Source organism: Hoplias malabaricus, chromosome 1, assembly GCF_029633855.1.
Source record: "Hoplias malabaricus isolate fHopMal1 chromosome 1, fHopMal1.hap1, whole genome shotgun sequence".
NCBI classification, from domain to species: Eukaryota; Metazoa; Chordata; class Actinopteri; order Characiformes; family Erythrinidae; genus Hoplias; species Hoplias malabaricus.
This window is the reverse complement of record NC_089800.1, coordinates 13739989-13996930: the sequence shown is the minus strand read 5'-3', so window position 1 is coordinate 13996930 and position 256942 is coordinate 13739989. Positions and strand designations below refer to the sequence as shown.

Genomic DNA, 256942 nt, shown 5'->3' with positions numbered 1-256942 from the left:
TGAACTTTATCCACGTGGGTGTTAAAAGGGCAGTAAATGGTCCAATGGGCTGTGAAATCAGCTAGTGGTTGGTCATCAAGTATAAAGAAGTTGAGCAAGGTGTAGCCCTTTCAGTCCTTGGGTTGTCTGGCACCTGCTGGTGTTTCAAAACCTCTGTAGGTGCTTAATTAAAATAGTTGTATTTCCAACAGCCCGGCATTGCACATTTTACAAGAAGCTGTCTTGTATTTTCAGGTTAAATCACTTCCAAACAACTGACAAATGACCAACAGCTAATGTTAATTGCTCCGTCAGTTACAGTCTGAAGTTCCTGCAGGTTTAGTGTAAGATGTGGAATGGAGTCTGGGTTGTTACGTGTCCCTTATATTATGTCACGTTATGTTATGGCGAATTCATGGTTCAGCACAGGCCAGGGACTAGAATCTGCATCAGGATCTGACTGGACTCCTCTCTAGAATTATAACATGTTCCATGTAAATGATACGTGAAGGAGTCACTAGTAGACTGGGTTTGATTTCAGGCTCAGAAACTGATTCATCAACAGCACTCAAATCTCGAATAGTTTTATATGAATCAGACGATAAATCTGTGCTTGTCTTTTAAGGACTGATATGAATTTCAACCCCAAGATGCACTGCAGCTTTTGGAGGGAAGAACTATGATCCCTATCCTCAGCCTCAATCACTTCTTCTTTGGGTTTATTTGTAATCAGCTCCTCTGCATTAATCAAGACCCTGTAACATGTATCTCTTTCCCATTTGCTCAGACTATTTTATCTCCCTCAGCCGGAGGTCTCAAGATCCTGCCCAGTGTTCATCAGATATGGACCATAAATGTAAAGTAATTGTGAATATACAGTAGGAAAATGAATACCCTCATGGCCAAGAATGTTTCAGTTCAATCTGGCCCTTTCTCGGCTCTTCTACAATTTGAAAAGGCATTTGAAGATGCCATGCAGAGGAAGAAAATCAACATTGCTGATGACTAATTAGGCTTTTGTGTAACATCTCAAGGCATGAATTACAAGACTAAGAACTTTGTTAGCTCACGCAGACATGTCTCGCCATTTCCTGAGGCTTTACTAAGCTTTCTAGTAGCTGCCTTATTTTCGCCTCACAAAAGCAGACTGCGCTGTAGATTCCTCTGTACAGGCTCAATGCCAAGCGGCCACTTCAGTACATAAAGATTTGTCTGCAATACAAACCTGCTTTGGTGAAAAAAGCAGTGAAAGAATTCTCTGTGGAGGCAGAACAGACATCGAACAGACTGAACTCCACAGTGAAGGGAAAGTACATTGTATGAAGAAAAAGTCCTGTACACATTCTCATCCAAGGTTTCTGGAAATGCAGGGTGCTCACATGTTTGTTCCTCTTACTTCTGGGAAGGCTTAGCATTAGATGTTGGGACATACATTTGCTGTGAGGCTTTGGTGGCATCCAGCCTTAAGGACATTAGATAGTTCAGGTACAAGTGTTGGGTGATACCTTGGTGGTGGTCGGTATTGGCAGCTGTGGTGGATAGTTCAGACATTCATGTGGGTGGATGGTGAGACATGAACATGAGGAAAAGAGAAAAGCCCCAAGTAACAAAGAGGAAAGCATGACCAGAAAGGGAACAGGATGGATACACAGAAGAGGGACGATATTTGTAATCACAACAGTGTTACAAATATTTTGGATAGTGATGCACGATTATATCGCAATATTTTCAGTATCGGCAGATACTTGTTTTTTTGTTTTTTAAAGATTATCAGCATTTTGCCAAAATTCATTCATTGTCTGTAAACACTTATCCAGTTCAGTCCAGGTCCGGAGCCTACCCAGAATCACTGGGCATAATGCGGGATCATAACCTGGAGGGGGCTTCAGTCCTTCACAGGGAAACACAAACACTCACACCTATGGACAGTTTTGAGTCGCCAATCCACCTACCAATGTGTGTTTTTGGACTGTGGGAGGAAACCGGAGCACCCGGAGGAAACCCATGCAGACACAGGGAGAACACACCACACTCCTCACAGACAGTCACCCGGAGCGGGACTCGAACCCACAACCTCCAGGCCCCTGGAGCTGTGTGACTGCGACACTACCTGCTGCACCACTGTGTATTGTTGAATAGTTACATTGCTTAAGGTCTAATGGTATTTATGTGTTTAATCATTTGCTTTAAGTTAATTTTATTAATATACATCAGCATCAGTATCAACAGGCAGACACGTGTAATATCAGATACTTTGCCTGCATCAGGTTTTAAAAAATGTAACCACAGCTGAGAGTGATTTGACTGGCCATTGCCCTGAATACAGCAATGATTGATTTCACATGAATCAGTTCTCAGTAGAACAGACAGAATTAGGTCGGTACCATTAAAAGTACTGACTTCTGTGCGTAACCCAAGCATTCAGCATAGAGGGCGTAGGCTCATGTGCAGCTGCTCCAAAGTGTTCCATTAATCTCTGCAGGGTGTACAACTGTCTAGGTGATGTAGGTATAACTGAATGTCTGTGTTCAACCCTGTCTCTCTGCAGTTTACAGAAATCACACAGATAAAGTGGTGTCTTCAAAGTTGAGGAAAGAGCATCTTTACAGATAAACAACTTCTGAAGGACAGGGCTGTTCAGACACTAGAACGTGGACTGGAACATGACGACTGCACACCAAGCTGGCAGCTTTGGGGCCCGTTTTAGGTCCTTCGTTATTAAAAAATCAATAGCGGAGCGGCGTGGGTTTTATATCCTCCCCCATATCCATTTATACTCCAAGCACGAGTCCAGGGAAATTGCTGACCCATCACAAAGCAGGCCATAATTTCCAGAAATTACTTTCCTCTATTTTTTATATATATATAAAAAAGAGCACTTTAAAGATGAATCGTGTCCAAAAATACATAGCCCGGCGGAGGGCGTGTAATTACGTCTTTGATGCCCGTTTGATGAACAGGAAGTGGAACGGCAGGCTCTGCGAATCAGCGGATCATTGTAAATGTGCCTCGGCTTCCCTGCAGGCCTTATTAATAACGCCTTCCCAATCCTCCATCCCCACACAGGCGCCTGCTCACTTCTAATAACAACAGCTGCAGTGTTAGCAGCCCACCGTCAGCATGAGAAAACACAGGCCCAGTCTACTGCTCACACACTGATTTAGCACCAGCCGGAAGTGAAGAGACTGTGGAGACCCATAAGAAAGGTGTGGGAGAGAACAGAATTTCAATGTGTGTGTGTGTGTGTGTGTGTGGTTTGCATAACTAAGGTTCAACAGCACTAGGTTAGTGGAGCAGGCGAGGTGTTAAGCAAGGTGTGCGCCAGCTCACAGAATGGGCCAAGCCAGTTTTAATCATCCTGTGGTAGCTTCTGGAGTGGACAGTGAATTTAGATCACAGCTGGGTAGCTCAAACAGAGTGAAGTGGGCTGACCGATTTCAGTCTGTGGGGTACTTTTCAGTGTAAAAGTCATGCCAACCCCTCCACACCATCATGAGGGCCTCATTAACTGTGTACTGATGGTGTATTTTTAAAATAATTTAAAAGCATGTTACAGCAAATAATTGTAATTATATTAAATATTAAACATTTTAGACACCTAGGATTATTATGAATATTATTATTATTATTATTATTATCCTCAATAAGCATGGTTTTATATAAAATATTTATAAATTACAATTAATACAAAAATATATACAGTTATATATTTTTTTTCTAAAAATGAGTATGTGAACAAAGTTTGTTTCTAATATGCTATAATAATAATAATAATAATAATAATAATACCGCGACCCTGAAATGGAAAGCGGAAAATAAGATGAGATGAGATAATAATAATAATATTCTTGAGTTTTTATTCTAATGGTATCCCAAGGGTTTTGTCTGTTTGTTATTTTTTGGGGGGTGACTGGTTGAGCATCTTAACACTTAAGACTGAGAGAAATAACTTTTTCCAATTTCAGCTGACGGCAGTCTGGAAAAACTAGGCGTGTCTGGTCTTTTAAACATGTACAGTACCATGCAAATGTCAATCATAATTTATTACAGCATCCATTCAATTGATCTGTTTATTTTAAGTTGTTTTGAAGTGTACTTTGTTTTTCTGTTGATTTTGATTATTTGCCATGTCTTGCATTGTTGCAGGAGTCCTGCTTTCCTTTATCTCATACCGTGTTGAAATTATAGCATTGATTCTGAACTTTATGGGGATCTGGAACCTTTTTATAGATTTTGCAGTGAAAGTAGAATTCAATTCAACCTCCATTTGTGTCTCTGTAAAGAAGAGAGAGAGAGTGTGAGATATTGTGTGTGTGTGTGTGTGTATGTGTGTGTGTGTGTGTGTGTGTGTGTGTGTGTGTTTGCTAGAGGAGGAGAGAAATGAACGTGTTTATGAGTCAGGCATGCCGAAGCAGTTCCTCCAGTGTTATTGTCTCCCTGGGGACCACCTTCCCCGCCAAGATAAGAGACATCGAGCAACAACCAATTAAAAGCAGAGCCGCCAGTGTCAGCTGGAGCGCACGGAATATTTCCGTTTCTCAGACGCTGCTTGTGAACCCACCCACTCCAGCCCACCTTCATCAAACCCCCTGCTGTCATCATCAAACTTGGCCCCATCTCAGTTTGAGTGACAAGCCGCCACGGCAAACGCTTTGAGCCTGCTCATTAGTTACATTCTCATCCACGAGTCTGCAGTGGAACACAGTTCCAGAGCTGCAGCGAGGCCTCTGTGCCATGTTCGTACTCTATTATGTAAAAACAGGCCCCATTATCCTGCACCAGGACCCTGCTCAGAGGACAAATCGTATGCTTAAATGCAACTTAACAACAGAAGAAAAATGTTCCAAATGGCTCCGGTTCCACCACTGTACTGCTCCAGCCGATTCCCACAGGAACACCCCAACCATTTGGGCTCTTTAATGAAGGCTGACTTTTCTTGCTGGAGGAAAAGGAAACAGAACGGACGGAGGGTCAAAATGCGCCTCCTCAGGAGAGTTTCTTGGAATTCCCAGGGACTGAAGTCGTTAGATCAGTTTTGAAAGGGAAAAAAAAAGAGGAAATAAAAATACATCTCATCACAGCCTCATTTCCATTTACACCAACAGAGGAACGGGCACCCTGCCAGGAAGCAGGCACATAACTCTCACGCAAAACACATAACACAGGATTCTAATCTCCTAAAACACTGTTAGCACAGGAAATAACCGAATCGCGAGGCTTACTTTCTGATTACGTTCTCACTCATAGCTACATTAGCTCTAGCATGTCTTAAAGCCCTTCATCTTAAACATTAAATAATTAGTTCTCATTCATAGCTCTGTCAGCAGTGCAGCTTCTAAAGACCCCCTCCAGTGAGACTCAAATTGGTTAGCATGTGTAAGTGCTGCTGTTTATATGCTAGAAAAGTTCATGAGCAATGTAAGCACCTTATATGTAACACCATTGTAAGACATTGGAGTCCCAAAGACACAGACACCAATACATGTCTCTGTTTTTTGGATCAAATCTGAGTGAGTTATTTGTTAGTGTTTTGTTTCAGTCTGTAAGTGACAGACACAAGCCACATATTCGTTTGTCTCAGTCCTTTCCCCCTGTTTACAGGGTAAATAATCTGATCCTACTGTCCCTGCGCTCTGAGAGTGGAACAGATTCTTCGAGGATAATGTTATATTGTGACTGTCTGCCTAAATTACTACTCTGGTTTGGCTTAAAGTTTAATAAAGTAGTTCTCCTTGTCTGAAAGCGTGAGTGATCAGTGAGAGATGTTTCCATGTCACAGCAAAGCTAAGGTCAAATCCCAAATATCCCCCTACACCCTACGTAGGGCACAGTATAGGTCATAAAATTACCGTTCCTGCACTCACATACTGCGATGTATGTCGAGGATAATTTAGTGAGCAATACGGTTCAAATACAAAATTTGTATTTATTCGGGCTAGCGAATGTTAGAGTATCAATATCCAGCTAACAATATGTTTTACTGCTGCCTTGCATTTTACCATTATTGCTAAATGCTACCTTCTAAGGCTCACCAAGTCATTGACTCACTCTCTCGCTCACTTACTCAATCACTGTTAGAAAAATGCACCAGCTCCAGGAGATTGAGAATGAGCTGATAATCTGGATCAGATGTGTTGGGTCTGTGTCTCTGTAAAACAGGCCTGGACCACACCGGAATGATCTGTGGAATGGTGTAGCTTTGCTCTTGACTTGGTGGGGACCTGTGAATCTACCCCCACCCCGCCACCATTGCCAGTTTTTTTTTTCCCTCCTTTGCTTCTTGATAAAACGACAATATAAGAACTGACAGTTGGCAGTTTGTTTTGCAGTTAATTTCCAAACCATGTTATTCTTAGCTACAGACGATTTCATTTCATTAGCGAACTTGACTTTAAGTGACTTACACGTTTCTTTGAAAAATAGCTCCTTATGTCCACTTTCTTCTTTTTTTGCAGCCATCCTCACTCGCTTTGACACCCATGTGTCACCCACGATGCACCTGCACAGTCCTGCACAGAAATACTCGCTTATGACTGGAAAGTTTTCCTTCCAGTTTTTCGCGCTGCTAACATCCAAACTACAGAGACCCATGTAACAGCAGGGAAAGGCACAGCCAATCAAACTGGCCATGTGTTATATGGAGGTAGGACTCGAGTAGAGAATGTGATTTAACCCTTTCTGCACCTCTATGTTAATGAGATGTTGACAGATCGGGTTTTTTTGTTGTTGTTGTTTTTGGAGGGTATCAAATTATTAGTGGGGACAATTCAATAATCGCTGGATATTGGTGGGGATACGTCACCTCCGTCCATGCTAATACTAAGCCCTTGTATCTATGCTTCCTGAGAGCAGTGCCCTGCACCTTGTTTACATGTTAATTATTTACTTATTAGGGCGGCACGGTGGCGCAGCAGGTAGTGTCGCACAGCTCCAGGGACTTGGAGGTTGTGGGTTCGATTCCCGCTCCGGGTGACTGTCTGTGAGGAGTTGGTGTGTTCTCGTGTCCGCGTGGGTTTCCTCCGGGTACTCCGGTTTCCTCCCACAGTCCAAAAACACACGTTGGTAGGTGGATTGGCGATTCAAAAAAAGTGTCTGTAGGTGTGAGTGAATGTGTGAGTGTGTGTTGCCCTGTGAAGGACTGGCGCCCCCTCCAGGGTGTATTCCCGCCTTGCGCCCAATGATTCCAGGTAGGCTCTGGACCCACCGTGACCCTGAATTGGATAAGCGCTTACAGATAAGGAATGAATATTTACTTAGTAATTTATCTATTTATTCATCCATTCATTTTCCCAGTTGACAGACACATGCACCTGCAAACCAGGTCTCTTTCTTCTAGCCAATGCCAGTTGATTGGAAAAGTAAATATCTTAACTTTTTTAATGTTTGAGGCTGGATTGTGAGAAAATTGCATCTACCTTCATGAGATGTGGCACCTTTTGCCCCCACCCTCATAAATCTGTGTTCCCACCCACAAAGTTCTCATGTATTTACCACACTTTGAAACCTTTGCGATGACCAGGCCAGGGCTCAGGAAGAGCTGCATGACTCAGGAGATGTATTCAAGGATTTAAAGTCCTCATGTAAGTAATTATGTAAATAATTATGTAATTATGACATTACAGACATAAGTGTGGTAAAACTAAAATAAGGACAGTAGACTAAGAGTTGTGTGGAGGTGGGAATGTCTGGTTTACATCCTGTGTACTCAGCTACGACAGGGTTTATATAAAATAAATAAATAAATATGGCAGCAGTGCTTTGGTAGTAGATCTTTAAAACCCCTGGTGAACAGTATCTTACACACAGTCAGTTAGACCACCTGGAGTGCTACACTGTTTCTCTCTCTCTTACACACACACACACACACACACTCACTACAGACGCCAAATGAAATCTCTCTGATAATAGCACCGTCGTCAACAGCTGAGAGACTGCAAAACGTTGTGGTCTTGAATAAAGCAATCTGCTCCAAACACAGGCTGCAGCGCAGGCATTGGACTTGCAAAAATGTTCCCCTCCTACTTGAGGAAATCTGAACTGGGCTATCTGCATAAATTCACACACAGGACAGAAAATCTGCTACAGTGGAGGTGGCAAAAAAAAAATCTGTTGTTTACTGTCAGCGATAACCACTTGTGACTGCCATTGAAATAAATGGAGGCCATTTTCCATCTATTGCCAACAGCACTTTAAACCAGAGATATGAGCTGCATTTGGCATAACAGAGATAAATAGCTCCCTATTAAAGTAACAGTGCGTCCTAGTGTGGCAGCCATTTTGTAGCAGTGTTTGAATTCTCAGAGATCGATCATTCACTCATAACCTGATCAGTTTCCAAGCAGTTCCTCATATCAAACTCTCGTTAGTGAATGCTGAAAGCTTAGATGAGTGAGCTGTTTTCAAACCAGGAGGTAGAATTCAATTCCATTCAGGTTTATTTCATAGCCTTTCATTACGGACACTCTTCCAAAGCTCAACGGGACAGGATCATTTCAAAACCCGTGGGGTAACAAAAACTGGTAAAATATAATGTGGCAGGATTTGCACTATAGGGGCAGTGAGCAGACACACACCTGGAGCAGTGGGCAGCCAGTTGGGGGTTAGGTTCCTTTTTCCAAGAGTGCTTCAGCTGTTGACGGAATGATTCGTGTTAGTGCTGAGTGAAGGCTGCTTCACTTCCTCTCCCCCAATTTTCCTGCTGGTTGTGGGAATACTCCTAAGCACGCTTCCCTAAACATTAGGTCACAGCTGCCCCCAAAATGTCAAAACACTACCTTCTAAGGCACTTAATGGTGAGAGAGCATGGACAGCACGTTTCAGTAATGGTCCACCACCTGAGGAATGTTTGGTTTCTGTTCTAGCCTCTCCCTGGCTCCGCCCACTGGCATTGACTATCATTTAACCCGTGTTTGGGTTTGACTTTGCAAAACAATGCATTCAGCTACAGTTCAGGGTCTTATTCCTGTTCCTCATCTTAGACTGCTTTCTTGATTTTCTGATTTTAAACATGTCTACAATAACACTGTCTGACTGGGATTTGACCCCTGGCTCTTCTGACCATGAATATAAGGTTGCTGTAATTAAAACTACTCGACACAAGCATCCGACCCCTGTGTTCACATAGTGTGATCACAAGACAGAATAAATTATTCTAATGGTATGTGTCATCTATACTGGCCTCCTTAAGACATGGCAGTTCAGGAGTGGTCAATAGGATAATATGTTATCACTCATAGCACTCTGAGTCCCAGCCAGTGGTGGAATTGTCAATAATAGAATCAGGAAGAAAACTGGGTAAAATCCAGGAGAAACCATTTGATGCTTTCTGAAAACGGTCCCATTGTCCTAATAATCAGAGGGCAAATGCAAGCATTTAGATCTATTTTCTAGTGGAGTCTCATTCAAAACCACAGTTCTTACAAACATCCCCCAGAATCACACATTATACATGGGCTTTGTTGAATGAAAGTAATTTATTAGAACTCATTCTTTAACGCAATATGACCCAATTTCCTTTGTAAATACACACACAGACACATACACACACACACACAGAAGCATACACTGGGGAATGAGTCATTTTCATATAGTAATTCTGACGACGCCGGCCCACACAGCTGTGCAATTGGCCCGATATCACCACTCCACCCTTCAGGGGCTGAGCTGCTATTAACGAGATGGTGTAGAAACCGTCCCTGACAATTACGCCAAATCAATCAGGAAGCGAGATTGGAGCGATATTAGAGGGAAAAGTGGGAGAGGAAAAAGCCAGCTTGTCCTCACAAGAGCCCTTGTTCTGCTTGCTGTTATTGTAGGCAAACACAAAGAGCCCATCATCGCCACTATTGTCCCACGCTCATCACTGTAGTATTTGGCTCATTCACTATATCCACTAGCCACAGCACGTCTCTCACACCAGCAGCACTGATATAAACACACAGTGGCGGGGTTGTACCTTCACAGGAACGTAAATGTCCTTGTTATTAGAGCTGCACAATCATACTGTTATCACACCATGTCAATAGATATCTACTATAAAGAAAAATATGATTGCCACTGGACAGATTATTGTCCTGAAAATGTTTGTACTCATTAATGCAGACACTCCATTGTCTGCATTATGCTCGCTATAATACCACATTCATGACCCTTCTGATACTCATCTTTAATACTAACCCAAGGAAATGCACTACACGTCTGTAAAATCCAGAATATCCCCTTTAGAATGGAACACACAAGAACATTTCAAATTCACAGTGCCAAATGTGATCTAGATATGTATAAAGCCCTAGGATTGAGCCTTGGAGCACTCTCTGGACCTTCATCTAATATCTTTGTGAGTAGCTGGAGTGGTGTTTGCGACCCAAGACCTTGCATCCAACAAAAGACCCTGAACTAATATCCTCATCACTGAATTGCCATCAAATTGTTAAAGAAATGTTCCATCACCTATTGGAAAGCTTTGCTAGAAGACTAGAAGTGTCTCCTTCAGTAAAGAAGGACAATTTACCTATGAATATCCTTCATTTCCGAAATCAGAGTGAACTAGCAGGTGTCCAAATAGTGTCAGGTTGTGTAAAAATACACCAAGTCATATGCTTTTTACATTTCATATCAGGACAATTTCAAAGCATGCATGTGCGTAAGAGAGAGAAACAGGCTGTGGCTGACAGGGAGGGGGTTATTGTGTGTGTCCGTGGACAGGTGGTGGAGTTCTTTGAGGTACAAGAGAAAAACTACACCAAATGAAGCACAGAGCCAGTTTCAGAAGCTGGGAATGGTGTGTTGTGTCTGATATCTGGTTTGTTTTGTCTAATTCTTCTCAGGCCAGCACAGGCCCTTGCTTACTAAAACACACACACACACACACACACACACACACACACTATCTTGCTGGTTCAGTCTACACATAAAAAATAAACATTTTGCCTTATACCCAAATGTAGTCAAACTGTGCAAAAGTTATTGAAGCAATACGCCACGAGAGGCCGAGCGTTACAGCGATTTAATCACAGGGAAGTGTGTTTTTAGCCCAAAGCAAAGAGAAGACTCAAGTGGCTTGCTTTTATTTAACGGTGGTCAATATAAAATACTGTAAAATACATCGTTCAAATCAAAGATGTATTCATTCCCAAAGTAATATTCTTCCATTATGCAATGTATTCTATTAATGTATTCTGTTAGTCTCTGGCTATTTTTCAGAATTTCCATCTGAAATTACACGGCCAAATTTGAACGATTATTACTTCCTAAATACTCTGAATAAATCAAAATAACACTTTAACCCTTTCTGCACCTCTAGGTTTATGAGACGTTGACAGATTGGGTTTTTTTTTTTTTTTTGGAGGGGATCAAATTATGGGTGGAGACAATTCAATAATCCCTGGATATAGGTGGTGACAAGTCACCTCTGTCCATGCTAATTCTATGCCCTTGGCGTGATATTAGAACAGAAAAACAGTGCGATACATCACTCAGTTAAGCCATGTCCTGTAACTTCTTCTTTAGAGTTAGAGTCCCTTCAGAGAGACGACAAATAGCTCCTTCTCAACTTGAAAAATCTTGAATACACATTTTGTTTCATGGAGTGGCTATGCCATGTTATTCAAATTAAACCTTTGCCCTCATGTTGCCTAGCAGCAGTGCTCACTGTTAAATCACGTTCTCTACTCTAGCCCCCGAACATAGGTTTTTTCCTGTGTAACATTCTCAGAAAATGCCATACAACACTGTTTCTGTAATTTGTCCTCAGGTACATCACTGAGAGTTTGAGTGTATTTAGTGAAATGGCACCACCAGTGCACAGAAGCTTGCTTAGTGGCCATTAAAAAACTACAAATCATAACCATTCAAAACATAAAAGGGTAACAAATTCCTAGGGTCCTGCTTTTACTCTTAGGTGTATTCAAGTTTGGAGATGTTTTTATATTTGATTTTATACAGACCTTATTTAGGACGTAAATATAGTCATGCTCTATACAGTTTCATTTTTGACTACGGCCAAAACTGTAACATCGTCCCAACTGTGACACCTACAGAATTATGCAAAGCATCCATTAACCCTGTAGTTGCAGCTTATAAACTAAACATGTCATGGGTACTTGATAATATTTGACAAAAGAGGAAAACTGTAACTACGGTGGGAATCACTTCAAAGTTAACGCTCGCTCTCTCTCTCTCTCTCTCTCTCTCTCACACACACACACACACACACACACAAAGAACGAGTCTCTGGAGTGTGGTTGTGCCGGTATAGTGAGGGAAGATGGAGACGAATGGCTGCCATAATGGGTGCTGGCATGGTGGCTCTAGTGCCAGAGGGTCATGGGGAAAGGACTAGCAGCTCACATATACACACACACACACACACACACACACACACACATACATACAGCACAGCACAGCACAAAGCAATTACAGTCACTTCACACATTCTCAGAGCACCACCCTATGGGACAATATCTCTACATATCTACAAGTATGACGCCCTATTACTAACAGAAAGCCATTCACAGAAAAAAAGTTTCTTATTGGACACAATTGAATGGTGCAGGCTCAAGCAGGTAACAAATTGGTTTGTCTCTGAAACAACTGTATCCAGTGATGAAAGATTCCCCTGCGCCACTGAACCAGATCGATGTTTGCTCTCCTGGCTTTAAGGAACCAACAACGTTAGCCACAACAATCAGTAGTCAAGCTCACAGCTGGTTTTTATTTTATTTTTTTCTCCCTGAAGATTCTCAGCCTGAAGGGGGAAAAGAAACAGGCCCAACAGTGCCTCCTACAGGCTTCTTACTAATGTACACATGGATTTTCAAAACTAAGATATCATACCTTTCAGTCCAGTTTTATTCAATGGCTTTCATACAGCAGTTGTCACAAAAGCAGCCATTAATAATCTAGGTCCAAGCATTTCTTTAACATGCCAAAGATGGCAACAGTGACAACTGGAAAAACCAGGAGGAAAAAAAAGTGGAATTAATTCTCCTCTAGGCCACACCCAAGAATGGAGTTATGATCATTTATATTAATAAAATATTTATTAACAGAAGCCCTCTGAACATAATGATTAAAGATGACCAAGACAAGTTCATGTTTAATGCAATGTTTTCCAAACAACATTTTTAATAATTGCAAGCCTCAATGTGAATTCATACATATTTGAGTAAAAGACTTATGAGCAGGACTCATAAAATGTGGGTGAAATATAATCTGCCCTTTGTGAATGTGTACTTGACTTTCTGATACCTACCCAGCATGAAAAATGATCACGAACCCTGATACTAGTCTGATACTAAGCTCCAAAAGGCTTATAACATTCTCCTACTACAGTTTACAGCACAATTTCTGCCATTCTTCCTCTGCTGCATGAGAGCGTTTGTGTGGCTTTAGTGAAACAGCACCACAAGAGGATGGGAGCTTACTTAGTGATTCTAAAATAACCTCAAATCATAATGGGCGGCACGGTGGCTTAGTGGTTAGCACGTTCGCCTCTTGGGTTCAATTCCCATCTGGGTGGAGTTTCCATGTTCTCCCAGTGTTTGTGTGGGTTTCCTCCCACAGTCCAAAAACATGGAGGGTAGGTGAATTGGCTTCTCTAATAACTGTCCTGGTGTGTGAGTGAATGAGTGTGTATGTGAATGAATGTCTGTTTGTGTGAGTGAATGTGTGTGAGCCCAGATATGGATTGGCGTTCTGTTCTGGGTGAAACCCTAGTGCCTGATGCAGTCCTCCAGGTGGACGGTCGTTCTTGGTCAAGAGTACGCTGTGCGCGTTTGGCTGCCAGTTTTTGCCAGTGTGTGGATTGAATGTTCTGAGCAGTGTGGATTGTAAAGCGTCCTTGGGTATCTAGATGATGTGTAAAGAAAAAAAGATAGATAGATAGATAGATAGATAGATAGATAGATAGATAGACAGATAGACAGATAGACAGATAGATAGATAGACAGACAGATAGATAGATAGATAGATAGATAGATAGACAGATAGACAGATAGATAGATAGATAGATAATGAATCATCACATAGATACTTAATGAATGAGCAGAGACCTCACTAGAGATATATGAATACGGGGGCTGAGGGGGACTAGCTTGCAGTAATGCTGATGGTGTGTTGGGGGGCAGCGGGGGAGGGTGGACAAACTGATATTACACTTATCAAATTCAAAACTGTGATATTTTATTTCAACATACTTAAAGGCACATGAAACACATGAAGTGTTAAATCTACAATTAGAATATGGTACAATCATGTTTCCTAATTAAAAGTTACTGAATACATACCCTTGAGGATACCATCACAGAGGGAGCAAAAGGTATCACCCCGGAGACAGTTTTTCTGAGAGTTTACTTTGATGATCTCTCTCTTTCTCTCTCTCTCTCTCTCTCTCTCTTTCTCTCTCTCTCTCTCTCTCTCTCTCTCTCTCACGTCTGTAAGATTTGCAGGTTAGTCTGACAAGAGCGATCAGAGGAGTGGAGAAATGAATGAAAGCACCATGCAGATAAACAGAACTTATGAAAGACACAGTCTGGTATCATTTGTTTCTATAATAACAGACTTTATGAAAACTAGAAACCAAAATAACAGAAATTGAGGCTCTTGGAGGCACAGTAATACCCGCTTTCTGATGCCACTAGGTGGGCGAAAACAACACGTGCCAGTCGCTAAACAAGGAGCACTGTTTCTGTCTCAGACCAATCATCCATCGTAAGCTTTTTGTAAAAGCTCAAAAATTGCATCCTGTATCAGTTCATTATAGAACCTGTCTTTAGGTGTCCAAATACAGGACGATTCCATATTTCATGGGACAGCTGGTTTGGGCGTGGACGGAGGGGGCTAAAGCATTTTCAATAATCTCCCTAAAACAGGTCCAATAATGCCACTGTAAATGTAGGTTCTATCTCATGACATTCCCTAGGTTCGCAAGACCCTTTTAGAGTTTTTGAAGGTGTACAAAACTAGACGTAAAATTAAGCTTAAGTTGACAGCCCGTTAACCTTAAATCAACAGAAAAGAAGAAGAGTAGCATCATGTAAAAGTAACAGTCAAATACCATAGAACGTAGCACGATAATTCAAACAAGCAAACACATTTCTGAGAAAATAGCTTGGATGTTTAGCTCTGGGTCGCAGTTGTCCTTATGTCCACTGCCAAACCGAAAAACAAGCCCCATCCATCATACTAGACCCTCCATGAACCTTAGCTATGCGTTATTATCCTATATCTGTGACCCCTGGGACAGATTTGTTTGATCCATTGTTCTGATAGAACCCCCCTTTTTGGGGGATGTAGACGAGGCTATCTCCAGTCAATGCCAACAAAGCCAGAGAAATCTCTGATGATTCTCAGCCAACGATCCCAGTCCAATTCTCTGGGCTGGCTTTTTTTTTTTTGTTCATGTGAGAGGAATTCAGACAGGGCCAGAAGTGTAGCAGATAGCTTGGACATAGGGGAGCTTAGGCAAATAATACAGCACCGATTTGGACGGCACCACTGTTATGTTTTGCTGGTGATAACGCTAGTTTTTCACCAGAGAGATTAATATATCACAGAGCAATGTGAATCAGGCACCGGGGTTAAGAGTCCAGGCAGATTTAGCTGGCCGTGTTGTGTTTTTCTGATAATGTTCACCTCCTACTGCTTTAGTTCGGAAGAGATACATTCTGGCCAATAGAGCATCGGTACAGTGGTACAGAGATGAAACACGGTAGTCACACACACATACACACACACCCCAGAGCTCCAGAAGTAGGTCCAGGTCTACCTCATGAAGAGCAGGGCCGTCTTATGCTCAGAATTCAAAAAGGGACAGCAGTGCTGCAGTGGGCACCAAACCGAAAAATAGAGAGCGGCTTTGCGGAATATTGAACTCTGAAGAGATAGAAGCCAGAATTGAGTCCTCTTTTGTCTTGCATTGCTGTGAGGGCTGGTGATGGGAGGGATGATGAGAAACTACTGCCAAGACCGGGGACAAAAAGGCAGAAATGGCTGGGTAGGCAATGAAAAAGCAGTTCATTTCAGAAGAGCCTTTTATCATCCATTCATTCTCAGAGCTTCAGTCCAGCCCAGTGGAGCTGGTGCACTAGCCTCGAATTCCAGGCAATATTATATTATTATATTACCTGGATTCACACACTGCAGTGGTCTCAGCCATGCTTCTTGAGGGACGTCTGTCATTGTCCAGTCTTTTCTCAAAGTCACAGCAAATTACAGCCAAAGTAGCTAGAACCCAAATGCATGTCCCATTTATCAATAACCATAATACCATAATCAATTACTTTAAGCAAAGGAAAGACATCTCCTTCAGACAAATGAATGTGATATACACCTGAGAGGACACATTCTTACTAATATCAATCTAAAAGTATCCAATCTGAACTCAACTGGTCCAACAAACCAGCCTCAGCTCCCTCATCATCTCCTTGGTTACTGTTGCTATGTCTGACAAGCTACTGAGAACGACATGGCAACAACAACACTGAAAACCTCCAGAACCGACCACTTTACACTAAAAAATTTCTTGATGCTTTGGATACATATAGTCACGGTTCCAGAAAGAAGGCCATAAGATCACTGAAAAGCTACATACACCGCCAGGCCTCAGTGGGACTTTATACACGTTTGACTAAAAGACACAATTTCGTACAATGTACTAAATAAAATTAGCACTTATGAACTTATACATGGATTTTTTGGTGATTTCTGGCAACGCAGCATAAAAAAAAAGCTAAAAATGCCCTAAAACGTTCACTAACCCTAAGGTCAATAAAGTTAGTAACAACAGTGTTCTGATTTAATGCTATTGCTAACACTGAACCCTAAATGTATCCTTAAACCTGATCTAACCCCAAATATAACCCTACCCAACCCATCCATCCATCCATTATCTGTAACCGCTTATCCAATTTAGGGTCGGACCTACGGACACTTTCGAGTCGCCAATTCACCTACCAACGTGTGTTTTTGGACTGTGGGAGGAAACCGGAGCACCCGGAGGAAACCCACGCGGACACGGGGAGAACACACCAACTCCTCCCTACCCAACCCTAAATCTTCTAATCTATATCACCTTTAACCTTACTGAAAATCTAACTCTAAGATCCAAAAGGTTCAAAACGATTTAGTGTTTGTATAATGCTATCGCTAACAGATAACAGCGCTGTTTCTGTAGCTCTTCTCCAGGTCCATAAGAGACGATTTGAGTGGAGTTAGTAAAACAGCATCCCCAGTGGCCAACAGCTGATGTACAGCTCATAAATATCTACTCATGCAGTAATGTTGTAAATATTGCTGACATACAAAGCTGTGTAATATCAGCAGCAGAGGCCTACTGCTAAGGTAATAATCAAAAAAATAAAGCCTTACTGTATAAAAGTTACTCTAAAGGTTCAGAATAATAAAAAAATAATATCTCCAAATCTGCACAGGGATCCATTTTCTCTACACAATGTAGATTTGCTACAGGCCCAACAGCTCTCACGGCAGATTTAAAATGAGAATGAGTCTTTTTCTGCGAATTTATTTCTAACGGAGCATTTGGTAAAACTGAGTTAAGTGAAGAGAGAAAAGGGAGGGTGAGTCAGATAATTAATGTGTGTCTATGCGAGGTGTGAAAGTGCACAGGAATCCAGCTCCATTTTCTAAGTGTCACAATATCTACAGTTCCCTTATTTAGCCACCGCTGCCTGATATGTAATTGCGACGTTGAGAGAAAGAAAATGGATTTCAAATAAGCATATCACCTGTCACTGACACAATGGCTCACCTACCGTGCTCATTTTCACATGAAATATATTCAATATGGCATGCCACCCTTCACCTACATTCTCTCTCTCCCTCTCTTTTTTTTTAACTGGATCCTGCTTAATTTTCAGAAGTTTTTCATCTGATTAATATAGTGAAGGCTTAAGAAAACTTCTGAAGCCACAGTTTAGCCTGGTGTTGGCCCACGGAAGCACAGAGCAGGATTTGAGTTTCTGATTGTGGCTGTTACTTTTTATACACTCTACTAGTTACACTCTAGAGTTGTGCGGTTCATGTTTTTAAGATGTTTGGGTCAGGTGTGACGTTTGCTGTTTTTGTGATGTCAGGATGATGTTGAACTGAGATCCGATTGATGTTTGTGTGACGTTTGATGACATTTGGTTGAAGTTTGTGTGATGATTTCATGATGTTTGAGTGACCTTTGAAGACATTTGATTGATGCTTGTGTGATGTTTTAATGATGTTTGGGTGACATTTGAAGACATTTGACTGATGCTTGTGTGATGTTTTAATGATGTTTGATGACATTTGGTTGATGTGATGTATTGATGTCTTGGTGATGTTGGGCTGTTTGGGTGGTGTTTTGAAGAGTGGGTAATGTACCGATGATGACTGGGTTATTGATGTTTAGAAGTTTGGGTGATGTTATGATGGTGTTTCATTGAAGTTTATTGACATTTGATTGATGTTTGAATGATGTTTGTGTTTGGATGAAGCTGTGATTATGTCCTAAGTGGTGACTGGGTGATAATTTGGAGACTCTAGTGTGGAAAAAAAGGGATACAGTGAATTAAGTAAAAATATACTAGAAGAGACTCTAGAACATTGAATGAACATTCTAGATCAGTGTATATAAGAAGAACACTGTCAATGAATAAAGAACAGTCTAGACCTGTGTGAATAAGGAGAACATTCCGAATGAACTGAAAACATTCTAGAGCTGTGTGAATAATGAGAATACTGTGAGGTAAACGCATTCAAGGACAGTGTGTGAATAAAGGCAACAATAAGCAGAAAATTCTATAGAATACTGTGAATAATCTAAGAACATTCTAGAACATGTCAAAGAGAGTCGTACAGTTCCTAATGGGCTCTTTATGGATTCTTCAGCGGTCCACAATGTTTCTGTTTATAATAAAGTTAGTTTTCTCATTATCACTGTCTCAGCGGTGGTCACTTTAATAGCACAGGCCATTGCAGATTCCATTAGGGATCTTTAATGTACCATGTGTTTCCATCATGATATTACAGACGTATGCAGACTCTGATGTAGTTCATGTACACCCTTAATCAATTAAAGTGCTCCTTAAATGTTCATGGTTCTACACAGAACCATTTTCTTTACTATAGAACCTTAACGATCCATCATTTTTATGAATGTAAGATCAGCTGACTTTGATGAATTGCATTGAAAAATGTTCCTTATAAATAACAGTCCAAACAGACCCCAATTCCAACAAAGTAAGAACAGCTAGTAACAGAAGATGCAATGGTTTTACTTTACTAAATAAATAAATGAACCAGAAAGTCTCAAAGCAAACACTGAATTGCAGCGCGTTCAGCGCTACGCTGACTCCTCATGAATGAAGTGATGTTTGGCACATCCTGCTGTAGCCTCCTGCTGTTTCACACACCCACAGTCTCTCCCCTGTACTGCTGTTTCAGCTCAGTTTACCCCACGTCTCATTTGTTCCAGCAATGCGTATGATATAGTCTATGATAGTATCATCTGTACTTTGAGATGGGCCCTATATCTGTATCAGGTCCGATATATATGTCATTCACTTATTCACATCTTACCACGACACTGCAGCTACTTCAGCTTGTAACACAGGCTGTGACTGAAGAGTGAGGAACAGAAGAGAAGTTAAAACAGACAGAAAAGTAAAATAGAATTTAAAAAAAAAGAAAGCGTTGCGGTCTTTGAGGAGTTTGGTGTGTTCTCCCAGTGTCTGCGTGGGTTTCCTCCAGGTGCTCCGGTTTTCACCCCACAGTCCAAAAACATACATTGATAGGTGGATTGGTGAGTGTGTGAGTGAATGTGTGAGCGTGTGTCGCCCTGTGAAGGTTCTTGCCGAACCCAGTGCAACCCTGAATTGGATAAGCAGTTACAGACAATGGACGAATGAATGAATGCTGGTGTCATTTTGTGTACTTGTTGGTGTTAACAATTTTTTTTTTTTAATTGCAGAAAAAAAATGTTGCCTTAATGTTCATGATGTTAATGATGTTTTCAACACTATCCAGATGTGTGTGTACTTGGCCTGAGTGAGCACAGATCATTGGCTGTTGGCAAATGTGTGTATTACACCTCCTTTTGACACGTAATGCCAGGTCAAAGGAGATTTAATTTATGTTTGATTCTGTGTGATTTCTTTGGGATCATGTTAGAAGCTAGCACATTGTGTTTGGCCTGAAACATTAAAGCACAGCGATATTTTTACTCTTCTAAAATCTGTTTACATTGGTGTATGAAGAGGCATTAGCTTTGTGTAAAAGGATTCCATCATGGGCAATTAAACCAGGTGAAGTGGGTGTGAATGGCAGTGAGATCTGGGTCTAATTGGATGAATCCAATGAATTACAGTGAGAACGCGAAGAGGAAAAGCCCATAAACCGTGTGAATTGAACTTGAACCTGCAGATGGCTCCTGTTAACTCCACAGTGAATAGATTTCCATTTACAAGTGACTCATAAACAAAGGATGGCGCTGATTCAGGCATAAATTCATGACAGCAGTGGTTCTCTAGCGCAGTACTGGAGACTGCATTTCCCCCGCCCTGAAACACCAGAGCTAAATCATCGGGTTATTGTCAAGCCCTTCAGAAGGTGTTTGAAGGCAGAGGATACACAGGTGTGCAGTAGATCTAGGGGTTTCTAGTGTGAACCTAAAAGCTTCATCGGTGCGAAAAATTATTTGTAATGGTTTCTAACTTAGGTGACACAGCGTCACTGCTACCCAGCTCCAAGGTCCTTGGGTGGGTTGGAATCTTGATTTAGGACACTGGCTGTGTCTCAGTTGTGTATTACACACTAAAACAAACTATGTACTAACCTTAAAAGATCGACAGGCTAGTACACAAAATATTAAACATCCTACACCAATTCATACTAACAGAATGTGACAAACTGTTGCTATGGCAATGCATGCCTTATCAGGCTGCAGCTGAAACTGAAACTGAAATATCTCGCTCCACACTGTATAGTGCACAGTGTAGGTCGTATAATCACAGTTTCTGCACTAAAATATTGTCAGAAAATAAAAACACTTATATTTGATATAAGGGCGGCACGGTGGCGCAGCAGGTAGTGTTGCAGTCACACAGCTCCAGGGACTTGGAGGTTGTGGGTTCGATTCCCACTCCCGGTGACTGTCTGTGAGGAGTTGGTGTGTTCTCCCCGTGTCCGCATGGGTTTCCTCCGTGTGCTCCGGTTTCCTCCCACAGTCCAAATACACACGTTGGCAGGTTTGAATGGTGACTCAAAAGTGTCCGTAGGTGTGTCTGTGTTGCCCTGTGAAGGACTGGCGCCCCCTCCAGGGTGTATTCCCGCCTTGCGCCCAATGATTCTATGGAAGGATCCTGGACCCACCGCGACACTGAACTGGATAAGCGGTTACAGATAATGAATGAATGAATGAATATTTGATATAAGCTTCATGTCCCTCTTCCAGAATGGTGAAGCTCCTCCCTTTCCATTTCCGATTGGACTGTAGGACAATAGTTCCATCACTAACTTAACCAAAGGTTTGCACTGTGGATTTCTTAATATACTCAACTTTGACACTTGTAACTGTAACACACAGTGAAACATTAGATAGAATTAATATTAAGTGCACAACTGGGATGAAGCTACTGTCTGTGAGGAGTTTGCTATATTTTCCCCATGTCCAATGTTACTGCTTTACCCCAGTGATTCAGTGTAGACTCCAGACGCAACAAGTCCCTAATCAGGATGAAGTGGTTAAGACAAACGACTGAATGAATGTTTTCTAATTAAAGCTGCCAGAGCGTGTTCTTTGCTGTGCCATTTCATGGACCACTTTTGAAAATCCTTTCCATAAACAGTTCTTAGAAGAACATTTTTTTCCCCAAAGTTTTTCAGTTATCTTTCTTCAGTAAGAGCTATCAATAGATCTATGCCAATATCTCAGTGATGATAAATGAAATGCCAATACCAGTGAAACATTCGATTACTGTTCAGACGTCCTGTTGTGGTGCAGATTGGAAAGATGATCTGTAGAAATGACTTTGCCCACTGGCTTGAAGTATACGTGCATTACCATATTACATTTACTGTAAACAGAACAGAGGCTTCCGACCCTATTGATTAATCAATATGCCCACGGAACAAAGCAGACCAGTTCGACAGTGTTGTTTACACAGCCCGCTCAATGTGTTGCTAACAGCTGTTAGCCCACAGGCTGCAGTGCTGTCCTACAGATTCAGATTCATTCTACTATCCATTTATACTTATTATTATGAATAATGATGATAATAATAATATTAATAATAATAGTAGTAGTAGTAATAATAGCCCCCTGCAGGGTGTGTTCCTGCTTTGCACCCAGTGATTCTGGGTGGTTACAGACTATGAATGAATGACCTCAGTGGATCAGAATTTATAATATTCAAATTCTGTTGAGTCATGTACATGTAGGAAAATGCCAGCAATATGAAAAAACATGAAGCAATATGAATTAACATAAAGTAAATCCCGAAACCCAGTCTTAACCATTTACCCTAACACTAGGTCCTTATCCTAAGCTTGGTTCTAGTGCTGTGTAATACTACTATACATCAAATAAATGTAATAATGCATGTAAACTGATGGCATGCATTTATATGAGTTTATAAAAGCATCTGTAATAGTACATTTTTCCTCAGTAGTTACATACTAATAAATGCATTATTAATGTGAATCTATATTTTATTAAGGGACCACGGAATTTGTAGATACTTTACACAGGACAAAACTAATGAATAAATATGTAACTTAAGGGGGATGAGGGGGAGGGGGGGAGGGTGGTCATCTTGTATTAAGTTTATGCTGAGATCACTGTGAAGAATTATGTAGCATCCATTAATCAACTTCCATGGCTTTAGAATTGCAAACCTTCCCCCCCCTGTCTCTCTCGCTACTCTCCTTTGCTTTAAAAAATGCTAAAGGATTCCTAGACCTGAAGACTCCAGCAAGATCTAGACACAGCTGCAGCCAATCCAAAGCATGACGGAAAGGGCCTGGATACCAGAAAAGCCAGCAGCAATATGAACCATTACAGACTTATGGCAGCCATGTTATTGACCATCAGCGCCCGGCAACAGGCTGCCCACCATTGCCTTTCATCTCCTGTAGAGCTGTGTGTGAAATCACCCGTCATTTATTCAGCCTCCAGAACTCTCACGTAGGCTTCGAAAGATCCAAATTCAAACGCACCGGGTCTCACTGGATGACCCAAAGACATCCTGCTGTTTTCGTTTTAATAACAAGTATGTAATATCGTTTAGGTCTCATTCCTCTCTCATCTCCCACACACCTATAGCCTCTGCTTTACTTCCTGTGCTTCCTGGGATGGGTTTATCTTCCCCGCCTTTGTTGCTGCTATCTTTTAATGATATCGCCTCGTGATAATTAGAGGCACTCTCATAAAAAGACGCTGCGTTTTCCGTGCAGGATCAAAATAGAGGCTCTGGGATTCTCCTTTATTATCCGTGAGATCAATTGGGTTCGCTGCACCGAGGAGCTGAAGGAAGAAGAGGAGGAAGAACGAAGGGAAAAAAATGGAAATGAAGTCATACCGAGGGGTACTTGCACAGACAGCAGGTGTCTGGAGACTGCTAACATTCAACGGGGGAATAACCAGATAAACGTCTTATCGTTTTTCTCTAAACGCTTTCAGAAGTATCTCTCCTTCCTTCAGAAGTTATTCTCCACCCACTCTACCTCCCCACCCCCCACCACCACAACACCACAAATAAAAAAAAAATCCCTCAGCAATCAACGTCCCATTAATCTTCAAAGTCTTCCCCATGCATTTCTCGCACAGGTTTTGATGAAATGGCCGCCATTCACTTGCCTTCACAAAAGCAGCAATCAATGTGCAGCTATAAATTTAGTGCAACACATAATTTCTTTCAGGACCCTGAGGCCAAGTGCTTGAAAGGAGACAGAAAACACATTTCTAAAAGGCATGGTTGCTACCAGTACAAGATTAGTCCAATAACAACCCCCCAACACACACACACAAACCCACACCACCAACAACATGGTCAATATGGCTCCGCTTTAATTACTAAAACTACCCCAACTTGTGTAGACGGCCGTATCTCCATTCTAAAGCACTTTCTCTAAAGCCGCCCAATAAAAAAAAGCAAGTTATTTGTTTAATTATTAACGGCCTGGACTTTGCGGCCGGGTTTCTTCAACCGCCGACTCGCTCCGTAAGTCATGTTTAATGATGCACTCAGCTTTGTTACAGAAAAGCGTCCCATTTCTCGAAAAAATAAAGATCAATTCTGGAGTGTTTCGGAAATAAAGCACTAGACTTAGGGCCTATTAGTATGCAATCAGCGTGGCCACGTTCCCTTCTCTCGCAATTACGATTCTGCCATTGCGCTCACTTCCACTTTCTCATGTCGCCTCATGTTGCCCTGGTAACGACCAAGAAGAAAAAAGCCCAAAGAAATACCATTAAATCGGGTACAAATAACAAACAAAGATAAAACGTAAAAGCCTACGAAGAGGGAATGTGGAAGCGCGAGTGGTGCACAAAAGGAGGGGTCCAGGAGGAAGAGACAAAAGGTGGCCAGGTGAAGACAGCCTTCCAAAAGCTGCCTTTATTGACAGACCAGACATAACAAACACCTCAGGGTTTGTGGACATGAGGCATCCTCTGTTCTCCAGCCAAACGCCTGAGGAGGGCGGAACTCAACAGGACAAGTGCCCAAATATAGTTCCACCTTAACAGCAACCCCTCCAGCCCCCTGCAGCCCAGCTAAGGCCAATACAGTCAGCCAGCACCTACAGCGGTATTCAATCTGTTCACAACCGGACTAAACCCATGTGTTCAGAAGGCTTTTTGTCTTTAGCTGACTGTTTAATATTCTTCAATAGTCTTGAATACAGACAAACTCAGCTGAGGTGAACTGATTGTGGACACAGATGGTCACAGTTTCTATAATCTCCATTAAAAAATAAGCACACTGGAGGTCTCGGAGCAGCTGCACATGCATCTTCAATCACTATAACCATTGTCAAAAGCTACTCAGTGAGGGAGAGCTGGGAAGCATTGGAACTGCTCTTCCTACCCTCCTTCAAGAGTTCCAAAGTGCTGTTTCTGTAGTGCTGTGCCTGGAGTAGCAATGACAGAGGCTCTACTTTCCCTATCACACGTCAGTGAAGCATCACAATGATTTTGCAGCTGTAATGTTAATGTAAAACTAGTGCTGCTTTAAAGCTGATATTTATTATACTTTTCCACAGTTTAACACAGTTCTGATAATAAAACACCTGTGACATGCTTTGGTCCAAATAGCACAAGGATCAAACACCAGAAGAGCGTTCTCCCCCTGTCTAAAAAGCCCTGTTCAGAACGGTTTCAGCACTTGTTCCTTTAAATAAGAACGAGCCAGAGCTCCGTTCAGCGCAAGAGCCCAGGAGTGAGGGGCAAGGAGCAGAGTAATGTTTATTAGCCACATGTCTTTCTCCATGTTTAATCAGTAGTTTTATTTTCACTCTCCGTATGTTTGTTTTGCTTTCTCACATGAACCTGGGTGCAGCGCTGTGATTGGAGAGAATCAATGTTTACTGACCGGTGGTCCAGTTTCACAGTTTGTGGGTTTGTAGGCTCCAGATCTTCATACAAATGTGCACATGTACCTTCTCCACAGGGCATTCAAGGAAAAGAGGAAGATCTACTATGGATTCCATGGATTTATATAGGTTGTTTTCAGTCATGTGATTCAGACGACATGTTAAATCCAGATTGAGAGCAGGAGGTGAAAAACAAAGAGGAGGAGACTGGGGTGAGGAGCCTGTATTGTGTTTGTTTAGACAATATGACGAGAGACAAGGAACAAACTGAAAATCACAACATGTGTTGGAGGTGATGTTTGAGATTACTATTTCAGTAGAACAGTCTTCTTCTCCTGCCGGCCTTTAACTCAAGAACACTAATGAAAGCACAGAAAACTATTGAGACGTACAACTTGTTTGTTAGCATTAGGGTCAACCTTGGTAAGGTTCTCCATGATGATACATACTGGCCTCTGCTGCACCATTTAAGGTGGAACGGGACACTAATTGTACGATCTAAAAGCTGACTCATGTGATTGTGAAGCGCTTCATGTGAAGTTTATAGAGCTTCCTGTGTATTAAATCACTCCCTGCCTTCCATCTGCAGGGTCACGACCTGTCTTCATTTACACACAGTCTATTGGAAATGTTATTGTTATGTCTGTATAAAGATAAAGTGCTAAATTATAACCAGATTCAGTAGCAACGGCAACAAGGCCCTGGAGGAGGGAGAAAAACATAATTAAAAACTGTTGCCCCACCCCATGACATGACGTATACATAACAATCCACAACAAAATCCCTCATTCAGAAAGTGCACATACGAACAAGAGTGAAGACATTATACATTAATGTCCTCACTGAAAAGGGGTGGACAACTTTAACGGGCAGAAGAAGAAGAGTTGAATTATTCATGAAGCGTGTTGAAGATATGTTGCTGCACACTTGCAGGCTGCCACATGTAAAGCGAAACAATCCCTCACACACACACACACTCTCAGGATGCCTCGCTCATGCTGCAGAGTCATTACCTGAAGCTCTGTTTTGCTGGAATGCACCCAGGGGCTTGTGGGAAGTCTTGCCTCTGCTCTTACGGAGTCTCCGACCGTGTTGAGAGCCAGGCCTGCTCCCCGCACTCCCTCTTATCTCTTGTTCTTTCTCCTTTCCAAACACAAGGGCATCTCAGGGGTTCTTTATTCGTTCCCCATGCCTGCAGCACTTCGCTGGCCTCCCTCGTTTGTTTTCCACATCCGTGTCGAGAGTCTCCCGGGGTTCCTCGTCCGTTCTCCATGAACAGACCACGTCTCTGGAGATCGTCTTTCCTTTTCCGTGAGTGTTCTCCTAGAATGTTCCAGAACGTTCTTTTGGGTCCCACTTCTGGAGCATGTCTCTGGCATTCATATTCCAGATGTGAGTCCTCTGAAGTCTTTGCTTATTCTTCACATCTGGAGTGTTGAGTGGGGTCCTTTGTTTGCTCTCAATGACTTAAGTATTTTTGCGAGTATCTCTCTGGGGTCCCTGACACATTCTCCAAAGGGTTCTCTATTCATTCATTCATTCATTCATTCACTCACTAATAGAGGATATTGGCTGCAGGGTCTTTAATGCAGAGTACATTTCAGTGTTCTAAGCCCAGCTATGTGTGAAAACAGTGCTCCTAAAGGAAGGGTCCAAAATGGGGCTGAGCACAGACAACATGAAAGTGTCTCTGACAGTCCAACACTCACTCCGGGAGCGCCAGGCGGAGTTCTGGAGCTAAGAGACCTCGGCAAGACCTCAGGAAAAACATGGAAGGGGTGGGGAAGGGTGAGAAGGAGTGAAAAAAAAATCAAGCTTCTTTTGTATTCCTTTTCTGTCCATGGACCAGCCCTGGGGTGTGGTGGGGTGTGTGGAGGGGAGGGGAGGGGGGGGGGGGGGGGATTGGAGCTCTGCAATCCCGTTGTCTAATGTAGCACATCAAATTCAACCCGGGTAATGCAAGCTAAGCAGAAAGCACTGATCCCAGAAGTAATTTCTTTTCTCTTTCAATGTCAATGGAAGACAGATTTTTTTATATAAAGAAAAAAAAAAGAGAAATATCAATTTTCAGAAACAACTGTAATGCTTTGGGGCGCACGGAGCCATGGTGTTAACATGTCTATGTCAGCGTGTAGTGGAGCCAAGGAAAGAAGAAGGCATCCCTGTCCTATCACTCTAGCCTTCATCAGGACTCCAGACTGGAAAGGCATTTTATCTGGCAGTCAAGCATTGTGTACACTGACTGTTATCTGACACGCACTGTTGGGAAACGCGCCGCTTGTCAGATTAATGCTGGGATGTCAGGGAAACACATCAAAGGTGTTACACAGTCAAATCCGAGTTGCCGTATCCAGCGCTACTTTGATGGAACGGCCCAGACGAAAGATACAGCACCACTGCGTGAAAGACAATGACATACCCAGAAAACGGCATCACGAAGCACGAGAACAGAGGATGATATGTGCTTCCTTCATCATTCCCTATAAAGATAACCTTGAAAAGCATACTATTTACCTCTTGGTGTTTGCTCTGCTTGGTTTAACCTGATCTTTGCGCTCTCATGCAAGCACAGGTCCAGTGCTGTGATTGGAGAGACTGTTCTAAAGTCTCTGTACTTTACTTAAGGAGCACTACAAGGTCAGAAACCGCTGTTCTTGTCCATGTTTTTGGACATAGGCTGGGTTGTTTCATTCCACAGTCCCCAAGAGCCACTTCAGACCAATGCACAGAGATGGAGACAAGTTCTGGACTGAAACACCAGCCGCTTGAAGCTCTAAGCTCCAAAAGATTCGAAGTAGCAGTAGAAGTCTCCTGTGTAATATCCTCCCCCAACCGTTTACAGCACTGTTTCTGTAATTCCTCTACAGGTGCATAAGAGAGAGTTTGGATTTAGCGAAACAGTGCCACCAGTGGATAGGACTTCACTTAGTGATTGTACAATAACTACGAATTAGTTCTGTCAAAATGAACAAGGTAATGCAAGCTAATGCATGAAGGAATACATCTTTAACCATATTTGCTCTTATTATTCAGTCTTTTTACAGAGCCCAATGAGGTATTAACAGTTTTATTTGGAAATGTAAACACAGTGTCGCTAGAAGGTAGATTACATTGTATTTATGGTGAAATATATATTAACTAATAAATATCTATGTTACTCTCTCTCACACACTGACTGTGCTGTAGTGCAAATTTTCTCAGCAAATTATTCATTCATTCACACATTATCTGTAACCCTTATCCAATTCAGGGTCGCGGTGGGTCCAGAGCCTACCTGGAATCATTGGGCGCAAGGCAGGAATACACCCTGGAGACCACAGACACACACATTCACTCACACTCACACCTACGGACACTTTTGAGTCGCCAATCCACCTACCAACGTGTGTTTTTGGACTGTGGGAGGAAACCGGAGCACCCGGAGGAAACCCACGCAGACACAGGGAGAACACACCAACTCCTCACAGACAGTCACCCGGAGCGGGAATCGAACCCACAACCTCCAGGCCCCTGGAGCTGTGTGACTGTGTCACTACCTGCTGCGCCACCGTGCTGCCCCCTCAGCAAATTAAGAGCTTCAAATTCAAAAGATAGTACAATGAAGTTTGTCATCATTACTACAAAAAAATGCACAGAAGTACTAGCATTTTAACCTTTATTTTTTTATTTTTAAATCAGTAGACACTACATCAATAGCCCTTCTGAGGAATACACTGCACGCCAACAGACAGACTGCTATGAAATTAAGGATAACATCTGGTCACAGCTGAAGAGATTCCACCGTGGTCCACCATCAAAAGGATCTCTCTATCTTTTCTTCGGGGCAGATTTGGCTGTGAAAGCGGCCAACATTGTCTCCCAGCAGAGGGTGCTTTTCACAAGCCAGCGCCAGCAAAGCAGTGGGCTCCAAGTACTGGGGCGGGTTCAGGAGTGGCATTAGCTCATGAAGATTCTAATTCCTCTAATGTTCTGTAGAAGCCTCCGGAAAGAAAAAAAAATTGGAAAACTCAACTTCAGAGGCAAGAGTACCACTCCTGTCATCCATCCCCCACAGGGTGACATCCATCAAAAGCTTTTGTGTGACATTTATTACATTTACAACATTATCAAAAGGGCATCCGACAGAGGTCCCCCATGAAGACGGCTTTATAATCGTCTCTTATTTCCTGCTCTATTCCAGTGGGCCTAAGATTATTGCGCCGGCTAAAAATTGCCACAGCCTCATATTGCCTGACCCCAATAGAAAGGAGCGCCAGGCAGTGGCACAGGAACAGAGATGAGGAGAGAGAGAGCGAGAGAGAGAGAGAGAGAGTTATCAGGTGGGATAAAGGTTGGCCTATGTAGGGCGGCCCCAGAGGTCTTTTCTCACCAGCCACTTTGGGTTGCAGAGGCTAATGTTTCTGGAGCACAGATGCTAACACACAACAAACCTGAGCTGGTCAGAGATGCGCTGGACAGTGCAGAGCTTTGATTCTGAGCCATTTAGGACAATCGCCTCCCTTTTTTTTTTGGTTCAGCTAATCTCCAAACACAGCAGGGACTCCATTAGTGCATCACAGAGAGAGATGGAGCCCCTCAAGGCTCTCAACGGAACTTTAAAGGGCATTGCCAAAAATACAGGAGAGCTGTACGGATCTTAAAGGTCTGGTGATGGACTCCCAGATAAACCACAGTAAGCTTTAAAATGTCATCGATGACTGAAACGTTTTAACCGAAGCCTGGTGTGTCATGTGTCCAGTGGCTGGCGCAGACCCAGGCCACAAAATGTGTTCAAATTAGTGCTGTCTATCAATTAAAACAATGTATCAATTCATTGGCTGCAGTTTATTTTGATTAATCGCATTGTGCTTTCTGAAGACTGATGCTTTTAATACTGGGACTCCATTAAATATAAAATAAATGAAAATGTTAATATACGCTTGACAAACATGGCGAGAGGGAACAGTGTAGATTTGATGACTTTTGAATTTGAATCTCTTAATTTGCTGAGTAAAAGTGTCAGGGAGAGCTTTAGCATTGGACAAGGAAGCTTTAATAGAGAAAATTAACTCTACAGCCCAGTTTGAGACTCAGAAGTGGAAGCAATTAACTCTGTCTCTTCTCTCTCTCTTTTTCTCTTGTTTGTGTGAGAAAGAGAGGATTAGTTATGATATTTAATACATTTTCAGCATTAATAAAATGTAATCAATGGTCCGTAATCCACAGTGGTGATTTATAGTGCTAAGTAAAACTGCTAATAAAAAGAGTGTATTGTGGCCGAAGATTGTGACCAAATCTGGTAAATGATTAATTGGCTTTAAATTATTATTAATAATAATAACCTCAAGGGCGGACATTGTGGTGCAGCAGGTAGTGTCGCAGCCACACAACTCCAGGGGCCTGGAGGTTGTGGGTTCGATTCCCGCTCCGGGTGACTGTCTGTGAGGAGTTGGTGTGTTCTCCCTGTGTCCACGTGGGTTTCCTCCGGGTGACTGTCTGTGAGGAGTTGTGTGTTCTCCCTGTGTCTGCGTGGGTTTCCTCCGGTTGCTCTGGTTTCCTCCCACAGTCCAAAAACACACGTTGCAGGTGGATTGGTGACTCAAAAGTGTCCGTAGGTGTGTGTGTGTGTGTGTGTGTCTGTGTTGCCCTGTGAAGGACTGGCGCCCCCTGCAGGGTGTGTTCCAGGTAGGCTCTGAACCCACCGCGACCCTGAACTGGATCAGCGGTTACAGATAATGAATGAATGAATGAATGAATAATAACCTCACAGACAGTAACCCAGGACCCTGGAGCTGTGTGACAGCAACACTGCCTGTTGCGCCACTGTGCGTAATTAAATATATAAACCAATGCACCCATTTGACCAGAGGAAACGATAAAGGTTTAAAGGTGCACAGCAGTGTCTGTCTGTTATTGTTCACATACCTATCCATCCACCAGATTTCACACAAACAATGCATTAGTCAAGGTGACTTCCAGTGGCCAAACAGGAAAAACACAACCACAAACACAGCTGCTCCATCTTAGATCGTGGCTGGTCAAACAGGTTTTCTCCAGCACAGAGCACTTGTGCGCTAAAATAATTCTATTTAACCACGTTCTTCATGTTTTACCGTTGAATTATTACAGCAAGGCAATGAAATAAAATCATCTAGTGCACCTTTAAGAAAGTAGAAATATGTAAGTCTCTTCTACAGTCACTTTGTTAAAAGTTTGCAGTTTGCTCATCACCGGGCGAGCGATTACATCCATTATCTGCCACCAGAATATCAGTAAGTGTGTTTTCCAGAGCATAAATCATATCACTAATATCATCCCAGAAAGTAATAGAGTGCGTGACTGTGGCTTCACTCTTCTTTGACATTAAACAGATGGAAGCCGCCTCATAAAAAGCAAGCTGTGTGCGCTAAAGAAAGCTCTATAAAACAAATAATGAGCTCCTCAGTCTCTCTGATAGCTCCATTACCTCAACTTTCTATTAGCGCCAGAGACAGGGAGCATAGCCAAAGCTGGGATTGAGATGTACAGAGGGCACCTCAGTCATAAGCTACTTGTCTCTCCTTCAGCAATCACTTTTCTCCTTTGCTTTTTTTTTCCCTTCCCCGTCCCCTTCGAGCTCCAGCCCTCCTTTCGTTTTCTGTGATCCGTGAGGAACTCACAATTTGAGTCAATGTTAAACGTGAGGTTCACAAAGACACATGTTCGATTTGTTCAGCGAGAAATAACGGCAGTCTCCTATTACCACTGGCTTATTAGCATTCAGATAGAGTCCTGATATCGTATGTGACCCATAAACTGCTCAACCTTCAAGGCTCCATTTTTAAACAACCCTCCCCAGGGCGCGCTACACAGCCACAAGATTTCTGGACACCTGCTCATCAAACATGTCTTTTGACAGGGGCGTAGGAGGCTTGTTCCCCCAGGCTCACCTCATCTCAAATGCTCTTTTGCTGTGAGGATTTAATGGCATTCAGCCATGAGAATATTAGTGAGATATGGTGCTGAGGTTGGTTGATTACTTCTGGTTCACCTCCATCTCTCCAATTCATCTCATGCAATGGTGCTCCATCACCAACACATGGGACTGTTTTGTGCTAGACATTGTTTTCTGATCTTAACAACAGGTCTTAGGGCTGCACACTCCATCTACCTGGAGTCCCAGCATTAGGGGGCTCACTGTGTGAGTGTGTGATACCTTGTGTTGTACTGGGACCCTGTTGAGAGTGTGTTCCCTGCCCTATGTGGTCATCTTTCGGCCAAACAGCTGAAGTGTGAGTGTACAGGTACAGACTGGCTGCTACTGCATCGTCCAATTGGATGCTGCCCATTGGCACTTGTTGAGGTGACTGGGTAATGGTCTAAGAAATGTAAAAGCACTGAGTAAATACTAGAAATGGAATACTACACAGTCCCTGCACTTTAGCATCTGTGCATCTGACAGCATCTTCCACTCGTCTGGACTTTTCTTCATTTCCCACTTTTGCCCGTCCTCAGTTTCTTTCTTTTTTTTAATTTTTTTTAATTATTCAACAGACCTCAACCTCAGCAATCAGCTCTTAGAGCTCGGGGTCTGTGGACAGATTGGGCGGAATTAGCTCTTTTTATTAAAATTGCTGGGGTTGATTTGTTGTGCTGGCGGGCGCTGATGCTAAATGACATTGAACAGTTGGTCAAATTAATCAAATGAGCAAATGAGATATTGATTTCTCATTAAAAGAGAAAACTACATTATTTCACTCAGCCAGTGCGGATTTGATCTGGCGTGAAAAGACGGGGGCGGGGGGAGGGAAGGGGGTTGTTCTGCTTTCTCTTTCCCAAATGAAATCTGACAAAATCAACCACGTCGATTGCTTTCTTATTAAGACGTTGTAAACAATGGAAAACTCATTTGGACACCAGCCTTCCCTGCTGAAATCACTGCACAGGACCTGCTGGAACACTCTGGTTTACACTGGTCTTTTACCCAGCAGGTCATACCGGCCAACTATCAAAACACTTATAACACGGTTGCTCCAGCAGACGATCTATTCTAGACTTGGTGTCATTTGGGATTTCAGTTTTAGTTTCCAAATTTGGCAGGGGAAGGTTTTCAGAGCTGCTGAATAACCCCGTTAACACCTGCTCATTGGGTTTCAAAGTTGTCCACCAGCCCAATATCTACAGGACAAGGCATACCCTGCATTCTCAGGAAAAAAACAACAACTACGAGTACAAAAAGTGTAAATGTACCTTTAAAAGTAAAACAATGAGAGGAGAATATTTGCAACCTTTCATTAGAAAAAAGTCCTGGAGATAGAGGGGTGTATAAAATTTACAATTAATACAGAATGTGTTACAATAATGTTCTCTAACTAAAGGTACAGAAATGTACCCTTGAGGGTGCCTCCACACCGACAGACCAGATAAATCATTAAACTCGACCCTGTGCTGGTCAAACAGTTAAGCTAGGGTCCCCAGATGCTAGATTTCTAAATTAGCAGCTAATATGTGTCTTAGCTGCATAACCTTGGATTCAGTAACTCATAAGTGTGGGTAAATTTACCAAGAAGAATCGCTCTAGCAACTTATGCTTAAATGCTCCAAGATGATTTGGATCATAAACAGACCTTGAACCAGTTGAGGAGGTGCTTCTAGTTTATTGCACAAAGCCAGATTACACAACCCTAACATTAAGCCTTCATTAGAAGTAAAGCCACCACAACTGTCCACAGCTGCGAAATGCTCGGTGGAGTTTACCCAGAGGAGCTGTACATGTGAACCCAAATGTGATTCTGCAACATTTGTCCTGGACTTTATACAGATTTTATCCTGCTAGACTCTGGGTAAAATCTGAGTGAGTTCATGTGTGAACAGAGCCGCTAATATCCCAGAGTTTCTCCTACAAGCGCTGCACAGAAGCCACCCCTCACCTGAAGCATGAGGCACATTTCCTGCTGCTAGGATGCGTCTGACACAGAAATTCTCCTGCACTGTGCTGCAAGTATAGAGTACTTGACCACTCCAGTATAGAGTTCATATGCGAAATGGGCTTATGTGAATGACTGGGTGAAAGTGTGTGTGTGACTGGGTGGCCCTGTGATGGAGTAGTGCATTCTCCAGGATGTGTCCATGATTCCAGCAAAGCTTTTCAGTCACGCAGTTATATTCCCTCAAAAACGACTATACTTTGAAATCATAATCTGTTTATTTCATCATCTAAAGAACATTTGGACATTTGTGCGGAAAGTAATCTAGTTTTCACTCATTTACATTTTAATTCCTTTTTAATGACCAGTTTTATTCCGTTACCATGGGGACAGTATTTGGACCGCTTTATTATTGGTCACAATTCACACTTTTTCAGTTTTATCATTTGATTTGAGACCAAAGCACATCAAAATGAGAGCAGAACAAAACCAAACTGGTGTTCTTATAAACTATGAGCTTTTATGAGGAAGTTAGGACTTAATTGTGGTGATTTTAGCCACTAAAATTGTATTATACTTATTTAACTTTAAAAGTGGGGGCGGCACAGTGGCGCAGCAGGTAGTGTCGCAGTCACACAGCAGGTTGTGGGTTCGATTCCCGCTCCAGGTGACTGTGAGTACTTTGGTGTGTTCTCCCTGTGTCCGCGTGGGTTTCCTCCCACAGTCCAAAAACACACGTTGGTAGGTGGATTGGCGACTCAAAAGTGTGAGTGTGTGAGTGAATGTGTGTGTGTTGCCCTGTGAAGGACTGGCGCCCCCTCCAGGGTGTATTCCCGCCTTGCGCCCAATGATTCCAGGTAGGCTCTGGACCCACCGCGACCCTGAACTGGATAAGGGTTACAGATAATGAATGAATTAACTTTAAAAGTAAGAACATGTAAAGGATTGGTGTCACTGGGGTACCACTGGTCTCCTTAATGCTTTACCATACAATTATCACCCCAAGGTGAAACTCTGAATGTCCGAAAATGGGAACTACTGAAAAAACCTGGGAACTACTGAAAGCAAACACACAATCCTGAGTCCAGATGCAATATATGAGAGAACTGAGTTCCCAATGTTAGGGGCTGGGTCTGTGGTAGCACAAGCTCACCACTGGTTTGCAGAACATTAATTGAGTCTAGATTTGGACTAAACATCATTCGAAACAGATGTAAGATAAAGTACTGGATTAGGATCTACAGTCATTGTCAGCTCCACCGACCCTACAGGAGCACTCTGTTGTTCTACAATTACAGACTGTTGTCTACTTCTTTCTCTGCATACTTTCTTATCCCCATTTCACCCTGCTCTTCAATGGTCAGGACCCCCACACAACCACCACAGGGTAAGTATGATTTTGCGATCATTCTCAGCGCTGCAATCACTCTGGTGTGGTGGTGGTGTGTTAGCGTATGCTGCGTTGGTACAAGTGGATCAGACACAGCAGTGCTGCTGGAGTTTTTAAACATTGTGTTCACTCACTGTCCACTCTGTTAGACACACCTACCAGCAGTGAGAGTGAGGACTTTTTAAAAACTCGAGTAGCACTATTGTGTCTGATCCACTTGTACCAGCACAACACTACAGCACTGAGAATGATTCACCACCCACATCATACCTGCTCTGTGGTGGTCCTGACTACCGAGAAACAGGTCTACCACAGTCTGTATATGCAATGTTTGGGGGCACCCCCGCTGCTTAATTTGAAGTCGCTGTGATCCAGTACTAATCATCCAATCAAATGACTTGATTAATGGCAATGTTTTTTGTGGCTGTGTACTATCAAATCCTTGCTACAGTGTTCCAAGTATAGATGCCGCTCACCCAGCACTGAGAACAAATGTTGGATGTGCAGGTCTTTACACATGTTTGTCCATACAGTGTTTACAGTAAACTGAACCTACCTTACGACTCTTTTAAAGCAGATGTGATGCGGTCTCACGCACAAACCCGGCCAGAAAACACTCTCACAATCAACACGGTCTGTTGGAGCTAATGAATCACATGATGAGCTTAGACTACAGAGAAAAGACGCGACTATACTGCCCCCTATTGTAGAAACACTGGTATTACTGGTGTATGAAGGTAATCCATTCAAGCTTGTTCAGCAGAGAAGACATGCTGTGGAAACTGATAACTGGTAAAAAAAAAAAAAAAGCTGTTAGCATGTTGGCTTTACCTTCATTTCCAGAAATAATAACTGCACCTGTAAGCCATGCTGCCTTGAGTCACACACAAACTGTGTCCTTGACAGGGTCATGGCTGCCTCCCTCTACTATCTTCGTGTATAAAAGCTAAATATTCAGGTGAAGGACGTCACCTGAATCTCAATCAGTGCTGCAGGGTTAAGATTTCTCCAGCGTCCAAGGATTTTTGGAGCGTGGATGGAAGCAGCGGAGGAGTGTGATGGATGAAGGTGGGCCTAGGCCCTGTCACACAAGCCAGTGATGGGCCTAATAAATATGGACAAAGTCCTGATGACTTCTGTTTACAACAACAGTGAGCATCTCATTCTGCCACATAAATATTCAGCACAACATTGCATTCCTTGCTGAATCAATTATAGCTTGTGTTCTTGTTCTCTCACTCTCTCTCTCTCTCTCTCTCTCTCTCTATACATACATACATACATTCATAAAGCACACCTGCATTCCTCTAAGATCAGAAACACACCACAGGGCATTACATACTCACCCAGCACCTCACACCTGTGAACAATTATGTACAGACAGCCCACAAACCAATTTTAGAACTGTGGAAACCCAGTAAACAAGGAACGTTCCTGGACGTTCAAAATAGGTCTAAAAGTAGTCTGTCTGTCAAGGACATATTTTAAACGTCAATGGACGTCCAAAATCCATCTTAATAAGTTAGTTAAGTGGTGACCGATCGATAACGTCAGTGGACGTCCAAAATTCGTTTTATACAAGTAATTTATTTTGGGACCAGTTAATAACGTCTATGGACGTCCAAAATACGTCTAATAGTCGTCTTTTCAGTGTCTGTGTTTGGACGTCTTTTCAACTTTCATTTTCAACCTTAAGAGAACGTTGATTAGACGGCAGTCATTACGTTATTTCAACGTTGAATCAACGGCTAAATGTTTACTGGGAAGATACCGGAGCACCTGAAAGAGACCCAAGCGGACACAGGGAGAACACTTAAAACCCCTTTACAGACACTGACCCAAGGCAAATATTGAACCCATGACCCTGGAGCTGTGTGGTATCACCACTGTGCAGCCCTTTACTGGTCCATTGACCACAATACACCCTTTTGTTGAACAAAGAACTCATTTAATTTAATACATAAATATAAACATCCATTTAGAATTAGTAACATTGGGATTATCGACTAAACCATTCCAAATTTCCATAACAAAGCAACCGAGGTTGTGATAAAATAGTAAAAAATTGTAGTAAAATCTCGTAATGTCCACTAGAGGGCAGTCGCAGTACAGATAATAAACAGCACCCACCAAATAAATGCAGCGACCTTTGGAGCCCTGAAACCGTTGACCTTCGTCAGATTAAACGTCTGGACAAACGGCGGCTCAAACACAGACCACAACAACACACGGGTGTAGAGAATCATTAAAAACAGGATTATCACTTTTAACATTCCAGCAAGCACAAACCCGTCTCGGCTAAAGCAGTGTTAGCTTAGCCGTTACACTCTGCATTCGGTCTGTGGGGCTGTGGCCTCTGGAACGATTAAGAACCCAACCATATCTCTGAGATGAGTCTGAATGACATTTTCAAATGATAGGAGAGTTATGAGAGTTAAATAAGAGGTGGCAGATTGAGTTGAAACCTTTTAATCAATTTTTAAAAGCAGTTAAATGGTTCCCGCAGCAGAAATCGAGAATTTGCCCGTCATCTCCACACACAGAAGTGCTGTTAAGGAATTACACTTGAACAGGGACAGATACTTATACGCTAGAAGTGGCCGCAAGGGGGACCATCCAAGTGAAGGGTGTATATTAACATGAGAGGGATGATTCCTGGGCAACCAGTCACTCCCATACACACGTGGATATTCACACACACTCATACCTGTAAATAATTTCCCTGTGTTTTCAAGCCCTGGACTAGACCTCTCTTCATGCATTGAGCACTTGCTGACCCTTGGCACTGGGCATGGTGACCTCATTTGCAGCTGCTCTAGAGGGTGCCATTTTGCTTTGGCTATGTTTTCCATGGCGATATATGCACAAATGGATTCACTAATGATGTGTTCTAGGAACTGGTGGACAGAGAGTGTAGGATCCTAATCAAACCAGCAGAACATAGATTTGTAAAGACACCTAACTCACAGGATTCAGCTCATAAACAACACTCCTACAGCTGGATAAAAAGCCCTTTTGGGGAGCAGCTGAAGCTACTTATCCCTCAGACCTCTCCACTCCCCTCTGTCTCCTCTGTGCCCAGTACAGCCCCCACTGGCTCCTGGCTGAAATCCCTTGGAGATTACATCACCAGAAGTGCCAGACTCCTCTCACCAGCCGGCAGCAGACCAGCCTCCTAAGTCACTGTCAGCTGCCAGTTGGTGCGCTCTGTATGCAGCACTACCAAGAATTATCACACTCCAAACTGTTCAGAGAAACGTGCTCTTTCAGAGGAACACACTTCTTCAGAGGAACAGTTTCTTCGTACAGCTGCCTCTTTTCCAGAGCCTGCTTCCAAGTGGCTTCTACACAAGAGCTTAGACTTTACACAGTCGCCATAATCAACCTGCAAACTACAACCAAAGACATTAACATACTAACTGCTTTGGGTTCTGGACCGTTCTTAGTTGTTTATATATAAATTCATAAAAAAAAACAGACCAATCTTCTTCTATAGTCAGCACCACCACAGAGCAGGGGTGACTTGAGTGACTTGAGTGATCATTCCTCTCATTACTATGGTGACACTGACATTGTGCTGGTGTGAGTGGATCAGACACAGCAGTTGCTGCTGGAGCTTTGCAACCCTGTGTCCATTCACTGTCCACTCTGTTAGACACACCCACCTGGGTGGTCCACCTTGTAGACATAAAGTCAGAGACAGTAACACATCTGAGCTCTTTGTTTTACAATAAAACCCCCTAAATACCTTAAATAGACTGTTTTTATGCAGCATGGTAATAACTTTACCAAGTATGAAAGAAATAGACCTTTGTTATGACATCACATATTTTTAATCATGCCTTCCTTTTTAACCTTATCCACATGTTTAGAAGTTATTTCCAAGAGAAAAAGTCCCCCAACGCCTTCTCACCCTCACCTTTCTGCCAGCTGGAGCCTTAGGTTTATGATGTCAGAAACCCTGGCAGTCTGAATTCACCCACTTCAGATGGTCTTTTTTAAAACTGCAGCCAAAATGCTTAGCCATGGTGTTGACTGATTATTTCGCTCATGATACATCTGTTAGGGTCGGACATGTTACACACTCATTTCATGGGTCTTGAAGATCCAGCAAATATCCGTACAGGGGTTCCAACAGTTCTTTGAATTATTTCACATTTCATTGCACAGTAGATATTCTTATCCATCCCGAGAAACATGGTAAGAATTGACTTAGCAAACAAAAAAGGTCCATTCTTATTGTGTTGTCCTGTTTGAACACACAATGCCTTAAATAAAACGCCCTTTCTGTGAAAATACCACTTGTTTTGTGCATCACCTGAGCCAAAACCCCACAATCTGTGCGTTTATATAATAACAGCAAGCTGAGAGCTGCGACGACAAGGCAGTACACTGCAATTCTTATAATGAATATATCTAATCTTTGAAAACAAAAAATTATTTAAACCTTCTTTCTAAATCCTCATTTAATGACCTCAGTCTCCATTTCACATTGTCCACGTCCAGTCAAAAGACATGTTTGTCAGTTTTTGTCGATTTATAGTTTACTGCATTATTTGAATACAGCAGCTGTCCTTCACACTGTGTACAAATTTCATGAGAAATGGACCAATAGAAACGATCCAGAATCACGTGGATTAACACTTTTTTGCATCGGCTTCCAATTTAAGAAGGTTTTTTCCTTCTCTTGTAATGTTGCTGTTTTGGAGATACATGTTTTTGATTGGACAGTGACAATATCAAACTGTTCAGAACAGTCTCAGCTCTTTTGACCTGGAGCCCTGTGAAAAGAGACCATTCTGTTCTGAAGTGGTTGAAGTTAAATTTTTAAATGTCTTTGTATCTCGTGTGAAAGTGTTTCTTAATGAAATTCAGGGCAAAAATGTTTTGATGGCATTGTTAATATGCACATAGTGATGCACATAGAGTTAAACGTCCCAGTGCTGTTCTGCACTCAAGGAATGTCTCTTCTCTAATGAAATTACTTGATCAGAACTAACTCTAAAGTCTTATATCTCCAGATGTGAGTCAAGTGAAATGAAAGGGCTGACTGTACAGATTCATGAACTGTTAGGAGCATTAGTGTATGCTGTATTATTACGAAGATATTGATTAAAATTAAAAGATCAATAAACGTTTAATTTCACTCATTAGTGCATTCATAAACCCTAGAGCAAAGGTCTTCAAATACAGATGTTCAATCTAGGTCCCAGGCCAGGATTTTACCGTATAATCTACACCTGGCTGCTCAGCAATTGCAACCATAGTGTAATAACATTGGGCAACTTTAAAATCCCGGCTTGGAACCTGGATCCAAGGATTTGAAAACCTCTGCCCTAAAGGGATTAAAAAAAGTATACAATATCCATTCTGGTGCATTTTATCAAATATGAGTGAATAGAAAGTATGAGTTAGTGTGTAGCTTTACAAGACAGTTCCATGAGATGTGTGTAAACTAAAAGTATTCTGAGCAGGACTTGCAGTGTACACCAATCTTAAAGGAACACTAGGTAAGATTTTATATTTTTAAACCTGGGCTCCCATAAAGTGGCACAGTGTAAACCCTTTTTTCAGCACTGTCCTGAAATCTAGAGTGGGAGAGAGAGAGAGAGAGAGAGAGAGAGAGAGAGAGAGAGAGAGAGTGGGAGAGTGAGAGAGGGAGAGAGTGGGAGAGAGAGAGAGAGTGGGAGAGAGAGAGAGAGTGGGAGAGAGAGAGAGAGAGTGGGAGAGAGAGAGAGAGAGAGAGAGAGAGAGAGAGAGAGTGGGAGAGAGAGAGAGAGAGAGAGAGAGAGAGAGAGAGGGAGTGGGAGAGAGAGAGAGAGAGAGTGAGAGAGAGAGAGAGAGTGAGAGAGAGAGAGAGAGAGAGAGAAAGAGAGAGAGAGTGGGAGAGAGAGTGGGAGAGAGAGAGAGAGAGAGAGAGAGAGAGAGAGAGAGAGAGAGAGAGAGAGAGACTTGGTTCCCTTCCCTCCTCCAAAAGTTACATAGTGCAGTTTCTGCAGTGCTGAGCCCAGAGTACCAACACCAGAGGCTCTATTCTCTCTATCACAGGTCAGGGATGCATCAAGATTATTTGAAGCTGCAATATTAAGGTTAAAAAATACTACCTCCAGTTCCTTTAATGCTAACAAGGCCTACCTTTCGCAGAACTTCCACCATTTGGTGGCTCAGCGGCTGCTTAAGATTCTGCCACAAAATCCCCATGCTGTCCTCAGCTGTGGAAGGTGGTCCATGTCTGAGAGGACAGCAGCAGGTGGTTTACATATGCAACAAATCAATCAGTTAAGACAGTGAAGGGGAATGGCTCAGTGAGTAGAGGAAGAACACCTGTTTGGAAGCACCTGCCTGTGTTCCCTCAAATGGTCCCATTATTTTGGCAGTTGCCACCACTTCCTTTCTGTTTACTTCCCTTTCCTCTGCTTCTGACTAGCCATAGGTGTCTTTTTTGTCGTCAAAAGTGTGGCATGATATTGTTTTGTTGTATACATGTTATTCCCATTGTGCTTCTTCATTTGTCAGAGTCCTGCTTTGCATTCGTGTCTCGTTTGTTGTTTGTGTTGCAGTTCTGCCAAATCGATTTGCCTCACTGTCACTATCACCTACTGATAGCTTTGAATGGGTACAGTATCCCATAGACACACATAGAGCTGGTTCCGTGAATGCACACTGATCAGTCATGATCACTTCCTTGTTTCTATACTTACTGACCATTATATCAGCTCCACTGACCATACAGAGGCAGTTTGTAGTTGTGGTGGTGGCGTGTTGGTGAGAGTGGATCAGACACAGCAGTGATGCTCGAGTTTCTGTTAGGAGCCTGCCTCACAGTTGGTGTTGAGTGCACAGTTTGTGATGGTCGTCCTCTAGTCCTTCATAAATGAACACACAATGCTGCCTACTTCACCTTTTCACATCAATGAAGGTGAATTTGGAATACCATCCATTCAAGGCTTGTATTCGCAGCCGAAGCTGAATTTTGGAACGGGCCCCTTGTCCTCACACGTGGCCTCACAAAGTGGTCTTTTTTGCATATTTTGGTCTCATCATGAAACAATGAGAGGAGGACTCCTGGCAGAGCACAAATCAGACATAAAATGGTGTGTGTGTGTGTGTGTGTGTGTGTGTGGCATAGACACTCTCTGGCCCCTCTTCTTCTTCACAATGAGCCCTGGGCCAACGGCTGGCTGTTGGTTTTAATAGGTCACCAACAGACACATCTCTCCTTGAAGTGCCAAGGGTGCTCCGGGGAGGGCCCAGACAATGGCAGCGCTGTCAGCGCCCAGCGGCATGCTGGGAAGGAATGTGCTGAATGCGACGGGGAGGCAGAAAAGGACGTGGGGGTCTGCTGGGAGAAAACACATTCAAAAACACCCAGGGAAGAAAAAAAAAGAGAAAACCCAAACATGTTTACAAAGGCTTGCAGTGCAAAAAGCCAACCTGCTGCTGCTGCAGAAGCAGATACAGGCTCCCAGAGCAGGAGCTGCTGCTTTCCGATGCGTTTCCGTGCAGAAAATGAGGGAATTTCCATTGTAAATGCGCTCCCTCTGACGCATTGGTGGGTGTTGCTAATTGCAGTCACCTTGGGATGGGGAGCGTGGAAATGGATGGATGTCATGAGCCGCGAAGGGAGGAGTGTGTTGAGATTTTCCAGTTGCTGAGCAGCGGAATGTCACCTTGAGGCTCAGTTTCCGCTGACCCATGCTGATCCCAAAGTCCAGTTTGTGGAAAAGAACAAAGTGCAGTGGTCTTACTCTGGAGGTCCCTGCGGAGTGTGTAACGATGAGCATCAGAACAAGCTGGTTCAGATTCGGCCACTAATTTAGATTAATGTATTACCCAATTACCCACCAGAATAATTAGGACATTGTGTACAGCACCAGTCAAATGTTTGGACACACCCACTCACGGAGGGTTTCCTTTGTTTTGGACCGTTTTCCACATAATGTGAATGTATAGGACCAGTCAAAATTTTGGACACATCTCATTCAATGGTTCTTTGTTTTATTTTTTTTATTATTTTCTACATTATAAATGAATGGGAAGACATTAAAACTATGAAGGAACACATATGGAATTATGTAGTAAACAAACAAAAGTGTGAAACAAACCAGAATATGTTTTACACTTTAGTTTCTTCAAAGTAGCCCCCTTTTCTTTGATGACAGCTTTACACACTCTGCGTTCTCTCAGTCAGGTCATCACCTGGAATGGTTTTCAGTGAACAGCCGTGGCCTGGTCAAGAGTTCATTTGTAGAACTGCTCCCTTCTTAATGTGTCTGAGACCATCACTTGGGTTGTGCAGAGGTAGGAGCTCTATACACAGTTCTATACAGTGAATAGCCCTATTCCACCAATGACTAATGAGGTGTGTCCAAACTTTTGACTGGTCCTGTATGTCTAAGTGCATTACTAATACAATCTCAATTTGATTTCATCAGTTATCTGATTATTAAGGTTGTCATGTAAAAAAAGGACCCTATGGTTTCTGAGAACAGAGCAAGGTCTAGAAATCCAATGATTTACCCTGATTTCTTTCAGATTTCTCAGTCTGGGCGTCCACACACACTTCAGCAGACAGAGTGTAGACCCTTCTCTGATGCGTATTTTGAAGCTCTCCCGTCCTGTTTCAGAAAATTCATTGAACACACACCGCAAACTCACGTCTAGCCACTCCGGTCTCTGTCTGTAACAGAGGGGCATGCTGTGTCCAAGAAAATATGCTCGTTTAAAAAGCTCTTAACAATCTCAGCAGCAATGTAGAGAAAGCTGTCGGACGGACAGCATTGCATTATATTAGACATCATAAAAAAAAAAAAAGAAAAGAAGATCCATATTTTCAGATAACGTAGGTCCATGTTTACAAAAAAAAAAAAAAAACACAGCAGGAAGTTTATGTCATGTCTTACTGTGAGATTATTGGCTGTTGCAAAGCAGAAACCAGATTACTCCCAGACTCATGTAAACTTGGAGTTTTCTCATTACCTGATCTCCCAAGTGCATGTAAACATGTTGATCAGTTTACTTACAAAATCTGATATTGTGCAGTTGAAATAATCTGAATATTAATTCAAACACACGCGTTGTTTCTCTGGGTGAGAGGTGGATCTGTGTTGAGCTGCTAGTGAGCAATGAGTTATGAAAAAGGTGTGGTGCTGTGAAGACTTGTTAACATTAAACACAATTAACTACTTTAGCTTTTGCTTTGCTGCTACAAACCTCAACCTCACTGAAGATAAGAAAGGTATTATTCAATGGAGGGACCACTAAAACCGGTGGAAATCGAGTTCCATTGCTACTGTAAAATGTGTTTTGTGAAGGTTAGAAAGTAGGGAGTGTCACTGTTACACTGCTCCATTGTCCTGCAGCTGTGGGTTCAGACTGTGGGTCCACACCTGTCAGGAGTTTGATGTGTTCTCCCTGTGTCTGTGAGGGTTTCCTCACTGAGTTGTTTTCAGTGGTATATCATTTAAACTCCACATTAAATATCCACTCTAAACAGAGATGGCTACTGATTCTGATTGGGCTGAGTTAGATATGTGCGAGCCAGATGTAAATCCTGCCCATCGTGGCAACAATTACTATACAGAGTTGCACTGGTGGGCGGAGTTTGGAAAGTTTATTTACAATAAACACGGACTGTTCGATTCGATACTTAATCAACCTGCCATTACATGATGACCACCAGAGACGATTGCTCTAAGACTGCAAGGGGAGCTCAACTTCCCCTAAAATGTCAGAAAATAAGTGATCAAATATATACTGTTGTGTGTACATGTCATTGAATAAATATGCACTACAACGTGCCCAACTTTTGTTCAGAATCAGCTCCTTATCACTGGTAAAGACGTGGCTTTCCTCTCAATCATTCCCTTCACAGTGATTTAAACAGTGAGGATGCTGAGCTTCCACAGAGTTCAATAGCGAAGCAGCGAAACGAGACGAGTCATTGGATAAATGCTGGGCTTTGTCCCGCCCATCGGACGCTCAGCGTCTCTGGGGGTCTATGAGGCAGTGGGCCGGCCTCGGCTGGCCCGGACGCTCAGCTTCTGCCTGATGATTGGATGATCTGTCTGAGGCTGAATCCCTTTTTGATTGACAGCGAAATGAACGAATCAGCGACCCTTTGGTGTAAAGATCCGTGGGAGCATTACATTTTCATTCTGTTCTGCGTTGAACCAGACTTTCTTAATCCTCTTAGCGGCATTTTCTTTGTTAAAAACGACTAGCGACAAATCGAGCTTCTATTTCTGGTGGGTTTTTTGTAGCTGCTTGTGTTTGGAGACTGACTTCTATCACTCTTTCTGACTTCTTTCGCAGTTTCTGTCCAGCGGGTGCTGCTGAGCCCCTCCACCGTCACAAAGCACTCACAGGCGGACACACTTCACATGGGCCAAGGCCGTTTAAGCCTAGCTCTGCTGGTCATTGAGAGGACACTAGTCAAGTCCCTGGGAAAGACGCCTTGTTGGTACGACAGGGTCACAGGTCATTTTCTTGCAAAGGAACGGAGGGTAGAATTTACGTATAAATAAACCGACACATTTTATGATGTAGGCCGAAACTGAGATTCCCCTCTTGAAAAAGACCAGCATCCGCCACTGATGACCACCCACATGCTTCTGTACTCACTGTCCATTCTCTCAGCTCCACTGACTACACAGGAGCACTGTGTAGTTCTACACTTACTGACTGTATGGAATCAGTTCTAGGCAGACTTTAGTCTTAAAGGGAACTACAATTGTGGAAAAGCAGGGTTCTCTGGTTTGTTTATGTTCAGAAGCTCCAGTGGAGGAATGGTATGTTTGTGGGGGAAAAAATGACTGTTGTTTGTACGTAGTTTAAGTTTGAATTACCACAGGAGCTCATTCGTAACTCGAGATGTTTATAAACACTTTAGGTCTGTGAATACTTTCATGAAGTTAGTGCTTTCCAGAATTTAAGACAAATTCCAATTAGAGCAAAAACAAGTCAATGTTACCCCCATATGAAGCCGGAATAGAGCAATATCCTCCTCTCGGTTCATGACGATGGAATATTTCAGCCACAAGGATTATTGCTACAATATGGAAATATGGATTTAGATATTTTCTAAGAATACTGGTGGATAGACACTTTATCAAGAAGTAATTATTTTATTAAACCCTTTAATAGGCATTTGATCGAGTGAAACTGTTGGATAAGGGCCTCATTATAATGTTACTGTTACTGTAGTTGTTACTGATATTGTTGCTGAAGTTGCATTATATATTTTTTTGGTGATGAACCTCTGGTAAAGGCTTCTTTTCTTTCTTGTTGCCTCCTTTTTATGTCTCCTTCACATAGTCATTAATTCAGTTAAGATATGTTCTCTGTAATGGTGGAGACCAGGCATCATGCCAAGAAAAGACAAAGAAAAAACATGTAGCACGGCATCCATATATAATGTGTGTGTTTCTCAGAGAGGCAGAGAGAGAGAGAGAGAGAGAGAGAGAGAGAGAGAAAGAGAGAGAGAGAGAGGTAGACAGTTGAGTGCACCAGATTCAAACAGAAATTCTTTTTGTGGGAGCAGGCTTTCATGTCTGGAGCTTGGGCCTGTGCCCCACGCAGGCTGCTGAGACCCTGAGGAAGAGAGCGAGTGAACTGCATGTTAAGGGTCTGAAAGAAAGAGAGACAGTTGTTGCGCTGATGACCTCAGGCTACCATTTTCCTCTGAAAACCTGTTTACAATAGAAGCCAGTGGACGGACGCTGAAGCCACTGCCCTTTTGGGTCTTAAATGATGGAAAAAAGCAGCAGGATGAAAGGTGGAACAGCGGTCTGAAGTGGAACAGTGGTCTAACCATGGGCCTTTTATCTGGAGATGGCAACTGTTTTATCTGCAGATGTTAACTGCTGCCAATCTGATACAGAGAGGCATTGATAATGTCCACAACTCTTTGAAGAGGACGCTCACTGAGATGTAACTGGAGATGGCTCTGATTATGAAGAAGATTTAGAAGCAGATAATGAAGACTTAGGAGAATTATGTTTATTGATCCCTGAGAGAAACTGCTTCTCTGCATTTAACCCACGCCTGTGGCAGTGAACACACAAACACACACACGAGCCGTTCTTCACACACGGATCAGTGCTCATGCTTTTGCCGTGTTCACTTGTGTGAACGAAGTGACATACAGTATTCTCTCCTGCCTTTTTCAAGCTGCTTAATATTGAGGGTTTTTTCTTTAAAAAATAATATTTGCCTACAGTTGCCACAAAAGAGTGGAGAATGCGTGGATTTTGTGTTAGTGATGCACAATATATCGTCTGCACCACTATATTATTTTTATATATATTATTTTTAAAGTTATTGTTTCCGGTCCGATATTGGAATTTTAGCTGCTATTACAACAGACACTCTGGCTCCTGTTTTGTGCTTGCGCATGCGCACTGACGCCTGTAAATACACAGCTATGTGGATGTTTTTCAAATGTTCTATAGAAACGTTTCTTGAATTAAAATTCTCCGTGGAAAAACAAATGTAAAATAACAGCGACGCTCAGTACACACACACAGATAGCGTTATACACACACAGCTACTCTCCACCACCACCACAGTGCAGGACCTCTTATATAAAACACATAAAAATAGATATAGAGCCATTCATCCTCTAATAAAATATAAAAACTCTTAAGTAACTGTAAATAAACAGGCCTTTACTCACTCAAATTAAGGTTTTTCATGAGGCATTTGTGTCTAGATTAATGTCTAAGACATGTTTTTATATAAAGACCTTTCCGTTATGTAGCTGCAAATACTGCTAGGATTATTGGCCTCTAACGTCGGCCTCTTCACCTGATTGTGACAAACAAGACTGTTGCCAACACATTCGGTGGTTTTCCGTGGTTTACAGAGAGATTACGTCTGTTCCGTGTTGGCGTCTGTATTCTACGCGTAAGGATTGTTCCCCTCAGAGAGAAGGAAGCTAAAGGGTAAGCTAACTTTTACACAGAGAAATATCCATCGCAAAATGGGACTGTGGTGTGTTCTACATGTAGCTTTCCACACGCAGAATTACACTGTTAGATAATTAAATGTGATTTTTTATAAGACTGACATTTAAATACGCTACTAAAGTGGGAACTTGTGTTTTATCCACTGCAATTGGCAAAGAGAGAGAGAGAGTGGAAGTGCACCAAAAATTAGTTTTGTTTTAATGAAATGTGAATTTGTTTAAATTATACATTTATTAGTTATTAATATCGGTGTTGGCTACTCCAAAGTGATAATGTGTTATCATTGAGGCCCAGTAAATTCAGAATCAGTTCATCACTAATAATTACGCATTACAAAGATGCTTTAAAAAGTATTAATACACATATTTCTGTCACTGTCAACATGGCCTCCGTGAAGGGTCTTAAATTCAGTCATCGTCATCGTCATCATCATCAGCTTCCTCAGCCTCGATGTCAGAAACGTCTGAAAGCTGTCCTGAGTTGCCTGCATTTACCGAAGCCGTGCCTCAGCCAGACAGGCAAGACCTAAAACGCACATCATTTAAAATTCCCCTTCTTCCAAGCATCTCAAATATTTCATCTGCTGAGAGGGTCGTTTTTTTCCCCCTCACTCCTTCTTCCACCGAGAAACGCTCGGCTCGAGCTAATTTAACCCTGCCATTCCCCTGGGCCCAGCTCTCCCTGCTTGAGTTTTTTTTTTCATTCCCTTTTCTGTAAGAGGATGTTGGATGTTGAGAGTCTACGAGCTTGGTGCGGCAGCCACGAGGCTTTGAATGCTGGAGGAGGTTAATCTTGGTGTAATATCTGATGAGCACATGCTCCAGAGGGAGAGCTGCATGGAGTTTATGCCCCGCAGCTAAAGGCACGCCCCATCGGAGCACACCATGAATGTTTCAAGAGCATCACCTTCATCACGGTCATGGGCGCAGTCGTTCAGGTCGTTACGACCATCATCTCCAGTCCGAGTCCTCTGACCCCTTCGAGTCGAGGGACTCCTATAGCTTCACCAATTTGCAAACCTGCCTTTAACTGTGCGGCTCTTCCTTTCCACTCAGGTGCCTCGTGGCCCAGCGATGGGAAACCCCCGAGACTTACGCGGCTGCTTGCGAGAGTGTGTATTTGCAGATCCGTTCTCTGTAGGCTATTCCGCATACAGGTTGAAACACTCTAGGGCATTGTGCTCTTTCTAGTGTGTCGACTGAAGTGAGCAACTGACACGTTTCCTCATCCACACACTCAGTAGAAACCATCAGAGCCTTGCCAAGAACTCCCAAGTTCAACAGATAAGATTTCCCCGATAAGGTCTAGTGTTGACTGGTAAAATCCCGGCTCCCCAGAGGCTTCCTTCTCCATCCCGTCACTGGGAATTCTCTGGTACACAGCAGGCCTGTAAAAGCTCCCCTCCTTTGTTTTTTTACTGGATTGTGACAGACGACACAGCTTTGGGAACGCCACGAGAACAGGTTCATGATTCAGTGATGCAGACGCCACTGACGACTCACAGATGGTAAGGCAGATTTAACTTTAATTAGGACACGCCACTGATAGCTTATATGGATACAAAGAAAAAAATGGAATTGCTGTCTTAGAACACTTAAGTGCTACGAGGATAAATTAAACAAAAACACAACAAAAAGAAAATGATCAAAATAAACAAGTAAAAGGCATGGACATTGATTGTATGCAGGCTACATTTCGAATGCTGGACTATGACTGTGATCATGAGAATTTGAAAAATACAGTATAAACTAAGACTATGGCGAAAGGTGAAGTATTTTAATATTAAACCCATGGAAATTGTATCCAATTTTGGAAATGTTCAGTTTCTAATTTAGTGCTAAGGTGTTAAAAAAATAACAACAAACAAAACAACAAAAGCAACAAACAAAAACAACAACAAAAATAATAAACAAAACAAAACATTAGAATAAATCAATTCTCTTTGCCCTGGTTGATTGATTGTAGCATTCTTTTCAAAACTGTTTCCATGGTAGTAGCTGCCTAAACAGGAAAAAAGTGCAATAACCTTTTCACAATTAAAATAACTAAATAGCAATTCAGCTGGGCTTTTTCTTTTCTTTTTTCAGGAAAACTACACACTGCAGAAACTCATTTCAATTGCATACAATCTGAAAACACCTCTGAAACACAGAGGTGGAAAAAAAATATGTAGTATAGCTAGAGATGAAATATACACACTCATACATAATGTAAATATCATGGTTCCGACACCGACTGGTGCTGCCATGGAGACAGAAACTAGTCTCCCTTGTGGAGACCACACTAAAGCTATGATTCACAATGAGATGGGGGAAGCCCCGACTTTACTCCTCTACAGTCTTCCCTCTGTAACGATTCATTTGATGAGGGCCTCAGGAAAATGCTTTTCACGCTCTTTGAAAGCACACACAAAAATGAAATGCAAAATAAAATAAAAATGCATAGTGGCGGAGACATGTACACAGTATACATTTAGGGGTCAGTATCGAACTTCAGCCCTTCAAACTCTGTTGTGGATTATCCATCACAGCAGTTACAAGGGCATATCAGGGCGATGGAAAGGAGACTTTTATTTTGCCTGAAGAGATTCACAAATTTATATAAAAGAATACACATATTAAATAATGATTAAAAATAATAATAAAAAATAAAAAGCCCACTTTAACCCCCCTCCCCTCCCCTTTCCCCCTCTGCTAAACCCTAAAAATGTATAACGACTAATGATATCATAAGAAATCTCACCGACGTCCACACCGTATGCACTCGTTTTAGCTAAACACGCAGGTTTGACCGATCGCTGGACACCTGCTGGATTGCACAATGAACCTGTGCGGGTGGATCGCTCATTACTCTCCATTCTCTAGTGCCTTTTCTCTAGGACCACAAAGGCTTGGGTTGTGAAGACTTTCCTGACATCCGTCTCACGTCTTTATTAATGAGGCGTTTTATAATCGTCGCTGCAGACTTGAGGACGACAGGACGCTCGCTCCTGCCTCAAAGCCCAGGCAGCTGTCCAAGGTACCACCATCTGGACCCAGCCCCACAAAAACATCGTCTCGTCCTACGAGAGTCCATGCCAAGACGAAGGTCCTTTAAAAATCAAGGTTGGCTCTTGTGGGTCAGCTGTCGTACCCATGCCCCGCCCACAATTAGGATGTCTTTGTAGCTAGTGTTGTGATGGTTGGATAAGTTTAACAGAACACTGTCCGAAATCACTTTGTGAATTTTTAGCTCCTCTTTTATACCCCAGGAGGCGAATCACTGAGATTTACTACGACTGTTTTGCTCATTCAAAAGAATTAAGGCTGCTATGTTTTCCTCCAAGGAAAACCTCTTTTTCAACCTTGAGGTGTTGTAGCACACATTTTTGGGGGAGGAAGAAAAAAATAAATCAATATTAATCAATTATTCAAATAATAATAATAATAATAATAATAATAATATAGAGTTCCAAGTCAAAATGGTCTGCTACTGAGCTGAATGACTTGGCAAGCTGAAAACCACAGTAACAGAATTAGCCATTGTGCTAATGTTAGCAAGATAACAACTACAATCTATGAAAAGCAAACATTTAAAATAAAGCCAACACTCTATATTCAGTTTTCAAAACAATCATTTTGAAGAATATGATTTATTCAAACAATGTGTAAACTCCACAGAATGATTAGCAGGGTCTACTAAAGGAAGTTCTGGTGGGCGGAGCATATGTACGTCAGAAGACCTGCAGTCATCATCACCTTCATGCGCAGTAAGGAGCTCTGGGGCTAAGCAGAATTTTCTCTCTTTGGAGAATGAATGGCATTTTCAAGGACGTTCACCTTGTCCCAAACTGGGAATATGCTGCTACATGGTTTAATGTCTATGTTTTCCTAAATGCCACAGGGTTCTCTCAATTTGAAGGGAGTTAAGGAGCTGAAATATGAACACTGCTACATCCACTGCATACAAGCAACGTTCATATTCTGATTCTTTAAATGCCTAATCACAGCATGGATGCCGTGACATTCAGAGTGAAAGTATACATCGTTCTCCGTCGTGTTTGTTCTCCACAGGGCACAACAGTGCTGATTTAAATGCCAATAGTTTTTCTCCTAGAGAAAAAACAAAAACGCTTAGATACAGAGTTCCAGATATGTGCACTGTGCCTACCTCCTGCAGAATCATAACACAACTTCACAAGTCTATGTACAATATCTTCATGACAACGCCTTTGGAAGACTCAGGCCCTTATCAGTCTGAAGTAAACCTGTTTCTCTTAAATAAAGGACACTTGCTACACCATCATTCAGAGATGACATCTCAGTTTGGAGCACGTCTACAATCTCAGAGGCTGTTTAACAAACGTTAATTATTACGCACCTTCTGATCAGGGATAACATGACTCTTACAGAGGTGGGGTTTTTCAGTACTGTTGCCCACCAGTGGCAGTATTTGCTATCTTATAAGCAGCGTCGTAAGGTGACTCAAAGTCGAGGATGTTACATTGGTGAGAGCTACAAATCTCATTAGCAGCCATTGAATATGCGATGTTACAGTGCGAGTGTTCACAGCTCTCGTGGTAGATACTTCGCATGAATGAATCATACCTTTTACATCCCTGTGTGAGGATGCAGAATAACATTACTGTTGCACTGTGGCCATGCATAGCGTGCACTTTGTACCTGTAAAATGGTGAAAGGGTAGATTCAGTGACTTGCCAACCTGTTTTGGAGTGACAAATAACATCACCCAGACTTTATAAACAACTCGATCCAAAGAGAATGGTTACAAGAAGATGATGGAAGGAAAAAAGAAAGGGTACAACCTAAGCATTACGATAAAAAGTATTCCTCATCTAGGTCATGATTGTCAAGATTCCTGACTCCAGCTGCTCCCCTAGTGGACCTTCGCCCACACCAGGGGTAATTACAGGTCCTGCAGGAACAGGGCACTCGTCTGATTGATAGCACATCAGAACAGATGGATGCCTGAGAGTCTTCCTGCCAATCGGAAATGAGCCTCTCCCCACGGAGAGCTGTGGGAGCGGATATCGCAGAGCGGATCAATGAGACTGTTTTCAGGGCGGAGACAGCAGCAGCAGAGGCACACAGATTGGGTTCCCAATGTTGAGGTTCAGCCCTTCCTCTCCCACTGGGCTTACTCAAATGTCTTAACCCTACAAACTGCAGAGGGCATTTGTATTTGCTCTCAAAGACTTGTACGTTTTAACTGGGGTTCCTAAAACAATGATTCAGTCAAAAGCAGGGGGACGACTTACTCTACTGAAGCCTAAAATCCATTCATATATAACCCAGTGTGTTATGGGGCCAGAATCCACAATAGGAAATCATATTAAGACTAATTAGCTGGAGTTAAATGTGTCTTGACAACTACACCTGGGGTAAAGGTGCCCTGTTTGTTTGCCAGTGTGTTTTTTGACTGAACCATAGTTTTAAGATTAACAACTAAAGCACTATGTAAAAACAGAAGACCACCCTTTGTGTACGTTATTTCCAATCAAAATGATTTTAAAAATGTTCCTTTTCAGGAGATTCTTCATCTATTTGTATAAAGGAAAGAAAAAACAAAGTAAAACTATAATAATAGACAAATCTCACTATAATAAACAGTATACGTTGCTTTCCTCTGGGAGAAAAATCAAACTCCACGCTTGATTCAACAAGAAAAAAAATAATTGTGTTTCTTTCCATTGTGCGAAGACAACTGAATACGATGGGTCTCATGGTGAATGTCTATTTGCTACTTCACTTCAATGGAGAGATCTGCCGCATGCATTCAGTGAATAATAGGTTGTCATGTTCAGGTTAGGCGGCACGGTGGCGCAGCAGCTGGTGTCGCAGTTACACAGCTCCAGGGGCCTGGAGGTTGTGGGTTCGATTCCCGCTCCAGGTGACTGTCTGTGAGGAGTGTGGTGTGTTCTCTGTGTCTGAGTGGGTTTCCTCCGGGTGACTGTCTGTGAGGAGTGTGGTGTGTTCTCTCTGTTTCTGAGTGGGTTTCCTCCGGGTGACTGTCTGTGAGGAGTGTGGTGTGCTCTCCCCGTGTCAGCGTGGGTTTCCTCCGGGTGACTGTCTGTGAGGAGTGTGGTGTGTTCTCTCTGTGTCTGTGTGGGTTTCCTCCGGGTGACTGTCTGTGAGGAGTGTGGTGTGCTCTCCCCGTGTCAGCGTGGGTTTCCTCCGGGTGACTGTCTGTGAGGAGTGTGGTGTGTTCTCTCTGTGTCTGTGTGGGTTTCCTCCGGGTGACTGTCTGTGAGGAGTGTGGTGTGCTCTCCCCGTGTCAGGGTGGGTTTCCTCCGGGTGACTGTCTGTGAGGAGTGTGGTGTGCTCTCCCCGTGTCAGCGTGGGTTTCCTCCGGGTGACTGTCTGTGAGGAGTGTGGTGTGTTCTCTCTGTGTCTGTGTGGGTTTCCTCCGGGTGACTCTGTGTGAGGAGTGTGGTGTGTTCTCTCTGTGTCAGCGTGGGTTTCCTCCGGGTGACTGTCTGTGAGGAGTGTGGTGTGTTCTCTCTGTGTCAGCGTGGGTTTCCTCCGGGTGACTGTGAGGAGTGTGGTGTGTTCTCTCTGTGTCTGTATGGGTTTCCTCCGGATGACTGTCTGTGAGGAGTGTGGTGTGTTCTCTCTGTGTCAGCGTGGGTTTCCTCCGGGTGACTGTCTGTGAGGAGTGTGGTGTGTTCTCCATGTGTCCGTGTGGGTTTCCTCCGGGTGCTCCAGTTTCCTCCCACAGTCCAAAAACACACGTTGCAGGTGGATTGGTGACTCAAAAGTGTCTGTGTGTGTGAGTGAATGTGTGTGTGTGTGTCTCTGTTGCCCTGTGAAGGACTGGCGCCCCTTCCAGGGTGTATTCCCGCCTTGCACCCAATGACTCCAGGTTGGCTCTGGATCCACCAGGACCCTGAATTGGATAAGCGCTTACAGATAATGAATGAATGAATGAATGTTCAGGTTAAATTCATGTAAATAAGAGTGGCCGTCCAGATCAAGCAGTATTTAAAAACTAAACTGTGCCAAAAAAAAATAAATAAATAAATAAAATAAAAAAGAAAAGACGTCTTGCTTATTTCTGTTAAATGTGCGTTTGCCAAAAGTAAAACAACTGAAGGGTGCTCTGATTTTTGCATAGTACTGTATAATATACCTGCAGTTAAAGTCGGGAGAGAAACCCAAGCTTGAAATGCATCCCGCTCTGTGACTCTGTGGAGCTCCTACTGCACCTGGCTAAATGTACCTTTTTCCCTAGCACTGCACTGGCACTCTCCACCACCCTCCTCAGCCCCTCTCCTCCAGCTCAGGCGACACCTGGCCGACCACAGCTGCCCACTGGAATGCTTTATCTCCAGCCAGAAGAACTGGCCAAGAGATAACCAGCATGCAGCACATATGCTAGCTAGGCTCTGTCTCTCTCTCAACACGCTCTACTTACAGTGACAGACATGGACACACACACACACACACACAAAATTAAAAAGACGAAGAAGAAAAGAAAAAGAAAAATCACTCAGCTGTACACCTACATGACCAGGACCATGCGTTTCTCTTGCTACACTTTGAATAAACAGGTTAACACTTACAGTGCTCTTATTAAATTGTAAGTACAGAGTTACCCTTATGATTACACTGATATGCTACATATTAATAACAAGGTTTGCAATATGGGAATAATGCTTATTACACAAGGCTTAAAAAATCCTGAGTGTATATATATTTTTGTAATCAAATATTAGAAATCCACAAAAGAAATACGTGCGGAATTGTAATTAACCAAAGATAACTACATTCTGGAACTCACTGTAAGTGCAAAAAAGCATTATTCCCATCCTCAGTATTCTCATTTTTATACATAATACAGTTACAAATGTCACGGTACTTACATTAATAACAGCATAAAAGTGCTACCATTACCCTATTATATGAATATTGCCAATCAGTTATTTTTTTCACAAAAAGCAAAACAAAATTTACATAAAAAAGGTCAAAAACTAAAAGTGAGTGACATCTTTAAAGAACAATGAGATGAAAAGAGAAGCATCAATGCTCTGTGGAGTCCCACCTGGCCAACAGTTACAGACACAGTTTATACATTCAGGTGCAGTACCCCTCGGCTATCTTTCATACTCATGAAAGAGAAGGAGCGAAGAGGCGCTTCTTGACTGTCGTCCAGCAAGGACATGCTTGGTGCCTGACAAAACGCAGAAAGTCGTCAGCCAATCAAACAGACAAGCACATTTTAATGAGGAAAACACAGCATCTGCCGGGCTGACGGGAGATTTCCAGAGGTGCCCTGAGACACCAGCGAAGGGAAAGAATAAGAAACAAAGACTAAATAAAATAATAATAAACACACCAACAATGGCCTGCGCCGAAGGGGTCTTCCATGAGAAGGAAGCATGCTCAAAACGACAACATGCAAAAAGACAAAAAAAAAAGTAAAAAGAAATAAAAATGTCACTCGAGCTTTCACCACACATGCAGACCGTGGAAGCGCGACACATTCTTAGACGCTCCTTTCTCTTTTTTCTTTATGTTTTTTTTTTTCTTTTTGCTGTTTAATATGTTTATCTCTTGTCTCATGCTACAAACAAATGCACTGGAACAACAAGTAAAGTATTTTCAAAAATTGTCCATTACAGAAGTGTTCACTGTCTTTTGGGGCTCCGTATATTTGGAAGTATGTGCTTCTCTGAGTGTATTGACATCTGTACATGGCAGTGATGAAGTCAGTACACAAATGAAAAGCTTGTCCATGCGTCTATGACCTCTTTAACTTCATTTCTCCACTTGTAAGTGAATGGACGAAGGATAGCTACATAGACTGACTGGACAGGGTTTTCCTGGGCAGTGCTACGCTGTAAAAACAAGTGCTTTAATAAGTAAAATGTGAGCAAGGAGAGACAGAGAGAGAGAGGGAGGAATAGGTGGAGTTGATCCATTGATCCATAGCCAATGTCCAGAGTAAGGGTCATCACTTCTGGGTAAAGAGAGCTCCGATGGTTACCCCTGCCGCCCCCAGAGCTGCCAGACCAAACACTGTCTTCAGATAGGGCCAGGATTGGAATTCAGATCCCCTTCGTTGACTGTAGATCTCCACAAAGCTGTCCTGGAGGAGAGAAAGAGAAGAGAAAGCTTTTAGCATCATGTAGTTCGAGTCTATTAACCTTCTTACATCCCAGGTATATTACATCCTACAGCTTAATAACCAGTAACTACATTAAAGAAGCAATTAAAGACACTTTTACCACCAGATAATATTTGTGCAACTATAAATTGCATATTAATTTCCATTTACACGAAGAACCACCCTGATGTGTTGTACTAGTGTATGCTCCACAGAGTGGGTCCCAACTAACCCTTTCACAAAGGTTAATTACTACAGACAGAATCTCTAAATCACATGCAAGCCAGAAGGGCATCGACTAACAGCAGCAAATCTGTGAGAAGATGTATGTGCTGATATGGGGTTTACTTGGGTGTGTTTGTTATGATGATGTATGTGCTGATGTGGGTTTAGTTGAGTGTTTCATATGTCATTGAATTTGTTTTTTGGAAACTTGTGCTCAAGCATCTCTCCTTGGCACGTACTTATACGTAGAGATATTTTTCAGATGCTCTTATCCAGGCAAACTTAGTTCTAAACCTTGTACCCCGGTAGACAATTTGTCAGTAGCCTTTTCTATGGACTTTTATTGCTATTGTGAGGTGTGTTTACCCTGGTGCTGAACTGAACCCATATCTGCTGTGTGCCACTACATCTCACATCTCAACACAATACAGAAAACCATGTACAAAAGATGGAAAGCCACATATAAAAACCGAACACTGCAATGATGACTTCTACAGTTTCTTTCTGATTAACAAAATACTGCATTCTATTCTCCGTCTCACTGTATAGAGAAGATGAGTATTATGGCTAATGGCAGTGTGAGGCTTCTTTTCAGGGGTTTAGGAACCAAAGAGATCCCTTCTTGCCCCTCCCTTTTGTCACAGCTTCATAGAGCAGACACTCCACATCTGTGCATCCAAATCCCCACAGACCAAAGTCCAGCCCTCAGAGACGATAAGAAGAGAGACGGTCGGTAGGAGAAAACAGATTGTGTGTGTGTGTGAGAGAGAGAGAGAGAGAGAGAGAGACAGAGAAAGAGAGAGCAAGAAAAGACAGGTAAAAATCACTAACAACCTCAATACTAAATATTTGTTCTTTATTTGCTTTTAAATATTAATGGTAAAACAGCACAAAAAATACCCAAAAAAAACACAAAAGAGTGGGAGAATGATTAAAATTCAAACAGATAATTTCCCTGACTGAGGACCAGAAGATGGTTTACATTGTATAGACCTTTATATAAAAAGTGTTTATCTATTACTACGACCCTGAAGTGGATTAAGTGAAAATGATGATGATGTTTGTCTATTGTTAGAAGATCATTGTCAGTAGAGACTAAGAGAGTAGGTAGGAGGGATGGAGAGAATAAAAGAAAAAGAATAGAACAGGAGATAAGGTCCACAGACTTCCTCTGTTTAATCCCTCCTACCCTCACTGCGTCTGCTGCCTCCGTAACCCGCTGAGTCTCGGACGGTGGGCTTGAAAACCGCAAAGGCCAAACCCGGCACTGTGCAGCCAAAACCCACAGCATGTGTTTCCCTACGGCCTGCTGCCTCCCGGCACCCAAAAATATCACCACTTATCTGTGTGTTTGGCATAAGGAAGTGCACGAGCTCATCATCCAGGCTGCTCAGTGGACCGTTTATAAGGAAATAATGAGGTTCTTTCCCCAGAGAGGTGATGGGGAATTAATAGTGAATACATGAAGTGAGGGAGAGCCCCTATTAAACACTTCCAGGAAAAAAAATCATTATATATATATATATATATATATACACACTATGCCTGGCCCTAAACAAAAAACCACTGATGCAATGATGTGTTAGAGCTGATTTGCTGCTTTTACAAGAGCTATAAGCACACAGCTGGAAAACATGAGATACCGGGAACCCCATGTGTGGAGGTCTCTCTCTCTCTCTCTCTCTCTCTCTCTCATATATATATATATGTGTGTGTGTGTGTGGTCAGTGTCATTTTAAGTTCAGCCCATTGTAGCTTTTCTCTTTTGCAAATAAGCACTGAAGAAGTTGATGTAATGATGTCACTATGACAGTGACATGAAGGTCTGATGGTTTTCATTCATTCATTCATTCATTATCTGTAACCCTTATCCAAGTCAGGGTCTCGGTGGGTCCAGAGCCTACCTGGAATCATTGGGTGGAAGGGAATACACTCTGGAGGGGGCGCTAGTCCTTCACAGGGCAACACACACTCACACACTCACCCCTACGGACATTTTTGAGTCGCCAATCCACCTGCATCGTGTGTTTTTGGACTGTGGGAGGAAACCGGAGCACCCGGAGGAAACCCACACAGACACAGGGAGAACACACCAAGTTCTACAGAACTTGTATAGTACAGTACACTTGTATTGTACAGTATTACAGAACACACCAACTCCTCACAGACAGTCACCCGGAGCGAGAATCGAACCCACAACCTCCAGGTCCCTGGAGCTGTGTGACTGCGATATCACTGTATTTGACGTTTATTTTTTTTCCATGCATGACGCATTAATTGAGAGATTATTTTCTGCAGTAGAGTGGTTAAGAGGACCCTTCTCTATTGTTATGAGAACTGTACAATGTACAAAAAAAAAACATTAGTATTTGATGTGTTACAGGTTACAGGTGCATGGCCCCACAGTCATAATCAGTTTTCAGAGGGTGGCACTAAAGTAGTGAACGAATCATATGGCATGACAATTGCAGTGAAAATGTAGAAACTTTCATTTAGCACATTTTTCAGACAACTATAGGCTAATTTTCACAACGTATGTAAACCAGCTACACTCTGTTAATGTCAATTTCTCAGTTTCTTTTTTGTTTGTTTGTTTTAGAAAACTTTACCTTCATTAATAATAAATAATTAATAATAATTAATAAGTATTTAGATATAAAGTAGCCAATGTCAATGGTGATACTGCACTGAAGAAGTCCCAAATATCTTCATTAAATTACAATATTTAAACACATAAATAACAACAATGTGCAGCTACCAGAAATAATATCACATTAAGCCGTAAGTTAAGAGATATTATGTTAAACAATAGAAGCCTTTTCTCCCTTCTATTGTTTAACATAATATCTCTTAACTTACGGCTTAACGTGATACATTTAAATTATTTGTTTAATTACGGATGGCATATTCAACCATATGCTGCAATTAATTTTATAACTCTAACAATCACCATTTACCTGAACATGACCTGAAAAAAATAAAAGACCATATAAGTTTGAAACCTGCACTACATTTCTCAAAATGTAAAACTCTGGAATAATTACTTGAATCAGAATATAATTTTGATATATTTTTATCTTGGCACCAATTCCTGGATGGTTGGTTAATCCATTAACACGTGTGATATTATAAAATCCTTTTTACTCGATTACTCAATTCCCAGTGGTCAAATCAAGGTCTCAAAAGATTCATTTCTTGGATGTAGGACTCTAGGAAAAGCCTTGCTGTAATGTGTAAGGAAAAGGTTGTTTGTAGTGCTTCTTGGAAGAACACACATCTCAAAGGTTGTTCAAGTAATCCAGCATTTTCTGTGGTATGCGCAAAACAACTCTTTCTTGCACCTTTATTTTAAGAGTGTGTGTGTGTGAAGGAAAGAAGCAAGTGAGAGATGATGTATGTGTGTGTGTGTGTGTTCTGATCTCTAGAGCCCAGCGAGGAGTAGTGCAGGCTGCTTAATAAGTAAAGCAGTGGTTTTATGACAGCTGGCACCACGACAGGCCTCTGGCTTTCCCAACGAGGAGCCACCCTATGCTCCACTGTTTGGATTGGATTAATCCATGTCTCACAGGCAACCAAACTGCAAAGGAGGGAGAGTAAGAGAACACAGAGAAACAAGAAACAGACCAAAGAGCGAGGGAGGGTGAGGGGTATGAAGAGGGGCAGGGGGCGAGAGAGAGGAATAAGAAAAATCTGAAAGAGAAGTGGGAATGTGAGAGTTGGAGAGAGAGAAAGACAGAGAGGGGGGGTGGGGGGAAGAGAGAGAGAGAGAGAGAGAGAGAGAGAGAGAGATCAACCTGCCCATGAGTGGACGAGATGGGCGAATGGCAGTGAGCTAAATGTAGGTGTATGGAAGCATCTTTCTCTTTCTTGCACACAAGAATTTGATGTCTCTTCTTCAACAGTGTCTCCAAATGTGCTGATGCAATATTAAGCAGTTGGTGCCTGGTGAAAGACAGAGAGCTCAGCTTCTGTTCGTGTCTGGCACCCAGTGCGATATGTCAGTGTCTCCAATGTGTCCACACCTAAAAGAGCCATTTCAAAATGCTGGTCATAACATGGAAAAAAGGCACAGGGTGTAATTTGTTATCGAATATCAAAATCTGAATGTGCATAAATCAACGTCTTCTTTTCTTCTACGAGATTTCTCAGACGGCGCTAAAGCAACACTGTTTCACTCCTCATCTGTTGAATTTTTGATAAATTTCCTAAGTGACATGATCTCAGTGACCAATCACTGTCATTGCTGCCGTTGACATGGCAACCACCAATATGACTGATTCCAGTGTCCCAGCAACTATTTATTTGCGCAAAAAAAAAATTCAAAAGGCTCGATTTGCCTTCTGCTTAGTCTCGGATAAACTCAGGATCCAAAACCCACTGGATCTGGGCTCAAACTGGACATTCAGGCAATATGTTCAGAATTCATAAAGTTCTGGCTGTTTAATAAGGCACTAACTGGTCCAATGTCACCTCTTTCCCAATTTAAGAAGAGCTGAAAATATGAACTTGCAATTGAACAGATTATGGCCATAATTTATATCACAATATATATCACATCATCTCAGTCTAGCCCCCTCCAGGGTATGCCCCGGCCTTGCGCCCAGTGGTTCCGGGTAGGCTCCGGACCCAGCACGACCCTACACTGGATACATGGTTACAGACAATGGGTTAATTAATTATAGTCTATGTGATATAACTGTGATATCACCACAGAAAAACTGGCCAGAACGCCCATAACTGATGTGTGTACCTACACCTTTCTGGAAAAATTTACCACATAAAAAAACTTACATAGAGAACTATATATAAATTATTTTAGAAATACAGTTGTCACCCTCTTGTAAACAGAGAAATATAATGTTGAGGAATACAGGCTATTTAGCACATTTTTTTCACTCATTTATATGGTTAAATAATTGGTAAAAAATAAACATCCGTTCCCATTCCAATAAAACACCTTAAAGTTTACAAAAATCAAAGAGTGAGCCTCTGCTGCTGCTGAGAAAAAGTCTAGAGGAGACACTGAACTGATGTCAGAGTTCTATAATGAATGTCAGTCAGTGATAATCGTTGCAAACACGTATATTTAAATACCAGGAATATGTTTAAATATCATATCCATGTTACTGAAGCACTTTCTATTGTGATATATATATCTATTTAATTATAACCCTGCTCTAACAGCCATTTGTGTTTTTTGCATTCATGATGTGTTTGCTCTGACATTTCTGTGTAAAATGCAATGTGTCCTTCCTTCACATCCATAAGGAACATGTTATGTTATACCTGTTATGAAAAGCCATGGGAAAATGGACAGTACGGCATGTTTTGCCAAAAACACAACTAAAGCAACACCATCGCAGCTGACGGCACGGACTCGTCCTACGCATGTGTGCCGGCGCAACATCGGCTGCGTGAATCATCAACACTGCTGACGGTTATCATTGTCACACCCTAATCATCTAATGACTCTTAAATTTCAACCCAGATGGACTGAGATCGCAGTTTATTCCACAGAGCCAGCAGAGCATATTTAACGATGACACAGGAGCCAGGTTCACTGTCTGTTTACACCACTAACAATGGCCACCAGTCTTGTTACCCAGAGATAAAAAAAAAACAAAAACCTAGCAATCTCCCAAGACACTTCCGTTACCATTTCTATTTTTACCCTCTCTCTTATCTGCTGTGTCTATCTCTCTATGCTGGCCGTCTCTTTTACCTGCAGGTTATCAGTGCTCCATTTACTCCACACCTGGCTCCAAGCAACAAGGTAAGCGAGGGAGAGCGAAAGGAGGGGGCTGAGGGGGTTCAGCAGGACCAACTAGAAAGAGACTGAGAGCAGCGAGGAATGAGGACACTAACGAGAGTCATGGCAGACTGTGCCACTGGAGATGTCATCCACTGGCAGCCTGGAGGAGCCCTGTGCTGCTGGCTATGTGATGAGGGCCCTGACACCCAGTAAATGAGGGCCCGTGGCAGGCCCCACAGCAGGAGAGGTGACAGGACAGGGCTTGCAAGGTGTCCCTGTATGCTCCGTATCCTTATCCCTGTTTGCTCATGCCACCCCACCCCCCCCGCCCCTCTTTTCCCAGCTTGGTAAACATCCTCATTAGCGCTGTTACCGCCCCGTGTTTGAACAGACTGCCACTGTTTGCCCAAGGCCTTTGCTAATGACCTCCAAAACGCAGCTCATGCCCTGGCCCCTGCTCTCAACTGCAATGGAAGGTGGGGCAGGCAGAAGGGCAGAAGCAAGGTGCTCTTATCAGCCACGCTTTGAATGTGCACCCTTCATAATGCCAGGCTGACTGACCTTGTCCAAATATTATCAAATGAACTGTGTGAAAGCACGGCTGAAGGCATCGGCCATTGATGTAAATTGCCAAGAAAGGGCTACTGAACCTGAAGGATGTAGAAATGGGTAATTTAACAGAGTGCGCAAGCCTCACTGGGCAGAGTTTGAAAGCATATCTCGCAAGACTATGCTCAGACCCTGCCAAATACCACAAACGGTACTTATCACCTCAACTGAATTCTTAAAGTAGGAAACACAGAAATCCCCAAACATTTGAGTGACCAGTTATATAGGGGACTTTAACAGGTAAGTACCTGAGCTCTTCCTGTCTCTGCATCTCTATTTCTGTCCTTCCTGCACTTGTGGAGGTTGGGTCACTGTCTCAGCATTCACTACTGAAAGATGGTCTTATAAAGCCTCAACTCCACCAAGTTTGGAGTAGTCACTTTAATTGTGAGCCTCAGGTTTGAGTTTGGGCTCAGCTTAAGGAGACGTATGAATACCTATCTGAGAGGGAAGCTGAGCTAATTTTGTGAATGGCCTCTTGCTTGGAGGCGGTCAGGGCTACATCCTTATAAGGAAAGTGGCAGCTGTGCGACAGGCTTTAGTGTCAACGTAACTGTGTCATCACATCCTCGGATTTCCTGGGCGGCCTCTGCCAGGCACATGGCCAGGAGATGACCTCATGCGCCCTCACTTAGCCAACCAAATTCAGCATACCACTTCTTCAATCTCTCCTTTTCGAGACACAAGTGCGTGTACAAAAGATTTGAAGTGTGCCTAAGCATGATTCATTAAAGAACATCTGTGAGTTGACTGGTGAGATGGGAACGAGTGTCTCGTCTCATGAATTTTCTATGTATGCCCCTTCACTCACAAACTTCATGCCAGCTTCCTTCCTCCTTTGTTTACTCTGAGGAGCGTGTTTGTGTCATCTGCCCAGGCACTTCCATGACAGAAAAGGAAAAAAATCCTGCTTAATGACACACATGCTGGAGTATTTGTTATGAATGTATAAAATGTATACATATTAGTCACTAATACACAACTACGTTTGTTTCTGCATTTTCTACAATAATAAAACAAAAACGGAAGATCACATGGCATTATTCATTGTGATCATTCATTATTAACTTTGATATTGTGTTTGTTTTAGAGGATTCCACTTATCCCTGGCCTTTGTTCCCACAGACACACTCCCGGGGGGTGAATAGGGCTGGGAGGGGCGATGGTAAGAGGACAGCAGGACATGAAGGTAATTGTATTTCAGTGGCCTCCACACTACATGTAATTGGCTGCTAAGGATATCCTTTGCCAGAGTTCTGAATGAAACAGCATCCGTAAAGCCCACTGGTCAGGAGGGGTCCCACTTCCAGCTTTTTCTCATTTCAAATTTATGTACAAGGCATCCGCTGACCCCTTGGTGTATGAATTTGTTACTACTGAAAGACCTGAATACTGGAACCAATAACAAACACAAAAAGGAATAGTGAACACATCCTTCTTATGTTTCATATGTCTTGATATGGATTATCAAAGGTTAAACAAATTATAAAAAAAAATAAAAATACAATTTTAAGGGATCCAGATCTTAGGCAGTAAAATTCTGTGGACCACTGAATATTCTGATGTATATCTGAATCCCAACATTAAAAACTGAATACTCCCTCATACAACGAATGAATATCTGAATATTTGGGTCCTAACCTAATAATTCCTGCTTTGTACATTCATTCATCCAGGCGGTGGGTCCAGAGCCTACCTGGAATCATTGGGCACAAGGTGGGGATACACCCTGGAGGGGGCGCCAGTCCTTCACAGGGCAACACAGACACACACTCACTCACACCTACAGACACTTTTGAGTCGCCAATCCACCTACCAACGTGTGTTTTTGGACTGTGGGAGGAAACCGGAGCACCCGGAGGAAACCCACATGGACACGGGGAGAACACACCAACACTTCACAGACAGTCACCTGGAGCGGGAATCGAACCCACAACCTCCAGGCCCCTGGAGCTATGTGACTGCGACACTACCTGCTGCGCCACCATGCATTAACTTATAAATATCAGAAAGTTCAGAGACATAATAACATGGCTTTGTACACTGATATTAAAACAGATTAAATTTTCAATCAGATTGTGTGTTAAAACATGCCATGGATCTAAGTCATCAGTGTAGATCAAGCATGTTTTCTTTCAGATCTTCCCAGCATGGGAAACATGACCTTTCCTTCAACAAACCTCACAGAGTAGAAACACAAATCCTTGGTGGCCAGGCTCGCCGCAGGAATAGTCTCTCTGTCTGCGACAGATGGTGGGTACATCCACGCCTCCACATACTCATTACAAATGAGGCTATGGTTATGTATGATACCGTCACCATGGCCCTGCTCTTGGAACAGAATCTCATTTTCTCACCAGACTCTTAACGAAAACAACGGCTCGACCCTGTCTCGGAGCCAACAGCGTAACAGGATCAAGAAGATATGAGAGAGAAAAACTGACAGGCTTAGCTCGGAGACAAGCGACACCTAAACCCATTAAACCCAGAGGACAGGTAGAACAGAATCGCTTTGCATTCGCCGTGCAGTGGATCTACTGCGCATTTGACCTGGCTCTGCTCCCTGCCTGCTGCTGCCTTTTGCTGTGCTCTTTCAATCTTCTCATCTCTGTGGGTGGCTGCCCTCATGGGAATCCACAGGTCAGTGATATGAAAGAAATGCACAAGGAGGAAGGGGGCGTACTTTGACCCTTTAATCTAATGCATCCCAAAAAAAGGTAATTGCCCTGTGATCAAGTCCCAGCGCAGCACAATACAGTGCAGAATAAAGGCAGAGCCCTTAGCCGCTAGGCTTCCTTCATTTAACGGCATTATTCATGTACCTCTCACGCTTTCTGTTTCCTCACAGCCACTACTCACGCTCTTTCATGCTAAGAGCCTGAAGCACGTTATAGCATTCAATTACCAAATCATATCTATTTAAATCCACCGTGACCCGAAGAAGAGAACACTGTTGTTTAATTGTAGATCTGGAGGCGACATGAAAATTGGTAATAGGAACAACAATGAATGATGCTAATGGTGTTCCTATCTTACTTCTGCAGATGTGAACAGCCTTGCTTTCTTCCTTCATCTTTTTGTTCATAAATACTACAATTCCATTAGTAAGTCATGTACGGAACTGTTTTTAATAGCTACAGCTACTCAGTGAGTAATCCAGCACAATCTACTTACACTGCATGTACACAGACGTTATTTCTTCCAGAGCTATTCCTGGTCTAAACCATTTCATTACGTACTGTGTAAGTCAGGGTATATCAGGTGTAACATTACAACATAGTGTACAGTGCACTCCTGAGTATCAGAATAACTGTCACTGTGTGGGTCGCTTTTGCTCTCACTGTGGTAGTACCCTCTAGGAAACATTCAGTACTTTTAGTCAGGGATCATATTTGTATCATGTTCTATATTAATTATAGATTTTTAAGTTGCGCTGATTTCATCGACAGGACCTTTTATATATTTATAAATCTATCTGGAGAAGGGAATGACCAGGCTCTAAAAGCAATGTCGTACCTTTAAAAGGCACATTTACACTTTTTGTACTTTAAGTGAACAACGTATTCGTACAGAACCATTTTTTTACTGACAGTGTATGGTAATGTATTGTTTAAGCTTGTGGTTGGCCTGTAACCTCAGTGTTAACAGCTATCGTGTGAGATTGGGCAAGCGGTTACAGACAATGAATGAATTAATAAATGAATGGATCGTTACTGCTCTAAATAGTATTGCCTTAATGAAAGAACACAATCTTTTTATGGGGTAATAACAATTAGATCCCACTGCCCCAAAGTACCTTAAAACTGATTTTTCTCTTTCTCTTCCTTTTTCAGGAAATACAGTTTTTTTTTTATTCTAATTGCAAAAATGTTTCCACAAACTGTTATAAACTGCTTAACAAGGACAAAACACTTCCTGCTGAGGACCCAGTAGCACTTCAGCACTAGGAGGGCGTATTGGGTGTTTTGCTGCACAGCAGACATCTTGGCTTCCACATCAAAGTAGGGCCTATGGTCCGCAAAAACACATCCGAGAGAGGCGACATTGCTGCCGGTGCATTCTATATTTGCTGCACGACTGCATCCTTGTGATGAGGGCTCCTGAGGATAGCATCACCTACTGGGAACATTAAAGTGCCCCTGCAGTCACGACTGGGCCACCCCGAGTGATCCCCACCTCGTTTTCCCTTCTCTTAATGACTCCCTCTCAAATATTAAAACAGCCAGAATGAATATCATTAGCTAAGCAATTTTATTTTAGCTTTAAACATACACAGCACAAAGCAGAGCATGCTTAGTTCGCATCCTGCTTGATTGAATATCTTAATATTCAATCACGTTCAGATGTGGAAAGCCTCATTGAACCACCTTTTGTTTCACTCACTGACCACACTGCTCCACAAGGGGAGCTATTCAGCGCTCTGCATCAAAGACAAGTGTCGTTGTTTTAAACTAAAAGCTGTATGCCTTCTAGCCATACTCTAGGCATCAGCTCTGAAAATACTGATGTTTTTGGGATAATTGGCCTCAAACTTTCTTCATTCACACTTAAATAAAACTCACCATTTTAGACGTGTGGTGGAAAAAAAAAACTCGCTAGAAGACAATTTCTCAAAAACAATATGCATTCACATACTCTTATTCTGGTAATTATAATATCATGAAAAGCATTCTGGTTTTAACCTCTGACTGTGAACCAAGAGCTTGTTGCATTCCCATAGTGCGTTTATATCTGTGGCTCACTAATTCATCCCTTCTGATGCTTAAAAAAGATAAATAAATATTAGGAGAGGTCTGAGGCACATTCTTTAAATAGAGCTGCAGTGTGCTATGGTCCCACATGTTGTTTAGAGGCACTTGGCACTTGACCGGGGAAACACCATCATTATGAATTAGTGTAGGCCTTTGGGCCAGACAGGCATCATATTAGAGGACGTTCAAAGTCTCTGTCAGCTGAATCTTTTGGTTTCCTTGTGTTCATAGCTGGTGCAAAATAGCATATTCATCAGGGCCGAGAGGACACCGGACAGTTATGACCTGACCTACTAACTGTGATGGAATTAATAAGAGGTGTACTGTCTTTGGTCACAATCACATAAGTGTAAGTACCCACTCAAAATACTGGTTTTGTCGCTGATTTTACAATCCAGTCATTGTAAAGATGGTCGTAACTCCCAGTTTGGAGGCGTACTCTTTACATTGAGCTGTAAACCGTTAAAAACGCCTGTTTTTGACTCAGATATGCGTAAGCTCAACTGACATGCCACAGGGTGGGTGGCTCACTATAAGAGGCAGCTTGTTGATAAGCGTGGACTATTTTTTTTCCTCACTAGTCTTTCTGTTGCAACATGCTTCAAACACTCCAAAAACCGTTGAGCAGTCTCTGAACACTTGCCAAAAAAAAGGCAGTTGTGTTTGGGTGAAGTGAGGGGGGGGTGGGGGAGGTAGGAAGCTAACCTAAGCATTGCCAAAGAGTGACAGGTGCCCTCGAATAGGGTAACTGCCCTCCTACCCTCCCCAAAAACCTTTCAACCACTTCCTCTCTCTATTCTTTCTCAGGCTATGAGGACTATGGGAGATTTCCTTTTCTCATGAGCTCAAACTATTGTCTTTTAGCAAAGGAGCATGAGACAACATGTGTACCCGTGCCCTCTTCAGTACAACAAATTCAATGGATGCATGAATGTCAGTAATCCAGAAAGGTTGGGAGTACAGGCAATGACTTTGAGACGTTTGAGAAGTTGATTGTATAAACAAATCACATGGAAAATGCAACAGTAAAACTCATCAAGTAAACAATATTTAGCAGCGAAGAGGGAGCATGGCAAATATGAACCTTCAGGGTGATAAACAGAAAAAAAGAAAGAATCTAAAACACTTTTTATAAATTTCAGTGGATGGTTCCTCACCATTTGCTTGCTCTCTAGTCTGTTCATGTGCTGGAAAAAGCTCCAGTGTTTGTACACAGCCTTGGCTTGTTAAATAGGGAAAATATTAAGGCATCCTTTCTACTGCAGGGCCAAATAGTTCAGTACTGTTCGGCACAGTTACAGATCCGTTAGCCCGGTTACGGTTTCTTTTTCCATTGCTAAATGAGCAGGACGTGCATGGCGTCTCATTGATTATGCAACAGTTGCTATTGTCGGATGTGTCCAGTCTCACATTTCCATCCTGATTTCAGTCCTAGCATGCTAAATAAATACAGAACTTCAGAGTTTTTGTGATTATGTTTTAATGTGTACTTCTTTTATGTGTGTAAAGCAGAGCTCAGACTACACACAAAGAAGGGGCTTACCTACAGACGCTTGCAGGATTTGTGGCCAACAGGACAACTTGTGTGGTCAAAGTATGTTATAGCTACAAACATATCATACAATAATACAATTTTTTAAATATATAGGGAGAGACTGTAAAATAGTTGCTAAGTAAGTTATATAAAACTATAATTTACCACTGTTTAACATACCCATTCCAGGTTAAAATATGCGGAGATTCTTAACGAAAAGAAACACGAGGGGAAGTTTGTTTTGCTTTGAGAACAGTAGTTCTTCAGAACTGTCAATGTCGCCTTTAAGTAAATTGAGGTTCAAGCTGACCGAAGGCTGAACTGAAGAAATTCCCCAGATGAGTGTTTCCCCTCTCATAACCCCATACAGTAATCAGCATCTCATGCAAATTACCTTAATGCAGGCGGATTAACCAAATGGATGGGATTAGTGAGCTAATAAAGCCATTATTAGCTATTGTGGAAGGAATCTTAGCTCCTCACTGAAGGCTGACTAATGCATCCATGTTGTTTTATCATCACTACTCCAAAGACGAAGGCTTGAGATCAGTACAGGGCAGATGCTGCTGGAAGAATCCACTGAATTTGCAAAAAATTAAGTACTGTTCAGAGACAAACAGAAGGATGAAGCACTCATTTTCATGGCCATTACTGAGACATCAAAATCAAAGCCTGCACTGTGAGTATTTCTAATGGCTATGAATTAATAAGTGAGTCCTGCTAAAATGACCTGCTGATGACCCAAAGCCCTTGAACCTTCACAGAAATCTGAAAGATCAACTCAGGCTTGTCTTCAAAAAGCCACTTGAAGTACATCAGTGTGACAGAGTTGGAGCATGGCTGGGGACTCATACTCGCAAGCGTCAGCAAATGAGCATCTTGACTTGGATTCCAGCTAGTCAGTGTTTTTGCGACGCGCATGTGTAGGTATGCATGTTTTGGGGTGTGGGTGTTTGAGTGGAGACTCTGAGTCATGTCACAGATCAGCGGACCAGAGGTTCGTTTTGCATAAGGTGAAATCCCTGTGCAGACGGCCGAGTGTGCTTAGCGAGGCAAAAGCGGAGGACTCTAGCAGGCAGTTCCTTCAAGCAGCGTGCTGCACTCCTGCAGCAAACAGGCGCTCGTGCAGCTCATCTCGCTGCCAGCCGCGCTCATCTGGGCAAGGTGTTAAATGCAGACAGACGATTAGCCATTCTCCAGCGTCTGCTAGTGTCTTAATGACTCCATAACTCTGCCTATTCTGTTGGAGGCAAACGATGGAGCCCAAAAAAAATGTAAAATAAATAGGCAGATTCATAAATCTGCTAACCTGACATTCAAATTTCTCTCTTCAAATGAATCAGTGAAGAATCTCCCCTCTTTGCCATTCCTCTCACTGCTTTGCCTCCATTTGTGTGTCTCTGCCTCTCTTGGAAATTATTCTGTGCAGTGTCTTTCAGTCTCGCTCCATCTGGCTGCTTTTCGCACACTGCTCCACACGTCAGCCACACACACACACACACACCGAGCTTTGAGGACTCTTCTGTGTCACTTTTGTAGGAGACAGGGCTGCAGAGGGGAGGGCTGGGCACTGAAGAGGAGGTGGGGGGGCATGGGAGCAGGGCCTGACACAATGGCACAGCAGGTGATTGAAGTTTGAGCTGTAGATCCATGGGCCCTGCTTTACATCGCCACCGTTCCCATCGCCTCTCAGGTTCCCCCACCACCCGCCGTTCACGAAATCAGCAACCCAATCCCATCACCCCTCCCTCGGGCTTGCAGCACAGCCGAGAGGAGACCTAAACAAAACAGAAATATTTTCAGGACGCTCTCACAATGCTGTGGCACAATGGGTTTTTTTAAAATAACTGTGGCTCAATGTCACTGTCATGGCAGGAGGGGAATTCTGGAGCTCCAAGTGCACATGATGTGCTGGTTTTATTCCCAGAAGTGGCAAGGGCTTCACCGCATGACATGAAATGCTCCAAAAAAAAAAGAGTCAACATTCCAATTAAGGCAGTTTGAGCATATATTTTTTTAATTAAATTCCAAGTGTTAATCCCGGATCAGAAGACAAGACATGAGAGGAGTAGAGGAAACTGTCCACATAGAGCATAAGCAGTATTGGAAGACTACATGAACCTTCTTCTCGTTTTCTGGAGTTTACACTGTAAAGTTACAGTCAGAGATGCTGAGCATGGAATATGATTAAAATGGATTAAAACAATTTTTTTTGTTCTACATTCCATAACCTTTGGAGGACATCCTTCATTTCTTGTGTACACTATAATGGTTCAATTGACTCAGAGCCTATTTGTCACCCACATAGTCAAACATGGTACAACTAGCAGTGAAATGCTTTGATGATGAACCGAGATATTTTATAACATAACTGACTTTACGTATATCATGCCCTAAAATGGGGTTGGGCAAGGACTGACAAGCTCCCAACAACATTTGAAAAATCCCCAGTACAAGCTTTGTCAGTGAACTATGAGGCAAAAACCAACAAAATAATTGTTCATTAATCATAATCAAGGTCAAATTTTCATTTAATCGTGATACTGATTTGTGGTTATATCGCTCAACACTATTACAGTGTCTGATTTACGGAACCACTACAGCACCTTAGTTTCAACAACACATAATATTTAACCCATACCTGTAATGTCAAGTTACTGATAAAACCTAATAGGCAAATCATTTCACAAAATTACTAACATGAAGGCTTAAAGTAAAAAGAAGGTATTAAATGGAATAATAAATAAATTCTTTCAGTGCTTTATATTATCTGTGTTTTTAAAGTCTTTACCCACTCTAATGGCTAAGCATAGGGACCTGATTTCTGTGCAGTATGAGTTTTCTTACATGCAATATCTGTCTGGTCTGGCCAACTGAAAAGAATGAGCGTCCATTCATGAAACCCAAACTGATGCGTATCAGAACAGGTTATGCATAATTTAATAGCTCAATGGCTGCTGTAAATACATACTCTCTTATTACTACTACCAATGCATTAAATATTCATTCGGCAAGGGATTAAGATGGTGTTACATACAATATATCAAATACGTTGAAAGTAACCCCTGAAGGCCAGGCTTCCGGTAAACAGAACGCCCATTTCCTGAATTTCAGCTGCCACTGGACGTGACTAGGCACCTAAACGTCTGTCCAAGAAGAGGAGCAAAGCTCCTGTTTGACACGAACCGACAGGTGAGAGGCCGAAACATGAGACCAGCACTGGGGCCAGCAACTCGTTGCTGCTTAAAGTGCCAGGTCAGAGGCTACTTTATTTTCCATGACTACCTCCAAACAGGCAGTGCACTGGGAAGTGCTCTTCTATATAAATAGCCCTGCAGACAACGATAGCTAGAGCAGGTGGAGCTCACTAAGACTCTTTTATCTGTCCGGGAGGTGAAAAGTAGCCAGAGGGGCTTAAGAAGATGGAGCCTGTAGAAGGCAGCCTGGATCACTGACTCATTAGCTCGTCAGCTGCTACCCAATACAGGAAGTCTCCTTCATCTCCATCACCCCCCAGTGTCATTAACTAGCCAGCGCTAAAACCCATCACCCAACCCCCTCACCCTAGATTCGCCTGGCCAAAATCAGCCCTTGTTCAAGGTGGAGGCTCAATTACATTAGCCAGCCATTAGCAGACTTCCGCACTGCTGTGCACATATATTGGGATCAGGTGGCTGTTGGGGTCCCCCAGGGTGTGTTGAAGCAGAAAATCTACCATATCTTCATCACAGAGCAAACAGAAACAATACTCCATTTATAAGTGTAAACAAACCAGCAAGTCTAAAACCAAGGATGTAACCCCTGCTGAAATTAGGTTAGAAGTCATTATAAAGCACACACACACAAACACACACACACCCGGCCTGAATGCTCTAATAATGCTCAAAGATGTTTAATATGCTGCATTCCATTTGAAATCGGATTTTAAGTTCCAAGTAGGCGTTTTCAACTGGAACACCTCCACGAGTCAGATTTCCTGTTTGGAAAGTCAGGGGAGCCTCTCTAACTCACTTTCAGAATCCAGAATGGCTGCCCGCACATTAACATTGTGCCAAAGCTGTAGTATCATACAGTTTATACATATGTGTTTCTATGTATTTTTATCTCATTAAATCTGTCGAACACACAGTAATATCTAATCGCTATGTGTGGACATGTTTGGATGTATAACATATCACACAATGTGCTGTTAACTGAAACTGCTAACAATGGTAAACAAGAAACACGCTTGGGCGTGACGTCATTCCCAGCTCCGACATCTGACTTATGAGTAAATGACATTGTGTGCTTACTTAGCATTTCTTTGTCTAATCAACTGTCAAAGCATCCTTGGATGCTCTGATGACTAGAAAACATTTTCCTAATAGCAATATTTGAACCATTGTGTGTCAGGGAAGAGTTACATGGATAATCATTTATATACCTTATTGATAATCAATTCTTTGTTGATTTAAAAAGCTAAACATAATAATACCAATATTATAATACATTTTAACTGCCAAGTTTCATAACTCCTCTCTTCCAAGGACATGGATAAATTAAAATGATGCAAACAATCCAAATGAATGGCTTTGGCACTGTTTCCAAGAACTGATGATTCATTGATAATCATGACGTCCTTCTGTTAACCTTCCAGAAAACCAGAGCAAGGCCAGCGGATAGTTACTGGAACAGCAAGCCATCGGGAAGGAACACACACATAAACACGCATGTGTGTGACCACATATCACCACGCAAGTGACAGGTTCCAATGAAACTCACATATGCTCCCACACACAGACATACAAGTGTACCTACAAAGACAATCAGAACGGAGGCAGCATGCTCTGAAGAGGCAGGTGCACTTTCAAACAAATCAATATCACATTGACGAACATAGCAACAGCTGGCCACAGAAATGCAATCCATGTATAAAAGTCACTGTTGGTGCCGTTTATCAGGACAAAAGTTTATGAAGGCACTTATTTTTTATGTTGTTTTCTTACTCTGCTGTTGCCCAATTCTTTCCATTTGTTATCAACTGTTGGAAATTACAGAGTTTTGTTTAGTGGGGTGAATTAATCATGTCCTAACTGGTACAGAGTGGTCCTCTTGTGTTTGTCAATACTCAGCTGACGTTGGTAATTAAAGTCTGATTGACTGATGCATGTTGTTCTGGTGCTGTTTCCTTTGATGTTGCAATGGCGTCTCAGGTGAACACATATGTCTGCATAGCAACTAGATGTAACAAAGGCACACAATTCATGCGACCATAAAATATTATGAAAAACGGCACATGTGAACTTGTGAGCAAGTGCAGTGTATTAACTAGGAAACAGTCGATGTAGCTATGAGGCCGATGATCAGTTGATATTAACTGTTGCGATAGTGTTGAGAAATAATGTCTCAGATCATCTTTTAATCTTTCTATTCTTGAAAATCAACACAGAATTATGTTAAGTATAATTGTAAATAAGTATTAAATGATTTATGATGCATAAAAACTTTTAATTAAGGTGTGGAAAAATAGTGAAGGGGGGGGGGGGGGGGGTAAATTATAATTTATTATTATAAATTATTTTGTGTAGCTCTGGATTACAATGTAGCTGTTTTAAAGGCTGTTAAATTGAGATTAAGAAGTGTGATGACAGAAAACCTTAAACCAAATCATGTTTATTAAGCTCTTCTGAAGTGAACAATAAAAATAAAATCTAATTATATTGACTGAGATTATCAGTTATTGTAATCTTGAGACCCTTAAAATAAATTTTGTCCGAATGTTCATGTTGGTCAGGCACTAGTATTCAGTCCATAATCTGGAGTGCATTGCACTGTTGCACTCCTGGCCTCACGGAGAGACGAGGGATACCTCAGGAATGGCGTTAGCAGTGGTTGGAGCATTCTCTGCAGAAGAATATGCGACACGTAGGAATGTGCGGTGGTTGCTGTAGGAGGAGAGGCGGGGGCGAATTTGGCCGAGGTGGAGATGAGAACGGGATTGGCCCTGGGACAGATCTCAAACGCCGTGGGAACAGAGGAGAATACAGCCACAGCTCTATGACAAGCGTGATGCGCCCTGTCAAACACATTCCTCCCCCACTGCAAGATCACAGCACCCATGAGTTTACCACAGCAACCGTCATTTCAGGCTCATGGCATTAGTCCCATTCCTACACAGCCGCAAGAGCTAATGCAGTCTTGAAGATCTGTCTGCAAAACACCGCAATTAAAAAGCTCCACTGCTATGCAATAGACTAAACACCCTGCTACTTCAAGGGTAAAACATGCTGACATGTACAACTGCTCATCACCAACACATCAGTCCGAGGGTCAATGACTGATTTCTGACAAATTAATTGGTTATTTGATGACCAAATTCACTGAACGTACCAACATTTTCATTCAGGTCAGGGCTGCTGAACTCTCCCAACTCATCATCTAAATACGGCATCCGTGCTTAACGATTGCCAAATGAACTGCAGGCAAGAGGAAGGAGGCCAAAAAGCAGATATTTCTAAATGGAGTAAGCCATTGCACCATGGTTGCAAAGAGTTGCTGTGGGTTAGCAAACTGCCAAGCATCCTAGGCCCTAAGGTCATGCTGTAGATAGCGGTTGAGGGGGGCAAACTAAATGTTTAAAAAAAAAACGGTTGTTCCTTCAGCGCAGCTCTTGGTGAAAGTTCCTCAGGCTTTGCTGCCAGGTCTAAGATGGGATTCACTTTCAAAGTAAAGAGGGGATGTATGGTCTAGCTCCCTGATCAGGGCCCTTTCCGTAGAAAAGAAATTTCAACAGGCGAACCAAGCTCAGGATGTGGCCATGTTGGGATTGGGCGTGGATCTGCTCGCTGCACTGCTGGATTCTCAATCTGCTTTAAAGCTTCAAAGTCTGGAGTTTAAATTGGGGTTCCTTTCATTCGCCTTGAGGCTGCTACGAGCCTGGGACTGTTCCCATGTGCTCATATACCCATTCTTAGGAGGGGATTCACAACACACAAAAAAACTTCATGTGCAGTTTCTTAAAAGCTGACAGCGTGTTATTTGTCTCCCCGGTGGCTCTGGTGGCATGGGCTAGGAAAACACAATGATTAAAGCTGTGCTTAATTCAAACTGGACGCCCGCTTTCCCGATAATGACCAATGTTCCAACTCGTCTTCGATCAGCATCTTCCTCACATCAAGGCTTCCGCTGACAGAGTAAGGTATATGGAGCCACACAGATAAAGACAGATCAAAACAGGCTCTTCTGAGGCATGTGTTCAGCACACGAGCTCATTAGTGTCTAGCCACTCGCTGCGTGGGTCAAAAGAGGGACCGCACCATGTGCGTTTGTTACCGCCACTGCCTAGTTAGGAGGTTGCCACTGCGCTTTAGTGACAGACAGATATATATATATGCCAAAGTAGATTGGGATTTTGGTGTGCAATTCGTTATCCTTCTCAGAGCGTTTTCTTTAGAAAAAAGCATAAAGATCCTAAATGCCCGGGCTGAGCATCTAAGGCCTACTTTTTATCAGTGAGGAGAGAGGACCAGATAAAAAAGCTGAATGTGTAAATACAGACACACTGTTGCCTTCACACCTCTCACATGTTTCTTCTTCGTCTTCCTTTTTTTTTTTTTTTGATGCTGGTCTGCACTGCAGCACAACGGAGTGCACTTTAATCTCCATAAACGTTACAAATAAGCCATGTGAGTTCCATTGTTCCATTGACTGTGTGTGTGTGTGTGTTTTCTACTCTGATGAGCCCCCTGACTGAGATCTGCATTTATTTCTCATGCAGGTAACTGCAGAGCTCACATGAGGTTTCTAGGTGCTTCCCCGGGTTTTGAGTCAGTATTGACTGTAACTAACAAACACTGGGCAGATATCAAAGGAATACCCACATGGAAAAATAAATGAACATCATTATACAGGCCCAGATGATTACAAATGGCATTTTGGAAGTCATATACACTCACGAAAAGCATGGCTGGTAGCCGATGCTATTTTTGCACATTCCACTTGTTTTTTATATCAAAATGGCAATGTGTAATATTTAAAGTGCTGGAGCTACAATTTCTGTTATAGTCTACATCGCGAACAATGATGCTTTAACACATTTGAAAATTTAACACAATAAAACACAGCTCATGAACTACTTAGTTAGACCAATCAGACAGAATAAAACACCTATGTAATATGATATCACAACCATGACTCAAAAAATAAATACATTTTAAAAATAAAAAGGAATAAAGCTATTTCAACCACACTTGCAAATTGGTGCCCATCCTTATCATAATAATTCATTCAATGTCTAACAGCAAATAATAAGTGGTATCCATTTATATGTTGGTATAACTTTAAAATCTCATCAGGGACAGGTTGGGTCCTAAAACCCTACTGTTGTGACCCTACTGTTAGTTGAACTGTCATTAGAATCAGAGATAACCCTGAAATATCGCAACCCTGAACTGGATAAGTGGATACAGATAATGAATGAATGAATGAATGAATGAATGAATAACCCGGTAGTTTGTGAACTGACGCTGACTTTAGAGAATCATCACTCTCAATGGCTAAGCCAGTAAACAACCTTGAGAACCATGATGTAGAACCTAGTCCCCTGTATGTGATACTGAATGTCAAGAATCCAAAGAGGCAAAACAGACAAACAGGCTAGAGGCATCAATTTTAAAGTAGCATGTCCTACTGCGACTTGCTCTTGCAAAACCCTTATTGCAAAACACTGGCAGGAGCAATACAGCAGTCCCGAAAGAGGCTGGGTGACAGGGTCATATGGGCAGCATGCAAATACACTTAACACCCACTTTCTCGGAAGGGTGTCAATCAGTATGGTGACAGATCTCTTGCAATAGTACTCACCTGATCATTGACAATGAAAGTACTAGCCTTGGCTATTGCAATAGTTTTCATGAATGTAACTCAAGGTATAACACTACACACTTTCTTCCACAGTGCATGCGTATACTTGAACGAATCGGAAAAAAAGACTTTTGTCATTCATGCGATAATGAAAACAGTACAGGCACCGTATGTGTAGAGAGCATCTGTGCTTTGCTATTGCTCTGCCTTTTCTTGAGCACTGGCGTCACTAAGTGTATCGGAGTTTACTTTTGATTTCTCTTTAATCTTCTGAAATGTCATAGCCTTTATTCTTTGGAAACCTCAGCCTAGTTCTTAGAACGTGTCTTACCACAACCGGTATTCTTAGAGTTAGGGCATGAACATTCAACATGAAGTTATAACATTCATTCTAAACACAGACAAAACACGAGCACTCTCAATTTGAAAAACTTTTGTTCTTTCTTGCTCTTTGGTTTCATTCAGTGACTATAAAACGCTTCTTAATTTCACCACAGTTGTGTGCTGTTTGTTAAAAAATGAAACCGGACAATGGTCTACAACAAGAGGTTAATTTCATTTGTCAGGAAATTGTAAATGTTGTTTATATTATAGTCCAAACGCCTCACAGACTCATTCAGAAATATCTAATGCTGGTGTGATGCAGAAACCCTTCTATTAACAATATGCAACACAGGAAATCACATGAGTTGAGATATTAGCAGCAATGATTTTCGGCACATTCAGCAAAGTTGCGCCATTTGAAACTCATCGCTCAACTCTAGAACTGTTTTACCCTTCTCCGCACAGGTCAGAGCTGCCTGTGGATATGTGGAAAAAAAAAGACCAGAGGACTAGAGCAGGATGTGGATGACAGAGCTCAGATCAGATTACAGAGTCTCCCCTCATGACAACCGTGTGAGAACAATGACAGCGTGGCATAAACGCTCTTTGAGAACTGGTCCAATAAAACTGTTTAGTGTTTGGTTGTCAGCAGATCACTGGAAGGCTCTGCACATGTGCCTGCTTGCGGACACACACTTACTCACACACACACACACACACACTCGCACACAAACACACGTGCACAAGCATGAGTTCATATGTGGGTTTGAGCTTAGCTCATGCACTTCTCTGACCTATGTTATCTTTTTTTTTTTGTTTGTTTGCATGCAGTCTTGCTCTGTCCATTTCTGTCACATTTCTGATCAAAACTTCCCCTCTTTCACTGTCCAGTCTCATTTCCTCTTGTTGAGAAACACATGCCAAAGCTTTATGAATGGAAAGAGTCATTTCATTCAACAGACAACCAGCCCTACATGGGTCTACATAAACAAACGCTGGTGTGGTTTCTTAGCCAAGGCACAACACTGAGGTGCTGAATTTCTGCCTGGATTTCATAGCTCTGGTTGACCAGGCTGTTTAAAGAGACAAAAGCCTCAGATCAGCTGACTTCACTCTGCCGGAAGCCAGCATCAGCTATTACTTGGAAAGGCGTTTCTTCGTAATGCAATGAGCAATTCTAATTAAATGTGAGATAAAAGTGATGCTAAACCACCAAACCCCAAAAAAAGAATGAAAGCAAGTTTTTTTTCTGCTTGTCAACTCAACTCAAAATAGTCAGATGATGCCTGGATCCTTGGAGTACATTTAATTACCAATGTCGTATTTTAATAATATACTAGTGTGCACTGAACATGACCAATTTAAAAGAGGATACAGATATATGCTGATATGTATCAGAAGCAGATCACAGCAGGTGCATCCCCACATTCAGCAAGAGTCCCCAACAGTCAGACCAAGGGAATTTCTCTCTCTCTGAATATATTTCACTTTGACTAGCTTTTTCTTCCCTCTCCCTCTCGCTTTTTCTGACTCTCTGTCTTTATTTATGTCCTCTCTCTTTGAATATTTTGACAAGATTCATCACCCTTGCTGTAAATGGCATGCAAGCCTCTGAAAAGATGAGGGTTTCGTGTTGAGTGTGTAGGTGCCGTAATACTAGGGACGCAACCTCACGGCTTTCAAAAAAGCGCAGAAGGCAGCAACGCTTAGTAATATAGAAATATCAGAATGTGTTATGCTACCATGTGGAATTGAGCACAAAAACACAATTATAAGGCCGCACAGAATAAAACAATGCTCTTGTGGTTAACGCTAGAGCCAGGTTCCATGTTTTTTCTTCCTCTTCTTCATCAAAAAACAAATACCAAAGCTTTGCTAGTACAGATACGAAGCCCCCAGTGAGCTGTGCAAATTAGGGAAATGTCCCTTCAACCTGTTTTCACCAGGGAGACGTGCCTTTGAGTGGGGTGGTGATCATTTTGGTGCCACAAATGAATCACCAGTTGTTGTAACCAAGCATTTAAAGAATGTTAAACCTTTCCATACCAGTCTTCCTTCTTTTAGTCTCAGAATGGCAAACAAGCCTTGCTTTTGTTGATAAATAAAGCCATGTTTTGTGCACTTGCCGGAAATGACCTCAGATAGACATCCACATGCAGACTGAGAATGCCCTACATTACATAATGCAGGGTAACATCCATCCAGAGTCTTAGACAACTTAACATGGTTTTCCCACCACATTTATGCAAGTCCACTGGTTCCTTGCCTGCTGTCCCACAAACAAATCAGTCCCTTGTTGTTGGGGAAATATATGGGGATTACATAAAATAGTTTGAACTGATGTAAAGCCAATATGCTCCAATTCCTATGGCTAGAGACGGAGGAAATGTAGAAATATGTACCAAAATATGTCAAAAGATTAATTTCATTTTGCAACAACATCTAAATCTAATTAAACAGTAAATTTAATTTAAAAATTATTTACTTATTCTTTCTGATTTAAACATATCACTGTTAAAGGAATATTGTATCACGATAAATATTCATATTTAATTATTGTCCAGCTCTAACAGCACTGCGTGTGAAATGAAAAGAAATACAAATTGATTCATGTGTTTGCCTCATCTCCCACCCTACTTCTGTCACAGACAGTGAATGAGACTTGTAAGGGTTAATTTGCACATGATTTAAAATTCTATCAGCTGTAAGAGTTGAAATTGGTGTTTGTACGGAAACCAGCCGTCTGCGGCAAAGAAGTGGAGGGCAGAAGCAAAAGTGAGAGTGAAATGCCAAGCATGGCGAGCGGCATCGCTGAGCACTTCCATGCAGTTTAATTCAGTCTATAGAGCACACAATGCTATCGGGGGCAGGTGGGGGAGCGCTCACAAAACCCAGGAGAAGTTCACTGTATCGAACGAGTGAAATAAAGACAGCAGGCCATGGCTACAGTGACGGGGAAGGCACTTCCTGACAGCTCTCTCCTCTGCCATAAGCCATTCCAGCAGGCGGCCAGGGTTACATTCTTTCAGCTGAGCTCACGAGCCAGCTCCCAACATGTGGGGAAAGAAGGAAGGGGCGAGAGAGAGGGACTGAAAAGCGCCGATAAAACAACCCACGGAGACAAAGGCACCCACACACAGCCACTGAGCACTAGAGCAGGACTGGGGAAATGTTGGAAACCTATAAGGTGGGGGGGGGGAGGGGAGGTAGGGGAGAAAGAAAGAGCAAGAGAAAGAAAGAGAGAGGGAAAGAAAAGAAAGTTGAGCCCCAGCCTACAGGCTGCGTGGGTGGTGACCATGTGGAGGCAGAGATGCAAAGATCCACCCCACACACACACACACGCACACGCACACACACAGCCCCCTCTAACTAGACCCCACAAAGGAGAGGAAAAAAAGAAAACATTTTCCAGTGTTAGCTCATAGACTGGAAGAGAAGGGGCCCTTCTGGAAGTGTTTTTTTTTTTCTTCTTCACCAGACGGCCCCCTCTTTTTTCTATTCTACCCCAACTGCTCGGTAATCAGCCCTCTCCTTCTCCACCCCCAACTTCCCCAAAACACCCACGTTTCCCCCGAACACACCACATACCCACACACCCACACATGCCTCCTACTCCTTTTCCCCTCATCTGACTCTGGCAACCAGGGAAAAGGTTCAATGACCTCTCTCTCTCTCTCTTGCGCACTCTCATTCTCTTTCTCTATCAGCTGATCTCACCCTGGCCTCAGGGAGAAGTATGATCGGAATGTAGTGATGTGGGTGTGAGACAATCTGGCTTTGTTTATCCTAAGGGTAAATTTTAGGTTAAAAAAGATCCACAAAAGGACTGGATAAAAGAAGGTATGTGAATGCCTTCCCTCTCTGTGGCAACACACTAATATAATACTTATCAGTATGGATTATAAATTACTGATTATCAACCCCTCTGGGAGCTCAGCTTTCCTCCCACAGTCCAAAAACAAATGTAGATAGGTGGATTGGCTACTCAAAGGCATCCATAGATTTGAGTGTGTGAGTGAATGTGTGAGTGTGTGTCGCCCTGCTAAGGACTGGTGATTCCAGGTAAGCTCCGGACCCACAGCAACCCTGAATTGGATAAGCGGTTACAGACAATGAATGAATGATTATCAACCTTGGACGGCCCATGGTTCTAATGCACTCAGTTAATTAGGCGTTGAAATGAAGAAAAGGTGATTTAGGTCTTGCGCTGAGATGAAATCCACTTGGAGCTGGTGGGTCACAACAACGTGACTGTAACAACATTGGCTCCATATTGCACTCTCAATTATCTGAAGGCTCTAACAAGCTGTCCAGAAGCCAGCAAAGCCAATTAGTGAGAAAGTCAGCTCTTTCCCCCCAAAAATTATCTCTTTCCAAAGAGAACAATAACGCCAGGCGGTCCAACATGCCCCCGAGCTCCTGTTCCGCACTTCTGATGGTGACTCTGTCTTCAATCAGCTCATAATCCTTGATAAAGCAGCTTTACACCAACACAAAGGGCCACGGCAGCTCTGGTGACCTCATCGACAGATAAAAGTATGGAACAAACAATTTTCTTTAACAAGCTGTCTCCTTTATTTTTACTGCCACTCCTTTTCCAACCTGCTGAGCACAAGGAAAACATTACCTCAAATGATGATACCACATGGGCTGTTGCCTAGACTATTTTTTGATTAGATAAGGAGTGGAACAACCATATATTCACCAAATCAGTTCATTGAACAGAAAGGTATTTGTTCTGTATTGAAAGACATTCTTGTTTTTGTTGCTTGTTTCTTTTTGACATTGATATGCTTTCATCTTGAGCGATAGCCATACAAAGTCTTTGATTTCAAAGTTCCATGGATGTAAGATTGTGTTGGAGCAAGTATATAAATAATAAACATCTTTAACGGAGATGTGAAAAGAAAATGGCCTCATGCAATAAGTTGTTTAAAGGAAAAAATGCACTGGTCGACTGGTCAGGAGGGTCGAGATTTCCCCTAAATGTTTACAGTCGGTTGCGTTAGTAGTCATTCAGAGTAGTATTTAAAGCACGTTTAATATCTGGTGCATTGCCCTTACGAAACAAACCCAAAAGAATGTCCTGTGCTTTGTTCTGATATGAACACTTGTTTTTGCTTTGAATGATAACCAAGGTTTTTTTTTTTCAGTCAACCATGGGTTCCAGTTGTTTGGTGACCATCTTTGCCCCATGAGGCCTTGACAGTTGAGCTGGATCTCTGATTTGGTTCTCCTTTTGTAGGGGGAATACCAAAGGGGACTTTCAATCTCTTCATTTGCTAGCTGCTAAACACTACACAGATCGCACCCATCTACAATGGGGATTTTTACCTTTGCATTTATTTGCATTCACGTCAAAACAGTATTTCTGGCCTTTTTTTCGTTTTGGTTCGAAATCCAGTTTTGACACCTCCAAATGTACATCAAAAAAAGACAACAGATGTGGTTGGAGATCAATTATACTTTCAAGATCAGTGTAAAATCACCACAACGTTTTCATAAAGGAAGTAAGAAAATTTAGCATTTTTGATCATGGCATACTTGGTTAATGATAAATTTATCAGCTAGCTGCCAGGAAACACATTTCATTCAAACAGGAAATACATTCCAATCAAATGAAGTTAAACAGAAATTAAATATCGCTAGTCATTAAATATTACACCAGGCAAATGCCCTGACTGCTAATTAGAAGCGCCAGAGATCAGCACTCCTCGGCAAGTCTCTGTTACACCTAAGAGTTATCTGATGGATGAATTTAGCATTTATAGAAGTGAAGTAACATGGGTGGAGGTCCAAAAGCACATGGAGGTGACTCCACAACACTCTCATTGGTGGAGTCAACATGAGGAAGCGGAATCAGCCTGGGAGGGTACAATAGCTTGCACAAGTATGGATTTGTGACACAGGTCAAGGTCTCCTACATTGACTTACTCTCTGAGCTTTCTCTTCTGCTTAGCCTTTAGTAAAGATAGTTAAATAGAACAGTTTAATTGCTCACCGTGAATCTCATACACTTTCAGGTCAGCAAGAATACAAGCTTTATCAAATTCAGCCACTGGTACAGACAGGGAGCAAAGACTCATTAATCAAATCACTGTGAGAAAAAAAAATTACCGGCTAAGGGTGGACAACATGGCAAAATTATTAACATCACAATATTTAAAGTGATTTTCACAGTTTACAACGAGAAATTTCTGAATAAAACTGTTACAGACTAATTTCACCAGTGCCAAATTTGAAAAATATATTTTAAAGTAGTGGGCTGCCTGCTCATTTTGACATTATCCTAGTTAATTAACTATTAATAAATAAGATGATGTGCGGATGTCAGCTACATTTTACTGTGCAGCTCATGCAGATACGGAGCACTATATGTTGTTATTTGAAAGCTCTGTATAACTGGCCTAAATATAGATTTTATGGTGTATGTAGGAAAACGTAAATAATTCTTATAGCTTACAGCAATGAAGACATTTTATTACCTTCCAGGCCCTAATACAGATATACACTCATCCTGAGCAAAATGAAAAAGGAAAATATCAGCAGTCTTTGTCATCATTTTGTAATCCAAGTCTGGCTACATTCTAGGGATGTCTCAATCAAGTATTTTTGCCCCAGATCCCAACCCAAGTCTTTTAAAATTGAGAATCTGCCAATACCTAGTCCCAATCCGATTCTTAGACTTTCCTAGATAGTGCTGTTACACAGGGAACACTTAAAATACATTATGGTTATTAAAATCAGCCCAGTGTATCTTCTTGAAACTGAAATATCTTGAATCCAAGCCTGAATCCAAGCTGCTGCTTATTTTATTTAATAAAAATATATAAACAAATAGTGTCTTCACAAACAGCTCATAGAAAAAATGTATTATTGTTTTCGATCTTATATGAAATCATCTAACGTTATTTTTATATATAAAGAATTAGTTTGATTCTAAAATTCAGTCAGCTTTCTTGTCATCACAGATGTGTGAAGGGAGAAATGAAATATAGTTTCTTCAAGGCGCCGTGCTAAAAAAAGTTATATATTTTTTCAGCACAAACTTGATTCTCTCAGCGCAGCCGCAAAACAAATCCCCTGTAGGTTGGACTGTGACTCCATTGGCAGCAGCATTAAATGAAGGACAGCTAACTCTTGCTGCTGATTGGCTTAAAATGACCAATGAGAGCCGTGGAGTATCTGCCCCACCTCCGGCTGAGAGAGAGCAGCGTGTCTTAAACTAGTCATGGTCTTAACAGTATCGCCTAAATAATACAGGATAAAACATGTCCCGTGTGGGTCCAAATCGCAACAGCATTTAGTGTCCAAATACAGGACTGTTGGTGACTCTAATCACGTCCCCTCACTCTCCAGCTCTGAATCCAGCTAGTGGGAATGTGCATTTGTGCAGAACAGTCCAAAAGAAGTGTGTCCGCTACGGTGGCCAGCAGAGTCAGATCACAACAACATTTACAAAGCGTGCTACCGGAGGAGTAGGAGCAAGTGTGATCTAGAAAAAACGGAGGATCAAACATAAGATCGAGCTCAATAAAGCCGATACAGAAAAGTAAACGAATGCTGTGATTGGCCCCAATATTGATCTATGAATTCGGATCGGGAAATCCCTACTACATTCACAGTGCCAGGTGTGGCCGTAGTGACTCAAATTAGATTTCATTATTTGCTGTGTGGACATGTCAAATCCATTTTTGTCAAAACAGATTTGAGTCACTTTCGTCTGTGGTCTTAGATCAGATACACATCCAATGTGTGGGCATACTTCTTTTAGCCTGTACCCAGGCACTGTCTCATCTCTGTCATTAGCCAGCAACAGCAGCGCAGCAAAAAATAATGGAGAAGAATTTTGAATTGCATCACAAATAGTGCTCACTACATAGCGCACTAAAGATTATAAACCGAAGACGAAACACTGAGACAGGGTGATAGTTTGACAGGCAGATGTGGCGTTGCCAGGAAAAACTGAAAAAACAACAGACCTTAACAGAGCAGCTGCTTAAGTGAAGAAACCATTATTTTACCCTACACTGTGCGCTATATACCATGAAGCATCCCAGCTGATTTTTTTTCACCTTCTTGTCCTTTTAACATACTGTCTGCTGTCCTCCCGAGCAAAATGCAACTCACACGTACACTTTTGCTGTCTCTGTGCCTCAAGGGTACAGACTTATTCCTTTAATGAAGGAACATAATTGTACCTTATTTCATTATATTTGTAGATTTTAAAATTGTGTTGATTTCATACGCTCCATTTCATCTCCAGGTATTGTTTTATGTTTTTTTTATATGACACAGTTCTACAATGAAAGATTACAAACATTTATCTCTCCTTCCAGAGAAGAGAATGTAATGTACATTTAAGGAACAAAACTGGACTTTTAAACACTGTTGTACCTTTAAAGGAACATTTACACCGTATGTACATTTAGTGACCAATATTGTACCTCTACCGGACCTGTTTTTTTTTTTTTGCGAGTGTACACGTTACAGCTACAGGTCACTTACATTTATTATTGTGAACTGTAAAGACAGCCAAGTCTAATCTGAGCAAAAAATTTGAATTGATGAATGAAGCTTGTAAGGTCAGTACCCCAAAACAGCAGGGGTAGCCACTGATCTTTCACAAAGCAGTGTGACAGCTCTGGCCTAAACACCTGTAATTGTCATGTACGTATGAGAGAAAAATCATCAGCATCACAGTGGCTCAGAAGATTGAAAGATCTTTGCACAGGATGGTGTTAAGTGGCATCTAGGCCTGTTGACTCTTTTCCCCCTTTTTCTTGCTCTCTCATCTGTTGGCTTCTTATCAGTATCAGGTTTGAAGAAGGAGGGGCAGCAGGAGGAAGAGTTGAAGGGCTAAGGGGTACCCCTTCAGGCTGCCTGCATACAAAATCACCCATCTGCCATCTCCACCCATCACGCACTCCCTCTTGCCATGAACAAGCATTGCATTTATTTCTCCTGCTGCGTGAGGGCTGATTTTGTTTTGTGTTTGCTCAAATCTTGTGTCCTTCTGTGTCTCTGTTATCAACATCTCCTCATGAGAGAGAGCATGGGCGTCACATGGAGAGTATTTTTGGGCTACTGAGCCAGTGTGGCAGTACAAGAGCATGGTGCCCATGGGTGTGCCTAGCCACTCCCAACCTACAGCCACATCAATGGCCCAAGCGATCAGTCCATCGTGCTGCACAGATTCCAGGGCCTGCACTGCACCCTGGGCTTCATTTGCAACTAGCTGTCAATCTATGATCGCATTTACCACAAAGCCTACAAGACTGAGAAGGGCAGCATAGCTTTGTTCTGCTTTTTGGCCCAGGACATGGCCCTGGCCAATTCTCGGGAGTTGCAGCTTAATGCCTGCTCCATTTCCTTAAGTAAATCCACCCTTCGTGTTGTAGTTACTGCTATTACGTTTCCTAGCGACCAACAGCAAAAACTCAAGACAATGCAAGGCTTGTCTTTTTAAGCTTTATAAGGATTTTCACAGCCCCCTCAAAAATTTGAACAATTGCATGTGCGTCAGAACTGTTGTTTTTCAGCAAGGAAAAAAAGATTAGTTGGTTTTACCTAAAATGTGAAGGACTGACTGCGCAAGTTGTTTATTGCTTCCCCTGAACCCTGTCTAGACATTTAATTTCTCAGACCAAAAAGAAATTCTAGTCTCCACACTGGACCAGTACTTTACCACCATCCACACATTCTATCCGACCGCCCTGGGAATGTAGCTTGAACTAACTACAATATTAGCTGTACAGAGGTTTCAAAGCATTTCATGTACATATAACTGAGATTATGACAAAATAATGTGAGTATGTTTGAATTATGTTCAAATACAATTAAAATTTAAAACATTAAAACAAGGTGTATATTTATATTGTTAATATTTATAATATTATCCATGCCATTTTTATTGAGCCCCTTCTAATCTGAAACCACCTCCCTGAGGGACACTTGAAACAGTAAAAGTGTAAAGAACAGAAGAGAAACGTGATGATGCTCAGACTGCCCAGAGCACACTTCTCTGAGGAATGGAAGGGGTTCAGTTCCCAGCCTTCTTAAATGTCCTTAAATAATGAGCACCACCACAAAGGAATGTGGGCGTGAGTGCATGATGCGCTTCTTCCCATAGCAGAATGTGCAAGGGGTGTTTGGTAGACTTGGCCTGAACACTACAGGCGCAGTTTGTACTTCTCGCCAGACTGCGAACATCCCACTACAGCGGAATGTGACAGCTTCCCTCTTTCATCTCCTCTCATCACACAGGTGAGCCCCCTCCTGCACTGTGCTATCTGCCATCATCAAAGAGCCTGGTCGAGCAAACGGGGAGACACCTAGATCCTCCAGCAGCCAGTCAGGCTGTCAACGGCACCTATTTACACACTTAAAAAGGCATTTAGACAATCGGCCAGCCTGATGTATCTAAGGATTATGGAATGTCTGGACACTGTTCCTGGAGCAGGGATATGGAACAGAGCAGAATGTGGAACTTTCCGGACTGGAATCTGACCTCTGCCAGCAAAGCTGTGTTGAGCTGTAGGGGACGAATGTTCTCACTTTTCATTCCCTTAAAGACTGATTCAAATCCTACATTAAGTCAGAGTATTGGTTACAATTTGATGAGTCTTGTGGTTCCTTTTCATCACTTCTGAGATAAAGTAGCTTTCATGACACATTTAAAAAGTTATAGATGGGTATTACAGAACCCGTAGCTTATTCCAGTAATGTTAGTGGTGATGTAATCCACTCTGGAAAAAAAACAGCATGGAGGGAAAGCACAAGACAAGCATTACAGCATGAGGCACACTCAAAGCCCTAGTGTGCTGGAGGATACACTGCCCCCAGCTGTGTTTGGCCTGGTAAGAATGTGTTTCTGGCAAGGCTAGAGAACACCGCCCCCCTCAACACCAAACACACACACACAAGTGCACCCTCTGAATGCATGAAGGAGGTCAGTGTGGTGCCCTGCATAAAGACTTCCTTCTCCAGTCACAGTGCCCTGGCCCCTTACAGTACAGTTTTCCGAATTGTTGGGATAATGGGGTGTGTGATAGGAGACCGGACAACTGACAGCCTTTTGTGACCATCCCATTTCTAATCCATGAGAATGCATTTGTCACAGCCATTTCATGATCCAGGAAATTCCCATGGCACCAGGCTGTCGAAAATGCCTAAAACACTACAAGGGAGTGAGATGTATCTAACTCATGTTCTCCCTGTACTGTTTCCTAATGAATTTCCAATTGATTATCATTAAAAGGGCATGTCTACGATTGTGGGTAAATGCTGTTCTCTCTGGTTTGTTTACGTTCAGCAATTATATTATGCATTGGGGAAGATAAGGTATGTATTGGGGGAAAAAAGGACTGTTGTCTGAAGAATAAGTTGTCTGTAAATTTTTATTCACTGTTTGAATTACCACAGAAACTCATTTGGAACTCAAGTTGTTTAGTTTTGTAGCACTTTCTGTATTTATTTTCATACAGCAAACTCCAACATTTGGAGACATTTCCACTTTAAGTGATCTGAAACAGCAAATGTAAGTCAATTTTACCCATCTATGGAACAAGAATAGAGCAATATCCTCATTTCAGTTCATGCTTTTCAACGTTTGGAGTTCTCTGCGCTGTTTAAACAAATGCCTCCAGATGCCTCTGCCATGAGCAGAGAGAGAGAGAGAGAGAGAGAGAAAGCCTAGAATACCGAGAGAGAGAAACTTTGTGTTTTTACCCATTTATTGATACTTCATAAACATATTAGTCTGGAGCACACAAACGGACTTGGAAAGCTAGCAAATGGTGAGGAAACATTTTAAAGAAAATGATGAACGTCACTTTTAACTGTTGAACTTTTTTTAATTCTACGGAAACATGTACAAATATGTAGATTTATGAAGTATACACTGAATGATCACTGAATTAGGAACACACCTCATTGTCCATTTTATCAGCTCCACTGAGAGGATCAAATCAAATCAAATCAAATTTATTTATATAGCGCTTTTCACAACTGATGTTGTCACAAAGCAGCTTCACAGAATTCCAGTAAGACAAGATTTGACATGAAATGTAAAGACAAATGTAAAACCCTCAAGTGAGCAAGCCAGGGGCGACAGTGGCAAGGAAAAACTCCCCCAGCTGAGGAAGAAACCTTGGGAGGAACCAAGGCTCACAAGGGGTGACCCATCCTCCTCTGGTCAATCTACTGGTGATGATAGTTAGTTAGTCACTATGTAGATCACTATGTAGTTCTACAATTACAGACAGTAGTCCAGTTGTTTCTCTGCATACTTTCTTATCCTCATTTCACCCTGCTCTTCAGTGGTCAGGGGCCCCACAGAGCAGGTATAATTTGGGAGGTGGATTATTTTTGGAAGGCATTGTCACTGACATGGTGGTGTGTTAGTGTGTGTGTTGTGCCGGTACAAGCGGATCAGACACAGCAGTGCTGCAAGAATGTTACAGCAGGGCTGAAACCCCTCAGTGTCACTGCTGGACTGAAAATGTTCCACCAACCAAAAAAAAACATCCATCCTACTGCGTCCAGTGATGAAAGACTAGAAGATGACCAACACATACTGTGCATCAACACATGAGCTACACTCATGAGTGGTAAGTGAGCGGACACAGTTTTTAAACACTTGAGCAGCACTGCTGTGTCTGATCCACTCATACCAGTGCAGCATACCACCACCACATCTTTCTAGAATTGTAGAACTACAAAATAGACAATGAAGCTGATAAAAGGACAGTGAGTGTAGATATAAGTTGGTAGTGCTGGGCAATATTAGCACAAATCAATATCACGATTTACTGTACATTTTACCACGATTATAATTAATGAAGTATTATTTGTTTTTTGTATTTTTGACCCAAATACTGTGATTTTGATTATTTTTCGTTTAATTGCCCAGCCCTACAAGGTAGTGATCATTCAGTGTATCTGTAGTAACTACTATATCAACATGCACTCTATATTAACATGTCTGTTTATGATTCACTGGGTTAACTGTGGCATCTGTGCCCTCCACGCGTTCTTAACAACGTCCTAACACAAAAATGCTACCCCTCTCTGTGAATGACAGTAATCACTGCCCTGACTCAGTAAAGAGCAGTGAGGGGTGCATCCAGATCCTATACTGTGATACATTGTAATATGTAAAGTATTAAAAGTTGTGATTGCCTCTTTCCCTTCAAAATTTTATGAATAATTCATCTTGCAACGGATAAAGCTAAAGTACATAATTACTGTTTGACTTATCCCAGCTTTGATTCTGCCATATCTGCATCAACAGTGCTCACACATCATGCTATCAGGAAATGACAGCTTATTAGCATTCACCAGAGGTTCCCTGAGCTCGATCACGGTTCCTTCTACTCCCCGCTCCGCTAATCAGAGCACAAGCCCACAGACAACAGCAGGCTGAGAAAACAACACATGCTGAGAGGAAAACCCAAACAATCTTCCTGATGCTAGTCAGTGTACAGGTGATGTGCTATACAGTTTTGGCAAACTGTGCCAAATTTTGAAGTTACATAGCAACATCTAGAGTTACTGATTTCATTCTGACTGAAGGCATAATTCCTGACAAGTACTTAATCAATTTAATACATTATGTGATTATAATATATAACAATCAAATAAAACTCAAAATATAACTATTGGGGCTTCTGTGTAATATTCTTTGTTTTTTCCTAATGCTGAAAAAGTACTCAAATATAATAACAGTAAATTTTACTGGAAATTATACTCATAATGAAAATTGCTATATAAAGGTGCACTGTGCTGTATAAAAAGGCTCATTCATGTTTTTGGAGGAAGGGAATGCTGGCGCGTGGACGACGGTTTGTAGAAAACATTTCTTTGAGAAGAGAAGTGTGCTGGGTACAAAACGCCACAGCAGATGGCAGAAAAGACAGCCAGGGCAACCCTAGAGGTACTCTTTGGTACCTCTAGGGTTTTGCCCTGGCTTCCCAACTTGGCCCAAGCCACCAAGAGTCAGCTCCTTCAAAAGTAACACAGACTGTGATGTATAGCCAGACCCAGAGAGCCATGCTTAGGTTAAACAGACAAAAAAAATTATCACCAGAGCCATTACTCTTAAGCTAAGCCTTCTTCAATAAAACCCAGCTGCAACTCAGTGAGAGACAGATGAAGGAAATTCTTCTATAAACGACAGGAAGGATGTTAGGTTTGAAGAAAAATGGGCTTCCACATACTGGTATTCCAAATATAAGGTAGCCAGCGAGAGCTTAAAAAAATTGTAAAATATTGAAAGGTTCTGGTTTCTTAAATTTTGAAACTTGGTATGAAGCCCAGTTCAAACCCGAGTTCAGTATACGAGCCACAGACAGGAAAAGAAGGATGAGCCCAACAGCCAATAGAAGCACAACAGAAGGCAGGCTGTGTTAAGGGACAAATCTGAGGGAGCGAGAGAGAGAGAGAGAGAAATCCATACACTGCTCCCAGACTAATTCCATTAGCAATCCCACAACCTGCCTACACAAACTCCCACATCTTAAGATCCCAGCAGCAAAAGACACCAAGGCTTAGCCATGTAGCAAAAGAGCTATAAGACTCTATATTCATTTTGTGCCTAAACCGAAGCCCCAATCTGTTTTCAGTCTGAGTCTTAGCAAGAGTGTCCCTTTTTTGTCCCTTTGTCTGTGTGGTGGCTTGCTTCTTTCAGCGTGTATCTCCATCTGCAATAGGGGGATGTGGATTTACTGTAAAGAGCTTCGGTGAGCTAACTGTCAAGGCTGACAACTTTTGTGTAGGTGGTTGAATCAGACATCTTTAAGAGGCAGCCTCTGTTATTCTGCCAGGACACTTACAAAAAGTAAATCGGATTTGCTTTTATCTGTCCAGCAGACAACTCCAAAGTAGTAGGGCAAAGAAAATCAGGAAGATATAAGAGGGTTTAGTCCCAGACAGTCTTGCTCTGTGAAGGTATCAGAGGACCTGAACGTGATATAAGATCTAGTCATAGCTCATGTCATTACTAACTGACACTATACTTGTTCAGGAGATGCTGATCGCCAGGCTTCAGTGAGCAATAAGACATGAGGGGAAAAATGAACAACTGCAGATGCCACAAGCAAGCTTCGTTTGCCATGCATATGGCAGCTGCAGCAAACTCTGTAGACACAAAAGATAAGAGAACACTTTACTAATTCCAAAGGAAATTGCAAAAGTGCTCTTTATTACTCCCTAATAAGGGCATAGTGAACAAGGGTATGAGAGCAATGTGGGCTCATCTGAGAAAGGGACACGTGTTCATGTGTGTGAGTAGCGATGGCTAGGCTGCCATGGAGCCTTTAGCACAGTGTGTCCCTGTGTCCAGTGGAACAGATTACAGCTCTGTGAGAATATAATGATTGTGTCATTAACCTAATGTGTGTCGGGTGAGGCAGCCCTTTCCAAAGTGTGTTCTCTAGGCCAGAGAGGTGCACTGTCCTAGGATTTAGGAGTGTCGTGATCTGTTTGCAATTGCTCTTCTACTGTTGTTTCTATGTTCCATTCAGTGATGCTGTCAGACGGCCTGTGGAAAGACCGGCAGCTACAGTCATTAAGCATAGCTCAGAGCCTGCACACTCCATTTGTGAGGAGTGCCGAGAACTGTGCTGCAGCATCAAAGGCAAACAAAACTCAAAACTAATACAAAGCTCTTCTGATCAGCAAAAACCATCACTTTGATCAATCATCCATTCAAAAATCATCAGAGAGCATCTCTGTTTCTAAAGACAAACACACAAAGTTGAGAATACAAAAACATACAGTCAGACAAACATCACACTGAAGGCACCATACTCACATATGGACAGCCTGTTACGCTAATTGGGAAGTAACTCAGTTATCTGTGATTTGCTTACGGATGCCCAGCTCTAATAACTGTCAGATGTGCTTAAACTAGATGAAAAGTTCATCAGTGCAGTCAGCATCTACTACCAGAAGACACATGTCCACTTCTGCGTACATCTGCTGTTTGCGAAAGTTTCTGCTGACATTCAAATTGAGATTGGAAAAGAAAAAAAGAAACTCCAGCATCACACATACAGCAGTGTAGGGACAAAGTGCATGGAGAAAGAGGGGTAGTCCCACTAACTTTCTCCTCGACACTTTAACCTGTTCAGGGAAACAAATGACTAACACATAAAAAGAGCCGGACATTTCATTTTTGCTCAGGGTTATTTTTCTGACTCACTGCCGGTTTCACTGAGTTAAAGTGAGAGGTACATAAATTATAAAAGTACAAAATGTTTTGGTGCACTTTACATCTTGGCACCTGTAGGTGTTTTTATTTTTCCACATTCAGCTCTTACTTTCTGCTGAGCCTTCGTCTATCACGTCCAATTTGTCGTCTCCGTCTCTGATCTACACCTACTTTTGAGATGGAAACAAGCTTCATATATGAATCAAAGAGACCAATCTGCTGTTTCTGTGGAGATCAAGTATTCATGTAGTCAGTTTTAAAGAAAAGAAATAAAAAAAAAGAAGAAGAAAAAAAACCCACCACCATTTCAGATACAAGGGAGTGCATCTGTGCATGTATGTGGCTCCAGTTGTGCATACTACAGAGAATAGTTCAGGAAGGTGGCCACACCTGAGAGGGAATCGTCCTTTCCCCAAAGATGAAGCCCCACTCCATGATGCTTCACATTAAATATACAGCTCCACCCTGTGTCATGAACCTTCTTTAAAGCAAAGCCTTCTAAAAGCCCAAAAGAACTGCACCTTAAACTCCATGGCATCAAGCAACACTGATAACCAATCAGCTCTCAAAGCCCTACCTTGCCCCAAGGAGAAGACACACCCCTACACTAGAAGCCAGGCAGGAAGCAACAACAATAAACAGCTTCTTTCTGCTATCACCTTTTCTTAATGTCTACCCTAACACCCTCCCAGTCTTTTTACTGCTTTCATCCATTCTCCTCAGTTTCTTTGCTTCTCAGTCTTGCTGTCCCTTACCCTATTGGTTTGCCCTCACACACAGTGCCAACGTTCAACACGCCAGCTGCAGAACGCATGGCACATTTGTTTGAAGCCATTACAATCAAACTGACAGAAAGGACAAAAAAGAACCCTATTTCTTTCTTTTTTTTCTTTGAGGGTTTTTTTTCACATTCTGCCTTCAGTCTCTACATCACTTTCACAAACAATGTCACTTGAAAGGAGCGTATGAGGCACATGTTCTGGAAAATGAATAGCTGTGCGGCGCTTCAGAAGTGCTTGGCCTTTTTTTCAGTAAACGCCCCAACACAACACCCACCCACAAAAGGCACAGGTGGGGTCAAACAGGCCTCTAAGGCAAGGAGCCACCGTTTCCACACAGACACACACACGTACACAATCATATACACACTGAGGAATGTAAGGAACCACAGGTGTGCTGTGTGTGTGGGCTGAGCACCTACACGACTGTAGTCTGACTAAACAAACTTCAATGAAGGCAATGCCACTGCTTCTTTATCTGTATGACTAAATAGAGACTTTTTAGATCTACAGCTGCAACTGGTAAACAGCACCATGGGAGTCTTTGATAACAGTGAAAATACTCACTTTTACCCCCTACTTAACCATGTCTCTTTTGATTCTTAGATGGCAGTTACAGCATCATGCTTGAGTAAGGATGTGTTATGATTACAATACTGTGTCTTCTTTTTAATGCGTTTTTTTTTTCAACAACACGCCAAGCAGTTTTCAGTTAAGTAAATTGTTTAAATGTCTTCCAAAAATGTTTTTCTTAAACTGAAAGGCTGTTACTTCTATCAAAAGTTCTGTAAAGTAAGGGGTTTCACAAGGTACTTTTTACGCTTACCACAAATGTTAGCTTCTTTCTCATATTGAAAATATCTTATAGTGTATTAACCCGGAATGTAGATTTTGAGATCAGATGCAAACCACCCACTAAAAATCTTCCCGATCTCAATCCCCTAAATGGATCCCCCAGCACTCAGTTTTGCAACATGGCAATTACAACAAGAGTAAATGATCATTTGTTCAGGGGGAGAAGCAAAACAAATGAAAAACCTCAAAGCACAATGGTGATAATGTGAAACCAAGTAAAGAGCATTACAGGCCAGCACTGACAAGCAGTTAAGCATCGTCTTCTCAGGTTTATGTGGCAAAAATGCTTAAGAGGACTTAAATTCCTCTCTACAAGCTTATGGTTACGGTGATCTTTGTGGAAAAGCACAAAATAAAACCTTACCAGTTCTGTTATCATTGTTTAGTTCATGGTTTATTGGTTACTTTTGTTTTGAGAATGTCCAGTATGTGTTTTGACGTTTTTGGATATGAGGTTGATTTTTTTCTGACATTTGTAGAACAACTGCAAAGAATAGAGAACAACTTTATATGGAAAACTACTGAAACTTTATAGGGTAGCCTTTTTGTGAACTGATGTCTTGCTAGATGTACACTAATTGGGGAGTATTCCTAAGCCAGTGTATCCAGTAAGGCAACCAGGCCCAAGACTTTTCTATAGTAAGTGGTATAATGGTAAGCCTCTGGGGCAAAAGCATCACTCCCCACAGCCGCCAAAAACAGATGGCCAGATGGTTATACTGGTCTAACCCTGGTACTTTCTTTAGCAGTTCCAGAGGGCAAGATTTCTTGGGCAAATTGCTACAGTCAGCTGTCACCATTTACAAGAATCACATTTAATATGCCAGTCAGACAAAGCGAATTCAATTATGTCTTTTGCTTTGTCATGGCTTGCATGATCCATAATTGTGTCATTACAGCTAGTAGGCTTACTGCTGGCTCCACATAAGGATGGACCTTTCGGATTCTTCAGAAAACTCAATTGAATCCAAAATTCAATTGGAAAGAGGACCAAAGCGAGATGAAGGTCTCGATCACATGCTGGGTAAATGGGGAGGCCCAGCAGGGAGCCTGGAATAACAGTAATGAAACAGCATCATGCGGCACAGCGGAATCATGTATTCTCCGCAGACTGTGCAATTATTCCAGGGGCTTTATCCAAGGATTAATGAATCGCATTAATTCAAAAGGAGGATAATAAGTCGGCATTAACCGCAGGAGGAAAGGACATTTCACTTTGGCAGCAAAGCAAAGCCATCTGACCAATTTAGAGCTAAATGAGAGGTCCTTTTGCACATTTTGTGCACCACTCTTACTGCAGGCCATGAATACCAAAGAGTTTTGGCTTGTATGTCACACACTTGAGAAAACAAATAAGCAATCAGTTTCCTATTTATGCACTCCACACACAAAGCAATTCTAATATTTTCAGATTACACAGCAAAACGCTATTCGATATTAAACCATTAGCACACGGTCATGTATGTGATTTTCTTCTGATTGCTTTTTAAAAGGACAATTTAATGCAGGTGCTTTGTAGTTATTTCACTTCTGTTTGTAATCAAAAGCATCTGAATGATCCACGTATTCTAAGCTTTACATGTGAGCATATTCCCCATGAGTACAAACTGATAAAGTCAAACTGTTCTAGAGTTTGCTTAAAGTTAAACCACATTTGGAGCAATTATATTTGAAAGAAGGCAACATAACCCATGGGGAACATGCATGAAGAGCATTGACAGAATATTCTGACTCCGCTGAACCAATCCAGTAATGCATGTCCCTGGTGTGAAGGGGTCTCAATGCAAAACTCATCCAGCTCGTCAAAACAGTTCCCACATTTTCAAAGCAGTTAAGGGCAAATTCAAAAGACACTGAAGTATAATGTGAAGCTCTGGTGCACAACCTAATTCCCTCCGCAATATCAGACTTGATGCAAACTCTAAGCATCCTCTTCATGACAAAATGAAATAAATTAATCATTAATTGCCTCTGGACAAGAGTGCGGCTGCTTTGTGAATAATGCAGACATGAGTTAAAACCTCATTAAAGTGCTTCTGTGCTAATTGTATCCTAATTGTGCACTGCCTCATCACCTTAAGGAATGATGGAGCTGACCATAGTCATTCATCAGTTGGATATACACACACACAAACACACACACGTATACAGACAAGACACAGACACACATTTTAGCACCTGTAATAACACAGTCTGTCTTTTCGTGTATAATTTGCGATAGCCACTGTAATATAATTGCCGTGCAGAAGACTGAGGAGATGAGAAGTAGGGGAAAGGGCATGGTAGTGTCTGGGGACTGTCTGCGCAAAGTGGTCATTTCTCCTGGCTCTGGACTCCAGTCTGGCTCCACACCCCATTCTGTCATTCAGTTTGAAATGCCTTTTTTATTTGTATTTTTTTTTTCTTCTCGGAGTAACCTGCAGCAGATGTGTTAAGTAATGACTATCATTAATTCTGCCTCAGTCCACTCGCAGACCAGACAGGAATAATGGCCCCACTGGGCCACCATCCTCCCACCTGCACAGCCAACCAACCCAGAAAGTAGGCTAACCTGAATATAGTTCATAGTTTACACTGGAGCAGCCAGTTTCACAGTAAAGGAATAGAAGACGCACAATCCAGGTGTTTAGTGTTAAATATGCGATCATGTATTTCCTAAATATGAATTAATTTGACCGATTTTATCCCTTAAAAACTGCAGGATTTGTATTGAAATGCTTGCAAGTAATGCTGGGCGATCTATTTTGATATTGACACAGTGTGATATTGATTTTCAGCACTGAGTACTGATCCATGATATATATCATTCTATTTCATAAACGTCAGTGCACCCTTTTACCAAGCATGTTTTTTAGGGTTTTACAAGCCTGACATTTTATGTCAAAATATTTTCCTGCATTAGTGGGGCCACGTTTAAAAAGCATCAATAAAAAACTGACCATTTTACCCACGTTTATGGCAGTGTATATCAAATATGACTTTATTAGGATTCCTCTTTAAATAAACAGAAAATCTGACCAGTGGTACCTGTCTTATTGAAGTCTTAAATACTGTGTGAGGTTGTTTTAGTGAATGCTTAAGGATAAACAGCAGAATAAAAAAAAGCATTACCAGGTTCTTATTACACTGTTTTAGCAGCAGAAGCAGTACTAACTAATTTAACTTAGTGTCTGATCTTTTCCAGGAGGACGAGGAGGAGGATGGTGCTCTGAGATTTTGAGGCTCCATGATATGGACAGCCAGATAGATGCTTGTAGCTCCGTCCTCTCATCTGAAAGTGTGGAAAGTGTGCAGAGCCGTGATGGGCTGCTTCAATTTATGCTGTAAATTATTCAACGCTCAAGCACTGCAGTGCAGGAACCAAGCTGTGGTAAAGCAAGAGCTCTGCACCCCCGCCACCCCCACCACCCCCACCACCACACTCCCCTCCTCACCCGAAATATTGAAGTGCTTCCATACTGGACTGAATGATTTAAGTGAGACTGTGTATAAGCTTCATTTTCCATTCACACACCAAACCAAGGAGGAAGCCAAATGCCCCAGCAGAGAAACCCAGAGACCCAAACAACGCCTGCCTGACAAGTACTTTAACAGTATAAAGCCTGAGCCTTCAAAATCACCAAGACAGGAATGTGAGAAATGCAGACTTGAAGAAAATGCTGGAGCAGCTCACAGCCTGAAAATCATTAGATATTCCACACACTCCACAGGGTGGGTAGGGAGAAGACCCTCTCCAGAACATTTGCCAAGGAGCATCTGAAAATGAGCATTCCACTATTGCACATGGAGGAGGTGGGTGTGGCACAGAGCCTGGGCGAAGAAAAAGAACCGAGCCACAAGCAGACACGAGATCTTTGCCTAGAAGGTCTTTATGAGTGAAACCTTGGCGAATGACATCTTTGCCATAAAAAGCTACACTGCGTCTGCCATTTTACCACTGAAATATTCATCTTCAGAGAACCTATACCATTCAGAAGTTTGTCAGTGAAAGCATTACCCATAACCATGGACATTAACCCTTTAAGACCTCAATGGGTCTAGTGCCATCTTTATCCCTGTGGATCTTTGTCATTGAGACATCTCTTTTTAAGATAATTTCCATAGAGACTTTATTCTTTCAGACCGCCCCCCTGACATCTGAGGACACTAAGACCTTTAGGATGAATCTCTAGGCTATTAAGAAGTTGGGAATGTCAGAGTGCCAGTGTGTGCGCTCTGATGCTCACCCAGCCGCCGTTGTCCCGGATCCAGCCCTGCAGCAGCGGTCCGTTCAGGTAGTCGGTCATCCAGTGCGCGATGTGCTCTACCTGAGACGCCATCTCGCGGTTCATGCTCTCCACACACAGTGTGCCGCCGAACTCGAAGAAGGCCACGACACGGCCCCAGTTCACGCCGTCGCCGAACAGCTCCTCCACCACGGCCACGAAGCTGCGCTGGAGGGACACGCTCGGCCCCACGCGCATCTGATCCCACATGGCGGCGAAGTCCCGCTGGTAGGCGCGCTCCAGCTCATCGCCGGCCTCGCGGAGGATCCGGTGCAACCTGGCGGGCCCTGCGTGCGGACGCTCTTCCACGTCGTGGTCCTGATCGTGTTCGTCGCTGTGGGCGGCGGCGGCGGCGGCGGGGCGGAACTCCCACACGTAGCCTCGCTTGAGAAGTTTGTGGTAGAGATATTTCTCCACGATGTCCCGGCTGTCGTAGGGACTTTCATTGGCCATGTTTGCTTTCTGTCCTTATTAGTTCAAAAACACAGGCGCGGCGGCGAGAGCCTCTCACTCACAGACTACTCCGCTTGGTGCGGACTGCAAACAACCTCGGACCGAGAGTGTCTCAACGCGGACTGACATTTTTCGTGCCTCACTTTTGATTTCTTTCCCGTTAACGTAGCAGGCGAGCGCGGCGCTCGAGCGCTCACTCCACATTACGATTAAAACAACAGAAAGATCCTCGAAAAGACCACGTAAACCCTTCCGCGACTTCTCTCTGGGTCCAGAAAAGCCCCAGAAAACGCATCTCCGCTCCAACCGACACAACTCCGCAGCAGCGCGGGCTCGCTGGAGCTCGGCGGCCGTTCACTCACGGAACGCCCCCTTCTTCTTCTTTTTTTTCTCTTTTCCTTTTTTTCTCTAGAGAAAGTTGAAGCGGCTCATTCTGAGGAGGTAACGTTTGGCTAGCTATCCACACGGGCTTCTCCAAACGACTCCTTCAGACGGCGGGAAAACCGAATGAGTTTTAGCTTCAGTAAAACTCTCCCCTCTCTGTTATATCGCTCTCTCTCTCCCTCCCTTTGGCGGCGGGCTCTAGGCTAACTTCACGGTTAGTGCTCAAGGTTGCCCAGAAAGACGGAAGAGAAAGCTGCTTTTCGAAATGAAAGCCACTTACGGGTAAAAAGTCGGCCGTGGATATCACAGCTGCAGCGCTACCTCGGATTTTTCCGCGTCGTTCCGGAAAATAAGGAAAATTATCCGTTACAGTGAAGGCCTTCAGAACTGGAGCTCGCGGACCCGTGTCGCTCAAACGTTCATTCAGCGAGTTTCTTCCCACCGTTCACTGGCAAGAGCCCTCATTGGACCAGAGCAGAGTATGTGAAAAATACTGGCCAACCACAACAGAGGGGCGGAGCTTGTCGGAAAACGGGTAGTGAAATAAGCAGTTGAATCGTTTTAAACTCTGAAAGGGGCGTGGTCATTCATTCATTTTTTGGGAAGATAACAAACTGGAATTTCATGTTAAATTTCATCGGAACGCTTTAACTCTTTTCATTGTTGAAATGAAGACATCTTAGATTTGGAATATAAATTAAGGCCCGCGGGGCTAAGGCAAATGGATACATGGGGCTAGAGCCAAGGATTTATTGTTTATTCATAGAATTCCACGTATTAAATGAAGGAGAATTTATATTTAAGGGTTATATCGATGATGCCTCCACATTAATTAGTATTTCTTCATATATTTTTTTAATAATACATTTTACATACATTGTCTCTTATATTTTAATTATATTTAATTCTAATTCACTTTATTATTATAATTATTATCATAATGTTCTATATTTATTTCTGTATGGGCCCAAAGCCTATGCAGAATCCCTGTGTCCATCACAGTCACTCACACACTCACTGCTACGGCTGTTTTTACACAGCCAGTCCACGAACCACCATGTGTTTTACGTAATGTGAGAGGAAACACAAGGAGACACTGCGAGAACACACTACACCCCTCACAGACAGTGACCCGAGGCAGGTGCTGAAGCCAGGACCTCAGGGCACTGAAGCTGTGACAGAGACACTGCCCAGAATCGTGTTTCATATTTAGATTTGCTTTTATACATTACAGCTCATTCACATTAGGACCTTAGATCTATATGACTCTAAACCTTTATGTTATTACTATTTAACACGTGTCAATAATTGATTAGAAACTATGTATAACTGATTAAAGTCATTGACTGTGTGCGATATTGAGGCTAATTTGCTGTAAGATGCTCTCATAGTGGCCATTCATTGCTATCTGCTTCTCAATTTGAATTGTGTAGCTTGAAGTGCTTTAACTTGCAAATACAGCAGGTGTGTATTTTGTTGTGGCCACTCACACAGTGGTGTCAGTCTTCTTAGTATTGACCAGGAATAGGCAGCTTTTGATGTGAAGACTTAAATGTGAACATGTATATAATCACTTTTGTAAATGGCCATTCATTTCAAGTGCACTCTTCATTATGACTGTGATTTAGTTCTGGTTTTTAATGCAAAGTTCTTGTCTTGGCTAAAACAAGGACCCGCTGTCCAGTACTGACACATGCTTTATAGGACCACACCTGAAGAACAAATGATCCATATCTGCCTGATTAACTGAAAAGAAATCAAGGTAAATATAGATTATGCATGTCCAAAATTGTGTAGACACTTCTGGGTAGGCTTTACAGTAGATTCTAAAAGATTGCTGTGAGGATCTGTTTGCATTCAGCGACAGAGAGGTGAGGTACCTATATTGTAAAGGTATTGTATGTGGCATTGTCACTCCAGGGAACACAGGTCCATCGCATCATAGTCCAATGCTGGGGGTTTTATACCCCTATAAACAAGGCTTGACATGGGACATGGTGATATTAGTCCTTTGTGCAGCTGCTCCAAATCCACCCCATTGTATCCATGGGTTGCAGTCACAATATTTATTTATTTATCTATCTATCTATCTATCTATCCTGGGCGCTAATGTAAACAAATGAGAAAGCTGGATAATTTATCTCATACACACCTTCTCTCTCTGTGCTGAAGAAACTCTCACAACACTCAGAAGTACAGAAGCTCACTGCCTCTTTGCGTCAGGGGGTAAAAGTTCAGACCGTGTTGCATAATGTGGAAAAAAAGGTTATCTGCTGTTAGCTACATTAGCATTTTCGTCATAGGATCTAATGGAAAACTGGCAGCACATTAGACTCCAGTGCATTTCTGTGCTCTTGTGACCTCAATGGTCATCCACAAATCATATACAAGCTTCAGTAATCATGTTATTTCACTTGTGTGCTGTTTTAGTGTGCTTAAGAGACTTCAGGCACACGAGTATAACATAATTTTTGGAGGATAGACTTTTATAGCGATTGTCTGCTTAGATTATTTCTCTGATTTGGCTTAAGGTTTAATAAAGTAGTTCTCATTGTCTGAAAACTTGACATGATCAGTGAGATGTTTTCACACAGCAGCAAAGACCAGGGTGAATCCCAAATGTCTCTCTACACCCTCTGTAGGGCACAGTGTCAATCATAAAACAATGGTTTCTGCACTCATTTATTTTTGTCTGCTACAAGGTTCATGTTTCCCTTATTAATTAGTGACTGATTAAACTCTGGGTGCAGTATCATTAGTTTTGTTTTCCATGATGTGCACTATGTAGGGAGTATGGTGCCCAAGCAACTACCAACAGACAAAGCTAAAGAGAGCTGTGTTAAAAATGTGATTGAGGACTAAAAGTGTCGAAAGAAACAATATAATTATTTAAAAATCACAGTTTTTATTTGAGTTGTGTGTTGTGTGTCTGTACACAACGACATCATCCATAATCCATGGATAGACTGTGCTACTCTAAAGAGATTATGCCAACACTATGGGTTCAAAAACATAAGCCAGACACATCTTAACATTCCAGTGTGTATTTATTTGACATATTGAATATGTTTTAAGGCTGTTGAGCTTTGAGCTTTCCACAGGGTAACAATGAATTTTGTTAAACTTGTCAGCAGTGTGATTCTCCTACTTCCACTGCTTCTTCTCATAGTCCCATTTACTGGAGAATCCATGCACAGGGTTGACCCTCATGTCGATCATCCTCTGGGTCTGTTTATCCACCCACTCAGGGTCCAGGGTGTGAGGTACGTCACCATACACTGGAAAACAGCCACAAAACACACACATAGTCATCCATATGTTGCGCAAAACAGTGTTCAGCAGAGCAATAACTATTTTTCGTCTTACATCATTAGATTTTGTAGTAATGCTATTTTAAAAATGGCTGCCCCCATGTAATGAACCTTTTATTTTACATCTCATGTGAGGTTTACTTGTAAAACGGTTGAATAATAACAACACATTTCTATATAAATAATCCTGTTTATAAGTATTGTTTACTCCCTTTTATGATAAATGGCATACTGCTCCTTTAAATGATAAGAACAACAGACGCCTACCTATTGGTGTTTAAAGGAACCTATGAGTATTTTTATAGGTTTTTGCTCTTGGGGCTCCCCCTAGTGTAATTCATTCTTACAGCACTGTAGTGAAATCTAGAGGGGTGGTGATTGTATTAGCCTCCTCCAAAAGCTACATAGTACAATTTCTGCAGTGCTGAGCCCCTAGTAACGACAGAGGCTCTGTTCTCTCTATTACAGGTCAGTGAAGCATCACAATTATTTTAAAGCTGAAAATATTAGCATTCCTTTAAGAAAAATTGGAATTAACATAATCTTCCTTCTTCCACTAATGCAATTTGATTTCCTGTACAAATATATATGCAACTCATTCATAATCCAGGAGATACTCCTGAGATATGAGGATTAGGGGGAAAAGTCAAAGTAAAACAAGACAAAAGCAGTCCCAAACTGGAGTTCGAAAATTACCTGAAAAGAGGACCCCTAACCATGCAATGTAAAGCACACGGAACCCACCGACATCAGATAAATAGCACTAAAAGTTTTAATCTCTGAGAGATGTGTGTTCTTTTCATATTTCTTCCTGTCCATCTCTCCAGACACGTTGAGAATTCAACTCAACATTATGGGATGTAGAGCTCTTCAGAAGTTAGAATGACTAAGGAAAAGGCCTCCGCATCATTGAATGTTCATTCATTCCTTCATCTTCTGTAAACACTTTTCACAATCTTGAACCACCATGCTGTCCATATCCGAGTACTATTGTTTGCCTGTTTTCAGACGAACTTACAATAGGACCCAGTGTCTGAAGATGCATTCAAGGAGCGAACAAAACATCCTGAATACACTGGAATCCTGTGAATGCATTAGAATTAAAAAGCATTCACATAACTAACAATATATATGCAAGCCTTCTCCCAAAGGCTCTGCAACTACTGAAACGGTTGAAGTATCCGACTTGAGATTATTATTTGTTATTACCCAGAGCAGAATACATTACAGAATCCTCTACATTCACAGCCAGTATCTTACTGAGAGATACAGTCAGATTCAATGACACATACCATTAGTAACTCAAGGCAGTGCTAGATTCTTCTTTTGGAGTTTTAAAACCCTCAGTGTCACTGCTGGATTGAGAATAGTCCTCCAACCAAAACTATGCTGCCGACAGGCTACTGTCTCAAGGTAGGACCAACAAGGTAGGTGTGTCTAACAGAGAGGACAGTGAGTGTCCAAAAACTCTAGTAGTACTTCTGTGTCTGATCCAATCCTACTTACACACCATTACCATGTAAGTGTCACTGAGAAAGAGCCACCACGCAAATCATACTGGCTCTGTGCTGGTCCTCTGAGATCCTGACCATTGAAGAACCAGGTGAAAGGGGGTTAACAAAGTATGCATAGCAACAGATGGACTATAGCTGGTAATTGTACAATAAAGTGATCCTATATGGTCTATGGTCTAAAATGCACAATGAGTGTAGAGTCCAATGAGTCCTTCCCTTCTCTCTCTCTCTCTCTCTCTCTCTCTCTCTATATATATATATATATATATATATATATATATATATATATATATATATATAATGTATATTCTAAGTATCAATTTCAGCTACATTGTGAGTATATATTTAGAATAAATGTACTGCTGATAGACACAGCCTTGAATAAAATAAGCTCATTGTATTGAATAATGCTACAAAGCCCCTCAGGAAGAAAAGAGAATACATGGCAGTGATAAAAGACCATCTAAAAAGGAACAAACAAAAAAAGAAAAAAGAGAATGAAAGAAACGGTTAATTGTGCAAAATCCCCTAAATGTCCCACACCACACCCAGCCTCTCTACTCTACTTCACACACACACACACACACACACACACAAACACTGCAGCGCTGTCAGCAAAAACAAACACAAAGAGCAATTAATTGTCCTGACAGAAGCTGCACCTGACACCAAAGTGCCGAACGCTGCCGTCTTATCTTCAGGCAAGGAACAGGACCGGAATAAACAAATGAGCAAGCAAGTGTCTGAAGGTTCAGCGAGCCAAAGGGAACCAAACCACTGCAGCTACCCACAACACAGCACAGGCACACGAAAAAAAGAACTCCAAATGCCATGAAATGGATCCAACTGCAAACAACCTCTACTATTGCCTCCAGGGCCAAGGAGCCGTGCTCATGCCTCCTACCACATAATTCAGTGGAGAATTATGACGGCAGATTCAAACGTGTCATTGCTGTCAGAAGAGTGAAAGAGCAGGGGGCGGCACGTTCAACCCATAACTCACATTTGTCAACGACAATAATAAAAGCATTACCGGGGACGTGTGATAATCTTATGTTTTTGCAGGTGTCCTTTAACCAGTTCATTAACAGAGTATCAGCTTGGTGTCATCTAGCCATGGTTGTGATGTCAGCACTGCCTATTTAGGGCAATCCTGGTCATTTTGTTCTGAAGTCATATTTAATGTTATTAATGTAGAAAAACCTATAGTAAAAAGTGGAAGAAAGAGTAAAAAAAGTGCTGTTCCTGTCTGTCAAGAAGTTCATAGCATAGGCATGTCCATATATGGAAACATTTATCAGTGCAGGGTAGAGGCAACAAAACTTTAATTTGTCCACTGTTAAATCTGAACCAGCCAATCAGAAAGCGTTCACTGTGATGTCACAGTAACAAAACATTCATTCATTCACTCATTCACTGTGTGTAACCGCTAATCCAGTTCAGGGTTGCCGTGGTAACAAAACAAGCTGCTTTCATTCTAAAGGACAACAATTAAGATTTTATAAGTAATTATAAGTAGATGTCTGGGGCAAAATCAAATAAAATGAAGATATATTGTCAAAATTACAGATTAAAATGTTCAATTGATTAAATATGGAGTTGGAAAAAGTAATGCATTTTTTTCTGTCTATGACATTCAAATGTGGATAAAAGGGTGAGTGGAGACTGGAACCTGTCAAAACACAATGTAATTCAAGCATAATTGCAGTTAATTCATTACATAATTACACATGTAACTAATGGGACAAATGGTGTCGGTTATTATTTAATTACACTACAACCGTCCAAAAACGCCAATAATAACTCTACGCCTCTACACTTCTAAGAGTTCTCTTCTAACTACTTCTTTCATCAGCCCGTCTTCCCTCGGTAAAGCCCACCGCTCCTTCAGACGAGTGCTTAATGCCTCTAATGAGACAGAGGAGGCAGAGGAGAAGCAACCCCCCCCCCACCACCCACCCCTCCCCCAGAGCTGAACCACACGCTCCTGGCTTTTCAAGTTCCAACGTGAGGCAGAGTGGAGAGGGAAATACCCCATTCAACTGACAACTGACTTCTGGACTTCTTTCTCTTCTTCACTCTCTTTCTCCCTCTCATTTTTCCTCAATCTCTCTCTCTCCCCCACATCTCCTTTCTTTTTCTCTCCCCCTTATCTTGCTCTTTCTCGTTCTCTTACCTCTCTCTCTCTCTCTAACTCGTCAGTCCCTCTCCTTCTCTTCCCTCTCGCCATGCTCTCCCACCTCTCATTCTCTCTCTTCATCTACTTCGCTTGCCCTTTCTCGCTCTCACCTTGACTCAAAGACTTTAGTCCTGCCCTCTCCCTCTCTCCTCTTTTTTGTCTTTCTCATGCTCTCTCTCTCTCTCTCTCTCTCTGTTCTTTCCCTCCACAGCGCCTCTCCTGAGGTGATGCAGCACTGACTTCCTTCCTCAAAGAGCTAAGGCCTCCGAGACAGGAGATGGGAGATGCAAGAGTCTCGGCTGCTTCCGACACAGGCTCGAAATCTCTCTGTCTCACCAAACACACACACACACACACCACCCTCTCTTCCTCTTTTTCATACTCCAACAGACATACAAAAATACCCATCCAAAAATCTGAAATATTTCTCTATATTTAACAGACGGAGCAACATTCGAAACACACTGCTCTGCCAAAACATTAAAGTAACCTCCTTTTTCACACTCATTGTCCATTAGCTCAGTGCCACTGACCTTAAAGGAGCACTTTGTAGTTCTACAGTCCATATATTGCTATGCATACTTCATAAGTCCATTTTCACCCTGCTCTTCAATGGTGTGTATGTGTGTGTGTGTGTGTGTGCGTGAGAGACACATTTCTTACATCACGCAGTCAAGCCACGGGACCTGAACTCTGTGTTGTAAGAAGCAGATATAAGAGGGCTACAATGAAAACAGAGAACAAGGACATAAGGAAATTAGTAAAGTGGTAAATGTAGTTTTACGCCAGTTCCCATTATCTGAACTACAGGCAAGCAGCCAGGGCTTTTCCGCTGTTATTGTTTGCTTTGGTTATAGCAGGAATGAAAACAATGGAGCACTGGGTTTTATCATGAGATCAATATGCAGTCATTATGACATCTATCATATTTCACACAGCAGAGATGGCAGATTTAGATGAGACGTGTTTAATTTACTTATTTTATTATTTTTAGAATATTTCAGTTTAATTTAGGCCCTGTCCAGATGTATCCAGACGTTTAAGTCTATGTTTTTGGGCATTTTATTTCACTGAAAATCAACGTTTTTGAAAGCACTCTCCTAGGTGGAGATGTTTTAAAACTCTGGTGTCAGTGGTGTCATATTTATGGGCAAAACTGAGCTTTTTGAAAACACTGACATCAAGCAGCATGTCTGTTTCTGCTTAAACCCAAACAGCTCAAGTCATAAAATGACAATGTATTCATGCAGACATTTCACATTCCCACATATGAATACTTAATACATGATGGTGTATTAGGAATATATAATACACTAATTAAACCTAGATTTAGTCATCACCCCCATGACTGGCATAGTGCACTACACATAGGGAGTATTAAGTGATTTGGAAACATTTGTGTTTCTTTGATGCCTCGTGTTTGATGTGAACTGTATCTGAACCTTCAGGGACACGGAGGTTGTGGGTTCGATTCCCGCTCCGTGTGACTGTCTGTTAGGAGTGTGTTCTCCCTGTGTCCGCATGGGTTTTCTCCGGGTGGCTGTCTGTGAGGAGTGTGGTGTGTTCTCTCTGTGTCTGTGTGGGTTTCCTCCGGGTGACTGTCTGTGAGGAGTGTGGTGTGTTCTCCCTGTGTCCGCGTGGGTTTTCTCCGGGTGACTGTCTGTGAGGAGTGTGGTGTGTTCTCCCTGTGTCTGTGTGGGTTTCCTCCGGGTGACTGTCTGTGAGGAGTGTGGTGTGTTCTCTCTGTGTCCACATGGGTTTCCTCCGGGTGACTGTCTGTGAGGAGTGTGGTGTGTTATCCCTGTGTCTGCGTGGGTTTCCTCCGGGTGACTGTCTGTGAGGAGTGTGGTGTGTTCTCTCTGTGTCCACATGGGTTTCCTCCGGGTGACTGTCTGTGAGGAGTGTGGTGTGTTATCCCTGTGTCTGCGTGGGTTTCCTCCGGGTGACTGTCTGTGAGGAGTGTGGTGTGTTATCCCTGTGTCTGTGTGGGTTTCCTCCGGGTGACTGTCTGTGAGGAATGTGGTGTGTTCTCCCTGTGTCTGTGTGGGTTTCCTCCGGGTGACTGTCTGTGAGGAGTGTGGTGTGTTCTCCCTGTGTCTGTGTGGGTTTCCTCCGGGTGACTGTCTGTGAGGAGTGTGGTGTGTTCTCTCTGTGTCTGCGTGGGTTTCCTCCAGGTGACTGTCTGCGAGGAGTGTGGTGTGTTCTCTCTGTGACTGTGTGGGTTTCCTCCGGGTGACTGTCTGTGAGGAGTGTGGTGTGTTCTCTCTGTGTCTGCGTGGGTTTCCTCCGGGTGACTGTCTGTGAGGAGTGTGTTCTCCCTGTGTCCGCGTGGGTTTCCTCCAGGTGACTGTCTGTGAGGAGTGTGGTGTGTTCTCTCTGTGTCTGCGTGGGTTTCCTCCCACAGTCCAAAAACACACGTTGGTAGGTGGTGGGCGACTCAAAAGTGTCCGTAGGTGTGAGTGTGTGTTTAATGAAAACCTTAGGTCTTAAAAGGACCTAAACGAGAAGTACAAGTGATACCCACCGTAAAGGCGCTGCCACCACACCAACAAGCCAGTGAAGCCAAAGAAGAATAAGATCCCTCCCAGCACTGTCTTCCACTCGTCTGATCCTTCTCTCATCTCAGCATAGCTCTTCTCAAAGGTGAGTCTGTACACTGCACAAGAACCCAATATTAACATTGCTGTTCGGTTACCATTACTGTACACTGGCAGCATCGCCATAGCAATGTCATACACATGTGGGCAACACCGCCACCTTACGGGTAATACAGTGTTATAACATCAGCTATAGGTAGGTACCTAAGTATGATCGTTGTTTTATGGACTCTGAGGCACAGCTAGAGTGTCTACAGTGCTTTTTTATGTACGATGACTGATAGATAACATCAAGATTTGCACAAGAGTATCACATGGACAAGAAGAGCAGAGTAGTATTACATAACACCAGCGATGGGACCAACACTAACCCTCCTTTCAGAGGAAGCTGGTTTCTGATGAAGCCAGACATTTCTTTCCAGAGAGTTGATGCATGTTGCGGAATTTATTGTCTTTTTCCCGTCAGGCATGAAATGCACACAACAGGTCAGACTCGCTTATCTGTCTCCTGCAGACTAAATATGAGAAATATGGGAACAAGAGAATATTGGGAACTAAGAAGAAGAAGAAAAAAAACTGGACAATGCTAAAAGACAAATAGCAGGCTTTTTATTAGAGTTTAGTGTATTTTAGTGTAAAATTAGTAAGTCAGCTTTGCTGGTTTTGTGCATTTGTGTTGTATGCTATGCACAGGAAATGGACAGTATAGTGGATAGTAAAGTATCTGACCTGATATAATAATACAGGGCCCAATCTCATTTTACCACTTAGCCCTACCCCTCTGTTTTGCCTAGGGGTAGGGTTAGAGTTATACAGCCTTCGAAACAAATTGAGTGTTATGAATGCCACCAGCAACAAGATGGATGTGCAAGCGACCAGAGCAACAACCAAATGTCAACATTTCCTCTATTAAACTCTAAGATGATCACTGTATTATCTTAGTTTAATGTAGTTTCATTGTATCATGACCCTTCAAGCACACAGCAACACTACTAGTACATGCTGATATCTCATTATTAGCTAGTACGTTTCCAATTCCACCTAAAATGGTGAAGCAATTGCTTTCTAGCACCTGGAGCAACTGCAACATTTAATGCGAAACTGGAAGTTCTGAACAAAAAGCTGCCGAATAAGAAGCTGATTTCAGCTTCAAATTACAGAAGATTTTGGAATGGGTGATAATATATGACTAATAGTGTCAAAAATTTAACTCAAATCCAGCAGTGCTCCTCTGATATCACTGCAGACTGGAAGAGCTGCCTACAGAGCACTGCTAGTAGCCTGGTAATGAAGCACTGCTCCTTTTTATTTGTGTTCTGATGACATATCAGGCTTTTGAAGGGTCGTCCAATTTCATAGGTTTTAACCACTACGCCTTCCAAAGAGGTAAAACAAAGAAACGGGCTCAGGCCCAAATTCTATTAATTGTAACATCTCAGCTGTAATCAATGCGTGGACATGTCTCCTATGTTTTTAACTATTTGAAATAATGCAGATTTGTAATGCTTATTCATGCTCCATTTATGTACAGAAATTATTATTATCCATTTCAAATGATCCTATATAATTCCATGTGTCCTGTCCATGTGTATGGAAAATTTTAAAAAATGTTAGAATGCAAGAAGTTACCATGATGCCCCCTTTTCCAGTCAAAGAGACATTTGTGTAGTTATGTGTTATTGTTGATGTTGCTGCTGTGCTTCAGTAGTGTGGTATGTCTTTCTGTACAGTTCAGGACCCTTGGTTTGGTTTCTGTGTTGTCTTGTGTGCTAGGATAGAGGTTTAAGGCTGTTCCTGTAACCCTCCCATGTTCTCATTTCCTATTGATATTTGTGACACGCACCCCCGGCAGCTTGTATGAGAGGGTATGCACTGGGTGGGACTTTCCATAGTCTTTTTAACAATTTCTGGGGCCGACTGCATGTTTCAAACAGTAAATAAAGTTACCCACTGTGTTAAAATGGCCTCTTGCTCACCTTAAGCCACAACATATTCAGTGACACTGACACTGTAAGCAAGTAGATAGGAGAGCGAAGAACTGAAGTGAGGATTCACATGTGAGTTCAAGGGGTTACTTCCATGCTTTAAAGCTTTACCAGCAGTTTCAAACCATGTTTCCCCAGGTCACTATTGATCCTAGCGTCTGGAACAGTGTGACAAGAGCAATGCATCTCGGAGCAATGCAGCCTCCATTAGCTGCATATTTAATGAGTTGGCGAGAAAGCACTTAGTTATTCTAAAGTAACAGAGTGTAGCTTTTAAGCAAAGTGCAGAACATCTATTTACCGCCATGAAATCACACTCACATGTTTTTACCACAGTTTATGGCAGGTGAAAAACACTACTACAAACGTTATTCACAGTGGTCAAGTGATATGGGTATTGGTCAGTGCTGATATTTAGATACCTGGCGGCTGATACCCAATTCTGATATTTATTTCCTGGAATTTTTTAATGTAATCTGATCAAATTTTATTTAATAATAACATCAAATAAAACACCAAGCTGCTGAACTTAAATGAACTCTTTTTTATCACGGCTTTTCCCAGTCTACTGAAGCAAATCGTTTCTATATCTGCTGTGCATTTATATTAAATTAAAAAAATGGATCAAGTAAATCAAGTCCACAGGTTTATTAAAAAAATTGAGAAAAGGTATAAAATAAAAATGAAAAAGCACAGTCCCACTGCTTTACATCTGCCTAGCTAAGCATCATAGCATCCTTAAAGAGGCAGCCAAGTGTCGTCAGTGTAGCTCTGTAGCATTTTAGTAGCAAACCTGTGTAACAGCCCAGCAGCAAAGCAGCCAAGCATTAGTGCGTCCTCGGTGTAGCAGTCAAGCCGAGTAGTTTCCTCAGTGTGACAGCCCAACAATATAGCAGCCAAGCGCTTAGCATCCCCAATGTAGCAGCCAAGCAGTGTAGCGTCCTCAGATTAGCAACTGAGCTACACTAGTGTTAACCTTCTGCACAACAATTAATCCTCTGCTGCATGTTCTAATATTTACCAGTTCATCTTGTTCTCACGAATGACCCCACCCTCACTCACAGGCCTCCCAGAATCACTTTGTTTTCAATCACTCGGTCAACGCAGTTCATAAGCCGCAATGTGTAATGCAGGAAACTAATGCTAATGCTCTACATCATCTGCACTGACTGGTTTCTGTCTGCAGACTTTTTTGTTTTTCTTCCTTGTAAAGAAAAAGGCAATAAAAAGCAGAGTAGTTATTAGTATATTCAATCACTCATCCTTATTACAGCTGTGCAGTAGTAGGTCATGCTTAATGTTTTAAAAATAGCTCCCAAAACTATACACAGTGGCAGTATGTGATCTGAATATGAATGGAATTTATGCTTCATTCATCCACGCAAAAATAGCTGGACATGCAGAAAAAGCTCGGTGGGGACCGGAATATTGATTAAAGCATTTGAATCAAAATATTTTTAGGTAATATAAAAGATAAACATAAAATATGGTCGAAATGTTATGTATTTTATTAATATTTATATCTTGGTAATATTTTAGATTTTATCCCTGCAATGGACTGGCACCCTGGTGTGTTCCTGCCTGGATCCCAATGATTCCAGGTGGGCTCCTGACCCACCGCAACACTGAGCAGTTACAGAATTTGAACAAAGGTAATTTTATTTATTTATTTTTTAGATTTAGTTTTTGTATCCAATTAAACTCGAACTATAAAAAAAATCAAAACCCAGCACTACTGGCTTCTTAAAGAGAATGTTAACATATTTTGTTGACGACACAATCCCAGAACCCTAAAGCTGTGTGAGAACACCACATGTAACACAGGCATGACACCCCCATCCAAATATGGCATGTTTTAATGTATGTTTCACTTATGTATGAGAACATTTCATCCTTCCACACTGGGGACCCACCCTATGGAGCATAAACAGGTTCATTCAAGCACAAACAAGTGAGGTTCTAAACCTCAGATTAGTTGCAATTTTACTGTAAAAGAAAAAAATATATGTTATGAATTTCATAATTGCTTCTCCTTTGTGGTGGTAAAAATATGTCACTGCTGCTAAGCTAACTCGCTAATCTAACTGTGGTGAGATGGTGTGATATTTACAGGCCAGCTTCTCCTCCTTCGTAAGATTGGTCCATGAGTCCTTCTCTTTCTCTTTGAGCTGCTTCTGCTCAGGAGTGAGATTTTGGACATAAGGGATGTCAGGCAGTGGTGTGTCCAGACGGTCATTGTATTGAGGGACACTGCAGTCAATCACATCCACAGCTGAGGATTGAAAACAGACAGTGACTCCAGACATTAATGCATTAGCTGATGAAACACATTAACGAAATGAAATGTCAGAAAGAGCCTCGGCTAAACAGCGCCCTCTGTTGGTACAAGAGACAAGACACATTCAAATGGTAGCACTGAATCCTGGTTTTACCATTTCCCTGTTCAAACATTTTTATTCCAACATATTATTTAACAACCCGTTTTATTATGTGTGTTAGAGCAGAAGAATTGTCAAACCATGTGGGACATTGAGGCTATAAAATTCATAAAACTGGGCTTCTATTTACATCATGGGAGTCATTAGCAAACGTGTAGAGCTAACATCAAAGCTAAGGCAGACATAGGCCTGCTTGTTTTACAATATGTTTTACATCGAATAGATATTCAAAATGTATAAAAACATCATTTATGTTAATGAGTGAACGTTCTTCTCAGAAATGTACTAGTTGGTATATATAGAAAAGTATATAAATGTACAGAATTCAGTCTTTTCTCTCTTAAGAATAAGTTCAAAGACCTCTGTGGATAGCAAGTTAGCGAGTAGCATGTCCAGTGTGAATAAGAGATGATTCCCACTGTGAGGAGAATGGTGGGAGATGATTTCATCACACTACTCAGCAATTTAAACCATATGAATTATTTATTTATGGATATTTTTTCTCTCATATTTTCTAACCATGGGTAACTGAAAATGTAGAATGCAAAATTTAGGGAGGTGAGTTTTTACAATTCTACAGTAACTATATCAGAGGTCTTTTTTATATTATGACTGTGTTACAACAGAAGATTAATAATCTAATAATCTTAATATATAGAATATATAAATTAATTCATCAATTTTTAATTGAAGTTAATGGAACATATTTTGTTTTTTCAAATGATCAGTTGGTTGTGAAATTTGAACTATAATAAAAAACATGGTCACATTTTGTGCAAAATGAAAATGCCAAAAATAGAGATACAAGATTTTATATAAAATAAAAGCTGATATTTTGGAATGGAACAGGCTTCCACTGGCTGTAGCTAGACGTTTCACAGGATTATTTACGGCAGTGTTATTTATTTCTGTGTTACCTCAGATGAACTTTGGTCCCGGCTCTACGCCAGGTCGTCAAAAGAAAATGTAGATAACACTGTGGCATGAATGAGGAAGCAAGCTAACTGAAAGTCAATAAGCGAGGGAGTCACATGACATTTTACTGAGCGGATGATAAGTGTGAACTGAGAGCAGTTCTCACCCTGGCTGTGTGAGGCCAGTGCAGTTGTGGAGGTGGACACTCTCCTCCATAGTCCAGCCTGCAGCCCCCGGACCAGAGCTCGGGTAGACAGCATCTGTTCAGAGGAGATGAGACTCTCAAGAGGAGTTCCATCAAAAAATTCCAAATTCCTCACTGCAGTGAAGTGGGTTAAACTGAGTCAACAAAGCCATTTAAAGTGGTGAGATATGAAATTCATTGTAGAGAACTTTATCGACTCTGCAGAGTCTTTACAGCTGTGGTGATAGATCTCAATGCCAGCCAAGCAAATATAACCATTTTATTTCCAGGTTGTTCATTTGTGTTGACTTAGTTTTATATGGCATGTTGTTAATGGTAAAAAGAATGGATCATCTGAAATAAAGACTTATTTTTAGATTTTTGAGCCTTGAAATGCTCTGCTTCAACCTCTCCTCCATCAATTACATATTTGTGTACATTTAGGTCAAAACTTTAGTTCATTGCCACCATCAAAAAGACACCCTGCAATAAATATTGATGTAACAACATGTAGAGTAAAAGGTTTTATATTTATTCAAGTCCTATCTGGAGGACTGGTTCCTATCAAAACCACAACTTTACCAAGCATTTCACATCGGACCACTCAGACTGGGTTGACATCTTAACCTTTAAAATATTGTTGCTGTTCAAAGAAAAACATGTATCTTCAAAGCAGTAACTGTGCAGTAGAAAGTCAAAAACCCTCTACATTCAATGGAAGGTCAATGTAAAAAGATTTAATTCCAAATAATGTTGGAGCATGATGTAGTAAACTAAAAATGTACAAAATGGAGGTACGTGATTTTTTGTGGATTTTTTTTCCTTGTTTGGACAAAGACGATATGCAGAAGTCATGAAAAGGAAATATGTGGATCCAAAAATTTGGAGACACCTGTTTGGTCAGGGTTCCTTCTAAATAACAAAGCATTTCCTTCTGGGAAAGCATTATAAGCATGATTTCTGTGAGGATGTGATGGCATTTAGCGGTGAGAGCATTAACGAGGTCAGGTACTTGTGCTGGATGATTGGCCCAAGCTCAGGGTGCACAAGCACCACTCCAAACCATCCCAAAGGAAATGGGTGGAGCTCCATCAATCCATAGAGGACCACAGCTCCACGGCAACATGTGAGGAGAGTTTTATACCCCTCTAGCCAACACTTGACATTGGTTGCTATCCTTAGCAGCTCCAGAGTGTCCCACTTGATCAGCAGTTCTTTTGAGCGCATTAAATGGACTTAAATGAATCCGTAATTCAAAGTGACATCTTCAAACTTTTGGCCACAGAGTGTAAATTACTGATACTGTGACCCACTTCTAATAGCGTGGCCTAGTTATAAATATGGCAACACCGAGGGCATAAAATGGTGTCAGGGGAGTCAAGTGTTGCTGCGGTGGGGTTTATTGAGGATCCACATTTCTAATCCGCCAGAGATCTGCTGTGTAGAGCCAGTTAACCCTCGGAGGAGTCATGGAAGCATGCAAAAACATACATGCGTGGTTATGGTTCTATGCGTGTTTCTGGATCTAGATACTGTTTATCTAGAACGATTATCTTTGCTACAGAGCGCTTAAAGCTCTGTAGGGCACCTAACCACATACACAGCCACCAAGGGCATGCTATTTCTGTGCGCGCTCGTGAGTTTCCGTTAGCAAGAGCCCAGGTAAGGGCGCGCGCTACAGTTGTGTTGACGTGTTGCATGGCACGTAGTGCACGAAGCGCAGCTCGCGCGCCACCACCGCGAGAGGGCGCTGCGGACACGCGCGCGCTGAGTGATGCTGAAGCGCGGCGGACAGAAGAAACCGAACGACGGAACGGGGCAGACAAAGTGAAACAGCCACCCCGCAGACACCAACACCCGCCACCCACCCCCGGCTGAACTGGAACGACCTAGAACATTCACAAACAGAAGCGTGCACGCGCAAAGTGGAAGTGAACGAACGTCTCCATCGCCTGTGTCGAGGGCGCGCAAATACGCGCGCCAAGCACCCTGCCTTCACGCGCAGCAAAAATACGACGGATATACGCGTCCTGTGCACATGTTTTGGCAGTCCACCATCCTCCCCCCACCCCCCACCAAGCAGACCCCAAATGACGTGGGCGTCACACTCCATGGGGCGTAATTTCATGCACAATTAAACTTTTTACAAAGAAGTAACAGGAAACAAAACATAAGGACCGGAGCAAACGTTAAGACATTTGTCTCAACATTCCTAAATATAATACACGCAGAACGACTCTAACCTCGTATCCCCACGGCTTCAGGACCCTCCGCCTCACATACAACACATTAGAGCAGCACAGATGTCGAATAGCAATAAAACTGCCCAAAGAAAACACTGCGCACTTCCTACCTCCACTCAGTCAGGAAAACACTGATCTCCAAACACCCCCTGAACCCCACTGCTGTCTTCAGCACGGACCCCGGCTCAAAACCACTTCTAACCAACGCAGATGATCGTCTTTACCTTCTGGAGTCAAAGCCTGGGTGCTTCTGGCGCTCGCCTACGTGATCTGAGCGAAGTCACACATGGGTCAGTTGCAGAAGTCGGTCAGGTGTCTCGCGCCTATCAGCGCAGCAGCCAATCAGAGCGCGGCTCTCACTCCAGCCCTGGGACTTCATGTCAAAAGCAGGACAGTGAGGCTGAGGGTCACGGCTCTGACCTTCAGAAGGATAAGACACAAAGTGGACTGAGGTCTTAAGGGAAGGGGTTCATATATACACTAAAAGATTAGACAATAAACAGAAGGAAGTGAGACTTCCTGTTGGATTGAAGCCAGATTAAAACAGCCTTTTATTTATTCTCTGCACAAGAGCTGGATCTGCAGCATGTCTCTAGCCAAATTTCAGCACAACACTGTTGCTGTTAAAGGAAATGAAGCTCTAACTCAGTAACAGTGCTGCTTTTGAGGGCTCCAGGGTTTGATCCGTCCAAGGTCAGGAGTCCTAAGCCATTTTCACATATGAATTAGGTCTGGGAGTTTTCTGGAGTTGTCATTTCACAGCATGTGTCAGATGCATTCAAGTGTTCCACATGCTTTAGGCATGATGTGGCACCTGCGCAGCATGTGCAGGCGATACAGAGCGAATCTCCAGAACATTACACTTTGTACCAGGGGTCTGGCAGGATAAAGTCTGGGTAATGTCCGGTACAAATGTCACAGACATGTGTGTTCACATTTATGGGTTTATGGGTTATAAACTTCGAATTTAATTACATTATTAAATTGTTATTAACATATAAATTATACTAATATTATCTGTGATTAAATACATGACTCTAAAGGCTGATTTATACCGCTGTGAGCGTTTATATTTCTGCGTTGGTGTCTGCGCCTAAATAATCAAATACAAAGCCGGCAGGTTTTTCCCGTGCGGTTCCATTTCTCATTGAGTTATTTTTCCCCAGAGACGTCCGCATTTTTCCTTTGTTCAACATTTTTATTCATCCCTGACGTCCACACAATGTCTCAAGGAATTTCTCGACAGTGTAGGGTGACCAGATTTGAGATGGTAAGAAAGAGGACACGTCTCTGGAGGGGGAGTGGTCTATGTGTGCTTTTAGGTCCTTTACACCTTTATTTGCAACACAAAACATGGGAATTTAATTTTTAATTCATCCAAGAACTTACATTTACGTTTCGGCATAGCTGCTCGCGATGAGAGTAGGTACATGAGCTTTGCCTGACGTAAACAAGGACTACTGACGTGCAGACTGACCAATTAAATGTTTACAGAGAAGGTTATCGACCAATAACGGTAGCGCTACAGTCAGACCGTCCAATCAGAAGATTTTAGGCTACTTCACCACGCCCCCTTCTCACTCAAGCGAACCAATCGGAGTAGGGGAGGGCGGGACTAAAATCCCGGACGTTTGTGAAATTCTACCCGGACATTTTTTAAGTCTAAAAAAGAGGACATGTCCGGGTAAAATATGACGTCTGGTCACCCTACTACAGTGTGAAAAATAGAAGTTACTGTTCCTGTAATTCTTCGGTGTAACTTAAATAATGTCCGTCCGACGCCATTTCGCGGGGTAGCCCTGCCAGTGCAAAAGCAACAAGCTTTAAAGTGCTGAGCCGAGCCGTGTGGGGTCGAGTCTTGTAGAGCCATGTGGTAGAAAAGGGGAAGTGGGATGATCTGGACAATGCTGTGCTGGGCACTGGGATTAATGTAGATTTCAATTTGACCTATCAGCCATCATGAATCTTCTGCCAATATTTATATAACAATAAAAATAAAGATTCTGTGAACAGTGTGATTCTGTGAAAGATTCAGTTCAAGGAATCACGGTGTGCAGCAGATGGTGGGTTCAGTAGCCAGTAGTGATGTGTCGGTCGCGAACAAACCGGTTCAAAGAGCCGGCTCTTGTAAGTGAACGATGAGAGTCGGTTCCCGTCTACGACCGAGCCATTTTTCCTAAGGCTTGTCATTAAACCAATCAGAGAACAACAAGCAAAGCTGAGACACTTGGTTTTCCTGAATGCCAGTCTGCCTTCCAAAAAATAGTTGAAGAAAATGTTAAATCAGTTAAATGTTTTGCACTTTGCAGAGTAGAGTGGAACCGCTACTTACGAACTTGATCCGTTCCGTGAACCGGTTCGTAACTGGAAAAGTTCGTTTCTTGACTCAATTTTCCCCATTTAAAATAATGGAAAAGCAATTAATGCGTTCCAGCCCCCACCCCGAAAGTCACAGTTTTTGCACTGATATATGTTCACAACACTCTCAAATTAGTAACAAAAAAATACATGTAGCATTACTAAAAATAAAAAAGAAATACAATTAATTATTAAAATTTATTGGAAACAATAATAAACGACTGGCTGGAGGTGTAACTGGCTGTATGACGGGAGGTGGGGGGGTGGAATAACAGAGAGTAGGCTGGTGAATGTGGGGAGACGAAGCGTAGATACGGCTTAACTTAGCACGAATTTCAATGTCTGCTATTTACACTAATGCTAAATTGCTAAAACTACAATTCGCTAATCTTAAAAGCTCGAGGGTCGAGAAAACGAGAGAAAATGGGTCAATGACTCAAGTCTGGGCGCTGAGAGACTCGCCTATTGGGGTCAGTGGCCATTTCCACAACCCGGCGGAGGCTCGGGTTCGTTTATAGAGTCATGGTTCGTTGGTGGAGGCAAAAAATATTCAAATGCCTGGTTCGTATCTTGGAAAGTCCGTTAGTATAGGTTCCAGTGTATTTGTTTATTTTATTAATCAGAAACGGATGATTATTTAATTTAATAAGCTATTTTGTAATACCTACCTTTTGGGATCCATTGGTTATATTTCAGAGTTTACAAGTGATTTTTATTAAGGTGATTAAACAAAAAATCCAGTTATTTATACAATTGAATGTGTAAGTGCAATCGGTGAGTTATTACAAGACAGCCATAAAAACAATTGGCCATTTCAACACTATTATTTTTAATATTGAATAATAATAATTTGTCCATATAGTCATGTACAATGTATGTAATATTGTTCTGTACCAGTGGAAAACAAAAAGTAAAACAAAGAGCCATTTAGGAGCCAAAAGAGCCGGCTCCCCAAAAAGAGCCGAAATTCCCATCACTAGTAGCCAGTGTGTGTGGTGTTTAGCCGCTCTGTAAGTCCTGATGGAAAGTCAGGGTGGGGCACATTTTAACAGCAAACCACTTTCAGAGTCAATAGAAGACTTCAGTGATGGCCAGAATGTTTTACTGTTGCCCTGACTGGGCATTAAGGGGATCCGCCAGCCTGCTCTCCTCATTCAGCTGACACAGCCAGCTAGGGCTATAAAGTATCCCAACCTCTCCTGTTTCCAATATATAGCCCACTGCACCAGACTGTGTGTACACAGCCCTCCAACCACGTCAACCCACCCTCCCCACCCCCTGACGTTCAAGGGGAATTCTCCCAGTGGTCCAAAACTAAAACCACTAAATCACTTTCACACGCTCATCCACCCACTCACCCAGTCACTCACACCTGTGGAGAGCTTCACACACTCACCCAGTCACTCACACCTGTGGACAATTTAACACATTCACCCAGTCTGAGAGTTACAAATGAGTGGTAAATCAAACACTGAATAAAAACTTACAAGTTAAAATACAGCCAGGTACAAACAACAGTCGATGTTTCCTCCATTCCTCGTTAAAAGATGTGGAGCTTCTGAATGTAAACAACCAAACAGAGCTGCATTTCCCCATAATATACCCTTTAAGGCCACAGCGGCCAAAGTAGCAGTGCTGTTGGTTGAGAATGCTAACTCATGTCGGCATTCAGCAAATTTAAACACTTCATAACGTTTTTTCTCCTCATGGCAAATTCAATTAAACTGAACTCGATTCCACTCTCAAAATACAGGTACTTGTGTTAAATAATTAGTTCTGGATTCCAAACTCCACTCCAGTTCATCTCATATGAACTAAATAGTGCTCCATCACCTCCACTGCTCAATTGCTTCACACCAGGTGCTGGGGGGCTCTACACCCCTCTAGCCAAAGCTTGTTCTGCACAGTTGCTCCAGAGCGTCTCGTTTTATTTCAGGTTTCTAAGTATATACAAACGGAAGTGTTGTCTAAGGTCATTTGCATGTATGGGATGTATCTTGGTGGCTCCACATGAAGCTGCTCAGGGTTCTGGTGCCCTCACATTTATTTTGGAATAAAGACACTGGACATGGAGTAGCCTTTGTCTAGTGCTGGATATCTGCTGCTTAATCACGGCCCTGTGTCCTTAGTTTCAGGGGACGGAAGAGTGGACGCTGCTGACGGACGCATTACCTGGAACAATTACAGACATGTTACTGTAAATACTGCACCGACCAAAGGTCACCTACAACACTGTGCAGATCCAGAGACCACTTTTTAGTTCAGTCTTAGAGACCTTAGTTTCCCAGGTCTCACGTAGTTGTTAGGAGCCATACTTTCTCAAAGTCCTTTAAGAATCAACACGTACATCAACATCTCTAAATGAATTGCCCATTTACTTAATGATTGAATACTTTCCCAAACTATGTCCACTGAGCACTTCTTATGGATTTCTGTAGTTGTGCAACAACTGATGTTGCACATGTGGAGTGAAATCCAATGGCCTCCAATTAGCATGATGCAAATTTTCTGAAATCTCAGTGTGGTTGCTTTAAGCCACATCGTTTGATGAAGCAACACTACTTAAGGAGAAAGTATTAGTGTTCTTCCCTTCCCTAGATATTATTCAGAGATTCAGACCGTCTGCTGAGAAAGATTCTAACTCAGAATTAATCACAATATCCCACTAATTCATCCATGGCACACACTTTTGGAATATATTTTATACACTGAAGAAATGGTCACATAATCATCTTGCAGTGCCCAATGTATTATCAGGCTTCAAATGTGATTTGCCTTGTTGTGGACCCCCCCACCCCTTAACAGCTGTTGCTGGTTTGGCCAAACTTCAAATTTCAAATTGAATTCCACACAAAGAGGACACTGAATGATTTCACAAGCACATAGTATGATGATACGGTCAAGCTAGCAATAATCATTTCAAGATACCGACATTTTAGTAATGTGGAGTCTACATGAGTCACTCAGTCATTACATTTCTTTCCAAACACAGAATGTGCCCCTTCACCGCGGCACTACGCACTATATACAACATAAACTAATTAACATAAAGTAGCCAGTGGCTGAGGGATTGTTTGAAGATCACCAGTACATTCATTCATCACATTTGAAGGATGTACAGCAGCACATTTCTTATAATTTAATTAAATCCTGTCTCTCTGAGTAGAAAGCTGTTATTTTAATCAGTGTACATTAATTAGCAGAACTGAAGGCTCCATGGTAACGAGAGTAATGTTTTTAAGTGTATTATGTGTCCATTGTGAAATAGTGAGACTTATCGTGCCACAAAATGTGTGCCCTGAGAAGTGATCAACAGTTCCATTATGTCTTTTTGGATCGCTATATTACAGGATGGCATTCAGAGCTCCGATTCCTCTGGTTCCTATCCAAACCCTGCAGCAGCTGCAAGTTCCTACCACATAACTGCCCACTTAGTAATGCTGCAGACATGGGAACCCATGCTGGGTCAAACAGAGAAGCATTAGATTGAAAGAAGAGACTGATTTACTTCAGTGTTTTTATAACCATATAAACTATTAACCACTTAAACTGCAGATTTAAGGAACACTAAGATTTGGAAGTTTTACTCTTGGGGCTCCCCCTAGGGTTGGAGCGTGTAATTCACTTTTACATCACCGTCCTGAAATCAGTGGGGAGGGGGAGTGAGTGGGTGGTTTCCTATCATCCTCCAGAAGTTACATAGTGCAGAACTGAGTAGAAAAACAGAGGCTCTATTCCTCCTTATTACCGGCCAGTGATGAATCACAATGAATTTGAAGCTGTAACTTTAATGTAAAAATATTAGTGGTCCTCAAGTTCTAAATCTTAAATTTAATAATTCGGTTCCCACCATTAATGAAGGTTTAAGAAAATTTACTAAAGTGAGGAACACAACTGCTTTACAAGCTTCTTGAGTTTAAAGTGTTACATTGAGTGCCTTAATTATAGCCATGCCTACTCCAATTGGTCAGCGTTGTTTTTTTCTTTTTAATACACAACAGAATATAATATTAACATTAATACACACGGTGGCACAGCAGGTAGTGTCACAGTCACACAGCTCCAGGAACTTGTTGGAGTTTGTGGGTTCGATTCCCGCTCCAGGTGACTGTCTGTGAGGAGTGTGGTGTGGTCTTCCTGTGTCTGCATGGGTTTCCTCCGGGTGACTGTCTGTGAGGAGTGTGGTGTGTTCTTCCTGTGTCTGCGTGGGTTTCCTCCGGGTGACTGTCTGTGAGGAGTGTGGTGTGTTCTTCCTGTGTCTGCGTGGGTTTCCTCCGGGTGACTGTCTGTGAGGAGTGTGGTGTGTTCTTCCTGTGTCTGCGTGGGTTTCCTCCGGGTGACTGTCTGCGAGGAGTGTGGTGTGTTCTTCCTGTGTCTGCGTGGGTTTCCTCCGGGTGACTGTCTGTGAGGAGTGTGGTATGTTCTTCCTGTGTCTGTGTGGGTTTCCTCCGGGTGACTGTCTGTGAGGAGTGCGGTATGTTCTTCCTGTGTCTGCATGGGTTTCCTCCGGGTGACTGTCTGCGAGGAGTGTGGTGTGCTCTCCCTGTGTCTGCGTGGGTTTCCTCCGGGTGCTCCGGTTTCCTCACACAGTCCAAAAACACACGTTGGTGCTGGATTGGCGACTCAAAAAAAACAAAAAACAAAAAGTGTCCGTAGGTGTGAATGTGTGTTGCCCTGTGAAGGACTGGCGCCCCCTCTAGGGTGTGTTCCTGGCTTGCGCCCAATGATTCCAGGTAGGCTCTGGACCCACCGCGACACTGAACTGAGCTTACAGATAATGGATGGATGGATTAATACATACTAATTTTTAAATTAGTTACTTACATTAATTAATACTAATTTTCTGGACAATAAGTAAATACATGCAATCATATTTTGCAGACAAAAACATACATAAAAAAGAAGCAGAACACACAAACCATACGAAGATTCAGTAGCATGATTTATTATCGTTTTCCAAACTACAATATGAAAAAAAATTTTTTAAAACAAAACAGAAAAAGAGGGGGAAAAAACACTTTAAACCACTGTAGTGTTGTATTGATGCCAGTGATGTGCATTTTTCAGTGGACATACCATTATCCTCAGTGACCTTTATTGACAACACAGCCACAATAAACATGGGTGGGGGAGGGTAAAAACAACAAAAATTGAAACAAAATACAGCAGTATAATAAAAAGACGATTCTGACACTGAATACACAGAAAAATAGACCTTTCTCTGGCACTTGGAGACGCCTTGTGTAGCTCTTCCTATGTACAGTACGATCGATACAGAGTATGAGAGGTTTCGTTGCATGCCTCCGCTTTAACTGGAGAGAAGAAGAATTGAGGGCTTGTAGGCAGCGGCTGAATCTTGAATTGCATTGAACATCGTCAAGCCATCGTAACGTCTAAGTAGATGCATAGGGGCAGAACTATTCCTTCCATTCCACTCAAGCTAGTCCTTGCAAAAAATTAACACAGCTATGAAAGTAAGAATAAATAAACCTTTGAATCTATGTTTACAGCATCTTTCAGAAAACTTATTGAAATGAAAAATAACCTTCCTAAAGAATAAAAATATAAACTTTGAAGTAATTCATAAAATCAGTGGACAACAATGAATCCAAAACGCAAAAGTAATTTTGGTTTTCAGATACTCTCACATTCACTTCAGTACATTCTCACCTCCTCTCGGCCATCAATAACGGGCGACATCTGGTGGACAGAAGGCACCATTGACAGATAAGAGTTGATTTTATCGAGGGATGTTTTTAGAGGAGGATAAACGGATACTGCAGAAGACTGAGCAAAGGGACGACATCAATTGTCATTAACAAGTGCAAGTAAAGCCATAAACCAAAGCTCATTTCTACACAAAGAACATGAAAACAGAGAAAGTTTTGCTTTGGAAAAAGTTCTCCACACCCTGCCTTGACAGAATCCCCTCAGTGTGATGGTACATTCTGAAGCATAGCGATGCGTGTAAAACACAGAACAAACACCAGATGGCGATGTTTACGCGTGTAGTGAAAGGTGACGGTGCCGTGGTGTAGAAGAGACTAATGTTTTGCAGAATCCCTTTGAGAAAGAAATCCCTGCGTGTCCACCTTGTCGGCCCTGTAGCCCGTCTCTCCGTCGTCTGGCTTTCAGCAGCATTACAGTGTTACAGTTCACAACCCCCCACTCCCCTCCATCAGCCCACAGTGGGCCGCTCCAGCTTCACACCCACCTCCAGCAGCATGGCACAACTCAGCAGTCTCAACCTGCATCACTCAGCCTCCGCCTCATTCTCCTTCCTGTTTAGACCTAAAGAGAAAGAGAAAGAGAGAGAGATTTGAAAACACAGTTCTGTCAGTGAAGCTTCATTACACAGATGTGCCATCTTGTGACAAGTGATTGAAATTACATCTGGGATCTTGCAACATTAGAACACCAATACACAATAATAATAAACAAATAAAAACTGAAACCTGCATCTATTTTTTGAATATTCCTAAGAAGACAATTTAAAATTTGAAAGTGTAAAGTTGTTGTAGGCATTTTGGCCTTTCTCTGTTGCCATAGTTCACCTATTTAGCCACTACACGATCCAGAATCCTCACCAATACATTAGTTTCTAGTCTAGACGATGTCCCGTGTCAAAGTAGGTGAACCACAACACAAGAGTCATACTCTCATACACAACACAATTCATACTGGAGAGCAGTTTCTCAGGTTTTTTTTTTTATGTCTCTAAATACCCCATTCACACTTAAATGTAGAGAGTTCTCCAACTCATACCCGTAAACTGAAAGGAAATGTCAGCAGCTTTTGAAATTTGACATGAAATGTCCTGTTCTAAAGAAAGGCCTTAAAACACGCTTAAGATGTCAACATACCACAAATCAGCAAACTGAACTCAGAACACGTGCAGTTTCATTGGGGAGTTTGAATGGTACATTAAATGTATTCATGCAGAATTAAGAGTCAGTAGACTATTTCATTTCAAATACAAAAACTTAGTAATTTGAAGGTTTTTTCATGGTTCATTTGAGCAATAGAACACGAGAGGGAGTGTGTCATCATGAAATAACAGCACAGCTGTGAAGCGGCGCAAGCATACGCCGAAGGCGAGTGCTGTGGTCCATCTCAGCCGTGCGGTCATTTCATGATAACACACAACCTCGAGTGCTCCATTGCTTTTATACAACAGTTCAGGTAATAAATCGTGAAATATATAAACTGAGATGTAAAAGTGGTGTCAAAAATGTTTATGAAATTAGTAAATTCATTCATTATCTGTAAGCGCTTATCCAGTTCAGGGCCGCGGTGGGTCCAGAACCTACCTGGAATCATTGGGCGCAAGGCGGGAATACACCCTGGAGGGGGCGCCAGTCCTTCACAGGGTGACACACACACACACTTTTGAGTCGCCAATCCACCTACAACATGTGTTTGTGGACTGTGGGAGGAAACTGGAGCACCCAGAGGAAACCCACGCAGACACAGGGAGAACACACCACGCTCCTCAGACAGTCACCCGGAGCAGGAATTGAATCCACAACCTCCAGGCCCCTGGCTAAATCCTTCTGCCAAATTAATTTTTCCCTCAACAAGTAGCTTGTTGCTATGTCACAGTAACAATCTCTACTGCACTGCACTCACCACACAGACTGGATCAGCCTCAGCTCACCACTACAGTATCACTAACCTGCCACGTAAACTACCCAGACCCCTAATCTAATGAAAAAACTACTACAGATAAACTTGCTTCTGCCCATGAGACTGTTTATCTAGCCCGGTGAGCTGCAACTACCTTAATTTTCCATATGTTCCCTTTGTAGTGCACTGTAAGAGGGATAGCCATAATGCATTATACTTCTAGTATAACACATTCATATTGAGCCACGGTTGCACAACTTAATTTTAAACATTTTGTGCTCAGAGGACGGTGACAGCAACTGGATCTCCAATGGGCTTTCTCTCCACTGGTGTCTGTTTTCTGTCTTCGTGTTCTTAACCTGGCTTCGTCTCAAGTCATTTTAACTAAATGTTTTATATTGTATTTGTCTCGAATTAAACAGTCTTTAGTGCCAGACACTGCCACCAGTCTCCATTTATTTCAAGTTAAATGTAAGAGTTAAACATGTTAATAGCTATTGAGTATAATTGGTACATTTATCGGCGTTAGTATTCTCAAAGTAAACTGAAGACAGTCTATTGGTGTGAAACATGAACGGAAGCTAATTTAGTGGTCAAAAATGTGATAATGAAAGCTGAGCTGCAGCGTAGAGTTTTTAGCAAACAGCGTTCAGTGGAATGATACAGTCTCAAAAAAAAATTTAATTAAAAAAAATATATATATATATATATATAAAAAGGCAAATTAAAGCATGCTTTAGAACGCTTCTCAACCAATCAGACTGTGCGGATGGAACTAACTGTTGTATAATTTATCATTAAAGAATGAAGAGAATGTTCTTGTTTTCTAATTTACTCCTTATGTGGTGAATAAGGGAGTTTAAGGGGTTAAGGTAATTTAAGGGTTAATGTTCAGAATGTTCTTCAGATAATTTGATTTCAAATTATTCTGGAAAGCAGCCGGGCCTTTACTAGAAACACATCTGGGTAGTTGTTTAACTCCAGCCACGAGTGCTAACCACAGGAAGCTGCTACATTGTGCCCTGCAGTGATCCTTCTGTAAACGACACCAATAATGCCCCCATTCAATTTTCAAATCATTATATTTGATACAGTATTATCAGAAGTGATATACAGCATTATTATAGTATTATGAATATTATCCGTAGTAATATACAGCTTGTTGGTGTCATTATATATATATATATTAGAATAACTGCTGAACACATGACGCCAGTGATGTGATGGACTGCTTGCACGTTAATGAGTCACTGCAGTGGGCTACATGCTAATTTGGCTGTCCACATAATTAAAGGTCATACTGTCCTAATACTGTCCTGATGCCTCTTCCTTGCCAATGGGGCTGTTTGTAAATCTGTCATGGCTGTTTTGTGAAATGAATAGTTAATGAAGGGCAAAGTAGAACAAAGGACGTAAATTACCATATTCTCTTTGATACATAGAGTCATCTAATTAATTACTTGTTCACAGCAACCATCCAAGCATTTTGACTGTCACTTTTATATTAGACACAACAGACACCAGCCAGGCGGTTCCTGCTGTGCCCATACCTCCATCAGTCCAAACCTCTAGAAAGCAGAAGCCGAGTAGAGACAAGCTCAGGATTGTATCTCTAATCTAAAAACTCACAGGCTGTTCTCGCTCAAAAACTTCTAAGCATTTGCACAGACGCCTCTGATCCATTCATATCATTTCCAGTGCTGACAGCAACACATCTGCTGGTTAAAATTCATAACACTTCCTGATTCATATTCAGTGCGAGGTGTTCAGAGTTAACAAGATACACACGGTGACAGCCCTGACTGTGTAATAATGGTGTGTAGGTGGAAAAAGGCATTCAGTCAATGTCCAGCCTAGGGCTGTGCTTAGAATACAGAGAGGGAAGAGAACCTGCAGAGAGGAGTGTTTTTAAAATGTTATCTTACATTTTAAATGATACCAAAAACTCCTGAAGGGAGTAAAAATAAGGCTCTAATAACTCTATCCTAAATAAAGTTTATGGTTCAAAAGGAAAATATAAAATATACATTTGTATTTTTATGTGTAATCACTTTTAACCTCTATACAGTTCTTAGCTCTAGCAATTTTCAATTCCCTGGAGGGGTTAAAAAAATAAAAGTGCACTTGAAAACTGATCATTTAACAGCATCATCAGAAAATTACTTTCCACATTCTTCAGATTCGGGGAACAGGTTAAAATCCCTCAGGGCTGAGTGTGGGTTGTAGGGTGGAGGAAAAATGTTCTGGAATCCAGTCACGCACAGTGTGATACTCAAGTTTTGTCAACACACCTCTGTTACTCATTATGGTTTAGATGTCAAAGTGACTGCAACAAAACTAACGTACAAAATGAGCTGGTTTTCTTTATATACCCTTCTGAAAGTGTCCCTTCATAGAACCATTATAAAATTACCTGCAGGATTAGTAGATTATATCCATACAGAGGACTTACTGAAGGCCCTTCTTATATACAACATAAAAAATTTTTATATATATGTGTGTGTCTGTAATTAAACCCACAATTAAGATAGTTAACCACTGCTAAACACAAATAATTATATAATGTAGATATTTATAGTGTTGTACAGGTTTTTTTGTGTGGTAAAAAGCACACCAGCGCACCTGATTTAAAAATGTAGGAGGTACTGACTGAGCCAAACTAGGTATTGGATGATATCCAGGACTCCTCAAACATTTATTAGGTTTATTTATTATAACGTATAATAAAAGTATTTTTGTAAAGCAAATGCAGGTTTGTTTTTGAGATGGTACACTGTGTGCCACTGAAACAGGGTGCAGACAGGAGAGAAGACACACATCATCCATCAGGATGAACATCTCTGGAGGAGGAGCTGCATGCCAAGTGTCTGGAGAAATGGCTGAGCCAACTTCTCATTAATCATCATCTCAATGTGGTGAAACCGCACGTGCACGCACACACACACACTCAAAATCTTATACTAGCATCTGAACAGTATTCCTGACATTGACTTACAAAAATAATTGTTAGATTCATCAGTTTAGTAAAGATCAAACATGACTGCATAACATGGACAAAATACCACATTGCTACATTACTATGTAAAATAGCTATACATTACATTTTCATTTACTGACTGGTAGTAAATGAAAAACATAACAATAACAAAAACCATACACTAAAAATGCTCCAAACATAATGAAAATTTGCTCTCCGTCTGAAGCAGTAAGGACCTGTATAAAAAAAACTGTTCAGGGAATGTTGTTTAACAGGTATTAATAAGCTTACAATTCTAACGTAAGCATAACACACCACTTCAGGGTTAACGTATTGTCATCCAACAGCTTTAGTGAACAATCCATTTTATGTCCATATTATGCAGTCTTACTATCCTTCAAAAAAAAAAAAAAAAAAAAAAAACCCACGTTAAGTCAATATCAGTTCCATCCTTGTGTCATAAACACACACACAAACACACCAAAGGCAGAAGGGTGCATATAGGGACAGCTATGCAGAGACTCCAAGCCTGGCAAGCAGTGAGGGCAGCAGATCAGTACCTGTATGTGGTGGGGGAGGGAGTGGGAGGGCAGGGTGGTCCGGGAACAGAGAGGAGCTTTAGCAATGCAGAGCGTCTATACCTGCTGGAGTGAGCACCAGGGCCTGCAGGATGTCCGACAGGGACACGATGCCCACGATGCAGGCGTTCTCATCCACCACCACCAGCCTGTGTACCTGGATGAGATCAAGAACACAGAAGAGTCCATATGGCGTTTTCCCACAAATTACCTTCATTAAATCTGAATGTGGAGGCCCGAATTCCAGCATGGGTTTAAGATTCTTCTACTCATACACGCCTGATGGTCAGAAGCTTACCTCAGCTTTGACTATCCTGTCCACTATAGTCTCTAGAGTCTCCAGTCTGTTGCACTTCATCACACCCTCAAAATACTGGGAGCGATGCATGAGAGCCTGAGTGACACTAATGTCCAGATTATTGTAGGTCTTTTCAGCAGCAAGATTCTACAGAACGTCAGAGATAAGCAGCACAAGGTTATATTGCTTTCATTCACTCAAGGGTTAAAAGAAAATCCTTTATTAAAAAAAAAAAAAAAAAAAGTACTTACAATGACATCAAACTTGGAATAAATATCTACAACTTTTCCTGCGTGAAAAAATGACAAGGAAAACATGTTAAAGAAGATACAACAACGGTAAGAAAATTTATGAATTTTAAAGATATTTGTTTATTTCACACCATTAAAAAAAACATTTACCTTTTACACTGTCTGAAAATGTAATAATGAACTAACCATAGTCCAAAATATCATCATCATTTCTGTTTAATCCATTTCAATGTTACCATTTGTCCAAAATAGCTTTACAAATAGTTTTTCCCTTATATTTATTTATTAATTATAAAGGAGCTCCTGTTGCCTATACCTGACTCATCCACCACAGGCAGGGCAGAGACCCTCCTCTCCACAAAGATGCTCAGAGCTTTAATGATAGGTGTGTCTGGGTGGATGAAGGCGATGTTGCTGTAGGTCCCGATGCCCAGCTCCTCCAGGGTCTGCTTCATAAAGGCAGGCTTTGGCATCTCACACACCTGGATGAAACCATGAAAAAAAAAGATCAGGAAACTACATGTGTAAAAAAGACCAACTTGATTACATTTTTTTCTGAAGCACATCAAGTTAGAGTAGCAGTGCTGAGGCTAGGTGGCGCCAGAGCTTCAATTATCTTCATTATTCTGCCTCTATTCTATTCTGCACTACAACAGGAACATAGACAGTGGTTTGTGGTTTTGCTTAAATACAAATGTATGTAATACATCTTCAGATATAGAAAAAGTGTACAAGCATTTTCAAAGTCTGTAAACACATGGATATACATCGTATCTTTGTGGGAGGAAAACAAGTGAGTTCTTTTTGAATGAGGCATGACACTGAAATTCAAAACAGATCAGAGCATTTACATTTTTTCAGTGTGAAATGCTTAATTACAGCTCTATAATTCAAAAAGTTATAAACAGTGTTAGGAAAATGGTCACATAAAAGTTAATGATAACTGTTTTGACCAAACCGCTACAAAGTGACGCGACTGGTGGCTGTGGCTATGTGAAATTGCCCACTGCATTGAGTGTGAGAGTGTTTGGTGCTCTGTGATGGACTGCCCACTGTCCAGGGTGTGTTCCTGACGCTGACCCTGAAGAGGACGAAGCAGTTACAGAATATGAATGTACTGCAACTTAAAAAAAAAAAAAAAAAAACCCAATGTTACAAGCCTCATGAAAAAATAAAATATAGCAACAAAAAGAAGGACGTGGTCCCTGTCTTCTTGGTCTTATAAAACTGCCTTGATATTTTCAACACAATCTGGTACATTACCTTGTTATTAACTTGTTGGACAGTAGGATATAGTTTAGAAAGAAACGTAATGCTGTTCAATAACGTGAAATTAGGTAAAGCATAAATAAGCTAAGAGTATAATGTAGTTTTGTACATTGAAGAATTTGCATAGCACTCAATACGAAGCAGAAACCACATAAACCTGTCGACACACATACAAACCCCAACTGAGAGTAGATAAATGTTTATACTGTGTACTGTGTCATTACAACATTAGCTTGTGATTTACCAAAAACGTTACAAAGAAAAGCTGCCTTTTCTACACCCCATAACGAGCTACAACGCTGCTAGACATGCGCTCTGCATGCAATTTTTTTAAGGGTCAATCCAGTGTGCCCTTATGTCTTTTTCATTTATTGATTTCAATTTCTCACTGAAAGTAAAGATGAGAAGTGTATAAAGATGGCAAAGAGAGAGCAATCAGCCAAGATTACATTAATCCCTTGCGGAGTTATTTAAGGACAAGTGTTCAGTGCCTCAGACTGGCCTCATTCTCCTGCAGCCTTAATATCCTCTCTTCACCCCTGCTTCTCCATATTCTACTTTCACCAGCTCCTCTCAAAGAACAAATTAGAAAAAAAAACCTGAAACCTGTTCTTATAAATATATCCAGCTGGGTTCCATGCATATGTCAACAAACTGCCTAAATATGGGCATTTAAACCATTTTAGTTAACAGCACTGAAATATAGCAGGATATTTTTATATATTTTGACAGATGTGAAAAAAATAATTAAACAGCATTAAATATAATCCAATATAAGATTATTCAATAAAACACTACTCAGGCATGTCTCCCAACTGTCAGGTCAAAGTCTACAAAAAATAAAATAAAAAAAAAAGCTTGCAAAGAAACACATAACACCCAAGAAACTTACAAAGAGTTGAAGGAACTTAAGGATTCTCTTGTGCGTTAGAATATAAAGTGCATTCCCACTGACAGGGTCAATGACGGGCAAGCGGTGAATCTTGTTCTTGATCAACGAATACACGGCATCAAATATGCTGCCACAAACATAAAAAAAATACAACAAGAGTTAGCACACATGGATTCTACTGCAGTGAAACAGCAAAGCTATAGCACTGATCCTAAACCAGCTACTCTGATCTGACTCATTAAAAGAGAAGGGTCCAAGCTGGCTCGAAATCCACATCGGCGTCCACCTACTCCCTCCTCACAGTGATGAGAGTGCATTTGGGTGTCTTGTCCATTACTCTTTTTTTAGAGCATGCTTTCTGAATAATTTAGTGCACTGAAATATGGGAGAGATAAAAATATGAGAGTGCTGGAAGGGTCCTCCGGGAAATCTCAGAGCCGCTAAACACAAACACAGTACAGTAAAGCTATAGAATAAAACTTGGGATGTGACATCAGTTATAAATATAAATGTTACTTTCTATTTAAGCATTAACCAATCAAAGCTAGATAAAGGCTGATTAAAAATTAAATGGACTGCTCTCACAGCAAAACTGATTCAAACTTTGAGTTCCTAGTGAATGTTTCTGAAAAATGGATTAGTGATTTAATTTCTATCTATAAATCAGAATTTTATTTTATGATTTCATTCATTCATTTTTAAAAATAATTTTTTTGGAGCTTGTGTAGTTTTTGGTGTTGAAAATTAAGAGTAGCTGAAAGAGTTAGTGGTTGTGGATAAAGAGAGCATAGACTAACTAGGGAAATGCACTGTAAATGTGGAATGGCTGAGTTGTCTCATGTTGGACAGGGAGATTAAGTGGGGTGCTGTCATGTTATTGTGTTTGTTGCTGCTGTATCATGTAAAGTTCACACTGAACTGGTGGTACAGAACATGCATTAACGGTGCCAGTAGGGCTTGGCATGGCCTTAGTCACCAGGGAGGCCAGTGTTAGATCTACATATAGATGTATGATAGGGCTGTAATGTTAGTATGGAAGAGGGTGGAACTGGGGAGACAGAATTCACTAATGGACTGGCATAGGATATTTTACATCTATTCCTGTGTATAATTACAATTGTTTATCTCAGTAATGGGAACACAGCACAACAGAATACGTAGTGAAGTGATTCTGTGAAGTAAATCCATAATATTTGTCTCTCAGCAATGAAACGGAACTTTCAGCTATGCTAATGACAATGGCTCATATAATTATGCATAGCTACTCTAAAGTGTTATTAACCATCATTAAAAAAAACAACATTTTTTACAAGGAGTACTGTTCGATTTTTGTGGGCCAGCAGCCACCTCCACCATCACTTACAGCAATGTCAATTTAATATCAGGAAAATGTCCCCCCACCCCTCTACAAACAACCTCACCCACCCACTCACTAATGAAAAACAAGAGCAGTTCTGCAAGTGACTTACCTTGCATCCGGCGATATGTTGACTAAAGGTTTAAATGTTTCTTGTAAATAGAGCTCTGTTGAAAGACAAAAAGAAAAGAAAAACACAGTCATTCAGAGTAGTTAGTGAGGATGATTCCTGACCAAGAGTTTTTTTAGACAGATCTATTACCTCTCCAGGTTTCAATCTTATGTTCCTCCAGCTCATAGATTTGCACCTGCAATGAGACAAAATAATTTTACAAGACAGAACCATAGCTGTATTTGTTATTTATTTACTTTTTAAACGAGAGATTATGCACAAGATATGTTTTTAGAATTAAAGCAATATTGCCCAAATTTTACATTCCTCCAATTGAGAGGTGACCACTAATTTCCTATAGAAAGTAACAATGTTGTCCCGGGGGAAAACAAGACGAATCCTGACAGGAGGAAAAATAGTGACGGATAACCTAGCAATCAAACCTCTCACCGGGACTCCAATTAAAAAGCATACTGAGCACTGTGACGCATTCAAAGGTCTAAAAGCACAGGTCTAAACATAGACAGGGCAGGAGCAGGGCCACAGCTGCACAGGTTGCTAATGATGTGACACCAAGTGTGTGTGTGTATCATGTCTCACAGTCGTGGTGTGATAACGACCAGAGAGAGAGGGGTACAAGAGTAAACAGAAAAGCTCATCAGCATCATAAGAAATGTGCTCAGATTGCTTTAGTCTGTGCATGAAATCATCCTGTGATTCATCCTGTGGTCCTGGGGATCCATTTATCAATGTGACAAACACAAAGTTAGTTGGGGGAAGGGGGGGAAAAAATATATATAAATAAATAAAAAAAATCCTCAACAACATGCATCGCCCATATAATTAAGATGAAAATGCATGTAACAAAATGTATAATCTAGGTTTTGGTCTGAACAGTATGCTGAACAAACAGCATATGATTTAAAAATAACCAACCATTTACACACTAGAGAGGACATGACCTTGTTATGGCTTTTCTTTTAAAAACTATTATTTACTGGGACAATGTACATTAATCAACATAAAGAGGCCAGTGTCCCTGAGGCCTGACATTAAAGGCCTATAAAATTCAAAGCTCTTTCTCAGCTATCTGTGAACATAAGCCTTTTTACTGTGTTTTTTTTTTTTTTTTTTAAATAACACACAAAAAAAAAAAAAAAAAAAAATCAATCAAATGATTATAAACAGACAAACCATGCAGAAATCCTTCCTGTGGTGAAATGTTTACTTTACTTCGTAAAACCAGTTAAACATTAATCACTCTTCTGCTATTCCAATTAATTTGTTGGTAACACTGTTTATATTAACACAATTGATGTTCAAATATCTGGCATGTCTGCTTAATGTTCTTTAAAACATTAACTTTTTCACACTTGCCCACACCCATTTAGCAAGTTATAACTGCACTCAGGTTTACCAGAGTGACAACCTTTTATACTTTTTAGTGCAAGTGTAAGAATAGTGATAGCAACAGAGAAGCTAAGGGGCCAGTCTGCTAACCAGTGTCGTCTTGTCTCGTTTGCTTTTTGAAAAGCTTCGACTACACTGTCCTTAGCAACTTCCTGTCTCTGTGGAATGGATGAGACAGCAAGTATATTTCCTCGCCTCATTAATATACAAGAAAATGGACGCTTCCTTGTTTTTAAAGTTCACTACTTATTCTCCCACTGTTGGGTTAATGTGTGTTGTAATGATTTCATAAGAACAAAACACAAAGTGTCTCAGAGTTCATGAATATTGATGAGCAAGTAGTGAAATTAGTGAGGAAAAGACAGAAAGAAATATTAAATGTCACTGTATACAATCCTAGAGAATGACTGTTTGTATTTGTTTTGCTTTTGACTTCAAATATCCAGTTCTGTTTCGTGTTGTTTCCCTGTGAATTTTACAAAAATTCTTGGATTGAAATTGCACACATGCTGATTTAACTAAATGCTGATTTCTACTTGTATCCGAATAATAAAAGCAGTTATTTACACATTTTTAAACTCCAAAATTAAGCTTTAGAACAATAAAATTAATTGATTAAAAAAATAATAATAATAATAATAAATAAATGATTAAATAAAAAAAAAATAAATAGTCACAGGTGAGGAGGACCTGAGAAACACTGATGTCTTCCTAACTTCTGGGTGCTTTCAATCCTAGTGAGAGCCTGTGAATGCAGCAGAGAGAGGGAGCGGAGCCATAGTGGGGTATTTTTATCTACTGTACTCCTGTGTCTGCCAGGCTGATAGCTTGGGAGTAAAGCCAAGGAAGGCACCAGACTGCAGTGCAGTCTTTACACATTGTGTGATCTATACTCACACATCTTCACACTGCACAACACCAATACAGACTTCTATACTCTGCATTACACCTATACCATTACTGAGCCCCTGGAGTAGGTCTATACCGACAGATATGGGAGGAAAAATGGAGTAGCTAATCAGGCCATCATGAATCTTGTGACTAAAATGTATATTTGTAATAAAAACTGAATTTATTACCGTTGTAGTGTTCCTGGACACAAAATGTTAAACATTTTAATTCAATAAGATAGTTCTTGCCTACTTGGTCCTCACTGACATCATCACAGTGAGGTTATTAATTACTGAATAGTTACAACTGCTCCTTTGACACCTTATTTCTGCCCTTATGACCCACAGAATGATATTAGCCAATTGCAGCCAACAGAATGGCATCCATGATGCCAGATGGGCCACCCAGTCAGCACCATGAAGGTCTCTACAAAATCGATCAATGACCAACATCAATATTGGGTAACACTTTATTAACACTCTATGGAAGCTATTTAGATGCTCATCTGTAACCGTATCTGTGGATGAACTACAGGAGACTATAAAAACAAAGTACATGTCTGATGATACTCTGAAAAAAAGCTAAATCTTATTGGCTAATATTAAACAGAGCACAAGAGTCCATCCAAGTTATGCTATGTGTCTTTAGCATACAAAGTGTTTCATAATAAATGTATAATATCTGGTATAAAAACTACCCAGCTTTAAAAATTATGCTAAATGTAAAGCCAGCATCTATAAAATTTACAATTATTGCCCAGCTCTGTGCTTGAATGAGAATACAAAGACAGGTTTCACATACCATGGGTGACTTGTAGTATCTGTGAAGTATATTGATGAAGTCTGTGATGGTTAACATTCCTGTGGAAATATGGAGAGAGAGACATTTTATTTTGTTTACAGAGAACACCCTTACACAGCAGAAATTACACACAGTAATGGCTGGAAGGAGGAATGGAGCCTCTAATGATGTGCTCTCTTTTCACAGAGGACAGGGAGTTCTTTCAGTCCGTAGCGGCTCTCCAGAGAATGACACCAGCAAAGCAGTGGATTGTATGGAGCATGTGTGTATATTTGTTTGCAGAAGTGCTGATGCAAGCCACGCGAATAACATGGCTGATGTCCAACCATGCAGACGCTGGAACAATAATAAACGTTGGCTGTGTTGTTCTGTAGTTGGTACACACAGAACTGCAGAAGGTTCAGTTCAATATGAAGTTAAAAAAAAATAAAAATGGATTCTGTAAACCAAGTTACATTAAACAAACCAGGGAAATTATTCCATCATCTGGAATGTTGATTTCTAAACAGAGCTGCACCTTCAGATGAGATACATCTGGGTCGAGCTATATCAGCACACATGATTTCCACCTTCAGTGAAGCGCAGATCCCCACGCGAAAGTGCAGGAAATCTATAACACTGGTAAACCTGCTGCTATTAAGTAAAGTGATAAGCAGGTAATGTGGCTGAAGCCTGGTGTTATGAACCATGCTACATTAAGCTGACAGATGCTCAGCCTCTGCTGTTCTCCGGTGAGTAAGGTGGGTATTCTGAGCTCTGTTAATTAAAAACCGCAACCTATAACCCATTCTCAAGCCCCTACACCTACTCTCGTGCTCTCTTAAAACCACACACCTAAATTAAAGTCCTATTTTAGTTGTTGTCTCCTCCTCCTCCTCTAGCCTCTTCACAAATAAACACACTGAGGTCTCCCCTAGCGCCTGAGGGTAAGTGTGCAGCAGCCATTAATGCTAATGTGACTCAGCAATTCCCAGAGACACTGCTCACCTGGCCTTCAACACACAGACAGAGAGAGAGAGAGAGAGAGAGAATACATTACAGACCAGGTGATTTACAGCATCTGCAACTCATTTTATATCAACTCTGGCCAGTAAAGGTTTGACACTTAGCTTCTTATGTTTTTAAATATTGAACCTTATTATGATTAAGTATTACATTAAAAAAACTCTTTAGATCTTGTCCTTTTCTTAATAAAACTGAAGGCAAACTGCAGAAGAATGACAACCCTTGCATTTTCGCGTTCAGAGTCATGGTTTATGAGTAACTAAATAAAATACTCATTCTTTACATGTGAGAAATGCTACAACAAAATTAAGCAACAGTACTTAAGCACGTTGGCCCTATTATCAGGGGACTGTCAGTTCACGCTCTAGTCCTCACTCTGAGTGCTGGGGGTATCATGTGTGATAAGAGGTTTCAGCCTGCTGTGTGCAAAAGGAGCTGACTCTTGACTGGGATAACATTCAGCAAAGATTGAGATATAAAATTTGGGGGCTGTCAGCCCAATGTTTGGGCCAGGGGTGCCCAATGTGTCAGTCATGACTGACCAGTTTATTGCACCATGCACTTTGGTTGAATACCAAATAATGTTAAAGCAACCCTTTCCTACATGAAAATAATACAAGTCCAAATATTAGTCCACACACTGCTGATTACTTGGAAACCCGCTTGACAATTCATCAGATAATACAAAATGAAGGAAATGAAAATGCTTGAGAATTGGTCAAATTCTCTTCAAATATTGCCACTTAGTCAAGAGCCTGCTGCATCATGTCTGGACACGGCTAGGGCCCTAGCATCATATTTGGATGTGCAAGGTAGGCTAAAACACTCCTATGCTCTAAACCTGGGGTGCAGATTGTGACATTAAATTCATCTATCAGAAAAGGAGGAAAATTCCCTAAAATGCGATAGAGCATTTCCATAACACCTGCTTGTAAAGCGCAGCCTGCTGGTGAGTCAGCTTATGCACAGTAGTTATGTAACACAGCCTGTTTGTACATTCTCGAGCAGTGTACCTATGTACATACATGTGTGCAAGACTGCGGTTAAATGGAAAGAAACAAAAGTGGTCTGTGGGCCTCTTCATTGCCCTGCTGCTGTGCATTAGCTCAGGCTATGGCTCAGGACATCTTCTGCATCATCTAATCCTTGTAGTGAGAAAAGACAAGTCATTCCTGCATGACTTCTTTGGATTTGCAGGAAAAACTGGGACGAAGCCTTGCCTATGTGTTTAGATAGGGGCTATTCCTGACAGTGCTGAAGATCACCCTCTAGATTGTGTTCATTAGCCTGTCATTCACCTCACATTCTAGGTGAAAGTTACCCACTTCAATTCTGTTCATTACTGCAGACAAAGAGTAAGAATCAATTCAAATTTTTCCTTCAACAGGCTGATTTTTTTTTAAACACAGTGTGGTCTTCAAGTAAAGAATAACTTTAAAAACTAGAAGGTCTGGAAGAAAGCAAGACTGAAAGCCTCTGATGGCAGACACTAAAGCCAATAGCCAGTACATGCCTCTATCCAGAGCAGAGCTTTAGATACTAATAATATGCATTGGGAGATGTCTGGAGCTTTGTTGGGGAGAGGCATCATCCTCCCACGCTCATCAGCCCCGTGTGGCACTTGGCTCTCACAGTCACAATCAGAGGATGGTCTCGTCCGCTGCATTTTGACACAGAGCTGAAGAGCTGATGCTGAAAGCAGCTATTCTGCAGTCTACTGCCATGAGAAAGCAACCGTGAAGTTCATGGTTCTGCATCTATCCTTTAGTTTAGAAGGAAGAGCACACTGCTAAACATTTTACCTCCTATAAAGTTCCAATGGCAAAAAAAAAATAGCATTTTCCAGGCTGGCTTATTCCTAGAATGCAGATCCTTGGATATTTGTGCATTAATCTCCTTAGAAAAGCCGTTTGGAAGTCTGCCTTGAGCATTTTCCAAATAGTGCAATGCTTTGACTGTAAGTTGGTGTAATATCCTGTTCAGACTGGTAAAATCTCATCATGAGGACAAGCATGGGTGCACTGAGGGTATGCCAACTATTCCTGATTATAGCTAAAACTCACTGAAGCCTAAAGACAGGGACGTTCATAGGGACTATTCCCTGGAGACTGGCATGTAATTGTCACAATACTAAGTCTCTGGAAGTTGAAACTAATAGCAGTGGGATTTGATATCTCTCTAACTTTTGATACACAGTTTCTTTCACATCAGCTGTAGTATTAAAACTCACATCTAACTGTTTACCTTCTAGATCAGTTAACTTAAGGCCAGAGACCATTTAATCTAAATCAATTACCAACATACTGATATTGGTGTTTACAATATCCAAAAAAGTTACTGGCCGCCCCCAAAAAAACTTACATATAAAGACTTAAATTGTTAAGAACATTCTACTAGGTTTAGGTTGTTCTAGGTTTGTCTGGCATGTTAACATCTCATATGTCATATGCAACATGATTAAGATCAGTTTTTCCAAGCAAAAAACTAAAGCAATGTCTTTCTATTTTTAGACAAGTTCTCTGACAAGATGTGGTAACTCATGTCCAAAATATTCAGCATGTGTAGATTTGATTTTGCCATTGTGTATTACGTTGCTGATTTGCTTCGAAACAGCCCTAAGCAATATTGGTTTCTTTGTTCCATCAGACAGCAGCACAAATAATTAAAATTAAAAATGAATCTGTTGAAACAAACCAGACTGATATTTATGGTTTAAAAGTTCACCTTCTTTGCTTTGAAATGTCTCAAGGCCACGCTTGCACACTGTATGGGAATTAACTTCAGACAGAGACCATTGTATGGCGCCACTATAAAAGGCCACACATGAGGATGTTAACTTGTGGCATCTATAAAAGGGAAAAATATCCCCTGCCGATGACTTGACTTGCTCTGATACTCATGTGGCATTAAGTCTACACAACTGATGTGAATAAACCAAGCAGACATTTGAGCACTCACCTACAAAGCTCTGCTTCTTGGTCTCCCACAGTGGGGCAGCTCGGACTCCATTGGCCACCAATGCAAAAAAGGCCTTTTTAACCTAGGTATAAGAGAAGAAAAAAAATGAATGACAACTCTTGCTGCATCTGTTTCCCCCTCAGTCTCAAAGGCTTATGAACAGTGGGTTTACAAGCATTGCATGAAATTTGGCTGATTATCATCATTATTTATTGTTGTAGAATTTATAAAATAAAAGGAGTATTCTAACACTTGACATAAAAATCAAAAATGGAAGTTACAAAACTTTATCATGAAAAAGCAGCTACACGGTCAGAACAGTGACATGACCAGAAATCGAACTGCAACAGGAATGAAATCATCTTCACAGCATTTATAATCCATGGTAACTGGGAGTCCAGTTTAGTGTGTCGACGGGTTCTCTTTGTCGATCGTGTGTGCTGCGCTTTACAAATTCAGAAAAACTGTGGCAGCGTCTCATGTGTTTCATGCTCCCATCACACCACTTGCCCACCAGTTCTGATTCGTTGGGAGTTAGCAGTGTCTGACTGGGCCTTGCTGCTGTTGCCATGACCCTGAATCAGAAACTTCCCAGAATAAATTCGAAACATTTCAAGCATATTTTCTGAATATTTCCAGAAATAAAGTAAGACCATTCAGGGGAAAATAATTCTCATCTCTCCCATCATCTAAAAATACTCAATGAGAGATTAAGTCAGTGTTTTCCATCTGAATCTTCTGCGCACTATTGGCCGAGCTGGGCAGTGAGGTCATGTTGTGACTGGACACAGCAGATGCAGACAAAAACACATTAATTCTCAAGCAAATTATTCAATAACAAAAATCCAGTTGATCTGCTATTATCCCAATTTTAATTTTAAGATGGAATGTTTAAAAATATATGTCTGTGTGTGTTTTGGCTGTTAGATGGATGCAAAGAGTTTTTTTCCCCTCTTTCTAAAGACTGGGGTGACATTTGCATAGTCTCAAAGGTTGAATGACCAATAAGATAAAGAAAGAAAAAGCTTTTTGTTGAAAAAGGTATCGACGTCAAATGTACAGCAGCCACAGACAAAGCATTAATCATGGCATCTTGAGACTCTCGTGAATAAATCATCAGATTCTCTCTTCTCCTTGGATGCTGTTCTAACTCAATCTGAGACTATTAAAGTTTAATCGAGCCATGGTGGGGGACATAATGAGACAAGCCCCTGGGCCTCTTCCTCGGATAAATGGAAACTCCTGGATGGGGAGATGATCCTGTTCCGTTCCGCTGCTGCCAGCCAGCATACCACTGCAGTGAGTCAGTGATCAGCCACAGTATCACACTGCTGCAGCAGTTAAAACAATCAACACTGCAGTGCTTTGGTGGGGCAATGAGGGGAAAAAAAAAAAATAAATATCTTAGTCAAAAAAATAATTACTCCTACTGATAAGAAAGCAAAAGCCCTGCTGTTGTCGGCAAACTCACACCAAACATCACACCAAAAACTCCACTGCTTCCCTGGCCCAGAAGACAACACTATAACTGCAAAATATACGTGAACACTGACAGCTCTTCTCAGAACTTGCTGAAGCATACAACAACACAGTGTAGCTTGAAACCACTGCAGATCTATGCAGGTTTTAATCCAGCTTTGCTGACAATGCAAACCCGGCCACTTTTGGAACATCAAAACAGAGAACTGCTTGTGAATATGCTGCAAGAGCATCTGCAAAAATAAAGACCAAAAAAGGAAAAACACCAGGATCATCTGCCAGACAAATACATGATTCAGTCTCGTGAAGCTTGTGATGGAAAGAAAAAGAGCAGGCTCTTTGATTTGCTGCAAAATCTGGTAAAAGTGAAGAGCACCAACAATGAAGCACCCAGTTCTGGATGTTAAGACTTCAGCAGCCAAGGGAAATACAGAATTAAAGATAACACTGCACCCCTGATAAACATTTTGAGCTTTTTAATAGAAGGTGCCCCTACGGAGCACAAACTCACACCAAATGTGTCTTCAAAGAAGGGGGTGGGGGAGATAAGGTGTTTAAGATAAGGGAATGGGTGGAAACTCCTAAACACATTTAGGTTTATTGCACCTTCTGAGCTGATGTGATAGCAGATGCTATGGGCAAGACAGAGACAAAGAAAGGCAACAACATAATATAACCACATTGTAAAGGACTGTGATATCACACCAAAAGGGGTGGATAACAATTCCACTCAAAGTAATTTACACTATAACATCTAAAAGATGCACTGTTCCTTTAAGAAGCATTCAAGTACCGTGAGCATGTGTAGTGCTGCCTGCTAAACAGAAGCACGATGAAGACCACTAGATCCTGCCCTTCTATTTACTTTCATTTGGAAATAATGCAACCACAGTTTTGTGTTGGTGCAAAAACAAACACTAGTTGGAAAACGATCAACCACTGCCCCCATCACTGTTAGACATGTTGTTGAGGTTGTAGTGCATTTAAAGCTGAAACTGAATCCAGTTGGTTCAAACACCCACACAGTGACAGAGCAAATACTTCACACTGCATCAAATGCACAGGTGATGTAATTAGGCTGCAACCAGAGCAAGGCAGAGATATCCACAGTCAATTCCCAAGTTGACTTAGCCAAATACCCTAGACGTCAGCCTGTGAAATAAATTAGTCCTGCCAGGCTGAGTGTTACAATTTCATACCCTCATCACATGTAAAACAATAATCTCTGTTTTACAATAATGTAAAAACTGTAAAAGAGTGGCCTTGTGATTTTGGCTCCCATCGTATTAAACTTGTCATTGATGCTATCACAAACTACTTGAAGTTTAGCAGCTTTGGTCCAATTTTTGGGGTGGGCTGTTTTTCTATATCCTAATATCTAATTACAGCTGTTCTTCAAATAATTAGGTGTTCATTTAATTACAACATTTATAATTATAGTACTTATATGGAGTATTCAAAGGACAAAAAGGGGTCATAAGATGAGGAGAACAAAACTTAGACTTGGCAAGAACTTGCTTGTTTGGCTTCACTTCTCTAAAATTGTTAAAAACAAAAATCTTGGCCCTGGTATCTGTTTTGTAATGAATAATGGCACAATTAAAAATTTCCTTACAATTAATTTCCACAAAAGAACTAACAGTTACAATAATGTTTGATTGGTTGTACTTTTTAGCTTTGAAATCAACAGCTATCACTCAGGATTGGTTGAGAATAGTTGAATATATTATGAATGCATGCAATGCATGGTAGGATTTAACATCAAAATTTTCATGTAAGCATTCATTAAATTAATATACAGTAATTAATACCACAAAAGTAACGTCTAGCTCAGTTGCTAAATAAACAAATTAATGAATAAAATAAAATAAACAAATTATACCAATGTATTATCACTTTTAAATTAAGATGCATTCAGGCCATGGCAAACATAAGAAGTTGATATCCTATCCAGCCATAAAAGAAGCAATCTTAGAAACCTGTAGTTTTATTAACAAAAGAAAAAAATATATAAATATAAATATACATTCACTTACTTGCAGTGTTGTGTCAAAGACCACAAGCTTAGAGCTAGTGGGAACAATGTCATAGCACTTGTGTGACTTCATAAAGTGCATGTAAATATCGCTCTCTGACTCTTCAACAGCTGCAAAGATAGAGAAAAAACACAATTAAGTCCTTTTCATGAAGAAAGAAAGCAAGTTGCATGGTGCATTAAAACCACAGACAGAATACAGGTCAAGCATGAATAATCACTTACATAAAACACTTACAAACCTGCATCTGAACAAACAGTCTAGTATAAAAAAGACAGACTGTCTCAATATTAATATTTACTTGGCAGAATTTCAAATTTGCTCCAAGTTCTCTCTCTTATAAATTCCTTAATGTTCGCCTTTGATTAAGCTAAGCTTAGATTATTATATTGTGTTATATTATGCCAAAACAGCAGTGGTTGCACAGACTAGACGAATTACCATTATGGGCAGCTGTCAAAGTTCAGTATAAACCGCAATGAACTAAGAATAAGTTAGAAATCGTTCCTTTGCTAAATACAAAATACTTTATTCCTGTTGAAATATTTCACAAGATAAAAAGAAGCTGGTAAGCCAGACCGGGACAACTGCCATCCACCCCCGGGACCACATGACAAAAGATTATAATGGTCAATCCCTAAATTATAGGCAGGCAACATATTCCAATCACATTTTGTGATATCCTCAGATATCAACTCTCAAGCCGATACCTGTATTTTCCTAGACAACCACTACAGGAACACTGCTATTAAACTCAGTCCAAATATATGCTTCATGGGTGAATAGTTCTGCAGTGCATTAAGAGAAAATTTGCCTGAATCTAGCTGTTGCTTAATATTGCAATTAAAGTTTTATTTTTACCAAATAAAATTTTTTTTAAAAATAATAAAAAAAAAAAAAACTGGTGACAAGACGTTTTTACAAATAGCTTATAAATTCCACTGAGTGCAGCAAAGTGGTAGTAAAGCTAGAATACTCAAAGTGAATAATATAGTCACAAAACCACTCCGAAGTGCTGTTGGACTGGTTTCGTTTACGATATTAAAAGATTGACACTGCAGACAAAGCCACGTCCTGCCACAGGTTGTGCTTTCCATTTACGACACGTGTGATCTCTTATGTAAAAGAAAGGATTTGGTTTAGGTTGAAAGCCTAAAGGCAATCAGTTAATAAATGTCTGATCTGGCCTGATACCGCTCCTCAAAATCACACTGGGACATCCTACAGCCAGCATACATCTTGCACTTACAGGGCACCATTAATACATGTTCACCATCAGCTTCACGTGGTCTCTTCACTCCACTCTAAAGAAGCGTTAAAAAAATAGATGAAAAGACAACTAAAGTTTTAAAAACAACTAAAAATTGATGAGTTGATTTACTTATGTTTGAGCAGGAAAAAAAAAAGACTAAACTGATGCAAGAGTTTAAATCCCTGGCACTTACACAGACCTTATTCAAATCTAACAGAATAATCTTTACATTTGCAAGGAAAAAAGTCTCAGAAAACCATCTGTGTAGCAGAGCTGTGAACTGAGCCTGTCCCCCGTCCCTGCTCTGATGCCAGTTGCTATGGTGACTCTTACAGTAGCACTCCCAGAGACTCAACAGTTTCCTGGGATGTGTCCAGACAACATAGGGGACATTTCTTGTGTAGCTAAAAGGGGGCAGCCTTGGGGGCCCAAGTCGCATCTTCCCCGGGAGTCCACATGAACCCAGACGGCTCCTTTAAACCAGCACTTGATTTCTGGGCCAAGTGTGCGGTGTGAAGTGATCTTTAGCAATAACGCTGCCAAGTGCTGTCTGTCAGCAGCTGTTCTTTGCTGTAGTGCGCAATGCCCAACAGTTCACTTGACCTAGTGAGAAAGGGTTATTCTATAGCACACAACCATAGAACATTTGCAGGAACTGTGTACCCCATCTCTCAGGACTCGACCCAGACCATTTATTATTATTTATTTATTTTTTAATATACATAGTTATCTGCAGTGTTTATGCAATTAGATGACTTGAATGCAGCTATGGAGCTTCAATTTTAACATTTAATCCACTTCTACATCCACATGTTTGTATAAACAATGTTTAAATGGCGTAATGAAATACTACAGTCTGTTTTGTACTCCAAGTGAGGTGGTCCTTGCATCCGCGTATCAAATTCATCCAAGATTAGCTCATGGAAACAAAGCTAAATAAAATCAGACCACTTTAAGCTGCAGCTCTTGGCTGACCATTTTGGGTAGGCACGGCACGGCACGGCCTGGCCTACACTAAGTTTGTATAGTGTCTTAACCCATAAACTGCTGGTAAAATTTAAGCAATTATCAAGGACACGCTGGAAACAGTGCGCCTTTATTCTAATGCACTGTGCTTTTTTATCCTTTTAAGCAAATCAAGGCCACATGAAAAGAATCCTCAAAATAACCCAAGCAATTGACCAATGGAAGTAGCCTGGATTTACCACAGAGGCATGACACTCTGGCAAATGGCCATCCAACTATTCAAAGAACTGAATTACTGCAGAATGGTCCCTTTGTTGCTGGATGAACTGTGTTTTTTCCCCCACATCCTTTAAAACGGTGTCCTATAGCTTTCTGGACTTCACTTTGACCACATATTTCCCTTTTATGGATCCATCAAATATCTGTGGTAATGCTTTTTAGGTCCTTCTCACTACAAAACTTTTGGCTAACTCTTGTTGATTTACAATTACGCTGGTATTGTTTATTAACAGGAACTTTCCCATACAGATACAGTGGTAAACTAAATAAAAATAGACACTCTGCAGCTGCCAGCACAAATACTTTGCTTAACACCCAGAATTTCACCACTTTGTCTGCACAGATATCCACTGAGCTTTAATTCATTTGTGCTCTTAACCTGACTTTCAAAATACAAAGATTAACTTCCGAAACAAATGGTTAACCTCTCTCTTGGAAAACTGCACTGCTGTGACTAGTGGCAACCCTAACCACTGGTAACATTAAGGTTTACTGTAAACATGACTGTATTTTCATTAAATGGTCACATATTGTGTCTACTAATCTGGCTACTCTTGGCCATTCAGGAACTATTATCTACCTACAGCCAGCAAGAGTTTCAGAGGATTGATCACGTAAACGCCAGCAAGAAATAATGTGCTTTAAGAAAATCCTTTTTAATATTGGTGCAATATGTTGCATTACCAATGCAATTGGAAAGTGTGCACTCAGCATTATCCTAGGAATATCTTGCATCAGTCACTAAAGGGTACAACCTATGATTCTTACACTTCAGGAAATATGTCACCAAATCAGCATGAAATTCATGCAAATCTTACCACTTTCTATACACTCAAGATTGACTCGTTTCTTCCCGGGAACAGATATCAAATAAACTCAGCCATAAACTAAAACACCACATATGTAAAAACAGAAGTTAACTATAGCACTGGTGAATTATTCTAATACAAATAGCTACTACTATGAATTCTGACCTCTACTAACACATGGTCAAATATTCACACAAATCAACAAAAATTACATGCAAAATGATTAGTGGGAAGCAAACAGCAATAAAAGACAACTTCTGATTATACCTAGAGAGGCAAATGTTCTAATGTTGGCTTCCAAAAGACTTTATTGTAGGTTTTATGTTGTATCAGACTCACGTTTTATTTAGTGAGACAGGAGCTCTTAAAATAACGTCCTAACAAATTGACACAGTCAAAAATGGAGACAAGAAAAACCTGTTAAATCATCACAGGCGCGCCAGACAGACACACCCACCTGACTGCAAGGGAACTGTGAGGAAGTAGAGGTCCTCCACCACTCTAGAGGAACATGTGCCCTCAGATAAACAGTCCCTGCAGACATTTTCACACCCCTGTCCAGACAAGCACACCCTGTTCACTACTTTCTGAAGAAGGTGGAAGTGCTCTAGAGTGAACAAACAGCACAGTACCCTCCTGCACTGGTCCCACTTTTACGAGGACTCTTTAAAGAGCATGTGTCAAAATGTGATTCTAACAGCGCAGTTCTGAGATCCGTAGGCCGACAGTACTTCCAGCTACAAGACAATAGGTATAAGTGTGTCATGAGAAAGAAGCAAATCATTGTTTTTGTGAAAGCTAATTTAATTCACGAATGAGAATGCTCTCGTGCTCTTTAAAAAGGCTTTTCCTTTAATCTTTCTTGTATCTTATGTAGTTCGCAGGGGTCTTCTTAAGATTCTTAAGATGTTTGACAAGTTTAAGTATCAAAACCTGCCTGTAAAATGAACAAGTTCTGATTCGTTGCGTTATATGCAGCCTCTTAAAGGAGCAGTCCAAGCTGAAACCAAATTGTCCAACTTTTAATTAAACTGCTGGAGGCAGAACAGACAGTGTTGCATACATCAAAAGCACATTCTGGGGGTAAAAATATATGTAGGCCAAAACACATGTGGTTTAGAGTCGCTGTTTACCACAGGGCATTACAAAAACATTTCTCTTTACTTAGACTTTGAGTTCCAAATATGGCCAACACTGACTCCACAATGTCGTTTGACTTCCAAGGTCTATGAGCAGATGTATGCAAATGTGTGAGGTTTCTTTGACATCACAAAAACAATTCATTAAAAAAAAACCTGCTTTGAAGCCCAGATAAAATGCATTTAATCCGGAAATGTAAGGCAGTTTACATACCCCACTGTCTTATTATCTTTAAAAAGTGAGAACAAAAATAAAGCCGTTCTTCAGGGGATATTGGCCCTTTAAAGACTATGGCATTGTGCCGAGCCGACTGACAGGGGAAATCCGCATCGAGACGTACAAGCTATGAATGAGATGAAAATATAACCAGTGTGGTATAGTAAAGCCTTAACCTACATCTACTACATAAAAGGCTACTCTTTTGCCAGAAAATGAGGAAACAAATTAACCCGGAGAATGCACTGCTACCATGAGTATGAACGCAGGCTGCTGGCGGACAGACCTGGTGGAAGGAAGGAGGGAGGGACGCAGAAAGGCAAGACAGAAAACGACTTGTGGCAGGAAAAGAAAGACCAAAGTGAAGCAGGTGGACGTTTGTGAATGTTTGTAAAGAGCTAAGAGGCTTACCTTCATCCTCGAGATCAAGTTTCTCCAGCATGCCTTCAGATAAACCGTGAACCTGCGGGCGAGAGCAATAGTCAGGAGCAAGCTGAATAAAATAATCTCCCTCGCTTTTCTCCACAGATGGAGGTGGGTAGAGACCCGGCGAGGTCTGAAGTCGGGCAGAAAGCCCCGCCGGCTTCGCCTCGTCGGCCTTAAATGAACGTTAGTTAGTCTCTTTACACGTTTTCACACGATTTAACATACGAATAAACGCCAAAGTGTTAGCCTTCGTGTGGCGCTCTAGTAGCTCCAGTAACGTTAGCTCCACACTCTACTGTCACTCCTCTCCTCTTCGCCGGTTAAAACCCCAACCGTCGTCGCGTAACGAAGTCAACCCGAAAACGGTCCAAACTGCACCTATTTCGACATTTTATGAATCTTTATGCTTTCAAAGTCATCAGAGAGACTCGTCTGTTCCCCTGCTCCTCTCGGGCTCTGTGCTCGTTCTTCCACAGTGAACTGAGTGAAATATAGTCAGAGACCCACCCCCCAGCGGAGAGAAATGGAGTATTCCGCTCTACTGCAGCAGCCCTCAGAAAGATTGACTTGTTTTACGTGAGGAGGTTCTCGCTTTTACTCGTTTAAATAGTCACTCCGAGGTCAAAATAATCTGCTACGCATTATTTATGTCATTTAAATCACGTGGTTATTAGAAAAAACGTAAAACACTTAATTTTAACATTACCAGATACCAACTTAAAATATTACAAGAAAAATTTACTTGAAGCAGATGGAAGATACCATCTCAGTTTAAAACTCAAAGCTAGACGGTACATTTTTGACAAAATATTTTGTCTTTGTATGTTATAGACGTTGCAAAAACACATTATTCTTCATAAAGTTTACATGAAGTATTTAAAATCTTTTAAAATTTAAAAACTGGTATCTTATTATCCTTTTTTATTGTTATTTATATATTTTGTTAATTAGAAGTCCTGATCCCTCAATACAATGCCCAGCATTACATTAGGGAATCTGCTAGATAATCAAATAGTCATAAAACTGCTTTGACAGTTTCAGGGCTCTGCTAAAATTGGGGCAATTTCGAGGTGTGGGGGCAAATACAGACATTGCCTACAAGTCCACAAAGTGTTTACACTGTTGCTTTAAGCTAATGGATGGCACAACACAGCTTTCTAAATATTTTACTCTCGCTATCATAAAGTTTGAGTTGGAAAGGTGGAAACAAGGTTTGAAGAAATGCAGGGTGTAAATTACACAGATATTTCGGAATACTTTATTGAAACAGAACATCTGTGACTGGGTCGCAGGCTCCAGCACAGTCCTCGGCATCGAGCCGAACTGCTTTCCATGACAATTCACACTCAGCTGGACAGAACAGAGAAGAACACGTCTTCAGAACTGTTTAAAGATGAAGTTGGCTTCTTATACACCTTTTATTTATGTATTTGCAGTCTCACCTTAAATGGTGCCTCATAGTATTAGTGTTGGACCATTTAAGGTGGACCGGACGAAACAAATTTCAGCCTCATCATTAGCTGTTTCTCACTTATAACAACACTTAACAACAACACTAATATCAAAATATTTTTACAAAATACACCATCAGAAGGTGTGTTTTTCTAGACTTTTTACCTTGGAATCTTGTATTTAGAGACAACTGTTTCATCGTGTTGAAGAAATGTTTACAAAAACCACTGGGATGCGTACATATTTTATTGTAGCTGAAGTGTCTAATTTCTAAATCAGGGATGCTGCCTCTGATATACAAGCCAATAGAAGGAGAAAAACACCAAGAACAGCTGTTATTTAAATGTGTCCTTAATGGGCTCCAAATCCAGATGAATGCAATATCCAATGTCTGGAATAAAACTAATGTCTAAGCACCATTTTAGTGAAGCAGATGTAGAGCCACTTGAATATGCTTCCAACAAAAAGCTTGCTGAAAGAAATGGCAATTTTAGCTAAGTGTAATAAATGAATCCCTAACATAAGTCAATCATAAAGCCATTTTTGAAGCTGCTTAGTGGATATTCCAAAAGGAGGTGATAGTGAACCCCTGTAGTATGAGTTTTCAGGCTGCAGGAATGCCTAAAGAAACATAGGCCCTGTTGTACTTGCCTTGACTTGTGGAGCACCCTTCAGTGAGTGTTCCCACATAGGTTCTCAATGTTTGAATAACTTTTTTTATGGCCCCTGTCTAACAGGTGTAGCATAAATGTTTCAGCGATTTCTCTTTTGGTATTTACCTAAATATAATAATCCTCTGGCTCCCAGACATCTTTTTTATTTACTTTTTCAGCTTTGTTCATTATGAAACATGCAGTTAGTCAGCATTATTTAAATTAAGCCCACTATAGTCAGAAATAATTTAATAATTCATTACATTTTCTGAAACCGCTTTATCCACTTCATGGTCCCATTGTGTCTGGAGCCCATGAAGAATCATTGGGCGTAAAATAGGAACACACCCTGAATAGGACACCATTTACAGGGCATCACACACACACACACCTATGGACAGTTTGAGTAGTCAATAGTCTACTTGTTGTGCCACCCCTAACTCCAGCATAATAACAGTTTTGTTGTATTGGCCACCCCTGTATATGTAAGTCAAGGAAATAGGTGGATGGAATTTGTCACGGAACACTCCTGGAAATAGTGGGAGTTCTGTTATTGAATCTAGATCCTGAGGTTTGAATATTTTTTGCCTCTTTTGGCCACAAGCCTGCAGCATGTAACAACATAAACCGAATAAAACACTTTATCTTTATATGTTTGCCACAAAGAGGCCCGTTCATATAAATAAAGTCTCCCGCTGGGATTTTGTGACTCAGTGTTTGACTTAGCACATTCACAATGTAGCAGCTGGTAGCGGCCATAAGTAGAAATAATGCCCAATAACGCCTAAGCGAGTGGAATGAGTCACTGGGTGTGGTGGGCTCCGGTGATGATTGGTGGGGTGAGATGTGAATTTGGTAGTAGTTGCTTGATGTCAGAAGACGACAAGGTAAAGTGAATGAGTGAGTGCATGTTTTCATGTTTGTGTGGGTTGTAAGTGGGGAGTATTTGTAAGTGAGTACAACCAAGCTTTGCCTTGTTAAGAAAGTGGATGACACATCTGCGGAGAGCAGCCCTGAATCCCTGCTTAGATTATTGAGCAGGAGGCAAGGACAGCCATGTCCCAGATGGCGTCCATGTTATTGATCTTGTCCCATGAACATGATAAAGATTGAAAGGCCTAAGCCTTGAGAGCCATTGAGCAGTCAAAGCCCAAGGTCCAAGGAAGGAGCACAGAGAAAGTCCAGAAGCTGTCTAAGGTAGATTTCAGTAATCCAAAATTTGTACTCATGCCAAAATGAATGGGAAATCATAGTGCATTTCCTTCCAAACTGTGACATCTTCCTGAGTGAAATAAGATTAGTTTAAATATATATATATATATATATATATATATATATATATATATATATATTATAAATTGTTGCATAATTCAATTGTTAAATTTGTTTGATGCGAAATACAGAACCTGTAGGTGATGGGAAGCAGATATCTGAAGAGATCATATGCAAGGCAGGAACCCCTATCCCTCCCAAAACTAGGTGTCACTCCACCACAAGGCACAACACACACACATATTCATTCACACACTCACACACTTGGACACTTTGGAGTAGCCATTCCAAAACATGCGTCTCTGGACTGGGGAGGAAACCTGAGCACTCAAAGGAAACCCACACAGACACAGAGAGAACACAACAAACTCCTTACAGAGGGCAGGGTTCAAGCCCACAACCTCAGGACCCCTGAGCTGTGTGACAGGGGCACTACCTTTTGTGTCACTGCACCACCCTAAAGTAACACTACATATTTGGTCATTATTAATATTATATTGTCACTGTTCAAAAACCAGCGTTTATTTCCAAAATAGTAACTTTACAGGAGAAAGAAAAAGCTTCTGAGTTTTCAGTGGAAGGCACTGTAAAAACATTTTATTCCAAGTAATTATTGAGCATTTCTATTGGTCCATTCATCATAACATGTTCGCACAGTGTGAAGGAGAGCTCCTGTGTTTAAATGATGTAGTAAACTAAAACTGAACATAAATGGAGATATGTTTTTCTTTAGACAGTTCAGGGTCACGGTAAGTTTAGAGCCTATCCGGAATCATTGGGTGCAAGGTAGGAACACACACTGGAGGGGGCGCCAGTCCTTCACAGGGCAACACACACACACATTCACACCTATGGTCACTTTTGAGTCACTAGTCCACCTACCAACATGCATTTTTTGGACACTGGGAGGAAACCCACGCGAACACGGAGAGAACACACCAAACCCCTCACAGACAGTCACCCGGAGCGGGACTTGAACCCACAACCTCCAGGTCCCTGGAGCTGTGTGACTGTGACACTACCTGCTGCACTGCCCTCTATATAAAAACATGACACGTATTTTCATTGGTCACATGAGTAAGTGAAAAAAATGTCTATATTCTCTGTATTCTACAATCATGCTGTAATATTATATCTTTATATTACATTCAGTATTCTCCATGACCCTGTCCACACCTGGCATTAACATGCATCTGATGTTTTGAATGCATCGTTATTGAACAGTACTTGTTTTCAGACAGAAATGTCCTAAGAATCCTTGCTCGCATTCTAGTACAGGTTGTTATAAACTTTGAACATGTGGTCTGCTAGGCCAACTAATAACCAAGCTAGAGAGCAGATCTCAAGGAATCTAGGGCAGTGACACAATGATATGGGTGGAACTTCCTTGCTTTAGAGGACACATGAGGACACATCAGGATACATTACCATTCATGCTCCAGATGCATCTCAAACCACATCTTAACAGCTTAAACCTTATACTTAACAGCTTTAGGAATGTTTTATTTATGTTCTACAAGTATACTCTGTTGTAACATTCATTATTCTCTCAATTCTTATGGACCCTTCCAAAACCATGGTTTCAATCCTGATGTCACAACACTCTGAATTGTTTCCTAATGTAAATCATTGAGGTTAAACCTACCACCATTAAAAAGACCCACAGACTTGCACTGCTTGTAAGAACGATGGCTCCTAAGGTTAGCTAGCATACAGAGAGTGTTCCCTGCAAGGTTGCACTTAAAGTCTCCCATATTTAAGCTTGTTTGACTTTATTAACATTCTGTGCATGTAGCTCAAACACTGCTACTCATGCCACACCATCAGTGAAGGGCAATCAGCAAAGACGAACTGTGAGAACTGGACACATTTCTGTGTGTGTAGTTCCAAAGCATGTATTGATCAATGGTGCATTTTTAGAATGAGCGATGTAGTTTTGAGTGGCCTGTGAATGTTCGCTCTAATTAAAGTCATTATACAATTTGTTAACGCCCAGTCCAGTTATGGTGGTTCCAAGATTTATAATAAAAAAAAAGGTGTCTTGCTCAAGGGCACTTCCCTCATGACCGACTGGCTCTGGGGATCAACCTGGCAACCTTCCGGTTACAAGCCCAGTTCCTAACCATCAGGCCACGGCTGCCTCAGGGACATGTTTTTCAAACATGACCACCTCCATGTGGGAGACCCACTCTGAGCAGCATAACCTAGTTCCCCCAGGGACTATAATTCTTCTTCGCATGAGAGTTGAAGTTTAAAGAAAATAATGTAAAAATAATAAATAAACACTATTAAATATTCATCTATTCATTCATTGTCTGTAAGCGCCTTCCCGGAATAACTGGGCACAGTCCTCCTTCACAGTATTAAATATTGCTTGCTGAAAAATAAAATGGAATAATACCGCTCCCAATTATACCCACATAATAGAGCTAAAACCTGGCAATGCTAGTGTAGTCTGAAGTTCTCTAGTATTCACTCACCGTATGCGAGGTAGAGATGGGTGTTGAGGTGAGAGTCAGGGGAGGTTTGGCAGAGGGCAGGCTGAAGCGCTGGCCTGTGTCCAAGGGAGAGGAGAACGAGCGAAGCCGCTGCTCCAGTTGCTCAGGATCACTGCGACTGACTTCCAGAGGTAATGGAGGAGGCTGTTTGGTCACTTGTGTTGGAGTGGTGGGTGGTGAAGAGAGACTAGAGGCTGTGCAAAAAAGAGAAAGAGAGAGCAAGGAAGAAAGAAAAAGCGGTCAGACCGTCACTTCTGCATGTGGAAACATGAGTAAATGCTATTTAAACGTTTTGCACGTTAAAAGGAAACTCATTTGAAGCTCAAGTGGTTATGTGGATTTGCTCACTGTGCAAGGTTTTCTGATAAGAGCAGAAAGAGAACTTGCTGAGACCGTTTTTTTCCCGCTTCCATTTACCAAAAAAAAAAGAAAACATTATAAACTGATGAAAACATCTGCCATTTTGCCAGCCCCCAGTACAGTGTTGCTATGCTCTCAGCAGTCATATGCTCTTTGTTCATCTGTTGACACACATTATTTGCAAATATTTGTAGCCAGGATACTACAGGGGATTTTCTCCCTCTTTTGCTGTATGTTCTAGAAAAGTCACAAGAAGCTTAAAAGAGACTTAAGTACTATTCAAACAGGACTACTTTTCCACTAAGAGCTGGGATAATGTCATTTTACCTGACATCGGTAATATTTAGTCACACAGGATAAGAAACCTTGGTGGAAATAACAGATGGGAGGGGCTACTCGATTCACGCTCTGCCATCACACAGTGGATCATACACAGCAGTGCTACTGGAGTTGTTAGAATGCCACAACTGTTCTGAGAACAGCCCTCCCACCAAAAATATCCATCCCTAAACCTGATCTTCTAGTGAGAAGAGAAAAAAAAATCAGATATATTAAAAATAGTTTAGAATATACATAACTTATTGATTATAACACACTGAAGGCTGAAGGACAACGCCAGAAGTGTCCCGAGAAGCACGTCTCCCAGTTAAACAGCTCCAAAGCGAGGGCCTGTGCAGTATGCTGGGTTTTATCACACTTACTTCACACCTCGCAGAGTCCTGAGGCCAGCAGGTTTCACGCTGCGTTTCCCAGCATTCCTCTCACCCTGCGACACAGCACTCTGCTTATTCTGCGCAGCCAGAGCAGAGACGAGCTGCTCACTGCAACCATTCATCTTAAAGTGATAGACAACCAGGGATATTAATAGGCACCAGGTTCCCCTTTTGCTGCAGTAACAGCTACAATTTGGAACACCGCTGTGAGGAATTGATGGTATTCAGGGGTTAGGTGTTCATGCCAGGGTCTTTTAAAGCTTTCTAGCTATAGCCAATTTTATTTCTTTCTGGAGGTTAGATTGTGCAGTGCTACACTTCAACGCCTCTCTTTCTGACCATACAGGAGCACTTTGAAGTTCTGCATACTTTTATCCATTTTCACCCTGCACTTCACTGGTTAAGACCCCCACAGAGAAGGTTAGGACCAACACAGAGAAGGTATGGTTTGGGTGGTGGACCATTCTCAGCGCTGCAGTGACACTGACGTGGTGGTGATGTGTTTCTATTGGTCGTGCTGGTACGAGTGGATCAGACACAGCATGATCCACTTCTTAAATCATACCTGCTCTGTGGTGGTCCCGTGAAGAACAGACGAAGTATGCACAGCAACAAAATGACTACAGTCTGTAACTGTAGAGTTCGTGTTCTCTCTCTCTCTCTCTCTCTCTCAAAATAGAGGTTATCAAGTTTCCACTGATTAGCTGATAAAGGAAAATGAAATGTAACGACTGAGAACAGCTCAAAAACAGTGTCTGGGTGAAGATGAGCTTCTGCTGATGGAGGAATTATGCTCTGTCCAAGGCCCAGAAGAACAAGCCAAGGATCTGAATGTTTCATCTGATGAGAGATCACTAATGAGTTCTTACACAAACCATGTGGGAAATGCTTTTGTCGTGAAAAAGACCGATGTGTAGTGATCTGCTGAAAAAAGAAATCCACTAGTGAGGCTGCCTTGCAGTATATTCCTTATAGTAAATATATTTCTTTCCGCAGTGAAGAAATATATTCCAGAGAAACACTGGAGAAGAGATGATGTCATTTGTAAATGCATGTGTAAACCAAAGACTGGGTTTATTTATTTCAGTCTAAACAGCCATGAAGTACAAGTAATCCATTTTTCATTGTCAGAAAGAAAAAGAGAAGGCAAATATTTAACAGAATTCTCAACAATGAAAGGTAAATGTCATAATTTTCAACATTTACTCTGTCCACCCTTCACCTTCATTGAAGCTTCCATTGTTTTTGGGACAATTGCCTCATTTGTAAAGGGGACATTTTATGAAGAAACCACTGTTTCAGTGCATGTGCATGTTGACCTGTTTCTGGAGCCTACCAACCCGCAAACGATGAAACAAGATCACCCAGTCAGTTTTGTGTGAGTTACCCAAGTCAGAGAACCTGGAATAAAATGAAATGATATGATTATTATGTGTGGCACGGTGGTGCAGCAGGTAGTGTCGCAGTCACACAGCTCCAGGGACCTGGAGGTTGTGGGTTTGATTCCCGCTCCGGGTGACTGTCTGTGAGGAGTTTGGTGTGTTCTCCCCGTGCCCGCGTGGGTTTCCTCCGGGTGCTCCGGTATCCTCCCACAGTCCAAAAAAACACACGTTGGTAGGTGGATTGGTGACTCAAAAGTGTGTGTGTGTGTGTCTGTGTTGCCCTGTGAAGGACTGGCGCCCCCTCCAGGGTGCATTCCCGCCTTGCACCCAATGATTCCAGGTAGGCTCTGGACCCACCGTGACCCTGAACTGGATAAACGGTTACAGATAATGAATGATATTATGTGCTGCTGTGAGACTTTAGTAATGTCCCGCTTCCTCATGGGAATCTGTCCAATCAGAGCACTGGACCCGCATTTTTTTGAAAGCGCAACAATGTTTTACAGAACAAACTAGACACAAAAGTACGGAGAAAATAGTGTATTGATTAAATACGGAGAAATCAAGAACCAAGTATAAATGGCTAAAAACAAGAGCATCTGGGCTCTTGCGCTGAACTGAGCTGTCGCTCATTCTCATTTAAAGGAACAGGCGCTGAAACCAGTCACTCTGAACAGGGCTGTTTAAACCAGGTAAGTACAGTACTGTGTTGTTTGATCCTTGTGTTATTTTGAACAAAAAACTGTGTTCACATGTGAAAAGGGGGAAAATGTATCCCCTTTTTAAAGAAATCTGCAAGGAAATCTCCAAACTTCAGTCTCAAACATATTCAGCAACGTTTAATCTGAGAACATCAGCAACTTGATCTTATTGCAAATATTATTTTTTGGTTTATTTATGGCTGTTTTAAGTGTATGTTTGAGTGTGTGTGTGTGTGTGTGTGTGTACACACAGGCTAGGCTGTTCTCATACCCTGTATCTCTCAAGCACACACACACCAACGCACTGCATTGTCTTCTCATTAGCATAGTCTTCAGCAGTGAGGTCTGCAGGATACAAATGATGACCGTCGCACAGCCCGACACTAACAAAACGAGAGATGTATGCGGCTCGACTGAAAGCTTGGCGCTACATCACCTCACTTCATCTCAGCTGAGAATCCCGATTCAATCCAAAACAAGATCACTCATAGTAATGGCAGTCTCTGCTGATCCATTTTACTAATGTATGATTTAGCTGAAGCACCATGACTGAGCAGTTTTGACGCTAAAAGTGTACTGAACAGAAGAAGATTTAGGTTTATCCCCTCTACTGAAAATTAATAGTGCTTTCCTACTGAATGTGACCTACACTTCCAGACTCTACTTGGCCATTGAAGCTTTTTGCTACCTGGTACATTTTCCAATACCACAGTTCCAGGTACCACATTTGCCTAATGGAAAAAGCAAAAAAGCTGAGTCATGTGGAGTTGTGTAAGCATAAGCTGCATGTGAGATGATTTACAAAAGTCTTTCCCCGTCTAAAAGAACTCAGCAGAACCTGTTGGCAATGTTTCATATACACACCCTGTGGTTTTCCAACAAGAAAGTCATTGCATGACATCAATAATGTGGGGGAGTGTAGGGTCAGAGACTTCAAAGCATGCATTTGAGACATCAAATCCAGGGAAAGGATGTTATTGATTAAATTGGTGAAAAACAGAAAAATGTTCCAGGTGGGGCTGTGTCTGTCACAGTGCCAATTTTAGCAACCATCTCAATACAAAAAGTCGTTTTGGACATTAAAAGCTAATCAGCAGGATAACAATTATCAAAAGGATTATAAATTGCAGTACAAATGTGCTCAAATATAGGTTCATGAAATTACGTAAATCATATACTAGAGACTGGTCCAGAAACAAATATATATCAACAGATACACTAATAAGACAATATTAGAAAATATTCTATCCTAGTGTCACTAACCACAGCAGGTTAGTGTCTCAGTCACACAGCTCCAGGGACCTGGAGGTTGTGGGTTCGATTCCCGCTCCGGGTGACTGTCTGTGAAGAGTTTGGTGTGTTCTCCCTGTGTCTGCATGGGTTTCCTCCCACAGTCCTAAAACACATGTTGGTAGGGGGATTGGTGACTCAAAAGTGTGAGTGTGTGTCGCCCTGTGAAGGACTGGCGCCCCCTCCAGGGTGTATTCCCATCTTGCGCCCAATGATTCCAAGTAGGCTCTGGACCCACTGTGACCCTGAACTGGATAAGCACTTACAGATAATGGATGGATAGTCAGATCTCAAGTAAGTATTTAATATTATAGGAAATGTTTATTTGATTAAGTAAAAGAAGAAGAAGAAGAAGAAGAAGTAAAAGCCTGACAATTACAATAGGGTCCCTGCACTACGTGCTAGGACCCTAAATATTTCCACCAGGGAGGGTGGCAACCTAGTGCCCTAAATAGCCTGGTCACCTCTGCCTAACTTGTAGGTACAATTAACAGTCAACAGGCTGTATGTAGCTCAGTGATGGCCAAGGTGTTCTGCATGTGGTCAGTGCTACTGGTTTGAATCAATGAATATAAACGTATACATCAACTTTATATATAATTTAGTCTCTCAGTCCATAAACAAGCTATCACAACAACCACTTTATTCTGGTTTCAGTAAAATGACCAGTCAGTGTAACACTGGGTTATGCTTGTGTCCATCCCCTCTTTAAACCAATGCCACCTTGAACAGAGATCAAACTCAATCGGCATAATCAGGCCCTGCTGCCGGCCAAACCATGCACAAAAATGTTCATTTACATATGAATTGTGGTCTGAAAGGCCAGATTTCATAAGAGCGCAGAATCTACCAAGCCATCAACAACACAATACAGGCCCAAAGAGGGGAAACAATGTCTGCAATCCCAGTAATTGTTATTTGAACAAACTCTGGGTCAGCATGTTGATTTAACTCTTTGCTAACTCTAGATGTCTAATTGTTTAATTAATGCCCATTAAACAATGTTTATCAATTCATTCATAATTCATTAGCAGTCCGGTCAGTGAATGTTAACAGTATGAGCTTCAGACAGTGGCTAAATCCACAGAGAAAAGTTAATGCCCTCCCAGTCCCCTCCAAACATGACTCAGCAAGATGTTTACGCTCTGGACGTGGGGTCAAAAACTCTGTCCCTCAGTGGTCACTGACCTCTGATCTTGTTTCAGGATTAAGCATTCAGCTTCAAGAGTTCTGTGCACTGACAAATCAGCAGTTATTACTTTCCCCTTTAAACCCACTGATCCAAAGACAGATCTCTGGTGGTTAATCTTTGTTAAATATTTAAGTCGTACAGAAACATCAGTGGGTTACTGAGACCAAAATCAATGTGAATCAACAGTGATACTCCACATTTACACACAGACACTGACACACACACAGCAAGCCTCAGCACCCCGGTAGCAAAGCAGTGCCAGGGAGGAAAAAGCCTTTTTATTTGAACGGACTGCATTCGTCTTTCACACACACACACACACATACACAAGCCATCAGGATATCACTCAAGTATATAGGTTTGGGCCAGGGACAAAAATAAATAAATAAATAAATAAAACAGTTTTCATACTTCGCTCCTGGCTGAGTTTTATATCACGACAACCATTTGCAGCAGGGGGCTATGGTTATCGCAGCATAAGAAACAGACACTCTCCAATCTGCACTGCAATATTTTTTTTTAAATATCCTGTGAACACAGCAGGAGCACTCTCCATTTCACTACTTTCACTTGAAACTTGAAAATGGCAAAAAAAAAAAAGATGACATGATTGTGGCACATTTTCAACGGTGTCTCTTTACCAACTCGCGGTAACTTTACTCGGCTCGGCTCTACTCTCCGCTTTTTCACTTTTCCATTAGTCAAACTTAGTACCTGGTGCCTGGCGCTGATAGGCAGGAGAGATTTTTTTGTCATGATAAAATGCAGACATCCAGCACAAACTAGCCATTAGCAGGTCGTAAATATTACGCTTGTATTAGTAACCAACTAAAAATAAATAAATAAATGGAGAGCTGGACAGTGCAACAGGGAACAGAAATGCTCTACTGATCTGTCTGAATGGATGCATGGAATTATTTTCAGTCCCAAAAAAGAAAAGCAACACATGAATACATGATGAGTGTAACCTAACCACTGTCATTGTTGTTGTTTCAAAAGCCCACAGCTCCATTAGAGGAGGGGAGGAGCCATTACAGTGGAAAAACACCCGTACCATGCCGAGCCATGTTGAGTAGGTACCATGCAGTGGATATGCGACATTGGACAAGAAACAGATGGGCAACTCACCACCTCCATGAATTTTTGCTGATATTGAAGAAGGTGTTTTCAAAATACACAAGATATGATGACGTATAACTGACTTAAATGATGGACAAAAGTCATAAACGAGAAAATTCACTCCAATCCAGTCACTGACATTAGGCAGAGCTTGCTGCTGATGCTCCTCTTTAAACTGCAGCAGCTCATAAACAGGTTCATTAACTGCTCACGCTCATAATTTAACTTAGATATAACTTCATTATCAGCCATCATTAAGTTAATAGCCCGGCCTTTTTCATCCCATCCTCCCAACTCTGAGGACTATATTCAACTACAAGTAGTCGTTTTCTTTTACTTAGGAAAGGAAACTTGAAACAAAATATTTTAGACTAAGTTCTTCATTTCTGAGAAATATTTCTGAAAACATTAATAAAATGACTCAAGAAACACAACCATTAAAAAAAAACTCACCACCAGATAAAAAGCATTTAAAAGTTCTCATATGAGTGACAGGGCAATATCAAACTCCACTGAACTCAAAGTTATGGGTCTGAATGACTATGGAGCTGCTACTGAGCAAACGAAATAGCCACAAATATGAACAACATTTGCAAATCGGACACATTTCCTGCTGGTTTTCTCAGAATAATTGTCACACTCCGGAGCCCAGACCTCAACATCACTACAAGTGATAGAAGCAACACATTAGATTAAAATAATGCTGCATAATAATCAAAGAAACCTGCAGTTATAGACTTTATAATGAACCCAGCATTAAACTAACACATGCAATTTGAAAAATCTGAATTGAGTAAGTGGGAGTAAATAGCTGTGTGTAGGAGTCTGTGCATCGTTCACTTCCAGAGGTTAATTAAGGAGCAAAAGTGAATGTCTGTGAGTGCATGCTGATGTCTGATGGATCCTGCAGAGTGAGAGACTGTTGGAAGCCTCCTGATGAGAAAACACACACACACACACACTGTGCAGGGCACAATGACCTCACCACCTGCAGTACTCTCTCCCAGCCCACTTCACACTCAGCTACAGCATCTGTGAATGTGTGTGTAATCTGCAAATGACAGCTGATTAAACAAAGAATAATGGATTGTGTGACTACATTTCCAAGTTTACAAATAAATTAGATCATTTTCCATATACAAGTGTGAATGAGGCGTTATATAGGGTACATGTTCACAAAAACATATTATAGAAAAACACACTGATGTCTCGTTCATACTTAGTGTTGTAAACACTTAAAAAAAAAACGAGACCCAAAAGGAAGGACTCCCTAAAAGAAGCGGGTAGAACTGAGACATAGAAAGAGCCGCTGGGCCACTGTTGACAGGGGAGTTCTGGTGCACCAGAACAAGTTTACAATTCTAGCAATGATAGAAGCTCTAATCTACCTAGTACAAGTCAGTAAAGCATCACAGAGTTTTGAAGCTGTAAATGTAAGGTGAAAATACTGCCTAGTGTTTCTTTAAACAAAGGAATAAAGCACTGTGATGTGGAGCAGTGAGATCATATACTTCAGAATGTCAACACCATCTAATTTTGTGCATTGTTTCATTCATTCATTCATTCTTCTGTAACAGCTCCATGCTCATCAGCGCTACAGTGGCTTTGCAACCCACGTGGGAGTGCACATGTTTTTTGGGCTGTGGGAGGAAACCGGAGCACTCTGAGGAAACCCAAGCTGACACAGGGAGAACTCTTCACAAAGAGTAACCAGAGATTAAGCTCAAATCCAAGACCCCAGGACCCTGGAGCTGTGTGATAGCGCCACCGTGCCGCCCCTCGTAGCAATATTCCAACATTAAATTAGAGGCTTTTACTGCAGCAAGAAGGGGACAACTTTATTAACACATCTGCTTTTGTTAAAAATATACAGTGTTGCATAGGTTTTACTGCAGAAGGCAGCAGGAAGTCATCTTGAAGGAGCTGATGCTTCTAGAAAGCAGCAGCAGTGCCACCTAAAGCACCAGATGATGAACTGCAGCTTTGGTTAAGTAGTAGAGAAGCAGTGATGCTCTGGAGTTAAATGAGGACACTGTGGCATTCGCACAGAATTTTTCCACCCACAGATTGTGTCCGCTGATCAGGAGCCAGCTCCTATGATGCTGCCTTTTGTCGTCTGCCGGATGCATCCTCTGATTCACTGTTCTCACGCTGGGAGTGAAATGAGGTGGACACAGAGCCAGGAGCTGCTGTCACTGCCACTATCTCTGCTGTGGCCCCGTTTGATAACTTGGGCATGATGCAGCAGAGGTTTCTAGCTGTGTTCTCAACAGGCACCAACCAAACTGCTGGCCTGGTAATGACCCCAGGAGTGGGGAATGAACTATATCTATATTAGAGCAGCCCTTCAGCACGAATGCTAAGGTTTGTGGACATTCCTTCTAACCAGTGAGTTCAGCTACTGTAAAAGAACACTAGGGGAGATCTGGGGATTTTGCTCCTGGACTCCTCCTATTTAGGGAGGTGCAGCAGGTAGTGTCACAGTCACACAGCTCCAGGGACCTGGAGGTTGAGAGTCCTGCTCCTGGTGACCGTCCGTGAGGAGTTTGGTGTGTTCTCCCTGTGTCTGCATGGGTTTCCTCCGGGTGCACCGATTTCCCCCCACAGTCCACAAAAACACACTGGTAGATGGATTGGCGACTCAAAAGTGTGAGTGTATGTGTTGCCCTGTGAAGGACTGGCTACCTCTCCCGGGTGTGTTCCTGTCTTGCGCCCAGTGATTCCGGGTAGGCTCCGGACCCACCGTTACCCTGACGTGGATAAGCGGTTACAGATAATGAATGAATGTATGAATGACTCCTCCTATTTACAGAGTGTAATTGACATTTACATTGCTGTCCTGACATCAAGGGGGAGGGGTGGTTTCCTACCCTTCTCCAAGTTACATCCTGCACTTTCAGCAGTACTGAATCCAAAGTATCAACGACAGAGGCTCTATTCTCCCTATTACAGGTCAGTGGAGCATCATAATGACTTTGAAGGTGTAATTTTAAGGTAAAAATCCTACACAATGTTCCTTTAAAAGTCAGCCACTGTCAACACAGACATTCAGTTGTGTGTATAGCTTTTGTAATCTCCATAGAAAAGCAATGGCCAACAGGAAGGCCTGAAGCAACCATATATGAACTGAAAGTCATCATACCCAATGCCAAGTGTCAGCAAGATGTGTATAAAGCCTCCCAGCACTGGGCTGTATTTACTTTACTATAGTTACTTTTCAGGTGGAGGTAAAAATGTAGATTTTATTGGCAGTTAAGATAAAATAAGATGTTTTATTATTCTCAGCAAAAGCTATTGACCTGTTCTTCATAAACCTTTCACAGAGCTTTGATTTCAGCTTCAAAAGGGTCCGTAGGTGTGAGTGAATGTGTGAGTGTGTGTCACCCTGTGAAGGACTGCTGCCCCCTCCAGTGTGTTGCTGCCTTGCGACCAGTGATTCTGGGTAGGCTCCGGACCCTCCATGACCCTGTACTGGATAGGTTACAGATGATGACGCAATCTATGAATGTCTTGATTTTACTTAAAAGCTAAAGCTAGCCTCAGACTGTGACAGACGTAGGGAAGCACTTGTCCTCGCAATGAGTTGAGGGAATTACGTCACTCAGGCCAGACTAGGTCTTAATCTCAGACTCTTCCAAAGGAGGTGTTAGTGGAACATACCATCCCTTGGGGTGGGGGGGGCAGATGCAGCGGGCCCATTGAAAGGACTTTGCAGGGGAGAAGAGCAACCAAACACACCCTATAACCCTGGGTTCATCACTGAAGATGTGTCCAAGTTGCTCTACATGGTATAATTAAGACTACATGTAGCATATAACAATTCAAGGACAAGAGCTTGAGTACAAAACAGGAGCTAATGACATGTGCTATTAAATGTTTCATGAAAAAGGGAGGATATTTTCAAGAGGTTGGGTTTGAATAGTGAAAGTGTTTGACTACTCTAAGCTGCATCAAGGTTGTCAGTATTAGTAGCATTCACCAATAAAGCAGAATTCAGTCCTAGAAGAGCTGCGGTTTTATACACTTGCTTTAAACACTTTTTGAATTGAAAAAATGTGCTTCTTGGCCAGGGTTATTTTTGGACTCTAGGCTCAGTGGAGCCCTTTGAAGCTCTTTGAAGCCTTCCAAGAGCCTGACGTTCAGTCCACTCAGTGTGGACAGTTGTGTTGGAAGTGCATTTATCCTCTTGGCCATCACACTACAAAGTAGGCATTTCACTGCCATTTTGTTCCACTGTCACCTTTGCTCTGCCACTCAAAGGCTTTCAACAAGATTCATAATGGACCAGGTGAGTAGGACATTCAAAAAGTGCCATAAAAAATACACTTAAGAAGACTGGCTGGAAGGGACATGATGCATATGATCTTTGCAAACTACCTAATAAAAACTTTCATTTCAGAAGACATTTTAGATTAGCAGCCATCTTAAAACCATTAGTCATACAGTGTATATCAGCTTTGCTCAATCTGGGTCCTGCAGCACCCTGCCGTGCCTGCGTCTGGCTTCTTCAGGGGTGCCGTCAAAAATATTCTGACGTAGCCGACACTTTGCAAAACTTTATCATGAAAATGCAGCTGCGATGTCAGAACAGTTGACAGGGTCAGAAATAAAACAGCAGCGGGGCCTAAATAATTTCAGCTCCACTTTTCACAAGGACGAGTGGATGTCCAGGTTGTCGATGGCAGGGTGGGGGTGCAGTTTACTTTTGTTCTGTTTATCAGGAGTGACACACTGTATTCATTTCACAAAATCAAAACTGTGGCAGCGTCCCATGCGTCTCACATTCGCGCAACACTCGCACGCCAGCTCCGACTATGGGTGAATTAACACTGGCTAACTGGGTGGGCCTTGGTCTTGTTCAGACCTGTGGCCATGACCCTTAGTCAGAAACTACCAAGAATAAAGTCATAATATTTGGAGAAAATGTCATACCATATATCTCAGCAGAGAGATTTAGTTAGTGGAGGTGGACGGTGGGTTTGCGTTGTGACATGGCGGACGCGGCTAAGAACACACTTAATTCTCATGCAAATTGTTCAATAATAAATCCAGTTGTTGTCACAAAGTGTGTACCTTTCTTTTTATTATTTTAGATTGCTGTCATATTTGAAACACTTTTAAAAGGATGCTGTGATGATCAATAAGATCCCATCTATTACAATGAGTCACATTTACAGACTGTGCTGATATGCTAGGCCAGCAGTATGAGGTCATCACTTTCCACAGCAGACAAGTCACTGTGGTCGAGTCGGGTGGGTTTAAGGTTGCATGAAAACAGCACGGTCATCAGAGCTGTAAAACAGACCTTCGAGCTGAAGCTTGCTCTGCCTTTTGACATTTGGTCTGTTTAAGTGTTGCTGTCCAACGGATCCGGCTCCAGCACAGCTGCTTCTTTATTTAGCCCTCACTGCTGACACCTATTCCTGAGGATAAGCCAAACTTTCAGTGTCACCCTCTCTGTCTGCTTCTCTTTTTCCTTTTCAGAGAAAGTGGATTTGCACAGTGCATAATGTGATAGAATTCACAGGTTGGCAGGGGATGCAGCTTAGCACTGAAAAAGCGCCGCACTGATTTACATGAATATTACTATTGTGTGTAATACATAAACTGAAACAGGAACTTGTGTTAATGCAGTATCAAGAGGCATCTTCCAACCATTTTACTGTATAGTAATACTTACCTCAGTGTTTAAAATGGTTAAAATGGTCATTTTTATCTAGTATCTAATTAACCCACAGGCTCTGTGGTGCAATGGATAGTGCATTGGACTTCTAGACATAGGTGTGAAGCTATTCAAAGGTTGTGGGTTCGAGTCCCACCAGAGTCGCTCGGCTGTTAGAGGTCGCTCTATAGCCTAGTCCAATTGTGGGTGTGTCTATAGAAGTCATGTGATACAGCTGAGAGGTATTGGCGGCACGGTGGCGCAGCAGGTAGTGTCGCAGTCACACAGCTCCAGGGAACTGGACCAGGGAGTGATTCCCGCTCCGGGTGACTGTCTGTGAGGAGTTGGTGTGTTCTCCCCGTGTCCGCGTGGGTTTCCTCCGGTTTCTTCCCACAGTCCAAAAGCACACATCGGTAGGTGGATTGGCGACTCAAAAGTGTCCATAGGTGTGAGTGTGTGATGGAATATGTGAGTTTGTGTCGCCCAATGATTCCAGGTAGGCTCTGGACACACTGAACTGGATAAGCGGGTACAGATAATGAATGAATGAATGAATCTAATTAACCCTTAATTAACTCCTTATAAAAAAACAAAGTATGCTTAAATAATGCTGATGCACTTGTGAAAAATGTATTTGTACTAATTCACTAATATGTAATTTATATTAAGTGACTTATACAATATATGGGTGGCACTGTGGCACAGCAGGTCGCGTAGTCACAGCTCCAGAGTCCTGGAGGTTGTGGGATAATAATAATGTGCTATATTTGCCAGTCTTCTAATACAATTTAAATACAATATCTTCTAATACAAATTAAATTTATTCTTAATGAAGTGCAAATCATATACTTCTAATGTACAAGTATTGTAAGCACTGTAATTCCATAAATTCTCATTTTGTGTTACTGCTTCTTTTGTTGGTGACTTTTTGACACAGTTTTTCTTTCCTTTGTTTTAGTGACTTTTACAATTATTTTATTTTTTATATATTATTACGAATGTAAGAACAATTTGAATGTGTTTTTAGAGTCCAGTCAGTCAGCTCAGAGAATCCGGAGGCCTAGCTCAAGTGGAAATGTTGTTCACTTTATAATGAAGGACGTTAGTGTGTTAGTTCTGCAGTGTGGGAACCCACAAATTGTTCCCACACGTTATTTCCATCATTACTGGGCTATTATGTCAGGCTAAAAGAATACACACAAACACAAAATACATATTGTGTATAGAGCCCCATTTTGTCATTTTGCAGGCCCACTGTCTTCTTCCCACACAGGGTTGAGCATTTACTCACTGGAAACAACATGCTGACAAAGCCCCCCCCCAAAACCACACCTTCAAGATGAATAAAGTAAATGTTTGTGTATGTATGTGTGTGTGTGTGTGTGTGTGTGTGGTAAGCTTTAAAACCAGGTCGCCGGATGATGCCCAGTTATGCACTTGTGTGGTTAAACCTGTAAAATAGCATGTTATTAAAGGTGGGTGGCCCATGGTTCAGTGGATAATATCTACTGCAATTACAGCTTCTCTGAATACCAAACAAACTTTGACAACAGGGAAGGATCAGACCTCTGTCTGTTTTGGAAAATCCTGTGAAGAGAAACATCTACACACAAGCAAAATGCACGGGAGGTGTGTGTGTGTCTGTGAGTGAGAGAGGAAGCTGTGTGTGTGTGTGTGTGAGAGAGAGAGAGAAAGTCGCCGGGGTTTAAAATGGGTGATTGCTACCTGTTCTGGTTTTACCCTTGGCTCTACTCTCCTCTGCTAAAATGTTAGGATTTATGTTTAAATAAATAAATAAATAAATAAATATGCACAGCAAAATAAACAAAAGTGACTTGGATAGACACCCATTGCTAGGCTGCTGCTCTCAACGGCAACAGCTAATTTGTGCTATAAATATACTGTAACTTCAATGGCTCTAGTTTCAAAACAGAAGACCAACCAGAGGTCCTACAATGGTGGTCTATGTTTAAAGACTGGCAGCTGACCAGAAATGGAGGTGTGTTGCCGAGAGATTAAACTGGGCCAGGAATAAAAAGCTGGTCTATAGCTAAAGTCAAGGGATGGAAGTGAACTTCCAAGAATGTGTATGGTTGAAGACATGGAGAGGAAAATGGGCTGCTATTAAATGGAAGTCAGTGGCTGCAGAAATAGAAGTGGACCAGACAGAAATGGAGGACTATAGTATGAACTGGATTGACGGGCTGCCAAAATTATGAGACAATGTTTATTGTTGATAAAATTAAATTATGTTGAGGTCAAGCTTGAAAGTAGCACAATGGCCTCTAAAAAGTAAAGAATGCTCCTTTTTTTAGCCATTTTCTTCTATTGTGTGTCTGTTTATGTCACTGCCATGGATGGGTTAAATGTGGATAGCACATTCATTGTATATTGTACAATGACAAAGAAATGCATGCTTGCGTGTTTACATTTAAAACAAGAATTTGCCCTTGAATCAGTGGAGCACATTTCATGGGAAAACCCTAGTCTGCGTGTGCTCTTGAAAGCATCCTGAAAGTCAGATTTTATGAGGCAACAATAAAACACTCACACTGTAAATATATCTTTCTCAAAGCAGAACCTCAAGCAGAGATACATAAACCATTTTTATGGCACATGGCACAGTTTATAAGTAACTGCAGACACACATTTTGTGTGTACTCAATCACATCACATCTGAAACGAAACAGTGTTTGTTCAAGAAATGTCTCCACTGGTATTTTCCAGGAATTCCCTTTAGGTTTCTTTTAAGGTTTCAAGAGTATTCCACTCCAAATTGCTACAGTAGTGTGTTATGGATAATAGCCTTCCAGTCATCCAGAATGAATTTCTGACTACGTTCTGACTACTCACAAAGTTTACAACGCTAATGTTGAAATTTGGATTATATACAAAAGCTATCAGTGACAACGTAAACATTGTGTAACTTTTCAAATGTAAAGCTGATAATGGATCAGTAGTTATATACAGATTGGTTGCAGTAACGGAAATGTATAAAATGTTCAATTAAACACGTCATGGTGATCAGTGTTATTTTGTTTAAGAATAACTTACTAACCATTTACAAGTTCCAGACTTTTAAATCGGAATATATAGTTGGTTGCAAACATGTGTACACCTGGTCCATTCATTCTTTCATTGTCTGTAAACGCTTATCCAGTTCAGGGTCGCGATGGGTCCAGAATCTACCCGGAATCATATGGAGCTATATTAGGGTCAGACTGCCAATAAAATAAAATAAAAAATTAGTTCATTTGAAAAAAAAAAACTGACAGATCAAATCTTGAGATTGAACTTTGCAAAATACAACAGTGCATTCAAATTTTAAAAATGTAATTTTTTCAATTTAAATAGAATTTTGATTCAATTATTTAAGTTTTTGGAAAACAATTTATTTTCAATGTTCACATCGCCAGCAAAAAGAGTTTATAGCTCTTTTGCTGCGATAGGTGCCAAATGCTGTCTAAAAGAGCTCACTATTAAGGACTTTGTCACTGAAGTCAATGTTTTACACTGAATAATCCATATAACGTGTTATAAAGTGTTCAGCGATAGTTCTCATTGTCAACACAGAGGAAGCTCCTTCGTCTTCATTGCTATGCTGTCAGTCATTAGACAAGAGTTTACAAGACTTTACTACTGTTCACATGCACGCCCTTCACCACTGATGTCCCGCCTCCCACGCGAGAAAAGGGTCAGAAGTCTGAAACTGAAAAACAAGGATCCAAAAATTAAAATAAGATTTGTGAACCAAAAAAACAAACAAAAAAAAGGTCTGAAACTAAAAAAATTAAGATTTGAATCTGAAAACATAAAATTTGCAATTGAAAAATATAACACAAAATATATAGGAACGTGAACATTGAAAATTAATTATGTATTCCAAAAAATAAAATAATTGAATCAAAATTCAGTTTAAATTGAAAGAAAAAAAAATCATCCTACACTTTGAAAAATACAACAGTGCATTCAAAATTTAAAAAAGTTCAAGATTTGAACTTTCAGTTTCAGATTTTTTTTTCAAATGAATAAAACTTTTGACCCTAATATAGCTCCATAGAATCAGTGGGCACAAGGTGGGAACACACCCTGGAGGGGGCGCCAGTCCTTCACAGGGCAACACAAACACACATTCAGTCACACACTGACACCTACACTCTTAGAAAAAAAAGGTACTGTAGAGGTACATTATTGGTCACTAATGGTACAAATTGTGTAAATTTACCTTTAAAAGGTACAACAGTGTTTAAAAGTCCAGTTTTGTTCCTTAAAGGTACATTACATTCTCTTCTCCAGAATAAAATAAGTCCTGGAGATGAACTGGAGCGTATGAAATCAACACAATTTGAAAATGTAACTTTCTTACTGGTTCCCAGAAGGCTGTGAGGCTCTGATTGGCGTCTGCCAGCCCTGCCCTCGTGGTCCTTCCGCTTCTTGCTTCCTCTCAGACTGCTGAACCTCTTCATGGCTGTGGGAAGGATGCTGCGTACCGGCTGGACAGTCTAAAGGTGAGCATTCCTGAGACCCGTGAAGAACGCTGAGCTATGCTGAGTGCGCTCGGCCTTCAGGAACCTGACCTTCAACTCAGTGAAGGTCCAGCATAGCCCTCCAGGTCCAGAATGCACAGCTTATTCAAAATATGTGTAGAATGTGCCAGAGGCTGCACATGTATAACAAGCTCAAGAATCGTTTCTCCAAGAGCAGATGAGAGACAAAACAGAACTGTTATGACCACAGGCAAGTGGCCAAACATTAATTCCAATGGGAAAGAACTTGTATAAAGCTCCTCAAGGAAAAGGCGAGCTCTGACTCCTGTTCAGGCTCAAGAATACTTCCTCTGCATTCCTCCCTTTATCTCTCTCTCGCTCTCCCTCTCTCGTTCACAGCTCTGGTCACTGAGCTGGCCACACTTCAGCAGATTGTCAGGTGCAGCTGTGTGTGTGTCTGTGTGTGTGTGTGTGTAAGAGAGAGAGAGAGAAAGTATTTGAGAGTGTGTGTCTTTAAAATAACCTGTGTTGGAAAGACACTGTAAAAGGAAACCAACACAGACACAGAAAGCCTCTGCCTCTGATTGGCTAAATTACTGCCTCCCTCCCTCCTGGACACTTCATCTCTCTACAGTCCCTGTGCGTGCCTGTGTGTGTGTGTGTGTGTGTTTCATATTACACAGCTGAGCTGATTAAACATCCTCCTGAAAGACAGATTTACAGCTCAAACAAACAAACAAACAAATAAAATGATGCACTGATTTTGAAAAAAAAAAAAAAAGAAATGGTAAAAAATATTATATCTAAAGTTTTTGAGATAGAAGGCTAGATATGAGAAATATGTTATCAGTTAATATTTTGAAGATAATTATAGGCTGGATTGTGTGTGTGTGTGTGTGTGTGGGGGGGGGGGTGTATAATAAAAAAATTCCTTCTGAACTGACAGATATACAATTTAATCAAGATCAAAATATTAACATAAACAATAATCAAACATACACAGAAGAACAGACACAAGGGCCTTGATGAATATGAACAAAGCTTGAATTATACGTAAACTAACCAACTATATCAAACACTCTGTGCCAATATGTAAATGATATGCAACTGTGTGGACCAAATATTCTCTTGGGAATTATACATGAATTCATGTATTCACCTTATAATCCCAAAGAGATGTAGCTATGAGTTTCCTGAAGAATAAAGTTTGTGTCAGCAAAGCTTTACTGATGTGCTGAAAGAACCCTTGCTCTAGGAATTCCATGATTTTTCAAAAATTTGCATAATCGAAACATTACAAAATAAACCCCACCATGGACAACTACTGACGTGCAGACTGACCAATTAAATGTTTACAGAGAAGGTTATCGACCAATAACGGTAGCGCTACAGTCAGACCATCCAATCAGAAGATTTTAGGCTACTTCACCACGCCCCCTTCTCACTCGAGCGAACCAATCGGAGTAGGGGAGGGCGGGACTAGTTTGTGAATAAAACGTATCTCAAAGTTCTATGTAAAGCTCTAGAAAAACAAAATCCCGGACGTTTGTGAAATTCCCCCCGGACAATTTTTTTAAGTCTAAAAAAGAGGACATGTCCGGGTAAAAGAGGACGTCTGGTCACCCTACCTACATAGTGAGTGGAAGTGATTTTATATGTATACACTTAAAATGATGGTTCTATGAGGGTTCTTTAATAAAGAAAACTTTTTTATGAAGAACCCTGATCTCTTAAAGTAACCTTTGCATGATTAAAGGGTTCTTAGCATTGTAAAGGTGTTCTTTAGATTGATGGAGATTGTGCTCTAGATAGTTCTGCATAGCACCTTTAATCATGCAAAAGTTTTTTCAAGTGTTCAGGGTTCTCAACAATTTTCTTTACTAAAGAACCCTAGAACCATAATTTTTTTAAATGTAGTATGTACAGGAGTTGGACAATGAAACTCAAACACCTGGTTTTAGAACACAATAGTTTATTAGTGTGGTGTAGGGCCTCCTCCCACACTAAAATGACAGCTGTTTCAGTTTCATTGTCTAATCCCTGTACATTAACATTAGCTAGTATAACAGAAATGGGCAGTTAATGTTCTCCTCCAAGCATGCTGAGTGAGATAGGGTTCAGATGTCTCAGAAAAAGGAAGTTGTCCAGCTGTCTACAATACATTCTCTCTTCCAGAAAGAAAGACAAATCATGACAAATGAAGTAAATGTTCATATTATAGCAGTTTTAAATAGATAAACAAAAACAGCTGTGATGCATTGAACCTCAGGGCCTTCTACGTCTTCAGAAAAGGTCTGATAGGGACTAAATAAAGCATGCAATTTGAAGCTCATTATTGTATTTGTTGAATGTAAACTATAGGTAGCATTGTAGTACAGTATTTTGTTAAGTTTCTGCTGGAAACAAGGGGGAGGGGCCCATTGCAAGTCTGTGTTTGCAGAATCTGGTCTAATAACGGCTTCTCTGCGACCACAGACTAACTCACACCACAAAGGAGCTCAGGAAGCCACACAGCTTTTTGTCAGTAATTACTTTTCACATTAAAATATTAGTGCATGCCAGAGAAAAAAACAAACAGGATTTCACTCAGCTTAAAGCTCTTTGCAAAGGCACCAGAAATAACTTTGGCTCCATGGTGCCTCTGGCATTGGCAACGTAAAGGAATCACACTACATCTTCACGTAGTTGCGCTGGAGGTAAAGGCATGGCTTGTGAGATGCTTGTCTAGTTGAGACATCATTAAGTTTTAAGACCCTCGCTATATTATTTACTTGTTGCATTATTCACTCTCTAGCTGCAGTCTCCCAAACCGAGTCAGAGTCAAGAGCAGACGTGAGCTGAGGGCTTTTACATGCAGCAATAAGCGTTGTTTTCACTTTTGCCTAGTTTTTTCATAGGTTACTACATCAGAACTTTTACAGGAACCAAAAAGGCATTTATCCTCAATTTCCATAACTCTTAGAAGTCTACACTGACCTTTAAATTGCTATAAATATTTTAACCATGTCACCACATAAACAATTAATAATGTCACTTTTGGGGATTTGGAGACCACTCTGGTGGGAATGTGTAATTTTACGCAAAATGTGGATATATATTTTATAAATATAAATAAAATTTTATGCATCTGAGCTCTTCCCCAAGAGAATGCGCCTAATGTTTTTGAGTAAGTTGGAAGCATTTTCTAAAAGGTCTTCTGAGGATGTGAAATATCTTTTATTGTCATCATATCTTCTTCAGTATAAGGTTGATTTTTCTTTTGAGGCCTCTCAGATATTCACGCTCTCAGCCCACTGAGCCAGGCCACAGCATGAACTTCTAAACAGTGTTGTTTTTCCACTCAGATAAACTTGAATTTGATTAAAACTTTCATTTCACCACTATTTTCAATGAGCTGCACTTACAGGAACTTTTACACTGTGCAGTAACACGAGAAAGCAGCTGGACGTCATTGAGTTTTCAGCGAGGGCTGGCAGTTCTGGTCCGCAGGAAGCAGCATGAATGTTGAGGACACAAAGTAGGTGGGGCAAAGTTTAAAGGAACGATACGTAACATTTTTAATCTTAGAATTACAGCTTCAAAACCATTGTGATGCACCACTACAAGTTGCAATTGATTTCAGGGCTGCTGTAAAAGTGAGTTACACTCTGTAATGGTAAGAAGGTCCCAGGAGCAAAAATGCCTAATCTTACCTAGTGTTGCTTTAACTTAATGCAAATCAGGAGTAAAACGATGGGGTGATTACCAATGGGAATTGAGCAGGATTCTATGTGCTTTCTTGCCTCAACTCCACCATGGCATTTGGCATTAGTAAAACAAAGGCAACCAAAGGTCAGCTCGAGTTCAGAAATGCCCACAGGTGTTGAGCGATGATCGGCTGCATGATGAAACGTGAAAAGTCACTGCTGGTGTGAATGCAGGGTAAGAGCTAATAAGACTGCTAATATTTCACAGTGTTTGAAAGGGCAAGTTCTATGCACTGCTCCTGTAAGTGAAAGAAAAGATGGTCTGAGAAAAATAAATAAATAAACAAAATAAAATAAAAAAAACAACAGGTGCCTCATCTTTTCAGCAATGGCACACCTTCAAAAAGGTCAACGCCGGTCAAGCAATCAAAACCGGCCACCTGGGCTCGCTGTCTGTCACTACCAGTAATAACCTTCAAACATCCGACAACAGTCCAGTCCTAATACCTTCAAGAGTTATTCGCAGAGTATTTGAACCACAGAGTTAATCAAGAAATCAAGGAAAGTCAAGCACCCTGCTGCAGTGAACAGAGAGAGAGCTGTGTAAGCAGTATTTAAACAGGCTTTTGTCTAATTACCACTTGTTCTCCCTCGTCCCCCCTGACGTTCTCCGTTAGGTCTACACACGGCCCGGGATAAACCTTTCCTGAACAAGCTCATTTGTGCCCAAAAAGTCCTTGTGGTGTGCAGGGAGTCGCTAATCCCAGAAAATCGCCCCCCACTGCTCCCTCACCTCTTCAAAGCAGCAGAGAGGAAAGGACTTTTTGAAGCGAGTATGCAGTTAGCAACACAAGCTAGGCCCCAGGCAGAGTTAGAAAAATGCCCTTTGCTACTTCTAGATGAGTCAAGAACATAGGACCCATAGGACCCATAGGACCCCAGGGGGCTGTTGTTAGTTCACCTGCTTTGTGTGGGATCAAAGACGTCAGCCATGTTTCATTTCGCTGAGCTCCAAGCCTGGAACTGAGCGCGGCTTTCATTTGGAAAGGGAAAGTTGCCAGAGGCCGAGATATCCTCACTCAAGAGCTGCACTGTGTTCTCCTCAAAGTCACCTTGAGCTCATGGACAGTGGCCAGTTCCAGTCCACTGACACCTTCCATTCAGTCACTTTAGTAATGATTAAAAAGTAGCACCAGAGCTCGGTTTGTTGTGGGATAAAAGCTTGGTTTAATGGAGTCTAGGAAAATCAGGATTTTCTTGTTATTTTACTTTACGTTTTGGATATAGTGAGATACGCAACAAGTAGTGTTTCGGTCACACGGCTCCAGGATTCTGGGTACAGGGGTCAATCTCCACCTCGGGTAACAGCGTGGGAGGAGTTTGGTGTGTTCCCCCTGTGTCTGGGTGGGTTTCCTCTGGGTGCTCATGTTTCTTGTCACATTCCAAGAACACATGTTTGTAGGTGGATTGACTGTGTGAAATTGATTTGAAAATGGGAATGGTTGGTGATATTAACTTTCTGTTTGTGGCACATTGTGGCGGCCATTTTGAAGTCGGCCATTTTGGATCCAACTTTTGTTTTTCAATGGGAAGAGGGTCATGTGACACAAACATTGGGAATTTCACAAAAACAATGTGTTCAAAGAATAAAGTTATGTTAAAACCAAGCACACCATTGTTTTTGTGAAATTCCCAATAAGTTTGATGTGTCACATGACTCTCTTCCCATTGAAAAAACAAAAGTTGGATCTAAAATGACCAACTTCAAAATGGTCGGTCACCACCCATCTTGAAAAGTTTCCCCCCTCCCATATACTAATGTGCCACAAACAGGAAGTTAATATCACCAACCATTCCCGTTTTATTAAGGTGTATCCATATAAATGGCCCACCCTGTATATTTATATATATATAATTAGTCCATGACCAAAGTTACAAACCACAACATTAGGCAAATGGACCGAAAACCTAACAACTAACTAAGATCCAAAAAAGCTTTTATGAGACGTGCTTCACAAACTTGCTCATCCTTTTTTGTAAATACACACAGGCTCCCTTGAGTCTATGTCACTGAGCGTGACCCCTGTATTGCCTGATAAGGCCTAGCCTGGCACAGGAATGCATGGCATGATAAGGGGTTCTCTGATGTTATTTCCACTTTATCGACACATCATCCAGATGTTGTCTCAAACACAAAGTGAGTGGAAACAGAAAACAAGGGTGGAGGATTTGGAAATGTTATGGGCTTCAAACTGATGTCATAGGCAAATGCCAGTTTAGTTATGTTTTTGATCAGGGTTAAAAAAAAAGTGACTGGGAAATAATGAGCAGCATCATTCTCACAGAGAGAAAACCTGCACCAAAGTCTGTGGACACAGTGGTCTAATTGTCCCCACACAGCATGTATCATTTCCGTATATGTGCATTAAATAACATTAGATTCCCTGATGCCACATGACTACAGGGGTGTTAAGCCTCTGGCTATGGGCTTTAAATCTATGGAGCTGCACTATCTGAGCTAATACAGCTTCATCAAATACCATTATGATGGGTGGGAGTGGCATTTGTTGTATATTAATACACATGGAATTTAGCAGGGACTATTTACATCGACTCAAAACTTCTGACAAACAAGCATGAGCTCCCCAGGGGAGTTGTGTGATTGTGTCTGAGAATATAACAGCACACTGGAGGTCAAAAAAATCAGCAAGGGTCAGATGAGAGCTGAGTGGCCTTATCTTTCACTGTGTGTAAAGAGGAACCCACACCCTAAAGTATAAAATTAGCCACGGAGCCTGGGACTCACACCAGGCTCAGTTAGCCAGAGTTGCATAACTTTTGCACAGTAGTTGCTAGACCAAGCACACTCTGTGATCACAGGTCACTAACAAGTAGGGCACTGAATTAATGGATTCTACCAGGACGATTAGTTTATCTCAGTACTGCTCACCTCCAACTTAAAGCAACACTAGGTAAGATATGCTATTATGGCTCCTGGGCTCTCCCCTACAGATGCAGAATGTAATTCACTTTTACAGTACCGGCCTGAAATCAAGGGCAGATGGTTTCCTACCCTCCTCCAAAAGTTACATGGTGCAGTTTCTGCAGTGCTGAGCCCAGAGTAGCAAGGACAGAGGCTCTCTTTTCCCTATTACAGCTCAGTGAAGTGTCAAAATTATTTTGAAGCTATAATTTTAAAGTAAAAATACTACCTAATGTTGCTTTAATTTTAGCTTTTTATGGAGCACTGCCTTACTGTGTTTTTACATCTATTAGCCCAGGACAACCCTGTGGGTTTCAAAGAATGTGGGGTAACTTCCCAGAGTAAACTTTATACCCCTGAAAATGTTGCTGAGATGAATGAAAACTGAAAATCTAGAATGTAGAAATTAGCTTTGAACCATTTTTGGAAAATTCATGAGTCTCTAATAAAAAAAAAAAGACATCCAGAGAAAACGTAGAGAAGAACCCCCCAACCACGGCCCCCCATTCTTTTTCCAAAGATGGAGAGGAGGGTGGAAGGAGCATGGAGGAGGCCCAGGTCAGCTGTACAGAAGTGGCTGTGTGAGTTGTAACAGTCACACTCAGCCTCTCTGACTCCTAGAGACATCACATGGCTTTCCCATCTCTCCAATTAGCTGTTCCTTTCACTGCCCTTAGCCATGGACTGCTCACTATTTATTTTAGCAGTTGTCTGGCAACCGAAGTTGTGATGGGAAAGGGCTTCAGCTTGTCACGAGTAACACATCTTCAGCTCTCTTTAATTCTGGTGTACAGATCCATACACCAAATATCATACAACTACAACTGCTTTTATATAGCGTCAGGACATAGGGTCACGTATATGTTCCAGATGGAGGCCTGCATGGTCATGAGACTTAAACACAACCAAATGACAAGCATGAACAGGGATAGGTTACAGATCATAGACTAAGCATCATTGACTTGTTTCAAGACTACAAGCTTGACCAATAGAAAATTAAATGTAAAAAGGACTGAGCTTTCTCTGTAGACAAACACAGACGCAGGCCAAGACTCAGGATGTCTTTAAGTGGGTCAATGCCCCACCAAGCAGCCTTCAAGCCCCACTCAGTTAATGCCATACACATATTTCTCTAGGTGGAAGCAAATACTTTTATAGTGCCATTACCGAATAAACACACACATTTGGGGAAGGAAATATACTCCAGCATGTGTCCCACCAAATCGCCTCAGTGAGCATCAGTGAAAGCAGCAGGTCTTCACTCTGAGTCTCTATACGCACACCAGACACACGTGCACACAGAGAGGACAACAGATGATACTCTACAGGCGAACACAGAGCTGCTTAAACCTCTCCATCAGGATAAAAAAAAGACAGATTACTCTGTGAGAGCTGCTCTATAAACATAAGGAGATGAGCAGCAGGGATGGCTAGGTATGTTCCTGTATTCAGTTTAGCAATAATACGAATTGCTGTTTGTTAACTATAGCCTATTTTATTCTGTTCTGTATTCTCAAGTCCAAAATTCAGCTTTCTATCATTGTGGTGGCAAATGGTGCCATACAATCCAGAGGCCATGAAAATGAGGTTAAAAAGAGTAGTTTTCTTTGTTTTATTACCAAAAAGAAAATTAAAATATACCAACAAAAGTTATGTTATACATTAGTTATGTTGCAGACGGAAAAAATCTTGGATGCTTGAAGTTTTTCAGCTTCAGTTTAAAAAAAAAACAAAAAAAAAAACTCTCTCAAGCTTCGTCTATGCACTTTAAATAGCCCACCAGATTAAAATGTACAAATCTAAGTGTACCAGTAGCTAACCATTGAAAAATGGCTAACAAACCAAATGTGTTACAGGTTTTACTGGTAAAGCAGCTCTTACAACATGAAAAGTAGTGTTTCTGAAAAAAAATGACTGGTGAATGTGTGAGAACAGTCATGACAACAGCAGAGAGGTTATGACCTCGGCGATGTTATGTACTTTGGTTCCACCTATAGGCCGTATCATAGTACTACCACAACAGTGCCGTTATATTTGGTATTTTACTTACAAAATGATAGATTAATATGTTCAAGTCCATGAATTATGAGTAATGCTGTTTCTAATGCAGTTTATAATACAGTCCACTCTGTTAAATATGAATTTTGATTAAAAAAAAATACGATTTGTCTTAGTTTTTCAGTCCTAAATTAATGTACAAATGAAGCTACGTTAGCCATTTAAAACAATACCCGTGTGTGTGAGCACCTACTAAGCCCAAAGCTAGTTATTTAAGTCGCGATTTCCAATCAAAGAGTCCCGCCCACCAGATGAAGTCACAAATTCACTAGTGTCTGAGCTTCAATTGCGAATCCTGACCTCTAGGTGGCACCATGACTTTACAAATCCTGAGAAGAAGCTCACAGACTTCTTGAGCTTTCTTTGAGAATGACACAGCATCAACCCTTTCCAAAACGTCCAGTACCCAAACCTGACCACCTTATCAGCCATTTGTGATGCTTTTTTCACTAATGCATTCCTAATGATCACTTAGCTATGCTTCCCTGCAACAAGCTTGAGCCTAATGTTTGTTTAATCGAGGACAGAGCGAACACAGTCTGCCTCCTTGCATAAGAGTGACCCAGTAGGAGCAGTCTCCTTGAGCCTGTCCACAAAGATTCAGGTAGCAGCGCCATGCTCAGAATGACTAACAGCTTCCATCCGTCAGTGCTCATCAGCCTCGGTACCACAGCAACAGTGTCTCAGAGCATCGAGAGGAAAAACAACTCAGCATCCACAGCCTCGCTATCTTTACCTCCCTCCCTTTAACACCATGTGTCCAGATGTTTGTAGGCAGCACTTCCTTAGTTAATTTAGTCGTCTTTAAGAGGACCTATTAAGAAAATGATGCACCTAAATCAGTAAACATGGGATATAAGGAATTCTAATAGTGTGCTGTAATTTATGTGATGTGTTGACACTTCAAAAATTGTCCTGCCTCCTTCCTCTGAGTCTATCCCATCACAATGCTGGACATGTGAAAACGTGATATATACATACATTGAGTTCAGAGAAATAAGAGCACTAATTAAAGAAGAGAAAAGAGAAAGCTAAAATGGAGAATTAAAAAAAGCATATATATTATTCTCATTTAAAGAAACAGGTACTAAAACTAAAAAGGTCTTTCTGAACAGTGCTGTTAAGACAGGGGGAGAACAGTGCTGTAGTGTTTGATCTTTGTGGAATTTAGACCAAAGCATTTCAGACTATTCTTTATTGCATGGTACCTACTCTACTTTACTCAAATATACATACCTTTTTTGCTTTTCCATTAGGCAAATCAGGTCCCTGGTATCTGGAACCGGGTTCTTTTTTAGTACCTGCTCGCTCATAGTTCCAAGTGAGCTGAATAGGGGCTAAACCGTGAAAAGGCCGAAGAGATTTGTCAATCAAAATAAAATGCAGACATCCAGCACAAATTCACCTTCTGTAAAATCTCCAAGCAGTAGAGATCACGTTTGTTTTTATCTGACTCATAAGCGCAGCTCATAAAGTATGATGTGGTATTTTGAAGAGGTTCAAACTCTCCTTGGATTGGTGGCTGACAAAAGACTGTAGTGAGAAATGGACAGTGCAACAGATAATGAATAATCTATGCTGATTAGTCTTCAGTCTCAAACAACAACAACAAAAACACAAACACAAGAGAGTAAACCGTGTTTAACATTACCGCCACTGGTGTTGTGGTTTTCAAAGCACACGTTGTGTTTCCATTACAGACGCTGTTTTGTGAGTTGAACATGAACCTTAAACTCCATTCCATTCCAATCCATGCTTTTACTGCTCATGACTGTTGATAAAAATAACAGACTCGCCATGAATAAGGTAAACATGAGATTACTGTTTCCTGGATGTGGTAAGTAAAGTAATCTCATTATAATTTGAGTGAGGTAATTAGTCACTTTCAATGGAGTCATGTTTCAATATTTTAAAAAAAAGGGATAGATTTCTCTAATGTCAGGGATGGTCAATCAGCGTGACAGTCTAGAGGCCTGTGTGTCTGAAAGAAACAGTTTACATGGAGGCTGGGACGACTCCGTCAAAACAAAATTCCAGTCGATCCAGGCGCCTAATCAGACATCAACAGTGGCCTAGATCTGTGACCCGCTCACTTAGACACACCTCCACTCCACTGTGTATATGTCTGTGATTGGAGGGAAGGAGTAGTCTATGACCTTGATTCACCCACACTGTACGTTCAGCTTTTTCCATGTAAACATAATAAAGAATCTATTCTTACTGCTACTCACTCTGTTTTCCTGTTACGCAGATCAATAGTGTTGCATTTTTCCGCAGACAGACTATATAAGCCTGGCTGAGTGGTTATGTAAGAGTGTGTGTAGATGCTCATGTTCGTCGGCATGGAAAACTGCGTGTGAAGAGCTTGTCATTTGCCCACGCACACTCGCCCACACACTCGGCTACTCTCCAGGTCTGCAGAGAGTGGCCGTCCTGACATTCAAGCCTCTTTCATTCATTTTATCACTTGATCTTTTACAACTTGGTAGTAAGACAGATTGAATTAGAATGATACAGACTCCTACACTCACAGGTACATGCATTGGTTTGTAAGCACCCCATAGACGTCTGCTAGCATGTTGCTAATTTTTTTCCCTGGGATATATAGCACCAAAGCTTTGTCTTAGAGGTTGGTTGCATTATCTGATACTCACACAGAGGGCTGGGTTGACCAGTTTTTTTTTTACTATTACCTTTTCTCAGTTTCCTGCCAGCTACACTGTAATATTATTGATAATTAATTCATTTAAGCTGTGCACTGTGAGCATGTGAGCAAATACAGATGCTCCTGTTAGCTTCTGATTAAACCTGGCATTCCCAGCACTGAATAAGTGTTAATAATTGTGCTCAAAAGTTTGTGCATGCCATGTTAGGTTTAAGTGATATATAGAGAAAAATTGAAAATTGTTTCACAATTTCTATGTGGCAATATAACTGAAATGTTGGTAAGATATCACCACATGTTGTGTAATGTAATTTCTCACATATTTATTTCATACAAAGTCAGAATCTTGGTATCAATTGTTTTGTTGTTTTTACTGAAAGTTTGAAACTTATATTTATTCATTCATTCATTCATTGTCTGTAACCCTTATTCAGTTCAGGGTCGCAGTGGGTCTGGAGCCTACTCGGAATCACTGAGTGCAAGGCAGGAACACACCCTGGAGGGGGCGCCAGTCCTTCACAGCTACACACACTCACACCTTAACACTTTTTACACAATTGACTTGAGTAGTCAATCCACCTACCAATCTAAGTTTGTGGACTTTGGGAGGATATCATTACAACAAAAATACCCCCAAAATATTGTAATAATATTTGGGGCGATTTAGGGTATGAAAATATTCATATCATTATTAATATGAAAATAATAATTAACTTTCCATGATGAGCCTTTAATGGATCTGTCCCGGACCTGGCAGAAGGGTGAACAGTGACATCGTTTACTGCACTGTAACTGGAACAGTCTGGCATGTGGGCCATTACGCTATCAGTTTTACATCACTGATGGCACAAACCCATGACCTCTGGTCCACATTCATCAGGAGCAGCACAGTTCCAGAGACAGTGAGAGACAGAGATGTGGTCTGCACACCCCCCACCCCCAACCCACCCCCTGGTCTCTGACCACTCGCTTTCCTAATTATAGGTCACTCGACAGCAATGCAATTGCCAAACGGGGTCCAAAATAGGCTCTAATTAGACTATAAATGCATACTTTCCTATGTGGATTACAATGAAGCTTTTTGGATCTAATCAATGACCTGTCATCAAGACTAAACAAGAAAGCAAAAGAAGCCAAACAGAAGTCCTGGGCTTATTGTTCTCCTCCTACTTGCTCAACTACACGGCTAAAAACAGGGCTGGCTAAGTTCTTGTTTAGCTTCGAGAAGCCACACGTCCCTTCTCTGATAAATGTAGGTCTAACCACATCCTACACAAAGGGGTTATCAAAAGCCTCAAGGAAGTCATCAGGCCTCCTGCTCCTTTCTAAGAAATGCATTCACATCTGCATAGGCTCAGCTTAAGAAAGCCCAAGCTTGCAACCAGTTAAAGTCAACACTTTAAAAACTGTAAATGTCTGAGAAATTACAGCATCAGTCAAATATCTGGACCCATCTGACCGTATGCATGGTGGTACAACTGGGGTTGTGGGTTCAAGCCCCGCTCCGGGTGACTATTGGTGTGTTCTCTTTGTATTCGCGTGGGTTTCCTCTGGGCGCTCCGATTTTAGTATGTTGATTGGCTATTCTAGTGTCCATAGGTGTGAGGGTGTGAGTGAATGTGTGAGTGTGTGTTGCCCTGTGAAGGACTGCCACACCCTCCGGGGTGTGTGGCCGCCTTGCGACCAGTGATTCCAGGTAGGCTCCGGACCCACTGCAACCATGAACTGTTACAGGCAAGTAATGAGTGGAAATGAATGACTGTAGCAATGAAGGTTTGGCCCAAATGTGGCCCAATTATGGCATATCTGCTCTCCTCCTATGGCCCACATTCGGCCTTGAACGATGGCTTTGACAGACTGAGTGTGGTTGCCTCAGCACAGACACAAGTCCACCTTAAATGGGCAAGATATCAGAAATCTGGGACAAATGTGGCCCACACAACACTTGCCAGGGCTGTAACTGTGTCATAACTGACAAAAATGGCACAAATTTGGCTCAGATGTGTCTGCTATCTAGGAATGTTCTTCATGACCTTAAAGATCGCTTAGTCACAAGGTTTAAGTATAAATGTCTAAGACTATTACAAAAAGAAATTGGGAGTTTCTACTAAACAAGCCATGAATCTATTTTTTGGTCTGCTTGTGATACCACAGTTCCAGCCCGCCAGATCATAAGGAACTTGGAAACTCTGAAACTTGGGAACTTGAGGCTCCTCTGGTGGGAAACCTTTAGGACCAGATCAGCCTTGCCCTTAAAGTAACAATAGGTAGTATTTTCAATTTAAAATTTCAGCTTAAAAATCATTGGAAACACTCCACTCAGCTCCAATATGGAGTATAGAGCGTCTGTCATTGCTACTTCCTCTGCAAACGTAAGGGGGAGTCCATGAGCAAAAATACCAAATCTTACTTAGTGTTCCTTTAAGCAAGTGGACACTCGCAACCTGTGAAATCTTAAGACTAGTAAATCTCCCAAGACAGAATATATATATATATATATATATATATATATATATATATATATATATATATATATATATAATGATTTATTCTATATTTGTCAATAAACTTACATTATTAACAATTAAAGGACCATTAGGTTAGATTTGTTTTTGTTTACATTTATTTGTATTTGCCCCTGGGGCTCTCAGTGTAATTCATTTTTACAGCACTGTATTTGAAACTTGAATGTAAAAATACTACGTAGTGTTACTCCAAATCTGTTTGTAGTGCCTGAATGAATGAATCAGTTTATGCTCCATAGAGTGGGTCCCACAAGTGAGGATGGCAATGTTTGAAGAAGGCTTAGTACAGAATCTCTGATACATCCATGCCATTGTCTGTGTAATGGCTGTTACAAAACGTGAAGGTGATTCATTGGAATAAATGACCGAAAGCTCCTTGAATTGGTTGCAAATACAGATTGCAATCAATCATTTTGCCTACTAAAAATTTTTCTGGAGTCCTTCCATATCAAACGTATCATTATCTTAATAAATGCTTTGTCAGATATACACGTGGATATAAGGTACACATTGAAACATAGTATATTCAGTGTTCTACATTTTTCAGATCTATTTCAAACCTGAACAACAACTAACAGATCACAGATAGAGACTTGAAACTACATTGGTTTAATCCACAACACTGTAGGATATTTCTAATCCATAAAGTCATTCCCTGAGCTGATGGAACTCATAAAATCCATCACTGTCCACCATAAATCCTCTTGGTTTCTGTCAGCATCTTTCAACTCCATCAGTAGAAGGTCACATCACAGTGCGGGTATCATTTAGTGCAGTCTGCTGTGTTTGATCACACCCACGCGTCCATTAAATCAGCACAAGGCATAATTATCCAAATCACCAAGAGCTCCATGGAGAGCTGGGCTAAAACCACTCTACAGTCTACAGATGCTAGCAGAAGGGCATCTGTCTCTGAGTCTATATCCATGAATATTAATCTCCTGAGGCAAGACCACATTTTGTAGTTTGATACTAATATAAAAACATGTTTGTGTTATGACCTTTAAATTGATACAGCGTCATATTAGAATGACACCAGTGAAAAGTCTACATTCCTTGCTAGGTCGTTACATTTGAATGAATTAACCATTTATGATCTTCTCTGTTTCTCTTCTTGAACTGAATTCTTCAGACTGAAAAAACAGCATTCCTTGTCTACGGGATAGTTGTTGGGCTACTGCTTTAAAATAAGACCTATATAACAGTTTATAAAATTATTATAAATCTGTTTATTAAATTAGGTTGTAAACATCTTAAAAGTCATAAATAATCATTTGTAATAAATAGATAAATAAGGGGAAAAATTACCTGGTGTTTGACTAATAGTAAAAGTGTAAGATAAAGTGTTGAAAATGTCAGGAGATAGAATAAGCTACATTCTGTTGGTGGTTAAACTTATTAACAGATATGTGATAAAGCTGACAGAGGACAAAGTGAGGAAAGTCTTTGTCAAAATCTGTGGATCTTAACATTATGGAGGGATGTGAGATGTGAGTTCACTATTTGGCAAATAACAGCCCACTGTTGCCCTTTCTGTTAATTATAGCTGATAATTAATGACTTTCAGAGTGTTTGCAAACAAATTTATAACCGTTATTAAATCGATTTTGCAGCATTTATATACACCTGACCCCACTAATATTTTAATGTCTAAATGCAGTAAAATCTACACAGTTTATGTCAATCAATAAATAAATAAATGAATAAATGAATTAATTAAAAACCTGAGTATTTAAAGGCTAAACCTCTGTTCAGAGGAGCACTGAGAACAAGACACAGGAATGGACTGGAACATGAATGTGAATCAGATGCCATACGCTATTTGTCTTTGTCTCCACCCTGGGAGGCTGATCTCAGAGCTAAGCCCTGAAATGCCACATCACTCTCCTCAATCTCTTCAACCGTTTGTGCCTTTTGGCCCACTCTCATTGAGACACATCTGGTAAAGGGGTGCTAATGGATATACAGGGATTGGGAGAGCCGAGGAGATGGAAATACCATGATATGTACCAAAACTATCAACTTTACCTTGACACAAATTATTTAGTACACAGTCCTATGAGGATAATTGATTGAGAGTATGCATTAATGAAGCAGCTCCTACCTTTCCTGGCACGAGAGAAGAGTTTGATGGTGACTGGGGAAGTGGAGGTGGAAGTGGAGGTGGAGACGGAGGTGCTGGAGGAGTCTTTGGAGGAGGAGCGGAAGATTCCAGTAAAGCTGAGACGGCGAGGTGATCTAGGAGAGGCCTCTTGCTGTGGAGGGTAGGGGAAGATGGTTTTGGGGGACCCCGGGCTGTTTCTGGACCGGGCCGGAGCTGACATGGGGCTGGAGGGCCGGCTGAAGGGACCCCTGCTGAAGAAACTCTTGGTAGGACTCGCCGAATGGCAACTGATCTCCCCCTGCAGGGCAAAGACATACATGGGCTTATTATATGGGCAAAAGCTTGTGGAAATGAGCAACATTTCTTCTTAAAAAAGATATTAAGTAGATTGTTGGGAAGATTAAATAAGCAAAATGGTCTAAGATTTCCCTAATATTTAGTCAGTAGCTGTGAAGAAACCCATTTATTGCAGAATTTAAACAAAATGGTGAGGGGTTTCAAAGAAAGCAATGTGTCACCAAACTTTTGAGGGGGGAAAGCAGTAGGAGTAATCAGATACTACCCTTTTGTCCACATTAGAAGGACAAAGAAATAACTATATGAAATGACAGAAATGCTAATATGAATTAGCAAAACTGAAGTCAAGTACTGTAGAATTTGAAGCGTCATTCAGCATCAACAGGTGAAAAACCCTCAAGGGAGCGGGTAAATAGTCATTAATCCTTTATGGCAGACATTGACTTTTTCAGCAATTTGTGCTACTGTAGCTCTTCTGAGGATTTAGCCCAGAGGAGCTAGCCTTGGCTCCACTCACACATCAATAAGAAATGCGCCCTCATGACCCTGTCACTGGTTTTCATTCCTAGATTCACTCCACGAACCACTGCATACTTAAAAAAGGGGCACTATGTAATATTTTTACTTAAAAAAGTACAGCTTCAAAATCATTTTGATGCTCCACTGAGCTGTATCAGGGAGAACTGAGCCTCTGTCTTTGCTACTCTGGGCTCATCACTGCAGAAACTGCAGGGTAGGGTAGTGACACATGGTACAGCTAGGACTCAAACTCAGATCCTAGTGCTTTGACTAGGTTTGTCCTCAGAATGTACAAATACAGTAGTTCTATGAGCCCTGACCACGTGGCCCCGACAGTCTTTGGTATCTATAGCATTCATTCAGAGGAATTTACCAACACACACAGGCAGACAAAACAACACAGGGCAAAAGGGCAAAGGCTCACATGGATTTACTGGGGGACTTTTGTCAAAATGCAGTAAGGCGCAAAGCATTATGACGACATTTGCTTAATAAAGGTTTCACTGACTGATCCCACTTTATATTGTCTTTAATAACTGTTTTACTAATACCTTAGGAATAGATGCAACAGCTACATAACTACAGGTGATGTACTCACAGATGGACAACAGGAGCACAGCTCATGTAAATGCACATATATCAGTTGCCGTATTTACTCATGAAAAAAACATCACTGATAAAAGCGTATTTATATGTTGTACTGCTGTAATCCATCTGTAACAGTGAATGTCCCACCAGAATTTATGGTGTTGCTGCATAATTAATGTGCAATTCCGCAGTTTTTAGAGACACACCCAAATCTGGGACTGACAATGTTCATTAATTAATTCATTCATCTTCTACAACTGCATCCATTTGTTCAGGGTCACTGTGTCTGGAGGCTACCCAGAATCACTGAGTACAGGGCAGCAGTCCATTACACATCATCACACACTCATCTAATCACTCACACAATTACACACAGCCAAGCCACCAGCCAGCATGTGTTCTTGGACTGGGAGGGAACAGGAGCACCCAGAGGGAACCCACACAGACACTGGGAGAACACACCAAACTCCTCACAGAAGGAAGGTGACCTGAGGCAGATTGAACCCAAAACCCCAGTGAACCCCAGTGACAGTGAAACTACCTGCAGTGCTACCTACAGACAACATTTAAAAACACTATTTTAAACATTAAGTGTTTTATCATTATTGCTGTGGCACGGTGGCGCAGCAGGTAGTGTCGAAGTCACACAGCTCCAGGGGTTATGGAGCTGGAGGTTGTGGGTTTGATTCCTACTCCAGGTGACTGTCTGTGAGGAGTTGGTGTGTTCTCACCGTGTCCGTGTGGGTTTCCTTCGGGTGCTCCGGTACCCTCCCACTGTCCAAAAACACACGTTGGTAGGTGGATTGGCGACTCAAAAGTGTGTGTGTCTGTGTGTGTGTTGCCCTGTGAAGGACTGGCGCCCCCTCCAGTGTGTATTCCCGCCCAAGGCTTCCAGGTAGACTCTGGACCCACTGCGACCCTGAACTGGATAAACGGTTACAGATAATGAATGAATGAATGAATGAATCATTATTGCTGTCATTTGGTGTATAATGCAAAAGTAGCTGCATTATGACAAAAAAATAATTAAATAGAAAATTATATATATTAATAATTATAATTATATTCTGTTCTGACAGATTTAAGTCTAAAGAAAAGAAACAAAACCCTCAAACATTCCAAACATTGATTAAATGCTATAAATTCATTGCTATTAATCACACAAACACAACATAAACTTATTGCTGTTTTAGAATTTGCTAACTTGAGCTTTAACATGTGATAGAGCAGGAGAAGGGATACTTCATCCTACGTTCAAAAGCTGATGGAAAAACTCAGTTCCACTCACATTCATGCATTCTAGGACTGAGCTGGAAACTGAAAAAACACGCTGACACTTGCTTTTCAGCTTTTTCCTTGTGCCCCCACATTTCAGCCTGTGCCGTTCTGATGGAAAACAAAGCTCGTGTACTATTTACACAGACACACACAAACACTACAGCACACAGCAAATATAACCCCCAACTGACCTTGCTGAGGATCTAATCTAAACCTACATCACAAAACCAAGAAAAACACTTGCAGAAATCCTCCATGTTTACAGTGTGCAGACAGGGACAAAGGTCACGGCAATAGATGTGAAAGTGCAGGTGGTGCATACAGACCCCACAACAACCTGCACCTTTGTGTCAAACAAATCAAGTATCCTTGTTCCAAAAACCGGTATCTCCATAACAGTAGCTTTGTAGAAGTGCAGGGCAATATGTCAAAAAAACAACAACAACAATATCATGATTTACCGAATATTTTAACTTGATTACGATTAATGAACAATATTTTGTTGTTGTTGTTTTGCCTCATAGTTCACTGACGAGGCTTGTACTCTAAATACTAAGTATTAAAGCTGTGATATTTTGTTGTTGGGAGCTTCTCAGTCTCTAGGGTTGAGTCATACATGGTTCATATTTGGTGATGTGATTGTGCTTCAAATGTTGAAACTGACTGGAGGGTTTAACTCTGGTGGCTGTGCTTTCAGTCCGTGTTTACATTTGTCTTGACTAAAGTAAAAACACCTTCAAACAACAGATACAGCATTTTTCTTTGGTACAAGCTGCTTGAGTTGCTCATTTGCCTCTGTGTTTTGGTTCTCCTCCATGTTGCAGACAAGGGGTACAGTAAAACTAGAACTAAAAATCAATATATAGTCGAAATAGGCCATAAAATTATATATATACAAAAATAATTCAAACTATACAGCTCTACTTTGTAGGAGAAAAGAAAAATGCTCTCAAATTTTAATAAAAATATTATATTCTGAGACATTTGAAAATTTTTATTGTGGTCCATCTGTCAGGAATTGTCTTTGTACACATGAAACACACGATTAATGTGGTTTCAGACTGGTGTAACTGTCTAAGCACAGGCCTTATCATCCGAAGACTGTGTCTTCAGTTCATACCAATGACTCAGCCTTTGGTGCTGGGGGTCCATAAAAGTTTAATTGGTCTCACTCTGTCTCAGTGGATAGGATCGCCCTCTCTCTACCCATCACTCATTAAAATGCTAGCCACTGCTGTGGTCTCTTAGGTGAAATTACATAATTGCTCAATAAGTGTTCTTCTCCAAGTCTGTTGAGTTATTTTTAATTATGCAAATTTTGAAAATATGTAAAGCCTTCGTGCATCTCAGAGGAAACATGGGTTACAGCACTTGGGGAGATCTACGAAGGGTCTGCTGCAAATAAAATGGCATTCAGACACACTAAAAAGGCTTTGAATGTTGACTTGCTTGCTCTAGAAAGACGAAAATCCATTTGCCTTCTATTTTAGGTTAAAAATAGTAGGTCAACTGAGGGAGCTCATGTTGAACTACCAGGAATTACATTTTGTTGCTGCTGTGAGAGAGGTCAAGGGAGCAGGACCAGCAACTGATGACTGTCCAGTGCTACACCGAAAGGTACCACAAGCGAGTTCTGCTGCTGAGATTCAGGAAGGTTGTGGCTTGATTACAAATGAGGTTATCAGAGCGGCGTCTCATTTACGTCCTATTACAGTGATAATCAAAACATCATAATAAGGGCAGAGAGAACACGGCGCCGTGGAGTTCTCATGCAAACTGCCAAGCCATGAGACAGCGAGACATGGTTTCATTTTATCTACATCACGGAGAGCTTTGTACATCCCTTTTATTCTGGGCACAGCTTCGGGAACATCACAAGAGTGTCCTTAAATCATTACTAATGTGACACTTCTTTGCCATAAGGAGCCCTGGAAGAATATCACTTGCAACAGGAGTGTTTGGATACACACTGTATGTCCAAAAGATTGTAAAAATGCCTTTGAGGTGCACACATTGTTGCCAGTTGATTGATGTTTGGGTAAGTACATCTTGTGTAGTCTATGAAATGAATTGGCACACTCAGGAGCAGCCACACATGAGCCTCCCAATTTTGGGCCATAGAGCAGCAGACCTGCATTCTTCTGAGTGATGGAGCATTTGCGATCCAACACTAATCAGTTAAAATCAGTACCTAATTTCACTAGTGTTCTCATGCTGAGGGTGTTAAAAAAAATCAGTATGGTGACAATTGTATATCAGATATTGTGTCATGAGAGTCATGTTCTCATGTAACTTCCCCATTGTCTGTTTTCCTGTCCGTTCCACCCTCTGCTTCTGTTTACATTATAACCCCACCTTAGGTCTCGTTGCCCCTGATATTCTGTATGAATGATCCTTTTCACCGGTGATCAAGTTTAGTGCTTTGATCGCTATAACTGTAACTAAACACCGATATGTGTACAAGTGCAGCCTGCCTCTTTTTCACAGACGCCAAGAAGTATGAGACAGGGATGGGGGCAGGGTAGGTGAAGTGTCCCTCAAGACCACTAGGGGGAAGCAGGGGAATCTGTCAATTAGCACAGTTTTAACTTAAAAATACTACAACAATTATTTGTATTTATATACAATTCTATAGTTTTTCTTCAAAATGTGGGGTGAAATGATGGGTTTGTCTGGGGCATCACATGAGCTAGAACCATCACTGTGGCTGAATGCGGTCAGATACTTAAAGCAATTCTATTCCAACGTCTAGTCTAAAGCCTTCCCAAAAAATGATTGCAGCAAAGACGGAACAAATGCTACACACCCTGCTATGACCACAATCTAATGCTAATGACCAGATGTCCACAGTGACAGCTCTTTAAATGTGAAATATCTTAGCAAAATCCAATTTCTAACAGTTGCATATAATCATGCAATCTCCACATACAACCACCAGCAACTGAAAAGGTGTAACTGACTCTGTCACTTTCATTACTGTCATGACACTTACTGTCGTTGGACATCTGTCCATTAAATCTGTTCATCTGATTTCCAACCATGATGTTACTGTGAAGGTGAATTGAGGCGCAATAACACATTAGTTGTGGTACTTTTTGCTGAATTACAAACTTCCCTCTCGTCCCTGTGCTTGCACAAGTACTTGGCTTCGTGGATTGGGTTTCCTTGACCCAGCAGTTGCGCATAAACCTAAGATCACCACGCGCAATGTGAAGCGTCAGCTTAGAGTGTGAAAAGCACACCGGTACTGAACTCTGGAGCAGTGAAAACACATTCTCTAGAGCGGTGGATCACACTTCATCTTCTGGAGGACTGACATATGAATCTGAGTTTGTGGATGGTGTGGATGGCAGGTGAACACAAGCTGACTGAACGAATGGTGTCAGCAATAAAGTTTGGTGAAGTGGAATAATGGTCGGGATATACACTGAACAATCACTGCAGTTTTCTGCATACTTTCTAATCCCCATATCACCCTATTGTTCAGTGGTCAGGACAACTACAGAGCAGGTATGATTTGGGTTTTGGATCAGTCTCAGCGCTGCAGTGACACTGATGTGGTGGTGGTGATCGTTTGTGTTGTGCTGGTCTGTAATTGTAGACTGTACCTACAAAGTGTTCCTAATCCACTTATTGTTCATTGTACAGTGACATTTTGTGTGTGTTTTCACTTGTTCACCTCCCCTAATCTCGTGTGTGTGTGTGTGTGTGTGTGTGTGCGCGCACGCGCGTGTGTGTTTTCACTTGTTCACCTTCCCTAATCTCCTGTGTGTGTGTGTGTGTTTTCACTTGTTCATCTTCCCTAATCTCCTGTGTGTGTGTGTTTTCACTTGTTCATCTTCCCTAATCTCCTGTGTGTGTGTGTGTGTGTGTTTTCACTTGTTCATCTTCCCTAATCTCCTGTGTGTGTGTGTGTGTGTTTTCACTTGTTCATCTTCCCTAATCTCCTGTGTGTGTGTGTGTGTGTTTTCACTTGTTCATCTTCCCTAATCTCCTGTGTGTGTGTGTGTGTGTTTTCACTTGTTCATCTTCCCTAATCTCCTGTGTGTGTGTGTGTGTGTGTGTGTTTTCACTTGTTCATCTTCCCTAATCTCCTGTGTGTGTGTGTGTGTGTGTGTGTGTTTTCACTTGTTCATCTTCCCTAATCTCCTGTGTGTGTGTGTGTGTGTGTGTGTGTGTTTTCACTTGTTCATCTTCCCTAATCTCCTGTGTGTGTGTGTGTGTGTGTGTGTGTGTGTATTCACTGCTATGGATGTGTTAAATGCTGGGTCCAGATTTCACTGTACATTAATGTGATGATGATTAAAGCATGTTTTATTAATAACTGGCTAATTGCAGATCTATTAAAATAACCTTACCTTACGTATACTGTCCTTCTCAGCATGCTCACCATCCCCCTCCAGGAAAGGCATGGCAAACGTGCTCAGGTCCTGGAAAAGGAACCCAAAAACAGCTATAATTTAATGTAAAAGCTATTAACTTGATATTAATAGGCAGTTGTCAGCTACAAGCAATGGTTATATATTTACAAGCAGATGCTTGGAGGAGCAAACAAGCAAAAGTTTTTATTGTCCCACATGGGGAATTTTGCATTGTTACAGCAGCAGAGTGTGCAAAATACATAAATGAAGTAAACAAAGTGCAATAAGTAGACAACGGTGCGCATTATACAAGTACAAAATTTAAGATATGCTGTAGACATAAATATGTAAACAGTTAGCAGAGGGAAAAAAAATAAAACTATATAATATACACGTTCACAGCATGGATATTGCACATACATTGTGTAGGTATTGCACAGGTACTGTTCTGTCAGAGCCGTTACATAAATACTGACATTGGCAGTCAAGAGCTTTTTAAGACTTAAAGAAAGCAAAAGTCACTGAGGGAACACATTCCCGTGTGTCTTTTGAAGAGAATCACCAGTGTTCAGTGTCCTCCCACATACCAGCCTCCTAACACAATCCCTGCAGGACAAGAATCTATACTTGAAGCTTTGTTCTTTTTTCATTGTCTTATTCTCTTTAGATTTCATAGTTATGTAGAAAAGGAAGCACAGGCTGTGCACATGTTGTGTCTTAGTGAAGGAATAGTTTATTAAGACAGCCAAGACTTGTTAGGTGTTCCAAGTCTGCCTTATCAAGTTTGCCCTGGAGGTTCGAGACTAGTATAGGTCCAAATTATGGACTGCTAACAACTGTGAGGTTTCTCACACCATATGATATCTGTAAACATAAAAGAGACTATAACAATTGTAATGTTAAAACCAATTTGAGATTTCAGCAATCTGAAAGGGCTAAAAACTTTGCATCTCACTCCTGTGCACTTCACATGCTAAAACATGCCTTTCTGAAAAGGGCCGTTTAGATGAATTTTAAAAATTGTGTGTTTGATCCTTGTGGTATTTTGACCAGAACATATCACAGATCACCTATAGACCTCACATCTTTATCATCACTGTATGCATGTCCCTAAAGTAGGACCACTCACTGAGGATACAGCCATTTAATTCTGAATACACAGTGTGCTAAAGAAATGCACAAAACGAAGTGGGACCCTGGATCAGCTGCACTTAAGGTTTAGGCCCTGTGACTAATGCCAGGTGTAAGCAAATTGAGAGTAAAGAATCCAGTATTTAGGCTGTGGAGCAGTGTATCTGTCCAGTGTATCTGTCCCCTGTACTTTACTAGTTAATAATAATCCAACATTAGAATTTGATCTAACTGATGCTTGAGTGGCTTAATGCAACATGATCACAGCTATGTTTCAACAATCTATTTATTACTTCAGCAAAAGTGACCAACTATCTACTAATTCTCTTCATTAAAAAAAGGTGTTATATGCAGGTGTCTACCCAGCGGTCAGATTTTGATCATAAAATAAACACACTTTCAGAATCGCAGAAACACTATCAGATAATACAGTGATTACACAATGTACTGAAACATTTCCTGCAAATATAAGAGCAGCTATGAAAACACTGGTATTCAAAACCACAAGACTAAAAGGTATCACAAAAATAAAGCAGCTACAGCACAAGCAACTAAGCTTAAAAGAAGCTTTGCTGTGCCTATTGATGGAACTCAAATGGCACTAAAGCAAACCTGTAAAACAGCCAAACTGCCAATCCCAAATTAATCCAGCAAACAGAAGAAGTCATGATCCACAAGTGGCCCCTTCCTCTCCTCTTCGGAGCTGGATCTTACAGCTCTCACTGATACATCTGTGGAGCAGGAAATGTTTACACTGCCAAGTATAAACCGGTTTGTAAGTGAAACTTGATCTCTTGGCTAAAGTGCTCCTCCTCAAGCTGCAGCCCTGTTTACAGCAAATCTCACTCATGCTTGAGATTATACCTGAGACCATGTGACAGAGCTGAATGATGCTCTACAATGAGCTCTCCAGTGACTCATAACAGATTTAATAACAAATAAAATGAAATAATATTTTAAATTAAATACTTGGCTCTCATATAGTCGACTATCTCAGTACAGGCTCCATTATCAACAGTTTTTAAATGTAATATAATACAAACTGTAAAACACACTAACAAGTCAGTACAGAGCTGAGAATGATTCAGCACCCAAGGACTATAGGGTAACAAAGTATGAGGAGCAACAAATGGACTACAGCCTGTTATTGTAGAAATATAAAGTGCTCAGTGGAGATAAAATTAAAGTGACCTCATTTCTAAAGTAATCTATTAATGTTTGATAAGCGTATTTAAGGCGATATAAGGGTCACGGTGGGTCCGGAGCCTACCTGGAATCAATGGGCGCAAGGCGGGAACACACCCTGGAGGGGGCGCCAGTCCTTCACAGGGCGACACACACTCACACATTCACACCTATGGACACTTCTGAGTCCACTTACCAGCATGTGTTTTTGGACTGTGGGAGGAAACCCACACAGACACAGGAAGAACCCACCAAACTCCTCACAGGCAGTCACCCGGAGCTGGACTCTGAAGCTGTGTGACAGTGTCACTACCGCTTGCGCAACCGTGTCGGCTTCAGAAAAGATCTTTTTTTTTTTTGGAGATGCAAATATCACTGCTGTCAGAACAGACTATCTCCAAAATAAAGATATTCTTAAATGTAAAAAAATTTGCTGGATGAAAAAATACCAAATAATTGGTATTGTGAAACGGCATCCGTACTAAACCCTGCTGGACCAGAACGGGGAAATGCTTATTCTATCAGGTACGAAAGCATTGCCACCCATCTTTTAATTGTAGTTCTAAGCATAAAAGAGAATAGAATTGAATAGAATCGTTACTGCTGTAGTATAACATAAAAAACTGGAACTACCTGGATTCTAAAAGCAAAAATCTAAGACCAGTGATGACAGGTTAAAAATGCTGCTTATTCCATTGATAAACTGCTGAAATATGGGAAAAGGTAGGAGCTTGAAAGCGACACCCCATAGATATGTTCTAAACAAAGTACAAAAGGAGTCTGAACCTTAAGAAGCAGTGTAAATCTACCAAACTTCCTACCAAACATTCCAATAAAAATCAAGACAAATAAAGTACATTTTATCATCAAAACAACAGGAAACAACTTACACACAAAGAGTACTGGATATCACCCTCCATTTTACTGCCAACACTGTGCGCTTGGGTTCTCTGGATTTACTCTGGATGACTGGATGTACCTTGACCAAACAGCATACCAAAGCTCTTTAAAATGCTAAGGCACTCTACATGTGACTCAGAAAGTGGCAAATACCTCACTTCATTCCACTCAGGGCGCAAGAACATTTGATCATATTGACAAGTACTTTTTTTTTTTTCGTTCTGACACAAGTCATGATTGTTTGGCAGTCTGTTTGTAACTGCTAAATGCAACACTTCAACTGGATTCATCCAGCCCCGCTGAAATAAAATTGTCCTCCATTTATTGTTCCAGCCAAATGTAGGTGGAAGAACAACTACATGATGCCATTCTTTTCACCCAAAATATAATTTCACAACTGCAATTACTGTAACATCTCTTGTAAGACCAGAATTTCAACCAACTGCAGACCAACACCAACTGCTTCACATTGAGGTTTCAGAAAAGCGTCCATGCTAAAAGGCTCTCTCATCAAGTGAGTGACTGCCAACAAAAGCCAGCAGAAAGGGCTGAGGAAAAGAGTCCATTTAACATTATCAGTAAAGTGTAGTTTTAATATACACCACTGGAAGTGTACAGTCCTAAGAGTGACCATATGTGTCATTGTCGTACCCATAACCTTCCCACAAGCAAAAAGCAGCAACAGTATATGCATCTGGAAACAACCAGTCCTAACAGAGTATATATATATATATATATATATATATATCTGACACAAACAAAGCCCTTGCATCTTCAAATTTTACAGGATGATGAAACCGGCTTAACTTTGTGTGAAATAATAAAAAATAATATATATAATAAAAGAAAATCAATAGAGATATTTATTCCAGCACTGACCACAAACATTACAAAAATTCATACTCTTTTTGTTCTAAATGTGTACATCACCCCACCCAAAAATAAACAGAGGTACTCCTTTGATCAGATCTCTTGTAATAAGTAGTACCTCGGATGGGTCCATTTTCCCCTGCAGACCTTTCTTATCATGAAAATCCCTTTCTGTTCAATTTTCAACAAGTTTCCATGGTAACATTATGGACCTCCACTGAGCTATTCAGACCAAAAAAAAAAAAAGAAAAGAAAGAAATTAAAAACTATACAGAAAAGCAGATTTCCTGCCCTTTTCAAAGTCAAATCATTTGTTGCACACAGTCTTTCGACTCCAGAAGAGCGGTGATCTAATTCCCTCTGACTGATAACACAGTCCAGTCAAGATGAAAACAGATATGCTGAATCCTTTATTGACAGGACCTGCAGACCAATCTCACAGATCAATAACGCCTGCTTCTGAGCGGGGTGCCTCCTTACCTACAGCCAAGCAAAGATGACAGCGAGAAAGATAAGCGATCCCTCTCCGGCTGCCCAGTCTCCACAGACTTGAGATGCAGAGTGCGGTATCACAATCTGCTCTGCATCTTTGAAGCCCTTTGCTGCCTGTTCTGCAAGGATCCTGCCAACAAAGCCTGCTCCACTTGAATCAGAGGAAGAAGTGCCCAAAGACGAAGTGAAGCTAGAGGCAGAGTGGGTCTGTACTGCTGAAGTGGTGCTTAATGACAAGGGCAGTGCTGTAATAAGATAGTCAACAAAACTGCTGCCTCAAGCACTTGCAAATCCTATTTGATGAAGCCAGGGCCACAGTCGCTGGGCAAGGCCGGCTTGGGGCCTGACTGACAGGCCTGCACCGCCCTCAAAGAGGACAGAGCATGATGGGAAGGCACTGAGAGTGTGTGTAGTTCTTATTTGTACTTGTTGTCAAATTATATCTATCTGAATGTGGATGGTTTTATTCAATGCAAACTTTTGACTAATATTATTTATAAACAAACAAATGGTGCTAAAATAGTGTGTACATTGTAAGTATTTGACACTAGCTATATGCATGTAGTTTTGATCTATCAAGTTACCCATATTATTTCATGTATAAAAACAAGATTTTGATAAAATAACGGTGGTAAATACATGCAGTATATACACATTGTTTAAAGTTCATATCTTACATATTAAATAGGTAATCAAGCCCAAATATATATATATATATATATGTGTGTGTGTGTGTGTGTGTGTGTGTCTGCCAGGCTGTGTAAACACAAATCCATCAAAACATCAGGGCTATCTGTCAGCCTCATCTGTTTGTGCGGAGATATGATAGTGGATCTAGTAAATACTTGCATCATAGATAAAACTCTGAGCTTTATGGTGAAGCTTTATGGGATTATGGAATAACAACGGTTAACCTCCTGAGGCTTTTTGTTAGCCATGTCCAGCCTGTTGACAAATGGGAGAGTGAATTACGTAACAGTGGTGACCTCATGCTCCCCCATTCCCCCCCTTCAGTAAATGTACTGAATCATCATTTTCCAAACAACATGCTGAATTAACCTTGCAAGGGTTAAAAGGTCAAAGGATGGCTGTTGAGTAACAGGGTGGCGTGACGGTGCACCGCGAACACAGCAAACATGGCAGATTCTCAGAGTTTATCTGGATTTACTATTGTATCACAATAAATAATTTCTCCTAACAGCACACTCTTTTAAAATGTACAGACTTCCAGGCATGGCTTGGGCTGCAGCCAAGGGAGAGAGAAGAAAAAAAAAAGAAAACACACCACCAGAATAACAGCAGACTATCTGGCCCAAACATCAGGCAAAGTGCTTCCTTACCACCCTGCAGAACAGCAGAGCTGCTAAGCTCCGCCCTTTTTGTTCCAAGCCACTCCCACTGAGGCATCTGACAGGGATGAGCAGTGCCATCCTGAGACTGGAACCATCACAGCAAACAGTACTAGCACAAAGGGCATGTCCTCACACACACCCATATACACACACACACACACACACACACAAATAAACAACTCCTCACACTCCTGTCTTGAGAATCCCCACCCTAGATAAACAAATACTGTACATACACACACACATTATATATATATATATATATATATATATATATATCAGTGAAAAACATATAAACATTTTTGTGAATTTTTACTTTACTGCATCATTGGAAAACAGCAGCTGTCTGTCACATTGCATGAACATTTCTTGATGAATGAACCAATAGAAATGCTGCAAAATTATTTTTCAGTGACTTCCACAGAAAGCTGAGAAGGTGTTTTCTTCTCCTGTGAAGTTACTATTTTGAAAATGCATGTTTTGCTTTGGTTCGATTCCTGCTCCGGGTGACTGTCTGTGAGGAGTTGGTGTGTTCTCCCTGTGTCCGCGTGGATTTCCTCCGGGTGCTCCGGTTTCCTCCCACAGTCCCAGTGTGAGTGTGTGAGTGAATGTGTGTGTGTCTGTGTTGCCCTGTGAAGGACTGGCGCCCCTTCCAGGGTGTATTTCCGCCTTGCGCCCAATGATTCCAGGTAGGTTCTGGAACCACCGCGACCCCGAATTTGATAAGTGGTTACAGATAATGAATGAATGTTTTGCTTTGGCCCTGTGAAGGACTGGCGCCCCCTCCAGGGTGTGTTCCTGCCTTGCGCCCAGTGACTCTGGGTAGGCTCCGGACCCACCCTGAACTGGATAAGAGATTACAGACAATGAATGAATGTTTTGCTTTGGACAGTGATGATATATCATAAACATGGTAGATAACAGACTATGAACATCTGAGAGTTTAACAAAAATAGGCCTTGAGAAACCTGAAAACACCACACATAGGACTACTAGAACAACGTAAATCAGACAATAATAATTTGTAAAGCAAAAATTTTTCAGAACAGTAAGAACAGTTGATGTTTGTGAATCAACAGCACTGCTGTTTCTTGGTTATTTATTGTTTCTTTATCTCTTGCGTCACAGGATAATTACATTTTTCACCAGCATGTGATCAGATAATGGGATTCATTACTGCAACATGACACTAACCCAAGAAGACTACTCACTGAGCCATAGAAGAAAACAAAAAAAGATTTCGGCAAGATCTCATTATGGCTTACTGAACACAGCCTCCCCCAGGTCAGTGCTTTTTTCAGGTTTCATTATATCAGTTTTATACCCCAATCGGCCATAGCATTATGACCACCTCTGTGTTTGTGCAATCATTGTCCATTCTCTCAGCTCCACTGACCATACAGGAGCACTTTGTGGTTCTACTGTACAGGATTGTACTGACCTGTATTCCACCTGTTTCTCTGCATATTTTGTTTGCCCCTTTTCACCCTGTTCCTCAGTGTTCAGGAATGCTGCAGGACCACCACAGATCAGGTATGATTTGGATGGTGGATCATTTTCAGCGCTGCAGTGACATTGACCTGGTGGGGGTTTGTTAGTGTGTTGTGCTGGTGTAGAGTGGATCAGACACAGCCATGCTCCTTGGGTTTTTAAATACTGTGTCCACTCACTGTCCACTCTGTTAAACACATCTACCTCACTGCTCCACGTTGTAGATGTATATTCGAAGAGAGCTGCACATCTGTTGAGGCACAGTTTATGTTGGTCATCCTCTAGTCCTTCCTCAGTGAACACAGGACACAGTTGGCTGCATATTTTTGGTTGCTGAACTATTCTCTGTCCATGTTAGAATTGAGGGTTTAAAACATCCAGCAGCACTCCTTCGTCTAATCCACATATACCAGCACAACACACCGCCACTTTGGCAGTGTCACCACAGCGTTGAGAATGATCCACAGCCCAAATCATTCCTGCACTATGGTGGTCCTGGGGTACTGACTAGTGAAGAATAGGATGAATGGGGGCTTAAAAAGTATACAGAGCAACAGATGTCCAGAAATTACATAACAACAAAGTGCACTTATATGGAAAATTGAAAATACAAAATGGACAATAAACGTATATTATTATTATTATTATTATTGTTATTGTTATTGTTATAGCAAAGGAAGTGCATTTTTCAGAATGTAAGGAGTGGTCTTCAGGGGGTCTTGTTTTAAGTCTTATAGCAGCTAAACACAACCAGGGGGGCGGGGTTTTGCTTGTCATGGTGGAATGTTAGTGGTTCTTCAAGCCCCGCCCACTTGGTGGACCTGAGCACCGATGCTGCGCTGTGATTGGCTCGTAGTGCAGATCAAAGCCTCATCGGTAAAGCAATGTTGCTGAAGGAGTGAGCGCTGTGACTTACCGGCATGTTCAACCGCAGCGACCTTCTCTTTCTCCCTGATTTCTTCCCTGCGTCTTTCGTCTTGGAATCCATGGCAGTGCTTCCCATTCTCCTTCTCCAGAGAAGAGAAATTTCCCCCGAGCAGCAGGCGCAGACGGTGAAAAACTCAGTAAAACACTGTATTAACCTGCTCTAACCATCCTCACAGCCACAGAAACAGATGCAGTCTAACTTCTCTGTCGAGAGTAAACTTTATCGATGAGAATCAGTTGTTCTTCTGATGCAAAAAAAAAGAGCTCAATGACAAAATCAAAGCTGAGCCGCTCTCTCCGCTAGGTTTCTGCTCCTTAACCAGAACATGTGGACTGCGTACACAGAAAAATAAAACAACACTGGACCTTCAAGCTGGAAGCTGCTGCAGATCCATGCGGCGGCGCGCTCCCGACTCGGATGCGGGAGCGCGCACGGGGCGGACGCGCTTTAAAGGACGCAGGCGCGTCACATGGGGAGCTTTGAAGGGAGCACGTCAAAAACATCAGTATCACAGCAACCGTCAGGATGAATTCCAGTTAGTGGACACTCAGTGTCTGTTTTTCTAATTAACAAAATGTCACTTTGATTGTTTAGACATTCCATGTAGCTATTATCATGTATACATCACAAGAAATAAATAATTCTAGATATTTTTGCTTACAGCATTACTACCATGTTACTGATCAGTTTGAAGCAGTAAGAGAAAATGAATGAATGAATGAATGAATGAATGAATGAATGAATGAATGAATATATTATTGTTATTTAGAACACAAGAAGATTCTTTTTTTCACAAGAAGGACCATTTTTGCTGCTACATTGAACAAAGATATTAGAACCATATACAATCAAGAACCCTTGTAGAATTGTGTAGGTAAATGCATGCTTAGATGTTCCTTATGTGTGATTCAGAATAAAAAGTCCCCCTCCAGTCAGTTAAAACTCTTAAACAGATTTTTTTAACCTGTTGCTGGTATTGAATTCAAATTGGGCATAAGAAACAATAAAAATGTGTTAAAAATCTGTTTCAACAGTTGAAATATTTTGTTTGTACAGTTTTCAGTTGAAGGAGTTGGTGTGTTCTCCCCGTGTCCGCGTGGGTTTCCTCCGGGTGCTCCGGTTTCCTCCCACAGTCCAAACACACACGTTGGTAGGTGGATTGGCGACTCACAAGTGTCTGTAGGTGTGAGTGAATGTGTGAGTGTGTGTGTTGCCCTGTGAAGGACTGGCGCCCCCTCCAGGGTGTATTCCCGCCTTGCGCCCAATGATTCCAGGTAGGTTCTGGACCCACCGCGACCCTGAACTGGAGAAGGGTTACAGATAATGAATGAATGAATGAAAGTTTTCTGTTGAAAATAAGGTTTATATGATATGCACATAGTTGCATTGTTTTTGTATTTTATTTTTGTCTCAGCATTTTTTGAGAATGTGGTTTGTGTATTTGTGTGGTATTAAATTTGTTTTGTTGTATTTTGTGGAGTTTAATCGTGCTTTGTTAATTTGTATCTCTGTGTTTGTTGTGTTCTGTTGTATTTACTGGCGTTGTTTCAGCACGTTGCGGCTCCGGGGCGGTCGGTGGCGGTAAGGCGACAGACACTGGGCTGAGGGAAAACACCACTCCGAGCCGAAGAAGAGCAGTAAGGCGGCTTGTAGGTTGAGCAGATGGTGCGAATGTGCTGCTGTCAGACTGAGGGGCGATAAAGAAGCGGTTCGATGTTGAACCAAAGCCGAATAAGTTCGTTTTACTGAAAAATGTCGGTGATGTTTGGTTAGATCCGTGTCCAGCGCAAACGGCTGTTTGGAGAACGGGCGCTCGAGCGCAGAGTTACCGCCAACTCAAGAGAAATCACTCTCCGCGGTGAGTTACCGTTACTAAGGCACCAAACAAAGGCTCACTACTACTGGAACCGGTGTTATTCTCTTTTGACCGGTTAAAACACACCGAAATGTGGCTTTCCTGCTAGTTAGGATTTTATGCGGCTAGGAGAAAGCTACAGACACAGTAAATGCTAGCGAAGCTAACGTTAACTTTGCCCCTTGACAGACACAAAGAGTGAATTGTGTGGTCGCGTCCAAATCCACACAGGGCTGCCCCACACAAACTGACAATGGACGCATTCTCATTGTGAACTAATGTTTTAGACAGTATTTTGTTGCTCTTGTTCGCTGTTTGGGGCGTTTCCTATGTTTACGATGGTAATTTTGTCTCATTAACGTAGACTGGGACAGGAAAGACATTCTAAACAATTCATTTAACTGCACTTGCTTCTGTTAAAAAACTAAAACTGTTGAAATAAGATGGACAGTCCATCAAAAGTTCCCACTGTAATTTACTCTCACTGTTAGAGGCTCTGTTAAATACATGCAAACATTGTGCTTGTTGACAGTGTTTTCTCTTTCCAATCTGGTTTAGGCATTAGCCAGAATGTCCAAAGGGAGCCAGGAAGCATATGTTGTGAAGTTTGTTGAACGTAATGGGCAGAAAAGTGACCTCGCTCTCAAAGCCTATGAGGTACAGTAAACAAATATGGTGATGAAAAAAGTACCTGAAAGGTTGTCAGTTTGATCAGCTGGACTGGAAGTGTCCTGAGAGGAGATAAAAGCTCATGTCACATTTCAGTACCATTCCTGTGAGGGTAGGATAATAATATATATATGTCCAAACTAACCTTGAACAAAACAGTATCCTAAATTAACTTTTTTTTATTTCAAACTGACCTTTAGTGCATTGTATTTCTTGTTTAAATGAAATGAAAGAAGTAATGATGCCTATGGCATGTATTGTTGAAAGTACAAGATATGTAGAAATGTATTGTCTGCATATTTGCTATACATTTTACATAGTGATTTAATGATGCTCTCCTGCACTAAAAAAAAGGAAATCTACTCATCAGCTAAGAATCAAACACCAACAACATACTTGTAATGATGACAGCAGGCAAAAGAAAATGTCTGCATAAGGTAGAATAACTAGTTTGCTTAGACAAGGCTATAGGCAGTTTAATGACCTAACATAAGTAGATGTCCTAAGATCATGTACTGTTGCGTTGTTGTGATTACTTAGCAAGTGTTTTCTCACTTGTCTGTGCGTTTAGGCAATAGTGAAACTGCAGTCAGAGAAATACTTGCAGACCATTGATGAAGAGACAGCATTGGAGCTGGGTCACAATGACAAGTCCTTATATGTCTTCAGCGACTTCACTAGCAGTGCATTTGAGCACTGCAGAACGGTGTGTTTGCAGTTTTTTAAATACTTTTTTTAATTATATTCCTATTACTTATCTTTTGTAAGTTACATAACAACAGTGTTATGAGATTTGCCATACCTAGGACAATATCTGTTTTTTTAACTGGCATCACGTATAACTAGCGATATGATGCTGTTACAATGTTCAACCTTGTTCTCACTTAATGTACGTTTCTCTTCTGGTTTGTTCTGCAGTTGGGCTGCAGGATAGTGAGTCCTCTGGTAGTTCTCTTCTGCCTGCAGCAGCAGAGATGTGTACCCAGGGCAGAGCAGCCAGTCTTCAATATGGCCATGGCTGATGTAACAGTGTCCTGCACCAGTTTGGACAAAGAAGCACGGGTTAGAAATGGGAATGAATTTTGTGACAGATGAAATACTGTAGTTTAGCCCCGTTTACTTTATAATGGGATTATTATATGGATTTCACATTGGCAATCTTTAGAGCACTACTTATATGTGTATGTGTGTCTAACAGACAGAAGTGATGGACCTGGTCCAGTTGATGGGTGGGCGGGTCTACCGTGACCTCAACGTATCTGTCACTCACCTGGTGGCTGGAGAGGTGGGCAGTAAGAAGTATGTGGTGGCAGCCAGTCTGGGGAAGCCCATCGTGCTGCCAACATGGGTTAAAGCATGCTGGGAAAAATCTCAAGATAGGTAGGACTGGTTTTGTTTTGAATGCTGTTAAAACTGTAATTATGTTTTTGACTTGATATCCAAAAATCAAACTTGAAACCGGGTCAAATTATTAAACCGTATACAGGTGATAATGGGGTCATGATAGTATTCCATTCTTAGCTTTCCAGTTCATTTTTTAAAAACATGAAAAATGGGATTTTTGTTCTAGAATGAGTGTCCTAAAATCCTGTTTAGCTCTTAAGGGTTAACAAATCTTCTGAACACTGAATTTAGAAACAGTTAGCAAAATAGTGAATGAGTGATTGAATATGTGAATGTTTTGGTCCAGTTCTATATAAAATTTAATTAATTTTCTCTTTTCAGTCTGTTTCGGCACTCAGACCTGTGTTTGGAAGACTATGTTTGTCCTGTGCTCAAAGGCTGCACAGTGTGTGTGACTGGTCTTGACAGAGTGGCACGCAAAGAAGTGCAGAGGCTTTGTGAGCTGCATGGAGGCAACTACACTGCTCAGCTCAAGATGAATGAATGTACTCACCTCATCGTCAGCGAACCCTCAGGTAATTCCTCAAACTTTTAAATCTTGACGTGCAACTGCCCATTGCCTTTATACAAAAGATGTGTCTGTGTGTGCTTTCAGGTCAGAAGTATGAGTTTGCGAGGAAGTGGAATGTGTACTGCGTTTCTGTGCATTGGCTCTTTGACAGCGTTGAGAAGGGCTTCTGTCAGGACGAGAGTCGATATAATGTTGGGAGGGAAAAGAAGAAGGAAGAGAAGTCAGAAGGACCAAACACCTCCACCCCAACTGGCTCCAGCAAGAGCAATGGTGTGTTTCCAAAGAAAGTCTGACCCTTTTGAGTAAAATGGGTGACACAGAATATGATCCAGATTCTGACTGATTAATGGTGTTTGAGCAACTCAAAGAATAATCTGTTTGTAAATATTTTATAAATCAAAAATACCTAAGGAAAATTGTCAGGTTTTTGTGTTTTTGTGTCTGATGGATGTGTGTAATGTAAACTGTAGTGCATCAATCTGAAAGTAGCTCTAATAGCTTCCTGGATGTGCTCATGTGTATGACATACGAATTAATATATTTCTGCAGATGGGCCATCATTGCTTGGACTGAGCCATATCTCAAATCTCAGTATGAATGTCAATGAAACAGCTATGACCACTGCAACAATGAGTCGAATAGAACCTGCGGACCCCATCGATGCCTTTGACGTGACAGTTTGTCCAGCAGACGACCTGTTAGACGGCTGCAAAGTGAGTTTGGTCCAACTTTTAAATTTGAATGTCATTTTATAATTAAATTATAATTTGGATTGCAAGGCATATCATATGTTTGTTGATGTTGCAGTGTGAATGTCCACAATAAATATACCACATTCATTTTTTATGTAAGGATAGAAAAAGATGTTCAAAGAATGCTGTCTTTTTGTCTAAGATTTTAAAGTGTAAAATGGTGCTTGCAGTTCTAATGTAGTATCAGTGTTTCAGGTAGACTTATTTTGGACTGTTGTGAATATAATAATTTAATTCTGTTTACACAACAAAATAATAAAGGCTAGATAAATAAATAAATGTAAAAAAATACATATATAATTTTTATTTTCAGACATAGAGTTTTGATTCAGAATCAATGTGAAGTTCAGCTTGATGTTATATGGTCTTTTGTTATTGAAGATACTCTTTTGTTATAGCTCTATCTGTGTGGCATTTCTGGGAAGAGGCTGGAGAAATTGCGTCGGTTGGTGAACTCTGCTGGAGGCCTGCGCTTCAACCAGCCAGGAGAAGAGCTCACACACATAGTGATGGGGGAACCAGACCAGGATGTTAAAAACTTTCTTGCTAAAGCCACCCACAGGTTAATCCATACATTAAAAACAGACAGTTTCCCCGTGATCTGTGAAGTATCCAGTGTGAATTAATGAGCTTTGGCTGAAAGTTGATCATTGTAATTGACTGTTCTGAACAGGGCTGTTTTTAATAGGGATATGAAAAATTGTTGTCTGTTTCCTGTGGCATTTTGACCAAAGCATGTCACCACAGTTTTATTAAGATGACAGGGATCTGTAGGCTTCTTTTTAAATGGAGAATATTTACATTTGAGTTGCTTGGATATAAATTTCTGTTTTTAAATCCTTTGTGTGTGAATGTTCCTCCAGGCCCCATGTGGTCACAGTGCAGTGGCTGCTGGACAGTTTCTCTCGTGGGTCTCTGCTTCCTGAAGAGAGTTACTTTCATCCATCCTTCCTCCCTCCTGCCCCAGCTGCAGAGGATATGCCTCCCCTTCGCCCTGTAGCTCCACGGACCTCCAGACCCTCCTTTGCTCTTCCTCCAGCCCCCAGCCCTACTCGACAGGCCAGAGCAGAGGAAGACCTGCTCTCACAATACATGGACAATGACCAGACTGTTGGTGTGTTGGGTTCTGCATGTTCAAATTTCTGAGAACATACACAGCTTGAGTCGTTTGCAAGAGTTTGGGTATCTTTGATCAAATGATGTGTTTTGTTAATTTCTTCTTTGACATTTAGTACTGTAACTTACAAAGAAACATGGGCTGTAGTTTCCGGAGTTATGGAACATTTTATATTTGGTTTCCTCCCTTCGTATTGTAACTCACTTAATACTCAGGACGTGTTCACAAGTATTTAAACAGAAATTGCATATTTAATTGCTTTGTAGCTTTGAAGGTATAAAAGGTGGTATTCAGAGGTTTTTTAAAGGTTTAAAAGGTAAAAAAAAATCTCTCAATTTCTTTTTGTCCCATCTTCTTTGTCTTTCTCTAGTGGAGTTGCCTGCAGTCCCAGATAACAATAACAAGACTCAGAACACCGTGCTGCCAAACCCAGGACCTCCAGGGCAGAACTCCACTCTGGGTGAGGCCTCAGATGGAGGTTTGTTCAGGGGGAAGCGCTTCCTTCTGGTGGGGTTTGGATCGGAAGCAGAGGATCAGCTTTCGTTACTGGTGGTGGAGAACATGGGGAAAGTTTTGCTCGGTCGCTTCAGAGGTGTGGCTGATTATGCCATTGTCCCTTTGCTGGGGTGTGACGTGGAGGCCACGGTGGAAGAAGTTGCCACAGAGACTTGGCTGGTGAGAGGGGAAATATGTTAATGTTGTAGTGTGTATGTTTATGTGTGTAACAGTTTATGGTCAATTAGAAATTTTTAACAGCCACATTGTGGCCGATTTTCATATGAAATAACATTTTTGTGCTTTACTGAACCAAATGGGCATTTAAAGGCCTATACAGGCCAATATTATCTGCATCGTAATGTTGAACACAGACTTGCCAAAGTAAAATTAAAGTGCTGATTACATTTTGATGAGCAGACATTTTATAATCCTCTCTAGAGTGTGTCTTTTCGTAAAACAGTCTGTACTAATTGTGTATTAATTTGGTGTAGTACTTCACCTTTATCTGTTGTGTTTGATGTGTCTGCATGTACAGGCCATGTGTGTGGAGCAACAGCGTATGTTGCCACTGACCTCTCATCCCCTATTCACTCCTGTGGCAGTGAAGGATGGCTGTTTTCCTCTCAGAGACTGTGTGCTGTCAGTCAGCCAGTTCACTGGAGCTGAGAGAGAGTCCCTCATAGAACTTGCCAAACACCTAGGAGCGAGGTAAAGACACACACCTGTGTCTGTGTACAGTTTTAGACATTAATTTAATGTGCTGTGTTATAGCAAAAAAAAAATGGTTGGTTTAGAGAGGTTTAACTCATTTGCTTCTCCTCTAAGTTTTATTAGGAAATATTGAATCAATTTTTCACAGAAGCATTCTTTCTGGCTCTGTAGTGTTCAGGACTACTTTGTCCGCACCGCCAACCCGAGGAAAGGTATGTTGGCCAGCACTCACCTGGTACTCCAGAGTCCTGAGGGCACAAAGTACCAGGCAGCACAGAAATGGGGCCTGCCTGCTGTTACACTGCGCTGGGTCCTAGAGTCCGCCAGGACAGGGAAACATGCAGAAGAGGTGCGGTTTCTGGTTGAACTGCCGCCATCTCCAGGTAAGAGGCAAAATAAAGCAGAACGCTACAAAACAGTAGACATCAGCATCTAACAATGTAAAAAGCTTTTGCTTTATCAGTTTAGACACTTAGCTTTGGTGTTTAAATGAGGAGATCAATATGGCATGTTCTTTTAACTCCAAAAAATGACCAGGGCACAACTAACCTTAATTTTTTTTTTCCTCCACCTTTCTTCAGAGCATACTGAGGACAGTTTTATTGGAGCATCTCAGAAAGCCCCAGCTGCCCCTGTATCTCTACGGCTTTCTCCAGAGCTCCCTCTTCTGCCTCCTCAGAACAGTGCAACCGTCACCCCACTGGACACTAGCCGTCTACAGAGCAGAGCTGTCCATTCAGTGCTCCGCAAAATGAAAAAGGGCAAAGAAGAGGAGACGGAGGCCACAGCTCCTGCCCGTGACGAAGGAAAAGGGAGCATGCAGAAAGAGGGTCCTCTTCAGCTGGACACGCCATCTCGCTTCCTCAGTAGAGACAGACTCTTTGGACCTTCCTTTAACACCACGGTCAGAGCTTTTTAAATTTTAGAAATCCCTCACCAATCAGTGTGTTGTCTGAGTGCCAAAGCCTTGTTCAAACTGAAATGTGGAAACAGTGAAAATCTAAAGTTTTTGTTTTAATGGAATCTGGAATGTGGGAGGAACAGTAATTACTTTTAAAAAGAAGTAAAATACAAAATCTGAGTTGACAATTCATAAGAACATATCTCACTATTTAATAGATCTTAAAAATGGCTGGAAGAAAAATCATGTTGTATCAATAGTCTTTGTATATGTATTCTCTGTATTTCAGGACGTGTGCGACCATTTAAAAACCCCTGGTAATAAGCCTCAGCAGGGTCAGAGGACAGAGACACCACTGAGTGAGGTCATCGAGAGGAATTTAAAGGCTGCTGTTGCCAATAGCAATCGTAGTCATGCCATGAGTCTTGCCGCCCTGACTGCAAGTCCTCAACTGGATAAAGAGCCAAAACCTCAGGTACACATGCGCGTATGAATCATATATACATTTTCTAAATTGATGTATAAATACACTACAAATTGTGTTGTTGCTAACACACCTTGAAGTTAATTGCTGTCTTGAATTGAAATGAAACAAACCAAGGATGGTCTCTAACCTTTGTAAAGTACTCCATTGAAATATCAAGATTTCTTTCATTTACGTCAGATATTACTTTTTTTCAGAGATAAAATCTGTACCTGAGCCAAGAAAGCCTGGTTCTAACTATGTTTATTCAATGTGTTCATTTGTGTTTTCTGCAGCTACATGACAAAGCTTCAGCCCCTCTGACTGGGGTTGTGGTGTGTGTGAGTAAAAAACTCAGTAAAAAACAAAGTGAGCTTAATGCAATGGCTGCGTCCCTTGGAGCTGACTACAGGTACCTTGAAATCTTCCACATAATTGTTTCTCTTATTTAATTTTATTTTATTTGATTTACTTTTTTTACTTTACAGACATTAGGATAAATCAGTTGTACATCATGAATTGTAATATCTAAAAAATGTTTAGTTCACTTCATTGTTCATTGTTTGTGGTTATTAATAGTAACCTGTGTGTTATAGATGGTCTTGCGATGACTCGGTCACTCACTACATCTACCAGGGCAAAGTGGGTGACAACAGCAAAGAGTACAGAGCCGCGAAGGAGAGAGGCCTGCGCATAGTGTCACAGCATTGGCTGCAGGCGGTGTGTAAACCCAGCAGCACGCACTCAAACACAGAGATCCATATGGAAATGCTTATCTTAGAAAACCTGTGTGATTGGAAAGTATGCCTTTAGAGTTCAATTCTTAATTAAATTAAATTCTATTTTTCTGATTCCTTTCAGTGTGCAGAGGAGCAGAAGCGTGTGTCTGAGTCACTCTATCCTTTCAACTTTAACCCCAAAATGAGCTTGACCTTGAGTCAAGTAACAGACAGCACTCAGAGGTCGCCTCCTGCCCCAGTTTCACACATCAAGCTCAGATCTTTCACAGAGGAAGAGGATTCTTTGGTAGGACCTGGTCCCCATCTCGAATTTATTTCTTTGCACAGCCTATCTATCATGCTTGACTTCAACCAGCTTTTGGCATTGATATAGGTTTATATCTGTGATCTTTTGCTTTCTTCTGAAGAAGGTCCCTGTGGAAAATATCACAGACATCTCTACCCCGCAGCGCTTGAGTGTGGTGGAGCCCGAGAGAGAGCAGCAGCCCAGCAGCACTGAGAGGAGAGGTATTAATGCACACAACCTGCTGCACACTGAATACTATTGCACTCCACTTTATTTTTTTTTTATTAAGTTTTCTGTTTCTCAGACCTGTCCGAGACTCTGGAGATGAGGGAGAACTTGCAGAGGCAGCTGCAAGAGATCATGTCTGCCACCAAGTTAACCAGTGGCCGGAGAACCTCATCCAGATTGACCCGGTTGGGATCAGGTGGGCTGGATTCACCCCACACTCCAGAGAACCTGGGCAGAATGGGCAGACGCAGCCGGACCATGGAGGCTTTACGGTATTCACAAACACGCAGCTAACATGGAGAAAATAAGCTGCTGTAGCTATGTAGATATTTTTATTAATATGTTGTTGTTTAAATTTAGTGGTGAAGGTAGAAATATTTTCCTTGTACGCATATTAAAGAGACCTTATAATCATCTCAGAAATAACTGTCCTTGTGTGTGTGTAGGATGTCACGTCAGGTTTTAACAGACATGAACACCGAGGCATCACAGAGTGAACAGATCGTGTGGGATGACCCCACAGCAAGAGAAGAGAGGGCAAAACTGGCTGATAACCTGCAGTGGCCAGGCAGTCCTTCTCAGCATTCAGACCCCCTTACCATCCTGCCCCCACCACACACTGATGAACCCCAACATACCAGAGAGTCCATGACTGACTCAGAATTGGTTGAGATGGGTAAGTGCTTTAAAATGTGGTTTAAATGAGTCCTATTGGTGTCAGTTAGGCAGTGATGATGATGACAATAATAATGTATTATAATTCTTCATCCTCATCCTCACAACAGCTGCCTGTGAAGTGATAGAGGAGCAGATGAGACCAAAAGTGACACCGCCAAGGGTTACCATAGTCCAGACGGACCCCAAAACCCCAGAAGCCCCTAGTATTGCGTTCCCCGTAACTAAACCTGCAGTGCCACCTGAACCACAGTTAAGGGTAAGCAAGGTTTATACACATTATTAACAAAGCCACATGGAATAGACGGACTGATGTACAATGAAAGGATTTATAATTGGCTTCACTCCATGGATTGTCTTAAATTTTGTTTCACTTTGGCTGCACTTCCTTTTTTTCCCCTTTGTAGATCAGTGAAGAGGAGCAAGAGGAAAAGGAACAGGAGCCTCCTCGGTTTCAGCTGTCCTCTCTGAGCCCACAGGAGCGTATTGAATACAGCCACCTTATAGAAGAGTTGGGTTAGTGTAGATTTAGTAGATGTATGTATAGGTATTTTCACTTTGAAAAGCCACAAACCACTTTGCAGTTTTTCATAGCAACACAAAGAAAACATTATAAAAATGTATGCAGGTGGGATTGTGCTGGAGAAGCAGTGTTTTGACCCCAGCTGTTCTCATGTCATCGTCGGTACCCCTCTGAGAAATGAGAAGTTTCTGGCTGCCATGGCTGCAGGCAAATGGATCCTTAATCGCTCATACCTGGAGGCTTGCCGTGTTGAGGGACGCTTCTTACCAGTGGGTGTTCAGGTCTTTCTGTATTGTTGTTGTCTTGTAGAAATGTTTTGAAATTTTTTCTGCCACTCATCTGTTATAACAGTCATCTGTGTTTGTTTTTAGGTTTTTTTGCATCTGATAATAATAATAATTCATGTAATGACTGTCTTTGTCTCAGGAGGAGAATTTTGAATGGGGCAACTATTCTATACTGGATGCTGTATCCAACATAAGCTCTCAGCAAAGGAGACTGGCACTAGCTGCTCTGCGATGGCGAAAATCATTACAGGGGCGCACAAATAAAGAGGTATAAACCTCACATTCATTCTTTCTCTAACACATTCCTCCGAACATGCACAAGGTTTACACTGTGTTTATTTCCCTAGGGTGCATTTGGTGGCTGGATTGTGATGCTAAATATAGACCATGCTAGAGATGCTGGATTCAGAAGATTGTTGCAGTCTGGAGGAGCAAAGGTCTCTATTCTGCCTCTTCTAGACATATAGCATACTGCTGTAACATAAATTTAGCAGAAAACCTATACACTGTAGTGTTTTTCATGCCACAGGCATTTATCACTCTTTTGCATATCACCTCTTTCTCTTTGCAGGTGTTACCTGGACCCTCTCCCTCTCTATATAAGGAGACCACACATCTGTTTGCAGATTTCAGCCGGCTGGGGCCAGGTGATACAAGAGTGGATGTAACAGAGGCTGTGGCTCATGGCGTGAAATGCCTCAGGCCTGAATACATCGCTGATTATCTTATGCAGGTCAGAAACAAATCCACTGGGTTTGAGGTTTGCAGATTCTCCAAAAGGGGTTGCTACAAACACTAACAAAATAACTCCAAACACTATATAGAACAGTTATATATTATATCTAAATAGAGATAGAACAGTTGCTTCTGTTCTGTACTTTTTTTCTGGTCTGAGATTATGAAGGTAACCAATCCAAAAAGATATTATATATATAACAGATTAATATAACAGATTCGTTTTTCTTTATAATTTTTCTTCCATTCAGGATCCCTCACCCCCTATGGATGCATACTACCTTCCTGGAGCAGCTGCAAATGGTCTTCCCAAAGGCTTGGACCAGACCACTCCCTCACGCAAGCGTAAAGCCTCAGGAGATGCATCAACTCTTAAGAAGAGCAGAGTTAGGTGAACTGAGCCTCTGCCCGTTTTAGCTGCTAATGAAATTACGCGGTCCAATGTGAATTCTGAATGTTTTATTCAACTGTTAATGTGTAGATAGGCTTAAATATAAATATATGCATGATTTGTTTATTAAAAATAAATGCACATTTGCTAAAATAGTTTATTTTTCCAGCGTGTGAAGAAACATGGCTCCGGAACTGTTTATAACGGATGGGCAGTTTAAGCCTAACTGTGGAATCCGATTAATTTTTAATCAAAAGGCCAAATAAACACTGTCATTTGGTCTTTTGATTTACTTGTTTTTACTAGTTACAGTTGCAGAGGTGTTATAATAATATTACATCCTCTTGTCACAAAGGATTCTCTGAGCACATCCGCCTATATGATTCTTTCATTATTCCATTTCGTTTACCATATTTGGAAAGAAATTTAAACCCAGAGGGCTTTGATCACAGTGACTACGATGACTGGAACATAATCATTTAGAATATAGTAATGGTTATATGACATATAATAAATATGATTTGATTTCCAGCCAAATATGGCTGTGGACTCATCCCTTCCTTTCTTTAGCTACAAGCCTATCATTTTCTGGCCACGTGAATCACACAATTATTCAGGACCAAGTCCATATAGCAGAATTGTTTGAGTGACATTTGTTGAGAACAATGAAACGGAATCACTGCTTTATTGCTTGCATTATCGCTCCGTGTCCAGAAGAGGGCGAACAATAGCAACTTTAACTGCCTTTATTTTTTGATTGATGCAAATGTGCTTTCGTTACATGGATTCATTACTTTGCACAGTGACATGCAACATATTTCTTGCATATATTAACCCTCCAGGGCTCCTGCTTGAAGCTCATTTGCGTATTCTGACAACATCTGACTGTGACAGTCTCTGGACGCATACATAAATGCACTATGCTGCCATGTATTTATTGAGAAGGTTCTGTGTATGGGCAACACATTAATGTTTTTATAGAAGGAGGAGAAACATTGCTGTGTTTTGTTTTCACACATTTATCACTGATGTTACAGAATTATTTCAACATCAACTAACATCAAACCATTGTCTTCTTAAGAAGCGACTGCGCAGGATAGGAACAAAACTCCAGGGTTTTGACTTTCCAGGATGCCTCCACAGCAGGCGGTACCATTTAATACACCAGTAAGCAAAGTCATGTGAAAAAACAGGACAAGCTTGTATGCTTTCTGTTGGGCTTGGTAAGCAAATGCAGAAAATGTATTCAGTGTCCTTGGTGATAGGTGCCATGTTCAGTGTGTCTGCCCTATTGCTCGAGCTGCTGTTGAGAGTAATTGCATTTGTTCAAGGTGATGACCAGAGGGCTGGTTTGACCCCTTGTGTCATGCTTCACTTTCTAAGTACACATATCTCTGGAATCATTTGGTTGCTAAGGGCAACCAGAACACACTGATGGTCCTGCACTTTGGTTTCCGAAGGTGGCTCTTGATGTTTTAATTGCAGTATGTTATAATGCATGGTCAGTTGACAGCTTTTCTCAGTTGCACTATATGTCAACAGAGGTAGATGCTTTTTACAACTGGTGAAATGGAATGGGACACTGGAGCAGCTGTACATGAGCTTTATGTCACCACACTTAGAACCAAGTTTTGGCAAGTGCGGTGTATTTACAAACACAATCACCACCAGCCTTTGTTGTTAAGCCACCAATTGCTACATTGCCAAGTCCAAATGGCACTTCATAGCCATCCACTTACACAATAGATAGTGAATAATGAACAATACATAAGTTCATGTAAAAATTGGAGCATGGAGGTTCAATACTCCCGCCCTTTTTTAAATTAAATAAATAAACAGATTTAATTAGCTTATGCTGGACTATATTATTTACAAAACCTTTGCGTGCTTCGTCTCCTATCCCTGTGTCAGTTTAGCCTCGTTCTTTGTGCCAACGAATAGGTTTACCTGCAAAGACTATGGTGTGAGGTCTGGCAGCACATATGGGGATCTAAGTGATTTACCATGACTATGGCTAAGCCTTGTCTGAAGCAAAGAGCTGAGATGTGGTGTTAAACTGCTGTTGGAATGCCAATGGATTACAGCTCTGTACCTCCAGGCGACTCGGTCACCAGTGTTTGGGGACTGGGAGATTGAAAGATGTCCTCCAGGTTCCAAATGGCATATTCAATATTTGTGGAAAGCAACCTTGGGTATTAGAATGATGCTATATAAATTACTTATTATTATTATTATTGTTATTATATAAATGTAGCATTTTTAAGTTGTTTATTAATAAAACTGCATTAATCTATTTCTGCTGATCTAATGCTGAAATCCTTAAAAGAAAATAATTTCTGAGCCTAATCCAAGTAATTCTAATTCTTTAGCCTACAGTCGGTTAACACATTGTGTAACACATTTCCCTGTACTTAGAAAAGAAACGAAAATCCATTTGGCATAGAGCATCAAACCACCTCCCCATCTGCCTGTTTCTATTATACGAGTGTCTGCCAATTGGCTTCTATTTGATGTAGTTAGTCAATGAGATATGCTTAATCTAGTTAAAGGGAAAATACAGTAGATCTATGCTTAACAGCTGTATGCTGGAATGCAAGAATATTTGAAATGAACTATAATACTCTAATATAAAATTAATCATTTCAGATCCCTCTCACTGTTTTAATATCTTTACAAAAGGGTCATAATCTTGTCAGTTTATATTAAAAAAACAAAAACAACTTGCTCATCATTTACATACCTTTTATGCTTAGTATTATGACATCATAGTTCAAACTCGGTGGGACATCTTTAATATTACCATTACAGTTCCGCCAGCACTTAAACAATAGCAGAAATGGCATTAAGCTCTGGCACTGGAGTATGTACACCATGTAGAACTCAGCATGTTAAAAGCCTCATATGGAATGCTTCTGATAACCCACTCCTCCATGTTTTGATCCAGCAGCGAAGCACTGCACCTACCGCTGAGGAAAATAAAGCCCCCATGTTTCTTCCTTGAAAAGGACTAATGAGAATCTGTTATTCTCCTGTACACTTCCAGCATTCACCATGTTGCTGTAGCAGTGGCAGAAGGTAAAATGTGGCACTGTGGCCAGTCTGGTCAGGGGAGAAATCACTGCGTAGTATTGTGGCCAGAAACAAACCACATGCTGTTTTAAATCTGTAGCAGAAACATGAGGTACTCCATATTAATAAAAATGATCCATTCTAAATAACTAGGAGACATTATTGTACCACTAAAGAATAAGACAAGTTCCACGACGTCAGGGGCCCCTTCGCCCCTGCTCTGTGCCCGATGGGCACTGCACCGCACCCCTACTCTGGATCTTGCGGGTGGTGAGCCCACATTATCCTCCCACGTTGCTATTTCGAGCTGAGCTGGGTCGGGTTACGTGAGCTGCCCGGCCACCAGGCGCTTGCCGTCTGACAATACCCCCAGTCCTGGCTCCAGGGGTAGGTCCCGGTAACCCTCTCTCGGGCAGGGTACACTGAATTTTAATGGGTGTACTCATAAGGATGCTTTTGGATCATGTTTGTCTGGATCTTCACTCCAGACCTGTTCGGCCATGGGAGACCCTACTGGGAGCTAACAGCTCCCGACGACATAGCCCTGGAGACCACACAAGCCCTTCCGCCACGACAAGGCCCTGATCCAGGAAGGAAAACAGATGGCATGCTCCCTTCAGGTAAGCGGTGAGAACCTGCCCCAAGTGAAGGAGTTCAAGTATCTCGGGTGATGGGAAGAGGGATAGTGAGATTGATAGGTGCAGCGTCTGCAGTAATGCGGTCACTGTACCGCACCTTTGTGGTGAAGAGAGAGCTGAGCCATAAAGCTCTCAATTAACCGATCAGACGGGTCGCTGGGCGTACTCTCTGTGATCGGGTGAGGAGCTCAGTGACTAGGGAGGAGCTCGGAGTAGAGTCGCTGCTCCTTCGCGTTGACAGAAGTCAGTTGAGGTGGGTCGGGCATCTGATCAGGATTCCTCCTTGACTCCTCCCACGAGGTATACCGGGCACGTCCAACTGGAAGGAGGCCCCGGGGTAGACCCAGGACACACTGGAGGGATTATATATCCCGGCTGGCCTGGGGACGCCTCGGGATCCCCCAGGAGGAATTGGTGGATGTTGCAAGGGACAGAGACGTCTGGGCTTCTTTGCTCACCCTGTTGCCTCCGCGACCCTGAAATGGAAAAGCGGAAAAGAAGAAGATGATGATGATGTAGAATAAGACTACTCTTAAGGTTTATAAATAGTTTAAAATCAGTTTTATAGTTATTAATTGTTACTTATACATAAATAAAGGACATCAGTTACCTGTTGTTTGCTAAATAGTGAACCCACATCTCTCTATGCTGTTACACCTCAGATCTGGCCAGACACTGACCTTACTTAGGCTTCATGCTGGCCGATGGTGAAGACAGTTAACTTCAGCACATGTTTGTTAATGTGTTTACCTTAACATATGAAATGACTAAATTCACATTCTCAGGTCTTGGCTTATTCTTCCCATTGATATTTTTAGTAAGTTCTCTGATATTTTCTGCATTTCTATCTTTGTGTTACAAATTATTAACGACTTTTAAAGTGTTCGCAGTGAAATTAATAATCATTTAATAAACAGGCTTTTAAACAATTTCTAAAATTCTCGTCATAAACCTGTAGTCAAATCCAGTCCATTAGTGTAGTCATAGTTCAAAGTGGTACTGTTATTTCTATACGACAACAATATAAAACTGCTCATTTCATGTCAAGACACTCTGAATAACTGTTTACATCTCGATCACTGAAGGAGAAATCAGTGGAACTCTGCCTGTGTGTGAGGTGGATCTGCACAGCTTCCATTGACCTCCAGGCTAGTTTTCTTAACAGGACAATTAATGCTAATCCGCTGGAGCTCTTGTAAACCAGGCCTCTAATCTGAGTCAAGACCCAACAAAAAAAGGCATGGCCTGCTGGTGCAGCAATATGGGCTCATTAAAATTCCGTGCTTGTCCAGCGTCCAGGGAAAACACAAGGCTTTTAGTGACACACACCTCTCCTCTCCTGCTTTAACACCCTGTTAATGTTAAGGTTAGCATATTTCCCTCAGGATCATTGAGGCTGTTAAGACCAGTCTGATGCCTTCTGGGCTTCACCTGGGGCTACAGCATAAATTTTATTTATATGATATATATTTTATTTATTTTTTAAATCAATAAACATTTAACTGAATTTTCTTTTAGAATGTGAGCTGTCTTCTAGGTTAATTAGGGAAATTTAGGAGTGGGTTTTATATATATATATATATATATATATATATATATATATAAAATTTATCTTTATTTTTAGAATATTATATATATATATATAGTGTGTGTGTGTGCTATAGTCATGTTATGGAATTGTAATTTTTAAAAGCTTATTTTTTGCTTATGACATTTACACATAACTGCTGCTATGAAACACCATCACTGGACAGCTCACCACCCATCGAGGAGAACAAACCCAGAAAACTGATCCATTGCTGGTTGCCCAGTTGGTCTGGGAAACACTGAGGTTTATTTTGTTTCTTTAGCCCCTTTCACATATGAAATCCAGAGACACTCCAGAACACCTTTGGAGTGACAGGTCTGGCATTATCTCAGAATGGTGCTTTCAAACATGCATTGCACAGCCTAGTGCAGTGCGTGCCGGAGATACTCTGGGACATAAGTGGCTCCATTCACACATGCAATCACTCTGATTTTACCCATCTTTTCGAGGGGGCTAGCGGGATAATGTCTGCATAAATATTGTGGGTGTTTTTACAATTGTGTTCACTCATAGAGCTCGTTCATGTAAACCCCTGAACATGTATGGTTTAACTTGCACATGTGAAATGTGGGTAATGTCATTTTTCTACCTAAAGATGCGCACACTAAATGATTTAGACAAAAGACACCTGCAAGTGGGCCATGACAGAGAGAGCTGAATCAAAACATGAATGAAAAGGATTTATATGTAAAAAAATAAATAAAAATAAAAATATTTTAAAATGTATGCTTCTTAATTGTATGTGTACATAATAACATGTCTTGAATCAGAGGAGTCAATTTCTCAAAATTTTCTTCTGCATATTATGAAACTGAAATAATTTTTACTGACACCTAGTAACCTGGATCTTCTGTATTTTTGAGATGCTGTGCTACACGTAGTTTAAAACATGGCCCCTCCCATGTAGGGGCACTTGTTCTGTGGAGAATTTTCTGGTTCATTCAAGGACAAGGCAGCTTCTTTATGTGAGTTGCATAATATGTCATAAATTATTGTATGCTACATTTTGCTACACTGCTACATTTCAAATAATGAGAGCTCAGCCAATAATCACTTAAGGATTTCCTTTAAAACTATATTTGTAATAAGCTAGGCGGCAAAACCCATATTTAGACATTTTTTAACAGTCCAACCCAATCTTCACTGATGTGGTTTGTAGTGTTGGGGGTCTTTGCTGTGTGTGAGGATTTTCTGAGGGGTGGAGTTTTCCAGACAGTCCGGTAGCTCCCGCGGGGGGGACTCGCTGGCAGTGGCCGGAGACGAGGCACCAGAGCCGGTGTAAAGTCACTATCTCACAACGCGGGAGGGAAATATGTGCGGGGCGCTTGTATGGTGACACACACACACACACAGACCCGCACAGACAGTCCGTTCCGCCCGGAGAGGCGAGCAGAACCACCGGAGGAGCCCCGAGTCGCGTAGGTAAGAGACAAACCCGAGTTTTGTGGTGTTTTTTTTTTCTTGACCGGAATTGTCGTTATAACACTGAAGAGCCTGGTTTAAACGCGCTGCCAACGGAAAAAACGAGCCGTTGGCGTTTGAATGCTAAAGCAATAGCTCCCTCCAGGACCTGCTTTAATACATATGGTCTTCACCACAGAGCAGGTTAGTGATAAACCACTGGTAAACCTGCTGCATTTTATATCCTCACAATCACACACCTTTAAATTACAGAGGTTTATAACATCACTAAGGTTAAACCTGCTGTCTGAGAGGGGACTCGTGACATGGCATTTTAAACAACCCCCTTTCTGCCGGACTATTGCTCTCCTCTTTTCTCTCATTATTTCCTACTATTCTTTTCCCATTTACTATTTATTTCCCTGCGTTTTTCAGACGTCACACATACACTCTCACCTTTGTGTATTCCTCTTTTCTGTCTTAATTTTTATCTCTTTCTCTCAAACATATATTTCTGTTACTTTTCTGTCTTCATATTTCTCCCGCCCCCTCCCACACACACACACACACACACACACAGAGGAACAATACATGTTGAGCTGTACATGCTTTTGACGCAACAGTGTGAGCGAGAGTAGGAGCTCCTCAGACTGTCCCAACTTTCATGTTTCTCTGGAGTCCAAAGGATACAGTGCTGCCCAACATCATGCCAGCGCCACAGCGTCCCTGATCCATTCTCTCAGTGAGGAAAAGGTAAGAAGCTAAAGCAATTTCATGCAATTTCCATTGGGTTCTTCTGGCTTCACGTTGCCCAGGAATAGGCAGTGTCCAAACTGTGCTTGTGTTTCTGACTGTGCTTCAGCAGACTTTGTATCACAGCTAGAAATTGCTGACTTTGTGCGCAAGAGGGGTGTTAAAATGACTGGAACTTTCCACTTGAGGCAGTAAGCTGTTCTGTAGTGCCTCTTGAACATTGCTGATTGATTGTGCCAGACTGGAAGGAGTCTTAGAACCTGTTTTGTCCAAGATGCTCAGCGGTGAACAATTCGGGCTTATGCTTTTCCATCTTTTCATTTCTTTTGTATTATTTTCTTATATATCCTTCGTCAATTGATCAGTTGTTTCTTTACAGTGCAAGATGCTGGGCAGTACTCATGTGTCCCAGTGTTCAAATTGAGTTTGTTTATGTTTTATTTTGGCTTGGTTATAAAATCCAGTAGTCCTTGTGTTCATTGACATTCAGTTGCAAACAATGGAGAGAGTCTCTTAAGCCAGCTCTTCCATACAAACAAACTTTATTTGTGGGCACATCATGTCCCTTTCTGAGGTCCAGCTACACAGTAAATGTTTAGATGAGGGGGTCATTAGAAGCTTCGGTCGCCAGAGACTATTGTGATCGGAATGTCGGGCAAAGTCTTTAACAGGACACCCCCAGTGTCGGCTTTGTTCTGCGGGGACAATCCCCTGCTGGTTTGTCCAATAGGAATTTAGGGAAACAGTGTTGGCAGTTGGGGGTTGGGGTCAAGTGGCAGAACATTGACATATGTCGCTGACAACTTCTTCATTGAGCTGGAGAGTGTGTTTGTTCCTCGTAAAGGGCTGGAGTAGTTCGCTTGGTGCACTGTGGTTAAAGGTGAGCAGGACCTTTTCAAAGTGAGCATGATCCAAAACACGCGTTTCTGTGATCACACAGGCCGAGACACACTGGCTTTCTGACACAAATATGTGGACAATTAGCCGACGAGGGACTTATCTCAGACTTCTTCTTCTTCTTGTTGCTACGATGTTGCTACAGTAACTTTAGGCAGCAGAAATGCCAACTTCTGACGCTCTTTCGTGTGCTTTACAAATGTACATCATCGCTGCCTAAGGAATAACACGCATCTCCATTTTTGTCGATTTTTAATTTACTACATCGTTTGAACAAAGCAGCGGTTCTTGACGTTGTGTGCAAGTTTATTAATGAATGGAAGAATAGAAATGCTCCAAAATGACTTCTTTTCACTGACATCTATTGAATTTTTTTTCCTTCTCTTATAAAATTACTATTTTGGAGATTGCATTTTTCTTTGGACAGTGACAATATGCAAACTTAATTACTTAGATGATTCCTGATGTTTTTAGGGTCTCTTTTCTTCTAGTCTAATTCCAATTAAACAGAAGCATTAACTCAACCTCAACTTAAACATAAAATTGTTCACTAAAAGCACAAACTTTGTAAATGTACCTTTAAAGGTACCATAGTGGTGTTAAAATACAGCTGTGTTCCCTAAAGGTACATTACATTGTCTTCTCCTGAAGGAGAGGTGAATATTTGTAATGTTTCTTTACTTTGTAAAATAAAAAAAAAACATACACCAAACCTGGAGATGAAATAGGGGGTATGAAATCAACACCGTTTTACAAACTAAAATTATAATAGGATTATTCATTCATTCATTATCTGTAAGCGCTTATCCAGTTCAGGGTCGCGGTGGGTCCAGAGCCTACCTGGAATCATTGGGCACAAGGTGGGAATACACCCTGGAGGGGGCGCCAGTCCTTCACAGTGCAGCACACACACTCACACACTCACACCTACGGACACTTTTGAGTCACCAGTCCACCTACCAACGTGTGTTTTTGGACTGTGGGAGGAAACCGGAGCACCCGGAGGAAACCCACGCGGACACTGGGAGAACACACCACACTCCTCACAGACCATCACCCGGAGCGGGAGTCAAACCCACAACCTCCAGGTCCTTGGAGCTGTGTGACTGTGACACTACCTGCTGTGCCACCGTGCCACCCTCTACATAACCAATAACACCAACTTTCATAATAGAAGCGCAGCAGGTAGTGTCACAGTCACAGCTCCAGGGACCTAGAGGTTGTGGATTCGAGTCCCGCTCCGGGTGACGGTCTATGAGGAGTGTGGTGTGTTCTCCCCATGACAGTGGGGGTTTCCTACGGGTGCTTTCCTCCCACAGTTAAAAAAAAAACATTGGTAGGTGGATTGGTGACTGAAAAGTGTGTGTGTGTGTGATTGAATGTGAGTGTGTGTGGCCCTGTGAAGGGTGGGTTCCCACCTTGCGCCCAGTGATTCCCGGGTGGGCTCCGGACCCATCGCGACCCTGGGCTGGATGTGCGGTTGCAGACAATGAATGAATGAATGAAAATGTGCTCCTAAGGAGCCCACCACAGTGACAGTGTACAGTATTTTTAGTTTGAAAATTCAAAATTTGAGATTATTTTAAACAGCAATAGCAATTCTACACATATTCTAGCGTACATATGTGGATGTGATGAGCTGGCAAAGGGCAGCTGGAAAGCAGCAGGGTTGCACTGTGTAGCTTACTGTACGTTTTATGGATGTACTAATGATCAAGATGCAGTTGATCACTGACTTCTAGAATTTCATAGCTCTAGCTCTACACTAAAGAAGCAAAAATGTCTGAACTGAAAGAAATAATGTACATTGTATTTGCTGAAGCTTTGTTTTATTTTACATTGAATAAATGCCTAAATAATCATTGCATTTTGAAGCTGATTATTATTATTATTATAAACCATAGTCACATGCCTATATTAAAGAGTAGCTGTTGAAATGCTGGGAAATCTATTCCTGTTTGTGCATTATTTATTGTCTCATTGAAAGTAAGCTGTATGTTTTGAATCATGGTTACAGGTGCTCTTCTGAATGCTGACACTCGAGGTCAAGATGTCACGAGGAATGTTTTTTTCCAGTGACCTGAAATGCATACCTCATAAATGTTTGAGTGACACAGGCACCTCTTTTCCTCAGCGATGGGAGTGATTATGGCAGTGTCAGAGCCGTCGTCCGTCACCCACGTAAATCGGGGTCATGTCACCAAGATAGAGGCCCGAAACAGATCAACTGTCTCGTGTCGTAGCCTCTGGCCCAACTAGGCATCACTCACATGTCAACCCAGGGCAGAAAGTATCACGGTCTTAGTGTCATAGCGACCTGCAGCTGCACTTTTTACCTTATCATGGAACTGAAGGGGGAAAGGAATGCTGTCCTGCTAAACCACCGAACATCTGGGAATGTCCTTGGCTTCTTATCTGGAAAGCTTTCCCATTGCCTTATCTGGGAATGAGCAGAAGAGAGGAAACAATGAGCCAGGCTTTTATACACATTCTGTTTTACAGCTCTCTCTCCTCTCTCATGCTCTGTCTTGTTTTATTCTATTCCGATTCTGCAATAGAAACATATCAGAAAGGAGAGGGTTTCGAGGGGCATGGTGATTGGTTGGTGTTGAATTACCTCGCTAATGACCCCTGATAACTGATCTGTCTTAATATCAGGCTGTATTGAATCAATCCTGTTCATTGACTGGTTACTGAAAGAAGATATTAATAGCCCGTTTGTCTCCGAGTACAGAGGGGACCTGAGTAATTAGAATGAATATTGATTTAAATGTTAAGGATGAATTCAGGTAGGCTACAATTCCAATTTCAACAGCTCATTGTGCCCCACAGAGCTGTACAGCAAGATACGGAATGTGGCTATGGCTTTTCTATACTGGAATGTACAAGCAACAGACAGGAAGAAGCAACAGGATGCATTCAAATAAGAAACAAAAGAATAGTGATTTCAGTTTCCTATAATAGTGCACTCTATAGTGAATAATACTGGTGATAGTGAGTAGGGAGTGTTTAGATTTATGGCACGTTAGATGTCCAGACTTGCTTGGGCAGGAACTGTGGGTGTTAATGATTAAATGTTGTACTGTTCAGGGCTTTCAAGAAGCACATGTATAATCACTGAGGAGTCGCATATCAAAAGTCTGGGGTGCTTTTGGGGCAGAGTTTCGGAACCGGAGTCAGGGTATTTACAGAAATCAATCGTCATATTTTATTTTGAGGAATAAAGAGATGTAAATTTATTTGTATACAAGTTCTACTTTTTTTTCAAGAAGCGGGATGCATACATAAAGACAGCCTGGGACTTTTAATTTGTACTGGAATGTTCTGTTTTTACAGAATGCCATAACGTCCAGACGAAGCGGGTGTGCTGACAGACGCAGAGGTGTTGAACGCAGGTCTGTGTGTGCCCTCGCCCCGTTGTCCTGGAGGGCCAAAAAAGATTGCAGAGGAATCGAGTGGGCGCAGCTGCCCATTATAGCGATTAGAGCACAAGAGATGGATGGATAGGGGGGAGATAAAGGGGCAAAAGGAAAGGCAGGAAGGAGGAGAAGAGCAGACTGATGGCGCGGAAAGTGTGTACAGGGGGAATTCTTGGAATTCCTCGCCCATAGCTCCTACACGCCGATCTCTGCTTCTCTGTCTTAATGGGTCACAAATTTGCACACACACACACACAAGTACACACTTAAAGATACACGCATGCCAGTCCACACCCTGCTAATGAGCCAAAGGAGAAATGACCTCAGAAGCATTTTTGGTTTTCCTGTAATCAGCAGATTGTTTAATCAGATCTTTCGCAGCTTTAGAAGCTTCAGAGCTTTGAAAGAATAAAATGTGTAGTACGTGCTGTTTAACAGAATGCTTTTGAATCTAAAGTCTACAGAATCTGCATCTGTAGATTACTGTTGTTTGCCATTAAAGCATATATTATGTGTATATGTAACTACTGTTTTTTGGAATATGAGAGTCATCACTCCTCATGTAAAGTGAGTAATTTACCTACTGTAACAGAGGTTACAATGTGGGCACACACACACACACACACACTCACTCTTTAAACAAATTTATTCTCACTCTTAGTATTGTGTGTAAAATATATGAAGTAGAAATGTTTACTGTCACAACAAACCTAAAGCAGCTTAAGGTATTACTGGAGAGCCAGGCGGCAGAAACACGACTTCAGCTTTAATTTAGTGCCACTTATTACGCTATTGTGATATTCACCAACTTGTGTGAAAGTCCCTGACTTGTCTTACCTTGGTGTTGTTCTGTTGTAATGGAAATGGAAACGGAATCTGCCTTTGGCCTTATGATATTTGCATGTTTTGAGACAATATTGTTACTTTCCTGTTTTCCTTGGTTGAAAAATGACGAGGCTTGCACTTTAGCTTACCAGATCTGTTCTACAAACTATGGTTTTGCATGTGCTTGAAAGATCTTTTTCATTTGATCTGTATTACAGAGTCATTTGTGGCATTAAACACAAGCACATGGCTCAGATTTGACTAATTCAGCCTAGGAGCTGCACTGCCCAGAGCTGCAGTTTAGAAACATTATGAAGTACCAAGCCAACACTTGCTGGTTAATGCCTCTAAATTCATGTTCGCAATGGATTTGTGAGGATATTTGCATGTGAAATTCCTACCTATAGCTTTGTTAATCAGTGGCTATGCTAAAGGCTTCTTCACTGTGTTTGTGCCTGGTGGTGATCAAAGGCCTAAAGTCTTATTTATCGCATATTCATGATATAGACCAAACGGTGATTCATTACTTAGTGATATTAGCCTGACGAGCCGCAGGTGTAAGCTCTTGTCAAGTGTGAATGGACAGGTGGAAACAGAAGTCAGCCCAAGGAAAATCAATAAATGTGAGATGTAAGTAAAGTCGGTTAGAGTACCTGGGCTAATTTTAAACAGAAGACACCGGCCAAGGCTGCTCTATCAGAGCATATTTCAATTCAGTCTCTTGTTAAAGGGCTTTTTACCAAGCAGGCTGAGATATTTGGACGGTGAGATTTGTCAGCTTAGCGTTCTTGGCTAAATCCCCCCTGAAGGGCCTGGTTTGAAAAGCTCTGGTACCCTTTGTACGCTTCAGTCATAAGGCTGAGCTTTTTTCCCCTGTGCTTGATCTTAAAGCTCTGTTCTGTCTGTTACCCAATTTAAGCTACTAAAAGCACCGCTTTGCTACATACTTCACATATACCAAAAGAGTGAAGACTTACACAACCTCCTTTTACCGGTCCCAGTAATCACACAGCTAGTCGGCCCATCTTTTCTCAAAGCATCACAAATAATGGGTATTACTGATGTATTGCACTCTTTGCTTTAAACACTTTTTAAACCTGTGAAGAGTCTGTAATCATCAGTGGTAATAAAGTCATGTTCAGATTTTCAGCAGATATTAGTACTTAGGACTCCACACAATATATATATATATATATATATATATATATATATATATATATATTTTTTTTTTTTTTTTTTTTTTCTTTCTTTTTTTTCCCCAAAAAGAGGATGCAGTACTGTGTGAATTACAATGTTCGTAATAGATCTTGTGCAGTTTGGAATTAAAAGAAATGTACATGTGTCAGATTGAGGGGCTCAACAATATTCCCATCATTTAAAAGTGGGAACTACAGAAAATGTTTGGGAACCACTGCATTATCGGTTGAAGCTATAGGGTCATACCAGGAGGCCACTTTAAAATCCCAGACTTGAACCTGGATAATCGGAATTGGATGACCTCTGGACTATTGAATTGTACTTAGCAAACATTTTGATCCAAAAAAATCTAAATATATTCATATTTGTCAGGCTGTCAGGGTCTAATCTCCTTCTCTACTAACCCTAACCCTAACCCTAAACCGAACGTCCCTTTTCTAGTATCGCTAATGGGATTGCTGTTTCTTACTAGCAAGTTAAAGACTGTATCCGCATCATGTTGTAAGAAACGTCAAAGCTCCATCAAGTAGACGTGCATGTAATCTTAGTGAGAGATATCATCCATCAGTTGTATGCTCAATATTTACATCTCACATTGGTTCAGTAGGGGAGAGTGCATTTAATTTTAAAAGAGGAAACTGTTCCATAGGATTCTATAGAGAAATGTTGGCAAGCCAAAATGTGTGTGTGTGTGTGTTGCAGTTAAATTAATATGGTGGTATGCTTAGTCAAAATGACAGATAAACCAAGATGGAAGACGTTAGGGACTACTTTATGAGCCAGACTGTACGGCAATGAAAAAGAATCTTAATTGCTAAGGTGTGGGTATATAAACACTTTGTTTCTGTTTATTATGTGGAAACTAAACTCTTTGTATTTAGGGGTGGATATAATTAACAGTAATTTTTTATATGTAGATTTGCAGAACGTTGGTTTGAACAGCACCTGCCTACAACGTGACCTGTCGGCTCCATTTGGTCGACACATCTGAGTAAAGACTTTCTTGTTTTGGTACTACAACATTTGTTTATGGGTTACGTGGACAAAAATGGCAGATTACGCCTGTGGGTCCCCACATTTGTGTTTGTATTTGAACAGGAAATGCACTACATAACCAATAACACCAATTTTCCCAATGTTTCATCTGAAGTGAATTGACTCAGAAGGATATTCTGCCCTGGTTTTGGCAGAATGCTAGGGGTCTTTTTAGCCCTTTTGTTGATACTTGTCATCAGCCATGGTGACCTTAAGCTCGTGTGCAGCTGCTCCAGAGCATGACTTTCTGAGCAAGGCACTGATGGTAGATTAAAATCTACTATAGTTTACTATAATTGTGTATTACCTCAGCTATGATTGCTAGCGTAGCCACATAGTAACATCAGTCAGTGTCCCATCCCATTCATGCTCTTGTGGCTGAATGCCAGCAGATCCATACAGCAATGTTTCAGCATTTAGTCTTCCCAGAAGTACTCCAAGAAGAGCAGGACCTGTTACTGCAGCCAAATATTTTGTCTTATAATATAGATGAGGAGATAGTAAAACCATTTTGACCTGAACATTTTTACAGTCTGCGGTCTGGCAACGTTAGGGTTAATAAACATGACATAAACGCCTCATCTCTTGTTTTGGACTTTTAGTAGTCAGTTTATGTAGAGAGACATAGGGGTCTGCGTGGCACATCAGCAGTTGTGAGCAGCGTGGGCCAGATAAATAAGACTAATAGGATTACCAGGGCTGGGATGAGGACTAAAGTAGAGTGGGGAATAAGGGGCAATTTTCTTTCCACCACCCTCTGCCACCCATTACACTCAGTGGCCCACACCAAGGGAGGGACTTTGGGGGGTGGGCTCATGTGATTTGAAAGAACAATGCTGGCAGGTGTCTGGCTGTGATTAGCCCTTTATTAGGTCCAAAGTTGACCAGGCTTGTCCCAAGCTGTGGGATTAGACCCCAACTTAAGATGAGCACTAATGAGCCACCGTAGAGATCAAGCCTTGAAATCTCCACAGAGTGGGTCACGTAGGTGAGAACAGAATTTAGAACAGAAAATGGATTTCCTGAGCTGGATGATAGTGTTTTCATTTAGACCAGTGAAAAGAAAGTGTGGCCCATCGCAGACGCTGCTTTATTATCTCAGATGATGATTGGGAACTTTCTGCATGTTGTCGTGAAGAGACACTCATTATGTGTTGCATCTTTCTTATTTCCTCTCGAAAGTAGCCTCCACAGTGTTTTCCTGGTCATCCACAGTGTCTTGCTTAATGGAGTTTAACCCCAAATGAAATGTCAGCGGGAGGACTTTGATGTTAGTGTACTAGAAAACGACCTCAGGGCTTAGGTTTATAAAATGACATGAAATAAAAAATCCCTTTCAATATCTGTACAATATTTAGAGCTGTCACTTTGAATTAAGTTAGTAAGTAATTAAGTAATCCATCTGATGTTAGGGGGATTAATCGTGGAATCAGAATTATTTACAATAAATTAAACAGTAAATTTAACAAACAATACACTGATGACAACAAATCATTTATGAGGAAACATAAACAATTACTCATACACGTCCAAACATTTGTAAACACAACTAATGAATAAAGAATGTCTCTGCAGATTTTCAGTTGTGCACACACATTTATATTAGCTCCATACAAAAGCATGAAATGAAACCTAAAATGAGCTTATGTTTACTCTTCACAATGCCAAGTGCTGGCTACAGGGCTATAAAGCCCTCAGGCCCTGGGCTGGGGAGCTTTAGAAGTGTTGTTCATTCCTAACATTAAAGCATAAATATAGTTTTTCAGTGTTGGGATCTGGAGCCCAACTCACAAACTGTGTAACAAGACCATGTCAGTTTTCAGTGGGCTGCCTAACAATGGATTCAGTGAGCCCTTCTGATTTTGCTTCTGGCAGCAGGTGTCTGAGGATCTCAGATGTGAGAGCACAAAGACAAGTTTAAACCATGCAAAAGAAAACAAGAACAAGTGTGAGGGAGTATGAGAACTGAGCTAAAATGGTAAAAATGAGAGATTCTGCACCTTGCTCTTCGTTTCAGGTTGTCATTGTCATTTAAAGGAACAGCTGCTGAAACCAGTCGTTCTGAACAGGGCTGTTTACACAGGGGTGACCGATGCTGTGGTGCTGGATGTTTGGGTTATTTATACCAAAGCATGTCACAAGCAATACATTAAGTCTCCAGGGAGCTGTGTTAACTTGTGGAAAGGCAGTATAATATGTCCCCTTTAAAATATGCATGATCAGGGGCACCTGTTTATTAAGGAGATTACCTCATAAATGAATCGTGTAATTATTTTTTAGTAAAAATTGAAACATCAGTGATATTCAATGTTCTTTCCTGCAGGTAAATGTAGACCTATGCCTTCCTTCACTAATGGTGTTATATAATGATGTCCTCTATTCAATCTTCATACTGAGAGTTTCCAGTTAGGAACCTCATTATAATTGAATGCTATAAAAAAGTAGGAGCATAATGTCTTTTTGGATTATGGTCAAAACATTAAAGACTCGGTGTGCGTAAAAGTGCACGAGGCACAGAATAGACCTCGGCCCAGAACTACATGCTCCCTGCTTCCTAATCAACAAATGGTGTCCCTCAAATGTTCTTCAGGGTTTTTTTGCTGGTGTATTGTGTACATTAATGCAGTTTTAGCTCAGGGGTCTGGAATATACACTCTATGTTGAGAATGTAGAGGTGTATAAAGCTCCCAGAAGTGCAATGCAGACCAGTGGAGCTGCAGTTCTTGGAGTGATATGGAATTTTCATAACCATTCAATAACATTGGGATGTGTAGGAGTGATCTAGGACTAATTATTCAACATTAATAACTGATCTGATTAAGAGGTAATGTTGCTGTCACACACAGCTTCAGGGTCCTGGGGTTGTGGGTTTGAGCCTTGCTCCGGATGAGTGTCTGTGAGGATGTGTTCTCCCCGCATCTCCGTGGGTAGCACACGTTGGTCAAACAAAAGTCAAAAGTCAAAAATCAAAAGTCAAACATTAAAGTGACTTCCTCAATTCTAAATGAATTAGTTAAATAGACAATCGATTACAGACAATGAATGAATGAATGAATGAATGTTCCGGCATTATGAGGGGTACAAAACCTTACTAGAAGAGTGAAAGCTGTTACGGTACAAAAAGGGGCTAAATTCCTAAATAGCCATAATTTCAGATGAAATCTTGAACAGTTCCTCTTGTTTTCACCTGAGTGAACAGGAAGCCCACTTTGAAATGAATCTTTTGAAATCCTCAAACAAATTCTGACTTGCTCTCAAGTGCTTTAACTGAAGAGCTCCTTTAGGGCTCAGTATTGTGCCCTTTCAACCCATTTAAGCTTATTACATTGCCCTGAAAATGGAAGAGAAACAGCTTGAAGCTCTCATCCATTCCATTACTTACCTTCCATTACGAAGTTATTAGATAAATCCTAGGCCTTTGGATAATTCGGCCATGTTATGCCCCACATGGGGTTAAATTCCTTGTACCATATGCGCAATAGCTGTTAACCCAAATGTGCTGGAAGGACTCTGTGGTTACACGAACCCCTTGTGTAAAGGAGTTTTGCCCCCCTACACCAACCCTTCTCAGGATAAAGCCAGACCACAACTATATCCACTGTTGTTTCATATGTTGTTGGGCAGCATTTACTTTTAGTTTCATTCATTAGATTCTGGAATTACTTTAATGATTAAAATCAGCCAGGTTCTAAGGATTTATCAACATTGTCAGTGAGAGTACAAACAAGGATCATTATATTCTGATATGACAGTGTTGAATATATATTCTTCAGTACAGCTCTAAAAACTGAACTGTATCTGTGTGTGTTTATATTTTGACAATTATTTAAAAGTTTTTGAATAATGAATGAACCATTTTACTGGCTAAAATTATTGCTTTTTATAATTTGGATGTTTTTGGTAAATATATAGTGTCAGTTTGTCAGTTCAGGTCAAAAACGTTACTTAAAGCTTGTATGTGTGTGTCCTTCCATCCCATATCCCCTAGTAAACGTTCGGTTATGTTTTGGTTCAGGTAAAGTGGAAGTCTCATTTAGTCTCAGGTTTATCAGTCAGGCAGCTTAGATCAACTATCCAGGACAGGTCAGGATCCACACACCATGGTTCATCACTCTACATCCTTCTTTCTTTTACATGATCAGAGGTGTTTATTTCCAGTAGCAGAAGCTTGCTTATTGTGTAGCATTATTATAGAAAAGGGTGGCATGGTGGTGCAGCAGGTAGTGTCGCAGTCACACAGCTCCAGTGACCTGGAGGTTGTGGGTTCGATTCCCGCTCTGGATGACTGTCTGTGAGGAGTTGGTGTGTTCTCCCAGTGTCCGCATGGGTTTCCTCCGGGTGCTCCGGTTTCCTCCCACAGTCCAAAAACACACGTTGGTAGGTGGATTGGCGACTCAAAAGTGTCTGTAGGCATGTGTGTGTGTGTCTGTGTTGCCCTGTGAAGGCCTGGCGCCCCCTCCAGGGTGTATTCCCGCCTTGTGCCCAATGATTCCAGGTAGGCTCTGGACCCACCGCGACCTTGAACTGGATAAGCGGTTACAGATAATGAATGAATGAATTATTATAGAAAATTTAAGGCCTTATTTAAGGTTTTACATTTATGATATTTAGAAGGCCTTATCCACGATGGCCTATCAGGTGTGGCTCAAATCCACTGGAGGCGAGATAGAGGAGGTGCAACGTAGGAGGAAGAGCTTTTAGCTAAAACCTGGGGCTGTACTGAGGTGAAGTTGCCGCTCCATAACTCCACACACTTGCTCTAGCTCCCTGATTACCCGTTGGCATCATCCTAATGTGAAACACCTGGTAAAGGAGGTACTGATGTGTATAATGGAGAGGTTAGAGAGAGCTGAGAAGGGAAAGACTGAAAACTATTCAGTTGATTATTATAATTTTTTAGGTTCATAAATGTCCAGAAGGTCAAATCTCTACCGCCTCTGGTATCCTCCTTCCCATTGCCACCTTAGCATACAATATTTGGCAAATATAGTGTTTGGAGTATTGCCTAAGGTCTTTGGATGTAGTGTATTGTTGCATAGTGTTTGCCAGTGTGGGGAACTGAACCTCAGTCTGGTGTTATCCACTATGCTACTGTTACCAATTATGAGCTAGTAATGAACTAATCTGAACTGATGAACAGGCCATTAATTTCCCCTGTAGCCATTTCTCTCTCTCTCTCTCTCTCTCTCTCATTTCATGGCTGCTGATCTTCTGATTGATTGTTGAGAAGAACTCTCGGTGGCGTTCCCCATGTGCTCCTCAAGGGCAGGGGGATTGCCTAAGGCAAACCTTTTCAGAGGGGCTTCCAGAAGAGCTACAAGACAACTAAATCTTCATTCGGACGGCTATATATCAAATGTGATGTTTTTCCCCCAGTGTACCTGACACGTGTCTGCCCTTTTCCTTGAAGCCTAAACACCCAACAACAGCGTCCAAACAGATCGATTCCGCTGAAATCTGAGCTATGCTTGTGCAGTCTTTGCAGCAATGACAACTCTACGTAAGGCTTAAACCTTGAATTGGATCAGGCAAAGAGGGGATCCTGAATGGTTCTTTTCACTTGGCAACACACGGTCTTTCATTTTACTATTCTAGCCTCATCATCAAAAAAGAAAAGAGAACCACGCGGAGTCTGGCACTGTTTATTAGCACAAAATCTCTATTATCTTTCTCTTTAAAGCACTCCACTTCAGAAAACCCACTCAGTACAGTACAGTGTAAATGTCATGGACTATGCATTTATTTAATTAATTTCAATTCCAAAAGCCTGTTAAAGGCTATGCTCACAATATTACTAAAAAAAAAAACACTTTTTATAAAATACTGAGGATGTTTCAAGACAAAGGGTCTTGGTCTGGAATTCTAGGCTTTCTCTCTCCGCTCACGGCAGAGAAAAAGCATCTGGAGGTTTTTAGACAACTTATAGAGCTCCAAAGCTTGCATAATCCCAGATGATGATATTGTTCTATTTTTTCTACATATACTTATATGTAATATACTTATTTTTGCTGTAAGTGGAAATGACTCTAAGTTTGGGAGATTGCACACTGCAAAGAAATAAACACAGACTGAAAGTGCTAATAATTAGTTATAATTAACTTTCTGTGGTAATTCTTACAGTGAATAAGAATTACTGATAAGTTAGACATGGGGCTTCTGAATGTTAACAAAAGAGAGAACAGCATTTTCCCAAAAACCATAAATGTCCCTTTTAAAGTCATAAATTTGTCACTCTCTGAAAATAACAGAAAACCTATATTCTTCAGTAAAACCCTGAAAAAGCAATTTAATATAATTCCAATTGTTTGTTTCTTGCTTCTCATTGTCCTAGGAATAAAACAAAAAGTTGTTGAAACTTTAGTGTTACACTGATCAGTCCCAAGATTAAAGCCAGGAATAGATGATGTGAAGAGCTGATAGTCTCATTACACTGGCACTCTCAGTGGGTGGGCTATATTAAACAAACAGTGGTTTCAGTAGTTAATATGTATCAAATATAGTCTAAAGAAATACTGATGCACAAGCAACAGAGACATGGGTGCCTAAGTCTTACTGCTGCCAAAGTAGCAAAGGAGTCAGCGTGGGCCAGGCAATCTTACTATAACAGGCTGTGATGCACTGTGCCCTAACACTTGTCTGTCAGTCCCAGCATGAACTTCTTCAGCAGTTTGTGCTACAGTAGCTTTTCTATGGGATCAGACTGGATGGACTCGCCTTCACTGCCCTCATGCATGAAAGAAGCTTGGGCACCCAAGGCCCTGTCACTGGTTCAGTGGTTTTCCTTCCGTGGATAAACACCTGACAAGACCTGCTGTGTTGAAGATTCCCTGACCCAAATATTATGACCTTAAAGTAATAAAATTACCCATTTTTCCTCCCAGCTTCCAGCGTCAACTACAAGAACTGGCTGTTCATTTACTGCTGAATATTTCCCACACCACTCCAATGAGATGATCAGTGTTAATCATCCCCTGTCAGTGGTTTTAATCTTATGGGTGATCTGTTTATAAAGGCTTACATTTAAAGTATTAATTCTTATCATTTATTTATCTATTTATTTATTTTCGCAGTGAACATATCTGTAGGTAACTGCATCTTGAAATTCACAGCAGTCAAAATCAGATGGATTTACATGAAAATTAAAATATTTTCAGGAGTTGATCTCCCTGCTCTTTTCCATAAAATGTCGTAACAATTAGTAACTACGTTTACATTTCAGGCATCCTGCGTTTTACTCAAAGCCTCTACCTTTAGCTAAGACACACTAGTTATAGCATGCTTTCAAGCTGAGAGGGAGAACTCCACTGGACAGCTCAACATGCTTGGAGGAGGACACTAACTATCCAGTTCTGTAACTGACTCTGATTGATTTTCCTTTTTGACTCGTTTACATAACCTCATATGATGAACATGATCTAATCTAGTAAAAGAAAATGAGAGCAGTATATCTTTGAGTTTGAGTATTTGCGTGAGTGCTTAATTTATTATAACAAATGCCATCATGGAGATGTTTTGAAAAACTGACACTTGCTAAGCAATACATAAGCTTCGCAAAGTTATCGGTCTGTCGTCTGGTATGGCAAAAAAACAACAACCCTGCATGCTAAATGTTAATTTAGTAAGAGTTAATATGAGCAACATCTAAAGGGTTTGTCAGACACTCTTTTTTAAAAAATAGAAACAGATTGTGCTGGGTTAAATATGTGCTGTCATTTTTTCCCCTTTCCTCCTTATTGCATACTCTATCTCTCCATCTATTTTCTTCTCTGCTCTCACTTTGTCTCTCTTCCTTCGTCTGTGCGTGTCTCCATCCGAGCAGCTCCCATCTCTCATGGGGATGGAATAGAAGTGTCTGGTAATCCGAGATGACATTAACGTTGAATAAGATGGAAAGAGGCGTCAGGCTCACAAATTAATTTCCATACAGTCTACGGAGCTGCTGGCGGTAATGAATAAAGAAGCAACAGCCGGGGAAATAAAACAAAAACAGACTCTGTGAAAACAAAGTGTATATGTGTTTGTGTGTTCATGTAACTGTTTGTGACTAAAAAAAAAGGTGGGGAGCCGATCAGCCGGTGCCAACGGCATCACCATGGATACAGTGGAACACACTGCATGCTGGTTGTTTGGGTGGGAATAGCGACGACATGAGGGTACACTGTCTAAAATGATGTAGACACTTTATTAACAGGACTGTTTACATGGAGTTAGACCACTGCTTTGGGGCACTTACGGCCTCTTCAGGTCAGCCTTTACATGAGATGCTAACCCATTGCATCAAGTATTTGATTGGATTCTATCCAGCTGCAAGAATGATAATCAGGTCTGGTACAGGGTTTGGACGATTAGTTCTGGGTAACAAACTCAAATCCAGCTCATGCAAGTTTCTTAAAGTAGTTACATCCCTTGTTTTACATTTTATGTTTTCTCAGTTTGTTACTTCTTGCAGTTACAATAAATGTCAAGAACTGATGCCAGCTCCCAGAACTCATAGCAAAACACAAGAACACAATGTTTTCAATGAAATGGGCTCAATAGCACCCCATGGTGGAGCAGTTGCTAAGCATGAGCAGGTATGTATTTGTGTTAGTGACTGGGTGTGTGAGTTCCATGCAGTGTTAATTTTGTTAAATAAACTATGAGGAAAAATATTCTTAGTCTTATACATAACAACGAGAACTAGATAGGAACTGAATAAAAATGATTTGAAGACGAGAAATATAAGAAAATGTTTTGCACTTTTCAACCATGAAGAAAAATGAAACAATAATGTGAAAGACCCATATTCAAGCCATTATATCTCAAGGAAATTGTTTTTTGTGTTTGCTGTTGTCATAGAAACGACGCTCAAAGGAACATTTATTTGGCAGTCGATTCTTCTTCAATAAAAACACTTACTTTGACTTAATTACATGCCACACTCTGAAATAACATGGGATATTGCATTATAATTTCTGACTGTGGGGTAGGAAGATAGTTTTTAAGATAGAATGAGTTGACTTCATTTCTTGATTTTACCCTACCCCTTGTTTTTGAATGATTTCTTGCCCTTTGGGACTAATCTACAAGGCGTAGTGTTTAAAATCACTCTACAAATTAGAACTCAACAGCTTCATTCATCATCAGTACACAAAAAAGAGCAGTGCTTCAGCAGCTGCCAGTCTGCAGTAATATCAACGAAGTGCCTACAAAAGTGTTTGACAATCCTATGTTATCATCCGCTCCTAACTCTCTGTGAAATGAAACTGAATTCAGCTGCATATTCTGCAGCTTTCTGTTCAAAACTTCAGTTCCACCTTAAAATTTGCATTAGTCACAAGCGCTATAATGTAATTGCTTCACCATTTCTGGATATTCAGAGACATTGGCAAACTATTGTCAATACTAATGGCAATGTTTTATGCGGTTTATGAAGTAAAGATACATAATACTTTGAGGCTACATTAAATAACATAATACAATGATTATCAAAGAATTTTTTTTTTTTTTGCGTTTTGGAAGCTTGCATGGCCATTTTGCTGGTGATTCACAAGGCATTCATAGCCCTTCATTAAAAGTGTGCCTCTGACATATCTAAGTTTCCTCTTCACCTTAGCCTTTCCCAACAAGAATTGAGATGCCCCTACCCCTAGGCACAACAAAAGGGTAGGGCTAAAGAGTGAAATGGGATTCACCCTAAAACTAACAATAATGAGACCAGACTTAAACTTAATCAAAATAAGCTGCAAAATTAACACTGGTTCCATGAGGTGCTGGTTATGACTAATTAGCCTCCCAGCCCTGGACTTAGAGGTTCAACCCTGGTGTCCTTGCGGTTCCATGTCATTGAGCTGGTGTCTAATCTTTGCCAATAGCTCAATACAAACTTGTGGGTAGTGTCTTGCTGCACATGTAAATCTCAATATAGGCTGGCTTGACAAAAATCAATATTACTTTCCTCCGGCGGCCAGCCAGCCTTCATACAATCAATAATCAGAGATGATCCGCTTCAGCGGCAGCGTGTCATCGTGGCCCTTAGTCAGAGATCCGCCTGCGAATCGCAGCCAGGCATCACAAGTTATCTGCGACCTAGAAAAGAGACTCCATTAGTGCAGACCCTGCACTTCCAGATTGCCGCCAGCTCCATGTTCTAGATTCTTTCTGCTTGCAGCAATTTGTATCTTTGATGCTGCATGAATAATGAATTCTAGGGAGATGAAGGCTTAGATTCTTCAAGGGCTTCTCTGAGATTGCCTTTAAGGATTCCAAGATGTCTGGCATTTGACACTTTGGACTAAGTGTTACCTCACTGCCTCCAGCACACTTAAGAAAGTTCCTTCTCGGATCTCCTTTGGCCAAGGAGGAAACGGATGATGTGGCAGTTCTCTTTAGTTTGTGACTGTAAATTGGCCAGAGTGATTGTTGCAGCATTGCGGATAGTTTGGAGCCAGTACAAATGCTGCAGAAACACTGCAGGGTCACCAATCCAATGTGTTTATTTTAGGAGCAGTAAAAAATGCAGCATTAATATCTGAAAATTGGCTAGAAATGAAATAATTATTGAGCTCTGCAACCAGAGCCGCACTGTTGTTAATCAAGGTACACTATATGTCCAATGGCTATTAGACATCGGTTATTGATAGTGAATTCAGCTGATTTAAGGTGCACCAGTTGTGGCTGTGTACATTCATCTCCTTCAGGAAAAGAAATGAGACGCTCTGGAGTGACTTCACCTGAACCTAAGATGTAGTACCTAATGCCAGATGGGGAGCAGAGAGGCAAAAAGCCCCCAAGGCATTGGGCTCTGGCAGTAGGAATGTATTCTCTGGAGTGGTGGAACAACATCGAGTAGATTTGGATTGAATTTGAGTGGTGTTTTTGATCAAGAACTAATCGCTCAACATCAGTAGTAAATCTTGCCAAAGTTCTCATGGCTGAATGACATCAAACCTTCACAGAAATTCCAAAATTCCAACATTATATACACAAAATGATACCTGACTGCCATTTTTTAGTTTACTAATTAGTTTAGAAACAACGGAGCAGCCAACGATTGCTGTCAACGCATCTTTTTCGATTATGTTAAGGCATTCCGAATGTAAGGATTTAACCAACTTTATCTGATTTTACCCAATTAGTTTGTAAGGAATACAAGAGAACTACTATGGATCCTGTTGAAGGGAATGCAGCCTATGTTTTGGATCACAACATCTGTAATTATAGCAATTCTTTGTAGAGTAATTCCACCATATTCTCCTTGGTATCCGATTCCTCCTCATCTGTCCATTCCCTGATCTCTGTTTTCTTGTAGTCATCTCCTGAGGAAACTGTCACCACAGCAACCTCAGAGAGAATAGTGTTTCTCATGATGCTGCTCCCTTCCTTTAACTATTCACTGGTACAATACCGTCCATTTAGAGACATGGTGGGGCTGTATACACTGCTGCTGTTAGGACAAAGTCTTAGACATGGTGTAAGTTCATGAAGGGAATTATGGAGATGTGATGTTTTTTGAGTACTCAGAAAAAGGAGTTTACAGTCTCAGTTTACAGTTGTTGAGTTTGATTAAGCCTTATCTGGCATAAACATACAATAATATCTAATAAAGGCTAATTCCAACCAATGTTTTTGTCATTAAATCTGCTTTAGTTCATTTCAGCCAAGGGGTTGTATGACAACAGCCTACAGACAATAAACCTTTACAGATATTTATGTAACATCATGTCACTTTTAATGAAAGGCTTATTAGCTGTATACCCAGTGACCAAGGGTAATATCCTCTCATTGAAACTAATATTTGGTGGACACTAAACACAATATTTGTAGTGGTAATGAACAGGTGCGTCAGTTTCAGGGTAGGCTGCTATGAACCTAGTTAGTGAGTTAGCACAAGCAAACCAATATTTACTCTTTGTCATCTACTCTTAGTGCTGTAAAAGACAGACCCTTAGTTTATTAGCCAGTACCTGGTGTGATATGCTGTCAGATGACGCATTTACACTCTCAGAAAAACAGGTACATTATTGTTAATAAAAGTACAAACAGTACAATTGTACCTTTAAAGTTTGTTTTAAAGTCTAGTTGTGTTCCCTAAAGGTACATCGCATTCTCTTCTCCAGAAGGAGAATAAAAGAACATAATATAAGTCCTGGAGATGATATCACGCAACTTTAAAATGTGCAATTATTATAGAACATTGTATAGTTATGTTCCCTAACTAAACGTACTGCATATGTAGCCTTGAAGGTACCACCACGGTGACAATGTACTAGCCAGTAAAACTGCAAATTCATGCATTGTCTGTAAGCGCTTATCCAGTTCAGGGTCGCGGTGGGTCCAGAGCCTACCCAGAATCACTGGCGTCAATTCTTCACAGGGTGACACACACTTACACACTCACGTACACTTTTTAGTCGCCAATTCACCTGCCAATGTCTGTTTTTGGGACCGTGGGAGGAAACCGGAGCACCCGGAGGAAACCCACGCGGACACAGGGAGAACACACCACACTCCCAGAGCAGGACTAGAACCCACAACCTCCAGGTCCCTGGAGCTGTGACTGCAACACTACCTGCTGTGCTACTGTGCTGCACTAACTGAGAATTAATTTGTTAATATTATCTTTCTCTCTGGTTATATTTTGCACAATTTTGTAGGGTAATTGTTTGGCAACCTTGTTTTAGAAATGTCGATAATAAAAACGCTTCACTGAAGGCAGTTTCCCCATCAAATAACAGAATTAAAATAGCATGGAGAGAAAATGATGAAGAAGAAATGCAGTAAATAGCTTGTCAGAGATAGAGAGAGAAAAAGAGATTGAGGAAGGTTGGGGGAGGGGCAGAGAGGCTGTGAAACACCTGCACATTCAGAGTCTCGCTACTGTGGGGGGTGCTCCCTCTCTCCCAAGGGCGAGGCATTTGACATTTAAGTAGTCCAGTCATAAACGGGCCGGAGGAATGCCATTGACATTCATTCCGTCTGGCAGACTTTTTCTCCGGCTGTGTTTTTGGTCTCCTCGCTATGCTCCGCTGCGATCCATCAAATCAGACGACACATTTCTGCCTCGTAAAAGCACGTCCTCCTCCATGTAATAAACCATAACTCAGCCACCAGAACCACTGGCTAAAAGTCACAGGCGTAAATTTGCTTTGTCTATAAAGCTTAATTATTGAAGTTGTGGGGAAGTTTTGGAAAGCTTCTCCCTGCAACAAACCACCTCCTTTAGGAACTATTATAAACTAGCATTGCTAAAGTCATTTGAGTATTCATATATGTTTATGGCATTCAGCAGATTCAGAGTAACGGGCAAATCTGGACATGCTACAGAAATAGTCTAGTTTTAGTGTAGCATGGATCCCCGGGCAGAGAATCAAACCTAGTCTTCTACATAGAAGGCAGCATCGCTACGTGTTGAGTATCTTGCTTGATCAAGTTTGTTTGTGGTGATTAAGTCCACTAGATAAAAAAATGTGAAATTTTAATCTGCATTAATTCAAAGCATAGTTTCCTCTGTATTTTGGCTTCCAGTCACAAAAACTGCATTTTGCATCACTTACAACTAAATGTTTGGAGAGCTGTTGGAAATATTTGATTGTGATGTTACTGACTCCACTGAAATGAGCTGATTTACCTTTAGAAATACCAGGAAAATACTGCTGTTTAATTGTATTGCACTGCACCTTTCACAGTTAATAAAGCTATGTTTTAATGAGAAGTTACTAAGCCTTGGAATAAAGTCATTTTTATATTTTCTAAATATATCAAATTAAGGACTGGGTTGTATGTTAGAAAGAAAATTATGCAAAACTTGTAAATAATTGTGGATACTTATAGTTATAGATACTTGTAGATAATTATAGATTATAGATATAACACATTGTAAACTGCAAATGTATATTGCAAAAACATTTGATATTGTTCATTCATATTGATCTTATTGTTTTGAACCACTCAACCAGAGGAGGATAGGTTCCCTACTGAGTTTTGATTCCTCTCTAGGCTTCCATCTTCTTGTTCTGTGGAAGATTTCCTTGTCACCACCTCTGAGACGCTCAGTTGGGGCTAGACCCAGAATTGCGGAAAGCTGTTTTGTGACAGCTCTAGTTGTAAAAAAACTTCTCTGTAAGAAAACTGAATTGAACTGAACTTTAATATAATTCTGTAAATAGTACACTTAATAAAGTTTGGTGATGTTTAGCGTATAATGTTGCTGATTTTAACATGGCAGGCTTCAATTCCTCACCTGTGTAAGCATGCCACACTATGCCACTGAGTCATAAGCATAACATTACCATGCTTCTGTAACAGGATTATGGCTGTAAGTCTGAATAAGAGCACCGGCTAAATGCTATAAGTGTAAATAATATAGTTATATTAGCCGTTGTTTTCGTATTGTTTTAGTTCACATACATATAAGCTAATACTACAGTCCTTTGAGACTTAGTTCACACAGCGCTGTTTTGTGTTTCAGTCACATAACACTAGCCAGGTTGACCTTGTCGGGGTCATAAAGCTATACTAGGCTAAGCTTCTGCCAGCCTGGCAGGGTCTTAGACTTTTTATTTATGCATTTATTCAATCATGACTGATGACACTGCTTTACCACAGCTCTCTGTCTTCTGGTAATTAAATGTCTATCTGTGAAAACACACACATATACAGACGCACACATCCCCCACCCCTCTTTCAGAGACTAGCATCCCTGGTGACCAGGCTAGCAGTGGGTAATTAGCGTGCTGAGTGGTTGCGTTGATTGCTTCATTATTTGTGAGATAAGCATCTGTTGGGGGGCGTTTGATTGATGTCATGGCTTTGACATTAATCCACGCTTCAGCCCTTTAATAACACCAGCCAGAGCCGAAGACAGGACTTCTAAACGCCGTGTTGCTCGTGACATGGTTAACGACGTGTGGAGGAGGCCTAAGGCCTGGATAAGCTTTGATGCTTCAGAGTCTGATCTTCTTACATCATTGCCTTATTTGCCGAAGATGCAGAAGAAACGGAGGAGTGTTAAGGGTGTAAATAAATGTAAAAGAGATGAGGAAACAGCTTTGTGCTGAGGAGGCTTTAGGTGTTGAAAGGAGTTAGATGCTAAAATGCTAACATGTCTCATTCCAGACTATCTAGGAACTTTGGACCAAAGCAAGCTCACTTTTCATTTTGTGTCAAAACTTGCAGATTGCAGATATTTAATATTTGTAACATGTAATATGCCTTTGATTCTTCTAAACACAATCTGTGATCTTTAGGGCCAAATACAAGAAACTATTTTCAAAAAATGATAAGTATGACAAAACTTGTAAAGATTAAAGCTGTTTGTCAGTGCAAGTGCTTGCTAATTTTGGACGCCTAGCAACCTACAAACTATGGAACAAGCATAAATTAGCTAAAACAAGATCATCTGCTCCCTCACTTCTCACTGCACTATTCTTGCGAGGTCAGCTGTGGCTTATTCTCATTTAAAAGAAGAGTTTCTGAAACTGGCTGTTTTGAAGTGGGCTGTGGGGAGAAGTACGAGAACCAAATATTCAGTTACTGTCCATTGTATCATCAGCATTGGCATGTGCTTTTATTATAAGATTTTCAAGCTTATTCAGTTCATTAGATAGTGGTCTTAATGTTTTGGCCCAATGCTTCACACTGCATTCTTATTTACAGAGCATTTTATGTTAATAGCTGGACAGTCTTCAATGATCTTTAGGACCATCTTTCAATAAAAAAGAGCAGGGAGCTAATGAGAGGAAAACAACCCAGAGCAATCATTATCTTCTTAATAAGAGGACTGGGCCCAAAATAGCTCCATATTATTATGCTCATTTAAACATGACTGGACAGAATTGGGAAGGGCTTAACAAGGATACGGCGGATTAGAATATAAGTGAAATTTTACAGATGGACATTAATGTAAAGCACAATATCACAATAATCTCACCAAGCTGTCTATCATGATTGAGAGACCTTTGTTTTTGAGACTGCATTATGTTTTATTATAAGACAATAGTGTACATTCTATCAGCTCTGTATTATTATTATGTATCATTATCTGTAAGCGCTCATCCAGTTCAGGGTCGCGGTGGGTCCAGAGCCTACCTGGAATCATTGGGCGCAAGGCGGGAATACACCCTGGAGGGGGCGCCAGTCCTTCACAGGGCAACACACACACTCACACCTACAGACACTTTTGAGTCACCAATCCACCTACCGCCGTGTGTTTTTGGACTGTGGGAGGAAACCGGAGCACCAAGAGGAAACCCACGCAGACACAGGGAGAACACACCAACTCCTCACAGACAGTCACCCGGAGCGGGAATCGAACCCACAACCTCCAGGTCCTTGGAGCTGTGTGACTGTAACACTACCTGCTGCAACACCAAAGCTCAAAATCTATCAAGCTTATGTTGCTTATTGTTGGCCCCAGAAATTTTGAAAATAGAAAACTTGTAATAAACAGTGATGAATTAAACTTTATAGCATTTAACTGTAGTGTTAGCTCATTAGCACCTCCAAAGATGTAACCTTTACTTATTTTATTTTTAACACATTATATCTTTAAAAATGATAGAATATGGGGCCCTTTATTTTACACATATTTAAGCAACAATATCCATCACTGTCATTGTGTTCTATGGGGTCTTCAATTTGATTTTGTCAACTTTGACCTCATCTCCTCAAGTGCCTTCTATGACACAGAGATAAACCCCCTTCACACACACACAAAGAGAGAGAGAGAGAGATGGCATAATAAGCATAGATATGAATCAGATGTGCCTGCATATTACGTGAAGCTTGGGTAAATTTTACCCTGTCCCCTGGAGGCCTGACTCAGCGCGGATCTCTGGTGGCTGGAGCATTTATGGAATAAAGTGGCCCACTCTACTCTCAGTAAAAGGTCATCGCTAAGATGTATGTTCCTGAGCTTATACAGGAAAAGGCCAGAGTGTGGATCAGGGCCCATGAGTGACACTGTCTATGGCTGTGTTTAATTGCATGGCTTACACTGTGAAGATCAACACACACTTGCCTGGTAGAAGGGCAGTGTGAAATAAGCTGAATATTATATTACAGGTTTGGTACAAAACAAATGTATCCAAGGAGCTGCTGTACAGAAGTTGTCTTATTCATATTGTTAGTTATTATATTCAACAACTTGTACAGTGAACACAACATGGTTGGTGTATTGTAGTGTAATGGGTAGTACTGCTGACTTCAATGTGGCGAACCAGGGTTTCCAGGTACCAGGATTCAATCCTTGTCTAGGTAAGCACACAATGCTACATCCATGAGAGACCTTGGGCATGACTCCTAATACTACTAGAGATGGGTGGTATCCAGTGTTTTTATACCTTCTCAAAGCAGTAACACAGTATATGGTATTTCCTTGCCGAGGAGTGACTCCTGGGCTGCGCTGAGCCTCATATTTGTCAGCAAGAAATTTGAGTTTAGGGTTTTGCGTTGTTTGCCCAACTGCGCACTCCAACACATGCTGATGATCCAAAGCGGTGTCTGAGAGAGAGAAGTTGAGGGACTGGTGCCCAAAGGAACAGAAATGTTAGAATATACGCAAAATAAGGCAGGCTCTGCATGGTATAGAAGCAGAACTAACAGGCTAAAGACCACAGCACAGACCGAGAGCCTCATATCTGTATGAACAAAGTTAAGTGAAGGGTCTTAGGAGGATTTTGTCTGTTTTCAGCTTCCTTCCTCAAAGCTAAACTCACAACTGCAATGGGCTACTGAGCTTTTGTTTGTTCCCAACACTCATCACCAGTCATTGAGCTCCATTAGCACCCCCTCCCAGTGGCTCTCTTAAATGCACGTGATCTCATTTTGCCTTGTACTTAACATTGGTCAGACACTGAACAGAAATTTGACACATCTAACAGGTCATTTTTGAAATACGGTTCTCATTTTAAATACTTCAGTCTATGTTATTACATTTATATTGACCAACCCTAAACATTACCATTCATTATTCATTCATTCATTCTTTTTCTGTAACCGCTTATCCAATTCAGTGTAGCGATGTGTCCGGAGCCTACCTGGAATCATTGGGCCCAAGGCAGTGTTTACGCCCTGGAGGGGGCACCAGTCCTTCACAGGGCGACACACATTCACTCGCACACTCACCTACGGACACTTTTCAGTCCCCAATCCACCTACCAACGTGTGGATATATATTCACATATATAACTTTATATAATATTACACTTTTGTTATCCACACCAAACACTAACTACATGCAATTTTGTCTTAAAATACACAATGAACAGCAAATATGGAAACTCTGAGACATTTTCTGACTTCAAGGATCGAAAGTGGGTGTATGATCAGAGAAACCTACTAATGCCTATTTTTGCTGTGATTCAGTCTTCTACATTGTACTCAGCAGGCCACTCCTATGATTCAGAGCACGGTTGGTGTTTTATTTGGAAAGCTGTAATGATGCATCACTGCAGTGGAAAGGGATGGAGAGGAAAGTATGGCTTAGTCAATATACTGGAATATAAAACTGGCAGATATCCTAATAAACAGCTTCAGTTTAATGATGAACACATATTTCTTACATCTGAGTCTTTGTTCTGAGGCTTGTCAGAGATTGATAAGTTTACAGGGCATAGTTCAGTTTTTTAAGGCAACTTTAAAGCTGAATTAAAACAAAATCTCTTTTCCCAGTAGCTATTTGATGCATTTCCACTTGTATTGAAGTGCCTTCATTGCTCACAGAGCAACAATTATGGGAATAGTATTAAATATAAATATTTGAATCAATTTCAGTCTCATCAGTGACATCTCCCTCTCTCTCTCTCTGCCTTTCTGCAGCTGCATCCATCAGCCCCTCAGTGTTAAACCTAAGGAAGCTCTTCACAATGCACACACTACTCCACAGCACATCCTTCCTCCGCCTGCCTACATTCCCGCCATTGTCAGGGTGTCAAGGGTCCCTGTCGCAAAACAAAATTAGTTGCCTTTGTAATGTGTGTGTTTTCCTGTTCCTATAGCTCCTGTTTGTGTGCGAGTGACGCTATTACTTTAGAATTGCAGGAAGTTTACACGCTGGCTTGAAAGTTAATTACTGAGCAAATACTTTTTTTTTCCTTGAACCTGAGCCGCCTCAGACTTCCTAATAGAATCACAACAGATACACTTAGACAACTTTCAGTTACCACAGATGCTGTCGGTTAGTGTTGTAATGCCATGTCTTTGTATATAATGCCATTCAGTATTAAATGGTCATGCACCCACACCCCAAAGTAAGGGAGCTTTAAACACCTCGAGTCCACACTAGAGCATGGGTACCTTAAGCTCATATTCACCTACAACTTCACATTTGTTGAATGGTTTATAATACCAGCAGTTTGCCAAAAACCTTATCAGTGCCCTTTCAGTTTAAATGTAAATAACACTTTTTAATAAGTGTTAAAACCTACCTGGTCCACCAAAGCTAACCCTTAATTGCAATTGCTCCGCATTCAACAGCAGATACAGTGGAACAATGCAGTGACGCATGTTTTTCACAATAGCTTGTAAAATATTGTCCTGCCCTGTTTATAAGCTGTAATGTTTTTTTTTTTTTTCTTTTCTGAACCCTCTTGTGAATTAATAGTTTTACATTGTGGCACACAATAAATGATTATTTCAGAAGGCCATTATTTTGGAGGTTGTTTTGGACTTTGGGTACAATCAAGTACCACAATGCTTTACTGTCTGCGTCAGTTGTTGTTGTTTTTTTAAGCTGGAAATAAATCGAGTCTGTGTCAGTGTTCTGAGGACCAGCTAAATCCATGTTAATTGAAACAATTGAAAAGGGACCAGCAGCTTGAAAGTTGCTGTGAAAGAGAACACAGACACGTAAATATGAAGATACCCACTTCTGTATAATGCAATCAGTCATATAAACCTTAATTGTTCAGATAGTTGTTTTTATACTAGAGTTTTACAGTGTATCAATCATAGCTGTGACTTGGCCTACAATATTAGGGTGACTAGATCTGAGATGGTGAAAAAGAGGGCACGTCTTGGGGGGGCTACACATGGAAATACATGGGAATTTCTTTTTTAATTCATCCGAGAACTTACATTTACGTTTCGGCATAGCTGCTCGAGATGAGGGTGCGTACATGAGCTTTGCCTGACATAAACAAGGACTACTGACATGCAGACTGACCAATTAAATGTTTACAGAGAAGATTATCGACCAATAACGGTAGCTCTATAGTCAGACTGTCCAATCAGAAGAGTTTAGGCTACTTCACCACGCCCCCTTCTCACTCAAGCGAAGCAAACGGAGTAGGGTGAGGGCGGGACTAGCATGTGAACGAAACGCTTCTCGAAGTTCTATGTAAGCTCTAGAAAAACAAAATCCCAGACGTTTGTGAAATTCAGCCATTTTTTTAAGTCTAAAAAAGAGGACGGGTAAAAGAGGACGTCTGGTCACCCTATACAATATGTAAATGATGACTCGTCTCAACAAGGGCAATTTAAATATGTCACTTTTCAAAGCATGTTGGAATTAGTGTGTGTATCTGGAGCGTACCAAGCTTCAAATTGTGATAAAGGACAACCCCAATTTTTGTTTTGTGGGTGACGTAAGTCAGAAAAGAGGGGAAAAAATGTTTCTGACATAGAAAACTGAAACTTTATGATTGTGCTGCCCCCTCATCTGAATAGAACTGGATCCATGTTCATGGTTACACGGACTAAAACAAGTAAAATGAGCGCAGGGAAATGTACTTAGCGAAAATGACAAAACTGAGACTGAAGAAGAAAGAGAACCAAGTAGTCTATAGTTGCCAAGTAACACAAACATAAATAATATTTCCCAAGGGTTATAATATTGTGGCACATTAATAGAGACTCCAAATGTTTGTTTATGGACATAAGTATTCTCAGTTTTACAGTGACATATGGCTTAGCCAATCAGATTTTAGAACCACCTTCTAATCACATGCAGACCTACTTTAATTTGCCCCAGCAACAGTGTGCACCCAGGCAGTTTCACTGCTTTGTTAGCAATGTTTGAATGTGCATACTCAATTCCTGTCTTTTTTAATGGTGCTTGGTTTTGCTGTGTTGTGTTCTAGGGGGAAATTGCTCTCCAGCTAGAGCAGGATGAAATTGACTTGTTTCAGCAGTGACTGGGCCTATTATAGAAGAAGCCCCTGAGAGAGACGGTGCGAAAATCGTACAAACAGAGTCATAACCCACCTCACCTGCATTATACACACATTCAGCCGTACCCTCAGGGAAGCTGCTTATCACTGCTGATTTGTTCCATATATTAATATGCCTGTCAGACACCCTGAGGGCAACTGCACCTCTCCCTTCCCACACTCTTCCACTCAGTATCCATTATCACATGCTATGAATCATTCATAAGACTTGATACGTCTGTAATTTGCTCCAAGGGATTTTAACCCTTTGAGCTGCACTGGCTAAAGGGGAAAATGGCTAAGCTAACATAGCATGGCCAAGTCCTGATTGAAGTCCTTGAGACCTATTGGCCTTTTAATGGGGAGCATTTTTTTGTTTTATGGCCTGGTGATGTCAAACCAGACGTGTG

At 41.3% G+C, this 256942-nt stretch overlaps 5 protein-coding genes and 1 non-coding gene across 13 annotated transcripts in view; 3 read left to right on the top strand and 3 right to left on the bottom strand.

The window, feature by feature from the left end:
• Window positions 1-51495: 51495 nt before the first annotated feature.
• On the bottom strand, window positions 51496-103327 carry bcl2a (BCL2 apoptosis regulator a). The gene is made up of 2 exons (XM_066646833.1): window positions 102015-103327; window positions 51496-57887 (listed from the first exon to the last, which is right to left on the bottom strand). The coding sequence occupies exons 1-2, from the start codon at window positions 102504-102506 to the stop codon at window positions 57753-57755; spliced, it is 627 nt and encodes a 208-aa protein (XP_066502930.1). The 5' UTR covers window positions 102507-103327; the 3' UTR covers window positions 51496-57752.
• Window positions 103328-105903: 2576 nt separating this feature from the next.
• Window positions 105904-120567, bottom strand: cox4i1l (cytochrome c oxidase subunit 4I1, like). Of its 2 annotated transcripts, none has more exons than XM_066676355.1 (5): window positions 120481-120567; window positions 117996-118089; window positions 116587-116748; window positions 112419-112550; window positions 105904-106168 (listed from the first exon to the last, which is right to left on the bottom strand). In XM_066676355.1, the coding sequence occupies exons 2-5, from the start codon at window positions 118087-118089 to the stop codon at window positions 106035-106037; spliced, it is 522 nt and encodes a 173-aa protein (XP_066532452.1). In that variant the 5' UTR covers window positions 120481-120567; the 3' UTR covers window positions 105904-106034. The 2 variants fall into 2 exon arrangements, with proteins under 2 accessions (XP_066532452.1, XP_066532445.1); XM_066676348.1 differs by having other exon boundaries at window positions 105905-106168; window positions 120367-120524.
• Window positions 120568-127545: 6978 nt separating this feature from the next.
• On the bottom strand, window positions 127546-208099 carry prkag2a (protein kinase, AMP-activated, gamma 2 non-catalytic subunit a). Of its 5 annotated transcripts, none has more exons than XR_010795604.1 (16): window positions 207825-208097; window positions 199485-199556; window positions 192445-192742; window positions 159500-159711; window positions 153628-153679; window positions 148555-148664; window positions 145040-145121; window positions 141077-141135; window positions 138125-138170; window positions 137975-138029; window positions 136506-136632; window positions 134661-134826; window positions 134345-134382; window positions 134094-134240; window positions 133778-133952; window positions 127546-128905 (listed from the first exon to the last, which is right to left on the bottom strand). XR_010795604.1 is itself a non-coding variant. In XM_066646828.1 (16 exons), the coding sequence occupies exons 1-16, from the start codon at window positions 207909-207911 to the stop codon at window positions 128868-128870; spliced, it is 1683 nt and encodes a 560-aa protein (XP_066502925.1). In that variant the 5' UTR covers window positions 207912-208099; the 3' UTR covers window positions 127546-128867. The 5 variants fall into 5 exon arrangements, 4 of the variants coding, with proteins under 4 accessions (XP_066502925.1, XP_066502927.1, XP_066502928.1 ...); XM_066646828.1 differs by having other exon boundaries at window positions 133859-133952; window positions 207825-208099; XM_066646830.1 differs by lacking the exon at window positions 207825-208097 and adding an exon at window positions 201231-201311 and having other exon boundaries at window positions 133859-133952.
• On the top strand, window positions 172012-172101 carry trnar-ucu (transfer RNA arginine (anticodon UCU)). Its single transcript is given in 2 exon segments — window positions 172012-172048; window positions 172066-172101. It is a non-coding gene; the product is annotated as a tRNA-Arg (tRNA).
• A 1304-nt stretch (window positions 208100-209403) lies between the features above and the next one.
• Window positions 209404-221548, top strand: topbp1 (DNA topoisomerase II binding protein 1). Of its 2 annotated transcripts, none has more exons than XM_066646826.1 (28): window positions 209404-209694; window positions 210250-210348; window positions 210932-211066; window positions 211279-211422; window positions 211559-211740; window positions 212086-212279; window positions 212360-212545; window positions 212825-212988; window positions 213426-213589; window positions 213891-214141; window positions 214515-214819; window positions 215178-215350; window positions 215525-215736; window positions 215935-216257; window positions 216544-216729; window positions 217014-217129; window positions 217314-217437; window positions 217579-217743; window positions 217868-217964; window positions 218048-218243; window positions 218418-218647; window positions 218757-218905; window positions 219054-219162; window positions 219275-219438; window positions 219596-219724; window positions 219804-219893; window positions 220028-220189; window positions 220443-221548. In XM_066646826.1, exons 2-28 carry the CDS (start codon window positions 210262-210264, stop codon window positions 220584-220586), a joined length of 4581 nt encoding a protein of 1526 aa, XP_066502923.1. In that variant the 5' UTR covers window positions 209404-209694; window positions 210250-210261; the 3' UTR covers window positions 220587-221548. The 2 variants fall into 2 exon arrangements, with proteins under 2 accessions (XP_066502923.1, XP_066502922.1); XM_066646825.1 differs by having other exon boundaries at window positions 217865-217964.
• A 5302-nt stretch (window positions 221549-226850) lies between these two features.
• Window positions 226851-256942, top strand: part of tmem108 (transmembrane protein 108) — a 69692-nt gene continuing 39600 nt past the window's right edge. The window contains exons 1-2 of one of the 2 annotated variants that reach the window (XM_066646823.1): window positions 227445-227482; window positions 227902-228031. The gene's annotated coding sequence lies outside the window, so the exon portion shown is untranslated. Of the gene's footprint in view, window positions 227300-227444; window positions 227483-227901; window positions 228032-256942 lie in introns of those variants that run through there. The other variant, XM_066646824.1, reaches the window with a different exon arrangement.

Bases quoted from the DNA above. Each gene is read 5' to 3' on its own strand.
- bcl2a (XM_066646833.1), bottom strand. From the start codon at position 102,506: ATGGCCAATGAAAGTCCCTACGACAGCCGGGACATCGTGGAGAAATAT. The intron at 57,888-102,014 runs GTGAGCATCAGA...TCTCTCCTCCAG, and splicing joins TCCGGGACAACGGCGGCTGG to GACAGCTTTGTGGAGATCTA.
- cox4i1l (XM_066676355.1), bottom strand. From the start codon at position 118,089: ATGCTGTCTACCCGAGCTCTGGTCCGGGGGCTGCAGGCTGGACTATGG. The intron at 116,749-117,995 runs GTGAGAACTGCT...TTCAATCCTCAG, and splicing joins ACTGGCCTCACACAGCCAGG to CTGTGGATGTGATTGACTGC. The intron at 106,169-112,418 runs GTGGGTATCACT...GCTGTTTTCCAG, and splicing joins GTGGTGGCAGCGCCTTTACG to TGTATGGTGACGTACCTCAC.
- prkag2a (XM_066646828.1), bottom strand. From the start codon at position 207,911: ATGGGAAGCACTGCCATGGATTCCAAGACGAAAGACGCAGGGAAGAAA. The intron at 192,743-199,484 runs GTAAGGTTATTT...TTTGCCCTGCAG, and splicing joins AGAAGGACAGTATACGTAAG to GGGGAGATCAGTTGCCATTC. The intron at 159,712-192,444 runs GTAGGAGCTGCT...TTTTTTGCACAG, and splicing joins CTTCTCTCGTGCCAGGAAAG to CCTCTAGTCTCTCTTCACCA.
- topbp1 (XM_066646825.1), top strand. From the start codon at position 210,262: ATGTCCAAAGGGAGCCAGGAAGCATATGTTGTGAAGTTTGTTGAACGT. The intron at 212,280-212,359 runs GTAATTCCTCAA...GTGTGCTTTCAG, and splicing joins CATCGTCAGCGAACCCTCAG to GTCAGAAGTATGAGTTTGCG. The intron at 214,142-214,514 runs GTGTGTTGGGTT...GTCTTTCTCTAG, and splicing joins GGACAATGACCAGACTGTTG to TGGAGTTGCCTGCAGTCCCA.